Source organism: Euprymna scolopes, chromosome 8, assembly GCF_053919585.1.
Source record: "Euprymna scolopes isolate OS-2025 chromosome 8, ASM5391958v1, whole genome shotgun sequence".
NCBI lineage: Eukaryota > Metazoa > Mollusca > Cephalopoda > Sepiida > Sepiolidae > Euprymna > Euprymna scolopes.
In genome coordinates, this window is record NC_136489.1 from 71,282,640 (window position 1) to 71,570,997 (window position 288,358).

At 34.8% G+C, this 288,358-nt stretch overlaps 6 protein-coding genes across 11 annotated transcripts; 4 read left to right on the top strand and 2 right to left on the bottom strand.

Moving 5' to 3' along the window:
- The first annotated feature begins 41,697 nt into the window (after positions 1–41,697).
- Positions 41,698–44,399, top strand: LOC145283603 (uncharacterized). 2 transcript variants are annotated; one of them, XM_080132540.1, is made up of 4 exons: positions 41,698–42,193; positions 42,703–42,901; positions 43,019–43,471; positions 43,718–44,399. In XM_080132540.1, exons 3-4 carry the CDS (start codon positions 43,109–43,111, stop codon positions 44,387–44,389), a joined length of 1,035 nt encoding a protein of 344 aa, XP_079988666.1. In that variant the 5' UTR covers positions 41,698–42,193; positions 42,703–42,901; positions 43,019–43,108; the 3' UTR covers positions 44,390–44,399. The 2 variants fall into 2 exon arrangements, with proteins under 2 accessions (XP_079988666.1, XP_079988667.1); XM_080132541.1 differs by having other exon boundaries at positions 42,098–42,193; positions 42,695–42,901.
- Positions 44,398–45,579, top strand: LOC145283604 (uncharacterized). The gene is made up of 2 exons (XM_080132542.1): positions 44,398–44,708; positions 44,910–45,579. Exons 1-2 carry the CDS (start codon positions 44,398–44,400, stop codon positions 45,478–45,480), a joined length of 882 nt encoding a protein of 293 aa, XP_079988668.1. The 3' UTR covers positions 45,481–45,579.
- Positions 45,580–51,873: 6,294 nt separating this feature from the next.
- LOC145283606 (uncharacterized) lies at positions 51,874–94,305 on the bottom strand. Of its 3 annotated transcripts, XM_080132547.1 has the most exons (4): positions 79,023–79,223; positions 77,387–78,092; positions 70,496–72,176; positions 51,874–65,241 (listed from the first exon to the last, which is right to left on the bottom strand). In XM_080132547.1, the coding sequence occupies exons 3-4, from the start codon at positions 72,126–72,128 to the stop codon at positions 64,982–64,984; spliced, it is 1,893 nt and encodes a 630-aa protein (XP_079988673.1). In that variant the 5' UTR covers positions 72,129–72,176; positions 77,387–78,092; positions 79,023–79,223; the 3' UTR covers positions 51,874–64,981. The 3 variants fall into 3 exon arrangements, with proteins under 3 accessions (XP_079988673.1, XP_079988674.1, XP_079988671.1); XM_080132548.1 differs by lacking the exons at positions 77,387–78,092; positions 79,023–79,223 and adding an exon at positions 93,981–94,305; XM_080132545.1 differs by lacking the exon at positions 77,387–78,092 and having other exon boundaries at positions 79,023–79,221.
- LOC145283605 (uncharacterized) lies at positions 94,212–172,145 on the top strand. 2 transcript variants are annotated; one of them, XM_080132544.1, is made up of 18 exons: positions 94,212–94,447; positions 105,214–108,215; positions 115,735–115,886; positions 118,690–118,816; positions 122,305–122,424; positions 127,535–127,590; positions 135,457–135,609; positions 138,018–138,149; positions 138,236–138,443; positions 139,672–139,773; positions 148,773–148,847; positions 151,785–151,980; positions 155,114–155,368; positions 157,433–157,597; positions 161,051–161,104; positions 165,534–165,557; positions 166,817–167,434; positions 170,909–172,145. In XM_080132544.1, the coding sequence occupies exons 2-18, from the start codon at positions 105,303–105,305 to the stop codon at positions 170,989–170,991; spliced, it is 5,433 nt and encodes a 1,810-aa protein (XP_079988670.1). In that variant the 5' UTR covers positions 94,212–94,447; positions 105,214–105,302; the 3' UTR covers positions 170,992–172,145. The 2 variants fall into 2 exon arrangements, with proteins under 2 accessions (XP_079988670.1, XP_079988669.1); XM_080132543.1 differs by having other exon boundaries at positions 94,220–94,349.
- A 5,076-nt stretch (positions 172,146–177,221) lies between these two features.
- On the bottom strand, positions 177,222–215,044 carry LOC145283608 (bridging integrator 3-like). Of its 2 annotated transcripts, none has more exons than XM_080132550.1 (10): positions 214,645–215,044; positions 211,693–211,738; positions 209,570–209,610; positions 204,895–204,956; positions 202,243–202,379; positions 197,202–197,242; positions 195,224–195,284; positions 190,896–190,976; positions 189,153–189,287; positions 177,222–179,375 (listed from the first exon to the last, which is right to left on the bottom strand). In XM_080132550.1, exons 1-10 carry the CDS (start codon positions 214,650–214,652, stop codon positions 179,235–179,237), a joined length of 753 nt encoding a protein of 250 aa, XP_079988676.1. In that variant the 5' UTR covers positions 214,653–215,044; the 3' UTR covers positions 177,222–179,234. The 2 variants fall into 2 exon arrangements, with proteins under 2 accessions (XP_079988676.1, XP_079988675.1); XM_080132549.1 differs by having other exon boundaries at positions 214,878–214,944.
- Positions 215,045–231,454: 16,410 nt separating this feature from the next.
- LOC145283609 (ras-related protein Rab-28-like) lies at positions 231,455–287,044 on the top strand. Its single transcript, XM_080132551.1, has 6 exons — positions 231,455–231,785; positions 237,277–237,373; positions 257,419–257,507; positions 268,430–268,562; positions 280,076–280,179; positions 286,454–287,044. The coding sequence occupies exons 1-6, from the start codon at positions 231,705–231,707 to the stop codon at positions 286,634–286,636; spliced, it is 687 nt and encodes a 228-aa protein (XP_079988677.1). The 5' UTR covers positions 231,455–231,704; the 3' UTR covers positions 286,637–287,044.
- The last annotated feature ends 1,314 nt before the right edge of the window (positions 287,045–288,358 follow it).

The window sequence follows — 288,358 nt, forward strand, 5'->3', positions numbered from 1 at the left end:
TGATTATCTATGACTTCCTTCTATCTATTAACAAGCTTATTAATTCCATCACTGTAAAATACTTTTGGCTTTGATTTGAAGAACTTACAAATGTCAGTTTCAACATTTTTCTGCTTTACAAAAGCTGTTCCTTCCAAATGATTTTGTAGGCTACAAAACAAATGGAAGCAAGGTCAGGAGAATAGGGTGAATGAGGAATTTTCTCCCAAGTTATTTTGTCTTTTGTGATGTGATTCTTGCTGTGTGGGGTCGTGCATTGTTCTGATGAAACATTACCCGTTTTCGATTCACTAGAGCAGGTGCTTTTTCCCCCTCAAGCTTGGTTCAAACGCTCTAATTGCTGACAATAGATTTGAGAATTAATTGTTGCATTAGGTGGTAACAGTTCAAAGTGGATTATTCCTTGGCAATCCCATCATTCTGAAAGAAGAACCCTATTCCTATGAAGTTCTCTTTTCTCTGTGCCTGAGATCTTTCCCCTTTACCAAGCCATTATCTACGACGCTTAACATTTCGATAAAAGATCCATTTTTCGTCACCAGTCATAAATTGGCAAGAATGGAGAGAACAGATGTCGACTCTATTCGAGATTGTTTTCAGACAATTCATGAGATGTCCAAGTTTAGGACCTTTTCCAAGTTGTTGAAGATGACGATGAACAGTTGTATGGTTTGAACTCAGTTTTATTGCTAATTCCTCAACTGATAAAGCAGAATTTTCTTCAAGAGCTGCTTCATCAAACTCAACTGGACGTCCGATTCGATCTTCATTTTTAAGAGTGAAATCTCCACTTTTGAATTTCGCAAACCATCTTCTACAAGTTCTTTCATTCACACATTCTTTTCCATAAACTAAGTGAATATTTCTAGCCGCTTCATATGCGGAGTTTCCTTTCTTGAATATATAAAACATTATATGCCTCAAATGATTCTTAGGCAATTCTATGTCATCAAGCAAATTTAAATTTTATCGTTCTGTAAAAGAATGTAATCAGTTAAAATGCATTTAAACATAAAAATGTAAAAAAATTACATAATATACACAATATTTTTAAAGTTTCGTTCAATTTAAAAACAAAGGTAAAAATTCGGACAGAACTTATGGGACTACCTGATAGATAAGTATGTTTCAGTTTCAACAAAAGTTGAACAAGTTGATAAAATAATGACGTTCGTGTTGAACGTTTCCATAGAAATGTTTTTAAGCAAGAAAGCAATAAACAACGGATGAACGATACGACAGTAAAATTTCAACGGGCCCCGTTATTAAATAACAAGAATAAAGATACGATTAATAGAGGGGCAGACAATGAAGGGAATATAAATTGTTTCTTAACAAAAACTAAATATCTGATTGAAAAAAAAATCCAGCAAAATTAAAGAATTATCCGACCCTAATGAAATTTTCGGTATTTATTAATAAGGCTATGACAACAGCATATTCTTTTCATTGTTTTGACTCTCGAGTATATATCCGACACAGACACAATTAATCAATCGAACCACATCACTCTACATAAAAACGTATATGGTATCAATGGATATATACCTGAGAATCAAAACGGAAAATAATATGCTGTTGTCATAGCTCTATTTATTAATTACTTATCGAATTTTGATATTAAAAATTTGTCATTTTTTTCTCGGAGTCCATCGCTGTTTTATATCTATATATACTTATATGTATGAGGTATAAAACGGTAATCTATTTAATAAATGAATTAATAATACTATTATGACGTGTCTTCTTCAAAATCGTCCGGTCTATTCTCTGCTTCTTTTGTTCCAGCTCATTTGACTTGTTGGTCTAGTGGTCTTCATTAATTCGCTGTTTTGATACCTCATTGTAATACAGCTTCTTATTCCAATAACTTATTTCCAAGAATTGCAAGGTTGTAGAACTCTCTTCCTGCTCACTGTTTTTCTACCTTGTCTTTTTTTTTTTTTTTTTTTTTTTTATAACGAAGGTTAATAGGCATATCCTGTCTTTACGATATTCTTTTTTTTTTTTTACACAGTGGTCACCACTTATCAAGGCCCGGAAGCCATTCAGGGATAAGGGTTATTATTCGTCTTTCGCCTTTCGTTCTTGATAGCTTCTTATATTAAGTGGTTTCATGCCTTGTCTGGAGCGATTTCCATTTTAAAATTTATTTTTAAACCTTATAATTTTTTTAGATAAATCAAATTATTTTACTCCTCTTCATTTCCAGGACGCTTATATCCATAATCGAAACTCAGTGACAACGTTTACAAAGATTTATATTTTATTTGTTGGAATACTTTGAGATGAGGCTTCATAATTTGTGTATTCATTTTTTTTTTTTTTTTTTTGGATTGTTATCCTCATCTTCATATACGGCATAATCACCGAAGTTAAGCAAATTTGAACCTGGTCATTACTAAATGGGTGACTATTTAGAACTTCCAATGCTGTATGTGTTCTCCGCATTGTTTCAAGTCGTCTTGGGGTCTCCTTGCCACTGGACTCAAACAGTGCCGATTCAGAAAAGGATTGGTTTGGGAATTGTGCAACCCTTGCCTCACAAATACACGCGCAGTTGCCCCTATAGGGATATCCTTTGTCTTTCGCGACTGAAATTAGGCATCGATCCTCATCTTCATAGTTGTTGTTGTTTCACCACGTTTCGGCCAACTTATCCTCTGGCCTTCTTCAGGTGGTTAACCGCAACGAAATAGCAGTGGTGAGACTTGTAACTGTATCCCCAATAATTATGCCTTCTATAGTTGTTGCCTCACCACGTTTTGGTTAACTAATCCTCTGGCTTGCTTTGGGTAAGATTGAAACCGCTGTCTTTAGATAATGCTCACCGTGACGCAGTGGATAGAGGCGGGTATCTCGTTGCGGTTAACCACCTGAAGAAGGCCAGATGATGAGTTAGCCGAAACGTGGTGAAACAGCAATTATGAAGATGAGGATAACACAGTCCGCAAAAAAAAAAATTAATGCTTACAAAGAGATAAAATTGCAAATATAAACAAATCCAAAAGAATTAAACGACATTTATTCGTTATACATTTGAATTTCAGTTTTTACAGTCTTTTCCTACTGAGAGTTACCTTTAATTTTTTTCAATGTGTTATCTCTTTATGAAAGTGGTCGCTGAATGTCGACTATGTTGATAAGAAATTCTATTTTGTCTTTTAGATAAAGGATTAGAAATCTAAAATAATCAATGAAATTAATATTTTATGAAATGGTTTTTCCTCAGTGCAAGCGTTGTGAAAATTTTATTTAGATTTTGTAAGTTAAGAAACGTAGAATTTTATAAAATAAACATTAATTTACGTATTTAAAACGTTTAAATCAACCTATTTTCGTCGTTATACGTCTTCGTCAGACATAGAATCAGTTTTAAAAATTGTTTTCCTTTCCTTGTGATATGGCGTCACTAGAAAAACAAGGTCCGTGTGGTTTTTAGCTGTGATGTTTTTAAATTTAACAATCAGAAGGATCGCGCGTTGCTCGCGTAAAATGAATTATATTTTTTTTCTTTCTCAGTGTAAGCGATGTGTGAATTTGAATTAGAATTAAATTTTAATATTAATATTCATTTATTAATTAATAAGCAGTGAAGTTTTCTATAACTTAAGTTAATGGTATTTTATTGAATATTCTGTGCGTGGTGATGTGTGCATGAAAATGGAAGTGAAATATTTATCATAATTTACTTTTTGCCAGTTAATTAAATGAAGGCGTAAACCATATGATTTATCGAATTTGTTTCAGTGCAGCAGACGTGCAGGCGAGGAAAATGCTTGTACATTATAACTGAATATAAAATGCATTTTAAGTAGAAACACTGTTACGTAATTACGTTTCATGTCGAAATTAGTCAAAAGTTCTAAAACTTACGAAAAATGGTCAAGTAGAACATTTTTTTACAAAAATAAACGTCGTTTATTCTCGATCCTTCATTTTCTAATTTGTAATAACTTGAGTTAACTAAAAACAAGGGAGATAAGTTTGTCATACAGAATTGACTCCAATAGAAGAAACTGATAAAACATTATTTGATAATTTTTTTTTTTTTTTTTTTGTAATTATTTTTACTCGATCATTTTGGGTAATTTTTAGAATTCTTACCAATTTCGATATGACACGTAATTAGGTAATTACTGAAAATGCATATTTTTTATCAAATTATAATGCACAAATACCGAAGAAAATTTTAGAAACTCGTAGTAGATAGGCACTTTAAGGAATATTTAATATTTGCATAGGAATTATGCGCACGTTAATCGTCTTATTGAATATTTCCTAAATACCTTACAATATAACGCGTGACGTGATAAGATCGAGCGGAAACCAACAGAATCAGAAGAATTGTATATAATTAATATAATTAATTGGAAAAGATTTTACAGGTCACGCATTACTTAATTGAAAAAATAATAATAAAATCTCTATATTTAAGGATAGACGATTGTTTTTGTAAAATCTTTATATTTCAATAACTAATCAGTCTGCCATTGCTGCACATTAAGGTTTCAAGCAGGAAATACAAGCGAGGACTAGACATATGTTTGCTTGAATGGTGATTAAACAACTAAAAATAAAACGTTGACGATCCAGATAAAAAGAAAGTGCAACCAAAAGCGATAGGAAAGGTCGATGAAAAGACTAGAAAAGGAAAAAATGAAAAGAATCCCAATCTATAATTGATTTTTCAATCGATGCTTCGAAATGCTTAATGGATCCTTTTATGCAGATTTATTCGCGGTAAATCTTGCAATTGATTATTTGCGATAAACAGATTGAATTGGATTTCACGAATCAAAGAATCAAAAGCGATAAGGAAATTCTGGACGAAATAAAGAATTAAAAAATAGAAAAAAGATGAGACAATGACGTAAAATGAATATGAATACATCCGGGTTTTTCCTCACAAGAATATGATTGGCTGGCGTAAGCAATGGATACAGACAAGCATATTATTCTGGTAGGAAAGTCGAAAGATACGCAGAAAGCCTAACGCTAAAGCATATTACTAGCTACGACTACGAACAACCATTCGTTAATGGTTACTTATTAGATTGTATTAGTTGAAGCAGACAAGACCACTCAGCTGCTTCAAACTAATATATCCCTTTTCGGAACATATCACAAAAAGAAAGAAAAAGGATCAGAGGAATGAACGATAGAAAGTTGATAATATTTAGAGGATTCGGTGAAGTATAAAAAAGGAAAGGATAATGTGAATGAAGAGAAATAAAAAGGGGGTAACCGGGTGTTTAGCCTTGTTGTGCCGAACAAATAAAAACTGTTTCACAATGGTCCGTAAGTAGACGACCCTAAATACAAGTGTGTTTATTTTTAACCCAATAAAAATGCATCCGATTAAATACGACGGTGTCTTCGGTAGTACTCTGATATTTCGTCAGGATTATGAATATTAACAAAATCAGAAAATTAAACCAGTAATATTTCGAGATCCAAATCTGTTCACGTATTTAACGACGTCTCATTACAAACTCCGCATTCGATACACTCATTCGCCTACATAATTTCACCTCACTAAGTTCAGGTGTCTTCAAAAAATACTATTCCACTTGGAATGTAAGAGGCTATTATTTGGGATCGTGGGAAGTTGAGCAGCGAGATGTTTGTTCATGTTACATTTAAACTTTTGAAGGTTAGGAAAGTAGGAAACAGGGGAGGAATTCCAAAACCAAGCAGTTCGAGGAAATAAATTATTAGAGTAGAAGGCTTTTTTTATTTTAATTTTAAAATTAATTTTTACGCTGGGCTAAAAATCGTTAATATTTTGTTTTACTTTTTTATTTAAAATTGTCAGCGAAGATTTCTGTACGAAAAGTAAGATTTGTTTATTTTTTATCGCCCGTGTGAAAACAGAAAAGAAGAGAAATAAATGGGATACTCTATAAAGAGGGAAAGAAAAAGCAGACAGCCGTTTAAAAGAGAAAGATAGAAAAGTCCTAGGAAAAAAAAAAAGGTGAACAGCCGCTTACAAGAGAAAGAATAAAAAAGGAGAACAGAAGGCCTCGAAACGGCGAAGGGAACATAACGAATTTCCGTTGTCTCGCCAACCGAGGCAGACGAGAAAATACGAAGGTAGAAGGAAAGAATATCATTTGACGGCGACAAGTAAGGAAACCATTTCCGGCGAAAGCAGACAATAAATATCACAAATGAAAGAGCAAAGAAAAGAAATTGCGAATTCTTCCACTGTGTTTACACGAAATGAATGGAAAATATTTCTCTACCAGCGTAATAATCAACAGTTAATGTCTGCGATGTATCGACATTTTAGCAGACGATAAATGACCGAATGAAGAAATCGAGGGCGAAATTCCGTTATATCTCCGAGAATGACGACAAATGATATAAAACAATACGAAATAAATGAAAGGTATTTATCAAACCAAAGCAATATGAACTGGCATTGTCCCAGATAAAGAAATAATGAAAACGAAAACTCCCACATGAAAGAAAAGAACTGTAAATTATCTTTCTCTCCTCTTTCTCATTAACAAATTTTCATGGACCTTTTGATATGGCGATATTTCATTTCGGTGGATTTGATTGAAAAATAAGTTTCTTGACTAATAATTTGATTATCTTTATTTTCTTCCTTTTAGTTACATCTATAATCAATTTTCAATCAATAAAAAGTTGGTTGACTAGACAGTGTAAGATCACGTGATCTATGTCCTCGGATGGGGGGGGGCTTTCTTGCAAAAAGAATCACCACTATGTAATAGTGTACAGGCTTTAAAATAAACAGTGATCCACCGAGGTGATCAAACGAAATTTAGAGATTTTCTGAATTGCCTCCTGATCAATTTGTCTACACCGTCACAACGGAAATGTAAAGGAGGTTATTTATGATTATCAGGAATAATAAACGTCCTATAGTTGACCTCTGGGGCACACCTGAATTAATATCATGTTGTTTAGGCGAATAGCCATCGAGGATAGCCCGGATTTTTCTCTTACCTAGGAAAGATCTGATTACGTTAAGTATTCGCTCAAAATACCATAGGGTTATTTTAATTGAACCTATTTAGAAGTTTTTCTTACAGCGACTATTTTTAAACTTACATGCTACTATGGACAGTCATACTTGCATCCTACTATGGAATGGCATATTTGTTAAAAACAGCAGCACCTTCCACTGTGCTAAAACATAATATCAAAAGAATGAAGGAATGAAGAGGGGAAGGAAAGGAAGAAGAAAGTAAAGAATAGAAGGAAAAAGGAAGAGGGGAAACTCGGATTAAAAAAGAACAATGACGAAAGACCGAATGGGAACTAAACAGAATCGAAAGGTGTAAATCTTAGAAATATCATAAAAACGAAGAAATAAAGAAGATAAAAATGCGAAAAAATAGAATACAAAAGTGAAACAGGAGAAGGTATAAAAATATTATAATTTTAAAACATTTCAAAATAGAGAGAAAATGAAAAACGAATGTGAAGGGGAAATCATGGAACGAAATAAGGAAGGTAAATAAAACCAAAGAAATGTTTTGGAAATGTGAAAGTGAACCAAGAATTCAGGAATGGAAGACGAGAGGAAACGATTAGTTTTTTTCTATTTTTTTTTTTTTTTTTTTTCGTATTTTTTGTTTTGTTTTGTTTTTGGTAAGTCTTAAAAAAATTACAAAACAAAAGCAGGAAATACAAAACGAATACAAAAAAAGAAAGAAAATAATACAAAAAAAAGAAAGAAAATAATATAAAAAAAGAAAGAAAATGTCTATTTTTGTTCTTTTTTGTTGAAGTTTTTTAATTTTTTTTTTTTTCGTATTTTTTGTTTTGTTTTGTTTTTGGTAAGTCTTAAAAAAATGACAAAACAAAAGCAGGAAATACAAAACGAATACAAAAAAAAGAAAGAAAATAATACAAAAAAAGAAAGAAAATAATACAAAAAAAAGAAAGAAAATAATACAAAAAAGAGGAAAATAGTACAAAAAAGAAAGAAAATAATACAAAATAAAGAAAGAAAGTAATGCAAAAAAAAAGAAAGAAAATAATACAAAATAAAGAAAGAAAGTAATGCAAAAAAAAGAAAGAAAATAATGCAAAAAAAGAAAGAAAATAATACAAAAAAAGAAAGAAAATAATACAAAAAAAAGAAAGAAAATAATACAAAAAAGAGGAAAATAGTACAAAAAAGAAAGAAAATAATACAAAATAAAGAAAGAAAATAATACAAAAAAAAGAAAGAAAATAATGCAAAAAAAAAAGAAAGAAAATAATACAAAATAAAGAAAGAAAATAATACAAAATAAAGAAAGAACGGCGAGAAATGAAAAAGCTATTTGTTGGTAGAAATGAAATAGAACTGTAAATCGAGTTGCTTCCTTCGTCATCTGTTTTAAAAAGGAGAGGAGTCACTAGTGGAGTAAGTTTCTCCAAACGGCGGTGGGGCGTCGGATTTTTTTTTATCGAGATGCGATTTGAACGAACGACAAAAAAAGAGAATGGCTTAAATAGTCACCCTATTTCTTTCTCTGGTTCGTTTCGATGCGCTCTTCACTTCCAAAAGCAAGTTAGGGGTTTTCACAGGAACATGTTAACTGGATATTTTTCATCCAATGAAAATCATTTTCAACCCAGGAAATAACAACTCTATCTAAAATTAAACAAATTTATAAAAACAGTAATTTCGTCAATGAAAGTAGAGTTCTTCCAGATGACAGCTGCAGCGTGCTTCGACTCTCAGCAACAACAACAACTACGCCCATCTAAGAAATAACTGGAGTGTTCAAAACTGAAAGTCTTTCAAGTCTGCTGCTATTTCGCTAGTAACAACTCGGTAATCCAGAAGGTAATCACACACACACACACAAACACACACACACGCACGCACACGCACACGCGCGCGCAACAGAACAATGAAACGGACTTCTTAACATTCGAACTTTAAACCGTTTCAATGAACATTGCTTTTTCAAAGTTAAGTTTATATCCCTGTAAAATAGTTGTTATGGAAATATAATTTAGTTATTTATTTATGCTTTCTCGCTTTCATTAACTGTTGATATATTTAACTCTTGTTAAATAGTGACCAATTTATGACATTCATGATTTTATCCACAGTTTTCATTATCCACTTTAGCTACATTTATGTTAATTGTTAGCGTTGTCTTGGCATTTTTCACAGATGCGACTCTCATAAAAATGGATTATCTGAAGCCAGAAGCAGTGCGACAAATCTACACTGGCATTACTTCATTTTTTTTTTCTGTTATTTAAAAGAGTAATGTAGCATCATATATGAAAATGCAACGTAGTCTTGTAGTGACGCACAAAGAATCGAGTGTTCATTCGGTGATTTTCTAATAGTCCGAACGAAAATGATTCAGCACAGCATTTACGGCAAAACCAGTGAATATAAAAATGTTTATATAATACCACGTACTGGCCGCTCGACAATAAACAGATTCCAACGTGTTTTCAGGGTCTTCTCCCTCATCTTCTATTCTGGTCGTATCGTCAACTTTCGCTGGGGGTGCGCAGTGGTTACAAGTATTTTAAAAAATAATAATAATAAAACAAAACGGAAACACTGACACATTCTGCAAACATCAGTTGTGTGTGTATGTGCATGGACCCTCTGAACGCTAAAGTTTACATTTACATTCTGTCGAGATTGTACTCGTCAGTCGATTGATCAATTTATTTCTCTATCTCTTTTCCGAGTCATGATCTGTCTTCGACTGTGTTGCAGCTATTCTTCACTCTCAATTGCTGTCAACCCTCGCAAGCCTAAGACACCGTAAACTGTCCCCAACTGTTGAGAACTGTCGTAAAACTTACGTTGACGTCTCTTCCAAGTATTAGAAAGTAATAATTATCCTTTCAGTGTTCTGCATTATGTATTTTTCTAGTTCTTTTTGTGTGTGTGTGTGTGTGTGTGTGTGTGTGTGTGTGTGTGTGTGTGTGTGTTCTATAATAACCAGTCCTCTCCCGCCGTCTTTTCTTTTCACGTAGAGTCGGTCAACATCGTCCTTTGAGTGTAGTGCATTATGCATGGTCATGAGTTTCCTGGTCATCTGGTCGAGCTGTCTCAATTCTTCTTTAGTCCACGCTATGCTACGATCCAGAGTATCTTAGTAATGATACTGCCCATGTATTTATACTTTTTATTAGGTTATGATTTAGTTTCTAAGAGTTTCTTTTCTTCTTCTTCTGAGGTATTCCTTTCCAATTCTCTTTTTCATTTCTGTTGCTTTGATGGTACGGCTTCCAGAACCCACGGATATTTATAGGCGTCTTGTTCCCCTAGTGCCCTTATCTCCGTTTGGTTGGGTAGTTTCATGACTTCTATCAAGACCGTCTTAAAAGACAAGATGGCCGGTGGGCAAAAATAACTTAATCTGCTGACGTCATCACGGATAGTCCCTTGCTTGACACCGGTAATCACCGGTAGTCACTCGTAACGTCTTGAAGTCAGTGTAATATTTCTTTTTTTATTAAAATGCCTTCACGGTGCATCGTTCCAAAGTGCCGAGGAAATTATCGTAAAGGACCAAAAAGTGACAGTATTTTCATTTCCGAAAGATAAAGAATTATAATGCAGTAAAAAAAAAAAAGATTTTACACCATCTCCATTCAGCAAAGTAAGTTTTAACGTGCTCCCCCCCCCTGTATTTAACACGATGTAACTATAATTTAATTCAATATTATCATCCTAAGTTTTTTACCATTCAAAAGAAGCTTTAAATAAATTGCTAATATTAAAAAAAAAATTTTTTACAACATACAAAACTAATGAAAATGCGAGACAACATCGACTCTTTAAAACACGTTCTTTTGAAGAGACGATTTTTTTAAAGCTGTTGACACACATGTTTTAAAAATCTAGCAAAAATTAATTTTCCTGAAATTTTTTAATATCTAAAAATAAATTATGCCGGCTGATAAAATTTTTAAACTTTTTTTTAAAGCTAGAAAGATAAAATTGAAAAATAGTTATATATATATATATATATATATATATATATATATATATATATATATATATATATATATATATATATATATAACACGGAAATTACATAATTGTCGATGCAATAATTTATTTCAACCTTATGGTATTTTCAAGCATCTAAACCAGACAATTACATTTTTGATACTGAAAAAAGGAAAGAAAAAATAGTAAAATATTAAACAACTCTAATAGAAATAAGGCTACAGTAGACAAATGTAACTGCCAAGTGAAAAATAACTGCCCACTGGACGGTAATTGTAAAGTTGAGTGCGTGGTTTATAAGGCCACGATCCACCCAGAAGATAATAACAGGGACAAAAAAGTTTACTTCGGTATCTCCGCCGGAAACTGGAAACAGCGTTTTTATGACCATAAACATTCTTTCAATAACCCAGAACTTAAGAACAAAACCGAGTTAGCTAAACAATGGTGGTTATTAAAAAATGAGAACCGATCCCCAGTGATTTCATGGTCAATCCTATATTATTCGGACGTTCCAAACGGCTTTAGGCAGAGATGCAGTTTATGCCTCGACGAAAAAATAAGAATCCTGAAATACGAACACAATAATCTCCTAAACAAACGAGATGAACTGATGGCCAGATGTAGACATAAATGTAAATTTAAAATAACCAATAACTCCAGATCCGACGAACAGATAATTCTATAATGGTAAAAACACTGAATTTAACACCACTAGATTATTTACGATAAACCCTCCCACCCCACCCCACTGGCAATTATAGTGCTGTCCGATATACACTCGATAATAACTACTTAATGATTTGTTGTCCGAAATCTAAGTTGGGTGTACTTTTTCCCGAAGTACCTGTTTTATTCAAATTACTTATAAATAAATGAGATAGCTTTAAGAAAATAATTTTCCTCTGTAGATAATAAATTAGTTATTAAACTGAGTTAAGTCAAAAAGATCGAATACTAAAACTAGACATTATTAGATTTAATACAAATCAACACAAAACTGTAAAATAATAATTATTTTATTTATTTCTTTATGCGTGCATGAAAGTACTTTTGTGTACGGAGTGAATAAAAGTATATATTAACCGAAACTAGATACGTCCTATCGAATTGGGGGCGGCTAATATTGCAATTTTCTACTTCTTAATCAATTAAGAAGTGAAATATTAGTGAGCTAAATTACAACGACCGCTATAATCACCAATAAAATTAATTACATGAAAATATATAAAATATTAACTACATAAGACTCAATTTTTTAAAATTCATAGTAATATATTACAAATACAAGATTTAAATGTATTATAAGATAATATTTATTTCTAACTAATTTTAACATAATAACATACAGATAGTTTTAAAACTTTGTATATAATATTCTTTTTATTTATCTTTTAATAGACTTATTTCCCATGACTCATTTAACTATAGGACGCGAGTATAATCTCCATTTTCTTTCCCTTATCTTTCTCAGAGATTCTAGACTAATGAAACCATATGACAGGCAGGGTTTGGTCACTTTTTTACTTCCTCTCTTTTTTTTCTTTCTTCTTCTTTTTCCATTACGCGCTGTTCTATTTCTTTCTCACTATATCCGTATATTTTCTCCCCTTCTTCCTAGGTTAGTAAACGCGTGTCAAGACATTTACGCGTAAGAACGTACATATTTAGGGACGTGTGTGTGTGTATGTGGGTGTGGGTGTGTGTATGTGTGTTGCGTGTGTGTGTGTGTGTGTGTGTGTGTGTGTGTGTGTGTGTGTGTCTATGGTTACATCGAGCTGCCGTTTATAAATGTCTTAATATTCTTTTTAAATCCCTCCCACCCTCTCTATAAAATGTATTAAGTGGATTGCTACTACCACCTCCTCTGGGTTTTTGAGGGTCGAGACCTGATTTTTTCTTTCCTTTTTTTCAGTATCAAAAATGTAATTGTCTGGTTTAGATGCTTGAAAATACCATAAGGTTGAAATAAATTATTGCATCGACAACTATGTAATTTCCGTGTTATATTTTTATGTTATTGCTCTGTTTACCACATTGAGCTCTCATACCCGGATTTCCTCTGGAATTATTCCATTATAACACTATATATATATATATATATATATATATATATATATATATATATATATATATAACTAAACTAAAAAAAAACACGCGCGTTCACTCGTGATCTTACAATTCATTTCATTAACGTAATTGGGTTTGCATTACTGTACACATAGATTCGAAAAAGTTGTCAAAAAACAAATATATAACAAATAAATGTTATCAAAGGCAAGATAAGTTACTTTTCTACCAAATATTTTACGTGTTTTTATTCAATGTAACATGTTTATTCAGCTCGAAAAACATAGTGTTTACCGATGTATTCGAAAATTCCAGATGGCGTCTGATTCTCTCTTTAACACGGTAAGTTTGGGATAAGGTGTTATAAATACAAAACTATACAAAATACTATTAAAAACCCGCCGAATATATGTCAACCTATGTCACGGTAACATATATTGAGCGTCTTTTTAACAGTATTTTATCCGGTTTTGTATTTATAACACCTTTTCCCAAACTTACCGTGTTAAAGAGAGAATCAGACGCCATCTGAAATTTTCGAATACATCGGTAAACACTGTATGTTTTTCGAGCTGAATAAACATGTTACATTGAATAAAAACACGAAAAATATATCCAATTTATTAGAAAAGTAACTTATCTTGCCTTTGATAGCATTTATTTGTTATATATTTGTTTTTTGACAACTTTTTCGAATCTATGTAATACAAACCCACGTATTTTAACAAACTGAAAATATGGATATAAAAAAAATGATTTTGCATGTTATTTTTGTTATGTGGTGAAATAATCTTAAATAAGAAACATGATTTTTTCTTTAGGTTAATTATTTTTTTACTGTGCAATATTTCATGAATTTATTAAAAATATTGTTTTTGATTTTGAAAAAATATTGTAGTTCATTTGCATTTAAAAATATTGTGGTTCATTTTGATTAAAAAATATTCATTTTGATTTTAAAAAAATATTCATTTTGATTAAAAAATATTCATTTTGATTTAAAAAAAAATATTGTTCATTTTGATTTTAAAAAATAGTTTAATTTTAATATTCGTTTATTGTCTTAACTCATATCAAATGTTTTGCTTGTGTTCTGCTTCAAATATTCATAATCTTACATGCATAATTTTCATTTAATTATATTAAATAAACTTCAAGTTTATTTAAAATCAAATCGTGTTCCTTCACTTTTTTAAAATGTAATTTATAAGTAATTAACGAACGCATTCTAATCTTTAAAATCTATAATACAACGAAATATTCAATTGCTTATAATACTTAAACAAACAACTTGTGTTTTTTTTTATTATTTTTTTATTATTAATATTAGATGAGTTTCAGTATAAATCATCGTGTTCTTTATTTCTTTATTTTAATCCAATTTTGAAGTTTTGTAACACTGTCTGTAAAAATTACTGTTCATTATTGACAGTCTAAGAGTTCCACATATCTTGCTTGTTGGGACCTCGGCGATGACGTCATTTTTTCAGCTGGCCGGCCATCTTTATAACGAAGGCCACGCTTCTATCGTCTCCAGTTTTCCCTTTCTTATAACTAGTAGTGCGCACTTTTCCATACCAAACTCCATTTGGATATTCTGGCTGAAGATCCTGGTAGTGTTTATTCCTGTCTCTAGTTCCTTTTCGGTCATTGCAAAAAGTTTCAATCGTCCATTTGTATCAAGTGGTTCATTTCTTTTCTCTGTGTTAGAGAACTTGTATCCGACTTGGCATTTTCTCAGTATACCATTGCTATAATGAACAGTAGTGGTGATATTGAATCTCATTGGAAGATGCCTCTTTGTATGTTAATTTCTGTTATGTGTTGTCCATCAGCTGTCAATTCCAGTCTCTATTATTATTATTATCATTGTTATTATTATTATTATTATTATTATTATTATTATTATTATTATTATTATTATTATTATCATTGTTGTTGTTGTTGTTGTTGTTGTTACTACTATTACATCTATTATTTATTGTTATCATTAGTTTTCGGCAAAACAAAAACGTAGGCGGCTCAGACCGGTGTCAGTTTAAAATCATTTACTAATGTATGAATGATACTTTTGGTTTAAAATCGCTGGCAGCCATGTTTAAGTGTTTTTGCTTTTGTTTTGTTTTTGTTTTTTTTTTTGTTTTTTGTTGTTGTTGTTTTTTTACACCAAAAGTGTTTTTGATTAAAATTGATTCAATAAAAAAATAAATGTTCACACAAAAATTAAATTAAATAAATAATCGTCGCAAAAAGTCTTTTTAATTGTTTTGCCAATATTTTGCATGAAATACGCGTGTAATATGTTTGCTGAAATTTTTTTACAAAAAGATATCTTGACACTACAAAAAAAAATCACAAATAAACAGTGTATACCATTTTTCTAAAAATATATATAAACAAAATCCATACATATTTAATAAAATATTTATATTTATAATACTAAAACAGATTCCAACCATTAAAATAACGATGTATACTTCGCCTTCAAGCTAAAAAAAACTTTTGCTTATTTTAGAGGAGCTCAGGTGAAAAGCGGACACGGATTTTTATAACTGTTCAGTTCTTTCAACTAAAAATTTACAGAATATCATCTTTGTTTTTTACTTATGTGGAAAACGGACACAGATTTCTATTAATATTCGGTGATTTCACATAATTTAATCAAAAGTAATCGTAGCATCATTATTATTATTATTAGTAGTAGTAGTAGTAGTAGTAGTAGTAGTAGTAGTAGTAGTAGTAGTAGTAGTAGTAGTATACCGTCCCCTGCCATGAACTGACAGTGGTCACCTTAAAAAAGCAATGACCATCATGAATGACGGTGCCCGCCACTGGGTGGAAGTTCCCGCCTCTGCCAAAAAGTGACAGTAACCACAGCTGATTTCCTTTTAGAGCAGTCCAATAGGGCCCGACAATGGTCATGATCTATAATTGCTCGTAAACGCAAATAACCGCCTAAATTTAATTTCAGAGCGGTTCAATGAAGGCCGATACTGGTCATGGCCGCCATTATTGACCGACAGTGTACGCTGGAAACCGACAGTGACAGTTGTAAATGCGGCCAAGGTCTACGCCTGACACTGCTCGACAGTAAAAGACAAACGATTTCAGTTAGGATCATTTCAATGGAGGCCAACCCTGATCATGGCCGCCAGTGAGTTCCAGTTGCAAAGGCAGCAAATGTCCAGCAGTAGACGGTAGTATCCGCAAATAATCGCCCCAAACCAGCAATAATCGCCAATAATCACCAGTGCTGATAATCACAATCACTAGCTTCTGCTAGCTGCCACTGCTAGAAAATGACAGACGGTGGAAACCAGATGGTGTGACGGTCGCTTGTTCCTGCTATTTTCCAGGGCCGGTAGTGCCCGCCCCAGCAACTGTTGTTTAATCTGTTTTCGGGGTGAAGGTATCTTTTATTGAATCCGTACTGGCTTTGTGTTATACTTCCACCGAGAAATGATGGGACACGAGTCCTAGTATCCTATAATATTTTACATTATTTTATTTTATTTTTTATATATGTGTGTATATGCATTTATACATTTATATATGAATATATGTTTATGCGTAAAATTGTCATTATACATTAATTGATTAAACCATCACGTATGATCAGTAAACCCCTCATCCATTTTAACTTTTTCCAAATTCAAAATGAATAAAACGGAATTATCGTCCTTACTCAATTATGTTCATGTCTGCGTTAAATTGGCCTACACTGATCTATATTTATCTGTTCTAAAAATAGTCTTAGAAAGATGATTTTTCTATCTGCCCCCTTTCTTACTCTCCTCCTTTCTCAACTATGTTTATCTCTCTTTCTCCCCTCTTTTTCGACTTCTTAATATTTTTTCTTCCTCTTCTTTGTTCTTATCTCTCTTTTCCATTTTTGCTTTCTTTTTCTTGCCGCCCATCTTTCAATTTCAATTTAAATTTCCACTTTAACACTTCTATTTGCCTTATCCGTTACTTTAAAAAAAAATGAAGCGTTTTATATAAAAAAAGACTGGAATTTCACTTCTCTATGATCTGATGTTTTTTTGGGGGGGGTTGTAATTTACTCTGGACGTTTAAATTCTGTTTTCTTATGGATTATCAATCGATTTTCAATGGACTCGTTTTGGATTGATTCTGTTCTGGATTTTACCATCTTTCTCATTGGATTTTTAGTATATCCTTTTTCTCCCTTTTTTGTACCGTTTCTTGCTTTCTTAATTTAATTGAATCTCTATAAACTAGGCACCGCCAAAACTGGGGGGGGGGCAGGTCAGTACTTTTTGACGGACCGTCTTTTTAAAAATTTACCAAAAATCAGGTAATTATCCGATCAATACGAAATTTTCAGCGATTATTAAGAGAAGAATGAACTTTATAACGGTGTACTTATTTTTCATAAACGATATTTATATATATTTTTTTTTTTTGCTTACAAACCCCCCCCCCTTGTTTTGAAGTGGGAACAAATATGCTTAAAATAATCATCTGAAACTGAACACAACATATTGTGTTGTTGTAAGGGACAGAATTATAGATTAAAAAAAAAATTGTTTGCATACCTTATTTTGACGTCTGAATATCAGAACTTCGATTGTGTTTAATTATCCCGCTTTTGAGTTTTGAAGTGTGAAATTCGGTGAATATGTTAAGTAAAATAATTAATTTAAGTTAAGCAAAACAAAAAAAAAAATTAATATTTATACGAAAAAAACCATTTTAAAATCTTTGATAAATAAATAAACAATTTTTTTTAGCGAGCCGAATAATGCATGACCATTATTAAACAGGGCATGCTTTGAAGAATCGATACCAAAAAAAGAAAATTCGATAAATATTGTGCCCTTTGTGTTAAGAATAGCATCATTTTTTTCGATCCCGTTTGAAAACGTTTGCCGCCTTTCGACTACGGTGGACCAAACGCGCTGAAATAATTTTTTTTTTATTCTGCTTTAAATTGCCCCCTCCATTTTGGGGAGCCTGGCCCCCACACACATACACATTAAAAACCAAACTCATACAAATGGTCACCCATCTGGTACTGGCTAGCCTCAGCTTAATAATACATTGAAATTTTTGTCACTGAAAAATAAGTTTTTTTTGGCCTGTTTGGTCTTCCATAGTTTGCTTCTTATCAAACGCAAACGTAAACAGTGTCGATCTAGACGCGAAATAACTGGTTACATATATGAATAAGTGGAATTATTTGAAATCCAGGTACTTATATTATAATATTTTTGCATATTTTCTTAGAAAATCATCCTAAATCTTAGTTAGACAATAAATAAATTAATTAATTATTTCAAAAACCTTTTTTTTTTAAATATTTATGTACGTTTTTTGTGCAAGACAAAAAATGTATATTGTTAACTTTTTGGGAAAATTTAACATTTAAAATTTAATTAAAAATAGTAGAAAAAGTTTTACATTATTCTGTTTTCTATATGATAAAATTCAGGGTTTTATCTTTCTGGAAAAAAAAAGTTACTCAGAAATAATGGATTTTAATGAATGTAATTTCGTTTTAAAAAACAACAACAACTTGATTTTGCGGCCATTTTTGGCGGTGCCTACTATAAACTGTCACTAACTGTTCAATAACTTTTTGATGCAAGTATGATTAATTTCATTTTGCTTGTTTCCTTTAATGCATAAACCTACAAAATTTTTAGTATATTTTGCAAACCTCTTCCCTCTGGTGAGAAGAATATTATTCTTCGAAACTCCATGGAATAAGGTTGGTTTTTTTTTCTTGTTTCATTTGTATTCCTTGTCGAGTAATTAAAATTTTGTATACCTTCTTTACAGGTTTATAATGTTTTTGTATTTTTAATTTGAATAAATTTTCAAAAACAAGATTTCTGTTTTATATATATATATATATATATATATATATATATATATATATATATATATATATATATATATAGTATTATTGACGAATAATAAGGAGTTTTGGGGAATTTTTTTGACGTGCCAAAAGCCAACTAAAATAAACAATTTAACACTAGGCGGGTATAAGACGATCAAAATGGAACACGTGGGAGGAAAAAACAGAAAGGAGGTTGTCAGAGTTTCCTAAATATATTTAACGCTTTTATCGATTCCTTCTGATGGCATAAAGGTTTTCACGTGGCGATAGAGATAGATTCCAAAATTTTATACGATTTTTCGAATCCGTTCTATGTAGTACTTCAAACCACTATTTTATACTTGTTGGCACAACAAGGATTCTCAGCCAAATGCTGGCCAATAGCAAAAAAATCCCCAATGCTCTTTATTTTCGCCAATAATATTAGTTTTTCATTGTATGCTATCTATTTTCTCCTTACGAGATATGTCTGGAAGAGCTCTACAAAGATTTCCGCTTACCTTGTTTATATATATATATATATATATATATATATATATATATATATATATATATATATATATATATATATATATGATTTTCAGAATGTGAGAGATTGTATAATAAATTCCATAGCCAAACAACGTCGCAGCTCACAAGAGCCATGACAGTCAACGAACCGGAAGTCCAAGACTCGAATTTCGCCCTCATTTGGGCTCATCAGTTAGACACATCCGAACTCAGGATTCGAAACCCGAGCCTCTTGCATGCGAGGCAAGCACTCTACCAACTGAGCAAAGTTGGTAGAGTGTCTAACTGATGAGCCCAAATGAGGGCGAAACTCGAGTCTTGGACTTCCGGTTCGTTGACTGTCATGGCTCTTGTGAGCTGCGACGTTGTTTGGCTGTGGAATTTAATATATATATATATATATATCAGTGACGTGCCAAGAACTTTTTCAGGGCAGTAATGGTGAAGTACATTTTTCTGAAAATGGCACTGTTAAAACAGGAGTAAAAGGGGCAGGTGCTTCGGCACCCATAGCACTCCTTTTTGCACGTCTCTGATATATATATATATATATATATATATATATATATATATATATATATATATATATATATATATATATATATATATATATATATATTGACTGGCAGAAGGAGAAGAAAGAAATGAGAAAAGGTCTTCAATACGAATAATATTATTGATATGTTTACTTTGGAATACGGTGTTTATTGGTCGAATATGAACATTTTAAATAAGAAAAAAATACATATGATACACACAATACAACATAGCCACGTATATAGATAAAATATAGTTAAAAAAGCAATGTTATAAATATTAAACGAATGCTGTGCGCATTTCACTTTTTCAATCTGATTATGATAAAGACTCTTAATGAATATTTGTCATATAAAATATGTTCTTGAAATATAATAGAGAGAAACGATTGTTTTTGAAGTGAACATGCAATGATTTTCTGCATACTTGAGGTTTACATATTTAATTACGGGCTCTTAATAAACCTTGTACATTCTGTACACTATTTAGCTACTACATAACCTTTTGTATATGAAGGTTGTAGCAATGTAGAATACCGGGGTATTGAAGTGACGTAACGTATGATCAAAACAGGTCTTGTTGATTTTATTACCTTTCGTCTATTTTTATTTTTCAAAATCAATTACAAATCAGTAAATATGGACTTACTGTTTAAAATAGCCGATATAGAAAACGTCTTTGATATTTCGAAAATTAAATCTCTTTTTGCAAAAGAAAACAAACATTTACCATCCCGATTATATCAAACAGTAAGTTCATATTTACTGATCTATATACGTAATTAAATTGGAAAAATAAATCGACATACGAAGATTTATAAAATCAACAAGACCTGCGTTCTTACTCCATATCACTCGATACCCCGGTATTATACATTATATATATATATCAAGACGCATTCTATTCTTTTTATTAAGCAGTCCTACCTCCCCCCGCCCCAGGAATAAGGCACTTCTCGGTCTTTGTTTATCAAACGTTCCGCTGTTTTCCTCAGTTCTCGGCGTTTGTGTGAGGAAGAATGTTCATTCATGTTTTCTTTTGAAAATAGCATTTTTGTGTTGAAACCAAAAAAAAAAAAAAACATCCCCAAACTAAGAACTTAATCAAGTCAAAAGAACCGCGAACTGAAAACAGCTTTTGTCTTCCGTTTTTAGCGCGAGATCCTTTCTCCCATTCTTTTTTTTTTTTTTAAATATTTTTTTCTTTTATTTATTCGGCTTCGATTTCTTCCGTTTTTTTTTTTTTCGTTTTTGTCTTCCTACGGGTGCACACAGGGAGGAAGCCATATTTTTAACTTTGTGCCTAAGAAAATGAATAATTTTCAAAAAGAATACAAGTTATTCTTGTTCTTATGAAAGGCTTGAAAATAAATACAAAACAAAAATATTTTACATCAACAACCCATCTTCATTCAATGCTGTTGATCTAAGTTTAACGAAAATATTATTATTATTATTATTATTATTATTTTTATTATTATTATTATAGTTATTATTATTGTTATTATAGTTATTATTATTATTATTATTATTTTTATTATTATTATTATTATTATTATTATTATTATTATTATTATTATTATCCACTAGAATTTCTCGCGCAGATTGTGATTGTGATTTGGTTATTGCTCACTAACAATAACCGTTATTTCCCCTGTGGTTTATGTGACAAGTAACCATTGCAAATAATTTTGCGTTATAGCAACAACCGCTTACAAATAATGTCTTTTTTTTTTTACATAGGCATCACCACATTATCAAGGCCCAGAGGCCACTCAAGGATAAGGGTTAAAGAGTGTACAGTAGAAATTGGACAATATAGTAATCATTAGTAATGAAAATTTGGTAAATTTGATAACTTATATGGAACGGCTCATCAAGAACTTATTTACTTTAGACTTGAACACAACCATATTGTAGTTAGCCGGAAAGCAGGAAAACGGAAGATAATTCCACAGGCGTGCAGTTCTAAGAAAGAAGCTTTGTTCATGGAATCTACGTTTAGGTTTAGGCACAGATAAAGAGTGGGGGGAATTATTGATAGTGTTTACAGCTAGACGAGTGTTTCTTGTGAAAGTTTGGCGAGGAAGGATCATAGATTGAAGCTCAGTCGAACACTTTCCATGAAAATAACGATACATCAGAGACAAACTCGCAACATCTCTTCTGTGAGATAGAGGTTGCAAGGAGGAGAAAAGGACATCTCCTACGAGGCTACGAAGTCTATTTTGAACTCTATCAAGGCAGGACAAGTCCTTTCTAGTAGCTCCTGCCCAGATGTGGCAACAGTATTCCATCCTTGGACGTACCTGGCTCTTATATATGCTAGTGCCATCAAAGTGTGTGTGTGTGTGTGTGTGTGTGTGTGTGTGTGTGTGTGTGTGTGTGTGTGTGTGTGTGTGTGTGTGTGTGTGCTTCTTTGGAGAAAGTAGTTTATGAGATTTCTGGCAGTTCAGTTTATGACATAATGTTATGTTATTGGATCCCGGAAAATATCGGTTAGCCTGCAACATGGTCGATTGTCAATATTTAGGTTAGAAATATTTCGATAACAAAGGAAAGAATGTTTGAATAACAAAAAAAATATTATCGAAGCGCAAAAGGTATTTAACTTGAGAAAATATTTACATTAAAATAGTTCACAGGAATTTTAACTTGGTGGGAAAGGAATTTGATCAGTAAAAATAAACACTACATGACAGAGATCAGACGATGGTCGTGTGGTGATACGTGTTGATGACGTCATTTAGAGAGGAGATGTTTTTTGAGAGACTTGTAGAAATTAGTCAAGAGTTGGCTATCAGAGTTGAGTCAATAGTCGGTAGTCAGACAGAGACAGCGAGACGGTCCACAGATAGAAATAACTCATAGCAGGAAAGACTGTCAGAAAATGTCGATAGTAAAAATCTAAGACCAGCGTACAGTTTTACATTAGGGATAACTCGGTAAATAAAGCTGCTGTAAATACAACCAAGACTTCAGGTTGTACGAATCTTCATATGCAGCTTTTCTAAATATCCGTCAAATCAAGTTCAACCCAGATGGATAAAGTATGTTTCTCCGATTGGCCGATTTTAACCTCCAAAAGAGAATTGTTATCCGTCCCTATTATTGTAAATACCATTTGTCATAAATGTTATATGTCCTGTTTATACAATCATCACTAGATGACCTTATATATACTTCAAAAATATATACACTCAGCATATTAGAGACAATTAAATATATCACGCGTCAAAAAGAAAAGAAAATAAACAGTATATTCTCGAGATGCAACAGAATATTGACGTATGGAGACTGGGTGGTTGTATTGGCTGTACTAACAAAAAGTATTATAAGATTCTGTAATGAGCAGGATAAAATCACTTATGAAAAGTTATGTGTACTAGTTAAGTATGGACAGGGAAATAGAAAATGCAATAAAAGTATGCAAGAAGTATGTTTTGGTAGCGAAAACACCGGCTACGAAATTTAACCCACGACTTAAGACAGACAAACCTCAGTTCTCAGTTACACACTGAATATGCTGGACCAATAAAAAGAGTGTACTATTTTGTGATGGAAGACATTTTCACGAAATGGCTCAAAGTAGTAAAATGCAAAAGTCTACTGACGAAGTGTACAATTAATACTTTACAAGAAATATTTGCGAGGTTCTGAGTGCCAGAAACAATCATTTCGGATAAGGTCACACAATTCTCTTTTCTGGAATTTGGAAGTTTCTACAAATTGTTTGCGATAAACCATTTAAGATCTGCACCATACCGTATTACTTCGTAATATCTATATATTAATAGGATAACGTGTGTGTTATTTATTTTGTGTGTCACGCTTACATTTGAGTGACTGTCGTTTAATTGTTGTGGACTTCCATTTCTTGTAATAAACAATTTTACCAAGAATTCTTCATAAGTTTTGGTTTCGGTTTCGATTATAGCTGATGGCACTCCATCAATCTATTTTTTATATAAATAATTTTATCAAGAATTCTTCATAAGTTTTGGTTTCGGTTTCGATTATAACTGAAGGAACTCAAGTTATGTATGTATGTATATATATATATATATATATATATATATATATATATATATATATATATATTATATATATATATATATCATTATATATATATATATATACGGTTCCGATTCAAGCTAATGCACTCAAGTCATATGGATATATTTTTTATATTTTTGAAATAGCAACTACATAATATATAAAAATCTAAGAATATTAACTGTATAATGATATATACAAAATTTGCAAAAATTAAAATATCATATTTAAGCGTACTTTACAACCGGGCTATGTTGGGCGTCCCTGCTAGCTTAAATAAATACTTTTACAGTTTTAACAAAAGAGCTACAATAATGTCATTTACGGTGAACATTTACAGAATGCCAACATCAATATATTATATATGAATGAATAATCTGTGGAATTTCCACAGGTCCTGCTAGTATGTCATTAAGACCCATGATCTAAAAATGACGTCATCACTGAGGTCCTAGCAAGCAAGATATGTTGAACAGTCAGACTGTGAATAATGAATTTCATATTTTTACAAAAAGCTTCAGAAAACTTACAAATTGCATTAAAAAAAGAGAAAAGTAAGTAACACGATGATTTGTACTGAAGCTCATTCAATATTTATTGAAAAAAAAAGAATTCTAAACGGAAAAGTTATTTATAAGAGAATTCGATGAGCTCCATATAAGCACTTTTTCTATTTGCTCAATTATATGACCCTCATCACAAGAGTAAGCATGAAATAAAAGGTTGTGATCAGCCAAAATATTCAAAGTTGCATACATGACTAATTTCCTTTGAAGAGAATGAACAAAAATGACATTTTATAAGTTTGTATAAGTGGTTGGCCCACTTAAAAGTAGCTCGATCTATCTAATCTTTCTCTTAACTACTAACTTACACCACAAGACAAAATGCCATTTTTTTCCAATGTGATACTATAAAGTGGCCCTGGGGTGGATTTGAGCCACTAAGTGCTGAGAGAGGGGTGGGGAATAGACAAAGGAAGAAGAAATAGCTTAGAATAAACAAAGAAATCGGAAATATCCTACAATCAACAATAGATAGGAAATAGCTTAGAATAAACAAGAAATATGAAATATCCTACAATCAACAATAGATAGGAAATAGCTTAGAATAAATAAAGAAAGAGGAAATATCCTACAATCAACAATAGATAGGAAATAGCTTAGAATAAACAAAGAAATCGGGAATATCTTACAATCAACAATAGATAGGAAATAGCTTAGAATAAACAAAGAAAGAGGAAATATCCTACAATCAACAATAGATAGGAAATAGCTTAGAATAAACAAAGAAATCGGAAATATCTTACAATCAACAATAGATAGGAAATAGCTTAGAATAAACAAAGAAATCAGAAATATCCTACAATCAACAAAAGATAGGAAATAGCAAACAATAACAATAGAAACCTACTGATAAAACAGGGAAGGGCAGCTTCCGGTAGCCAGGGTGGGGTGGGCGACCTGGGATACCAAGACAGAGGAGACAGTCAGTTGACATCTAGATGCGCTCGAGGGTGGATGGAAGTTGGACAGTGACAATTGAGATCTAGATGCGCTCGAGGGTGGATGGAAGTTGGACAGTGACAGTTGAGATCTAGATGTGCTAGACGACGGATGGAAGTTGATAACGACTACAGTTGAACAGTTATAGAGTTGACTGTGAAAAAGTGTCGTGGAAATTTTTAGAGTTGACTGTGAAACAGAGATAGACGAATGTACCATCAATACGGGTACAGGGAGAAGACACACACTCACAAGTCCAACAGTCAATTTATATGTGAACATTGGCGTTTGTGTTTTTCCTTTCTTTGTTCATATTTCTATTTTGTGAACCGCACGTGTTCTCATCGACAGTCGCCAATGGGAAAAGGACGATCCGGCCATAAGAGGAATAGAGGAATAGTCGAACGAAAAATTCATAGTACACGACGTTGGGTGTCGGCGATCTGTCGTGGGGCACACGTTTGGGGTTACACCAATAAAATAAGGCTACATGCTATGCGTCTCACAGATTACTGACACGAGTTCATGACATATTTACCGAAGAGAGAACTATAAGCAAAGGGTCATGGCCACCATGTTCCCCGGACTTTTCTTCATATGATTTTTATCTTTGGGAGGCTTTAAAACAAAAAGTTTATGCAAATAACCCTCACATTCCAGACCAACTAAAGGATAACATTACCAACCCTAGTAGGAGAATCACCAGAGAATATTTACAGGCAGTATCTGCAAACGTTGTTAAACGTGCCCAGAAATACAGAGATGTCAACGGGTATAGCTTCCAGCATCTTTTATAACACTACAGATAATTTAAGCAATGCTACAGATAATCTAAAAAAAAAATAAAAGAATGTTCCACCTCTCTACTACATTTTCTGGGATACTTTTAAATGAGCCATCCTGTATAAAACAAAATTGTTTGTTATATCATTTGAGTGTAACAGAGAACCTCTGTTAATACCGTGAAAGTAACTGTTTAATTCAGCTATTTCTTAAAGAGCTTATATCGCGGATATTAAATTTTTGCAACTATTGCATTTCATTTCTTAAAAACTGCATAACAGCAATAACCTGCTAAGTAAAATATAACAAGAAGTACTTTTTTGCACCGATTAACATCAGCCTCTGTTATATCTATGTTAAATTTATAAACATCTTACAGTAGCTCCCTTGTCATTTCATCCCAGTTAGATTTTTTTTGTTGTTTCCTTTTTTGTTTTGTTTTTTGTTTGTTTGGGGTTTTTTTTTTTCAATTAAATAGCTCGGTTATTAAATGGCAAGCTTCGTCTTAATACGGACAACATTCTGAGGTTTTCTTTTAACATTCAAACACTTGACGTATAGAGATAGTATACTGATCCCCGCTAAGTTGCCGGTACTGACCAAACCTTGTCTCAAGATTATTTGTTTGAAACTTGTTAGGTAATATATACATTATGTTCAATTCTTATATGCAATACTTAGATCTAGAATTGCATAAGCGGTATGATGTATGTTTCTTTCATTAATTTACCAGTTCTTCCAAGAATGCTATTCCAAGTTTCTAACATAATACAGAAAGAAATCTATAATTGTCATCAGTTAATCTAAGTGGATTAGCATATTTATTACGAAGCTGACACCCTTTATATGATGTTTTACTTTCAGTATTGTCCACTAAATATAAAATATTTGCATGTATTCTGCGATTTCTGCATAATTTGGCAAATGTTCTTGTTTTCCTAAGGTCAGAAATCCTTGAATTCATTGAAAACTTACAAATCCAAATCAACATTTTGCCTTTAAAAAATTACTGGGAGAAAGGGTGTTTGAAGTCAATTTGTAACAATATTTCAAAAATGCTTGAGATTCTATGGCATAAAGTTATTTAAGCTAGAAAAGGGAACCCTTTTGATATTGTTCAATTCATGATTTCTATTATAACAAAACTTTGGGAACATCATGAATTTACTTTCGTCTTTTTGTCTAAACTAATTGTTTCTAATGCATTTTAATATATGTACTGAGTCGATTAATAAGAAAAGAGGACTAGACTTTAATAATGTGGATATACAATTGAAAGCTTTGACATAGCTTTTTTTATTTATTGCATTATTATCTGTTGTAACAGATAATACCTTGAACCCCATCTCCTCTACACGTTTGACTATGTCAAATAAGTTCTCAACTATAACATTTAGTTGGCATAATATACACAAGATTCTTATATTGTGTGAATACGCTGCTAAACATAAAAGAATATGCACTTGTGGCAGATTAATTGCTGTTGTTGGCTAAACCACTCTTATAATTAAGGTAAGGCTTAAGATGAATTTCATCAACAAGTAAAGAAATTGTGATGTTTTTCTACACTAGCAACTTGAACTTACTTTTTAATATACATCAGAAAATTGTTATCATGCTGTATCAGTTATATAATATGTAGTGTTGGAACGAGTAATCGGAATCGGGAATTGGAAAAATCGGAACATTTCAGGGTATCAGAATCGGTATCGGAAAAAATTGTACCGATTTCCCGATGCCAAAACGATTCTTTTAATTGTTTTTTTTTATTTGATTTTGTTTAAAGCAAAATCTTCGATTGCTGGTAATAATGATAAAATACTAAATATTTATTGATTTTAAACCACTAGTAGAGCTAAAATCAATGGATCTTTCCATGCAAGTACATTTTTACATTTAGGAAAATATTTACACATTTAACATGTGTATTTGTACAGTAATCAGAGAAAAATACAGCTATATAGTTAAATATTTAAAGATTTATAAAGAATCGGAATCTTAATCGGTAATTCTAGTCGAATCGGGAATTTAGTACAGAATCGGTAAGTGTATCGGAATCAGGAAAAATGTTGGAATCGTCCCATCACTATTAATAATTTTGGTTTGCCGTTCTTCAATGTCCATTTTTTTTTTTTCATAATTGACCTTATTCAGTGTCATTATGTTTATTTTTCATGTATAAATTTAATTGCATTGAAATATTTAAATAATTTGCACTAAAAGCAGACATCACAATATTAATTTCAATATTAATAATTTTGGTTTGCCGTTCTTCAATGTCCATTTTTTTTTTTTTCATGTTTTCTATCAAAATCTGTAGAGTATTTTCAACAGCTACATACTTATGAACCTTATACTCCCCTATAATATTCATTTCCACTTCACAGCTAAATACATATACTGCAAAATCAGATTTAATTATCAGGGACAGCTGAATTTTTGGACGTGGACATTTTTTTTTTTTTTTACAAGGTGGTCACCACTTATCAAGGCCCGGAAGCCACTCAGGGATAAGGGTTATTGTAAGTATAGTACGTTAGTGTGGATATTTAAAGTGTCTACTTAAGGGAGGCGGTTCATCAGGAATTTGTTTACGTTGGACTTTAAGACATCCAAGTTGTAGTCAGGAGGGAAGCAGGCAGACGGAACAGAGTTCCACAGGCGTGCAGTTCTAAGAAAGATGCTTTGTTCATGGAATCTACGTTTTGATTTAGGCACAGATAAAGAGTGGGGAACGTTTTTGACAGTGAATTCAGCTAGACGGGTGTTTTTTGTAAAAGATTGGCGAGGGGGGACCAGAGATTGGAGTTCAGACGAGCACCTGCCATGGAAATAACGATTTGTTGACATGGCATATAATAATTGTATCTTGCTGACTAATAGCACTTCAGTAATTTTTATCAATAAACTTTATTTTCCCTTCTAAGGTCTCAATGTTATGGAATGTCTTCTGTTGTCAGCGTTCTAATTCACCAACAATACTTTCAGTTTATACACTTTTAAGGTCAGAATTTTCCAGGGGTATTTTTTTTATTATTATTATTTTTTATTTTAGTTACGTGACTCTCTAAAAATGGCATCTCCTCAAACCACTTTCCAGCACACTTCACCCCAACCTTCTTACAGACCTCCCAATATATCCGGAGTCCCATGCGATCGTGTCTTTTGCGGTACTCTCTCTCTCTCTCTCTCTCTCTCTCTCTCTCTCTTTGGGGCAGTCCACTACACCCTGCTGCAAGGTGTGCAATTGACTCTGATGTCTTACCACAAATCCCGCATTCTGTAGCAACTTTCTCTCCTCGAACCATTTTTTTGAACAATCGTGTTCCTAATGCCTGCTCTTGTGCTGCACAAACAAAAGCTTCAGTACTCTTAGCCAGATAACCAGCTCTAAGCCATTGCTATAATCTTTTATCAGCCACTTCTGCTATATCCTAGAAGAACCTTCCATGCATTTTCTTCCTAGCCAGTTCCTCTGCCCTTTCTCTATCCATACGTTTCACATAATCAGCCTTGGTGTCACAAACCTCCACCACAACCTTAAGCATTCACTCCTCACTTCTAGCCAAATGCCCCTTCAACGACATCTTCTCAGTTCTGACAAAATCTTTTACACTTTTTAATCCTCTTCCACCGTCTTTTCTCTTTTGATACAGCCTCGCTATGCTATTTCGAATGTGGAATATACCAAACATTGCTAAAACTTTTCTTGTTTTGATATCCATGGCATTCAACTCCTTGTCAGACCATTCTAAAATTCTCGTGCTGTTATACATAATAATAATAATAATAATAATAATAATAATAATAATAATAATAATAATAATAATAATAAACTCATTTAACGATCTATTCTATAAATAATTAACATATATATACGATGGTACTTTTTTGAATATCATTATGCAATTTTAAATTTTAATAATTAAACTTTTAAAAAATGTTACTTTGCAAAAGAATTTCTCTTTAATTGTATTTATCCAAATGTAAAATAATTCCTTAAAAATACAATCACTTTTGAGTTATTTTTGTAATTTTCTTTACAATTCAGTACAACGCAACAACACAGCATCTTTGAGAATTACATAAGAAAATAGTTACCTATCTTCTTTCGGTTCTGTCATTAGATGTTATCTACTTCCGGTCGTTTATTGGGACCCGTGACCAGATTCAATAAACTAAATTCAATGACGTCAGTAGGTTACATGACTTTAGTTCTTCGGCTTTCTTAATATTACGATGGCCACGACCATACCACCTAGATCAACTGGATTGGTTAGAATATTTATACAATTAAGATAAAGAAAGTGAGCGGGATTGAAACTGAAAGGGAATAATTTCAAAAATTCCTTACAATCCATAGAATTATTCTAAACTCGAATGCTAATGGGGGAATGGGTCCAGCCCTATATTCGATAAATTAATTGCGCCAGAAGAAGATATAAAGAAGAATGACATATTAAAAAAATTCTATAGGCGAAGTGATAAAATGAACTTTTTTGAATTATCACTTAGGTAAGGTAACCTGGCTAGAAGACATAATCGATAATAGGATAGGAAAGGTGATGTATACAAATACACATCGAGGTGGAAGATTAGAATACACTTCAACCAAATTTTAAAAAGGATTTACGCTAGAATTTAAGGAAATAGCTGGATAACCTCTGCATATAATATACACTATCTTGGACGTACTTAAACCTCCTTCAATTCATCAAAAAAAAACGTAAACAATTACTAAAATATGTTTGAACAAACGCAAACAGATTCCAATTGAAACAATGGTACTTGTTCCTAAGAAAAAAATAATATAATGTCTGGAGGTCATAAGAACTTTGAAGGTGGGGGGGGCGAATATTGTGACGTGGATTGAATGGTTCACGTATATTTTAGGAGAGCGAAACTGGTAGTTGCCAGTTGAAGCTACGAGTTGAAATGGCGAACTCATAGCGATCTATCAGCGGTTTACTTGCCAACTTATTTACCAGTTGTTACTGCCCGACACGAACGTTTATTATTGTACTAATCGGAATAAATCTATTCTGTATTATTATATGTGTGTATTGTTTTCCATTCGCCAATAGACGAAATATGTGTAACATTTTAAATAGCAACATGCCCCGCCTTGTCAACTAAGTGCAATGTTGCATCCCTGTGCTTGTGTTACAAGTATTTTTATGGAATGTACTCTGCTGAACTCATTGCACTTGTTCCCCTAAGATCATTTCTACATTATTGATGGTGTCTCATTCGCACAGCTTCCACGGAGAGACTGATTTTAATGATTTTTGCTTCTCTCAGCTCGCAAACATGACGTCATTTGTCAATTCTATTTTGTCCACCGTTTAACCCTGTTGCACCCTGTCTAAACTTTACGTGACACATTTCTGACAAGGATTCCATTCTACAAATTTGGATAATCATCATGCACTCAGTGTGACCCTCGCCAAAATTCATTCTAGCCAACTTAATTGCTATTGACGCAGGGTCCCTAATATGTAAGACATATTCGTTAGTCTGTCATGCTTAAATTTGAAATAACAAGTTCGTCTTTTTGGTGCGCTTATATTTGAAATAACTTGTCATACTTCATGATCGTTCTGTCATACTTCTTAAGTTTTAAACAACATGTTTGGGCGTCTGCCATGCTTAAGTTTAAAATATCATGTTTGTCTGTATATTATGTTTAAGCTTTAAATAACAATTTTGTCTATGTGTCATGCTTAAGTTTGTTATAACATAGCCGAGTGTATGATACACTCAAGTTTGAAATAGAATGTTCGTGAGTATGCTAAAGTTTTACATAACATGTGGTTCGTCTGTAACGCATAATTAGAAATAACAAGTTCGTCACATTCGGGTTTTGTTTGTTATACATAAATTTAAAAAGAATTGGTACGTCACGCTTGATTTAAAAAAAAAACATGTTTGTCGGCATGTTACGCATAGGTTTGAAATAACATGTTAGTCCGTCTACAATGCTTAAGTTTGAAATAAGATGTTTGTCTGTCCGTCACATTTAAGTTAAAAATAACACGTTTGTTAAATGTTACGCATATGTTTGAAAAAGCATGCTCCCCTGATTGTCATGTTTGGGTTTTAAATAACATGTTCCTCGCCGTGTTGTGCTTAAGTTTGAAATAAAATGGTCGTTTGTATGCCACGCACAAGTTTAAAATAGCTCGTTGGTGTGTCATACTCAAATCTTTAATAACATACTTGTCTATCTTTTATAAGTTTGAAATAATATGTCAGTGTGTCATGCTCAAATTTTAAATATGTTCGTTGGTTTGGCATGCGTACGTTTGAAAAGGCATGTTCGTCGATATGCCATGCTCAAATTCAATAGCATGTACGCTGGTTTATAATGCTTACGTTTTAAATAATACATTTGACTATATAACACACTCATGTTTGAAATATATTAAAATAACATGTTTGTCAGTGTGTCACGTTCAAGTTTTTAAGAACATGTTTGTCGGTTTGTCACACATAAGTTTGAAAAAACATCAATCTGCAACGTATAAGTTTGAAAGAAACATGTTCATACCTCAATTATGCTTTCTATAAATGCGTTGGTTCATCTATCACGCTGAAGTTTGAAAAAAAAACGTATTTTTCTGTATGTCACGTTTAAGTTTGAAAGAACAGGTTAGTCCGTCTGGCATGCTTATTTTTTAAATATATGCAGCTCCATCTGTTGCAATATTTTTTATATATTGGGGAGAGTATGATCACCGAAAATTGGAAGGTTCTATTTAAAGGCATTGGCGATAAGAACTGACAAATCAAATGAGGCCACGTTCAGCTAGCATCCAATCAGAAACCAGAATTGCTCAATAAAAATATTGAATCTTTAGCATTCCAACACATAATTTTTTCATGTTAACATGAGAAACATCTTTTGCTCTTTGCCTGCAAAATTATAAAGTCCAGGACCTGTACAGAACAGCTAACCACTGAAAATTCTTCATCTCCAGGACTTGTACAGAATAACTACCCATCGGAAACTCTTCTCAAATTAAACATGATTTTCAATTCAACGCTATCTATAGTGCTTAAGTTTGAAAAAACATACCAATATATCTGCCACACTTTAGCGAAATAACATGTTCGTCGATATGCCATGCTTAAGTTTTACATCACATATTCATCCATACGTCATGTTTCAGTTTGAAATAAATTAAAATAACATGTTCGTCAATGTTATGGTCAAATTTTTTTATAACATTTTCGTTGGTTTGTGACGCTTGTATTTGAAATAACATGTTCATCGGTCTGTCACACTTAAATTTGAAATAACATTATTTCTCTGTTATGCTTAAGTATTCAATAACATGTTGGTCAGTTCGTACTGTCTGTTCGTCTGTCTTGTAAAAGTTGATCATCGTTCAATCCCGGGCAACGTCGGATCTTCCTGCTAGTAAGATGAATTACTATTGTCACATCTGGGTATGTACCATTCAGAACACCCTCTTCTACCTTGACAGAGTACAAAACCGACTTCGAAATCTAGTGGGTGATCTCTTCTATCCCCTACAGCCTCTTTCTCACAGAAGAGACGTTGCTGATCTTTTTCTACTTTATCCTAATTTTCATGGTAGGTGGTCGACTGAGTTCTAATGTATGGTTTCCTTCTATAAAACATTAACAACAAAAACTCGTGTATCTACAACCACTATAAATAATTTTTATTTCTCCCTCTGTGTACCCACAACTAAACAGAACCTTAACAAGCAAAATTTCTTTCCAAGAACTATCCATCTATGGACCACAATATCACGGGCTATTTCCTAGCTGACTATAGCATGGCTGTTTTCAAGTCAAATATGCTATTCATGCTGAGCTGTTCTCTTAAATAATCTAATTTCTGTCCAGTTCAACGATTGTTACTAATCCTCAAATTATCGTTTCACTGTCCTTCTAACAAACTCATTAACCTTTATCCTCAGGTGGCCTATGGCTCGTTAATACATAAAAAAAATCGATTGAATACACAGCAACATCATACACACTGCTTTCCAAACTCACTTTATACACAAGTTCATGCATATATTCTCACACTGACAAAGGTAATACACACTAGTCTGCTCAACTGACAGATTGTCACATGCATATCCACATGACGAAAGCATGGAAGTTTTGTTTAGTTTTAGGTAGAGAAGGGAATAAAGGAAAATTATGTACAATGGCTGTGAGAGGGAAAACATAGATTAGAGTTCAGTCGAGCACCTATTATGAACAGCACGATAAAGTATAGAAAGGCCAACGATGTCTCTTCTGGGAGAAGGAAGCTGCTGTATGGAAGAGAAGAGGACATTACCCACTAGATTTAGGTTTTGTACTCTGTCAAAGCATGAAAGTGTTCAAGCACCATGAATTGGAACAAATACATTGAGGACATTGCTGGGGTTGCTGCAAAGAGGGTGGGTTCTCTCTATTGTGCTACACAGTTGCTGAAAATACCTGGGAGTATTCTATATCTCGACACGGCCACCATTCGCCAATGCATGAAGTGTTGCTGTCACATCTGGACTGGTGCATCTGCCATTAGTCTCTCACTCTTAGATAGAATCCAAAAAGAGTCTCCTACTAAATACGTCTTGCACTATGAACCAAACTTCAACTTTTACCCCATCACTGAAGCGGAGTATCTCTGTGCTGTTTTACAAGTATTTTAATAGAATGCGCTCCGAGTGATTCAAGGCACTTGTATCCCCTCAATAAGCTGACAATATGCGGAATCCCACCCTTACACTGTGTAGATCCTTAAATGCTGGAAAGTCTTCTATTCTAATAGTTTCTTCCCCCAAACTGATAGACTTCAGAATTCCCTCCCAAGTATCTTGTTTCCTGGCTACACTAACATGCAGAAATTCAAGTGTAATGTGACCAGACACCTCGCCGCTCAACTCCCTGTTGAATTGTTCCCAAAAAGTAGCCCTTTACGCCCATGTGGCACTGTGTCTTGTTTGGGGTGACATAACAGTAAAAAAAATAAGTCTAAAAGATGTAGAAACAATGTTCCAGCATAGGGCGTATTTGACTCTTATAAAGGTAGAGGATTGCATCAGAAGTTAATAATAATGTAATAACTTTTGGAGCAAAATATTTTGCATGTTTACTCAAATTCTTTTGGAGTTCTTCTTTCTACTTGAAACATTCTAACATACTTTGACCGTTCATTAATTATTTGATTATTCTAACAAGTTGTCACAACTAAATCAAAATATTATCGTCTGATTCAAATCCAGTGTACAATATACTGAATATGTCTTGTTGTATTGTTGGTTCGGGAAAATGCTGGAAAGTGGATTAGATATTTATGATTGTTGCTTTATAGTATAGATGTTTTTGTCAACTAAAAAAGAGGATGTTAACTTAATGAAATGGGATTTTAGTTTGGATAAATAATAACTTGGAAATAGAATTTTTAGTTAAACAAACAATTAGAAATTTTAGCTGACACAAATAATAATTGAAATACGTGACAGACATCAGGTGATGGTCTTGTAGTGATATGTTGCAGAGATTATGTAATTAGAAAAGAAAGGTTTTTATATACATATAGAATTAGTCAGTTGCAGTGATACAGTTGAGCTGAACAAACAAGGAGAATCAGCTAGTGGCTTTCTACACCAGGAAAGCTGTATGGCATATGATATGGTCAGAATGTCGAACTTAGGACAAGCGTGCAACTTCCAAGCGGAGGAACATTCTGAGAATAAAAGTTGCTGAAAATATAAACCGGAACTTCTGATTGTTTCGGGTTAGGATAAATCTTTATTGGAGCTTTTGTGGATTCCTCAAATAAGACCCAAAGATAGATATTTTTCCCCTATTTTTCAAATCTAAATCCCCAGAAAGATGTTATCCGTCCCTATTGTTGTAAAGACTAAATTATTGCATATGTGTTAATTTCTTTTTCCATATGCGGCATATCGCTCTTTTTTTCTCATTATGTTTTTTGTATTTTCAGCAACTTTTATTTCCAGAATGTTTTCTCCTTGAAACTTGAATGCTTGTCCTAAGTTCTACATTCTGACTAGAGAGGCCATATCAAGTTAACATTCCTGGTACATTTTTTAGCTGATAAAGCATCTAGACTACAAAACAACAATCATGATAATAATCATCTGGTTAACTTTCCGGCGTTTTCCCGGACCAACAATACAAATATATTGTTTTTGTTTCATTTCATTTCAGTCGAAAGTCTAAAAAATCATGAGGGAGGAGGGGGGGGGATACCAAAGGCTAATTTTATGATTTTTATGTGAGGTACATGAGATCCGAGTGTTCGTTCAAGATTCTCGTCTACTTTTAAAATGTTGAGTAAAGAAGTTAACAACATTCATTTTTCTCTCATTTATTGATCAGTTAACTATGTTATAGTATATCTTTTTTGTTGTTTCTTAGTTTTACTGGATTCTAGGACAAGAATTAATCAAGTCTGGTGGAGAATCCAACTTTGTGCTGTTACTAGAGGCAACATCGCTTGGAGATAATGAACCATTCCTCATATAAGCCACTATGGATTAGCTATACCAGGTTTCAAATACTATGTTATCTTGAATATTTGGTCAGCATTCACGTGTACAGAAAAGTGTCCTCATGCCAGTTGATCTTGACAAACTACAGTACAGAGAGACCTTAAACACTCGAGCATGATATCTAGTAGGCATTCAAATTCTGTAGACGGTGATATGAATTATCAAATAAGAATTAAAAAGAGTTGATGACTCTGGACTAAACAAATACTCAGCCTCCCACCAACAATGTGGTTTACACTGCAATTTACATACATTTTATCACCAAAGAGGCATTGCTAGTCTTTCTCTACTCTATTGCTATTTTTGTGGAAAGTGCTCAACTGAGTTCCAATCCCTGAGTCTTCCTTATACTACATTCACAGCAAGAACCGGTTTTATTAGCAAAATTTCAAAGAACTGTCTCTATTCACTTATCTCCCCATGACGGCAGAGTTAGACACAAAGTCGGTTTAAATGTAAGGAAAATCCAGCTCTTCAAAAAGTGGCACTCTGGATTGGGACAAAAAAATTGAATTTCCTTAATCTACAAGGATATCTCATTCACTTTTCAAGGACATAAAATATGATTATCAGAACAGATACTACACCTTGCTTCTAATACAGAAAAATTTCCATCTATCCTTGTATAATGTTCCTGGCAAGAACTCGTCCGATTACCACAATTACAAAAAAGAACAATCTACCCCTCACATTAAACTATATTTTCAAATAGATCTTAGCCATGATAAGCAGTAAACAAAATGCACAACATGACACAAAAATTATTGCAAAATTTAAAATGTTGACTTGAAATGATGTAACAATCAAAATAATCAGTGGAGGTTTGGTCAGTGCTCTCTCCTCAGTCTTTCCATCCTCTTTGACCCTTCTCGGCTATTCGGTGTCACTCTTTTTTCTTTTTTTTTTTTTGGTGGGGAGGGGCAGTGATGAGGTAATGGAATAGTGAACTTATAGAGGCGCAGCCACTATGTTCTTGGTTCCATGCAACGCTTCATCATCTTTTGTCTGTGCAGTAGCTCGTCTGGCCTGCACATGTGGTTCATGTGTATTAGTTTCCACATTCCAGGGTTTTCCTTAATATTTGAGCTGTTTTCATTATTGTTATTCATTGTATTTTTCCAGTTATTCCCCAGATTCCAATTTCTCCCATTCTTTTTTAAAAGTTTTTCAGAATTGTTCCTAGTGCTCCTATTAGTATAGGTACTATCTTCATTTTCTTCATCATCCATATCCCTTTCATCTCTCTGACTAGCTCTGTGTATTTTCTCCGTTTCTTCTTTTCTTTATATTTATCCTGTGATCAGCTAGAACAGCAAAGTCTACGATTTGACAGGACTTTTCTTTCTTATTTATTATTATGCCATCCAGTCTTCTTGCTTGAATGGGTTTATCAGTTTGTATGACCATGTCCCATAGGATTTTGTGATTTTCGTTTTCAAGTACTGTTGCCGGCTTATGCTTGTACCATTTGTCTGTGCATTCGAGGTGTAGTTATTTGCATAATTCCCAGTGTACTGTCCTTCCCACTTGGTTGTGCCTGTTCTTGTATTCCTTTTGGGCTAGTTAACTACATTCGCTTACTATATGGTTTATTGTTTCATCTCTTTGTCCACAGAGTCTGCATTTGATGTTTTCTTGTGTTTTGTCGATTTTTGTTTTGATGTTGTTGGTTCTTATCGAGTTATCTTGTGCGGCAGTTATTAGGGATTCAATTTCTCGGCTTATGTATCCTTTTCGCATCCATGTCCAAGTGTTTTCGTGATTTTCATCTTTTGTCATCCTTATGAATCTTCCGCGTAGTTGTTTCTCTTCCCACTTTTCTTTTCTTGTCTTATCCTTTGTCTCTTGTCTCTCTCTGTTTTCTATTTTATTGATTTTTCCAGTGTCTCTTGCTGCTATGATTATTCTTTCAGTGTTTTGCATTATGTATTTTTCTAGGGTTTTTTTATGTCATTCACATAGTCTTCTATACTAACCAGACCCCTCCCACCACCTTCCCTTTTCATGTAGAGTCGGTCAACATTGTCCTTTGGGTGTAGTGCATTGTGCATCATCATGAGTTTCCTGGTCTTCTGATCGAGCTGCCTCAGTTCTTCTTTAGTCCACCCTATGAAGGGTCCAGAGTATCTCACTAGTGATACTGCCTATATATTTATACCTTTTATTAGGTTTCTGCTGTATAATTCCGTTTCCAGAAGTTTTCTTGTTTTCCTGAGGTATTCCTTTCCAATTCTCTCTTTCATTTCTGTTGCTTTGATGATGTCCGCTTCCAGGACTCCCAGGTATTTCTAGGCGTCTTGTTTCTTTAGGACCCTCATCTCCGTTTGGTTGGGTAGTTCCATGCCTTCTGTTTTCACCAGTTTTCCCTTTCTTATAACTAGTAATGTGCACTTTTCCATTCCAAACTCCATTTGGATATCCTGGCTGAAGATCCTGGTAGTGTTTATTAGTGTCTCTAGTTCCTTTTCAGTCCTTGCAAAATGTTTCAGATCATTCATGTATTAGAAAATGTGTATCCGGCTTGGCACTTTCTCAGTATACTGTTCAGGAGCATCATGGTTATGATGAACAGTGAATCTCCTTGAAAGATGCCTCTTTGTATGTTAATTTCTGTTATGTGTCGTCCATCAGCTGTCAGTTCCAGTCTCCATGTTCTCATTGCATTTTCAATCACGTTGATGATCCTGCTTGGAATTTTATACATTTTTAAACATTCTATTATCCATGCTTGAGGGATCCTGTCATACACTTTTTTGTAGTCAATCCATGCCTGGCTAAATTCTTTCTCCTTTTCTTTTTTTTACCTCCTTTAGGATCTTTTGATCTATATATAGCAGATCATGTGTTCCTCTTTTTTTTTCTTTTTTTTTTTTTTTTTTTTTGGCATCCTTTCTGTTCCTCGGGTAGAAGTCCACGATTCTTCAAGAAGTGGTAGATTTATTCCCTCAGTTGTGCTGTTAGTGTTTTCCACATAGTGGGTAAGCAGTCATAGGTCTATAGTTGCTAGGTACGGTTCCTTTCTCTATCCTTCTGTATCAGTGTGGTTCTACATTTTGTCATCCAATCTGGCATGTTTGCTTCCTATATACATATTCTCAGGTTTTGGGCTAGCCTTTTGCGTAATGTTGTGAATTTTTTGGGCTAGTATGCATACATCCTGTCATGCCCCGGTGCTCTCTAGTTTGCCATTTTTCTTACGGTTTTTGTTAGGGATTCCATGCTGATTTCATTCACTGTTCCTTCTTCGATTTGTTGCAACTCTTCTTTCATGTCTTTCAGCCATTCGGCATTTCTGTTGTGATCCTGTCGTTCTTCCATATCTTACTCCAATAGAGTTTTGTTTCTGTCAGGTTTGGTCAGTTTGTTTTTGCTTTTCCTCCATTCACGTTTTAGTAGAATTGGGTTTCATTGTTTTCAAATGTCATGTTTTGTTTGCATCGTTCAAATTTATATCTATATCATCTCAGTCTATCTTCTTTTGCTTCTATTTTTTGGTTCAGTTCTTCATGTTTCTTGTTTAGTCTCTCCCTACTAATCTCATTTCCAATTTTCCATCTTCTCCACATCGCTTTTTGCCTGTTTATTGTTTCGGCTTCTTCTTTTTTATGTTTGTTGATTTAGGTTTCTAGCCTCATTTCCCATCACGGTTTTCTCGCTCCACTTTTCCCGTGTTGTTTTCTGATTTGAACTTCAAACTTACCATCTTGCCGCCTGCATAAATTAAGTTGTTCAAGTCTGTGATTGTATCTGTTGTCATGTGTGGGAGGAGCTTGTTAACCTTCTCTGTTTTTGTTTTTAATTTCTTCTGCTCTTGGTTCCTTAAAGATGGGAGCTTTGTTTTTTCCTCGATTATGAACTTTATTATTTTATTTATTTCATCTGCTTCATTCTCTGTTAGCTTTTTTTCATTGTTCCTGATTTCCACGTTTGTAGAGTTCGGTCTTCTCATGTTTTCTGCCTGTAGTGTTCTTACTTGTGGGTCTTCTATTTGTGGGGGTTCTCTACATACAGCTCCATTGGGGGATGCTTCTTGTTCAATTTCATCATTCATTTTTCGCTGTATTTCTGTTAGTTCTAGTTTTGAGAGCCGACCTCTCTTGAGTATCAGTCTTGCTTGGTCTGCAATCGTTTGTTCTGTCGTCTGGTAGTCACTGGACAAGTCCCATAGTTCTTTGATTCGTTTCCGATAACCTCCATATCTATATTTATAGTAACTTCTATTATAGTATTCCATTACGAGTCTATTCTCTTTCATTGTCCATTTCTTTCTTCGTTTTTTTTTTTTCTTTTTTGATGGTTATCATGGCTGCGCTTTGTTTGGTCGGTATCATTTTGGTCCCTGAAATTAGACGTTATACTTACCTGTTCAGCATCCATGTTATTGGAGTTTCTGAAATTAGAAAATTGACCAACATTCGCAGGATGACGACCGGGTTCACCCATGTTGGCTACCGAGGGAGCACCTGCCGATTATGCTACCCAGACTTTTCTTTTGGGTTCCACGGTTTGGATTATTTGTATTTGACATTTTCCTCATTTTGGTGTTTGTGGCAACACCAGGCCCAAAATTGTTTTACCTGTGATTCTGACGCACGGATAGTGTATAGCTCTCATGTATATGAGAGGTATCGTGCGTACACTATCACACGTACATAAGACATTAACATAAAAAAGGAAACAAGATAAAATTAAAAATTAAAAAATTAAAAATTATTAATAGTAGTAGTAGTAGTATTCCCAAAATGTGGATATTTTAATTCTTTTGCACATTATAACACTTGCTTATGCTCACAAATAAATAAACAACTAAATAGAATAAAATAAATAAATATTTAATTTCAGAGCTGGGACTACCGATTGACATTCGGTAGATCGGTACTACCGGCGGTAGATGTTTGCTACCGATACCGATCATTCGGTATTTTGAAAAAACTACCGAATACCAATACCGATTGTCAATCGGTAGATCGGTAGATTCAAAAAGCGAGCACGAGACATTTTTTGTTAAAACTTCAAAGAAGACGACGTCGGCATTGGCAAAATGAAATGGACAAGTCTCAATTAGTTCAAGTGCACTTATGGGAAGCAGTTAGCAGGAGATTCCAGGAATTTGACGTCATCACGCTTAGCCAATCACCGGCCGTTCTGAGGCCACCACGACCTACAAGCTAAATCACGTATTTATTTATTATTTAGTTTCTGTGTAGTTCGTTAGGTTAGGTTCCAGTTGTCATAAACATGAGGAGGTTCCTGACCAGTAGCCCGGTCCCCGGCCCCAGAAGGCAGTCCCATACCCAGGAAGAGAGAACCATCAGCCGCAGCAGCCTCTCGGATGCCTCAATTATCAGGTAGTTAAAACTTAAATGATTTTTTTTTTTATCTAAAATGATTTAATCTATACTTTAAAATAATTATAGTAATGCTTTATAAAGAAAAAAGAATAAATAAACGCTTAATTCGATGAGTCAAAAAACATATGTGCATGTATATGTGTGTGTATGTGATATATATATATATATATATATATATATATATATATATATATATATATATATATATATATATATATACGGCTCCTTGTAATTAAATCTCTCTCCCTCTCTTTTATGTGTGTGTGCGTGTTTGTGAATCTAAAATCTTTTATCTTTTAAAAAAGGCCTTTTTTCAAAAGACGTTTTGTTGAAACTGTTAAATAGTTTTGTCTCTTGCTTTTCATAAGGCACTTTGTTAAATTTAAATTGAACAAAAAATAAATAAATAAAATAAAAGTCATTTTCTTTTTTATCAGAAAAGTTCTGATTGACAGTTTTTACTTTGTTAAAAAATTGAAATTTAACTAAAAATGTTAGTTATCCAGCCCACCACCTGGAGGACACCAGGAGCCTCTCCGTGGCATCTTCCATGTCCACCAGTAGCCTGGAAACCTTGGACAGCAGCAGCGTGGACATGATGAGCGCCATTGGCGAAGAAACCTCCGACCACGAGGAGACCCAGGGAGGGGAACAGGCCTTGAACGGCGAGGGGGAACTAAAGGGCTCTCTTCAAGGCATTAAGGAGTAAGTTGGAATTTTTAAATTTATGTTTTATCACTTTATAAGCTTTATCTTAATGCAACTGCGTTTAAGAAGTGTTTAAGTTTTTAATTTCTTTAATCTTTATCTTTTCTGTTTCAGTTTCTTCAAGTTTTACAAGCTGCTGAGCTCCCAGAAGGGCAGTAAGTTAAACAATAAGATGCTGCACAAGGGGATGGCCAGCTGCTGCAAATGCCCCCAGAAAATAAGTTCGACAGCGAGTCGAGGGGAAACCTTAAAAAGCATTTCAAGACAAAGCACCCCTCCATGCTGTCGTCTCTGGACGAAGCCATGTTCCTCAACCGGTTTAAGCCGACAAACAGGGTAGAGAAGACCATTCGCCAGATCACACCGAGGGAGGCGACGGAGAGGCCCACGAAGCTGTCACAGGAGATGGCCCAGCAGGCGTACGTGGTCTGGTTCGCGGAGGGCCTCAAGCCCCTCTGTGACACCGAGGACGAGGCCACGAGGACCTTCTTGAACTTCCTCAAGCCAGAGTTCAAGATGCCGTGCAGAAAGACCCTCACCAAGCGGCTCAACAAGTACGCTGTTCAGGTAAAAAAAAAATTTAACTATTAAAATTTAAACTAGGTAGTTGAAAGTAAGCTTAACTTTAAAAATGATTTTATTTTTTTTTAAACTATTAACATATTTATTAACTTAAAGCTTTTTTAAAGTTACATTTAAGGTTTTTTTTTTTTGTTTTAACTTCGTTAAGTTTTAATTTAATAATTTATAACTAAAAGCAAAACTTTTTTTATTTTTTAAAGAGTATTCTATCAAGTCTAATTTCCTTGGCAGGTCAAGGATGAGGTCAGGGCCACCCTGCAGGACGTCGACCTTGTAGCCACCACCGCCGACTCCTGGACATCCCACAGGAGGGCCTTTCTCGGCTGCATGGCGCACTGGATCGACCCCATCATTTTGGAGAGGAAGGCAGCAACTCTTGTGTGCAGGGAGCTGATGGAGAAGCAGATGGGACGATTTCTGGCAAGGAACTTGTCTGACATCTTCGCGGAGTTCGACATCAGCAACAAGATCACCCACTGCACCACCGACAATGGGCGCAACTACGTGGCAGCCTTCGAACACTTTGCCGCCGACACCACCACCAGGCCAGAGTTGACAGAGAAGCAGCTCGAGGAGCAGACCGATGAGGCGATCGTCAGCAGTGAGGTCGTCGACGTCTCGGACATGCTGCGCAACAGGGGGGATGATGAGTCACAGCTTCCGCAACATTTTAAATGCAATGTTCACACTCTCAACCTGTTGGCCACGACGGACGTGGCAAAGGTGCCTGAGTGGAACAGTGGGTCCAGGGCTGTCTTTAGGAGGCCTGGGGCCAAGGCCCAGGCCCTGTGGAACCTGCAGAATAGGTCCTCTGTCTACGCAAATAAAATAAAGGAGGCTCTGGGTGGCAGAAGGCTCATCACCCCTGAGCTACGAGGTGGAGCAGCTACTTCAACTCCATGAAAGCCCTCATGGAGCTTGTGCTGGAGAAGCAGGATGCCAAGGTTGCCATCAACCACATCCTCGCCGACCAGGGCTCTGCCGACTTCGATCTGAAGGATGCCGAGATCATCAAGGAATACATGGATGTAATGGAGCCTGTCGCCACCTGCTTAGACAGGATGCAGTCAGACAGGTGGGCCTACATGGGCAACCTCCTGCCCGACTTGATGCTCCTCAAAAAGAAGCTCCAGCAGCAGCAGAGCCGCAACCTCAAACACGCCAAGAAGCTTGTGGACTACCTCCTCGACCAGGATAACCTCACTAATGGCTTTGCCAACAGGTAAGATAAAATCCCCTGTAAAAACATTTATAAAATTTTAAAAACTTGTAAAAAATTCTTAGCATTTTTAATTTTATCTTTTATTCAAAACTAAAATTTAAATAAAAAATATAATTAAGTTGTTTAGATAAAACTTTAAAGAAATGATTGATTTTAAAGAACTTTTATAAATAAAAACTTATATGTGCTTTTTTTTATTAGATTTGGTCACCTGTTCACGGAGGAGAACCTGCTGATGGCCACCGCCACCCACCCAGCTCACACTCTCCAGGCCATCTACCGCCTTGCAGAGCAGGACTACCCCACCATCAAGGAGAGGCTTGTTAGGGAGTTGGTCGACATCATCAGTCCAACCCCTACGCTGGAGGCTGCTGCTGATCAGGGTTGCTCGGATCAGTACTTCTGCTATGATGACCTCTATGGGCCTTCGACTTCCACCACCCCAGCCAACAACTCTACGCTGGAGGAGGCCATTAAGCTGGAGGTCATCAACTGGGTCAGGGCCAGGGACCACGTTGTCAGGAAGGAGCAGTTTCCTGTCGGCCACCGCGATGCCTGGGTGAAGTTGTTTATCAAATACAACACCTCCTTGCCCAGTTCCGCTGCCGCTGAGAGGTTGTTCAGCACCGCTGGCGACATCCTCCGCCCCAAGAGGTCCTCCCTGACTGCAAACAACTTTGAGCAGTTGGTAATGTTAAAGGGCAATAGCAAGAGATTTAAGAGCTTCCTCAAGAAGGACCTCAAGGAAAGTGCTGACACCGACCTGGAGTAGGAGGCTCAAGACGACTTCATTTTTTTGTGTTGGGAAGAAATTTATTTTGTGATTTATTTTGTAAAATTTAATAAAATGTTTAAAAATTAATAAATAATACTGTATTGTCGAGTTTGTTTAAATTTAACGTTTTTTTTAGTTTGATGTTTATTTTTTGAGTGAGAAATTCATTTATTAAATAAGTTATGATGGATTTTAACAGCATTGGGGGAAATGCCATTATTGAAATAGAGGGACTTTTTTTTTTTTTTTTAATCAAAAAAGAAATACTACAAAGTCTGAAAATCTAATCTCCAAAACCAGTATGTAGTTCAAAATTATTTGAACCAAATGAAGGGGGAAGCGTATGAAGAAAAAAAAGGGGGGGGGTAAAAAGAATTAAATTAACGAAGATATCTTTCGGTCGATACTTTTCAACTTTAACATCGGCAGGTTTAAAAGATTAAAAAAATATATATCGAAGTCGAAAGACCAGAATTAACGAATGAGGGGGGCGTTAATTCTGGTCTTTAGAAAGATATCTTCGTTAATTTAATTCTTTTTACCCCCCCCCCCCGTTTTTTTTTTCTTCATACGTTTCCCCCTTCATTTGGTTCCAATAATTTTGAACTACATACAGGTTTTGGAGATTAGATTTTCAGACTTTGTAGTATTTCTTTTGGATTAAAAAAAAAAAAAAAAAAGTCCCTCTATTTCAATAATGGCATTTCCCCCAGTGCTGTTAAAATCCATCATAACATTTTGTACCCATAAAAATCTTTTTAAATAAGTTATGTATTTTTAAACTTAAAAATTGTATTAAAGGTACTAATTTACTTCTATTCTTAAATTAACCTAAGTAACAGAGAAATAACTTAAAAAGTGCGTTATGGGCCTTTAAAAGCATTTTTTTATTATATAGAGAGCTTTTTTAATCTACCGATACCGATCTATCGAATACCGATACCGGCGGTAGATTTCTGAAAATCTACCGATCTACCGATACCGATTGGACACGGCTCGCTACCGAATACCGATACCGGCGGTAGATTTTTTCTACCGAATTCCAGCTCTGTTTAATTTACATTAAGCAGATTTCGGTAGAAATGAATCGAACAAAATGCAATTGATGTTAAAGGGGGATAACTTTCACGTGTTAAAATGTAAGTTATTTCCCTTTATGTAAGGAGTTTTGCTTATTAAGTTTCATTATAACAAGAAGTTTTAAGGCATTCATTAAATTCTACATAATCTACACTTAAAAAAAAAAAAAAGATGCTGATTTAATATCATTTGAACAGCGCAGAAATTGATTTTTCTTTAAAAAAAAAAATAAAAATGTATGTTACTAAATGCAGATTTTAATATTATTTATTTATTTATTTATTTATTTATTTATTTTAGGTACCTACCTGACACACTATTTCCCGTTAGATCGCCGAAGTTAAGCAATTTTGAGCCTTGTTAGTACGAAATGAGTGACCATTTGGGAATACCAGCTGTATGTGCTCCCCGCTTATCTTGGCATTGTTTCCAGTTGTCCTGAAATTCTCCTTGCCACTGGAATCAGGTAGTGCCGATTCAGGTAAGGGTTGGGATTACACAAGCTTTGCTTCACGATTACATGCGCAAACACTCTTACAAGAGGTATCTATTGTCTCCCAGGACAGAACAGAGGCCATTAATCATTAGGTACCTCGAACGCATACCACAGAATTAACCCCTTCCCTCTATATGTAACGCGATGTGACTGTAATATAAGTTAATATTAGCATCATAATTTCTGTACCATTTAAAAGAAGCTTAAAGTAAAGCAGTATTCTCCTTTTTTTCTTCTTTTTGTTTTTTCAGTATACGAAAATAATGAAAATGTGACAGCACCATCATGTTTAAATTATTGACGCCTTAAGACAATAGGGATGTCAAAATCTTTGTGTAAAATCACCAACATTTTATGCACTATCAGTCAAAAAGTCTTTATTTGTTCTTATATCATTTGCCTGCATGTTCGAAGTGCATTTGCTTGCTGAGTTCCCATGCAGTTGTGTTTGTTTTTGTATTCTTTTTAAGCTAATTTGCTGAATTCGCTTATGTGGCTTCCTGTTTCGTCTCCTTGTCCATAGAGTCTACATCTACTACTCTCCTGTTTTATATATTTTAGCTTCAATGTGATTAGTTTTAATCACGTTGTTCTGTGCAGCTGTCAGTAGAGATACTGTTTCAGTTCACGTGTCATTTTTCCAGCCATGTCTAGGTATTTTTATGAGTCTCTTGTCATTCTTATGCATCATCCATGAAGTGCTTTTTCTTCCCATTTTCTTGCCTTTTTGTTTCTGATTTCATCATTTCTTGTATTGTTTATCTTGACAGTGTCTCTCGCTGATCAAACGTTAATAATAAAGTCATTTGTATTATTCTCATTATTCGGACTACTATTCTCATGCTTCATGTTATTTTCATGATATTTTGACCAATGTAAACTCTGACCTCTTTTAGGTGCTTCTTTCAGGCTTTATTTGTCTTGGAATGATTCTATTTTTATTACCATTTTATTTATTTTATCATGACTTCTATAGATCCACACAACAAGCGCCTTACTATTTCTTATAGTGATATTAAAGGTCTCAAGTCAAACTTTCTTGACGTTCAGTTCTTTCTTTTGCATAAATATCCTCACATCCTTGCTCTTTGTGAGACAAATTTACATTCTCCTATTGATAACAATGATCTACATGTGAAGGGTTATTTGCCTCTAGTCTGTTTAGACTCTCTCATGCATTTGCATAGTCTTACTACTTTTCTTTGCAAGGATATCCCAATTGCATGTGTCCCCAGTTTTGAATTTCGTGGATATCCTTTTATCTGTTTGAGGTTTTCTTTGTTGCACTCCACTTCTTATTTGTTCTTTTCATACTATCCAGTGACTGCTCTGTTGTTAACACTATTGATAATGCATTACAACTTCATCCGTCAAACTCTATCATTGTCTTCGGTCACTTTAATGCTCACCATTCTGATTGACTTTCCCACTCTAATCGCACAGATCTTGCTGGTGAAAGCTGTCTTAACTTTTCTCTGTCTCAGACTTGTTTCAAATTGTCACCTTCCTTACACGTTTTTCTGATAATGACCTTCATCAACCATCTGTACTTGATCCTTTTCTCGCTTCTGTTCCTGAATTATGTTCGTTTTCCTTTTCTCCTGATCATATTATTGTTGATGTTGAGATTGATTATTTTGTTGTCTTCCATAGAAAGACGTTTAACTACAGGAGGGCTGATTGGGATGGATTTTGCAGATTCCTATGTTCATAGGGTTCTATTTTTAGTATGTCTTTGAATGGTGTTGCTAAAAAGGCTACTGACTTCTTATTGGAATTGACACTTCATTCCTCATCGTCAGTTTCAAACCAAACCTCATTCCCCTCCCCTCTGGTTTTCATCTGTTTGTGCTGCTGCCATTGCACATCATAATCATTACTTCAATCAGTATCGTCAAGATGGTTTTGAAACTTCTATACAATCCTACAAAAGAACAAGCAATGCCTGCAAGAGAGCAATTTCTGAGATTGTCTAGCTATTCTCAAAGGATTTGTGAAAACCTTATCTCAAACAGTCGGCTCTCATGAAATTTGGATAATCTATAATAGCGTTATTAATAGTTGCAAGTCTGCTATTCCTCCTCTTTTTAATGGTCTTCTGAGGATAAGGTTTTTGCTCATCTTTTTGTTGATAATTCTTCTATCAATGATTCTGATGCTGTTCTTCTGGATTTTCCTTCAAAAACTGATCAGATTCTTGATTCTGCAATTATCAATCCAAAGATGGTTGCTTGTTGGTTTTGACTAAACTTGGGCTTCTAGTCCTGATTTGTTTCCTGTTGTTGTTCTCAAACGTTGTGTGCCTGAACTTTCTTCTATCCTTTAGGAAATTATTTAAACTTTGTTGTTTTTTTACAAAGAAGTCACCATTTATCAAGACCCAGAGGCCATTTAAGGATAAGGATTAATGAGTGTACTGTAGTAATCATTAGTAGTGGAAATTTGGTATAACTTGATTGCTTAAGGGGACGGCTCAACAAGAATTTGTTTGCATGGACTTGAAGACAACCATATTGTAGTCAGCTGGAAGCAGGCCAACAGAACCGAGTTCCACAGGTGGGCAGTTCTAGGTCCAGCACTGTTTTTTCTCTATATAAATGAACTTCCAGAGAATATTATTCAGAAAATTAGATTTATGCTGATGACACCACCCTCTATTCTGGTATTGCTTCTCACTCATCTTTCTCGGATCAGTTGAAATATGCAGTTGATCTAAAAGTTGATTTTGATTCAGTTATGGATTGGGGTAAAAAATGGTTTGTTTTGTTTAATTGTGTTAAGACTCAGCTATTGTCTTTCAATCACAGACGTGTTTCTTTTCTTCCTGAGATTTTTATGGATGGTTCTGTTCTTGATGAGAAATCGACTCTAAAATTTTTTGGTCTTTCTTTCTCATCAAATCTTCCTTGGAGTCCATATATTAAATCCATTGCGCTTTCTGTTTCTCTTAAAATCAGTTCTCTCTATCGCTCTAAACACTTTCTTACATCCAATGCTCTTCTCTCTCTCTACAAATCTTCTATCAGATCATATATGGAGTATTGTTGTCATTTTTGGGCTGGTGAATCTGTGTACCATTTGAAGGTTCTTGATAAATTACAGAAACATATCTGTAATTTGATTGGCTCCACTCTTTCTCCTTCACTGTAACCTCTCCCCACAGACGTGATGTTGCTAGTCCAGGGTTTTCTACAAATACTATGACGTCATGTGTTTCTGAAAATTGTCTGATCTTTTTCCTTGTTTCCTTTGTTCCAGCTCGTTTGACTCGTTAGTCTAGAGGTCTCCATCAATTTGTTGTTTTAATACATCACTGTAATACAACTTCCTATTTCAGTAGCTTCTTTCCAAGGACTACAAAATTGGGAAACTCTCTTCCTGCTCACTGTTTTCCTTCTAACTATAAACTTTATCTTATCAAAACTAAGGTCAATAGGCATCTTCTGTCTTTGCAATAATCAGCTTTCGTTCTTCTTAGCCCCTTACATCAACTGCCTTGTCTCAAGCTATTTTCATTAAAAAAAAAATTCTCATCAATACAATGCTTATTTCATTTAGTCTAACGTAATTATCTCCCTTGTATTTAATATCCTTTTCCCGGGAGAGGCATATATAAATTAATTCAACTTTAATACCAACACTGAAAAAAATCCATCATAGATACACATTTTTTTTTTTTTTTTTTTTTTTTTGCTACAGAATTTAATTAGCGATCACGTATATTACCTTACTCTAGCCATTGCATGTTGTCTGTGTCATGGCACGTCATAGGAAATAGACAGTCTTAGTCAATTTGACAACCTCGCCTAATTACATTTCATTTCTTGTAGGTTTCATTTCAATATTGGCTTTAAATATAATAGATAAAAATATCCATAAACTGATTTTTTTTTTCAAAATAAATATGATTATGTAAAGATATATTTTCACAGAAAAAATGAATATTAAATGCAACATATGGATTTTTTTTACATGTAATAAATTAAATATGGAAAAGAAAAAAAAATGTGCAAAATAAAATGAAACAAACAAGAAACTGTGGATCGTAATTGGACAGAGTCACAATATTGACTAACACTGTCTTATTTCTATGAAATATCCTGATGTAGACAACAAAAAATGGCTTGAGTTAATATGCATGATTGTCATTTAATTCACAATTTTAAACAATATTGTTAAGTAGTTAAATAGTCGGCTATCGTACTTTCTAATTTCCGGCATAGCATTACTAGAAGCGGTGACAAGGTAAATCAGTTCCTTAACTTTTATTGTCCTTCAGTATTTCTATTGTGAAGCGATTTATTGAACTAAAATATAAGAAAAGGACATTATTGAAAAGTATACAATAAAAATTAACAAAAGTAAACAGATAAAAATAACACAATTAGTCTTTATTTGCACTTTTAATAACAAAATTTAAAAAATAAAAGTTTCTATCTTTGAAGAAATATGTTTATAAAATCATAAGAATAAAAGTTTTGTTTCTTTTTATTTTAAAAAATAATATTTTTTATTTGAATTTATTTAATAAATTTATGAAAGTATAAATATAAAATTATTGAAATAAAAAAAAAGCGTGAGAAAAAAAGCAAAGGAACACCACACCCGAAATTAGAAAGTATCTTAGCTGACTATAACCTTAAATAGCCACTATAAATGATTTAAAATGCAAAACTATATTCCCATGGGAAATATCAATTGTCATTTTCTATTATAGCAAATCGAGATTAACCATTTAACATTAACATATTTTCTTACAGATTCAGAAAAAATTTTGTCTAAGAATAAAAATTAAAATGACAAAAACAATAAAAATCGTTTTTTGTAAAAAATATTTTATTCAACTTTCGGCACATAAAATAATTAAGATTTTAATTTAAATAAAAAAATATAAGAATAAACTTGTTTACTTACAGACAAAAGATTTGCAAAAATTATTCAGTAATACTTTTCATAAAAATTTTCATTTCAACTTTAATATTGATGTTCAAGATCATTCTAGAAAGTTATTTTTTTTTATCTTTCCAGATATATTTTTTTTAATTATAAAAAAAGGTGAAATAATGAGATTTGACAAAAACTCTTAGAAGCATCTTTAAGAAATTTGAAATTTTGAATAAAAAGACAAAATGCCTTTGAAACCACGTTTATGATAAAACTATTTTATTAAAAGTCATAAGATTTTATTTTTAACTTGCCTTATTATTATTATTATTATTAATATTAATAATAATAATAATAATAATAATTTCAGATAGTAGAATATCCGACATCAGAGAAAGTGTTGTTTTTTTTTTGTGTTAATTATTTACATATTTAATACTTTTTGTTTCTTCCAGAATACATTTACACTATTATCTTACAACTTGTTAAACCATCAGTCAACAATAAAATAATAGATATGTTTCATCCATGAAAATGAACAGGGATCTTCCCTTGAAGATGAGGATGGTCAGCACAGTTTCACATGTAAACAGAAGTGTCTGGCAAAACACTAAACAATCATTAAACTTTATTCAAACTCTTTAGCTTAACATTCACAGACAACATGAATTAAAACGAATATATCGAGGACATTGCCAAGGCTGCTGCAAAAAAGGTAAGCTCTCTCTACCATGCTAGAAAATTACTTACACCTGACAGTATCCTGTATCTCTACAAAGGCACCATTCACTCATGCATGGAGTATTCTCACCACATAGTCTCAGTCTCAGTCTCAGTCTCTCTCTCTCTCTCTCTCTCTCTCTCTCTCTCTCTCTCAGACAAAAAAAAGAAAAGTTGCCAACTTAATAGGTCTGGGATTATCAACCAAGCGCTACTCACTGTCCCAAAAATCACCAAAATGTCGCATCCCTGTGCCTGTTGTACAAGCATTTTTATGGAATATGCTCTGACAAACTCTTAGGAATTATCTTTTAACTGTAAATACTTTCAACTAACTCAACAAGCATAAAAATCCCATCCCTACACTGTAGAGATTCCTAGATACCAAAAAGTAGTCTAGTAGTTTCTTCCTATGAATTGCTAGACTTTGGAATTCCCTCCTGGTCTCCTGCTTCCCTAACTGTACTAACATCCATCTGCTACTCAACTAGGCATGATCCCAAATAGTAGCTTCTTACATTCAAGTGGCAAGAGTAAAAAAAATCCAGCGACTTTTAAATCCCCATGCAATATGTAAATGTGTTATATTTCCTATTTCACTCATTCATTTTTTTTTTACTTTGTTATCTATATATATATATATATATATACACATATAAATGAGAATGTGTGTGAGGACACTTCTCAACCTATATACTCAATGACTTTTTGATCTACAGACTTGCAATTTGGTGAGTATTCAGATATGTGGAAAACGTTTTAATCAAGTTTTCATTTGGTAAAAGGGCTGCTAAGGGGTCAAAATTGAAAAAAAAATGGTATGCGAGGGTGATCGGATGTTTATGTTTTCAACTATTTCACGACTGCACATGCACGGTCATGAAACATGACAGCTTTCTTATGTTAAATATAAGTTGATTTGAAAACACATTTTAAGGATCATGTCAAGTTAGTCTAATGGTTATATATTTGATTCATTATCTTTAGGTTTTGGTTTCGATTTCAGCTAGAGTACTTTTTTTTTTACTTACAAGAAGTGAACTGTTTAGAAAAATATAATACTCGCATGCACATGTCTAAGTTTCATTTTGTTTTTTTTTATTTCATTTTTTTTTTTTTAAGAAATTTAATGTTGTTTAATATCTACAGTATTTCTGCTTATAATAAATAAGAATTCTGAATTAATTAAATATTTATGCATATTTTACGACCAGGCAGCCTGCTAGTTAAAGAAATAAAAGCTGGTATTATCAGATATAACATGAATACAATCGAATTATGACTGATAAAAATAAAATCAGTTATTTTTCAAATTTTAAATGCTGAAAAAGTTTAAAAACAAGTAAACTAATCTTAAATTCCTCATCTTCTATTTTTATCATATGAAAAACTTTAATTTGGATTTCTTTTAATGAAATTAATTTTTCTTTTTTTTTTTTGTAATTTGTATTGACATGCACGTACATAATATTTTCACCTGAAATGTGTCAATTTAAATTTAAAATTTGTGCATTCTTTTTCTTTAAAGAATCAATTAAAATCTCCTATATAAAAAATTGTTATAATTTAAAATAACAAAAATAATTTCAAAATCTGACTTATTTGTGACAATTTTTGTTTTTATTTGTTTGGACTCACGCTAATTGTCAATAAAAAGTTCCTCTTCTAAGAAAAAAAAATAATTCTAGAATTCATTTATGAACAAAATTATGAAATTTTCAAGCAGATATTTTCTCAAATAATTAAAGAAAATTTATAAAATAATTGTCATGTAATATCGGGTAGTTTTTACTAACTTTTTTTCAAGAAATAAAACTTGGATAATATAACATTTTTAGAACAAAAAATAACAAAAATAAAATATTCTCCCATCTTTGAGCAAATTTGAAAAATAGGACATTTTTTAAATTAATAACTTATGCATGTGTTCAAATGGGTTAGGGAGAGAAAAACATTTATAAAATTATATAAGTTCAGATAACATTTATAAAATTATATAAGTTCAGATAACATTTATAAAATTATATAAGTTCAGATAACTTTAAAATTTATGTTCATTTTGGCTTCAAATGGAGAAAAAAAACACGCTCTCATCTGCCTAGTGTCCAAAAAAATCCAACATTTTAAAAATAATTTTCATTAAATTATTTTACAGCCTTATTTGCTGATTATAGCAAAATTAAGCCAAATTTGTTTCATTAAATTCAGCCTAATTTACGATTTTTTTAAACTTTTTCGGTTGAAAAATTTGTTATGCATTACTTTAGAAATGTCATTTATATGTAAAAGTCATTTTTGTCATACGAAAACTGATGTTTCTAAAATCATCTTCAGTTAAAATTAGATTTATTTCAAATTCCTCAGGCTTTTTCAAGCTGTATATAGATGAATTATCTGTTATGAAAAATTTGGAGGAAGTTTTTGGTGAAAGAGTATATCAGATGTATTACATGAAGAGACATCTTTTGACTCAACATCGATAGTTCCTTCAACTATATTGAACTAATCCGTCTATAGACAACATTTTAGAAATACAAGATACACCAATATATATTCATAGTAAACATAGCACGGAATGAAAAACAAAACAATAAAAAGGTTTATTTCAACGACAGAAAGTTGGACAGTGTCTGAGTGAGGAAAATGAAGAGTTGAAAGTTTTATGGGTTGTCTTCGGGCAAAGATCATCTATGCTGGAGCGTTCAGGGGGGAGAGAGAGAGAGAAGTTTTTCCTAAATGTTGTTCTAGGTACCTCTTCTAACCAACCGTGATTCCCAAAGAGGTTAAAGAAGTTTGTTAGGAGATAGATAGAATCAATGCATCCTGTAAACTGATTGGTCAGTGTTTGGTTGAATCACTAATCAAAGATATTGATAGATGAAAGAAAATAATCTTTATTTTATTTACAACTGTTATAATTTCACATATGCAGGTTAATGAAGCCAATATGAGAAAATGCTATTAACTCACCTCCCTTGGCATAAGTATTGCACTGGAGACTAAAAATAGAATGAATTATTGGTTTGCAACAAATCAGGTGGCTATCCTTCCAGGCATCACCTTCGACTCTTTCCTGAGGTAAGACTGGTTTATTATCAATTGCCTGAGATGCCCCTATCAGAGAATGCTGACAGGTCTGATTGCTATTTTCAAAACAGTCCAGAGTGTCTGCCCTGCTCCTATTGGGAACTGGATTCCCCACATCAAAATACCAAGGGGGGGGGGGAGTATCAAAGTTCTATTTCAATTTTCACAATAATCTATTCAATAGCATTGAAAAAGGTGTTCAGCATATTCAAAATGGACTTTTGATTCAAGAACAAAGAGGGCATCATATAATTTCATGACAAGAAAATGGCACAGGGAATTATTCTATGGATTAAACAGTAACTTTAGGCTCACCCGAAAAAATGTTACTGGGTAGTGTTTTAAAAAGCAAAAAAAATGTTAATGCATAAAACCATTTTATTTAATTTTTGCTTCACGTTTTCTTTTAATACAAGTTATAGCAAATTGAATGGTAAACACTGGAAAAAAAACATGTTGGATTTTTTTTATATGGTGGATATAAATTTTAAAAGATGTAAAAGAAAATAAAAATGTTTGTATTATAAGTGTGTTAATCTCCCATCATCAAACTTTATTTATGAAATGGCTAAAATAAATTTTTTTTTTAATTTTTTCTTTTGCATTTTTATTACCTATGAGATTATCTTTCTCATGGGATAATACAAACAGAATTATTTCCCTTTGCATGTTGTTTGCTTTATTTATAGCGGCCATATTAAAATTACTAAATGTTTTTACAATTTAACTTGCACTAACTTGTTTTTATCCTGTAAACTAGCATTGTTCTTTTTTTTTTTTTAAATGGTTTTATACAAAGAGAAGCCGAGCATGTGGGGTCCCCCTCCACGAGTGAATAAGTCAAGAAAGAGAATTTTGAGAGTAACCAAGATAAAGAAGAGGACTGCTGTGTCAAGAAAGGTGAAACATACCTTGTTCGATGCATGTTATGAAAAAAGAAATAAAATTGTTTTCCTTGGTGCACATTGCCATGATATGCTGAGGTTGCAAGAAGTATTTATGTTATGATTGTGATGCATCCACAAAAGAAAAAATTGCCATGCCCAAGTGGAATCTTTGGACCGAATGCTGTAAGTTTGTCATTGTAGGAAATGATGGCTTTGACATTGGGCATGTCAATCATGATGAAACTATGTTGGGAGTGTTGACTGCAGTGAGCCAAGTTATATCTGTGATTGACGTGAAAAATTGGATTTGAAAGGTTCTGAATAAAAAAAATTACTTTCACCATGACTAATGTTTGTGCAAAATTTAAAAAAAATTCAAAGAGTGGTTATTGAGAAAAGTACAAACAAACGAATAAACAAATGATTTGGGGGCAATTTTACCCTTATAATGGGGCAACCAGAGTTATCCCAGAAAATTCAATCTGAGAAAAAATTGCTTTCACTATGACTAATGCGAAATTTCAAGAAAAAATTCTAAGGTATTGTTATTGAGAAAGGTGTGAATTCCTAGGGCCAACCCTCCTTTGTCGGTGGACCAATAAGTAATTTTGAAATGATGCAGAGTGGCAATTTTTAGGATTTCCCTAAAGTTGACATAACACTTCATTGTATAAAATCTGTCAGAAAAAGGAAAGGATGTTGAGGAAGTTATTCCTAGTTTATCTTAATTTCTCTCTTACATTTCTAATGTAGAAAAGACAAACTAACGACGAGAAACAAGTTTGTTTTTTACCATTGTTGGGTTATTTTATGTTGACACAGTACATGTTTCATATACGGTTGACTTGTAGATTCACCTGTTTTGCCGGCGGCATTGTATATTTTGTAGATTCTGTCTGTAAATGATTGTTTTTTCATCTAACCAATAAATGAGGTCCTGACAGTACCATTCTATGCCAGAGTGGGTTTGAGAGCTCACTCATAAATATGGCCCCATAAGTCACATTAACAAGCCGATCGGTTATAGTTAGCTAACATACTTTCTAATTTCTGGCAGATTGTTACTGTAAACGGTGACAAGACAAATCAGTTCCTTAACTTTTATTGTTTCTTCAGTATTTCTATTATGAAGCGATTTATTGAAATAAATTATAAGAAAAGGACCTTATTGAAAAGTATACAATAAAAATTCAAAATTAAACATAAAAATAACACAATTAGTCTTTATTTATACTTTTAATAACAAAATTTTAAAAATAAGTTTTTATTTTATTTAAATTTATATAAGAAATAGATGTTTATGAAATTATAAAAATAAAACATTTTTTAATTTTAAAAATAAAAGTTTTTATTTGAATTTATATAATAAAATGTTTATGAAATTATAAAAATGAAAAAAAAGAAAGATTGGAAAAACATAAAAAATAAATAAATAAATAAAGAGTACATGCACAGAGGAAATATAGGCGCGAGATAAAAATAGTGAAAGAACGGATTCATCTTGTCAATGCTCTCAATAGTGCTATGCCGGAAATTAGCTGACTCTAAAAGATTGATTGAAATTGAACCTATAAACATTCAACAGATTGTGGTAATTAACAGTCAACAGACTATGGTAATTAAAAAAATTTCAGTTTTAAGAATTATGTTATTTTGAATGTAAATAAATTTCAAGAACATATTTTAATTTCTAAACATATTTTCAACACTAAAATGCATGGTTTTAAGGGTTTATTTTCACAGGTAGGTTTCAAAGTGACCCACTTGAAAATAGATTTTCTCAATATTGACAATTGAGTAATGGTAGATTTTTGGTGAGTCTTTCAAAAATATTGAATGCTGAAAGAATACTGACCAGTCAGTCTCTTGAAAAAAAAGACATCAACTTTTGGAAAGAAGACCTCCACCCAGTTCAAAAGAATGACAAAATTCTAAACATTTAATAATCAGAACTAAATAATGTCTTTTTGTTACCAGACTGCAAAAAAGTAGCATTTACAATTTATGGATACATCACAAAAAAATTAAGCATTTTTAATATGAAATGTGTTCCCTGATCATGGTAGAAAATGATAGTGCTTACAGATAAGGAATGCTTTGATTTACTTTCTTGAGAAGGTCTTACTGTTCCATCGAGATAAATGACACAGTTTTTGCTTGTTTTGCTATCCTTGCATATCCAGATCAATTCATAGTAAAAAAATCATGAATCTGCAAGAGTGTCAGCAGAACAAGTTCTGGTAATATATTCTCCAAAATATAGTTTTACATGTGAAAAACAAGTTGAAAAAGCACTTCAATTTGCCATAAAAATTGTGCAAAATATATTTTACAACAAAGAATTTCATCAGATGAAATTTAAAATAATACTGTGAAATTTAAAAAAAAAAAAAACAAGGCAACAGTCCAAAAAAATATTGATTTTAAAGCAAAAATGTTACATTCCTTTTACCTATGTTTTTGTATTACTGAATATTTTTTTAGTTAATATTTGTTTGGTTAATGTATTTCGTTATTTTATTATTAATTTTCTGGGAAAAAAAAAACAAAAAAAAAACGATGTATGTATTTTTACACAGGTCCAATAATTTTTCAGATAAAAATAAAAAAGACTTAAATAAAGAATAAAATAAATCAGCCTGTAAATGTGACATATGCGAAGATAATAAGCAAGCCGCAAAGTAGCGGTAATTAAGGAGGGACTCCTCCCCACCACAAACTCCTTACAGCTCCCAAATTGGGGTCTCACTACTGAATGCGGATTGTGTTAGATACAGAATGATTGGAGAACTTGAATAGTTGATAGGGTTGGGAAATGTTAAGTAAAATAAAGAGAGAGAAATGACTGAGTAAGAATGATTTCAGAGTCATAACTTCTGCAATAATACCTTGGTAGATCAAATATTTTATAAGAGGAAAAACTATAAAAAAAAAATAAAATAAAATTTTTTAAAAAGCGTAAATTTGTATGAATCAGCATGGTACAACTTTTGACTAGCTTCATTCAATTGTCAGAAGTGGTTTACCCCAATTCTTTCTAGAATCAAGCACTTACATGAGGGACCACATGAAGTTTGCCAACATCCATAGTGAAAGTAGTGCTATGGATCTGACAAGATTTTAACTTGGCACAGCCAGGTGATCAATCCACATCAGTATTTTATTTATCTCTCTTCACGGTGGGAAGATTAGACACATTGTCAGGAAAGTGACATTTGAAAAGTCAGTACTTTAAAGGACAAGCACTCTGCCCAAACAAAAATTGCCTGGGTAAGATCGTCAGCTTTCCTTGATTGGGGCACTTCAGGTGATTAGACTACTTGATCAATTTATGTAATTTTTGGAATATGACATTTTCATTACATGAACAGGTACATACATAAAAAGTTTTTGCATTTTTAATTTGTATTTTGTTTTTTTAATTAGGTTGAATTATGGCTAAGAACAAAAAAATCTTACTGCAATGGAAACATTTCCTGCAGATGATGATCCAATAGGTCTGCCATATCTGTCACTGTTAAAAGTCACGCTTTGTTCCAAAGTTTATCTTCTTAAATAGTGAAACCTTTATTCCATTTATAATAATATGTGATTTTAATGATGAGAGTTGTGTATCACCGTAATGGTTATTGACGTGCAACTGGGATGGCAGGCTCACATTTCATCAAGAATGTAAAGTTACTTCCCCTTGGGAAAGACATGTATGCAAATAAGCTCAAAGAAACTACTTTGTGAGTCTTCAGTCAAAACCTTTTATTAAAAAGTAGTGTAACCCCAAAAAAAGACACAGGAATGGATGAGAATAAAATTATCATTTGTTTGATAATAACATATATTTACATCAAACACGTTTTTAAAAGGGCCAAGTGCCAGTTTACATTGATCTTTTAAACAAATGCATTTAAAGTGAAAATATAATTAGGTACTTACAGACCATGAGAAAATTAGTATAGATGCGAAAACATGATCGAGTATAAAAATAATTACAAGTAAAAAAATATTTATTGTATGTTTTAATGTGGAAGAGTTGTACAATCAATTCAGTATGACAAACGAGATAACCATCGACTTAAATTAAGGGTTTGCCATCTTAAAACAAAATTTGTCAGAACATAACTGTGGATGCTTTTTATTAAAAATACATCCAACGCATTTTCAACTGGATCATTTTTTGTAATCTTTTGAATTTATACCAATTTCATCATGACATGTAATAATGTTTTCACCAGAAATGCGCTGGTTTAAAAAATTAATGTAAACAAGCACTACAGGTCCTTATATATCAAATATGAGCGGGATGTACTGTGTTCAAGTTCTGCTTTAGTAGGATAACTAGTTTAAAAGAAGGAAAATTTGCAAAACACATTCTCTTTCTACTAATTACAAACAGAGATTGTGGACCAAACATTATTCTATAATCAATTCTACCTAGATGTTGCAGGTTCAATCTCAAGCAAAAAAATTTAAGGAAGGAACAATAGTCAATATCTAAAAAAATATAGAATACAAAATGAGAGCAGTCTGCCCCAAGAGGCCATTTAAATAAAGGGTTCTGATTGAAAATCATAGATTTCTGATGACAACAAAAAAAATCTGAAGATGACCAAAGAGTAGAACAGCAGTCTAGATGATAGCAAAGCCGTGCGAAGCATGTTTAATTAAAAATATTTAAAGGGTATGTTTTACTATAGACAATAAATTGAAAAAGTTGTCAAGAAACAAACTGCATCTAAGGATTATATGCAAGTTATGAGTTGGTAAATAGAGTTGCGTCTTTAATGTTAAAAGTCCTATTATTATGTTATTTAGATTCTACTCAATATTATTACCTTAGATATAGAGTGATAGACATAATTATTGTTTTTGGTTGGAAAACAATTTACTAAGTTAACAAACCAGACTAATTTGATTCAGCAGTTTATTTGCAACTATTTATTTTGATACTTTAAATTATTATAGCTTGAAAAACTAATGTAAAGCCATTTCTGAATTATGGAGATGAAGACTGGTTATTCGTTTTATTTGGATTTATACTGTTCTCATCTTGAGTGTGATTTTCACGTTTTGGTTGATGTAACCTCCGACCTTCTTCAGGTGTATACTGTTGAACTTTGGAATGTTTCTGTCAAACTTTGGAATTTGGATGGAATTTTAAGCAGAATCCTTTATTTATTCATGGAGGTAGCATGATGGAAAAAGAACATAACAACAAATTATCCTTCCTAGATGTGCTGATAACCTGACTGGTCAGGGTTTTATGCAATATATATACCGAAAGCCAACTTTTACTGGACTAATCATGACTAAGAACTGTGTATATGAATTCCCATGTAAATGTGGAAAACTGTAGAAAGGGGAGACATGTCATTCACTAAAAGTACAGTTAGAAGAACATCGAAAAGCTGTAGTACGTGGAGAGATTGAAAAATTGGGTATAACTGACCATATCTGGAAGGAAAAGGGAAACCATCTACCATTATGGAACAAAGTAAAAATTATAGATAGAGAAGAACAGTGGAGAGTAAGACGACTCAAAGAAGCTGCACATATGCTGGGAGACAACCAATTACTAAATAGACCTAGTATAAAATTTAATACGATATGGGAACCATTAATCATAAATGATAGATAATATATACAAGTAAAAAAAAAAAACAAAAAAAAACATATATATATATATATATATACAGAGAGAGAGGGAAAGAGATACAGTAATGTATAGTAATAATTAGCAATAAATAGTGATATTTATAATTAGAAATAAAATAGGTTTAAGGCTCCTAAAATTCATATCAGAATTGTCTGCAAAAACCCGTGCACAGTGGTTAGAGTACTTGGAAAAATCAATTATAAAAAAAATGATACTCCTAAAGGTTGAAGGTTCAATCCTCAGTGTGGGTGACCGAAAAATACAATTGCAAATTACTTAGAGCCTCTATCCAGTCATGGCTGATGGAATAAGAGCATGCTACCCCTATGAAGTAAATAAAGAGTTCCACTCAAAATTCTGTCTAAATTCCTGAGCTCGACAGAAACCATTCCCGAGTTCGACAAGATACACCTGAAGAAGGTCAGAGGTTACATCGATCAAAACATTGTGAAAATCACACTCAAGATGAGAACAGTATGAATAGAAATAAGGTAAAACCATATGAAAAATTTTAGAACACATTACTCTTCTAAGGAAAAAACATTAAAAACTATTTAAAAAAAGAAAATATATATAAATTAGAACTTTCAAAAATATATTGCACAAATGCCCTTTTCTTTTCAATAACTCTTAGCAGCCTATTGTCAACATTTGATGTTAGATTTTAGTTGCTGGTTAGTTGTTTGCAGCAACTTTAACTGCTTATCAGAAGTCACACATGCTGCGGAATTGCTTTCCATAAGAATAAATATCTCTCTTGATGCTCCACGGGTTCTCAGCTGTTTGAAGGCCAGGCCATAAGAGAATCTTTAACAAATCCCTTTTCATTCAACCAGGATTTAGTAAACTTTAATGCATGACTTAGTGCATTGTCTTGCATAAAGATAAAAAGATCATCGTTTAGGTAACAACTAATTATCAAGCCATTCACAGAAATGTTGCTCTAGAAAATCACAGTAACATTTGGAATTCATTTTAATCCTGTTTGTTACTTTAAATAAACCCACAAACAACAATTCTGTCTCATATCATTATCTCACTGCCACCTTGTTCACATTTAAAACAATTGTGTTGAGTCATGTAGCTGGAAAAACTATCTGCAAGCCGAGCCCATTCATTAGGCTTATCAACGGTGATCCTTGATTCATCTATAAAAAGCACTTTACTGAAATCAGTTTTCCTGCAGTTTTTACCCACTTCAATCTTATTTCCTTATGTTTTTTATTATTACAATAGAGATATTTTATTTTTTTACATCAGCAAACTCCCTTAATGCTTTATACCTTTTTTACCTTAATAACAGAAGAGTTCCAATGGCCTCAAATATAAATGCACTTGACGCATTTGGGTTTCTTATTTTCTTAAATTGAGATCTGTATAGCTCTCACTTTGTTAAATTCCAGAATTCAGCATGATACTTTTTTCCCTTGGAATATTTTGATTGTTCGATGATCTCTAAATTTTTTTTTAAATTTGAAGCGAACACCTCCCTTTGCTTATTTCTTAGATTATATAGTTCTTTTCATTCATTGAAAGATGTTTTTACAAGCCATAATACTAAATTCTAGTCCTTGCAAATAATCTTGACATTGCAAATTGCTATAATTACTGAAAAAAATATTAAATATTAATTGGAAATTAAAAATTGGGACTTAACTGCTTTCATGCTTACTTGCTATACATAATAGCACAAATTATTTCGTTTGATAATACATCTCTATGAATTATACATAAAATATTTGACCCCACCTTTTTTGCATATAATCTCTAGGCGCAGTTTATATTATACATAAAATGATCAAAAGTGTACTTTTTAAAGTCAATCGTTTAGAGGTAATGTTGGTGGCTTTGTAGAACATTCTTTGGTTTTTGTCCAGAATTCTCTCCATATTATAAAAACAAAAATAAAGAAAAAATCTGAATGATGTACATACCCATGACGAAAAGAAAATATCATATTCCAAAAATTATGTAAACAGATCATGTAGTTTTATTTTTAAAAAAAAATAAAATTTTATGAGTATCCAAGAAGCAACTGTCTAGGCCAATTTTGAAAACAATCTTAAGAAAGAAAGGAAGATAACTCAACAATAATTTAAACTTGCAAGATTTTTGTTGTAATGTCTATAAATTCCCATTAATTGCTTAAAAATGATTTTCTTTATAAAAATAAATCTACTTGATTAATTTAGGTGATTTTCAGAATATGATATTTCTGTTTCATCACAGGTACATACATCATACAGATTTTTCTTTATTTTTGTTTTTTTTTTTAATATGGGGGAGTTCTGGACAAGAACCCATTCTTCCCCCATTTGCATGTGAATACATGAAACAGTCTGAAAAATGTAGATATTTCTGATAAAAGGGGAAGAATTGCTATTTATTGGGTCAGAATCTATTACGTCTAACATTTATTATTAGCAAGCTTTTGACCTTGAAATAGTTTTTTGGGTTTTTTTTTTTAGCTCCTTACATCAAGTGGTTTCATGTATCGTCTGAAGTGATTTCCATTTTTAAAAAAGTAATAAAATGATTGAAATAAAAATATAATATTTCTTCAGCAATCAAAAATAAAACAAGATATTGAGTAAATATCACTTGCTTTTGTGATGGATATATACATATAAAAATGTTTGTTCAGATGGCAACATGAAAATAAAAAATTGATAGAAGAGCTGTCCCATGGGGGTATCAAAAGATGGATAATGGTATATCCTCTCCCATCATGTCGGTAATGGAGTCAACCATCCGTAGATAGAGAAGGCTTTCTTTTGAGAGGTCAACATTTAAATTTTGTATGTGGCATTTAAGTTTGGAGACATACAGGGTAAAGTCTTTCATATGACTTGCCCATGGTCGTGGAACATCACTGTTTCTCACATGTACTGGCTCAACAAGCTCAAGAAAGTGTTCAGAATTAGATCTGTTCAATAAATCTTTATGAAAGGAATCTAGAAAACAGAGAAAAGAAAAAAAAACAATGATTAATTATAAAAACACAAAACAATGAGAAACAATCAAACCAATGACAAAGAAAAAAATTGGTCTTCAATAAAAAATATATGATTTTTAAACTGCTCAATGTTAGAAATTAAAAAAAAAATATATAGCAAAACCGATACAATTTTTAAAATTATGACTCACAGCTCTGAACTTTAGACTAAGTTTCATAATCCTAAAAGACAATCATCAGATGTTGCTTCTGGCGTGGTTTAATTTTTATTTTATTTTTACATGTATAATAAATATACAGCATAATCACATTCACACACCAGTTCCTGTTAGATTACCAAAGTTAAGTAATGTTGAGCTTGCCCAGTACCAGATGGGTGACTATTTGGGAATACCAGGTGCTGTATGAAGGAGGACATTGACACTTTTGACAACTCTTGCATCCCACTTGACCTCGAGTTGTCTCAACCTTGTCCTGCCGCTGGATGAGGCCAGTTAGGGTGAAAAAGTGAGGCTCGCTCTGCACAAGCCAGCTTCACTTAAAACAAACTCTGAGTGTGCATCATTCATCATCCCTTTTTCGTTCCAATAGACGAACATATATATGGTTATTACAATGCCAGAATTTTAACTTTGATATCTATTTACAGGGTTTGATGATAAAACTGTCGCCATAGAAAACACAACATAATTCCATTTCTGTCTGATGAATACCGGTTTTCTTTTTTTGTTGAAGACCATGCACTAGTTGGCCAAGTGTGTACAAATCCCAAGAGCGATTGGAACCTTCTATGATGTCTGAAACGGACACAATGTTCAACGAGCGAGATCGGAGATGCGCCGCTGTACAACACATACTCTCTATCAATCAAAGTTATGACAACAGGACCATTGCCAGCACCCTCAAAATGCAAATCTGGACGGTTCAACGCTTGAGGGGACAGCTTATCGCATTGGACAACCCACGGTTATGGTTTTTGGCGTGGTTTCAAGTGAGGGCCACATCATGCTACCTCACATCTTTGAAGTCAGCTTGAAAGTCAACATCAAAGGACATCTGGATGTGCTGAAGAGGGTGGTGTTCCCCTCGTGCAATCAGGTGGCTCTGGCAGAGTTTGATGTTGCAGCAGGAGTCGACGCCAGCCTACAAATCCAAAAAGATCCAGGCTTGGATTCAGAAAAGAGTGCTACGACTTTGTACCCTTCTCTCACTGACCACTTCTCTCCTCCCCTAACCTGAACTCGCTGGACTACTTTGTTTGCTCAAGAACATCACCAACATGACCTCCCACGACACCAAAGCCAGCCTGATCACCGCTATCCGTTGAGTATTCACCAAGCTCCCGCTGACGCTTGTGGAAAAGGCATACTCCCAGTTCCAGACTCGTATTGAGGCGGTGACTGAGGCTGAAGGCGGCTACATTGAATAGATGTTAGCTCTACTACATTATCAAGTTACCTGAATTGATTTTTTCAATAAAAGTTTTTAAATAAAGCTGTAGTGTTGTTTTCTTCAGTGCGGCAATTTTATCGTTCTACCCTGTATACAAAGTCAGTCAATTATCTTCTTAATATTCTCATAGGACTTGTTGTTTCTTAGGAGCTGACGATAAACCTGGCATTTCTTTGAATCTTCTATGTGGAATAAATCTCCTTCTAAAGTATTCAAATAGATTTCCAGTATGAAGGCAAAGTTCAGAAAGATGTTTTTATTTCTTGTTGAAACAGTCAGTTTCGTTTCACTTATTGCTTCCCAAAGAATGAGAGCATTTTCGGGATATCGATAAAACAGTTCATTTAAAAGGCCATGAATCTTGAAATAAGGCAGTTGCAAAAGGTCATCATTTCCGAGCACTAATTCAATGTCTCCTTGTTAAGAAAGTCTTTGAGAGAGCTTTGGGCCAGCCGATAGCTGTATAAATAGAGGCAGAAAATGTTGGCTGTGTCAAGAGGAAACTGTTTACCTTCACCCAAATGAGATCGAATAAGTTCGACTGTCAGCTGGGGTTGATTTTTTAAATCTTTAATCCCTAACTTAGTGTCTTTCGTATATGGTTGGAGTGAATATGGCAATATATAGTCATATGATTTTAATGCAACTGACTTATTAACATCAACTTTTTTAGGATCTAAACTAGAATTATTTACAAGATTAACTTTGTTGTTTACTTCAGTTCTGCCTACGTGTTTGGCTTCTTTAATTAAATATTGGGTTATGGAATAATTAATGAGGGTTTTTTCTTTAATTAAAAATGATTGTAGAAAAAAGTGCATTGAATTTTGTTATTTGAAAGAGAATATGCTGTAAATAGTTGGATTTCATTTTTTGGTTCTTGTTTACATTCTTGATTTTTTAAACCAATGCATCTCAGTTAGTTACGTACTTAGGTGTCATGGCAAAATTTGTATAAATTCCAAAAATCATGAAAGATGATCCAGTAGAAAAATAATTACAAGTAAAAATAGAATTTATTGAATTATCGAGTTTTATCGTTTATTTTGATGTAGAAGAGTTATGCGACCAATTCAGTATGACAAACTGGTTTTTTTTTTCCTCAATTTAAATCAAATTGAACTAAGGGTCCACCATTTTTAAACCAAACATAATTGTGGATGATTTTTTGTTAAAAATACATCTTCTATTGGATCATTTTTTGTAATTTCTTTTAAAATTTATACTAATCTCACTATGACACATAATACATAATAATGGTTTTACCCGAAATATGTTGGTTTAAAAGATCATCCATATATTTTACTTTTATGGACTTTTGTACTTTTTTTTGCTTCATTCAAATGAAATGCCAAATAAACAAAACTGAACATTCAACACTTTTTTTGCATTCAATCAACACGTTAAACGATACAAAAATTACTTGTGAGATTTATGCTGCATATGAAGAAAAAGCAGAATTAGTTGTTATAATAATTCGACTTTTAGTATCAGTTTTGTCCATCTTGCCTTCATTGGATTCTGTTGTTTGTTGTACTGCATTCACCCTAGGCAGGTTGAACCACCTTCCTCTACGGGAGGAACTATCAAGAGAATATTACATTCACAGGCAGTCTCTCAGTCGTCTGTATTTGTGTTGTGGTTCCGTAAGAGTTCAAAAGAAAGACACAACTTAGTAATTAGTGGAAACCAAATATAATTGAATAGAAAAACAAATACAACAAAGAGTGTGGGCACACGTCAGTCTGACTGTCAAGTGTGCATGTGCATAACTTGCACGCTAACGTCAACAGACATATTCTCACAGTTTTTGTAATGAGTGCAAGAGTTCATTATTATCTGCTGTGTGGACATATCATAACACCTTGCTTTCAAGTTTGTTTTTTTTGCTCAGAAAATCATTGATTCTCTTTTGTGATGGTTAGTTATTCTAAAGTCTGACAAAATTTTGCCATACAATAAAGAATTGGTCAATCTGTGATTCGATCATTCTCTTGAGAAGTTAACTGTTTGTATACAAGATTTTTTAGTTTTTATTGTTTTTTAAACAGTTAAGCACTTAAAACAATGACATTCATGACATATTTTATGGAAGAGTTACAACATAAAAAAAAAAAAAAAAAACAATCTCTTTTTGTGAGTTGCTTCTTTTATGGGAGGAGGGCAGGTGTAATATCAAAACATTAGTAAACAACAACATATTTGTTTTACATGATGATGATGCAAAAATACGAAAGTTGATGATTTTAAATTGTATTTAAAATAAATTTAAAAGATTAGTTTATTAATTTCTCTTTTAGTTTAAAATTAGAAAATATTCTGTATAAAATAGTAAATAAAATGGTACATAGAAAAATTGTGGTTTTTCTCTCTCCAAAGGAAGTTATTTTTATTGTGTGGTATGTGCAGATTTGCTTTGGGTTTTTTTTTTTTGGTTTTTTTTTTTTTTGGGGGGGGGGGGTAAAACAAGAAATATCAACCATACTGCTTACAACATCAAGGATGGACTGATTGCCAGAATCAAGGGTGTCTTTCTTTCAAAGAACACCAACATGGCCACATGCACAAGGTTCTGTCTGGAGGCCATGATGGAAACTCAGGACAGCATTTTTGAGTAAAGAAATTTATTTGTCAAAAGCTCATATAAGAAATATATTTGGAATTTTAAGAATACATCAATTATTGGCCAAGATATAGTGTTTTTTTCTTTCCTTTCCAAAATGTATCAAATTTATCCTGAATACCTTATACTTAAACCAAATATTTTAAAGGAATCAGAATTTTTCTATTATATAAAATTATGTAGGCTAGATTTTAAAAGTCAAACCTAAATAGCATTTAAACGGATAACTCAAACTTTGATTCTGACTAGCCAATTTTCATTTGTTATTGTCATACCATGCTATTGGCAATTAACCAATATATTTTTGTTATAATTTATTGAAAAAAAAAAAAATTATTAATCTGCTTCAACAGGTTGATAATATAGAGAGATACTCTTAAATAAACATCTCCACTAAGGGGAATAATTTATTCTTTTGTAAGAGTTATCATCCCATATTTGCTTCTTTAGCCAAAGAGAAATATTTACAAAATAAATTTAAATGAAACAATTATGGGGCAACACCAGATTGGTTCAGCAAGTAAAGTATAAAGACAAATACTCATAATAATTGAATTCTTCAGACTACTGTTCTTATCTTGAGTGCTTTTTTCACAACATTTCAGTCGATATAACCTGCAATCTCCTTAAGGTGTATCTTATCGAATTTGTGAATCATCTGTTGAACTCTGGAATCTGCATGGAATTTCCAATGGAATTTTTATCTAATCTACAGAGGTAGCATGCTCTTATTCCATCAGCCATAACTGGATAAAAGTCTTAAGTAATTCGCAATTGTATTTTGTGTGCCACCTGCACTGAGGATTGAATCGTCAACCTCTGGAAGAAGAATGTAACTTTCCTTGCAAGTACCTATGACATAGTGGATAAAGTGCTTGGGAAAATTTAGTTGTAAAGTTACACTCTTCTGGAGGTTGAAGGTTCAATCCTCAGTGCGAGTGACACTCAGAAACAGAATTGCAAATTACTTAGGAATTCTATCCAGTCGTGGCTGATGGAACAAGAGCATGCTACCCTCATAAATTAAATAAAGAATTTCAAGCGAAATTCTTTATTTAATTTATTGAAGATTGGAGGTTACATCGACTGAAACATTGTGAAAATGACACTCAGTAGTCGGAATAATCCGAATAATACTCATGTCAAAAATTGCGAAGCGTAAAGAAAAACATGTTACCTTGAATGGAATGCAAATAACTGATGGTCACAAAATAAATAAACATAATGAGTTCTTCACATTCAGATGGTGACATAGAATTATTTTTGCCTTTGATGCTGACACCAACCAAGTTTGTCTCCAATGATGTCGCCCAAAAGAAAGCTTTTGCAACATCTCCGATACTTTTAGGCATTTGATTCCAATGCAGACTCGTCCCATCACAATATTTCTCCAAAAGTATTTCCAGAAACTTGAACTGAATCAACTCAGATTGGATCGTAGATAAGAACCGCTGTCGAAGAGCCAGGTGCGGGATTGTCAGGTAGATACTGACAAGATCTTTTGCTATCCGTTTGGCTAGCATATAGTTTTTGTCACTTACAACAATGCACAGTTCTAAGAGTTTCTCCAGTTGACACATCACCTTTTCAGCCTCAGAGAAACTTTGATCAATAAGTATCGTGACTACTTGGTTGAGCCAGTCAATTATCTTCTTAATATTCTCATAGGACTTGTTGTTTCTTAGGAGCTGACGATAAACCTGGCATTTCTTTGAATCTTCTATGTGGAACAGATCTCCTTCTAAAGTATTCAAATAGATTTCCAATATGAAGGCAAAGTTCAGAAAGATGTTTTTATTTCTTGTTGAAACAGTCAGTTTCGTTTCACTTATTGCTTCCCAAAGAATGAGAGCATTTTCGGGATATCGATAAAACAGTTCATTTAAAAGGCCATGAATCTTGAAATAAGGCAGTTGCAAAAGGTCATCATTTCCGAGCACTAATTCAATGTCTCCTTGTTGAAACCAGTTAAGAAAGTCTTTGAGAGAGCTTTGGGCCGGCCGATAGCTGTATAAATAGAGGCAGAAAATGTTGGCTGTGTCAAGAGGAAACTGTTTACCTTCATCCAAATGAGATCGAATAAGTTCGACTGTCAGCTGGGGTTGATTTTTTAAATCTTTAATCCCTAACTTAGTGTCTTTCGTATATGGCTGGAGTGAATATGGCAATATATAGTCATATGATTTTAATGCAACTGACTTATTAACATCAACTTTTTTAGGATCTAAACTAGAATTATTTACAAGATTAACTTTGTTGTTTACTTCAGTTCTGCCTACGTGTTTGGCTTCTTTAATTAAATCCTGTACAAAATCACTCCGGCTATTTTCTTCACTTTGAGGAAAAACCGGTGAGATTTCGTTGAGATTATCTTTCTCTGAGTTGTTTGATGTAATACAAATAACTTCAGCATTTATGTTCTTAATTGAATCCAAATCCTGGGAATCCTCGCTGATGTAGATAACATTAGCATCTTCTGTTGTCCTCAGATCTTGTGTTGAATGTCCGTAACCTGAATTTGGTGGAAAAAATTTCACTTTACTATCTTGTATCTCTCGTTGTATAAAAGACGACTTTGAAACCAACGGCTCTAGTTGAGGGTAGAGGTCAAATGGTTCTATAATGTCAGGTAAAGAGAGACAATCTGAATTGGAGTCACTCAAGATGATAACGTCCTTGTCAGTTTGGTCATTTGTTTGTAAACCGCAATCGTCCGGAATAACAATGACAGAATCAGGTGTATCTTGCTTTTCCTTCCATGGGAAATCGCGCTGTCGATTTGGTTGAAAAGTCTTGAATGCTTGAACCATGTTGCTATCCTGCCATTCCAATACTTTCTGATGAGATTTTTGAAACGGCTTCGGTAAAGATGCATAAAAAAAAAAAGAAGAAAAAAGCAATATTAGGAAATTGAACATTTTAGAAATTTGCAATCAAAGTAAAGCCTACACTTAAAAACATAACTGAAATTTAACGAGGGAGTATTTGTTAATGTTAAAGTTTACATAGAAGGAAGGAATGTTACTAGATAATATTCCTTTTCCTATTAGGTCTGTCTAGCATGGTAGGTTAGGTTGATTGTTTCATGCAGGGTTGCGGAGTAGGATGGTAAAAGTCCGACTGTCTTCTAGAATTCCTAGGATGCCGACTGACGATATCTGCAACTCCGACTCTATGGAAATCTATTCTGCAGATCCATATACCAGCCTTCCACATCTATTCAGCATGCATTTTATAATTACTGTTCACGTATATTATTTTTGACGTTTAACATTCACTTGTATGATAAATATATATATATATATATATATATATATACATACATACACACTCTACCAGCTTTATTTTTTTTTTACTCAAATCTACTCTTCACAAGGCGTATCACCACTTGGATGTAAAATTTGAGAACATGTCATGGAAAGATAACAAGATGTTGGTTTATGTAACATTTTAACTTCTGCATATCAGTATGACCAGGGAAGCAGGTAGTAGGAAGGGAATTCCAAAGGGTAACTGTTTGAGGGGAGAAATTATTAGAATAGAAAGCTTTCTGGCATCTAGGGACCTCAACAGTGAAGGGGTGAGATCTTATTGCTAAGCGGGTTTGTTGGGGATATGTATGGCAAGGGGGTACAATTGCAACAAGTTCATCAGAACCATTAAAATATTTGTAAAACAGGCACAGAGATGCAACATTGCGGCGTTTGGACAAGGGCTGGAGCTTAGTTGCTAGTGGGACGGATTAGACTGACAACTTTTTTTTGGACCCTATCCAAGGAGAGACTAGTGGTAGAGGCACCAGCCCAGATGTGGCAACAATACTCCATGCATGGGTGAACGATGACCTTGTAGAGGTACAGGATACTCTCAGGTGTGAATAGTGTTCTAGCTCGATAGAGGGGACCCACCTTCTTTGCAGCAGTTTTTGCAATGCCCTCTATGTATTTGTTCCAGTTTATATTGCCTACAAATGTTAGGCCGAGGAGTTTCAAAGTAGAATTCTCAGGTAGGGTGTTATTTGTCATTGATATAGGCAGTTGGAGAAGCGTCTTGTAATTGTTAAAGGAGAGCAACTTAGTTTTACTAGCATTGAATGTTACCATCCATTTGCGGCTCCATTCTATAATGGTCTGGGGGTCATTTTCTAACGATTCTGCCATTGTCTTAGATTTATGTACATCCGTTCTTCCCTCATGCATGTTATAGAGCATTGTATCATCAGTAAATATACCTATCTCGAACACAATATTATCAGAGAGGTCATTTATAAATATCAGGAATAATAATGGTCCAAGGATCAACCCCTGAGGCACTCCCGCATTAATGTTATGCTGCTTGGATGTCCGTCCGTCAATGACAACCTGTATGCTTCTATTGTCTGAGATGGATCTAATTATATTTAGTATACATCCAGTTATAGTGTACAATTTAATTTTCATTAGCAGTCCTTTGTGTCAGACTTTGTCAAAAGCTTTGGATACATCAAGGGCTACAGCCCTGGCTTTGCACGTTTTATCCAGTACATGGTAAATGCATTCAGAGATGAATGTTAAAATATCTGCAGTAGAACGACATTGCCTGAATGTATACTGCTTATCAGAGCGAAGATTTGCTTTTGCGAAGTGGTGAACTAGTGCTTGATTATTTAAGATCTCAAAGATTTTAGCGAAGAGGGGGAAGAGACTAATGGAGCGATAATTGAGAGGGTCTGTTCTTTCACCAGAATTCCTGTACACTGGTACCACAGAGGCCATCTTCCAGCTATTAGGGAAGCGGGATCCAGCAAGGCATTTATTGGAGAGCTTGGAAAGTATAGGGGCTAGCTCAACTGAACATTTCTTAATTAGTGTAGCAGGGATGAGATTAGGCCTTTGAGGCGTCTAAGTTTTTTATGATATTGCGGACATGAGAAGGGGTGATTTTTACATCATCTAATGTGACCAATCTGCATAGGGAAATTTGGGAGGGAGTTGTTTGCTGGCTCTAAGTAGTAATACACGTGAAAAAATTTAAATGGCTAAAAATATTTCAATATTAGGGGGTTTTTTGGGGTTGTTTTTTTTTACACCGTGGTCACCACTTATCAAGGCCCTGAAGCCACTCAAGGATAAGGGTTATTGCAAGTACAGTACGTTAGTGTGGAGATTTAATGAAGCTTGGCTTTTATATAGATAGAGAATTGCATCAGTAGTGAGATATCTTATCTACGGCAACACATCAAAGGCTGTTCTCTCTGATTCTCTCTCCTCTGATCTCGAGCATGTGGTTCAGTGGGGGAAGAAGTGGCTGGTTACCTTTAATGCATCTAAAACCAAACTCCTATCTTTACATCATCAACGCTCTGATCCCCATCTGGCATCAATTGAAATGGATGGCTCTCGTCTAGGAGAAGCCCCATGTTTTGACAAGCTTCTGGGTTTGTCCTTTACTCCTGATCTGAAATGGAACACGGACATCAAGCCTGTTGCCAAGGTTACTGGAAAGATGGTGGGATCCTTCTACCGCTCCAGAAGATATCTCACTACTGATGCAATTCTCTATCTATATAAAAGCCAAGTACATTCAAAGATAGAATACTGCTGCCATATCTGGGCAGGAGCTGCTAAAAACAGCCTATCCTGCCTTGACAGAGTACAAAATAGACTTCGTGGCTTAGTGGGGGATGCCCTTTTCTCTTCCCTGCAACCTCTCTCCCACAGAAGAGACGTTGCGAGCCTATCCTTGTTTTATCGCAGGTGCTCGTCAGAACTCCAATTTCTGGTCCCACCTCGCCAATCTTTCACGAAAAACACCTGTCTAGCTGAATCCACTGTCAAAAATTTTCCCCACTCTTTATCTGTGCCTAAATCAAAATGTAGATTCCATGAACAAAGCTTCTTTCTTAGAACTGCACGCCTGTGGAACTCTATTCCATCTGCCTGCTTCCCACCTGACTACAACCTGGATGTCTTCAAGTCCAACGTAAACAAATTCCTAATGAACCGCCTCCTTAAGTAAACACTTCATTAAATCTCCATACTAACGTACTGTACTTGCAATAACCCTTATCCCTGAGTGGCTTCCAGGCCTTAATAAGTGGTGACCACCGTGTAAAAAAAAAAAAGAGGTAGATCAGATATGAATGTACGGAAGATATCCCAGTCAGCCATAGAGTATCTGTATACAGTACGGTGGAGGGGTACGTCTGGGGACTTATTACATTATATATGGTATATATAGAAAGAGCTTGATAATCTAAAAAAGAATCTTTTTAAATTTTAAATTGACGTTTCACAAGGTGCATGAATACATGGCGGACATTTTAAATGACAAGAAATATTTTTCATGAAATAAAGTTTTCACTTCATTTAAGAGTAAAAATATTGCTATCAGTAAGTTTTCACAAGCGGTTTACAAAAGCATATTTTATGTTTTTCGTTCTTTTTTGGGGAGTGGGGGATATTCAAATATAAAACTTGTGTACTTTAACAGGTGCTACTGCAATTTAATTAACCGTTTTTTTATGGAGGGGTGGGGGCGGGTGTGTTGTGGCGGCCTCAGCCACCACAACAAACAACTCATAAAAACTTTATTTTATTTTTTATTTTTTTTTAAATAAATTAAAAGGGGTTAATACCATGCAAACCGTAAATTTGCGACGAATTGGATTATTTGTGGCCTGCAACATCGAATATCCCTAAAATTAACCATGCTCTAGTCCGGCACCTTACAGATGCTAAACTTCCAACTGACAAACAATATGGATTTAGATAAGCCCGTTCCACAGCTGACATCCTCACTGTAATCTCTGAACGCATATACCATTCACTGGACAAAGCGGGGGAGGGCAGAGCGGTAGCTCTAGATATATCTAAGGCTTTTGACAGGGTATGGCATGAGGGTCTCCTCAGGAAAATTAAATCATACGGTATCACTGGTAGAATACTTAACATAATTAAATCCTTCTTAGATAAGAGAAAAATCCAGGTTGTCCTCGACGGTCGTACATCTAAACAGTGTGATATAAATGCGGGAGTGCCTCAGGGGTCCTTGGACCTCTATTGTTCCTAATATTTATTAATGAACTCCCCGACAAAACTGCCTCTGAGATGGGTATATATGCTGATTACACCACACTCTATAACAGGCAAACAAATGAACACATAACTAAAGAAATGGCAAAAACACTAGAGGATGACCTCCAATCTGTAGTGGAATGGGGACATAAATGGATGGTCACATTCAATGCTGCCAAGACTAAACTGGTTTCCTTCAATAATTGCAAGAAACCTTCTCTGCCACCAATAGCAATGGCCAGGGACTCCCTGTCTGAGAGTACATTTTTCAAACTGCTTGGCCTAACATTCACAGGAAACATGAGTTGGAACAATTATATTGAAAACATTGCCAGGGCCACTGCGAAAAAGGTAGGCTCTCTCTCTACCGTGCTAGAAAACTACTGACACCTGAAAGTATCCTGTACCTCTATAAGGCCCCATTCGCCCATGTATGGAGTATTGTCACATTTGGGCTGGTGCATCTGCTGCTAGTCTCTCGCTCCTAGACAAGGTTCAAAAGAGAGTCGCCAATCTGATAGGCCCTTAACTGGCATCTAAGCTTCAGCCTCTGTCCCATCGATGAAACGTTGCATCCCTCTGCCTGTTCTACAAGTATTTTAATAGTGAATGCTCTGACGAACTGCAGACACTAGTGCCCCCACGACGTAGACACCCTCGACAAACCCGACAGGCAGCTAAATCCCACCCCCACACAGTAGAGATCCCTAGATGTAAAAGATCTTTCTACTCCAGTAGTTTCTTCCCCAGAACCGCTAGACTCTGAAATTTCATTCCAGGTCCCTGCTTCCCTAACTGTACTGACATGCAGAAGTTCAAGTGTAACGTGAACCAACATCTTGCTGCCCAAATCCCAACATAGTGCCCCACCCCAGTAGTTGCTGCGCCTGATAGTAGCCCCCCTATACCAAAGTGGCAATATGCCTTGTTTGGGGTGAAAATGTAATAAAAAAAATTAAAAAAAAAAAAAAATTAGTGGTCGGTGTTCTATTTTAGCGAAAGGTAATATTTACCTTTTAATTTATTTTAATAAATATTACTCTAAATACTGTTTTTAATTTGTGGTGTTTTCTTTATGTTCTTTCCTTTCGCTCAAGATTTCTTGTAATTTACCACATCCCCCTCCAATAAACCTTACTTTCTTTTGCGCCAACGCCGGTGAGGGGGGGGGGATTCTAGTTACATGTGGCATATTTAGCTTCTTTTGGCGTTTTTTCGTCATTGAAAACAAGATGGCCGCCATTAAACATGATAAGGATTACGTTGGATACTGAATGTAAATGTCTTCAAATATGGATAACTGCGTGTTCCTATTTACAATGCCTCCCCACGGGACAGAGTTAGACACCAGGGTCGTTTTTTAATGTGGAGAAAAGGAACAAAAATAAAAATTGTCTCAGTCGTGAAGGATTTCTCTTCCACTATGCGATATTCGTTTTCAGCGTATCCGAAAACCTCCACAAGTCAACAAATTAGAGGTGAATGCCGAGGGGTCGGTAAACTAAAAATTTACCAAAATTCTTCCGCGATGTGACAAGTCACCCTACCACGCGCGTCCATGCGCGAACGCATCATGTAAGAATAGCATAAACGATGATGGCGGTGACTCACTCGGTGAGTTGGTACAAAATAGTGCGAGGGTTCAAGGGTTAATACCATGCAAACGGTAAATTTGCGATGGGTTTGAATATCAGATTCGTTGTCAGCGACCCCGAACATCTAAAAAAAAAAAAAACAAATTTTATTGCTCGGTGTTCTGTTGTAGTTAAAGTAAACATTTACCTTCAAAACAATAACATTTTGTGCAAAAAATAATTAAGTAATAATACTGTGTGTTGGGGACTTCGCGTAGACTATTTTTATGCATTAACAACAAAAGATCCAGCAAAAATTGAATTAAACATTGACAATACATTTAAGAATAAAAACAAATAGTACGGTACTTGGTATTATTATACAAACACCGTGACAGCGTTAGGGTTAGGATTAGGGTTAGGGTTAGGGTTAGGGTTAGGGTTTAGGGTTAGGGTTTAGGGTTAGGGTTAGGGTTAGGTTTAGGGTTAGGGTTAGGGTTGGGGTTAGGGTTAGTGTTAGGGTTAGGGTTAATTCGCTGTCACGGTGTTTGTATAGTTTTACCCGGTACTTTTCTTAGAATACGGACTGTACTATTTTTCTCGGTAAATTTTTACAACGTGCCCTAGCGTATTGTAAACACCCCAACCTCCCCAACAGCTTTCGGAATAAACACACACACCCCAACATCGAAAGCCGTTCTTAACATGGGGAGGTTGGGGGTGTTTACGCCTGGACACGTCGTAAAAAAAAATACCTTTTTCTCAGAGTACAGACCGTTATTTATGCATAAGTATCGCAATTTTCTAAAGAAAACAAATATAAAATCTTAAAAGGTACTTTCCCTTCCCAAAAAATGCTTTCTTAAATAATGTTTTTATGGTACTTATGAACTTTTGTTACAGTGTTGAAATAATATTTAGAAAGCCATTCTTAACATGGGGAGTCCTAACTATTCTCTACTTTCACTTAACAATTTAATATTCTAAAACTTGAATTTAACTTGAAAATACTGTTTTAAAAAATAACGCGGTAACAAAAGTACATAAGCACCGTTTTTGTTCATAATTTACATACCAATCGTGAATGAATGTAACTCAAATCCAAATTTGTATCCAGTATTTTTAAATCCTCCATTAGGTTTCATGCTACTTCCTGGTTTGGTAATTTCTCAACATAAACAAATGCTTTTTGACTGTCGTAAAAATCCCGCCTTCAGTTTCATTTACGTTATTTTACGACCAGCAAAGCACGCGTTCTTAACTATTTGTTGCTTGTGTTGATTTAGGTGCGGGCAAAATGAATGCCGACGCTCAAAATCTATAAACATTTTGGTCCCTCCCTTTACTTAAAAATTCACCAAAAATCAGGAAATGAACCAATTTTAATAAAATTTTCAGTATCTGTCAAATAATGATCACGGAATATAATGAACTAATTATTTTTATTTAAATCTTAGTGGAAATGTATTATTTTGTTTAAAAAAAAAATACCTTTACTAAAGTTATAGTTTTCAGTAGTAAAAAAAAAAACGCAAGAATTTATTTTTGCATTTTTTATATAAATAAAGCATCATAATTTGTAACAATAAAAATAAAATAAAATAATTTTTACAGGAACATTACGAAGAAAGCACCTAAAGTCCGTATTAATGAATTCAATATAACTCGAAGAAAAATGAATTTCTCGAACTACCGATATTACCATTGAATTAAGCATTGTTTATTTAATATTTTCACACAAAAAAATTTGTCTGGATTATTTCACCAACAAGAAGAGGAGGGGGTGTAAGAAAAGGCAGTAAGGGCTTGCAACGAAATGGTGACGTTACAAGCCGTCTTTGGGTTTGTATTACTGTACACATAGATTCGAAAAAGTTGTCAAAAAACAAATATATAACAAATAAATATTATCAAAGGCAAGATAAGTTACTTTTCTACCAAACTGGATATATTTTTTGTGTTTTTATTCACTGTAACACTGTAACATGTTTATTTAGCTCGAAAAACATGCAGTGTTTACCGATGTATTGGAAAATTCAAAATGGCGCCCGCGCCCGACACTCTCTTTAACATGGTAAGTTTGGGAAAAGGTGTTATAAATAATAAACTAGACAAAATACTATTAAAAAAACACCGAATATATGTCAACTTATGTCACGGTAACATATATTGAGCGAATTTCTAACAGTATTTTGTCTAGTTTATTATTTATAACATCTTTTCCTGAACTTACCGTGTTAAAGAGAGACTCGGGCGCCATTTTGAATTTTCCATTACATCGGTAAACACTGTATGCTTTTCGAGCTAAATAAACATGTTACATTGAATAAAAACACGAAAAATATGTCCAGTTAGGAAGAAAAGTAACTTATCTTGCCTTTTATAATATTTATTTGTTATATATTTGTTTTTTTGACAACTTTTTCGAATCTATGTGTACAGTAATACAAACCCCAGTCTTTTCTTTCCTTGTAAAGGTAACAATTAACAGGTAACGTTTGCCGAACAACAGTAACGAGGTGATCAGTCTAAGAGACGCCAACCGACTAGCAAGCTAGGTAACTAGGTTCTTAATCACTAACCCGTAGTGAGACAACTCCTTTTATACATACTAACTCTCAGTGGCGAGAATTCCAACGTGATTTCCAACGAGATTAGAATGTCTATTTAACTTAGTAGGAAATAGACACCTAGTTTCTTAGTAACGGCAAACAGCAGTTCAGTGTCTTTTCTTCCCTCAGATCCACTCCCGGTAAGTCAAATCAATTTCAATTCTTACACACATTCCTCACAAACAAAAAAAAAAGAATTCCTGATTAAGGGGAATAAAACAGCCAGTTTAGACCCTTGATAGGCTGGGTCTGCCTCTTGTTAAATCTCGACGATTGCAGTTATTACAGCACCACTGTTCATCTTCTGGTGGTGCTTCTATTAGGCCCACACAGACGAAATGAAACCAATCATCGCATGTATCACATGCTATCATTGGTCTAGTATCTTCTGGTCTGTTGCAGGCTGGATAGATCCAAATTATGCTCTTTCCCCTTTGTGGGTCTAGGCTCACATCTTGAGAGCTTGATGGTTCCATGTCTGTTGGGTCGGGTTCTTCTGGCTGTTGAGAGAATTCTAGAGGAAAGAGATGTTTGATGGAGTGCATGTCTATAGCTCCATTCCCTTTCTTCACTTTCACCATGCGTACCAAATTATCACTTCCTCGGATTAGTTCGAGGACTTTCTCTAGTGACCAAAAAGGCCTAGTCTTCAGAGGACTTTTAATGAGTACTATATCTCCTGGTTTTATCTTATCTTCAAAAGAAGAGTCGGCTAGATTCAAGGTTCTTTCTCTGAGACTCAATAAGTAGTCTTCATTCCAAAGTTTCCTAAATTTTTTCATCAATGGACCTGATGTAATCTCGTCAGCTTCAGACAAAACCAAACTCTTTGCCAAGAACTTTGCAGCTAATTCTACCCTTTGCAACCAAGGCCGCCAACTCCCAATATTTCCTCCTGTATCAGAAAACATGCTATGTGATATACAAATATCTGTACATGATGTTGCCAAGCTAATCAAAAACCTTGATTCCAGTAAGGCAACCGGCCCTGATAGTATTCCAATTATAGTACTCAAAAAAACTTCAACCTGAACTAGCGCCCATACTTACAAAACTGTTTAAACATTGTCTTAAAGAGAATAGCTTCCCATCACCCTGGAAAATCTCATCAGTCAGCCCTGTATCTAAGAATTCAGGTGATCGCTCATCCCCCTCTCAGTACAGGCCAATAAGTCTCCTGTGCGTCATGAGTAAGTTGCTGGAATCTGTGTTAAATAGAGAAGTAATCAACCATCTCAGCAAAAATAACCTTCTTAGTGACACACAATATGGTTTCCGTTCTGCTAGATCTACAGCAGATGTGCTTACAGTTATATCTCATAGGATTAGCGAATCTCTCGACGGAGCCAACCTTTCTAGGGCAATTGCTCTTGACATATCAAAGGTCTTTGATAGGGTATGGCATAATGGTTTACTTCACAAGAACTCCAGCTATAGTATAGCTGGAAATGTCTTCTCAATTATTAAATCATTTCTCTCTAATAGGTTCATAAGAGGAGTAGTTGTTGGGCACAAATCAGAAGCTTACAGTATGAATGCTAACCTCAGGTTCCATCCTAGGCTCAACTTTTTTCCTAAATCACATCCTTACATCATTCGTAGACATTAATGCTGATGACACTACTATCTATGGTAGCACATCTAAGATCGTAAATGACCAAGTTGTCTCCGATTCTCTCTCCTCTAATCTTGAGCAAGTAGTACAATGGGGAAAGGAGTGGCTGGTTACTTTTAATGCATTTAAAACCAAGCTTCTATCTTTACATCATCAATGCTCTGATCCCCATCTGGCATCAATTGAAATGAATGACTCTCATCTTTAGGAGGCATAATGTTTTGACAAGCTTCTGGGCTAGACCTTTACTCCTGATCTGAAATGGAGCACGTACATCAAATCTGTTGCCAAGGCTGCTGGGAAAATGGTGGGATCCTTCTATCGATCCAGTAGATATCTCACTGCTGATGCAATTCTCTATCTATATAAGAGCCAGGTACGTCCAAGGATGGAGTACTGTTGCCACATCTGAGCAGGAGCTGCTAGAAAGGACTTGTCCTGCCTTGATAAAGTTCAAAATAGACTTTGTAGCCTTGTAGGAAATATCCTTTTCTCTTCGCTGCAACCTCTGTCTCACAGAAGAGATATTGCGAGTTTGTCTCTGCTTTATCGTTATTTTCATGGCATGTGCTCGACTGAGCTTCAATCTTTGGTCCCTCCTCTCCAAATTTTCACAAGAAACACTCGTCTACCTGAAAACACTATCAATAATTCCCCCCACTCTTTATCTGTGCCTAAACTTAAACGTAGATTCCATGAACAAAGCTTCTTTCTTAGAAGTGCACGCCTGTGGAACTGTATTCCGTTTTCCTGCTTTCCAGCTGACTACAATCTGATTGTCTTCAAGTCCAACGTTAACAAGTTCTTGATGAGCCATTCCACTTAAGTTAACAAATTTACCGACTTTCCATTACTAACGATTACTATATTGTCCAATTGACTACTATACACCCTTAACCCTTATCCTCGAGTGGTCTATGGGCCTTGATAAGTGGTGATTCCTATGCTAAAAAAAAACAAAAAAAAACTCTGCATTGATCAAAACTGATTGCTTTTGGACGTTCCCAGCGATCGTGCCGGGACCGAAAGCTTAAAACAAGCTTTGAATTAGTTTCGCTTTTTTTATATGAAAAAGCTGAATCCACATGCAGCGATCCAAAAATAGGGAATATTTAGCTTTTCAAGGTCGGGCAAATTAAATAGACAGACGACCCCTGTTGTTAACCCATAGATATTATGATTTAGACACAATATAAAAAGTTTTAAGAAGGAGCGAGCCGACCAATCATTTCCCGGAAAAAAGCCCTTTGTGAACATACACAAAAACGCACACACACACAAGCACATTTTCGCTTTTATATATATAGACTAGTGGGGGGTACCCAGCGTTGCTCAGGTGTTTGTAGGTGTGTGTGTGTGTGTGTGTTTTTTTTTTGGGGGGGGGTAAATCAGAAAAAAAAGGAAACTTAACGATGGCGATTTTAAAAATGGAAAAAAAAAGAGGAAGAGTTGGTGGCAGGTAGGCTTGAACCTGGAGCATTAAGGCCAATAGGCTGAGCCTGAACACCTATGCTACGGCAACAGTGGCAATGTAAGAGCGATTAAAAGTGAGTCAAGTCAAAGAGGTTTGATTGACAGGTGGCCACTTAATGAGGTCATCGCGGGAGCGTTACGACAATGTAAGCAATGGCTATTCAGCAGTGAATATGTTTAGTGTGGGACAGTTTTTAATGATTGTTTTTTTTTGGGGGGGGGAAGGGGGAAGGAAAGAAATGCAGCTCCCCTGTTTATTGGTAGGGAGGGAGTAATAAAGCAATTGTCTGATATGACGGCGAAGTGAACATTGACCAATCGAATCGAGTTTCGCTTCTTTTTTTTTATTATTATTATACGAACAACGAAAGCAACACGCGGCGATCCAAAAATGTGGAATATTTAACATTTCAAAGTCAAGTAAATTAGATAGACAGGTGATCCCGTTGTTAACTCGTATATATTATGATATAGACGTGATATAAAATGTTTTAATAATGAGGGAGCCGAGCGAGCAGCCCCCGGATAAAAGCCTTTTGTGGGCATACATACACACACACATTTTCGCTTTTATATTTACAAATGGCAATATACGTTGTTTGAGATTAATAAAAGATTTTTTATTTTTAAATTAATAAAAAAAAAACAGCCTCTGCTAAGTCACCATCTTCTTTTAGATGATTATGTACGAATACTCTGAAAAACTTGTCAGAAAAAAAAACAACAGTTATTTTAGACTTTAGGATCAGTTTTACTTATAAAATTAATGTAAAATTGTTCCTCATTTTAGCGTTTAGAGCAGTTAACTAATTTTTTTTCTTCATTTTTTGCTATGAGAAATAGATTTTTTTTTAATTACATTTTTACCCCAACCAAGGCACATTGCCACTTTGGTGTAGGGGGCTACTATCAGGGACATGAGCTACTGGGGTACTATGTAGGGAGTTGGGCAGCAAGATGTCAGTTCACATTATGCTTGAACTTTTGCATGTCAGTACAGGTGGGGAAGCAGGGACCCAGAAAATAATTCCAAAGCTCTGGGGAAGAAACTACTGGAGTAGAAAGCTCACATCTCAGTAGAAAGCTTACATCTCGGGATCTCTACTGTGTAGAGGTGGGATTTAGCTGCTTGTAGGGTTTGTCGGGGGTATTAACGCTAGGGGGCACAAGTGCTTGCAGTTCATCAGAGCATTCACCATTAAAATACTTGTAGAACAGGCAGAGGGATGCAACATTTCGTCGATGGGACAGAGGCTGAAGCTTAGATGACAGTTCAGGACTTATCAGGTTGAGGACTCTCTTTTGAACCCTGTCCAGGAGCGAGAGACTAGCAGCAGATGCACCAGCCCAAATATGACAACAATACTCCATATATGGACGAATGGTGACCTTATAGATGTATAGGATACTTTCAGGCGTTAATGACTTTCTAGTACGGTAGAGAGAACCCATCTTATTCGCAGCAGTTCTGGTAATGTTCTCAATGTAATTGTTTAGGCACAGATAAAGACTGGGGGAAATTATTGATTGTGGTTTCAGCTAAATAAGTGTTTTTCATGAAAGTCAGGCAAGGAGGGACCAGAGATTGGAGCTCAGATGAGCACTTGCCAGGAAAATAACGATAAAGCAAAGACAAGCTTTTAACGTCTCTTCTGTGGGAAAGAGGTTGCAGGGAAGAGAAAAGGGCATTGCCCACTAGGCTACAAAGTCTATTTTGAACTCTGCCAAGGCAGGATAAGCTGCTTCTGACAACTCCAACCCAGTTGGACGTACCTGGCTCTTATACAGGTAGAGAACTGCATCAAGAGATATCCACTAGAGCGGTAGAACAATCCCATCATTTTTTTCAGCAGCCTTGGCAACAGATTTCATGTATATGTTACATCTCAGATCAGGAGTAAAGGTCAGACCCAGAGCGTGTCAAAACATGGAGCTTCCCCAAGACGAAAGCCATTCATTTCAATTGATGCCAGACGGGGACCAGACTATTGATGCTGTAAAGATAGAAGCTTGATTTTAGATGCATTAAAATTAATCAGCCACCTCTTTCCCCATTGCATTACTCAAGATCATAGGAGAGAGAATCAGTGAGAACTTGGTCGTTTATGGCCTTTGAAGTATTGCCATAGATAGTAGTGTCATCAGCATAAATGTCTACAAATGATCTTAGGATGTGATTGGGAGATAATTGATGTAGATCAGGAAGAGAGTTGGGCCCAAGATGGACCCCTGAGGGACTCTAGCATTAATACTGTGAGCTGATTTCTGCCCATAAACCACTACTCTTGTTGCAGGGCTGGTTGTCCGGAGACAATCGACCCAACAACAAGGTAGACATGGGCAAAAAGTAAACAGTGAAAAGGCAAAAAAGAATGACAGACACAGGTTATTTGGTTAAAGACGAGTATTCGCCTTTTTATTTGCAAAGGAAGTGAAAAATCATATGATCTGGATGCTGGTCGCCTGGAAGGTCGCATGTCACTGGAGGCTAAGGTCTGGAGGTCCGGAACAGGTACTCTAGACGTAGCATGGTTCAGGGTTGCTCGCTGGGTCTGGAACGATTGGCTGGACGTCAGGGCGATCTTGAATGGACAGTGGACACTGAGAACTGAGGTGGTCAGTGTTAAGGAACGGACAACACTGAGGACGTGGGGGTCAGTGTTAAGGAACGGACAACACTCAGGACGTGGGGGTCAGTGTTAAGGAACGGACAACACTGAGGACGTGGGGGTCAGTGTTAAGGAAAAAACGACACTGAGGATGTAGGGGTCAGTGTTAAGGAACGGACAACACTCAGGACGTGGGGGTCAGTGTTAAGGAACGGACAACACTCAGGACGTGGGGGTCAGTGTTAAGGAACGGACAACACTCAGGACGTGGGGGTCAGTGTTAAGGAACGGACGACACTGAGGACGTGGGGGTCAGTGTTAAGGAAAAAACGACACTGAGGACGTAGGGGTCAGTGTTAAGGAACGGACGACACTGAGAAAGGAGGATCAGTGTTAAGAAACGGACGACACTGAGAACAGAGGATCAGTGTTAAGGAATGGACGATCGGTAGGGAACCAGGTGCGAGCAAAGTGGCAGACTGGAGGAACAAGATGCGAGCGAGGTAGCAGACCAGAGGTTCAAGGTGCAAAGAGGTTGTAGGCCGGAGGAGCGATGTGCAGGCGAGGTTGCAGGCCGGAGGAGCGAGGTAGCAGAAAGGCTGCAGGAGGAAGCTGAAGCGAGCTGGAGGCACCAAGGGTTGCAAGGCTGCAGAACTGAGCAGGAAGCCGCTGGAAGTGCTGGAGACTGAGAGTGAAGTTCACTGCTGGTGGGTCTCAGGAAGCAAGCAGTAGTGAGTTGCATTTTTGAAAAGACATATCAGCCCTGATAAGGGCTGGTTGTTTAGCTCTGATAAGGGCTGTTTGAACTGCTGCTGAACCGGCTGCTGCCGCTGCTGCTGTTGCTGTTGCTGTTGTAATCCTTCAGCGCTGGTGGATTCAGTCGACGTGACTGGTAGTGTCAGTCGTAATTTCGGGAGCCTCCTCTTACCTCCCTGGCTGAGTTGCCAGACTGGGTCAAAATGAGCTGTATTCATTTGGCCAGCGTGATGTTAGTGGTATCACTCTCAATAAGACAAACAAACGACTCTAATTAATTCTAGTATGAAATTTATGAAATCAAAAGTAGATTGTGAGTGTGTTTTTCGTCTAAAAGGTAAAAAGTCAATCGCCTGTTTTGTTGGTGTTTTGTTGATATATTTAAAATTCGACGCGTGTAGTGACGTTGATGATGAAAAGAGAAAGAGTAGGTGAATGTATTCACTGAAACGGATATGTTCATACATATAGCTTGTGTTAGCCAATCGCGTTCCTTGTTTAAGGTAAGGGAAAGCAAAGAGAAACAGTGGGGGGGTGACAAACAAAGAAAAAAAAATGTAGACAGTGATTTTGAAACTAATAATAGATATACATCTTGTATTTGCTTAGGAAGGTAACCTTTCTTCCACAGCGGGTATGTCTAGTTGAGGGGATGGACACTTCTGGAGTTGGATGTACCTCTTGACGTGTTGGCTGTGACGGTGTAGTTAGTGGGACAGGTGTGGCATCTGGGTGGGTCAAGATGAGTTCTGTCTCTGGTGGTGTTTTTTCCAGAAAGGCGGGCTTTGTTCTGTCAATGGAAATGGTGTTTGTTTGATTTCCTCGGTCGATGGTGAGATGCTTCTCAGAGCGCTTCAAGACTTTAAAAGGACCCTGGTATGTTGGTGTCAGAGGTCTCCTTAGCGCATCATTTCTGATGAAAATGAACTCACAGTTCTGTAGCTGAAGTGGAACGTGGATTGTTGATGATGGTTGCCTGGGTGGTGTGTATTTTAGTCAGGCCATTTTATGGCATAGTTCCTGAGTGAAAGGACTTGTGGATGTGAAATCGGGAATAGTGTCTTCAAAATAGTGAGAGTGCCAAGACGAAAACTATTTCCGCTGAAGTACAACCTAGGTCTTCCTTAAGTGAGTTGCGGATTGACAAAAGAATCAGAGGAAGCTCATCTACTCACTTGCTGGTGGGGTGTTTCATGGTCAGGGAAGCCTTTAGTGTCCGGTGGAATCTTTCCACAAGGCCATTGGCGCACGAATGATAAGCCGTCGTATTGATGTTTTACGCCGAGTATTTGAGTGAATTCCTGGAGGAGTAAAGATTGGAACTGTGCACCTCAATTGGTGGTGATGATGCCGGGCACACCAAATATGGCAATCCACTCTTGAAGGATAGTCTTTGCTACTATTTTAGTTGGGGTATCTTTGATGAGCGCTGCTTCTGGCCACCTGGAGAAATGGTCGACCATGGTAAGAAGGTATTGATAATCCTGACACATAGGGAGAGGTCCGACTATATCAATATGGATGTAGCTGAAGCATACGTCTGGGTTGCTGAATGTGCCTGGTGGCGATTTTGTGTGTCTGTGTACCTTGCATTTCTTGCACTCAAGGCACGTTGATACCTAATCACAAATGTCGGTATTCATGCTGGGCCACACAAAATGATCAGCAATTAGTTTGATCGTAGTACGTTTGCTGGGATGTGACAATCCGTGTAGATGGTCGAAGATTTGCCTTCTGAGTGCTGGAGGTATGTATGGTCTGGGATGGTCCAGTGTGGTATCGCAGTATATAGTTGTCTTGTTGAAAGGGGCTGGAAACTCTTTCAGTTGCAGGAATGTGTTAGCCAACACTCCCGGGAGGGTTGAGTCGGATTTCTGGGCCTCTGCTATTAAGTCTTGGCTAAGTGGGCTGTCTTCTAAGGTGTTGATGTTGGATCTGGACAAGGCATCTGCAACAAGGTTGTTATTTCCTTTGACATATTGGATATCAGAGGTGAACTGTGAGATGTAGTCCAGATGTCTGATTTCACAGGCCAAATACCTGTCAGAATTGTTTGACAAAGAGGTTGTCAGTGGTTTGTGGTCAGTCAAGACAGTGAAATTGCGCCTTTCCAGTAGGTGTCAAAAGTGTCTGATGGCGAGATATATTGCCAGAAGCTCTTTCAAGAAGGTACTGTATCTCGACTGAGCTGGTGATAGTTTTGTAGAGAAGAATGCAATGGGTTTGCATTGGCCACCACACTCTTTGTTCTATCACCGCTCCCACTCCAGTTTCTGAAGCATCTGTTGTGAGGTATATCTGCATCCATGTGTCCTCGTTTCGAAACGCTAACTTGGTAAAGTTAGCTAAGGCAGTTTTTGTGGCTTGAAATGCCTTTTCCTGGTCACCCTCCAAGGTGATGGGCTTGTTTTTTTTCTGGAGATTTGTCAGGGAGGTGAGGAGGTTTGAGCATCTGGGGATGAATCGTCAGTAAAGATTTACCATCCCCAAGAAACAACGCAGTTGTTTTATGGATGTAGGCGTTGGAAAAACCTGGATGGCTTCTATCTTAGCAGGAAGTGGGGTGATTCTATGGGCATCTGTGTGGTGTCCAAGAAAATCTATGTGTTGGGCCCCAAATTCACATTTGTCAGGGTTGATTTGAAGACCATAATGTTTCAGGTGGCGAAACACTTCCTCTAGGTGTTGCTCGTGGGCATCTGTGTCTTTGCTGGCCACTAGAATGTTGTCTATGCATACAAAGACATATGGCAAACCATGCAGGACTTCGTCCATCAATCTCTAGAATGTCTGGCCCACATTACGCAGTCCAAAGGGCATTTTAAAAAATTCAAACAGTCCAAAAGGAGTTGTGACTGCTGTCTTTGGAATGTCCTCCGGAGCGACTGGGACTTGGTAGTACGTCTTCGTCAGGTCTATTTTTGAGACGATACGGATCCCCTGTAAGCCCGAGGCAAAATCGTGAATATGTGGGAGGGGATACCGGTCAGGAACAGTGGATGTGTTGAGTTTCCCATAGTCCACACAGACTCTGAATTCCTCGTCGGATTTTGGTACCAGGTGGAGTGGTGAAGCTTAACGGCTCTCTGAGGGACGAATGTTGTCCGCCAACATCTCCTCGAATGCCTTTTTAGCATATGTCAATTTGTGTGGAGGGAGTCATCATTGCCGTGAGTATGCAGGTTGTCCAACAGTCTTAATATGGTGTTGTGTCTGATGTTCACCAGCGTCGGTAAGCTTAATAGGCTGGGTAATGTCCTTGTACCGACTCAGAATTCCTGCATAGCGTGGGTCACGCTGTGTTGCCACACTAATCCTAGTTCAGTTCAGATGTGATGGTGTCCCTGTAATCTTGAGAGATGTTGTGCTGTCGGACGGGGTACTCATCTTCATGTGAACAGCCAAATTGTAATAGGTCAAGAAATCAGCGCCAAGCAAGGATGTTCTGACGTTTGCTACGGTGAACGACTGAGGTTGATATTGTGCGTTAATTCCTTGTTCCCGTAGGTTTCTATGACAGAGCCATTTGCAGCCTGAAGTTGAAATGGGGTGGGTTTCAAAGTGGATTTGTTGGCGGGAGGTATTATGTTGATGGTTGTACCGGTGTTGACTAGGAATTTTAGGCCATTGTTTCAGTCCCACACATTAAAGAGATGCCTATACAATTGTGTACCAACAGGGGTCATCGCCACTGCCTGCTGGTTTAGTCGTTTCCCTGAGTCTTCTGGTGTCTGCAGGGGGGTCGGCACTTGCAGGCTTGGTTACCTAAGTTTTGATGGTACCAGCATTCGTCTGGGTTGTTATTTTGTCCCCAACTTCAGCTGCAGGTATGGCTGCGATTCCAGGTATGTGGAGCTGGGCTTCGATTCCGGGTATTTGGTGCTAGGCTTCGTCGCCTCTGGAGTAGATTTCAGGTCTTGGAATTCAGCTCTTAACTGAGCTATCACCTCGTCAAAGTGTTGAGTGGGGGTTTGAGTGAGAGTTTTGACTTAGTAGATCCGGGAGTAAATTTTGTTGGCAGAATCGGTCACAATATCCAGGGGTGTGTCTACTGGCACCAGAGCCAGAACTTGAGTAATGTTTGATGGTAACCGATCCATCCATAGACCTCGGAGGATGGGTTCAGCCATGGTGTGATTTCCGAGGCAACTTTTCATGACACGTAGGAGCTGGGATGGTGTTCTGTCGCCCAGAGACACATTAGAGAATAGATCTCTAATAAGGTCCTCATCCGAATGTCCGTACGCTTGAGAATGGCTTCTTTAAGATGGGTGTATGAGAGCTGGTCTGGTGTGTTGAGGAGGATGTCTTCCACTTCTTCCACTACTGTCGGGGGAAGGGCTTGTACCACTGAGGCTAATTTGGTGTCTTGGCGTGTGACTTTCCTGACTGCAAATATCGCCTCAAGTTAAATGAACCAACTCCTTGAGTTGACCGCATTGTATGGTGGAAGCTGTATAAAAGAGGCTGAGGGGTTGATCTTGGGTTCGTCTGTATTTTCAGGCATCTTCTCTGCTAGCTGTTTGCCCGTGTCAAATATCACGTCGAGGTCACCACTTGTTGCGGGGCCGGTCGTCTGGAGATAACCGCCTCAACAACTAACAAGGTAGACACAGGTAAAAAGGCAAAAAAGAATGACAGACACAGGTTATTTGGTTAAAGACGAGTATTCGCCTTTTTATTTGCAAAGGAAGTGATAAATCATATGATCTGGATGCTGGTCGCCTGAAAGAAACTGAGGACGTAGGGGTCAGTGTTAAGGAACGGACAACACTGAGAACGGAAGATCAGTGTTAAGAAACGGACGACACTGAGAACAGAGGATCAGTGTTAAGGAACAGACGACACTGAGAATGGAGGATCAGTGTTAAGAAACGGACGGTCAGTAGGGAGCCAGGTGCGAGCGAGGTTGCAGACTGGAGGGACAAGGTGCGAGCAAGGTAGCAGACCAGAGGTTCGAGGTGCAAGAGAGGTTTCAGGCCAGAGGAGCGAGGTGCAGGCAAGGTTGCAAGCCGGAGGAGCGAGGTGCAGGCGAGGTTGCAAGCCGGAGGAGCGAGGTGCAAACGAGGTTGCAGCCCGGAGGAGTGAGGCGTAAGCAAGGTTGCAGGCCGAAGGAGTGAGGTAGCAGGAAGGCTGCAGGAGGAAGCTGGAGCGAGCTGGAGGCACCAAGGGTTGCAAGGCTGCAGGACTGAGCAGGAAGCCACTGGAAGTGCTGGAGACTGGGAGTGAAGTTTGCTGTTGGTGGGTCTCAGGAAGCAAGCAGTAGTAAGTCGCTTTTTTGAAAAAACGTATCAGCCCTGATAAGGGCTGTTTGAACTGCTGCTGCTGCTGCTGCTGCTGCTGAATCCTTCAGCACTGGTGGATTCGGTCGACGTGACTTGTAATGTCAGTTGTCATTTCAGGAGCCTCCTCTTAACCCCCCCCCCCCCTCCCGGCAGAGTTGCCTTTATTTATCATGAAAATTGTGTGTACATTTTTTAGGGCATATAACAAGTGCCGGGCAGATGCTATATAATAAAAGATGATACAACTTTATGATTAGGCATGAATCCCTAAAGGAATGGAGGGGGGGTGTTAGGTGTCGTCCACTGGTCTTTTCCCTAAAACCCCGACAGAGTTGCCAGACTGGGCCAAAACAAGCTGTATTCATTTGGCCAGCGTGATGTTAGTGGTGTCGCTCTCAATAAGACAAACAAATGACTCTAATTAATTCTAGTACGAAATTTATGCAATCAAAAGTAGATTGTGAGTGTGTTGATTCCATTTAAATTAATTTCATCTAAAAGGTAAAAAGTCAATCACCTGTTTTGTTGGTGTTTTGTTGATATATTTAAAATCCGATGTGTGTAGCGATGTTGATGATGAAAAGAGAAAAAGTAGGTGAATGTATTCACTGAACCCGGATATGTTCATGCATATAGTTTGTGTTAACCAATCGCGTCCTCGGTTTAAGGTAAGGGAAAGAAAAGAGAAACAGCGGGGGTGATGAACAAAGAAAAAAAAATGGCGACGGTGATTTTGAAACCGCGACACTCTTATGAACCAATTAGAGAGAAATTACTTAATAATTGAAAAGACATTTCTATTTATACCGTAATTGAAGATTTTGTGGAGTAGATCCTTATGCCATACCCTATCAAAGGTCTTGGCTATATCAAGAGCAATTGCCCTAAATAGGAAGTCTCCATTGAGTGATTCGCTAATCCTATGAGAACTGTTATCACATCTGCTGTAGATCTATAATAGCAGAATGAAAACCATAATACATGTCCCTGTGGAAGTTATTTTTGCTGAGGTGGTTGTTGACTACTTCTCTATTTAACACAAATTCAAGCAACTTACTCATGACGACCTGTTAAAATTTATTATCGGAATTTATTGTTGTCAATTTGCTATTTTCCTCAAAATAAATGCATTCTCCAATGTCGGCCGATGTGGTCTTTCGCAAAAAAAAACAAAAAAAAAAACTGCCGACGTTATTCTTTTTAGTATACTTTTCAAATAGTCATACTAATAAAGTGCCGCCCAGCATCGAATATTAGCAAAAGGTGTAGACAATTTCCATTCAAATCAAGTCGGGAATGATATGAGAAAAACCCCTTTTTTAGATTCACCGGTCACGTGAGAGAGATGCCCTCAAATGGGTGTTCAATTTAGTAGAACGTTATAATTGAAAACTAATCCCCGACAATAAAAGTCGTCAAAAAATTTTTTAAACATTTTTTTTTTTAATCTGAAAGTTAAGTTTGTAATCGATTAACGTAAAAAAGAAAGTTTAAATTGTGAAATTTAGAGAGGGGGGGGATGCAATTTCCTAAACGTCCGCCAAAATTTGTTTCTTCTGACTACTGGAAAAAGTGAAGCATTCTTTGAATCTTGTAATATACGAAGGCTCCAACAAATGAGGAAAAAAAAAAAGCAACCAACCATTTACAAAAAATAAAATGCAGCAAAATAAATATTCTCACCTGTCCCCATGAGCCTGGTTTTCATTTCGTGTATTAACTCGTTACCGAATTTTACCGAACCAACCAATATTTGCAGCCACGGAGGCTGGTCGAGATAAGCACCCAGATTTTTTTTTTTTTTTTTTTTTTTTTTTTTTAATTGTTGGCATATGTGTCTACGAAAACTTTAATTATAATGCAATAAAAATTAAATTTAAAAAAAATGTCAAAAATCTTTTTCTGTTCTTCAACTGGGGGGAGTGACGACCACTACCTTGACTAATATTCGCACGTTCGAAATTATTAAAACATTTCTTGGAGCCATTGCAACAATGCAACGCTAGCAGAAGCAAAAAAAGCCATTCAGTCTTTTCCTAAAATACCGTTTCGGTGAGTTTATGGAGATTTGTCGTTATGGAATTTCATTAAGTTAAAACGCGAAACAAAATGTCAACAGAAAAAGAAGAGAACCACGTTCTTCTCACGAGGTAAGTTAGTTGTGGTGGTCCTTTGAAGTAGAGGTCGCAAAGTATTCAACAATGTAATATTTTTTTTGTTATTTTGAAGATTTCAGATGGCTTCCATTATCTGAACCAAATTATTTATAGTTGTATAACAATTTAGTTCAATTAATATTTTAATGACGGTCAGTGTGCTCCATTACGCCAACTTAAGACGTCTCGACATTTTTCGATAAATCGGGAATATCGCAGGGAAAATTAGCAGAGATAAATAGTTTTCGAGATATAAATACCTGCATTTCGAAATGTAAATCACTGACGGCTATGTTTAAACGGGCGGGATATGAAAGCAGCTAACCCTCAGTTTTTTTGTTTTTTTTTTTAGCGCAATTCCGAAAGCCGTTCTTAACATGGGGAGGTTGGGGGTGTTCCGAAAGCCGTTCTTAACACTGGGAGTTGGGTGGGTGGGAGGTGGGGTACTTGTACAGTTTAATCAAGACATTAAAAAATAAAAATATCGAAAAAAGGTTATATTGTACGTATCCGTTTTGAACTGAAGATCTCCGAAAAAAATTTCACTTAATTTGATCGAGTAGTTTTGTTTTTTGTTTTTTACAGCGGAAAAACACGTTTGGGTTTGTATTACTGTACACATAGATTCGAAAAAATTGTCAAAAAAACAAATATATAACAAATAAATGTTATCAAAGGCAAGACAAGTTACTTTTCTACCAAACTGGATATAATTTTCGTGTTTTTGTTAAATGTAACATGTTTATTCAGCTCGAAAATGGCGCCCGACGCTCTCTTTAACACGGTAAGTTCGGGAAAAGGTGTTATAAATAATAAACCAGACAAAATACTGTTAGAAATTCGCTCAATATATGTTACCGTGACATAGTTTGACATATTTTAACACTCCAGACAGTCTTAACTTACTGAGGATTGAATTAACCCCATGTGGCAACAGTTAAGATGAGCTTCCTTAATTGCCACTATTGATAAATATTATTTTCCCAACAAAAGGGGAAACTTGACCTCAAAGGGCAGAATATCAAAATTCTGTATCCTACCTCTGGTTCTAATTAACCCATCTTTATCAAGGAATAACCTTAAGGCAGTAACCTTAGGGGGAGGCACTTTCCCAGATGGTTCTTTCAAGTAACCTAATTCCAGAGGGAAATTTATATTAGCAAATAGCAATAATTTGGCCCTATCAAAATTGTCAGCACTACAGTGACGCAACAAATTGTAAAATTTCAACACCTTTTCCAAGATGCTGATTGCCTTAAATAAGCTGAAATACCGTGTAATATTCAACGGGAAGATATTTTCAGAAGGACGTGTCTTCAGAGAGTACAAACATGATACAATTTTTTTATTAGTTTCGTTTAGACAAGGCAAGGGTGAGATTGGCCAATCGATGCCATCTCTATTTAGCCATTCCGGGTCATACATCCAGAAATAATAACTGGGAAAATTTACAAGTATTGATACCTCTAGTTTGAAGATCTGCCGGATTTTCCGACAAAGATACATATTTTAATTTTGGTAGAACGCCAAAATTTAATATTAATATCTTCTGAAAATTTTTTGATCTCTGCGATCCTGTTTTCAATGGATATATTTTTCTTGGATCCTTTACTGTTGAAGATCTAAGAGAGGGCAATTTGGAAATCAGACATCAGGAAAAAATTATCAATTATTATTAAGTGGCCCCAGATCACCCAAAACTTGAGGGGCTACCTTAAGAGCCAAATACATGGCCAATAGTTCCAATGTGGGAAGTGACTTCCCCTTAATTGGGGCCACTCTGGCCTTTACAAACAACAGAGAACAATTCGCTCCCTGTTTTGCATACAGGGTGAATGCATACGCATTTTTCGATGCGTCACAGAAACAGATAAATTCGACAGACTGATTTTCTGACAATACACGCTTGGGAAATTCAAATTTCCCCAAGTCATTTAAGTCCTTCGCATGGGTTTGCCACAGCTTAATGAGTTCTTTGAGTATCCACTCATCCCACGATAACTTGCGTTTCCAGATCGAACTGGCAATGATCTTCCCCTATATCGTGACGGGGAGTAGCATAGGCAAAGAGTCATACACTCCTGATATTTGTGAAAGAATTCCCTGTTTGGTATTGACCTCAGGGTCCACTAAAGTGGGAGAAAGTTTAAACGTGTCCTGAACAGGATCATATAAGTAACCCAATACCTTCTCAAAGGCTGGGAAGGGAGAAGAAATAGTTTCATCCTCCAACATTTTTTCTTGTATCTCAGAACAGTTGGAATTGCAGGATCGTAAATCGAAGCCTGCCTCTGACAGTCTGCTACGAACATTATTATAAATAGCAAGTAGGGACTCTCCGTCACAACTGGTAGTGACAAGATTATCCACATAAAAATTGTTGGAAATAGCATGCGATGCTGCATCCTTTGCGTATTTTTCCGCATGGAATTTCAAAATGAAGTTCAGAATGAAGGGGCTAGCGTTGAACCCAAATATAATTGTTTTGTACCTGTAAGTACACAATTTGTAACCTTTTTTAAGGAAAAAACAAAATCTGTTTTTATCCTCTTCTGACTTAAGGTGAATTTGTAAAAAGGCCTTTCTTATATCACCAAGAAGGACTTATTTATTTTTCCTGAATCCCAGCAATAAATCCAATAAATTAGCAGATAAATTCACGCTCATGTAGGCAGCATCATTAATTGACATTCCCTCTCGACGTTTTAGAGAGCAGTTGAAAATGGAACAAATTTTTGTCGTCACTCCAGTTCTCTCCTTAATAACGGGTCTATGTGGAACCCACATATAATCTTCATACTTCTCAGGCGGGACGAAAAACTGCTCCACTATTCAACATTCCTCATAATCCTCAAACACTTGGAGGTACTCATTATACATTCTCTTCCTGTCCATTACCTTCAAGGAAGTCACAAAGTTACTGTTTACCAGTGAGATCCTGTTATGATACCACGGTAAGTCTACGTGATATTTTCCCCCCTCCCATATGATAGAATTCTTGAACTCTTCCATTTTTTTTCTTGTCCACAGCCAACAACTTAGCATCTTCTTCAATACCTAATGAATCGAGACTGAGCAGAGTCTCAACCCCACGCTCGATCACGGACTCGGAAAAGAAAGGTTTCAAACCGTCCTCATAAGAGAGTGTCGGATTTAGCACCGAATCAATCAAATAACTGTTGAATTGAGGAAGTGATTTTACTATATAATTGAAGGGAGACGATTCTACCTCATTCAAATCTTTTTTTAAAAAATGTCGGGTCTTGCCAAACGGAATTATGAATTTTCCATATTGCCATGCATTTCCATTAAGACACTCAACTAGCTTGAGATCATTTAACTTGCTCAGAAAGTCCAATCCAATAATCCCCATAAGGTGGGTTCCATTCACATTCTTATATTCGGGTTATAGCCAGAAACCTTCCTGAGATAAGTTATCGACAACTTTATTGAAGTTATCCACTTCGAATTTTAAATTTAATTTTTGGGAGAATAAAGCCACAAATTTAAAGGGGTTTTGATTCCCCAATTTGATTGATATGTTGCACTCTTTCAATCTTAAGGAGTTACTCCCGATCAGCGTGTTCACCGCCATATTAACCTTCTTGTGGTTTATGGGTTTTTCAGAACACAATTTACTGAGAATCTTCTGGGCGAAAAACGAATGTTGTGATCCAGTATCTATTAAACAGAAGAAATATACCGTCCGTGTGCTTTCACAGATATTCTGATGACGGGAAAAATACTATTCCGTAATTCAGAATATATTGTTTGGCCCACAAAAGATTTATTTCCTTTGGGACACATGACGATAAAATGGGTTCTCAACCCACATATTGCACACGGGTAAGGAAAACCCTTACTACCACGACAAAATGTCTCTGCATGCTCACCCAAACACCGAGTACATAAATTTAACTGTTTAGCCCTTCGACACTTTGCTTCGAAGGTGCGAAACTTACTACAGTTCTTGATTGAATGATCTGTAGCTTGGCACAGTTTACAAGATAAAGTTCCTCCCCCCTTCTCTTGGGAAGAAGACGCCATTTTGGCTTTCATCTTGGGTGGAAAAGGCGCCATTTTTGGTGCGCACATTTCCCGCCAAACATCGAACGGGGCGGCTAATAGGTATTCCATTACTTCAAATACATGCGACATAATATTATTTAGTGAAGGGTATCTTTCTCCACTTCTATTCATTAACTCTCTTATAATGGCATTAGGACACTTAGCAAATATTATGTGAGTTATCACTGCTCCTGAGGATCTACTTTCAGTAAAAAAATCAGTCCCATAGGACGTGTTGAGCTCAGTCAAATTTCTCTTAACTTTTTTGAGAAACGACTTCAAAATTTAAAAATCCGTTATAACAGACGGAGCAGGAATAATTTCCCCAAATATCTGATTTTTAATCAAATCAGAATTCAAATATTTTTCCCTTAACAATTTTACGGCTATATCATAATTATCTGCGGTTATATCTAGACTGGAGATTACATCAAACGCATCACCCTCTAGTTTTGATTTTAACACTAATAATTTGTCCACTTTATTTAAACTTTCCGTGCAAAATTTGAATTTGTTCAGAAATGTTCTGAACGAAAATTTATCATCTGTGGACATGCCAACAAATTTCAGACAATCCAATTTCATCTTGACCGGCATAGCCCTCGAAGCATGCATAACTTGAGGCGTATTTAATTTCAATTTTAAAGAAAGCAATTTTTCTTCTATTTCTGAAGAAAACCTCACTGAAACCTCGTAAAGCTGCTGTTTCTCTTCTCCGGGGGGTTTTGAGAAGAATTTGGTCAATTAATACATCGAGGTCACTCAACCATCCTCTAATTACCACTTTTCAGGATTTGAAAAGGTCTGGAGAAGGGTCATTACTTTCCAACCACTTTACCGCACCATTAATGCAAAATCTTTTAGCATCACATTTTGACATTAGCTCCTTTTGGGCCATCTTTTATGCCTCAAGAAAAATTGATAAAATAACAGATGTAATTATCTGCAAAATTAATATGGCAAAGTGCCAATATTATTCCGAATGGAATTTATGTATAAAACGGGGTAATGCCCTTTACTCCCATTAAATTTATTATCAAAATAACAGATATTGTTATTTGCAAAGCCGCTGGCGAGATCGCCAATATTCCAAACAGAATTATTTAATCATAAATAACATGCTGACGAACATGGCTGCTTAAAGAGCTCACTTTAGGCTAAGCTCTACCAATAGTCGGGTTATATAATTATAACCAAATTCGAAATTCTCGATCTACTAAATGATGCCTAACATATAGGTGGGGGGGGGATAAGTCCTTACCTTCTCTTAAGATTTTTTTCAATTCACATTCATTTGAAAAATGACAACAATGTACACACCATTAATACATTAAAACATGGCATCAAAAATACAAATCAAATATTAGCAATCCCAATTTCAAATTAATCAATTAATTTAATTAGTCAATATAACACAATTAACATTTAAATTGCGAAAAAAATCATTAACGGCTAAATACTACAGAATTTGAACCAAAGTTTTTTTTTGTTTTTTTTATAGGATGTATACAATCCTCTTGGGATTTTAAATTAAAAAAAAACAATGCAATTAAGATGCACTAGCAATCTATGACCAAATATAAGGTTGAATTAAATTATTATATAACGTTATTTAAAATGTGAGAAGAATTTAAAAATTTTTTACTTATTCATTTTTTAGAAGTGCACTGCAACAAATCACTGTCTTATAGATTTTGAGACATAAGTTACTGCAACGAAAAAAATTACATTTGATTTAACAAAACAGAAAAATATTTATCATTAATCTTTTCCAATTAAGAGGGAAAAAAATTTCTGCTCGTCTTAAATCAAGAATTTATAAATATATATATTTTTTTTTTACTAGCGCTTAAAATGATTCTAGATATTGCAATAAAAACGAGAATCTAACTTAGCGTGTTTTTGCAAAAAAAATGGGATGTAAGAAATTTCTTCCCTGCACACCCAATTTCCTCCCTGCAGATAGCAAATGAAACTCCAGAAACAAAGCCATGCCTTTAACTCAAATTTTATTAACATGTATCAGTAAATGAAAGTTCTTTGGTTCACGGTAAGTCCCTTGCAAAAACAGTGGCTGAATTTGCTATCCATTGCAATGGAGCTGGTAGTTATGATTCCTCTGTGGGAATGTTAATTCAGGTTTCCTTTTAGAAGGATCCCTGTTGTACATGGTTGAACACGGCGGGAATGTTGTCGCCCAATATGGCATATTTTAGGACCTCGTGGTCTCAGGAAGAAATAGGAATAATTTCCCATAATCAAATATATCAAGCCGAATACTGTAGAATATCCTCATTGGGTAAAATAAGTTCAGCAATTATGTTGTCTCTGTATTTAGAGAAATGTCCTTCGTCCACCCACTGCATGGCGTCCAATGAAGGTAAAATCCTGGCACTCTGTAACGGAGCACCGCTGTTTGAGTCCTTTACTGTTCCGTGTTCATGTCAGACTGAAAAATAACGCACATGTAATACAAATTGGCGCCAACTGGCCAATCAAAGACTGAACCAATCAAAGACCGTCTAGCAAATCATGTTAGGCGGGCAAACAAAATGGCGCTGGTTATAGGATTTCTCACAATCTCCACAATTATTCTGGGGCCCCTTAATTTTGTTGGGGTTGCTCGTAATTTCTTCATGTGAAAGGCACCTCCAACAATAATTTTTGTTCCTTTTTAGGTCTGTCATTTGTCTTTGATAAATAACGCACATAGGTCCTTCTTTTCGTAAGATGTTATTTTCTGGTAAGAAAATTTTTGCCTCATTGTAACAACTCCAAAATTTGCTCGTGCTTGTCAAATCCATGCTGAAGGGGTTTTAAGGTTAGGATAATTTTCTGCCTCGACACTGCTTACGTCTGATGGCTTTTCCCCAAACTCAGAACGAGGCGGAACGTCAGGATCCTATCCGTACAGGTTAACCAAAGAAAAGTATACCAAATTGGGGAGGAGGGGGTCTTATTTTTTTTTTTTGTCTCACGTAGTTTTTAATTTTTAATGGAGTTTGCAAAAACATAAGCACCAAACATTTTTATGTTTATAAAATACAGTTTCCGTAAAATATACGAGGGAAAATAGTTTTTAGTGTGTGTCCTCCACCATATTTATTTTTTCGAAATTTGAACAAAATATATTTAAATCTATCAACATTTCTATTTATTATGAAACATAAGAGTTCAAATAAGTAAAACATATTTATTTTTTAAAAATTTAAATACACATATTTAGCAAAAAATTACCTTGAAGTTGCAATTAAAAAAAAAATGATAAAATTTAATATTATGTTTTTTTTTTTTTTTTTTTAATAGCGATTTTTCGGATTAATATATACTATAATCAGTTGAATTGCCAAGAAAAAGAAACTTCTCAAAAATTAATTAATTTTTAAAAGATTAAAACTAACAAAATTCCATTATTTCAAAATGTTCCGTTACAACATAGATTTTTAATTAATTGTGTTTAAATTTCTTTTTAAATATGAAGTTTTAATATAAACATGACTCTTGTCAGCTATTTTATCGCCAGATTAAAACCAATTTGAAAATATTATTGCACAAATATTAAGCATTTTGTAGCCCCCCCCCCCTCATATTTTGTCTCTTAACGAGCAAAATATGGAAGCCCGCAGGTAACCAAATGAAAATTCAGTAAAACCGCATTTCATATTTAATATACAAATGTTTATAATATTACTAGCATTTCAGCCCGGCGTTGCCCAGGTGTTTGGAGGTGTATGTTGAGCAAAAAAAAACGGTCAATTTTTTTAACTTTGACCTCTGGGATAACCCCTTAACATTTATTGTTTGGGGTACAAATCAAGTTATTAAGTTAGATCAATGTCCAAGGAACCTATATCTACAATTTCAAGTGTTTAGACCCAAATTTGGCGGAGGAGTTTGGTAGAGTTCTCAACGGTCAAATCGTTGAACTTTGACCCCCTTAACAGCCAAATTTCTGGCCGAAAACAGATTACAAAGATTTTCCCAAATCTCAGTACCCTATATATCAAATTTTGAGTCTGTAGACGGAAAATTGACAGAGTTATTGCGTAAGGAAATGTACACAGACACACACAGAGACATGTTCACTTTTATATATATATATATATATATATATATATATATATATATAGAGATTAATCGTTAAACTGTGTAAATCTTAAAATTTAACAAAATTATAATAAACATTAATTATTAATTGCAGTTTGAAGAAGATAAACAAAGGTTTTAAAAAATCATTAAGTTGCTTCTGCTTTTCCATAGTTTGTATAGTTAACAAAAATCTGACATCACAGAAACATGTGGTCCATTTTTCACAATTGTTTGGCAGACCCTAATGACGATCAAACAATACCGAAATAATATAACTTATTGTTTTGTTTTTACATTATTAATTAATCGGGTACTAGTGCAGAGAGTGATCCGGACGTAACTCAGCCACTGCTCAGCTGTCACCGGAACACTGACGTCAACAGCCGGAGTAAGCCAAGCGTCGCATAGCATTACAAGAAAAAGAAAAGGAAAACTTACCTTGGAACTTTAAAGTTTTATTACCGATAAAAGAAAATAGTATAACATTTATTTTTTTTATATATATAAATATTTTTTTATGGAAAAATAATTTTAAATATTTTTCAGTTCAATAAAAGGTTCACTGGTAAGTCCAAAACAATACTTTCAAAGATTTTTTTTTTCTTTTTTTGAAAAATAGAAACAAAACTGTTTTTTTTGTTGTTTTTTTTTTTGGTGGGGTGGGGGGTCTTTTTATGTTTTGTTTTTTAAAGAAAAACGTGTAAAGTTGAAACAATTTTTTTTTTTTTTTTTTTTTACAAAAAAAAACAAACCAAACTGGTGGGGGGGAGAAATCTTTTGTTTTGTTTTTTTTTGTAGAAAAAGTGAAACATTTGTTCTTTTTCTTTTGTGTGTGTGTGGGGGGGGGTGTTATGTTGTTGTTTCCTCAGACTGTTGGACGGCATCACACGATGACAAAGTGGACGCAGAGGTGGTAGTGGATGTGCAAGGGAGCAGCTTGTCATCAACCGGGTAGCTTTTGCCGATTTCAGCTAATATGGAGGCAAATGGAGCATTACCAAATCTTTGTCTCCACATAAACTCTAGGAGATATGTGTCCAAAAGCTCCCAGTTGGTCTCTCATTCAACTTTGTTGCGTTGTTTTGCTTCCTTCCACATTTGCTCTACATGATTCGTCGTAGCCTTCGTTTCGGGATCTACAAAATGAAGGCTGTGGTGGTTCACTGTCAAATGGCGATACCCCTCTCACCCCACTTTGTTGTATGCCTTCCAACAATCTGATACGACCGTGGTCCCCGGCAGAATATACTGTTTTATTAAGGGAAGGAGGGTTTCTGCATTCCGGTTTGGTACACTCACCAAGAAACCCTCCTTTCCAGCTGGGTCGTATCCACCGAACACCCAGACTGGTGTGATTAGTCGGCCTACGTTATGTTTTCAGCGATTGAATACTGCCTCGTCTATTTCCACCGTATGGCCCGGGCCCCCTATCTGCCAGGGATTTTTGAGAATATTCTCCACAAATGTCTCTCAGAAAATTTTTCCAATCGGCGATGGTGTGTGATGACCTTAAACCGAAGTCTTCAAATTTTGAGTAATTGTGGCTTGGAAGACCAACACAAAACTTATTTTAAAAAAACTTGTTTTCTATGGGTTTTCGAGTGTGCTGAAAACAAATATCGCATTTACAATTGGGGCCGGTTACTAGTTTTCACGATGCTGAAAAGATACTTTTCCACATGTTTCATGTAGTAATGTAACGCAGCGGTCATATATGTTCAAAACAGAAACAACGTAATGAATTTTCATTTTCAGTAAAAATGGCAAAAGTGAATAAATAGGAAAAAATGACACTTCGACAACAAAAAAAGTAGGACCGTTCGAGAAAAGCCAGCTAAGCTCTTATTCTAGTTTAAAATAGGTAAGTCTCTTAGCTTGAGTTTAGAAAAAGTCCGTTTGGTTAGGTACAAATTCTGTAGAAGCAACAAAAAAAAAATTATAACGCTTTATTTGATAATTATTTTACCATAAATATTTGTATATAAAAATCTGGAAAAACAAAAAAAGACTAAATAAAATTTTGCTGCTGCCATATTTACCTAAATTCAATTTATTTTATTAAGTCTTAAAAATGGAAATTTAATTCAATGATTTAATCGCTGGTGCCCACTGCTTTTAATTTTTTGCACCAAAAAGATTTTGGTAATTTAGCAGAGAAGCCAACAAACAACTATACGAAAAATAAAAAATATACAAAAAATAAATGTTAATGCAGCCAATAAAAGTTAATTTTATACCTACCTGGCTCATTAGTTGGTTTTAAAATAGTTTTTATTGCTCTTTATTTAATCTCAAAAATTCAGTTTTTCCAAGCGGATTTGAAAAAAAGAAAAAATGTCAGCATCTTCTTTGGAAGAAGCAAGCCTCGTTCTAACTTCAAGGTTTACAGGTGCTTTGAATGTTTTTGGTATTTTTTACGAAAGTACCCAGCATAGTATAAACAAACCAACCTCCCCATGTTAAGAATGGCTTTAGGAATACCCCCCCCCACCTTGTAAGCCGTTCTTAACATGGAGAGGTTAGGGGTAAATAATCATTAAAAAATTATTTTCTATTTGATTTGCTATAATATTTAATCTGACTTTCTTTTTTCTTTTCCGCAGGTTGTCACAACTTCAAAATTGCAACTAAACAGATATAACCAAAAAATCATGTTTCTGTTAAACATTCTATTATAAAATCTAATTAATTTATGCAAACATATCTGAAAATCAAAGACTTTGCTGTTTATTTTTCTGATGATTTTATTTTCAGAATGACTTCAAGAAAAGAAAGAAAGTGGCTGTCGACTGAAGAATGCAAAACTATTTCAAATGTCACTGCTTCAAAGCCAAGCCGTAAAAGTTGGAGATCATGCCAGGCATCTTTACAGGATTCCAAACCTGCCATTAGAGCTCCACGGAAAATTTTACGTCTTGGACAAAATGACCTTAACCTGAAAGAAATATCTACACCAGAAAGCAGCAAAGATAAAATCAAGAATAGTATTTGTAAAACCAATTCCTATGATCCGATTCCTCACCATATTTTCAGAAAAGATCTGCAAAAAGAAGAAATCTTACCAAACAGAAAAACAGAACAAAATGACCACAAAAGATTTCTTTCTAAAAATGGAGTCCTGGAAACAGAAAAATTCTTAACAGCAAAGTCTAATGATATTGATGACATGAGAATCCCTGCAACAACTGATGTCAGAAAAGTGATCCACAAGCGTTTCTGTGATGATCGAACATTCAATGATTTTGGAAACTCGTCTAACTCTATATCTGTCAAAGATCAGCATTTAGAAAGTCCATACTCTCCTTCAGTTAATGCTCTGTCCTTAAACAATAAGGAATTAAAAAATGGTCAAAATAATAGCATTCTAAATTATTTGTTAGCTTCTCAAATAACAGACAATAATTCAAATGATGCTGAAAAGTCAATGGACACAGATCTAAGAAAAGGCTTAAAGAAAAGCCTTAATGTAGGCATGCCTACGGCAGACCGATTAATTCCAAAAACTGATTCAATTAGAAAAATTAAATTTACAAGCGAGACATTACATGCAGAGAAAACTATGAATCTTAAACAAAGATTTAATTGCAGCTTTGACTTTCGTACTAAATGTATCAGAAACCGTTCCGAGATTTCCAAAAGCAACCAAAACGGTTCTTCTGAAGAAATTCCACAAACAAAAACTTCAAAGGTTTCTACAAACTTTGGAATCATGACTGATGCAGATTTAGAGGAGTTTGTAGAAAACTTGAAAGAATTTCTTCAGACAAAATTTTTCAATCCTCAATACATGCAAACTGATCTCTCTAACAAACTGGACGAGTCTCATGCACATGACCGTAATTGCTGTTGTTTAGAGTGTAACAAAGTTAACGCCAATGGATCCGATCAGAGTCTTGATTCAAGGGAAATGTTCGAGATGGCACCTTTGATCCACCCTATAAGTTGCGATGAGACTGGTATAATAACAACTGTCAGAGTTGTTAATTCTATCACGGATATTGACAATATTCAAACACAAAACTTTGAAGAATTTTTTATAAAAGAATCTGCAGATAATAGTGAGCAAAACAAAGATAGATTCCCTTTTAAAGAAGCCATGCCAATAAAATGTAATGGTAGAAATTATAATATTGTTCAAACAAATTCAACTGAATCCAAAGATAATGAAGATTCTGTTCATGACCAACAAATTAATCTCTTTACTCAGTGTAAAAACAAAAGTGGCAGCTCTTCTATTGTACTTCAAGGAAAGTTTTCTAACCATGTCTTTCCCCTGAGAAGGGATACAACTCGGTTCTTATGTTCTAAAAATAACCGGCAAAACTTTCATTTAAATATACTTCCTCGATATTTCAAAGGAAAAATTTCAATTGCAGGTTTTAAAGGATTTAATCTGCGACGAAATATACTTGAGATTGAATCCTCTTTTTTAATGAAATCGTTTAATTTGAAATACTTTTCTCGATTCAGTCATTTGTCTGACAATTTGTTTCCTATTCATGCAAAAAAATATATTAGCAATAATATTGTAAATAAAGTTATGGAAAAAAGGGGCAAGTATAAAAACATGAAACTTGTGATCCAGAAAGAACTTGAGCCATACACTTCTGGCAACAAATTCCTCCTAAAAAATATAGAAAATTCTCTACGAAAAAATCAATCAGATTTTAGCAATGATTTTATTCACAGAAACGACAATTCAACAGAAATGAGATTACAATTAAAGAACACCTCTCCACCATCAGGAACAAGCATACAACAAAACAAAGCTATTACAAATGTATCTCTTGAAAAGACTTGTCTTCTGCCTGAATTTATTCCTGGAAGTCAGTCACACCAGAAAAAGATGAAGACCTGTAGAAAATATAAAAGCATCAACAATGTTGATCCAACTGAAAAAAGTCGTGAAGTCGATGATTTCTTTGAACAAACTTTGTTTGATGTAAAGCATGTGAAGGAAAAAAGAACACTTGGAGGATTCTCTTCAAGGACCATTTCCAATTACTTCAAGACAATAGAATCAGAATATGTGACACTAAATCATGAGAAGGAAATGCATGAATACTTCTCTGCCAATGTCCTGTCAGATGAAAAAGTTTCACTAGCCATTAATGATCAAGCAATCAAGAATAAGTTCATTCCAAGAGAAACATTAGATTGTGATTCTGAAACCATAAATATTCATGCTTTATCTTCCAAAACAATAACAGATCCCGGTTCTAAGGAAGTTAATCTGCCATCAGCAGTTTACTCTCCTCTGGCAACAGTCGTGATGCAATGTTTACATCATGATGTCAACAGTAATAATGATGGCTCCCCTTTAAAAATAGAAGCCAATGCGGCTACCATTGTCAATGGAGATTGGGATGCCATCTTGCATAAACATTTAGCATCTGAGAATTCATCAGCAAAGGACAAATTCATGACTCATCTTCTCGGTACTTCTAATCTTGTTAACAACAACAGCCCACTCAGTTCTAGAAAACAATCAATAGGTCAACCAGATGATGACTGCCAACGTGTATTTTCTTCTAAAGATGAAAACAAAAATAAAAATGAAACTCCTGCTCGGAAAGAAGCTTTTATGGATGATGGCACAGTCGAGGTAAAAAAACTAAAAGTATTTTCAAGTTTATTTTATGGATGTTAGGACAATTGAGGTAAAAAAAACTAGGACAGTCAAGGTTTTGTTTTTAATTTACATAGGAGTTACCACTTATCAAGGCCCAGAGGCCACTTGAGGATAAGGGTTAAAGAGTATACAGTAGCCAATGAGACAATATAGAAATCGTTAGTAGTGTAAATTTGATAAATTGGATTACTTAAGGCAAACGGCTCATCAATAACTTGTTTATGTTGGACTTGAAGACAACCATATTGTAATCAGCTGGAAAGCAGGTAAACGGAAGACAGTTCCACAAGTCTGCAGTTCTAAAAAAGAAGCTTTGTTCATGGAATCTACATTTAGGTTTAGGCACAGATAAAGGGTGGGGGAAATTATTGATAGTGTTTTCAGCTAGACGAGTGTTTCTCATGAAAGTTTGGCAAGAGGGGGACCATAGATTGGAGCTAAGACAAGCACTTGCCATGAAAATGATAAAGCAGAGACAGGCTTGCAACATCTCTTCTGTGAGAAAGAGGTTGCAAGGAAGAAAAAAGGGCATCCCCTACTAGGCTACAAAGTCTATTTTGAACTCTGTCAAGGCAGTATAAGGTCTTTCTATCCTGCCCAGATATGGCAGTATATGGTCTTTCTATCCTGCCCAGATATGGCAGTATAAGGTCTTTCTATCCTGCCCAGATATGGCAACAATACTCCATCCTTGGACGTATCTGGCTCTTATGTAGGTAGAGAATTGCATCAGCAGTGAGATATCTTCTGGATTGATAGAAGGATCCCACTATTTTTCCAGCAACTTTGGTAACAGATTTGATATACGTGTTCCATTTCAGATGAGGAGTAAAGGTCAAAAACTAAAAGCATTTTCAAGTTTCTTCTTTTCTTTATGGACATTCATCAACAGAAACGATGCGCCAATAACATTCAAGATGAGGACAGTAGTTCAGATAATACTATTGTATTCTGGATTAAAGTTTAATATAAAAATGTCAATGTTTGAAGCCGTAAATAAAAAAAAAAACGTATCCATTCTTAACCCTTACTATTAAGTCTGGGTGGCAATATGAAAAATACAGGGTGGAACGATAAAAGTGTCGCCCTAAAGAAAACAACACTACAGCCTTATTTTAAAACTTTTATTGAAAAAATCAATTCGGGTAACTTGATTATGTAGTAGAACTGACATATATTCAATGTAGCCGCCTTCAACCTCAATACAGATCCAGAACTGGAAACATGCCTTTTCCACTAGCGCCGATGGGAGCTTGGCAAATACTCTATGGATGGTGGCAATTAGGTTGGCTTTGGTGGTGTGGGAGGTCATGTTGGTGATGTTCTTGATGTATGACCAAATGAAGTAGTTCAGCAGGTTCAGATCAGGGGGGGGGGGAGAGGGTGTCAGTGAGAGAAGGGTACAAAATCGTAGTACTCCTTCTGAAGCCAAGCCTAGGTCTCTTTTGACTTGGGGGCCGGCGCTGAGTCCTGCTGCCATACTTAGGGTCTTCAAAAATCTGAGGTGGTATGATGTGGCCGTCACTTGAAACCACACCAAAGACCATAACATGGCTAGAAACTTTGTTTTCATCATCCTGGGCACATCCCTGTTATTTGTAGCAATCCAGCAATGCATTTTAAGGGTGCTGGCAATGGTCCTGTTGTCATAATTTGGATCAGTAGAGAGCATGAGTTGTACAGCGGCACGTCTCTGATCTCGCTCGTTGAACAGTGTGTCACTTTCAGACATGATAGAAGGCTCCTATCACTCTCAGGATTTTACACAACTGGTCAACTAGTAGATGGTCTGCAACAAAAATAGAAAACCGGTTTTCATTGTTCCACCCTGTAAATGAAAAATCTTCTTTGTTATGTTATTTGGATCTATTAAACTTTTAGGAACTGTTAAAGCTCAATTTTGCCTCAATCAACTGTATGTTTGACCTCCCTAATTATCAAAATACATTTAATACACTTTTGATCTGACAAACGTTGGACTTCACCTTCCAGGAAACCCAATCAAGGTACGTAGACTTTGATATATAAACCCGCACATTTGCGATGCTATTGCCACCGCCATTTAAATGAATAATTGTGGTTCTGTTCTTGCAAATTTATTGATGTCACTGCCAACTAATGACCTTTGAGATTTGGTTAAGTACATGGCATTTCTAAATTATGCAAAAATGAAAGACTAGAACTCAATGTTTATTTCAAGATGTTTGAATTTTAGATATTTAAGAATAGTTGCTGCTGCTGGACATCATTCTTTTTTTTTTTTAACATGGGGTCCACACTTATCAAGGCCCAGAGGCCACTCGAAGATGGGGGTTATTGAGTGTAGTAATCAATGGGATAATAGTAATCGTTAGTAATGGAAATTTGGTAAATTGGATTACTTAAGGGAACGGTTCATCAAGAATTTGTTTATGTTGGACTTGAAGACAACCAAATTTTAGTCAGCTGGAAAACAGGCAAATGGGAGAGAGTTCCATAGGCGTGCAGTTCTAAGAAAGAAGCTTTGTTCATGAAATGTACATTTTAGTTTAGGCACAGATAAAGAGTGAGGAAAATTATTGACAGTGGTTTCAGCTAAACAAGTGTTTTTCCTGAAAGATTGATGAAGAGGGACTAGAGATTGGTGGTCAGATGAGCACTTACCATGGAAATAACAGTAAAACAAAGACAGGCTTGCAACATCTCTTCTGTGAGAAAGAGGTAGCAGGGAAGAGAAAAGGGTACCCCCACTAAGCTACAAAATCTATTTTGAACTCTGTTAAGGCAGGATAAGCTGCTAGCAGTTCCTACCCAGATATATGAGTCAGATTAGTATTGCTAGCATTCATTTCCTTGATATCTTTCTAGTTAGAATTATTTCGAAAAAAACATTGAGTACTTACAGGAAGGACAATGTGAAGATTGTCAACATACCTAAGTGAAAGTTCCCCTGTGGAATGAGCTGGATTCAAATCTGACACATCCAGGTTGTCAGTCTGTATTGTTAACTACTTAGCCATCGTTGCTGCTGTTATTGTTTGCATGTTTTTATAAATATTACTGAAGTGTTGAAATTAAAGTTTTTAACTGCTGAATACTGTTTTGTGCACAAAAAAAAAAATCTGTTCTTTTTTACCTTTGATACACAAGTTACCTGGACAACAAAAAAAATCTGTCATTCTTTTTTCCACTGACACGCAAAGTATGTACAAAATGACCCTGAGTTAGCAAAAGAAATACAGGCTGTTTCTATTCTCAAATTTAAGATATGCAAATTAAAACACAGTCGAATTTGAACATATGTCGCCTTTTTGTGTCCTATCGGTTGAATTTCAAGTTTTGAGTGTTGCACACGCCACTCTTGGCTGGTTGTTTCTGTGACTGTTGTCACAATTACACATTTTCTGGAAGCAATTGGATCAAATTAAATTTTATTTTTCTAAACAACATGCTGCAACAATCCACCAAAAGAACTGATATCAATTTTGTAGAAAAAAAACTATCGATGGCAAAGAAACAATAAAGGGACTAACTTTACTTTGTATATTAGACTAGCCTGGGTGCCCAGCGTTGCCCGGGTGTTTGGAGGTGTATGTTGAGCAAAAAAAAAGTGGTAGTATGCAGGTAGGCTCGAACCCGTACTGTGAAGGAGCCAAAGAATGTGAAAAAAAGATATATCTTTGCTGTTGCACCCATCGGCACACCGGAAGTGACGTAGGTTTAAATTAAGGCTAGACAATTGAAAAGAGGGGATGACTTTTGAAAATATTAATGAAAAAAAGCAGCCCCTCCCTGTAAGTATGTGCCCAGTTGAGGGTGAAGGAATTAATGTTTTTGGCTAATTTTTTTATATTTGTCATCCGAAGAGTCAAGCTTCAAAATGATACCGATTGCATGAAAATCTGTTGTTTCTGTCAAAAGTTTTAGGCAGGCAGACATACATACATACTAGTGGTGGGACGATTAATTGGAATCATTAAGTGTTAGAAATGTGTATTTTAGGGGGAATTGGAATCGGAATCGCATCATTAAAAAATACCTTAGATTTACAATTCTTTTATTACGATTCTCTTATATATTTAAGTTGAACTGTTTGTTTGAAGTGAGATTAATGCTCTCAAAAATTTATGATAAAAACGTCATAGAACTTTTCATAACATATTTAATGATATACAAGAATTTTATTAACTACTTTAAAGGTAATCTTTATTTATCTTAATGAGTTTTCTTATTCCGTCACATACATAGGCGCTGTCTGTTTCGAAACTTCGAGGCCCATGATTAGTTATGTTTGCACTATTACAAAGGTTAGGGGCCGTATTGTTTTCATTTGTGAGCGAAGTTTATTTATGCATAAAACAGCCTATGTCAAGTCCATGAAAAAGTTGATGAATACTTAATCCTGAGAGAAAAAAGATTTTGCAGTGCTCTCATTGCCAGTAAATCATGTTAAAAATCAGTATTTTTAGTCTGGTGACTAAAAAAAAGGGGGGGGGCTTATCTTTTGGCAATTTTTTTTTTTTTTTACCAACACTCTTCCATTAGTAAATGAATGAAAAATCTCATTAGTGAATGAAAAATGTCTTGGCAACCTTTATATTTTTTAAAAATAAAACAAGCAAAGTCAAATTATTTAAACAATAAAAGGTTTAATAGAGCAATGTGCCCCCTCCTCAATGTAAATAGAGTTTTTGAAATGGTAAATGTTGGCATGTTACTTACAGAAAAACAGTTAATTAAACTACAGAAGCGCCTGTTAATGGAATCCCCCCCCAAAAAAAAGAACGAAAAACATAAAAATCTATTTGTTGCTTATGTTTTTGCAAACTGATCGTGAAAATTTTATTTTTTGATCAATTAAAAAAGCATTAAAAATTACGTAAGACAAAAAAAAAAAAAAAATGAGCCACACTTTTTTTTTTTTTTAACTTTATTAAAAAGTATCATGTAAGAAAAACACTACCAAAGGTGGTGAAATGGCACAAAATAGTCCAAAGTCTAAGGGTTCATACCATGCAAACGGTAAATTTGCGGCAAGTTTGATTATCAGATTTGTTGTCAGCGACCTCGAATACCTTTAAAAAACCAAATGAGAGTGGTCGGTGTTCTGTTGTAGCATAAGGTAACATTTACCAAACCAATTTATTTAGATTTAAAAAATAACATTATTGTTAAAAATATTTTTTGAAAAGTCAAATAAATAAATAGGAATCATTTGAGACAATTCAATACAAAAGGTTAAAAATTTAATCAAAAATTTAGTTATTTTTAAATTTCATTTAGAAATAAGAATATTCTAAAAAGTGGAATAAAAATCAGTTAGCGATTGAAGCTGAAAAAAAAAATGTTAAATTTTTAAGAGTTATTGAAGATAAAGAGAAAATAAAACAAAAAAAATGAATATCAAAAGATAAACAAAACATGTTATTCCCCTTGAAGTTTGATGTTATTGTATTTTTGTTGAATTAATTATGACTTCCTTTTTTTTTTAATATTTTTTTAATATATAAAATAACTCCTGAAATTAATTGTTATTAATTTCATGGTGCATGTTTAATTCATGGTTAAAATATTTGTTTTGACTTTTATCTTCAATGAAAGAAATTTTACGTAAAAAATCAAATTATTTTCGAAATTCCCTTAATTGTATTTCCATTTTTTCGCTACACAAAAACTTTTGATTATATAATGGTATATTTCAAAACAACAATTTCACAGGAATCGGAATCGTTAATCAAAATTTTCCTGGAATCGGAAAAAATTTAGGAATCGTCCCAACACTAATACATACATACGTACATTTAAACAGACAGGTGAGATTTATATAATAGATGGCAGGTGTTTTTAAAATTTAAAATAGGCTTTATTCAATTTCTATGACATTTGATAAAAATGTACCATATTTTGGGGTAAATTCGACAAGTCCGGGGTAATTGTGCCAACTAGCTAAAAGTGCTTTTTGGGCAACCACTCATATAAAGAGCACTTGTTTTCTTTTTTTTTTTTTTTACATAGGCATATCCACTTATCAAGGCCCAGAGACTATTTGAGCATAAGGGTTAAGAGTGTACAGTAGTCAATTGGACAATATAGTAATCGTTAGTAATGGAAATTTGGTAAATTTGTTAACTTAAGTGGAACAACTCAAGAACTTGTTTACATTGGACTTGAAGACAACCATATTGTAGTCAGCTGGAAAGCAGGAAAACGGAAGACAATTCCATAGGCATGCAGTTCTAAGAAAGAAATTTTGTTCATGGAATCTACGTTTAGGTTTAGGCACAGGTAAAGAGTAGGGGAATTATTGATAGTGTTTCCAGCTAGATGAGTGTTTCTTGTGAATGTTTGGTGAGGGGGGGCCATAGATTGAAGCTCAGTCGAGCACTTGCCATGAAAATAACAATAAAGCAAACTCGCAACATCTCTTTCGTGAGATAGAGGTTGTGGGAAAGGGAAATGGTCATCTCCTACAAGGCTAAGAACTCTATTTTGAACTCTATCAAGGCAGGACAAGTCCTTTCAAGCAGCTCCTGCCCAAATGTGGCAACAGTACTCCATCCTTGGATGTACCTGGCTCTTATATAGATAGAGAATTGCATCAGGAGTGAGATATCTACTAGATATTGATGTACTTCTTTTTAGTTGGTACAATTACCCACCCCCACCCCCCGGATTTGGTGCAATAACCCCAAAGTATGGTATATCTCCTTTAGATATGTAAAAATCTAGAAAATGCTGGTACTGCTTTTTTTTTTTTTTTCTTCAAATTTTTTTTTATTACTTTTGGAAAATTTACAATTATGTTTCAGGAACACAATATATTTATTAGAATTATAATAATTTAAATAAATTCTATAGAACATACTCATTTTAAAAAGACAATTTAGGACAGTAGAGACACGATCTCTGCATTTAAAAATTTTTATAAACAAAGCAAATAATGTACTCTCAAAAAAAAAATATATTTAATACATCTCCTTCAATCTTTTCTTAAAATAAATTTTTCCTATATTAATATATTGTGACAAAAATTCAAAGAACTCCGTTTTATTATGTTTGTTGATTGATGCCACTGTGACAAAAGTTAACCAGTGTCTACGCATAGGCATCCCTTTTGTTTTGGTTTTTTGTAGGGTTCTTGAAATCTAGTTGATCCCAATATTAATAAAGAAAAATACACGAGTTTGAATCTTCTTTTAATTTTTAGAATTAAGTTTTACAATGATTGCAATTTTCACTAATATTTAGAATCAGTGTAATTTTATGTAATTTAATTCTGATTTAAGTTAGAATTAGAGATCAAAAATTTGAAGGGCTTGGGGTAAGGTTCACTCTGGGATTCTTTTATAAAGAAAAAGATAAATAATACCCCCCTCTTCAAGACAGTTTGTATAGATAAGTGATCATTGTTGCCAGATTTCAGGTTTCTAGGGCTAAAAGCATAAAATATTTTGTGAACTCACATGTATCTTTCCTATTGATATAGACATTTTTTTTTGTCTCTTTGTTTCAGTTTAAGGATTCAGACTATTTGTTGGAAACAAATGATTGTAGATGGAATCAGGACGATGATGATGACTCCGAATCCAGTTCTGTTCTTTCTCTTTATGCTCCGTCAATTGCTTCTTTCTTGGATGAAAATGAGGCTGACAATTCTGATAAAATGTTTGTATGGATTATTTATAGCTACTTATTACCATTTTTAAGACTTGTTTTATCTTCAAATTAAAAAATATTCATAATAAAAATTGACTAAAGTTGAATTTCAGTTCTAAACATATTTTTTTAATAATAAATTTTTATAAAAAACATTCAAAACCTGTGAGCCATTGCCAATTATTTTGATTTAAATTGTTTGCTCATTCTTTTTTATTGAAAATTGTTGGTTTCAAATTGAAACAAATTGTACAGAATTTAAGTAAAAATGTTCAATTTGGTAAATCATTCAAGTACATAAAAAGCGAAAACTGACTCAAATGTTAACATAACTTATTATAACTAATTATAAACAAAATGGTATTTTCTATATTTTTGATCCAATCCTTTCTTGAATCCAACGATACTTTGCACAGTTATGCATGATTTTATCACTAATTTTCAGTTATGCATCTCCAACAGTATTTATTTTATCCCTGTTTAATGATAAACACATCTGGATATCGCATGCAAAGTTATCAATAACTTTAACATACTTTTAGAACTGCCCTGATTTTGATGTGATACCCTTCTTCAGTTCAGAGATAGTCTAGCATTGCTATTGATAGAGATGATATCCCATATATAAAAATCTGGGAGTTAACTTCCAATGAGTGTGAATTTCATTGAGGGTCACACTGTCTACTAATGAGACAATTACCAGTGTTCCTTATATTATTAAACAGTGATAAAATCAAGACTGTTGGACATTCACAATTTAAATTTGATGGACACATGAAGCATAGACTGAGGTTAATTTGTACTAAATGTGGTTACATTGCAAAAAGGATTTTCAATTTTATTAATGATTCCATAGATGGGATATTTTCATCATTTGTTTTTGGGGGAAGGGGGTGGAGGCATCACCCTTGACAATTATTTTAAAATGAATTGTTTCCTTTTTTAATACTTTTGTCTTTAATCTGTGCATGTGGCTCAGATTATTTTCAGTCTTGGAAGGAAATTCGAGAAGTAGGTAACCCTGATTGCTAAGGCTGAGTTTGATGCAGAGAGTTTGGCTTTGTCAGATGTTGACAAAATCACCTCAAGCACATTGATGATGATCAGGATAGATGACTTTCATCTATTCAGAACCTTATTAATCACCAAAATTCATGGGAACTAAGCCTCTGTTTTTCTGTTTTGGGTTTGATGGCTGAACATATGACTCATGTTTTCTATAATCCTTTTGCAGTGATTGCTGCCAGTTCTAAAGTCGACTTTAGTTTCAAAACAACTTACACATTTAAAGCAATTGAAGTAATAGTTTTTATGTGCAATGGTGGAAGCACGTTCAGGGGTTCACCATAGCTAGCTGTTCGATTTCTGTTGAAATTTCTGGAAGAGTATGGAGCTGTCTATGCCAATGGTTAACCAATCAATTAAGTCAGACGCTGCAGTGGATGTAGTCTTTTTAAACATAGTGTAAGGATACTTCTGAAACCATCCCAGTCAGCCATTGAGTATTGATACATTCTTCGATGGAGAGGAATATTTGGGGTTTTAGAAACTGCTGATTGGATTAAATATTAAGAAATGCATTGGAAGTAAAATTTTTGTTGGGACTGATCAAACAGACTTTATATATAAAGTAAAGACTATTGAGCACAAAAGGGAAAAACTGACTTTTAGATGAAAATGAACAACAGACATTGGTAGAAACTAATAAAACGCAATGCATTCGTCATAGACGATGGACATATGCTTACATACTCAGGAAAAAGGACTAATCTAACGATACATGCAAACTTTTACTTACAATATAAATAAAATATAGAAAGTCATACCAAAAAAATGCAGGAAACGTAGATATATTTGTAAACAATAAAAAAATGATAATATTCAATACTTTCTAAAGAAAATGTGTCTCTATGATACATTATGACATTTACAAAATAATTTAAAATATATTATTTAACATTTTGTTCAGGTATAAAATAACCCAACATGCTTTCAAAACCTATCAATTAACTATTTGACTAGTTTAGGTTAGTACATACCGCAAACAGTGTATTCTGGTGGCATTGTTTTCTTTGGAATGATGTCTCTGCTTGTTGCTGGTCAAGATTTTGTCTAGTAGAGATCCATTCTGATTGAGAATTATCTTTCTTGTTATCAAATATAAAGATAGTTGGATAAAAATTTATTTTATTATTAAATTTATAATTACATTTTGTTTATTGATAAAATACTTAAATGTTTCCATCTTCTTACAACCACATGATTTACCTTTTATTTTGTTTTTTTTTTTTCTAAAAAAAAAGAAACTCTTTTTACCCCAGACAAGGCATATTGCCATTTGGAATGTAAGGAGCTACTACTTAGGATCATGTCTGAAACTGCAAGGAATTGAGCATCAAGATGTCTGTTCACATTACATTTAAACTTCTGCAGGTTAGTACAATAGGCAGGAAAACAGGGAGGGAATTCCAAAATCTAGTTGTGCAAGGAAAGAAACTATTAGAGTAGAAGACTTTCCAGCATCTAAGGAGCTCAACAGTGAAGGAGATATTTTTGGTGGATGGTTTGAGAGTATGTCAAGGAGGCACAAATGCTATGAGTTCCTCAGAATATGTTCCCTTGTAAGGTCTTTGTTTTCTCTCTCTGTCACTTTTGTGAAAAGTAATTCTTTTTATTTGAATTTATTATCCAACATCTCACTCATTACGTTTGACTTCTGATTCCGGTGACAGTCATTTTTAATAATGGTCATCTCGTGAGTAAGATCAAGATATAATGTAACATCTCTTTTGTTTTGCTGTTGAAATTCCAGGTCAGCTGAAAATCTTTCATTTCAAGAAGAATGTGAAACAGAGTCAGGAAATATTGAAGCATCAACATTAAATAGCGTGAAAGACAATTTTATTTCAAAAAAACAATGTTCTCCTCCTAAACAACAAGTAAGTGAAAAACAATATTTTGTGATGTTTAAGGTAATTATACATTTTCATTTCAACATATGGCTATGTCCTATTAAAATACTGGTTCTCGTTAAATCATCAAAGTTAAGCAATGCAATACTGAACCTCCTCAGTATGTAGATGAGTGACCATTTTTGAAATATCATGTGTGGCTTGAAAACAGATGTGGCTACAAGAGTTATTTGCTTTAATACACTCAAGAAAGTTATGAATCCATCTCTCTTTTTCTTGAAGTTGATGTTGAAGTAGAGTATACTAGGCTCTCAGTCCTTGTTAGGGCATTTAATCTAGAAGGAAAACTTTAAAATAACATTAGCCCTTCTCAGTTTGTCTCAGAATTATTTCTAGTTGCTTTCAGTTATCTTGAATTTCTTATCATTTTTTAGGCTGGAAGTCTTTGTTGGTGTCTCCAGCACATTTTCAGGATTCATATCTCTGACTATGTCTCAAACGATATAATTCATGCATGATGTAAGCTTCCTAGAGAAATTACTTATCAGGAGGCTCCGATGGTTTAAACACTATATCATGCTCTAACTGACCTGATTCACGAGGCAATAGCACCAACACCGCTACTGGGATGGTGCAAGAAGAGTAGTGGTCAACAAAGGATAGGGCTCACAATGGTCAAAGCTGACTTGGAAGCTGTGGCCAGCACTTGCATCTTCGGTGTATGACTATGGAATATTGAATGGCTGAAGTATGCTGTAGAGTCAGCAGCAGAGAGACCTGGATGAACTGTCTTAACTCGGGATGCGGCAAATTCACTTGGAGCTGGCTCAATCCATTCCAGTTGAATGTCGTCACATACAAGTTCTTTATTATTGGATTTAAACAATGTTGGGTCAGGAGAAAAGCAGTTGTCTATTATGTAATCTCTGCTTCACTATAAATGATCATTTTGCAGTCATCTTTTCAGATGATATACATTGTTTTATATAGATTGTTTAACTGTGTTCATTTAAGATTTAGCAGTTTTTATCTGAATTTGTCAATCTTGCTATTTTATTTAATGATAATGACTCCTGCTTCCTCAAAATGCGTAAAATAATTTTCTTAAGTCATCACAACTTTTGATTCAGAAACTTAAAAGATTTCTTGTGAAAATACCTTGTTATGAAATAGACTGATGACATGATTTTTTTTTTTTTTTACATGGAGGTCACCACTTATCAAGGCTCAGAAGCCACTCGGGAATAAGAGTTATTGTGTGTACAGTAATCAATGGGATAGTGTCATAGTAATAGTTAGTATTGGAGATTTGATAAAGTGTCATTACTTAAGGGGGTGGTTCATCAGGAATTTGTTTGTATTGGACTTGAAGGCATCCAAGTTGAAGTCGGGAGGGAAAAATGCAAGTGGCAGAGAGTTCCACAGGCGTGCAGTTCTAAGGAAGAAGTTTTGTTCATGGAATCTACGTTTTGATTTAGGCACAGATAAAGAGTGGGGAAAATTATTGACAGTGGTTTCAGCTAGTCGGGTGTTTTTCGTGAAAGATTGGCAAGGGGGGACCAGAGAATGGAGCTCAGACGAGCACTTCCCATGGAAATAACGATAAAACGACAGGCTCGCAACGTCTCTTCTGTGGGAGAGAGGTTGCAGGGAAGAGAAAAGGGCATCTATCACCAAGCCACAAAGTCTATTTTATACTCTGTCAAGGCAGGATAGGCTGTTTTTAGCAGCTTCTGCCCAGATGTGGTAGCATTACTCCATCCTTGGACGTACTTGGCTTTTATATAGATAGAGAATTTCATCATTAGTGAGATATCTTCTGGAGCGATAGAAGGATCCTACCATTTTCCCAGTGTGTTCTATTTCAGATCAGGAGTAAAGGTCAAGCCCAGAAGCTTATCAAAACATGGAGCCTCCCCTAAACGAGAGCCATCCATCACAATTGATGCCAGATGGAGATCAGAGCGTTTATGATGTAATGATAGGAGCTTGGTCTTAGATGCATTAAAGGTAACCATCCACCTCTTCCCCTACTGTACCACGCGATCAAGATCTGAGGAGAGAGAATCAGAGAGAACATTGTCATTTACAGCCTTTGATGTGCTGCCATAGATAGTCGTGTCATCAGCATAAATGTCAACGAATGATTTTAGTATGTGTTTTGAGAGATCATTAATGTAGATCAAGAAGAAAGTTGGGCCCAGGATGGACCCCTGAGGGACTCCAGCATTAATACTGTGGGCCTTTGATTTCTGCCCGTCAACCACTACTCTTATGAGCCTATCAGAGAGAAATGATTTAATGATTGAGAAAACATTTCCAGTTATACTGTAGCTGGAAATCTTGTGAAGTAGGCCTTTATGCCATATCTTATCGAAGGCCTTTGATATGTCAAGAGCAATAGCCCTAGAAAGGAAGCCTTTGTGGAGAGATTCACTAATCCTATGAGATATAACCGTTAGCACATCTGCTGTAGATCTAGCAGAACGGAAACCATATTGCATGTCACTAAGAAGGTTATTTCTGCTGAGGTGGTTGACTACTTCTCTATTTAATATGGATTCGAACAACTTACTCATGACACACAGGAGACTTATTGGTCTGTACTGAGAGGGAGAGGACTTATCACCTGAATTCTTAAATACAGGGCATACTGATGAGGTTTTCAAGAGTGTTGGAAAGCACTTCTCCTTAAAGCAACGCTTAAACAGTTTGGTAAGTATGGGGGCAAGTTCTGGTTGTAGCTTTTTTAACACTATAATTGGAATACCGTCAGGACCAGTTGCTTTACTGGAATCAAGGTTCTTGATTAGCTTGGCAACCTCACGCACAGATATTTGTATGTTACCTAGCGTGTTGTGTGTTATAGGAGGAAATATCACATGACTTGCCTAGCTTTAAATTGTATAGCCTTGATAGTGAACAGGGACATAATTTTGTTTTTCTCGTTTTTCATTCAAAAATTTTACTTTTAACAAAATTTTTATTAAAACTCATTTTTCATTCATCTGGAAATAAAGAATACAAGAGGGGAAAAAACAACCATAAAAATATAAAAATAAAAGGTTCAACTATAGTTGAATGCAGTCTGAAGACTCTTTTCATTAGCTACTATATATAGAGGATGACACCATTCCTTTCCCTCAATTACTCCTCTTATCTTTGATTCTCACTTTCTAATAGCAAGGGGGTATTAACTATCATTTGTTTTGAACCTTTGGTATGACTTGACCCAGAATTGAAATCTGATCTCTCAGCCCATTTACAAACACTCTAATCATTATGGCAAATGGACCATAGTTATATGTACTCATAGTGGGAACAAGGAATTGTAATATTTTGAGTTACATTATTGTGCACCAGAGTTGGTATTTATTCTCGTCAATTAAAAGCATCTGCAAATTCCTTTCTCTCTGCACTGCAAATAACTTTGGAAGTGTTCGATAAAATAAACATATATACTAAGTAAACTGTTTTATTTTTACCGATTAATTTTTTTTTTTTTTTTTTTTAAGGAACTAAATATTCCAGTTGAGGATTTCCTGGTTCCAACCGGGTTTTGTTATCAGTTTGTGAGAAAGGGTCAGTGCTGTCAATTATCTTCCTGCCACTTCAAACATGAATATCCATCCAAAGTAAGGAATTTGGATTCTTTTTTTCTTTTTTTCATCATTAATGTTTTCTTACAGTGAAATCCACTTATTAAAACCAGACAACTAATGTTACTGATTAACCTTTTCTATTTGATGTGTGTCGCGGTTTCAAAATCACCGTCTCTATTTTTCTTTGTTTTTCTTTCTTCACCCCTGCTGTTTCTCTTCGTCTTCCTTCCCTTAAATAAAGAACACAAAAAGCTAACGTATGAACAATTCCAGTTTCGGTGAACATATTTGCTTTCCCTTTCTTTCCGTCCTTGCCTCCTTTACGCACGTCGGAATTCAAATGTATTAAGCTTGACATCAATAATTCAAACAATTGACTTTTTACTTTTAGACAAAATTAATTAAATAGAATCAACAAACTCCCAAGCTACTTTTGATTGTAAAAAATTCATTCTGGAATTAATTAGAGTAATTTGTTTGTCTTGTGGGGAGCGACACCTCTAATATCATTCTGCCCAAATGAATACAGCTCGCCTCGACCCAGTCAGACAGCTCAGCCTGGGAGTAGGAAGAGGCTCCCGAAATGTGACTGACGCTACTAGTCACGTCGACCGAATCCACCAGCCGAAGGATTCCCAGCAGCAGCCGTCTCAGCAGCAGTTCAAACAGCCCTTATCAGGGCTAACAAGTTTTTCTGCTACTAATGCGAGTCATTACTGCTTGCCTCCGAGACCCACCAGCAGCAAACTTCACTTCACTCCAGTGGCTCCTGCTCACTCCTGCGACTTTCTTTTTTTTTTTTTTTTTTAACATAGGCATAAACACTTATCAAGGCCAAGAGGTCACTCGAGGATAAGGGTTAAAGAGTGTACAGTACAAATTGGACAATATAGTAATCGTTAATAATGGAAATTCGGTAAATTTGTTAACTTATATGGAACGCTTCATCAAAAACTTGTTTATGTTAGACTTGAAGACAACCATATTGTAATCAGTTGGAAAGCAGGAAAACAGAAAACAATTCAACAGGAGTGCAGTTCTAAGAAGGAAGATTTGTTCATGGAATCTACGTTTAGGTTTAGGAACAGATAAAGAGTGGGGGAAATTAGTGATAGTGTTTTCTGCTAGACGGGTGTTTCTTGTGAAAGTCTGGCGAGAGGGGACCATAGATTGGAGCTCAGCCGAGCACTTGCCATAAAAATAATGATAAAGCAAACTCGCAACATCTCTTCTGTGAGAAAGAGGTTGCAGGAAAAAGAAAAAGATATCCCCTACGACGCTACGAAGTCTATTTTGAACTCTATCAAGGCAGTATAAGTCCTTTCTAGCAGCTCCTGCCTAAATGTGGCAACAGTACTCCATCCTTGGACGTACCTGGCTCTTATATAGATAGAGAATTGCATCAACAATGAGATATCTACTAGATCGATAGAAGGATCCCACCATTTTTCAAGCGGCCTTGGCAACAGATTTAATGTGTGTGTTCAATTTAAGATCAGGAGTAAATGTCAAGCCCAGAACCTTGTCAAAACAAGAGGCCTCCCCAGGACGAGAGCCATTCATTTCAGTTGATGCCAGATAGGGATCAGAGCGTTGATGATGTAACGATAAAAGCTTGGTTTTTGATGCATTAAAAGTAACAAGCCACCTCTTTCCTCATTGTACAACTTGCTCAAGATCAGAGGAGAGAGAATCAGAGAGAACTTGATCGTTTACGGTCTTAGATGTGCTACCATAGGTAGTGTCATCAGCATAAATGTCTACGAATGATGTAAGGATGTGATTTGGAAGATCATTAATGTAGATCAGGAAGAGAGTTGGGCCCAGGATGGACCCCTGAGAGACTCCAGCATTAATACTAAGAGTTTCTGATTTCTGCCCATCAACTACTACTCTTATGAACCCATCAGAGAGAAATGATTTAATAATTGAGAAGACATTTCCAGTTATACCGTAGCTGGAGATCTTGTGAAGTAAACCTTTATGCCATACTCTATCAAAGGCCTTTGATATGTCAAGAGCAATTGCCCTAGAAAGGTATATTCCATCGAGAGATTCGCTAATCCTATGAGATATAACTGTAAGCACATCTGCTGTAAACCTAGCAGAACGGAAACCATATTGCGTATCAATAAGAAGGTTATTTTTGCTGAGATGGTTGTTACTTCTCTATTTAACAGATTCCAGCAACAGGAGACTTATTGGCCTGTATTGTCTCCAGTGGCTTCCAGCGTCTTCTGCAGCTTTCTAGCAACCTCGCCTACACCTTGCTCCTCCGGCCTGCAACCTCGCCTGCACCTTGCTCCTTCGATCTGCAACCTCGCCTGCACTTTGCTCTTCCGACCTGCAACCTCGCCTGCACCTTGCTCCTCCAGTCTTCAACCTCGCCTGCACCTGGCTCCCTACCGACCATCTGTTCTTTAACACTGGTCCTACATTCTTAGTGTCAACCGTTCGTCCATTCTTTAAAACTGACCCTATGTCCTCAGTGTCGACCGTTCGTCCATTCTTTAACACTGACCCTACATTCTCAGTGTCGATTTTCTGTTCGTCCCTAAGCATTGACTCCGCGTCTCGGTGCCCGTCGCCCATACCTAAACACTGACCCCACGTTCTCAGTGTCCACCAACCATTCCAGATCGCCCTGACGTTCAACCGATTGTTCCAGACTCAACAACAACCTCAAACCACCCTATGTCTACAGTTCCCGTTCCAGACCTCCAGTCCTTAACCTCCTATGACATACAACCTTCCAGTCAACCAGTATCCTGATCATACGATTTTTTTTTTTACTTCCTTTACAAATAAAAGACAAACCCTCATCTTTAACCAAACAACCCGTGTCTGTCATTCTTCTTTGCCTTTTTGCCATTTACTTTTGCCTGTGTCTACCTTGTTAGTTGTTGGGTCGATTGTCCCCGGCCAGCCAGCTGGCCTCGCAACATGTGGTTAAATAATCAATTTTTGTGATCATTCATCATATTGCTGTTCATGACTCTAACTTTGCCCCCATCTCTGAAAAACAGGCTTTTTATTCAAGCTGGCAGCATCTCATTTGCATATAAGGAAGCAAGAAATTTTATTACTTCACAAGACTCACCAGATTATAATTAGATGCAGCAGTGATTATTTTTTTTTCTTTTTTCCTATGAGCAGACCTTACATGATGCACAAAATCAGAGGTTTGTACTAATTTTTAACTATTATTATTTGCTTATGAGTGGTGACCAGGCATTTTATCACACTTGAATCTGTTTTAGAACATTCTATTCTTTAAGAATATCATTTGTTGAATTGTGACTACATACACACCTCTCCTTCTGATGATGATCATTCAGATTTATCATGTAGTATGCAAGGTGAATTGAACTAAAAGTATATCGAATATATAATATTCATGTGCATCAAAATTTCAAGTCTTATCAACATTTTTAATAGCATATCCATCCAACTGCAAGATACAAAAGGAATCCAGCATTTAAACAATTAAAATTAGCTTATTAGGATTGCTAACTGTAGCAGTACTAATGCAAATACAATAGTATAAGTGAATCCGATAGTATCTTACCTGTCTGGATTGAACTTGTGTAATTTGGAAAAAAGAAAAACATGATTTGAGTATGTGTGACATGCATTTTGATTCAAGTATCCAAATGTTGTGCAAGCTCAATTTTCTTTTTTATTAAAATGACTCCAGACAAGACTTACACTATTGTCTGCTGACAGACCCAAAATATATGACACACCTGTTCTCGTCAGATCACTGAAGTTAAGCAATGTAGTCATTTTTAGATTGATAACAATTTGGAAATGCTAGGCACTGTATGTAGGATAATGTCAACACTTTACAAGAAATACAAAACCTTAACATTATCATTCCCTCGACAGGGATACACATTCAGCTGAGGACTGCTTGTGAATGTGATATTCCCATGAAACTTCCTCTTTCGAAGGAAGTCGGTTCAGTCCACTTAGGGCAAATGCTGCTTCAGTTTGTTTTATTTTTGTTTTGTTTTTTTTTTGTTTTTTTGATATTGTCCTACCCTTTGTTATGTTTTGGACAATGTGCTCTTCCGCCTTTAAGTGATATTCTTCTCCTATTGAAACATGACGGCTGGCGTTTGTGTATTTTCTACTCTGATGTTCATTGGACTTATTATTTAGTAAATATTTGTGTATACAATGTGCAATTATATTGAATACAGGAAAAAAGGGTCACTGTCGTTGAACAATACTGAAGAAGACCAAAGAACACAACAGTCAAAATGTAGTAGTAGTAATAGACAAGGCATGATGCCACTTGGTGTAAAGAGATAACAAGAATGAAAAATGATTATTGCAAAGACAGGAAATGCCTATTGACCTTAGTCTTGAAAAGACCAGGGCTATAGGTAGGAGGAAAACAGTCAGCAAGAAGAGTTCCACAAGATTGTAATTCTTAGAAAGTTTTAAGTCTAATGTTTTCTAATAGAAATATTTTCTTAGAGTGATGTAATGTATTCTAAGAATATAAAATAATTTACCTATCTATAGAATTATATTTGGCAATATTCTCCGGTATTATGATGGTTCATAGATGGTTCCTTTGCTTTAAGCCAAACCAAACTCAAACCAGATTGTAGCTCTGGCATCAGAATAGATCCAAACTATCAACAATGCATTTGGAGATGAATCTATTTTTGAAATATAAAATTATTATCCTATCTATAAAATTTTATTCTTATTCTTATTTATTTTTTAAATAACTCAGAGATAGTTGATATGCCATAAACCAAACCAAACCAGTGGTTAGTATCTCTATAGTGAAGGACCACCTTGGCGCGGCAAAATGTCACACCCTTATGAGGTAACATTGTTAATGTGCATATAAACAGAACACAGTGGATCTCGACGGATCTAATCTCAGTAGAAAATCCTTTACAGTATAGTTGTCGTTTATTAATGAATGGAACATGACCATAATGGTGAAGATCCTTCTACAAGACAATTGGAATACATCAATTTATGAATATCATCAGCATTGCAAGATTCAAATGACAGCTCCTCGAAGAAATGAGTTGGGGAGACTCAAAGAAGAACTCTTAAGTTTATTGATTAATTGATCTGTTATAATATTGATTTGTCTTTTATTTTCTATTTTTAGGAAGAATTACTCAGCTTTTCTTTTTCCGAAGAATGTAAAAATGGGAACCTAACCAAGTAAGGAATTCTTGTAACAGATACACTAATATAAATTACATTAATCAGCGTGGAAATCTCTAAAACTACTAAAAATTTCCATTAATTCTCATAGGAAATCAATTCTAATCTTATGTATGTGAGATTTTCTTTTGAGTTAAAGAATTACAGCATTCCATTTCTGTGAGAAAATGAAAACTTGGAAATGTCTTCATCATCATAATTTCTGTTTCACATGCTGACATGTGTCAGATAGCTTTAAGAAATCGTTTTCCTTACTAACCTATCTCTGGCCAGGCCTTTATTTATCCTTCTTTCTTTCTGGTCCATTCATTAGCATTACAACCATATGCTGTATTTTCGTCGACATCAGCAATATTACATACCTAATGTGCTTCAACAAGTCATATCTTTTTTATTTGTTGGTCGATTTTTAAAAGAATTACATTGATGGAAAGAGAATAGAATAAGCATTCAAATGATGTTAATTTATTTTTCTTCTGTGCGTTCAATATTTTTATGCTTAAAGTTAAAAATGAAAAAAACGGTAAAAAATGACCGCAGCAGAAAGGGAAACTATTTTTTCAATGTTTACATTTTATACATTACGTTTGGATACATATGTGCGAGGTTAAATTTGATTGGATATGGCTGAATTTTACAGGCTATATAAACCAAGAAGTCCATCTCTACTGGTGTTTGATTTTTATGACCACAGGAAGCAAAGTTATGACCAAGCAAAGTTGAAGAATATTTCAAAATTGATAAGATAAATCGGCATATGTCATTCATTTTCATATAGATAATAGTTTCAGAATTATTTTCATGTATAATATGTAAATATTTGATAATTATTAATTGTGCAGAAATTTCTTTAAAATGTTATCTTTTAAAGAAATAAACAGAAAAACGGCTTTCTAAGCGCTAATGCTAACATAATGCGCTGAGCTGACTAAAGTATTCTCTTAAAAATAGAAAACTTTTTTTCTGCTTTCGTCTTACTAGACTAGTCATTTGTTATTCTGAGTTTGTCAATTTAAAAAAATTATTTTCAAGTTTTTCAAATTTGATTTCCAAACAATACAATATTGAAACAGTTATTTATGCCATTTTTCGCGTTTGCTGGGTTGTTTTTTGTTTTTATTTTTCAGATTTTTTTTAGAAGTTTTAACATCGTTCGTTTTGCATCACGTTCATTTTGACATTGTTTTTTTTTTTTTCATATATATTTAAACAGGGTTATTACTTCACTTATTCTTTCATTTTTATTTACCTTCCACCCCCAACACACAAATCTCTAAACACCCGGGCAATGCCGGGTAACCCTCGCTAGTAACAAATAAAAGGTACTTCTGCACTTATGCTACCATGCTAAAATAATAACATTATTTAGAAACCCATTCTTAACATGGGGAAGGAAGGGTGTTTTGTTAACTATTCTGTACTTTCACCTAACAATTAAATAAAAAAGATATTGTGAAACTTGAATTTATTTTTTAACTCATTGTCAAAACCATTTTTTTCGAATCTGTAAAACAAACATTTTTCTTTAAAATGACTACCTTTCAAGGTTGCTGGGTACGCTGAAAACGAATATCGCATTTCAATTTTCCGCAAATAAGTAGCTTTCTGGATATTAAGCAATGTCATTTCTTATGTTATTGCTGCTGGCCATCTTGGTATGCACGTTTGTGCATAGTTTCTTGGGGTTGCGCTTGCGCATACCAAGATGGCCACCAGCGATAACATAAGAAATGACATTGCTTGATATCCGGAAAACTACTTATTTGCAAAAAATTTAAATGCGATATTCGTTTTCAGCATACCCTAAAACATATAAAAGTAATTATTTTAAATGTTAAGGTGGAAACAAGGTAAAAAATCACCATTTTATTTCTTCGTTGACATAATTGAATTGTCAGTAAAACAACAATAGAAATGACAAAAATTGCCATCAACTGGTGAATATATAGTTGTTGCTTATCAGGATTCCTGGTATCCTGGTACTGTGAAAGTTACATCAAGGATTCATGTAGAGTACGATTTATGTTGCATCTCCGAAAATAGGGGTATATTTTGGGCCAGATAGGATTTACAAAATTGAAAATTGGACTCGTCTCAAAATGCATAAGTTCTGGTCGACTATGGGAATTTCCATCTTTTACAGAAATCCAAAATCTATATGAAAAATTTCATTTGATTTATTTCTGAGATTAATTCATTTTTTTTTCTTTTCTTTGAGGGGAGTAGTAAATATCGGCCATGAATGCTCTTTAGGCATTCAATGGCTACACCCAAGATTAAGCTCTCCTTTGGTGAGGAGGCTGGAAAATACCTATTCTCAATAAAGCTATATTTAAATACCACTATAATACTTAGTTTTGTTCATAGACATCCATTATATGATACCATGCTCCAGTTTAAAAAAAATTGAAATTTGTACATTTGAATTTATAATTCATGGCTTATGGTAAAGAGATACATCAGATTTGACTGCGTAATCAGAAAGAGCACACAATTTCACATAATAGTGCCAAGTTTCATGAAAATAGCTTGAAAAATAAATAAATAGTGGCGAAATTACTAAATTTCTTGAAATGTTGAGGTCCGTAATTTAACCCACTTTTTCTAAAGAAAAAAGGTCCACGAAAAAAAGGCCTAAATTTTGGCACTTAAAATTCTCATAACTTTTGAACTACTGATGGTATTTGCATAATTCAAACGGTTTTAAGCATCTTTTACGTATCTCTTTTCATGCAAGTTGATAAAATAACAATTATCTAAAAAGAAAAAAATCAACTTGTAATGCTACATTCATATCATTTCATCATCTGTTTTTCTTGACTTTCCTCTGTAAACTGGACCTGTTATCTTAACTATTGTACATCTATTAATCCAAGAACTTTCATTCTGCACTATTCTCCCTATTTTGTCCAGATTTGAAGTTTTCAGTTTTTTTAATTGCTTTAAAAAAAAAATAAATAAATAAATAAATTGAAATAATGTTTCACTCATTCATAAATAAAACCAATCAACTGAGTAAAGTTGTATTAACCAAAACCCTTAAACAATTTTGTTTTTTAATTTCATATATATATATATATATATATATATATATATATATATATATATATATATATATATATATATATATATATATATATATATTAGTGTTGGGACGATTAATCGGGAATCGGATAAATCGGAACTTTTTGGAATATTGAAATCGGAAAAATTGTATTTATTTTCCGATGCCAAAATGATTCCTTTAATTATCTCTTTTTTTTTATTTGATTTTGTTTGAAACAAAATCTTCTGCAGCTGGTGGTGATTATATAATTCTACATATTTATTGATTTTTAAACAATCAGTCAAACTAAAATCTATGGATCACCCCACAAGTGTATTTTCACGTTTGAGCAAAATATCTGCACACTGAACATTTGTTTTTACGGTAATCGGATGAACATTTGTTTTTACGGTAATCGGATGAAAATAACAACTTTATTGTAAATATTTAGACATTTATAAAGAATCGGAATCAGGAATTTAGTAAGTAATCGGTAATTGTGTCGGAATCGAGAAAAATATCGGAATCGTCCCATCACTAATATATATATTACCAAATAAAAGAACTAAAGAATACTTATAAAATATAACAAGAATTATTGGTGTTTAAAAGTAATACACCAAATATACACGCATGTTAAAGCTTAATATGCATATATTATTATGGAAAAAACTCTATTGTCAAACATTTGTAGGGAGCTTGTCTCAAAAAAGAGTGAGGGGACTGATCACATGTTTAAAAATATCAAATAGAACTGGTTACATTAGTAGTCAGAAGAAAAAGGGGAAGATAACGTTCACTCTCAGAATTTTTTTTCCTTTGCATTTCTCCAAGTCTTTAACTTCGGTAGATATTCCATTGCTTCACAGGTAAAAGTACTAATGCATCAGTATAAAGCATCTCTTCCGGAAAACCCATTGGAAATCTACCTGTCTTAGATTTCCTGGAAAAAACTTCTAAGACACAAATGGAAAGCAACAGACTTGGTGCAGAACCCTGATGTATTCCTACATTAATATTAAAAGCTGTAACTAAATATGTTGTTAAATCTAACACAATTTTTGGCATTTTTATACATCGTTTTAACAAACTAAATGTGGAACCAGCTTCTTATCAAATGATCTAGGATTTCATGTATTAGTAAATAAACAGACTCAGCATGTGGGAGATAAGGAATACCAGTACAAATAGGATGGCTATTTGACAGAATTATTTAAAAAAAAAAAAAAAAAAAAAAAACAGATTTCAGTAATTGCCCAGTTTTCAGTATTTACATGCAAAAAAAAAAAAAGGAATTACTAACCATCTCCATTTGATACCAAAAGAGATCACCTATCACTGGCATTCATTGTTATAGCTTGACAATAAAGAAAAAATATGTCTATAACTTTAGAAGTTTGGATTCACCGAAATATTTTTTTTATATTGTTTTCATTTATTGAAAAACAAATTTATTGGCATAAAATTTGGGTTTAAAAATGATTTTTTATATTTCCAATTCTACAGAGCTTTTCAGTGTAGAAATGTTGGATGTGTTACAAAGTGGTCTGTACGTACACACACACACACACACACACACACAAAAAAAAATATAAGGCATTAATAACCATCTTCATTTGATACCAAGAGATTGTCTATCACTGGCATTTTTCATGATAGCTTGACAATGAAGGGGAAAAATGTCCAACTTAGTGAAAAAGGTCAGTCAATCAAAATATTTTATTTATTTTTTTATTTATTGAAAGAAAAATCATTTTTAAAACCAAATTTTATGATAATATTTACTTTCTAATTTTATTTTATTACCATACTAGTTTTTGGTACAGTAAAACCCTGAGATACGGCATTAATCTGTTCTGGGGTTGGGATTGTAAGGTGAAATCACCGTATGGTGGAGCCTAAGCAAAATTGTATACGGTACATATTAAAAATTAGTAACAAGATATATAATATATATAATACACATGGACATAATCAAATAACATTATAAATAACACTGTAAGGCAGGGCAAATATCGTAACCAGGGTCCGGAAAAACATTGTATTCCACATCGTAACCTGAAAAAAAGTATCCTAGGGCCAACGTATTCTGGGGTTCTACTGTACCTGGTTTTTAGCTATATCTCTAGTTAATAAAACATAGTCCTTAATGGATTTAAAATTTGATAGATGACCAGACCAAAGATACAAGTCTTCAGTGATCATCCCCTTCAAAAGATACTAGTTATCACAATAGGAAATGACTGAAAGTCTACTAGAATTGAGTCATAGGTTAGTCACTAAACTGAATATGTAAAAAAAGTTTTTAAATGTTAAATGTTTTGCTTAGTCAGATGCAACTGACTTTAATCCGTAAACATTTGTGCAAAGGAATGTGAACCTGCCAGCACCTTGTAACTCTTGCTTTCTTTATTTTGTCTTTTAGTCCTCACATTCCATGAGTGATGTTTCTGACAGAGGGGGAAGAATTGTCGTTATCTGGGTTGGAATCTATCCATCTAATTGTTGGCTAATTTTTGACCTTGAACTTGTATATATATTTCTTTTTAGCTCTTTAATGGTTTCATGCCTTGTTTGGAGTCTTGAACAAGTTTCGTAAAAAATGTAATTTGCATAACTTGATGATATCAGAAGTTGTAAGTTTTAGAAGGTTAAGGATGCAGGATCCTTGGGGAATTATTGCAGAAATATTGAAGGTTTTTGATAAAACGGGGATTGAGATGATCATACTCAACAAATCAAACCATAAAAGTTTTCCAAAAGACTGGGATTTTAGTATAATTATGAACTGTTAACAAAATAAAGAAAAGTTCTAAATAGAGGTAATTATAAAGGTTAATGAATCAGCTCCTGAAAGTGGTTGAGAAAATAATTGAGCAGCAAATAAGTCAGATAATCAGATGAAATGCAGTTTGGTTTTATGCTTACCCAAAGTATCACTGTTGCTATATTTATCTGGAAACAATTGCAAGAGTAAGAAGAAGAACCTGTATTTTGCTTTTGCAGATCTGAAGAAAGCTTTCGACAGAATGTATGGATGGTCTGGTATAAATTATGAGCAATCAAGTTGTTGGTGAAGGTTGTTCAAACAATGTACATAAATGCTCAAAGTTGTGCTAGAATTAAAAACTTGGAGAAATGCTATGGAAAAAAAAGTTCTTGTAGAGATAAGAGTCATCTGCTCCTGATGACAGGAAGTAACCATAGTTATCTTTCCTGATCTCTAAAGAGGACAGATGGAGAATGGAGGCAACCATTTGCTTTTTATGTGGATCTTTGCATGATGCTATGAACAGGATTAACATTGTAAAGAATGAAAATTTGTAAAACGACAGTGGACATTCAACATACTCACCACCAAACACCATGAAGCAAGAAAGCATGCATCTATTGGAGTAACTTATTATGTTTCAGAAAGAACATTGAGCTAAGAAACCAGACTCGCCTCGATAGGAGTAGATACCACTGACAGAAAATGGGCATTGTTTTTCGACACCTGTGCATAATACAAAGATATATCTAGAATGAACTGTGGTAGACATGTACACCGGAAACAAACGGGCTACTCTTTGAACTTGTAGAGCCAGGGAGGTTCAACTCTGCCACAGAATAGTAACTTATATGTCAGATATGACTAGTGGCAGTGAAAGGATTACACAAGAAGTCTACCAACAGAAATTCTACTCCATGAGGCAAGGTGAATCAATATTGCATTTTCATATTGAGATTACACAGTCAAGCCAAATTTTGTGAATTTAGAATTCAATGTCTAAACTAACAAACTTGCCGGCAGAAACTGGACTATTCAGATGATATTGTTGCCAGGTAGATGATAGCTGGACTTAGAAACACAAAACACCAAAGGAGGGTACTGGCAGGGCGTAGCTCCACTTGTTACATTGGAGCAAAACACTTAAGCACGTATTCCGTATAGGTAAAAGAGTTATCTGCTGCTCATAACAAGAAGTAGCTATGGAGTTATCTCCCTTGAGACAGGAAGTAACCTAGGAGAGAGGACAGATGGGAGGAGAGGGGCATTAGCTTTTTGTGTGGATCTTAGTAACGAGTTAGGACGCATTTTCCCACTTTTCAGTTCTGAGGGTGAACGTTACCAAAACCAAAGTGGTTGCATTGTTGGAAATCTCCCCAAAGTTTATGGAATTCTTAAAACTATTTTTGTTTGAATCTGAAGCATGCATAGATTTGAAGTTTGAACTCAATATTTTGTTATTAAGTTTAGGCAAGTTTTTCTTCTGCTGGACTTAACAATGTTAGTGAATGTTTTGTTTACTTCGTCTGGTTTCTGAAACATTTGGTTAGTTTGGCCGTTTTGTTTTATGGTATATCAACTAAGTTATTTAATGCCAAATCTGGTTATTTTGGCAAAAAGTTTTCATGCTTCAAGTTCTTTATTATTGACCAGTTATTCATTGTGCTTGGTTGCTTTTTGTTATATATATATATATATATAAATCCTTTTCAGGTTATTTTAATGCCAAATGGTACAGGTCAATGAAACGGCCATTATCTTTGTCTAGAGTTATGATGAACTACTTTATCAAGCCCCGTTTAATGTGCAGGGGTAGGAAGACTATCTTGTCTATGACCACCAGAAATGGGTTAGTGACATTCTTTGATCTGCTAGACTCCAATTCATTCCATATTCTTTGTGTAATGCAGACCTCTGTCCCTACTATATCACATGTATAGAAAGCACAGGTACTTGCTGAAACTGAACTTGTTGATGGAATATTATGTTGACTTTATTTGAATTCTGATTTAATGCAAATCTGAAAATGTTTTCTTTCTGTTTTTAGGTGTTTTAATTTATTTGCTGCATTAAAAGAGCTCAATTGCAACAGCTTGGAAAAAGCCAGTTTGTTATTAAAGATGAGTTTAAGTCAATCGAATATCCACATGACTTTCTGTTTGATACCTGATCTCATCCATTACAAGATGCTAACACCAAAGTAAGGACTTTAAATATAAAAGATACATAAGTAACTATTTTCTGCTCAGTAGCAGTTGTTGTGTATTTTAAAACAACTTTGCATAAACATAAGCTTAAAATTATAAAATTAAGCCTGGAGAATATTATAAATTTTAAGATAAGCAAGAGCATTGTTTATCAAGTTAAAAAAAAATCCTGAATAATGAGAAGTATTACGTAGGTATGGCCTCCTTAGATTTTAAAATCAGATATTACAACCATAAATGTACAGAAATGAAAATGGCATTAGCAACCCATTACTGGAAGCTCAAAGAAAGCAGGCACTCGCCAATAGTAGAGTGGAAAATAATGCAACAAGCCAGTACATGTAGAAATTTAGACAACTCGTGTAGATTATGTATATTTAAAATTTTAAGCTTTAAGGATTTATCCAAAACTTAAACTGTAGAAGTGAAATATGTATGTGCTTGGTAAAACTATACTATTGAACTAAACATTATCTGATATGTATTCTATGCAACAAGCTTATTAATGTTTCTGAATTTTTAAGATACGGATTGGTTCTTCATATTATTTGGATTCATCGGACTATTGTTCTCATCTTGGGTGTGATTTTCACGTTTTGGTTGATAAAATCTCCAACTTTCTTCAGGTGTATCTTGTCAAATTGGGGAAAGTTTTTGTCGAACTCAAAAATTTGGACAGAATTTTGAGTGGAATCCTTTATTTACTTCACGAGGGTATTACTTAGGATCTCTATCCAGTTATGGCTGATGGAACAAGAGCATGCTACTGTTGCCACATCTGGACAGGAGCTGCTAGAAAGGACTTGGCCTGCCTTGATAGAGTTCAAAATAGACTTCGTAGCCCCGTAGGAGATGTTCTTTTCTCTTCCTTGCAACCTCTATCTCACAGAAGAGATGTTGCGAGTTTGTCTCTGATGTATCGTTATTTTCATGGAAAGTGTTCGACTGAGCTTCAATCTATGGTCCCCCCTCGCCAAACTTTCACAAGAAACACTCGTCTAGTTGTAAACACTATCAATAATTCCCCCCACTCTTTATCTATGCCTAAACCTAAACATAGATTCCATGAACAAAGCTTCTTTCTTAGAACTGCACGCCTGTGGAATTGTCTTCCGTTTTCCTGCTTTCCGGCTGACTACAATATGGTTGTCTTCAAGTCTAATGTAAATAAGTTCTTGATGAACCGTTCCATATAAGTTATCAAATTTACCAAATTTTCATTACTAATGATTACTATATTATCCAATTTCTACTGTACACTCTTTAACCCTTATCCTTGAGTGGCCTCTTGGCCTTGATAATGTGGTGATGCCTATGTAAAAAAAAAAAAAAAAAACCCATGAAGTAAATAAAGGGTTCCGCTCGAAATTCCGTCCAAATTCCTGAGTTCGACAGAAATATTCCTGACTTCAACAAGATACATCGGAGGTTACATCAACCAAAACATTGTGAAAATCACCTTCAAGATGAAAACAGTAGTCTGATCAATGCAAATAATACGAATAAGGTTATTAACGTTGGCACATTATTTATTGTTTTTGCAAACTTTAACATTTATAGGTTGCCACCAAACAGTACCCTGCAAAGATGACGTTAAAGTTTTAAATTGATATATTTATTACGTGTACCAGTCCTAAGACAGGTATTTTTTAATAAATATATAATCACTGTGATATTTATCCAATCAGCTTCATTCTACATGTCTAAATCACAGCAGGCAGTTACAATGCAGTGCTAATTCCAGTCTGGACATTTTCAACCTCATCCATTAACAGTATTTTGTATTGCATTTTGTTTACCTCAGAAAACTATTGTTAGAATACTGCCTGAGTCATAGTCTATTTGGTGCATGTGTAGATTGGTAATCTTTTAAACAAACGCATTTCAGGTGAAAACATAATGTATCATCATAGTATAAATTACAAAAATTACAAAAAATGATCCAGACGATGTGCTAGACATATTTTTAACAAAAAAGCATCCACAATTATGCTTTTAATTTATGTGTTTAAAAATGGCAGACCTTTAATTAAAATCAAAAGAGAAAAGTCTATGAATTCTATTTTTACTTGTAATTATTTTTCTACTATATTTATACTAATTTCTACATGACACGTAAGTACACAATGTTTTCACCTGAAATGTGTTGATTTAAAACACCACTGTTCAGCACTAGCACTGAATACTGAGCTTTATTGAAATCCACTGAGTAGTTTCAGAACTTGTAGCAAACTGACATATCAGATAATTTATTTTATTTGCATAGATGACAATGTATGCAATGTTTTCACCTGAAATGTGTTGGTTTAAAACCTCACTAATCTGCACAAGCACTGAATATTTCATTGAAATGTCACTTATTTTTGTTTTGTATTTTCATTTTTTTTTTTTTTTTTTCTAGAATAGTCCACGACATTTTTATGATTTGTTCATCATGTCCGTTCAAGTATGAAGAAAAGTTGTGGAAACTTTATGAGACGATGCTTTTATTGAATCTGCGTCCATCATTAAATTCCATCAGAATTCTTCTACAGTAAGTTCTTTGTTTCCTCACTGTTAGTGCATCGATTGGTCAAACTTTATAAATACACAACTTATTTCTCTCTGGTTTTCTTTCAGAATGTATTATCAGAATCTGAATTGGTCCAAAATCTGGCCGATTCTCTTGAATACGATTCTTATGGAACCTGTGCGTGTGATTCCAATTCCAATTTATCATGAAGCATTAGCTTTTGTCGTTCGAGATTCTTCGTGTCAATATTTGCCGCAACTAGTTGACTGGATTTCCAGATGTGCTGTTAATGACCTGTGGAACATCGAGCCATGTGTAAGTTGAAATTATTTTAAAGTTGAAAGATGTCACTGCTGATTAAAGAGAGATGTGCACAAATTTGATGAAACCAAATAAAAGATACTTTTCTCATTTTTTTTTTTTTTTTTTTTAATGTAATTATCGTCTTTCTCGTGTTTTTGTTTTAAATTTTCTGAACACAGACAATTTATTTACTTTTGGTAATAGAGCATGGACACATGTATGCGAATGTATACGAAATGCGGTCACTGTATGGAAAAGGACTATAAAAAAGAGAGACAGCAGTTAAAGAAAACGATCACAGTAGAGGTGTGGACGACATTTGAGAGCATGATCACGTGAGAGACGTCACAGCAATAATGAAAAAATGAGGAAATAAATGTCATTATACAGCAAAAAAGACTATATATATTATATAAATGACTTTGTCTATCTGTCTGAGGAACAGTCTCTACCAAACTACTACATTCAAACCAATAATAAAATATTTTGCATTTTACTTTTTCTTTTATGTTTTTGTTCATAAATATTCTAGCCAAATTCTCTATGCCAAACCTAGTTTGTTTAACATGTGCTTTGCCAGACTAGTATGTCACTTTGCGAGACTAGTCCATTGCTTCATATATACTGTGTAGTAGCAAAGTCATCTAACATCCGTCAAAGTTGGAAACCAATAGGCCTTCCATGATTTTCGCAAACTTTTATCATATCTAGAATTGCTGAAACATAGAACTCATGATTCTTGAAATGCCAAAGCCACACCTGATGTCCCCTCCCCTTCCATACACATATTCGCTATTAATAAGTTGTAGTGCACCTTAAACGTCTACACAATTTCATTATTATTTCCATAATCCTTCTATTTCACATATTAATTCTATTATTTTAACCCTTATCCTTGAGTGGCTTTTGGTCTTGGGAACTGTAGCCACATTAGTAAAAAAAAAAAAAAAACAATCTTAACTTTTTTCTTAACACATTTTTGTTAATTTTTCTCTCTTTTTTAATATTTTATATTTCTGATCATAAACTGCTTTCTGTTTGATTCTGAGATTTGGTAAGAATATTTTAATTTGGTGCTCAAGAGTTTTGCATTGAATTAAAAAAAAACATTTATTTATTTATTTATTTTTTTAATGAGAATGAGGATGATTTCAATTGTTGAAGATCTGCAAATTATCTTTTTACTATTTTTCTTTACTGATAAAAATAGTATAGATGTTTTTTTGTTTTTGTTTTCCAGTTACTCTACCATTTAAGTGTTTTATTGAAAACTAAAGGCTATTCCAGTGCTTACAGAATTCTTCATGAACATCTTCAACAGATCAACACTTACCCAATAGAGGTAAATATATCTCATATCATGTGTGTATATATGTAATATATATATATATATATATATATATATATTGTGAATAAATGACAAAACAACTATATTTCAAAATTCATGATGTTGACCATCTTATAATTTATTCTTTTAATTCAGTTGACATTTACAATTCTTGACAGTATCTGTTCTGTAGTGCAAAATCAATCACTTAATTATTATATCATTCAGTGAATCTATTATGCCCTTAACTCATCAAAAGAAATAGCAACACTCAATCCGTCAAAAAGGAATAAAGTGTGATTTGACATGATTAAAATATGAAAATTGAAAGAGGAGCTCCAAATACCTTTTAATGTTTCCATTACACCATTTTGAATTAAAGAAAAAAAGAATTGTAAATGTCAACTGAATTAAAGAAATAAATTATAAGATGGTCAACATTATGAATTTTGGAATATAGTTTTTGTCATTTATTCACTATATTGCTCTGTATGTAATTACATTGAGCTTCTTAAATAAGGATTGGTGCATATATTTCTACAGAAAATATATATATATATATATATATATATACAGTTTTTATATTTAAATTTCATTCATAAAAAAATATAATTTTCAAAAACAAAAATTTATTGTTTGGACAAAGAATACAATATTTATATTAATTTCTTTAATCCATGGATTTTTGATGTAGGCCCATCTCCTCAGAGGAAAAGTCATTATATATAACAAGAAAAATTGATGAAAATAAAAATTAAATAAATTACAATATTAATCCATCAAAAATTCAACAAGGAATTAAATGAATAAAAATCCATAATCCATGGATTTTCAAAGATAAACTCATTTTTTTCAGAGGATAAACATTAGTAAAACTTGTATCACTGATTAGCATAATTTTTTTTTATGAACTAAAAGATATTTTCAATAAAATATAAAACAGTGAAAGTAAAAATCAATTAATGAAATTGTAAACAGTAAAATCCAAAAGGAAGAATGTGGAATCCAAAAAGTCAGTTAAATTTGAACATATAAAATAACCACTGAAATAGTAATCGTTAATGTCCAAACAGAAGAAACTGCAATCCAAGGTGTGAAGTTGAATATAGCAAAGTGCAAAAGTCAATTACATTTATCTAGTATATTTAGTTTTCTCAATGATTTCTAATATAAAGATAATATTTATCTTTGTAATTCTTATTATAGACATATACGATCTATATTCAAGCTGGGGTATCCGGCATTGCCTGGATTGGTGGAAATAACAGCATATGCAGCAATAAGAAGTAGGGCTAACTTTTATGCGTACATTTATTTTCTGACATTAAAATAAATAAACCATCGCTCATTGCACTCTATTTTATGTCTATGTTCTGAATTTCAAAAATGATCGCTTCAGTATTTATTAATGTATGTATTCAATTATTTTTACCATGAGAGGCTTTGGTTACTTTTGCTCCCCTAAAAATAAATCAAACATAACGCATTCACATTGGAGATAGACATTTTATACTATCTGGTGCTACCATATCTGGCTTCCTGACCTAAAATGCACCAAACATAGTTTCAGAACTTGTAGCAAACTGACATATCGGATAATTTATTTTATTTGCATAGATGACAATGTATGTAATGTTTTCACCTGAAATGTGTTGGTTTAAAATATCATTAATCTGCACAAGCACTGAATATTTCATTGAAATGTCAGTTATTTTTGTTTTGCATTTTCATAATTTTTTTTTCTTTCTAGAATTGTTCACAACATTTTTATAATTTGTTCATCGTGTCTGTTCAAGTATGAAGAAAAGTTGTGGAAACTTTATGAGACGATGAAAATATAAAGAGCTTGAAGTGTTGGAAAAGGATTGATATGCTCTAAAATGGAACAATGGAACCAAACATCATGAATAAGTATTTGAATATATAAAGAACTTAAAGCATAAAAGAGTTTTTAAAAATTACTGGATTTAACATTAAATAAATCAAAATATCGGTTGGTATGCCATAAAACAACCAAACCGTTTTGTAGTAGCATCTGTGTTCATCTGAATGATCTTGCTCGAGATAAAGAAGGAAAGGGTCATCAGAGTTCCGTGTAAAATTACCAACATCTTCTCTACAGTTAAATCAACTTTATTTAAAAGTTTCATCAACGCAAAATAGGAACCATGAGAATTTAGTAATCCAAGAACACAACACCACAAGACAGACTAATTCAGCCAGCTGATGGGCATTGACTATAGAAAAAGATAATTTAGTTTTGGGATTCCATATTATCCTGCTATGCCATGATAAGTAATGAGAATAGATTTGTAACATATGGTCTCTGTAGTGTCTAGCATCAAAATAAGGCTGGGCAGAAAATGAAAAAAGGCGGAGATATGTACTGAGTTGCAAGCACTCACATTGCTATCCAAGTCTGGGTATAACAGCTCATGTGTCATATCACACAAAATATTCTAACCATGTGACTGTTGTATTATCTCATGCTTAGGCTTTTCGTCAATAAAAATATTTATTAGCAGCAAATGAGAAGAAATGAAACAAACTGTAACGAGAATAAATAAATGTTTAGTTTGATCAAATATATCTGCATTTTTCTGCAAACAGAAAAATGTAAGTTCTTTTTCTGGAGAGAGAAAACTGTGAATTCTTTTTCTGAAGAGAGAAAACTGAATTCTTTTTCTGAAGAGAGAAAACTGTCAATTATTTTGCTGAAAATTGTATGGCAAAAATTAGTCGAGGCATCTAGTGAAAAATGAGGATTAGAATAGTCAAAAACAGGGGAAATAGGTCAAAAAGTCTTGAGTAGGGGTGGGGTTAATAAATTGTGCTAGAGGTCAGTGGGGATAGGAGGCGATAAAGTTTAGTTCTGTTTTAATTAGGGGAGTTGGGAATAGATATTGAGACTTTATTTTTTCTTTTTTGTATCGGGAAGGCTGTTTTTGATGGAGATGGAAGTCTTTTGTAAAAGCTGTGATATTTTTTATTAATTTAATTAAAAATATTTTTGGTTTGAGTGGGCTAAAAACATTCTTAATTATTGTACAAGTTTATACGTCTTTAAGTTTATAAGAAGACTAGCCTTGGTGTCCGGTATTGCCCAAGTGTTTGAAAGTGTGTGTTCACCAAAAAAATTTTAAAAAGTGGTAGTAGGCAGGCAGGCTCAAACTCGTAACGCAAAGGCAGAAAAGAAAGTGAAAGAAAATCTGACGTCTTACCGCTACTCCATGATGCAACCGGAAGTCTTCAAATTTAACATAGTCAATCAAAAACAAAAGATGACTTGCAGAAATGGCGTTGCTTTTAAATCTCCCACAAATGCAAATTAGACACAAGGTCGTTTTTAATGTGGGGGGAAATCAGCTTCTGCAAAAAGGGGGCACTTTGACAATATCCAAATAATTAGTAATTGTCTTAGCATGAAGTGTTTCCCTTACATTGACCAAGAACCACTTACAGAACAGATACTACCCGACCCAAAAGCCAGACAGTTACAACAGAAAAGACAAACAAACATTGGAGACAACGGCATGGTGGAAATTTTGCTTAACTCAATCAAAAAAAGATAGAGACAATGTCCATTTGCAAATGTGAGATATTACGATCTGGGAAGTATGCGAAAATTTCTCGCAAAATCTTTCCGACGCAAGAAGCCCAATGCAAAAAGCCTTTCGTGAACATACACAAATGCTTTCGCTCATTTTGCCTTTTATATATTAGACTAGCGAGGGGTACCCGGCATTGCCCGGGTGTTTGGAGGTGTGTGTGGAAACTCCGGGGGTGGAGGGGGGTTTTAAAAAAAAAATGTATGAGGATCGAACCCGAACCCTTGAGGCAAAGTTGTAAATTAAAGTGTGAAAAAAAAAACGTGCGACGTTAACCATTTCCCCACCGCGACATGCTAACGGAAACACGTTTGAATTTATTTAATTACTTGGATTTAGCAGGTGCCCGTTTTAATGAGTTCATGAGGTCAAGTTTGACTGTGGGATAGTATTTACTGCTGAACGCTTCCCCCCCCCCAAGATGTTATAGGAAAAAGACTAACCCACATGTGGCAAGCGACAAATGTTGAATATTTATCTTCCCGAAATCGAGCAAATTAAATAGACAGGCGAGCTTCGTTGTTAACTGTGAAATATTACGATTTATATGTGATATAAAAAGTTTTAAAAAGTTGTGAACCGACCGACTGCTTCTCTGAAAGAAGCCTTTTGTAGACACACAGAAAAAGCGAACACACATACATACATACATACATACATTTTCGCTTTTATATTTATAGATGGCAATTAACATAAGTAAATAACGTATGAAAAATATTTGGAATCAAGTCTCCCCTTGCTGTTATTTCAGATCATTTGAAAACCTAGCACCAAGTGTTATAAAAGTTCATAGTGTCATCAAGGCCAGAGGTTTTGGGAATATATATATATATATATATATATATATATATATATATATGAAGTTGATATAGTTTGCTTGAAGCATTGTCTAGTGTTTATATAAGGGAAATTTAAATTTATAGAATGCAAAGGTGTAACAGATAAAAACTGAAGCAAATTAAAACATAATGATGGAATAACCTATGCAGATTCACCTTTGTTAAAACTATATACGTATATCTTTTTTAAATATTTTACATGTATTGTGTCAGCATGGTCAGTTATTTATCTTTAATAGTTAAATTTAACCCTCCTAATAAGACTGCAAAAAATAAATTAAAAACTTAAAGAATTAAATAAAAATACAAGAAAAATAAATAAGATAAAATATTAACAATATTGAATATTAACACAAGCCAATATTAAGTTTAAATAAATGTAAACATTTTCTATCCAATTTCCATCATCATGCACTAATTAAACCTTATCCTTGAGTGACCTTCAGGCCTGGATAAGTGGTGGCTCCCTTGTACAAAAAAAAACAAAACAAATAATATTAATAATATTTTACAACAAATAAAATTAATTTCCAATTTCTTACAATAGTCATAATAATAGGCACATTTGAATTTCTTACAATAGTCATAATAATAGGCACATTTACATTTCTTACAATAGTCATAATAATAGGCACATTTACATTTCTTACAATAGTCATAATAATAGGCACATTTACATTTCTTACAATAGTCATAATAATAGGCACATTTCCAATTTCTTACAATAGTCATAATAATAGGCACATTTACATTTCTTACAATAGTCATAATAATAGGCACATTTACATTTCTTACAATAGTCATAATAATAGGCACATTTACATTTCTTACAATAGTCATAATAATAGGCACATTTACATTTCTTACAATAGTCATAATAATAGGCACATTTCCAATTTCTTACAATAGTCATAATAATAGGCACATTTACATTTCTTACAATAGTCATAATAATAGGCACATTTACATTTCTTACAATAGTCATAATAATAGGCACATTTACATTTCTTACAATAGTCATAATAATAGGCACATTTCCAATTTCTTACAATAGTCATAATAATAGGCACATTTACATTTCTTACAATAGTCATAATAATAGGCACATTTACATTTCTTACAATAGTCATAATAATAGGCACATTTACATTTCTTACAATAGTCATAATAATAGGCACATTTCCAATTTCTTACAATAGTCATAATAATAGGCACATTTCCAATTTCTTACAATAGTCATAATAATAGGCACATTTACATTTCTTACAATAGTCATAATAATAGGCACATTTACATTTCTTACAATAGTCATAATAATAGGCACATTTACATTTCTTACAATAGTCATAATAATAGGCACATTTACATTTCTTACAATAGTCATAATAATAGGCACATTTACATTTCTTACAATAGTCATAATAATAGGCACATTTCCAATTTCTTACAATAGTCATAATAATAGGCACATTTACATTTCTTACAATAGTCATAATAATAGGCACATTTACATTTCTTACAATAGTCATAATAATAGGCACATTTACATTTCTTACAATAGTCATAATAATAGGCACATTTACATTTCTTACAATAGTCATAATAATAGGCACATTTCCAATTTCTTACAATAGTCATAATAATAGGCACATTTACATTTCTTACAATAGTCATAATAATAGGCACATTTCCAATTTCTTACAATAGTCATAATAATAGGCACATTTACATTTCTTACAATAGTCATAATAATAGGCACATTTCCAATTTCTTACAATAGTCATAATAATAGGCACATTTACATTTCTTACAATAGTCATAATAATAGGCACATTTACATTTCTTACAATAGTCATAATAATAGGCACATTTCCAATTTCTTACAATAGTCATAATAATAGGCACATTTACATTTCTTACAATAGTCATAATAATAGGCACATTTACATTTCTTATAATAGTCATAATAATAGGCACATTTACATTTCTTACAATAGTCATAATAATAGGCACATTTCCAATTTCTTACAATAGTCATAATAATAGGCACATTTACATTTCTTACAATAGTCATAATAATAGGCACATTTACATTTCTTATAATAGTCATAATAATAGGCACATTTACATTTCTTACAATAGTCATAATAATAGGCACATTTACATTTCTTATAATAGTCATAATAATAGGCACATTTACATTTCTTATAATAGTCATAATAATAGGCACATTTACATTTCTTACAATAGTCATAATAATAGGCACATTTACATTTCTTACAATAGTCATAATAATAGGCACATTTACATTTCTTACAATAGTCATAATAATAGGCACATTTACATTTCTTATAATAGTCATAATAATAGGCACATTTACATTTCTTACAATAGTCATAATAATAGGCACATTTACATTTCTTACAATAGTCATAATAATAGGCACATTTACATTTCTTACAATAGTCATAATAGGCACATTTGAAAGACACACATATCTAACGAATGAAAGATTTGCTGAAATATTACAATACAGATCCCCCATCATACCATGCTGATGCAATTAAAAACAAAATACATATCAAATATTAAAAAAAAAGTATATATTGTATTAATAAAGGTGAACCTGAATAGCTTATTCCACCATTGTATCTTAATTTATGTCAGTTTGTAACCTGAACTAGCGCCCATACTTACAAAACTGTTTAAACGTTGTCTTAAGGAGAATAGTTTCCCATCTCCCTGGAAAATTTCATCAGTATGCCCTGTATTTAAGAATTCAGGTGATCGCTCATCCCCCTCTCAGTACAGGCCAATAAGTCTCCTGTGCGTCATGAGTAAGTTGCTGGAATCTGTGTTAAATAGAGAAGTAATCAACCATCTCAACAAAAATAACCTTCTTAGTGACACTCAATATAGTTTCCGTTCTGCTAGATCTACAGCAGATGTGCTTACAGTTATATCGCATAGGATTAGCAAATCTCTCGACGGTGGCAATCTTTCTAGGGCAATTGCTCTTGACATATCTAAAGCCTTTGATAGGGTATGGCATAAAGGTTTACTTCATAAGATCGCTAGCTATGGTATAGCTGGAAAAGTCTTCTCAATTATTAAATCATTTCTTTCTGATAGGTTCATAAGAGTAGTAGTTGAGGGGCAAAAATCAGAAGCTCACAGTATTAATGCCAGTGTCCCTCAGGGGTTCATCCTGGGCCCAACTCTTTTCTTGATCTACATTAATGATCTTCCAAATCACATCCTTACATCATTTGTAGACATTTATGCTGACGACACTACCATCTATGGTAGCACATCTAAGACAGTAAACGACCAAGTTCTCTCCAATTCTCTCTCCTCTGATCTTGAGCACGTAGTACAATGGGGAAAGGAGTGGCTGGTTACTTTTAATGCATCTAAAACCAAGTTTCTCTCTTTACATCATCAACATTCTAATCCACATCTGGCATCAATTGAAATGAATGGCTCTCGTCTTCAGGAGGCCTCAAGTTTTGACAAGCTTCTGGGCTTGACCATTACTCCTGATCTTAAATGGAACACGTACATCAAATCTGTTGCCAAGGCCGCTGGAAAAATGGTGGGATCTTTCTATCGATCCGGTAAATATCTCACTGCTGATGCTATTCTCTATCTATATAAGAGCCAGGTACATCCAAAGATGGAATACTGTTGCCACATCTGGGCAGGAGCTGCTAGAAAGGACTTGGCCTGCCTTGATAGAGTTCAAAATAGACTTCATAGCCTCGTAGGAGATGTCCTTTTCTCCTCCTTGCAACCTCTATCTCACAGAAGAGATGTTGCGAGTTTGTCTCTGATGTATCGTTATTTTCATGGAAAGTGTTCGACTGAGCTTCAATCTATGGTCCCCCCTCGCCAAACTTTCACAAGAAACACTCGTCTAGCTGTAAACACTATCAATAATTCCCCCCACTCTTTATCTGTGCCTAAACCTAAACATAGATTCCATGAACAAAGCTTCTTTCTTAGAACTGCACGCCTGTGGAATTGTCTTCCGTTTTCCTGCTTTCCGGCTGACTACAATATGGTTGTCTTCAAGTCTAACGTAAATAAGTTCTTGATGAGCCGTTCCATATAAGTTATCAAATTTACCAAATTTTCATTACTAATGATTACTATATTGTCCAATTTCTCCTGTACACTCTTTAACCCTTAACCTTGAGTGGCCTCTTGGCCTTGATAATGTGGTGATGCCTATGTAAAAAAAAAAAAAAAAAGCTCTGTATTATATTTCCTCCTATAAACCTAAATTTCCTTTATGTGTGTGTGTGTATATATATTCATATAGACGAGAAAGAGAGAGATTCATGGCAAAGACATGTAGAATACATCACATTTTAATGATTAATGCACAGACACATATACACGTTTGTGAAAATGCACTTATATTTGCTTATTTTCAGTTGGTTAATCAAGTCGTTTGTTTGCATATATTTCCTGCCCTTCCACTTTAATTTCACAGATTCTTGTGTTTAATGCATTAGAACTGTACTCTGATGGATCTTGAAGTCTAATGTATTTATTTTTCCAGATTGTTTTCACAGACAATAGCAATGGACCAGAAACACAGAATGCAGAATATATTTCCTGTGTACAAAAAATTCAGGTAAAATAAATAAATTAATTTTAACCCTTCCAATGTTGGCTACAACACTGAGATGTAGCGGAGGGTGCAATTCTTTTTCATGGATTGCTCCACTTTCCCTTGATACTCACTTTATAATGTTGAGTGATTAATAAGAAAATATCAAGTACAATTTTTTAATCTTTGGAATAATTTGATCAAGTACATTTTTTTAATCTTTAGTATGATTTGATCAAGTACATTTTTTTTTTTTAATCCTTGGTATGATTTGATCAAGTACATTTTTTTTTTAAATCCTTGGTATGATTTGATCAAGTACATTTTTTTTTAAATCCTTAGTATGATTTGATCAAGTACATTTTTTTTTTAAATCCTTGGTATGATTTGATCAAGTACATTTTTTTTTAAATCCTTGGTATGATTTGATCAAGTACATTTTTTTTTTTAAATCCTTGGTATGATTTGATCAAGTACATTTTTTTTTAAATCCTTGGTATGATTTGATCAAGTACATTTTTTTTTTAAATCCTTGGTATGATTTGATCAAGTACATTTTTTTTAAAATCCTTGGTATGATTTGATCAAGTACATTTTTTTTTTAAATCCTTGGTATGATTTGATCAAGTACATTTTTTTTTTAATCCTTGGTATGATTTGATCAAGTACATTTTTTTTTTAAATCCTTGGTATGATTTGATCAAGTACATTTTTTTTTAAATCCTTGGTATGATTTGATCAAGTACATTTTTTTTTTTTAATCCTTGGTATGATTTGATCAAGTACATTTTTTTTAATTTTTGGAATGATTTGATCAAGTACATTTTTTAACATTTTTGGTATGATTTGAGCAAATACAATTTAAAAAAATTTTTGAAATGATTTGATCAAGTACATTTTGTTTCAATTTTTGGTATGACTTGATCAAGTTCATTTTTTTTTTTAATCCTTGGTATGATTTGATCAAGTACAATTTTTTTAATCCTTGGTATGATTTGATCAAGTTCATTTTCTTTTAATTTTTTATATTATTTGATCAAGTACATTTTTTTTTTTTAATCTTTGGTATTATTTGATCAAATATCATTTTTTTAATCTTTGGTATTATTTGATCAAGTACAATTTTTTTATTCTTTGCTATGATTTGAATTGAAGCTGGAATATAAAAGAATTACAATATATATGGTGAACAATTATATATTCTGCTTGCCTGTGAAATCTGGTATTGTAGGGTAAAAGAAGAGACAAATGCATCACTTCTAGAATAGCTGCAGAGCATGATGGGAGAAAGGGCAACACAGGCAACCTTTAGTGGTGAATGGAAGCAACAAAGAGATAACTTGGGATGCAGTGATAGTCTTAACAGCTACAAGCTGTTAATGTAGTTGGATGACACTTACCATTCACTTAAGCTAACAAATAGATTGATGTAACAATATAAACTCAACAAAATGATGAACAGAATTTCAAATTCTGCTTGCCACCACTTGCATTTAACTAGTGAAATACTTTGAATTTATTTGTTTACTGATTGAGACTATGTTGTAGGTCAAAGACTCACATCTTTTTCTTTATTCATATAACTATCTAGAGTAGTATATTAATGTTGATGATGTTAGTCTCAAGGACAGTAGTATGAGTTCAGCCGGGCCATTCCTTCTTTTTACAAAAGGAGTCACCACTTATCAAGGCCCAGAAGCCACTCCAGGATGAGGCTTAATGAGTGTACAATAGTCAGTGGAATAATATCGTACTAATCGTTAGTAGTGGAAATTTGGTAAATTGGATTACTTAAGAAGGCAGCTCATCAAGAACTTGTTTACATTGGACTTGAAGATGACCATATTGTAGTCAGCTGGAAAGTAGGGAAATGGAAGACAGTTCCACAGGCGTGCAGTTCTAAGAAAGAAGCTTTATTCATGAAATCTACATTTAGGTTTAGGCACAAATATAGAGTGGAGGAAATTATTGATAATGGTTTCAGATAGAAGAATGTTTTTCATGAAAGTTTGGCAAGGGTGGGGACCATAGATTGGAACTAAGATGAGCACTTGCCATGAAAATATCAATAAAGCAGAAACACGCTCACAACATCTCTTCGGGGGGGGGGGGTTGCAGGGAAGAGAAAAGAGCATCCCCCACTAGGCTACGAAGTCTATTTTGAACTCTGTCAAGGCAGGATAAGTGCTTCTCGCAGCTCCTGCCCAGATGTGACAACAGTACTCCATATTTGGACATATTTGGCTCTTATACAGGTAGAAAATTGCATCAGCAGTGAGATATCTACTGGAGCAGATGAATGATCCCACCATTTTTCCAGCAACCTTGGCAATGGATTGGATTTCAAGTCAGACCCAGAAACTTGTCAAAACATGGAGCCTCCCCAAGAGAAGAGACATTCATTTCAATTGATGCCAGGCAAGGATCAGAGCATTGATGATGTAAAGATAGAATCTTGGTTTTAGATGCATTAAAATTAACCAGCCATCTTTTTCCCCATTGTACCACGTGCTCAAAATCAGAAGAGCGAATCAGAGAGAACTTGGTCATTTACAGCCTTTTGAAGTGTTACCATAGATTGTGGTGTCATCAGTATAAATGTCTACGAATAATCTTAGGATGTGATTTGGAAACTCATTGATGTAAATCAGGAAGATCTACATATGTATACTTTTCTCTTGATCTGAAGCTGGCAATTGTCATGTATGAATATTCTGTCCTGTTAGAGGGCACCTATTTCTCCTCCATTTCATAAAACACCTGTAGGTATTCTTCAAATTGAATTTCTGTAGCAGTAGTCTTAAATATTTAAGTCACTAGTGATCTAATTTTTTTAATTTATTTTCTTTAAAAAAAATTCAAAAGAAAGGTAAAAAGTGATTCTGCCTCTATTCCAAAACTCAACTTATTCTAAACTCGAGATATTTATTAACTTTTTTATTTTTTATAATTTTTTTATAGGAAATCCAATCCACCAAAACATGGCTTCGACAATTATCTGACCTCTTCATATCTATTTACGAGAATGCAAAGTTACACTCAGCTTGGTTTATTCGACCAATTGCTGAAAGTTTTTTGAAAATTGAAAACGTTTCCATCATGGCGAATGTTTTCAGTGAATTTGTCGACATAACTTGTAACCAGATGAAAAATTTAGGTAAGAAAATTGAAAAACAGATTAGCCGATTGTGTCTTTTAATAAATTAGGATGTTCTGTATTGCAAATTCAAAATTCAGGTCATCATCATCATAATCATGTTTGGCTTAACCATAATGGCATATGTTGGACTAATTTTAGAAATTGACTGACAAGCTAACCTATTTTGGGCCAGGACTTATTTATCCTTCTTTCTCTCAAATCCATCCTTATCACTCACATATTTTACTTGGCCTTTCCATGGTCTTGCTAGCTCAACTACCATCTACTAACTCAAGAATTCTCATCCATTCTTTTGCTGTGATCAAACCAATGAAATCTCTAGTTTTGCGGACATTACATTTAATCTTCCACTGAAGTCATCAGATCTAAGCCTCTTCATAAGTTTCATGTTACACATCCATTTTCTCATTCTTATATCATTTCCCTGTCACTGGCTAGTTTTTACTTCTATACATCATTACACTTTGTACACATATACCTGGTAGACACTTCCCTTGGTCAACAATAATAATCCTCAGCTAATTTCCTAAACTTATTCCATCCATTCCTAACTCTTACAATCACACTAGCATCAGTTCCACCATATGCACCAATAGTATTGCTAAGAAAACAAAACTTGTGAACAACTTCAATAGCCTCACCATCCAAATATATTTTTTCCACATTTGAGTTCTTATCTATCTCCATTGTCTTATACTTCTTGCAGACAAACTGGTTTTCATATCTCAACCTACATGTGTACCCAATGTTTACAAATACTAAAAGAATTGAGTTACACCCAACTTATTCCACAAACTAAACAGAACTTTCATCTTTCTGAAGGCGTTCCAACATAACATGTTTTGGCAACATTTACTCTCAGAACTTTCCATAGCATTCCTCTAAAATTTTAATAAGTAGAAATTCTATTGTTTCACAGTATTAAGTATTAAATCGTCAGTGTACAGTATCTCTTCTGAACGAAACTCTAAACAATTCGCCTAGAAACTGAAAAAATGTAATTATATGGTAAGCATGAGTAAGTTAAATATTATTAGAATTCTTGCTACAAACTATTTCAGTGTTTTCTTAGAAATGAATCTTCTTAACTGTCTGAAGGTAGGGTTTGATGACTTTAGCTATTTTATCAGAAAGCTAGCTTGCCTAGCTTTGTGCAGACGCACTTGAGGAATTTTTTCCCTCGGCACCAAAATCAAGAGCCTGAAATGGTCTTTTCCCTAATTATTGTGATATGTGCAGTTCTAGAAGGTCCGTTCTCCTAGGCTTACTTTTTCTCTTTGAGAATGAATATTGCTAATCAATATAGGTGAGGGGGATGCCATCAGGGTGTCCAGGCATTTTTTGCAGGCCAGAGTGCTCCTCTTCACTGGCGCTGACTCTTCAATCCCACTTTCCAACTCTTGTGTCACATATTCTCACTATGGGAGCGATAAATACTAGTTAGCCTCTTTTTCTCAATTGTCTTCTAATTTTTTTCTTTCTCAAACTGCACAATCAAAAAAAAAAAATCAGTAATCTGAAAAGTTAATTTCTCAGCTCAGTTTATAATCTGATTATTATCTTATATGCAAATTTTCTTTGACTTCCAAATTTTCATTAAAATGTGTATTTTATGCTTTCAGTTTCTGCAATTTTATGCCTCATTAATTTTGTATCTGTTTCCTATTTATCATTTATTTCATCTCCATCAACTCTTGAATAAGTGATATTTCTTTAAATAAAATGCTTGCATGGATTTTTATTATATTATACAAAATAATGATACTATAAAAATATGACTTTTACTAAATTTATTTCCGGTTTTTCAATGATAGGAGAAAGAGAAAAAGTTGGCTGTTGGAGGGTAACTCCTACTACCTCCTCTATAATATCAATAATCAGAAAAATGTTATTAGGATTAAATATTAAAATTGGTTGAAAATACAAGTTTTTGTTAAAAAAAGCATAGAATAAAATTAAATACTGAGATTGAAACAGAATTAAATTGAAATTGTTGGAAATAAGCTATTATGAATTACAAGACATACTTAGAAGAAATAAATAAGCTATTATGAATTTTCATCATATCAAGCAGATTGTCTGGATTAAATTGATTCTTTCCCTCCACAAGTCTCTATCTTCCATGGCCTTTGGAAGATCTTCAAGTTGTAAGCCAGTGTCTTCTGTCAATAATTTTGTGTATGACTTGACAGGTCTTCCTCCTTTAGAAATCTTGGGCAACCGACCATACAGACAGCTAATGGTATGATGTGTTTTCCAGTTTAAGTTTAACACTGCTCAGAGCATTCTAGTGTAAATTCCATCTAACTTACTTTCAAGTTTTTTTTACTGAGAGTCCATGCTGGTGAACCATAAAGCAGCACCGTCTCCATTATGGCTCTAAAAGAGGGCAGATTTCCATATAACTCTCAGCCAATTAACTGCACTCCAAGCCTTGCCTATTTTGACATGGATGTCTTTTTTGGTTGATGTAATGTGGCTGCTGAGATATTCAAAGTCATCTACTTGTTTGAGTGGTGTTCTGTCCAGTGTTTCAATTGGGCCGGTTTGGTGGAAGGACATATATTCTGTTTATTATAAATAAATAAGCTATTAAGAATTACTAGAAAGTGAAAAACATTATACATTTGTACTATTTATTGTTAGTAACTTGTCAGAGTAAATCAGGCAGGCCTTCAAAACAATGAGACAACTCACATCAAAAACTTGAAGTCAACTTTGTATAAACAAAGAATTAATTTTTATTTTGAAATTGTTCAATTCAATGCTGGTATTTTTCAAATAGAAATCTTTGTATCTTGAACATATACTTGACATTTTTCAAATTGTTCCAATGTTTTTTTTTTCTTTGAAAGTTATCAGTTGTAAAAAAGAAAAGGACAAAATGAAAAGTTCACAAGCAGCAGGTTTCAGTCAAATAGCAGAGAAAAAATTTTGATGTTGACAGAAATTAATTTTTATCAGTTTTAAAGAATCAGGAATTTTATATTTAATGTTTGATTTTGTTTTGCTATGTTGATATATCAGCATTTAAAGACATCTAAAGAAAATTTGTACCACTAAAAGAAGAAAAAAAAATTTTTGGTTGTGAAGGAATAACGAAATTTTAAAACGCAATCTCTCCTTTCAGTGACGAAAAATCCCTTGTACCCCAATAGTGGTTATCGAAGGAATCTCATTCAGCTGATAGTGAATTTGATTGGTTTTTGCTACACAAAGAAAAAGATATCTGAAGGAAGTCAAATATTTTCCGCTCTTCTCAAAAATGAACTCGAATTTGAGCTAAAAGGTCACTTGGATTCCATTCCACATGAATCCATTTTGTTATTTTTGGAGATTTGTCTCCATTCACAGGAATCCATGAAAGCGATATCACTTCTTGAAGGTAAATTGTTTTTGTTTTATTTCTTCTTGAAAAATTTCCTCAGATTTGACTTCTCAAGTTTAAATATTTAAGACTTGTTGCAGCTCAAAATGAAATTCAAGTTTGCAAGAATTTCAAAACCTGCTTTCAACATCCTCCGTTTTGCTTGGTCACCATCACATTACAATGCTTCAGCTGACAACCATCATCACGGTGGACAGAAATAATTTGTTTTCAACATTGAAATGAATTCAGTTACTCATATTAATGAACACTTATAAATTTAAAACTATCAGTTAGAATTGCACCAGATTTGGTATAAAAGTTTAAAATAGTGTAAGAAAACATTAATGATGAATACTAAAAACTGACAGTCTAATTTTGTAGAGAAAACACTTAGTTTACACCCCATGTGGAAACAAAATTGTCAGTCTAAAGGAATACCAAGAAATAATCGTTTGCTCAAAATGTGTTTCTGAAAGTGAAAATTTAATATATTCTTAGAAAAGAATATGAGGGATTGAGATGCATTCTAATCCTATGTATATTAATTGATAAATGGCATATGCAAAAACATAAGGCCCACCTCAAAATTATATCTGACAAGAGAAATTACATTTTCATAGAAATGTTGGCTCTCAGACATGTATTTACAAAAATAGTGGCCATGTGACCCTGCTTTCACTTAAATCCACACTTCAAAATCATCTTGTGCACTGGAAATCACTTTTGGTGCCCAAAGTAAAATCAATCTTTTTGAGTTGATGACTACATATTTAAGGACCAGAATTTTCAACTGTCAAACAGTTGGGCTAATAAAAACAGGATGATGCTAACATAATATTACACTTTGCTTCCTTGCCATTTAGGAATTAGGAAGAATAAATCACAATTCTCAACTCCGTCGTATGCTATCATACACATACTAACAAAAAGCAGCACACACACACACGATTCCTAAGTCTGTCACACACATATACACACTGATAGAAAACAAATATATTCATACATTGATTTTTAACACTTTGAACTTTTCTCACTCCAAACATTTTACAAAGAACTCGACTTTCCAACTAATAATCATAAAAAATAACTTTCAACAAATCATAAATTTGTACGTGTATAAATATATTGTGTTCTTAAAAATGTCCAATATTATTTTTTCCTACATGTTTATTCGCCAATGTTGAATTTAACACATTTTCTGAGAATGCAATAAAAGTCAACTATGAAGAATATTTTTAATACAGATATTGAGTTTTTTCTGAACCTTCTTTAGTTTTGATGAACATTGTAGGAAAAATATAAACTAAAACTAGCTTCAATTTTTATTTTGTTTTCATCCACATTTTAGATGAAAGTGATTGTTGGTCTTAAATTGCACTTAAAATTGTACTTTTCTTTTGAAATTTTATAAATTGGAACTTTCATTCAATGGTTTTATTGCTAATAGATATTTTTATTTTTTTATGATTCTCATTTAAATTTACAAATTTGAACAAATTAAAAAAGCAATTAAATAATAATAATAAACAAGAAACTCTGAATAAAAGTTCAAATTTATAGACTTTGAAAGAACGCTTTTGACAATACCAAGAGATATTATCTTGTGGGCTGGCAAATAAGTATCAGATATATATTTTGTTTTGGAATTTTTTAGATGAGGATAATTTCTGTTATTTGAATTAGCATTCTCATTTTAGATGTTATTCTTATAACGTTTCCATCAATGTAATCTCTTATTTGCTTCAGATGCATTTCATTAAACTCTGGGAATCTGTATGGAATTTTAAATAGAACCTTTTATCCAATCCTTAGTAGTAATCAGTTTTAAGTAAAAGTCTTCTGGAGGATTAGGGTCCAATCCTCAGGACAGGTGATACTAAGAATATGTGGATTAAATACAAGGTTTTGTTTAACAGATTTCACGGTTGACAAGATACCCCTAAAGGAGGTCTAAGGTTACATTGACGATAACATTATGAGAATAACACCCAAAATGAGAACAGTCGTCTGATTAATCCAAATCATATACAGTATATTTTGTTAAATTTTTATTTTGCTTTCCATGTTTTCTACTTCCAGGGTTAGGTTGGTTTTATGATCTTCCTTCAGCAGAATTTATAAACAATTTACACTTGAAACAATGGTTGAAAAAACTCCTCCACTCTCTGATTGAACAATTGTCTGATTCTAACAAACTTCCAAACGGATGCCGTGTCTTTTCTTTATTTGTTACTATCATTCAAGGTAAGCATCTACAGCACGTCACTCATCAGGAAACATTTCTCTGCCATTTATGCTACAATTTTCTATATTGAGTAATACTCATATTGGGTTAAGGTTGAGGGGAGAACATGTTATTTTCTTTCTTCCAGGGCACTATATTACAATTAGTATATCTGTGAAACATTAATGCTGAATTTTTTTTTTTTTTTTTTTTTTTTTTTTACATGGAGGTCCCCACTTATCAAGGCCCAGAAGCCACTCGGGGATAAGGGTTATTGCGTGTACAGTAATCAATGGGATAGTGTTGTAGTATTCGTTAGTATTGGAGATTTGATAAAGTGTCATTACTTAAGGGGGCGGTTCATCAGGAATTTGTTTATGTTGGACTTGAAGACATCTAAGTTGAAGTCAGGTGGGAAACAGGCAAGCGGTAGAGAGTTCTGCAAGCGTGCAGTTCTAAGAAAGAAGCTTTGTTCATGGAATATAAGTTTTGATTTAGGCACAGATAAAGAGTGGGAAAAATTATTGACAGTGGTTTCAGCTAGACGGGTGTTTATCGTGAAAGATTGGCGAGAGGAGACCAGAGATTGGAGCTCAGACAAGCACTTGCCATGGAAATAACAATAAAACAAAGATAGGCTCACAATGTCTCTTCTGTGGGAGAGAGGTTGCAGGGTAGAGAAAAGGGCATCCCCCACTAAGCCAAGAAGTCTATTTAATACTCTGTCAAGGCAGCATAGGCTGTTTATAGCAGCTCCTTCCCAGATGTAGCACTATAATGGACCAATTCTTTGATCCCAGCATCATTACATAGATAACAGCTCCTACCAAGCAGCTGAAGTGATATGTCACAGAAAGGGCTATATTTGTTTGTAAGTAGCTAAGTGATCTTGGCTATAGTAATCAAGTAATGCAGTCTAGTAAGTCGCTTTAATGAACAGTTGTTCGTAATTGGAGCTGGTAATATGCTATTGGCATATCCATCAACATCCATCTCAACATCCATCTCAGGCTGCTATACTCATCTGTATTTATGACTTACACCAGCCAATCATATTCTTGCATAGATAAACTCGTATTCATTACATCATGACATGTTTTGTTTGTTTGATAACATGGTTTTTTTTTTCTCTTTCGAATAGCTGAGATTAAGATATAACAGCTAAAGTTACCTTTTTTCCTTTTGGTTCTGTAATAAAGTAATTGTTAAAAAGAAAAAAGTATTGGGTGAATCAGAAGAATAGGTGACTCTGAGTCTGCAGCAAAAAGTGTTAGATAAAAAATTATTCTATAATATAAATAGAAAAAGAAAGAAATCAATATTTCATAAAGTAATATAGTTTTTAGAATACTAAAAACAAATTAAAAACAGTGAAACTATAACATTTTATATTTACTTGCTATCCACTACAGCAAGATGTGACGCAAGGTCAGTAGTGGGGATGTTAAGCCATCGCCCTTAATGGAGGGGTACTCTGGCCTAGCAAAAATTGCCTGGGCATCCCATCAACATTCCTCAAACAACAAACATTAAACTTGCTCCATCTGAAAGCCAGGTAGCAAGGACTGGGAGGGTGGACCTCCTAGGTTATATCCAGGTGGCATACCTCAGTCCGACAGGTACTGGGTTAGTTCCTGACCCATTATCTTTCGGACTGATTGTCATAAATAGATTTTTGAACTAGTACTTTTGACCCAAGAAGCAACCAAAGCAGTGAAGAGACAAACCCTGTAACATTCAAAATAATGTTTTCTGCGGACTTAGTCACCTGTTTTTCTGATTCACCAAATATTGTTTTTTTTCTTTGTCAGACAAAGTATACTACTACTGAGATGTTAAGTAGGGAGTTGTGCAGTAAGATGTTTATTTACATAACATTTAAATTTCTGCTTGTTGGTGCAGTCAGAGAGCAGGAAAGGAATTCCAAAGGCAAGCAGTCCAAGAAAAGAATAGAAAGCCTTCCAGCATCTAAGGGACCTCTGTAGTGAAGGAGGTGTGATTTTTGCTGTTTGTAAAGTGTATTTACATTAGTGGAATAGGAACAAATGCATTAAGTTTGTCGGAGCACATTCCATTGAAGTACTTGTGAAGCAAGCATGGATACAACAGTGTAGCAACGGAACAGGAGCTTGATAGGCAGGTAGACTCCTTTTCAAATAATGATCATGTGACTCCATAGGACCTCAATCAGATGATCAGCAGATAGAGATCAATAGGGCAAATATTTTCCAGATAATTATCCTCATTTGGGCTTTCTGAATTTTCTATGGCAGAAAAATATTATCATTGACGTAGGTTCAAATGCTTTATATGAAAATTTAATGAATGTTGTGATTATAGAGAAAGAACAAAAGAACACAGCCATCCATATAAAACAACAATAATACTCCATAACACCTAGGAATGAGGGTAAAATATGATTCCTTGGGAAATTTAACATGTATTGTGATATTGTCAGCATACCCCCCCCCTCAAGTGCTGAGAAATGTGGTAGAAAGAGAAAAGGAAATATGACAAAAGACAAGAGAAAATAAGTTTATTGGAAGACAAAGGTATAGAAAATGAAGTTAGTAGAAAGACAATAAATACGAAGTTGTTCACCACGTAAAGGAGAACAAAGATTGATCACAATATTTTATAGCTAGATTTTAGGATTGGCCATGAATTTCGCTACAGTTTTATGATGGTTGGGAGCAATTTGCGGACAGTTTTGGGTTTACGGCAGTTGAGGACAGTGACAGTTGATGACAGTGGTAAGCTAAATGCTTTGAAAGGCAGATCATGGGAAAACTTGGGAGATCAAGATAACATCAGCTGGCACACTCTGCCTTGATAGAAAAGCTAAGATATGGATGTAAGCGTGTAGAGGGCCAATGGTGTCACATGAACACTAATATTTACAGAAAGTGCCTGTGTCTTTGTTTTATTTTGTTTTTATATTTGCAAGCCAGTGCGCCCCTTCAGCAGTTGCCAGTGTATAAGAGATGACAGCATGGCTAGAACAGGAGGAGAAGAAACCCATGGCACACAATGTTTGAGTCAGCGATCATTGTCGAGTGGAGGGCACATGGTATCACAGTATTAAAAAAAATGGATATGGGATGAGGATAGCACTAACTGAGGCAATATGAGAAATCCAAGAAGTGTGCCATTTTTTTAAATACTTGAAAAGATTGTATTTCAGACTCTCACAGACTGTAGTAACCTTATAACAAATTGATTCAGAACTGATTGTTACCAGCTGTGTGTGTGTGTTTTTTTTTGTTTTTTTTTTTGTTTGTTTGTTTGTTTTTGATCTCCATAACATATCTGGCAGATGTTCTAGCTAGATTGTTAAGTTCTTCTTTGCATCCAGCTAGCCCATTAATGTCATCAACCAAACGATACAAAGTAAAACTTGTTAAATATTTATTATTCACTTTCTTTGATTTCTTCTATGATAAAATGTCAGCACATTTTCTTTGTAATTGCAGAAGAAACTAATCGTTGGCACACGAACAATGAATTATTTCCTATTAATCTGAAACGTAAGTTTTTCATTATTTTTTTTTTATTTTTTCTATCTGTTTTCTTTTTCTTTTCCTTTTCTTTTCTTTTTCCTTTGTTTTTTTTTCTTTTTTTACCATTTTCTTTTATATTTTTCTCTTTTCAAGTATTTAATTTTTTAAAATACTATGAATTCTCATTTATTTTGTTGTTGCATTAAAACCTTGTGTCATACATGAAATTTCATTACATTGTTAGCTGCTTGATGCTGTATGTGCACTTTTTGGTGATTCTATCAGACTGAGGAAATAAGGTTTATTCATACATGAAAATGACCAATGATAGATCGATCATCACTTTTTCATATCTTATTTGCACATTTGTAAAACCACATGTTCACACTTTTAATGCTTCCAAGGAACTGCTCTCATTCTCTCTTTGATCCATGTGATGTCTCATTGTTGCTGTTAACGTTTTTTTAATAACAGTAGTTGTGAAAGCTACTAAAAATGATTGCACATAATCATTTGGGATTTAACAAACATTTTTTAAAGATTTTCTTTGTCTTTTCCAGTATACAGTATGGATACATAATAATACCATATAGGGGAAAGAGCAGCTGTTTCAAACCTGACTATTCCCTCTCACAGTTCTGACAAAAGAGAAAGATTTTCCCAGCTTATCTATGTGTCACTCAACTTTCTCTAATGTCATATCCTGACACAGCTTTAATTTTAATATTTTAATTTCTAATGGAATGTTCTACTTTTATGCTTACTTTAATTTTATGTGGAAGATTGCATTTTTTATTATATTTTTACATGCATATATACTCAGTCTTGTTACACATGTCTTTAGAAACAATGGATACCTTCTGTAATGCGTTTTCAACTCATGAGGATTTTGTGAGGCACAGTATTCAACATGTTTTTGTGATTGTCTGTAGAGAGATCATGAAGAACCAATAGTCCGACCTTACAAAGTCCATGCTCTAGCACTGTATTAGTTGGGTTTCTTTCAACAATGGCTTACAATGCATCATAAGTGAACCCCTAGATTACCAAAGTTGAGCCTGGTCAGTAATAAAATAGGTGACCATTTGGAAATACCAAGTGCTGTATGTGCTTTCCACTTATCTTTGTATTTTTTCCAGTTGTTCTGGACCTCCTTGCCACTGAACTCTAACAGTTCTGATTCAGAAGAAAAGTGTTTAGAAATTATGCAACTCTTGCTTCACAATTCATCATGTGTCACCCATCATCCCTCCAGGATGATCAGATCAGATGGTCCTTGTCATTCACACAGACGAACACATCCAATCCAACCCTCTTGAAAACCATTATCTGCACATTATGTTTCTGAATTTTTTAGATAAGGATTTATAATGTGTATCATTTGAATCATTCAGATTACTGTTCTCATCTTCAAAGTTATTCACACAATATTTCAGTTGATGTAACCGCTGACCTTCTTCAAACTTTAGAATCTTCCTGTTGGACTCAAGAATTGGCACAAAATTTCAAACAGAACCCTTTATTTAATCCATGGGAATAGCATGTTCTCATTCCGTCGGGTAGAAGTTCTAAGTAATTCGCAATTGTATACAGTGTTACCCACCCTGAGGATTGAACCTTTAACCTCCAGGAGAGTGTAACTTACAACTTACAAGTACTTTATTTATTACACCACAGGTCCTTGAAATTCCATGCAGATTTCAAAGTTCAACAGAAAGATTCCAGAGTTCTGCAGGATACACCTGAAGAAGATCATAGCTGACATCGACCAAAATGTTATGCAAATAACACTCAAGATGAGAACTGTAATCCAAATAATACAAATTATCTGCATGTTCTTTGTGTCACTCCGCCATCACAATTGTGTTTTAGAGAGATTCAAGTGCTGTGCCTGATGAACAGAATGCGTCTGATAAATATCGAAAAAATCCAATTAAAGAAAAGAGTCCGATTTTTATCAAGCTGAATACTTTTATACAACTTAACATCACAAGTATATTGGAGAAGTTTTATCACTGTACAACCAGAAAGACCTAGCCTATAAAATAAAATGTAGATTCTTTTATAAGACAGGAGCGCATTCAAAATGAATGTTTCTTTTTGAGAGCACAATTAAACCATTATACTTGACTTTTGTATGTTTAACTTTAATTCAAGTGATTATGTAAAAATAATATAAAATCAACAGTTGGTTATTTGATAAGACTTATTTGAAATGAATTGAACCATGATACTTGACATTTGCATTTTAAACTTTAAATGAAGCTATTATTTGTATATAATTTTATAAAATCAGCAGTAGATTCTGCGGTGTAATGTAAACTACAATGCATTGTGAGCTTCACAGTACATTGCTGAGTCTTCTATGAGTTTTCTTTCTTTTTTCCAACATTATATCGTCATGCATTTTTTTCTTTCTAAGCAAAGAATTTCTACTTTTTCTGAAGAGTATATGTGTCACCACCTTCAGCTGGTCGGTTGAGACGATCGTCGACCTCAGAACTCTTCCACTCCAATTACGGCAGCCTGAAAACGACCCGACTCTGGTGGTTTGCAGCTCACTATTTTCATCCTTCCAGTGACCACTGCCGGTGATAATTCTTAGCCGTGTTAATGTTGCTGGTATTGGTAGTGACAGAATTATCAGTTGGTCGTTTAAATTTATACTCCAGACCTGACGTAGTGTACCCGCTTACCGGCGAACATCGCCGATAAGAGAGCTGTGGATTTTAATGTGGTGAAAAAGGAAATAAAAACGATTCCACACACGAATAAACAATTAATCTGGGTTTATTCACAATAATAATGGTCTAATAATATTTCAGAGTTTGAAGGAAGTTGGCTGTAGCTATTTTAAAACGGTAGCTTGTGACTCGAGTTCAGATAAGTTTTTCGGCCATTGGAGATACGTGTTTTAAGTCAAAAGCCCTCTCTGCCCGACTTTAACACCATCTGAATTCGCCAAAATCGAATTCTCTCTTCTCCTTCTCTTCTCCCCCTCCTCTCTTCTCCTTCTCTTCTTTTCTCTGTGTTCGAGGAATAAATACATATCCATCAATGCCCTTTAAACATCACGAGTTTGTATTTGTTTACAACAAGAAAACTTGCCTGTCATCAGCTTTCAAACCTTGTTTTCTAAAATAAACAACCGCCTGTCATTTCATCTCGAATTCTGTGTTTCAAAATAAACAGCCAGCTCACTCCAAACTCTGGCCGTTACAACAATAAGTATCTCTTGACATACTTTTACCTTTGTCTGTTCTAACCAAAGAGTCATTTGATCGTCCTATTTTTTCGTTCTTTTGGCTCTTTCTCTATAACGGCATATCAACCCCATAACTTGGTTACATATGCACAAAGAAGAGTCAATATTGACATAATAATAACCAACTGTTTCTGCATAATGAATCGGATCTGTAAAAGTGTACCACTGAAGGAGCTGTTTTGCATGAAAAATAAATATTTGAGTCTTGGAATGTAGCTATACTGTTATTTTTTTTATATAAAACCGATATATATATATATATATATATATACATATATATATAATCTATAAAAGTGAAAGTGTTTGTCTGTCTCTGTGTGTGTCCATTTCCCTACACAATAACTCTGTCAATTTTAAGTCTACAGACTTGAAATTTGATATATAGGGTACTGAGATTTGGGAAAATCGATGTGATTGGGTTTTCGGCCAGAAATTTGACAATTAAGGGGTCAAAGTTCTACGATTTGACCTTGGGGAACTCTACCAAACTCCTCCGACAATTTTGGGTCTAAACAATTGAAATTTTAGATATAGGTTCCTTGGATCCGGATCTAACTTAATAACTTAGTTTGAGCCCAAACAATAAATTTTAAGGGATCATAATAGGGGTCAAAGTTAAAAAAATTGACCGCTTTTTTTTTTTTTTTTTTACTCAGCATACACCTCCAAATACTCGGGCACCCATGCTAGTATATCTATAAAAGTGAACATGTCTGTCTGTCTATCTGTGTACATTTTCCTTCACAATAACTCTGTTAATTTTCAGTCTACAGACTCGAAATTTTATATTCAGAGTACTGAGATTTGGGAAAATCTATATGATTGCTTTTCGGCCAGAAATTTCGCTGTTAAAGGGTCAAAGTTCAACGATTTGACCTTTGAGAACTCTACCAAACTCCTCCGACAATTTTAGGTCTAAACACTTGAAATTTTAGATATAGGTTACTTGGACATTAAGGGGTCATAATAGGGGTCAAAGTTAAAAAAAAAATTGACCGTTTTTTTTTTTTTTTTGCTTAACGTACACCTCCAAACACCCAGGCAACGCCAGGCTGAAATGCTAGTATATATATATATATATATATATATATATATATATATATATATATATATATGATAGGTTTTGTTTACATTTTTTTCTTATGTTTTTCATTAAACTTTTATTTTATTTATTATGTTTTTGTGTTTTAGAATATCCGTGTATGAATTTTACTGGTAAGTTGAAGATTTTTTAACAAATATTTTACTTTAATCTGAATTAAACTAAATTTTTAAGTTATTATGTACTATTTTTTTTTTTTTTTTTTTTTTTACTTATTTTCGACCCCCAAATGTCTAGCAGGGCACTAAGAAGAGTTGAGCAGTGAAATGTTTATTTACATTACATTTAAACATCTGCATGTTAGCACATTCTGGGAAGCAGGATGCAGGGAGGGAATTCCAAAGTTCAGCAGTTGGAGGGAAAAAAAAACTTGAGTATAGGCTTTCTGACATCAGGAACCTCAACAGTATAGAGATGGGCTGTATCAAGTTATTCAAGAGGGCACAAGTGCTGCGATTTGATCAGAGCACATTCTATTAAAGTACTTGTAAAATAGGCACAGGGATGCAATATTGCAGCGATGGGATTGGAGCTTAGCCAATAATGTTGAACCTATTAGATTGGAGGCTCTTTTTTTAACTTTGTCTAAGGGTGAAAGACTAGATGTTACAACAGTACTCCATGGATGGGTGAATTGTGGCTTTGATATAGGATGCTTTTTGGTGTGAGTACTTTTCTAAAGAGATGTAAGTGTTTTTTTTTTGATCAAGGAGTTACTTCCCTGTTTATTTAACTGTTATTTATTTATTTACTCCCCACTCCCTCTGTGAGAGCAAAGTTAAAGACAAGGTCTGTATTTAATGTGGGGAAAATTCAGCTTCTCAAAAAGAGGCACTCCAGATTAGAACGAAAATAAAATATTGCCTCAGTCTTGACGGACTTCACCTTCACTGACCGAATAGAGAATATATTAAGTGTAGCATTAGAATATTTTGTTCCAAGGCACAGAAGAATTATTGTTTGTTTTTTTTTATATATTTTTTAATTTTTAATCTTTTCTCCAAAATAGTTGGAGTATGTTCTATTTATTTTTTTTTTTTATCAAATAGGTAAATAGAAATGGTTGTTAATCAAATAATTTATTTGTATTGATGTTTATTTAATTTCTTTTAATTAATTATTTGGTAATTATTTAATCATTATTTGTGTGTGTTCATACTTTATTCCAAATAGCATGAAAGGGAGATAATTAAAAACTTTAGAAACCATAGATAGTTCCCCACTAATCCTTTATAGAAATGAACTCATAAAGAGTGAAATGTTTACTAATCCATATTTTATTAAATTAAAAATGTTTTCTCTCATTAACCTCAGAATTTCTATGAATGTGCCTAATGTCATAATTGTTTTACATTTATTTTCTCTTTTCAAGATTTGATGGATGTTTCAAACCGATTTATTCGGAGATGCCTGGTGACAGAAAATATTGATTCGGCCATCTATGCATATAATCGTCTAAAATCCCTTCTTCCACAAATTCATCCCCATTGCTGTGATATTTCAGTCTTCCGAGCCCTTCTTGTCGCTGCTCACTTAGGTCCCCGAGTTCCACCCTGTATCCGAGAACTCTATAATTTCTGTGCTAGACAACTCGAGGTCTATCCACCACAGAAGTTATTCCGACCCCCCTGGACTTTGAAAATTGTCTTGCGCTTGACTGATGTTGAAATGCATTTAATCATGGAAGATTTCTTAGAGTGCATCTACAATATTCTCTGTGACCAATTTCAGATCTGCCAACAAATGAACATGGAGGATTTTCAGTTGAGGGTCATGGTCAGTGAACACGTTCTTACAGAGATGTTTCTTCCAGAGATTTCTTGTTTGAGAAATGTTCCAGTGAACCAGGTGGAAGCCTTACACCAAGCCCTTTTTGTGCTGCAGACATGTGTGGTGCCACCATTAGAAGCCAAAATAAATAACAATCAAACAGTGCTGCTTGTGAACCCTGAATCTGTGAAGAATTTCATTTTTCTTAAGGATTCACAAAGTAAGTAAATGATAAAAAAAGAAAAACAACTGCTAAAAAAAATGCTATTTCAAACTTAAAATTAATCGACAAAAAAAATGCTAAATTTTCAAATATTAACTTGTACAGTGTGGTACAGAAATAATTTGACATTTTAAAATATAATATTGTTTTGTAAATGAATGAATGTACTTTTTTATTTATTGCATTGTTTAAAGATTTGAATTTTATCTATTTTTTTTTATTTATGTATGAAAAGTAATGTCACGTGAATCAAAGTTGATTTATTGAAAAAAATTTATTTTAAAATGGTAATGTGACTTTTGTGCCCTCCTGTATTTATGCATTTTGATCATGTTTTTCTTTTTATTTATCAGATCTTTACTTTTTTCTATATATATATATTTTTCTTTCTTTTAGCAAGGATATAATAATAATAATAATAATAATAATAATAATAAAATCCTTGCACTCCGGTGCATTGCAATTAATGTACAATTGTGAAAGAAATGAAAAGTGTGTGATTTACATGAGTTCATATGTATGGAGAGTGGGATATTGATAGTTTTGCAAATTTTGAAAAAAAAAAAAACAAGTTTTAAATGATTTCGGCAACTAACAACTGATGCAAGCAGTTTTTTATGCTTCATCAATTCTGAATGTGAAGTTGTGGCAGCTATGCTGTTTTCTAACTTTGTAGACTTATCCACATATATTAAACTCAAGGAGATCAAAAATGTACTCTGTTGGATTATTGTTGATGAAAAGATTATTATAGAATCTATTTTAGTGGGTTTTTTTTTTTTGGTTTTTTTCCAAACAATCTCATATTGCCAGTGGATTGTTTTATGGCATATTTGCTAAATGCAGTTCTTTTGTCTTGAGTATCTTTGAAAATTTATCCATAACATAAACAGCTGCCAGCAGGTGCAGTTTCATGTTATATGCAAAAGATTCTTTTTGACACATGAATGTGACCTTGACAGATACTTCCACTTCAAATCAGAGATTTAAACCTGAGAGCACTGTTAACTTCAGCGAAGCTCCAGAATCGATTTACTCCACAGTGTTTTAAACATGACACATGTAACTTTATCATTGGCATCAGCATCATCGGTATGAAGTCGTTTTTTTTTTTTTTTTTTTTTTTATTGAGTCATCTCTTATCAAGACCAAGGTTCACTCAAGGATAAGGGTTAATTTTTTTTTTTTTTTTTTACACAGTGGTCACCACTTATCAAGGCCCGGAAGCCACTCAGGGATATGGGTTATTGCAAGTACATTACGTTAGTGTGGAGATTTGATGAAGTGTTTACTTAAGGGAATTTGTTAACATTGGACTTGAACACATCCAAGTTGTAGTCCGGTGGGAAGCAGGCAGACGGAACAGAGTTCCGCAGGCGTGCAGTTCTAAGAAAGAAGTTTTGTTCATGGAATCCACGTTTTGATTTAGGCACAGATATAGAGTGGGGGAAATTTTTCACAGTGGATTCGGCTAGACGAGTGTTTTTCGTAAAAGATTGGCGAGGGGGGGACCAGAGATTGGAGTTCAGACAAGCATCTGCCATGGAAATAACGATAAAACAAGGATAGGCTCGCAATGTCTCTTCTGTGGGAGAGAGGTTGCAGGGTAGAGAAAAGGGCATCGCCCACTAAGCCACAAAGTCTATTTTGTACTCTGTCAAGGCAGGATAGGCTGTTTTTAGCAGCTCCTGCCCAGATATGGCAACAGTATTCCATCCTTGTGGTTGTCAGTAAAAAATGTGAAATGCTAACATTGATCAAAGGAACGAACTGTGTTTTTGATTACTTGTGGAGCAGTTTATGACAAGAATTGTTTGTATGTTAGGGGTCTGCTAGCTAGATTTCCAGTATTTCCATAAAACTGCAGGTATTGATGGACGATTGAACTAATATACAATGTTATTGAAATATGAAAGGCCACCCGGCATTGCCCAGTCATAAAATATGCATAAATATTATATTTTAATTCATACAGAAACTGAGACATGTGCATGTGAGTATTATATTTTTTCTAAACAGCTCACTATTTGTAAGTAAATAAAAAAAAATATTCGAGCTGTGATCGAAACAAAAACCTAAAGACAGTGAGTCAAGTATGATAACCATTAGGCTAGCTTGACGCAATCTTTAAAAATGTTTTCAAGCCTACTTATTCTTAACAAGGAATCTGTCACATGAACAATTCACACATGCGCATTCGTGAAACAATTGACAAACAGATAAAATTTTAATGCCCCCCCCCACACACACACATTCCAATTTTTGTATTTTTACCCCCAAGCAATTTTTTTTCCATATGAAACCCAATAAGAAAGTTTTCAACACGTCTGAATACCCTATATACCAAATTTCAAGTCTGTAGCTTTGTTGAGTATATAGGTTAAAAAATGTTCTCACACACACACACGCATTCTCACTTTTCTAGATATATAGATTTCCACAGAGAAAGAATGCTAGAGGATAAATATTTGAAATCATAGCAGTTAGAATTAAGCAAAATAAACAAAAGGATTGACCAAATTTTGCTTAAACGATTACAAAGGTTAAATAAAATAGAATTGTTGCAAATAGTTTTAAAGCCGATTTGAATAATATTTACAGTTAACAATAACAAGGATGACTTTTGATGTAAGGCTTACTTAAGATAGAACAACAAAATACGTTTTGATTTATTCAGGTAAATACGAGTCGAGCAGTCAGTCAGAAAGAGTCAAGTTAGTTTCCCCTGATTTGGACTTGAGATCGATCATCATATTTTTACGTCCACAGAAGTACTAATGGACGCATTTTAGAAAGGTGTAGAAACCAAAAGAGAAATGCTTGCAAACTCTGAGGGAAGCATGAATGCACGAAAATAAAATTATGTAAAATATAGCAAAATGTTATTAATGCTTCCTTTGAAAGGAGATTTCTTCTTTCAGCATGTTGCAGATCCTTCAGTCAAAGGTCAACTGCCAGAAAACAGAAACTATAAACTACAATATTTGCTTTTGTCCATGTACCATGCAGACAAGGATACATATTGCGAACTATATGTATTTGAATGTACAAACACCCCACAAAAGACAAACAGAAGTATGTATTTTATATTACATATCCAGTTATACTACATGTTATTTATATATGGTTATATACACACCATGCTATCTTACATATACGTTGTTCATATGCACACATTTTTAAACATTGAATTTAAGATAGTCAAGTAAGAATCAACATGGAAGCAGTACTGTGGTAATGTGTTTTGCAATTGGAAGTCATTGGAAATCAATAAAAATTAATTGTTTATTCTCTAAATGCACTTAGATTTGAAAGGTTTGTGAGTAGTAAAAAAATAAACAAAAAAGATACATTTTAGTTTATTTACAAAGCAACAAATCTTGTCTATTTGGAGGAGGGGGGGGAGAAATCTAACTTATTAATATTTTGTAAGAACAAGTATTTAATTTCGATTCTTTTCTTTATTTTCAGAAAGGAACCAGGGATTTCAATTTCATCGATTTCCGATTAGAAAAAAACCCAAAGCAAGATTTCAAAGCAAACGAAGACCATGATAGCTTGAGAGACAAATGCTAATTTAATTTTACGTTTTACAAATGTAATCTGATAAACCATGAAATGTATTTAAATTTGTTTTTGTTATAATTTATTTTAAGATTTTCAAACCAGAACAGAAAAGTTTATCGTTTTATCCTTGATTTATTCAAATTCTGTTTTCTTTGTTTTTTCTTTTGTTTTTATAACAATTTATTATTTACCATCTTCATTAAAGTCAGCCATTTTTACAATTAGCAGTTCAAAATGCTCAAAAAATATTTTTTATGTCTTAATTTTAAGTTATGAAGTTGGTTTTATTTTATATTTACAGACAGTAAATTTTTTTTCATTTTAAATACTAAAAAAAAAAAAAAAAAAATCTTTATATTTATTTTAATATTTTGATGTCATAAAGAAACAATGTGTGAACATCTTAGTGTGTCTTTCTAATCACCTGGTCATTTTTTTTTATGGTCCAATTTTGAGACAGAGTAGCCTAAAGATCATACATTTTTCAAATATTGGTGCATTTTGATAACAAACAAGTAGTTTCTATTTCATTGAAAATTGACTGTACCTATCCGGTGTCATTTGGGAATTGTTTTACTTTTTGTTTACTTTTAACTATACAATTTTTATATTTTACCAATTTTTTTTTCATTTTCTTCATTTAAATTTAATTATTATAGTGTCCTTTGTTTATGAAATTATTAATTGAACACAGTTTTTATAAAACTTTTCTTTATGACTTATGGTGATTTTAAAGAACAAAATATTTCTTTTGATTCCTTGATTTTTAAATGGAAAATTTTAACAGAAAAGAATGATGAACATATTTTTAACTCTCATCATGATATTCTAAAATTTTCCTAAATATTTTGATATTTAAAAAAAATCACAAAAAAGTATATTAAGATTTTTTTAAGCCACAATGAAGAATATTTTGTGAACACTTTATTTTTTTTATATTTAGAAGAAAAACAGAAAAATAAATTTTATTTTAAAACTTTTTATTTTTTTGCTCGATTTTTTTATGATTGCTATATAGATTTTTCTTCCAAATGGAGGTGCATTAAAACTTTATTGCTTTCTCTTGGTTTAAGGGCACAAAACAACCATAATGTAATTTTTATTATTTAAAAATTATTTTGATATTTCGCAATAAAAAAAAATCAAAATAAATTTTTATTTTAACATGATTTTTTTGTTCATTTAATATTTGCTTTTTTTTTTTCTTTTTTTTTTGTGAAAGTCAATTTCTCTTAAGAATTGCTCTTTTTTACATGAGTTGGAAAATTTATAAGATAAAGTTATAAAATATCAAGTTATAAAATTTATATGTGTAATGGCTTTCAGTTGCAATGGGACAGAAGATAACTCGACTGTTTTTTTTTTTTTTTTGTAACGACATTTCCTCATTCTCTCACCACGCATGACTTCTCATTACAGCTGTGACATTTCTCACATGATTGTCTTCCAGAACGTGCTTTCTTCTTTTTCCTTACCGTGACATACAGCTCAGTATTTGCATATAACCATCTGCACTGTTACAGATGATAATGAAATCTTCTAAGCTTACACAACCATTTAATAAATTTTAAAATAAGAACATTTAACCAATTTTTTCTCAATGGATCATCAACTCTATCCTCTAAATTATAACCAAACCTTTGTAAATTGTGCCACCATTTTACTAGCTGAACTTCTCATTGTTGGTATTGCTCTACACCAAAATATGATATATCATGGGGCGAAACCAAGTAACAGACAAAATGCTGCGTAGTTGCCTTCCAAGCATATCTACAATTGTCCAATACTAAATTTTTGTGCTTAACACGTATCTGGATACAATGAAACCGTGAAACAGTAGTTCTGTGGTTCCCAGAGGTCAAGTAATGAGCTCAAAGGCTTCATTTTGCAATCAAGATTTTTCTAAAGAAAAAAACTGATCTCGTGATTGAAGTAATGATTGTTACAATGAGTGAGCATCCTGGTGCAATGTTTCACTGTTAATTAATGGATGACTCAAGTGAAAATTAGTCCCCCCCCCCAAGACAATGATTGTAATTATATTCCTTCATAAACAACAAGTATTTAAAAACATTTTTAAGTTGCATTCCACTTCCCCCATACATGTGAAGAGAGAAAAAGAAAGTCATTAAAACAATTTTCACATGCAAAACTTTTTTTGATTCCAAGTAAACATCTTTTTTTGCATTTGTCACCCTGTCAACAGTTTTGATTTTTCAGCTGTTTTAGCCTAAACAATGCACATTATAAGGATAGAGGCTAAAGTTATATGAGGAATCCTAAGTAGGGAGTTTTGTAGGAAGATAATTGTTCACATTACATTTAAATTTCTACATTTTGGTAGGAGGAAACTGAGCAGGGAGGGAATTCCAAAGATGAGTAGTCTGAAAAAAGAAACTATTTGAATAGAAAATTTTTTTTGCCATCTTAAGACATCTACAATTAATTGGGGGGGGGGGGTTCTGCTGGTCAGGTTGGTTGAAGGTATTTACGCCGAGTAAAAGTTCATCAGAGCTCATTCCGTGGAAGTATTTGTAAAAAAGCACAGTGATACAACACTGTGGTGATTGGAAGCTGGAGCTTGGTAAACGGTTTGTGATCTATTAGGTTAGAGACTGTTTTGTAAAAATAATCCATGCATGGGCAAATGGTGGTTTTATTAAGGGGTAGGATACTGGCAGGTGCGAAAAGCTTTTCTGAGCCCAACTTTTTTGCAGCAGACTTGGCATTGTCTTCTGTATGTTTATTCCAATTAATGTTTACTGAAAATGTTAGACAGAAAAATATGAATATTGGACTCAGGAAGGTTTTTTTTTTTTACCAGCCACTAACCTGGGTGCCCGGCGTTTCCCAGGTGTTTGGAGGTGTGTGTTGAGGAAAAAAACGTGGTAGTAGGCAGGCAGGCTCGAACCCATACTGCGAAGGAGGAAAAGAACATGAAAAAAAAAAAAAATGTGATGGTACCAGACAACGTGTGGGTCCAAGTAGTTGAAATGTAACGACATGGTTCGAATGTAACAGCCACACCACATTATAGTATGACATATCAAAGAGATGTAAAGAAAATTTGATTTTAATGCAATTTCAAATTGGAAAGACGGATGCACACTATGATACGACAGGTACTCTACACTAAATTGAACTGTTCCAAATCCTCCATGAAATCTATGACTGCCATTTATACCCATGATCCATTATTTGTTATATATTATTACTTGACTTTTAGCCTGTTGACTTAGAATGAGTACTTAATGCCAAATTAACAGTTGAATTTATGCATATTTTTGCATTATATTTTAACTCCCATTAATTCTTATTAATTTTTAACTGCCCATCATAGAGATAATATAATACTTAGTTCACTTCACCTTCAGGTCCATACAAAATTTCAGTTAGATTGATTCAGTAGTTTCCAAGAAAAAGTGGAATGGACAATCAGACAAGACTAAGAAATATATCTTCTACTAAGATATAAAAAGCACTTTGTGTGTGTGAGTTCGTTCCCTATGGACTCCAGAACGACTGGGGCTAATTTTTTTTTAATTTAACACAAATGTACTTTGTGTCTGGGAGTGTTCTTAGATAGGTTTTGTATCGGAATGCCTCCGATAAAGATTGAAAATCAATAATTGAAAAAAATCTGATTAAAAAAGGGTCTAAAGGTGACACCTTTATACAGTATAATGCTTTTGCATCAACCATTTTTTAGATTTCATTTGAAACTTTATTCCCTGTTAAAAATTAGTTCTGATTCACTCTTATCTGGTGACAAACTTTATATATTAATATAAAAATTATGCTTTGCCATTGTTCACACTTGCTATTTATGTAGGTATATTACTAGAACATTCATATAAACTCATAGAACTATGTCAATTTAATTTTTCAGTACTTCTGCAGTTTAAAGCTTGTTTTTCCATGAGTCTCGTTTGGCAATGCCCGGTAGACAATGGAAACCACTGTGAATGACCAAGTGAACGAAAGCCAATTAAAAAAAAAATTAACAAAACGAAAGAAAATAAAACAAACAATCTACAATAATAATTTCACTGTTTTATTTATTTATGGCAACTGTGTTGTTTTTTTTTTTTTTGGGGGAGGGGGGGGTAATAAGTTTGTTTTTTTTAATTAGTGAACAAATATTTTTTGTTTTGTTTGTGTATGGTAAGTTATTTTTGTATTTTTTTACAATCTAACCCTCGTTAAGAACGGCTTTCAAGGTTGGAGGTGTTTATTCTGAAAGCCGTTCTTAACATAGGGGAGATTTGGGGGAGGGGGTATACTAGAATTATTCATTTTCATTCCTTGTCACAAGGCTTGTTGCTCAAAGAAGCACAATGATAATCTGCCCTTTCTTTTCTTTTCAAATTCTTTCCTTTTTTTTCTTCCAATTTTTTCCGTCTGCCCACTTGCATCTCTTTTTGTTCATTGGTATAATCTGGTAGTTTCCATCATTTGCCGAGCGAAACTCATAGAAAAACGGGCTTTAAGCTGCAGAAGTACCAGTTTTAATTTTTTATATATAAATTTTCATTTCTAAAAAAACAAACAAAAAAGAAACACCCACCATTGATAGTGAGGAATCCATTTCTGAATTCATTTCCAGTGTCGGCAAGGTTAGTCAGAAGTGGTTGTTTGACTTGCCATTTGCTTTCTCGCTTCCCTTCAATAGTTTCACAAGGCACATTCTTTACTTACCTATGTATGAGAGGCTGGAATTACATATATTAATCTCTTTAATAAAAGTGAAAGTGTGTGTCCAGTCGAATTTGTGGTATGAAGAAGAGAAGGTGGAAGGAAAGGAACAAATAAAATGAAGAAAAAAAAAAAAGGTAATGGGTAGGGTAGCACTGTTTGTTGATAATTCTTTCAAAGTTTGATACCGGTTAACAATTCAGAATTAGATTTTTAAGCTGTCAACTGTTTCTACTTCAAATACTCAATATTTTCTAATAAATATTGTCTTTTGTTTTTAATGTTTGATTTGTCCATAAAATGAAACATTTCCATTATTTTGACAATGTCACAGACTCCTATTTAACTAATCTTTTGTTTATTTCAATAAAACTTATATTTGCAAGAGAGAGAGGGAGGGGGAACTTAAGTTTGTAATAGCAATAGCATTTTTTAAACAAATATTTTATTTAACTTTTAAAAGTTGAACTTGAATTGTATTTATTTATCAGAACTAATTTTTTGAGTGCTCAAAAAAAATATTACATTTTTTTAGTCATGAGAGTGTTTAGATTTGAAGCAATAAAAGCAGTAGTTTTGTATTCTTTTTTGCTCACCCAAGAAAAGGAGAATAGACCTGTAAATTCACCCTTGTCCGTTTGTCTGCACTTTTCTCAATAACTACGCCTTGAAATTTTGCACAAACATTAAACATGATATGAATAAAAAAGTAACAGAACAGATTTTCCGGGAAAACTCCAGTTGTTCCTCTAGGGATGCCTTTTGGATTAAAATGGCTAAAATTGACACTTTTGTGCTTATTAAAAAAAAAATTGATGCCTTGAATTTTATAAAACTTGTAAAAAAAAAAAAGTTGTAATTGATTCCTATATAATTTTATTTGTCTATACTTCGCGATAACTCTTGGGTGTGCCCCAGGGGCTCTTTTAAGGCTAATAAAAACACTCCATTTTGGGGACTATTTTACCATATTTGTCCAAAATTTTCTGTGTATGTCTATTTTTAACAGTTTTGCATGGTGTGGAACTCAAATTTAAATATGTCAAGGGGACTTTTGGGATTAAATGGGGGGGGATGATGGACTTAGTCATTTCTTTTTTTGCATGGTACGGAACTCAAATTTACATATGTTAAGGCCTAAAACTGTACCATTTCTTCATTTTCACCACGATTTGACATCCTGTGGGGACTTTTGAGGCTAAATGGGGGAGGGCAAATGCTGAACTTAGTCATTCTTTTATGCCTCGTTCACTGTGGACTCAGAGGGGACCATGTATGCTTCACTTGTTCTTATCGGTTTCATGCAATGAATAGCAATGAAATTGCACAGTGATAGTGAACAACTAGTCTACAAATAAATACACGGTCTTTGTTGTAAAGGATGGTTTATTTCCAAAGTATTTTTCTTTCTCAATTCATAAAATCATGGGGTGTACATCAAGCAGTTTATTTGAAATTCACAATGCAAATATTTTTCCATAAAAATAATTTAAAATGAATGATTTAAACTTGGAAATTGGTAAATAAATTCAACTCAGGATTTAATTCAGAGTGAGGGAAAATTAGGGTTTCATACAGCCGACAACATTAGCTTGCTTTTACAATGAAGTACGTACGTTTTTATTAAAAGAAAAAAAAACATTTAAACATGTGAAAGTTAAGATAGCATTAAAAAGATGTTCATCATCGATATTCAAATATAAAAGAAATTTGTACAAAAATATATAGTTAAATTTCCAGTTTCGCACGAAAAAAGTATTTACATTATTTGATTGAATCAGATGTTTTGTTTTTCTTTGTCAGCAACTTTCTTATGCTTGCAGCTAAAAGGAACATATTTAGCATAACACTGTATTTGGCATCACTCAAATCCCATGCTTTTTCAGATTGGTTTATTTAAAAAAATGATCTTTATTTCTTATGAAAATAATTGCAACTTTAGTGACATTAAAAATTAAAAGCGTAAAAATCATATTTTTTCTTGTTTAATACATTATTTGGTACTTGTACAGTTTAATCAAGACATTAAAAAATGAAAATATCGAAAAAAGTTTAAATTGTACGTATCTGTTATGGAATGAAGTTCTTCAAAAAAAAATTTCACTTAATTTCATCAAGTAGTTTTTGTTTTACAGCGAAAAAACAATTTGTTATGATACTGAGCAAAAGGTTCGATTTTTAGGAAGAAAAGCTAATATTAAAGATAGGGAGGGAGTGTCAGTGCTATAACTGGAGTTATCTCCCTGTGGCGTCTCTAAAATCCAAACAAAAATTTTTTAAATTTCAAGATGTCTGCCTTCAGCGTGCTGCCATAAAAACGTGTTTTTCCGCTGAAAAAGAAAAAAAACACTACTCGATCAAATTAAGTGAAATTTTTGCCGGAGATCTTCAGTTCAAAACGGATATGTATAATATAACCTTTTTTCGATATTTTTATTTTTTAATGTCTTGATTAAACTGTACAAGAACCCATTATTTTACAAAAAAGTTACAGCTCTAACCAAGAAAGAGGATAAGATTGTTCAAATACTTATAATTCAAATGTGTCTCGTTTTTGGTTAAGATTACTTTAAAATGAATGAAAATATGCACATTAAATTACTAAAAAAAAATCAAATTCCATTATTTTTTTATGATAAATTTATTTCTGGTGATAATTTAATAAAAATATGAATCTGGTTGTATTTTTACTTTTTAAAATATCTTTAAAAAATTATCTTTAGTAATTTTTTTGTTTGTTTTGTTTAAAGAAATGAATATAAATTGTTCTGGATTATTTCAAAATCAAAAACATGTTATTCTCAGACCAATACGGCACCATGCTAAACTGATTCCTTCTGACTGCTGACATTTTTGTGGTGATCAAAATACACTAGATCCATTTTGATTTAATCTTTAAAAGAGAAATATTCAAGTTGTCACTTATATATTATACAAAGGAAATAAATATTGAATTTCAAGTAAAACGAAATGGTACCTACATAATTGCCAGGTCTCAAATAGTAGCATATCCAAAAATTACAGAAAATAATAAGGTAGAAAAATAATTATTAATGAAAAAGGAAATTTGTGAAAATAAGCAAAGTCACTATATTATGCTTAATAAAAAAAAAAAGATGACAGGGGAGATAATTAAGTTCTGTTGCTTACATCACGTGACGAACGTAATTCAAAATGTTGGACAAATTTTATTGCTTACCTGAACTTTATTGAAAACGGTTTTTAATTAATAATTATTTTTCTACCTTATCGTTTTCCGTAATTTTTTAGATATGTTACTATTTGCGACATGACAATTATGTAGATACAATTAGTTTTACTTGAAATTCAATATTTTTTCGTTTGTATAATATAGAAGCATTTTAATTTTTATGTCAATCAATCTTTTTTTGTCACTTGGTAACTCATCATGATGCAAACACAATCTTGTTGATGAGTGGCAGACAACATGCTCCCATCCTCACAATATCATAAGATGCAGTTGATGGCTTGCACCACTTTATTCAGAAAAGTAATGCCATATGCTGCTGCTTTTTTAATCAACAATTGAGAGGCCTTTGATGTCCTGTAATTTTTGCTGAATGAGCCCAGCATAATCTTCAGCCGTCCGATTTTCCTGTATCAATTGGCCAGCCAGTTCACTGTAGATTTTGTAAGCTTCCGAATTATATGTTACCTAAAATAAAAAAAAAATAAAATTCAACAAGATTTCAAACAAATCCACAATTTGTTTCTGAATTTTGGAGATGAGGACTGACAACATATATCATTTTGGATTGTTCAAAATACTGTTCTCGTCTTGGTTGTTATTCATTAGTGTTGGGATGGTTCATTGGAATCAGGAATCAAAAAAAAAAAAATCACAACTTTTTAAGGTATTGGAATCGGAAAAAAAATGTCCCTACTTTCCGATGTCGAAAACGATTCTTGTAATTGTTTATTATTTGGTTGCTTTTGTTTAAAACTTTTTTTTCCATTACTGCTATTAAAGATAAAATGGTAAACGTGTATTGATTTTAAACATGCATTGATTTTAAATGTGTATTCATTTTAAATGTGTATTGATTTTAAACGTGCATTGATTTTAAACGTGCATTGATTTTAAACGTGCATTGATTTTAAACGTGTATTGATTTTAAACGTGTATTGATTTTAAGCTACAAATAAATTTAAAACCACACGAACATTTGCAAAAATATATCACCTGGGCATTTACGTAAGCTAAAAAAAGCAAAAACAAAAAGCAAGAGTTTGTCTCTGCTTTATCGTTATTTTCATGGAAAGTGTTCGACTGAGCTTCAATCTATGGTCCCCCCTCGCCAAACTTTCACAAGAAACACTAGACTAGCTGAAAACATTATCAATAATTTTCCCCACTCTTTATCTGTGCTTAAACCTAAACATAGATTCCATGATCAAAGCTTCTTTCTTAGAACTGCACACCTGTGGAATTGTCTTCCGTTTTCCTGCTTTCCAGCTGTCTATAATATGGTTGTCTTCAAGTCCAACATGAACAAGTTTCTGATGAGCCGTTCCACTTAAGTTAACAAATTTACCGAACTTCCATTACTATTGATTACTATATTGTCCTTTTGACTACACTCTTTAACCCTTATCCTTGAGTGGCCAATCGGCCTTGATAAGTGGTGACGCCTATGTAAAAAAAAAAAAAAAAAAAAAAAAACTCTCTAGCTAAATATTTAGTGACTTTTAAAAGAATTGGAATCAGGAATTTATAACAGAATCTGTAATTGTATTGGAATCGTCCAATTACAATTATTCATATATTTCAACTGATATAATCTCTTGACCTCCTTGAAGTGCATCTTGATAATGACTCTTATTGGTGAATGTTGGAAAGAATGTTTTGCTTCTTTTTTCCAACAATCATAATTGTCAGAAATCAAAATATGTGCATTTATAAAACAAATTAAAAAAATGGAAACGACTTTATGCTCTTTCCACTTCATAAACACATCAAATTATCTTTCTTTACTAATTGTATTCATGCATATAAGCATTCGAAATTGTACTCCTTTACATTTTTTTATATTTTTGTACACCTCAAGCAAGGCAGATTATTTTTGTTTTGGATGTAATGTGCCACTGTCAATTAGGGGCATCCTAAATGAGGAATTGTGTAGTAAGATGTTTGTTCACACTACATTTAAACTTCTGCAGATTGGCGCAGTCAAGGAAATAGGGAGAGAATTCCAAAGGTTAGCAGTTTGAGGAACGAAGCTATTAGAATAGAAACTCTTTGGCATCTGGAGACATCTACAATAGAGTGGTGGGATTTTGTTGACTGATGTGTTCGTCAGTGAGTATTTACTTTGAAAGTGCACCACTGTAGCAAGTTTATTGAAGCATAATCCTTTTGTAAAACAAGCACAGGGATGCAACATTACTGTGATGGGACAGGGGCTGGAGCTTGTTAGATAGTATGGAACCTAGTAGATCGTAGGCTTTTTTTTTTTAGAGACCATCTAAAAGGTGATGGTTAATTCTTGTTAAGAATCAAATAAAATATACATTGTTTGTTTTAAATGAGATTCATACTACAGGAAGTACCGATATCAACAAAAAAGAAATTAACGTGTGACATGTTTTTCGTTTACCACACCGACAGGAGAAAACGTCTGTCTTTATTTACATATCAACACAAAGAGAAAGAAAAAAGGTCAACTCGTTTATATACAGATCACCTAAAATACACATCCCCAAAGCATAAAGCAAAAAAACTAACTTTTCACACAGTTCAAGAGAGACAACTTCAACAGATTGCTACTTTTTAATAAGAGGAAGGGGCTAGTAGTTGCGGCAGCAGTCCAGATGTGACAAAAATACTCGATGCATGGGCAAATGATGGTTTTATAGAAATATAGGATGCTAGTAGGTGTGAAAAATGTGCTATTAGCCATGGCAATCAGTGGTTGAAAAGCTTTCTTACGATTGTTAAAAATATTTAAAAAAAAAAAAATGAGCTTTGATAGAGTAGAATTAAATGTTACCATTTCACTACGGCTGGAGATAATTTGCCAAAGATTCAGCAATTGCCTTGGATATGTGTGCATTCGTTTTACCCACATCAAGAATAGAGCATGGTTTCATATACCCATCTCTGACACAATTGCATCAGGGAGGTTATTTATAAAAATCAAGAATAACGTTCCAAGGATAACCGCTTTCCCTCAACTCAGGACTGTACCCTAATAAACAAAGTCTCTGACAGCATAGATATAACATTCTCTCTCGATACACAAGTACATGTATTTGGTGACTTCAATATCCACCACAGTAGCTGGCTTGGATTCTCTAATTACACAGACATAGCTGGTAGCACAACACATAGCTTCTCTATATCTCATTTCCTATCACAGACGGTTACATTTCCGACACGTTTCCCAGACCAGCAAGATCAACGTGCCTCACTTCTAGATCTATTTCTGACAACAGTTCCCTATGATTGTACAACAAATGCCCACAGCCCACTCGGGAATGCTGATCACTGTGATAATGGTAGAAATCACCCTGAATTCTCGCCCTAAAACTGAAGACCCACTACTCAAAACAACGAGGTATTACAAAAAGGCTGACTGCGAAGCCATCAGGGAACTCATCAGAGATGCCTCATGGCGAAATATCTTTTCTCTTCCAGCGGAATAGTGTGCAAATGAGACCACTGAATGATTCAAAACTGCAATTGAAGCACATGTTCCCGCACGGAAATTCTATAGCTAGCCCCACTCTCCCCAATGGTTTACTTCTGCTTGTACAGCTGCTATTGCTCAAAGGCAGCATGCGTTCCGCAGATTCAACTAACATAAGTACAGTTCAAACAAACAGAAGTATATAGAAACTAGAAGCAATTGTAAGAACGTAATAACGACAGCTAAGACAGATTACATTGAAACCACCAGAAAACACATCGAAGCACAGAAATTAGGAACCCGTGAGTTTTGGAAAATCTACAACAGTGTAGTAAATAATGGGTTGTCAACGATTCACCCACTATCAAACAATCATGAGGTTGCTTGCACGGCAACCGACAAGGCTAACCTGCTTACCAGTCACTTTGCCTCAAACTCCACACTGGACTTGGCACACCATTCCCTCCCCGACTTTCCTTTGCGGACAGACGACACACTAGACGATTTGAAAATCACCCCTTCTCAGGTACATGGTATCATAAAAAACCTAGACACCTCAAAAGCATATGGACCCGATCTCATTTCGGCTGTGCTATTAAAAATTGCTCTGCTGAGGTTGCTCCAGTTTTCTCCAAACTTTACAATAAATGCCTTAACGAATCTTGCTTTCCCAAGTGCTGGAAAACTGCTTCTGTGGTACCAGTCTTCAAGAATTCTGGTGAAAGAACTGACCCACTAAATTATCGCCCCATTAGCCTCCTCCCACTTTTCGCCAAAATATTTGAGTCCTTAGTTAATCAAGCCCTAGTCCAACACCTAACAGCTGCTAAACTCCTGACCGACAAACAATATGGATTTAGGCAAGCCCATTCAACAGCAGATATCTTAACTGTAATCTCTGAATGCATATACCATTCACTGGACAAAATAGGGGAGGGTAGAACGGTAGCCCTTGATATATCTAACAGCTTTTGATAGGGTATAGCACGATGGTCTTCTAGGGAAAATTAGATCATATGGTATCACTGGAAGAATACATAATGTAATTAAATCCTTCTTAAGTAATAGAAAAATCCAAGTTGTCCTCGACGGTCGTACATCTAAACAATATGATATAAATGCGGGAGTACCTCAGGGGTCTATCCTGATATTCATAAATGACCTCCCTGATAAAATTGTTTCGGAGATGGGTATATTTGTTGATGACACCACTCTCTATAACAGGTACGAGGGGAAAACAAATGAACACATATCTAAGGAAATGGCAGAAACGAGAGGATGACCTCCAATCTGTATGGAATGAGGACAAAAATGGATGGTCACATTCAATGCTGCCAAAACTAAGCTTGTTTCCTTCAACAATTACAAGAAACCTTCTCTACCACCAATAGCAATGGTCAAGAACACATTACCTGAAAGTACTTCCTTTAAACTCCTCGGCCTAATGTTTACAGGGAATATGAACTGGAATAGATACATTGAGAGCATTGCCAAGGCTGCTCCAAAGAAGGAGGGGTCTTTCTACCGTACTAGAAAATTACTTATGCCTGAAAGTATCTTCTACCTCTATAATGCCACCATTCACCCACGTATGAAGTACTGTTGTCACATTTGGGCTGGTGCATCTGCTGCTTATCTCTCACTCCTGGACAGGGTTCAAAAGACAGTCGCTAATCTGATAGGTCCTGAACTGTCATCTAGGCTTCAGCCTCTGTCTCATCAATGAAATGTTGCATCACTTTACCTGTTCTACAAATACTTTAATTATGAATGCTCTGACGAACTACAAGCAGTTGTATCTATCTCCTCAACGGGACTACCCCCGACAAACCCAATAAGCAACTAAGTCCCACCCCTTTACAGTAGAGATCCCTAGGTGTAAGAAAACCTTTTACTCCAATAGTTTCTTCACCAGAACTGCAAGACTTTGGAACTTCCTTCCGGAATTCTGCTTTCCCAAATGTACTGATATGCAGAAGTTCAAGTGTAATGTGAACAAACATCTTGCTACTCATTTCCCTTCATAATTCCTCTGCAACTTATGTCCCCGATAGTAACCCCCTACTTCAAAGTGGCACTGTGCCTTGTTTGGGGTTAAAATTCTATTATAAATTTCTGTACTGTCTGTCTGTGGATGTGTGTGTGTGACGCGGTTTAAGTCAGCCTACAGTCAACTCATCCAGATAATTTAGGTATTAGGAAGCTTATGGCCCAGTGGATGTTTTAGTGGTATTTATATCCATGTTTGGTGTATGGAAATGCAAAAGAAATGCAAAGTAGTTGTGGTGATAGGAGTTAAATCGGTGGGAGTAGTAACAGAGACAAAAATAGTAGTGGTGATAGGAGTTAAATTGGTGGGAGTAGCATCAGCAGCCGTTAGGCAAAGTGGTGGTGAGAGGCTGAGAGGCATTAAATCGGTGGGAGTAGCAGCAGCAGTCAACGATTAATATTATGATTTTTTTTTGTTTACTTTTTAAAAAAAATTACTTCCATTTTCTCCGTCTGATTAAAAAAACAAAAAAAAAAAAGGGACTTTCTCTTATTTGACCAGGGTGGTCAGTTTAGACCACCAGTTATTAAATAAAATAATACTTTTACCCATATATATATATATATATATATATATATATATATATATATATATATATATCTCATTTTTTTTTTTTGTTGAAAATACAATATTTTTTTTTGTTAAAGTAGTTCAAGGAGACATCTCCTACAGGAGAACCGACGAAAAAATAAATAATTGCTAACTTTAGTTTCGTAAATATTGGTTGTGTACATACATTGTACTTACTCGCTTTTCTTTCACAATATGCAGCCATCTGGCTGCAACAGGGCTACTTGTTGATTAAAAAAAGAAAAAACAAACAAACCCTGGGGACGCTCGCATTAATGTCATGCTGTTTAGATGTACGCCCATCAAGAACAACCTGGTTCTTTCCTTTGGCTAAAAAGGATTTGATTATAATATACTAACAAAGATACCCGCACTTTGGGCGGAACTTTGCTGTATGCTTGGGTACATGCTTCGCAAGCACCCTTGCAGTAAGTTGATGTCGTAAGAGCAACTATTTCTTGAAGCATTTAAAAAAATTTAACTACTTCCTGAAATGACTGGAATCCAACTATGAACTTTAAAGCAAAAAGATTATATCAAGGTTGACACTTATATTGTTACACATAAAAATTTAAACAATTACAAAAAAATCACAATTGTTAGCATTTGTTAAATTTGTTGAGATGGGGGTGAAGGAGGGGAATCTGATTCAAATTCACAAAGAACTTGGCTGGCGCCATGGTGGCTGCCCCGGGATGGTGACAAACCCCAACTTGGTGTGCACCGTCCCTTGGTAGGGGAGTTTATGAAGAGCCGCACTACATATGACTTTAGCCTTTGATCTTGATCTTGAAAAACAGTGTGCACCATCCCTAGGTCAGAGATCATCATCATGCCAGGTTAAATCATGATCAGTTCAGTGGTTTGGGCTGTAGGAGAGTATATATACATAGGCTATGACCTTGACCTTAGAACTTAACGTTAAAAAATAGTGTGCACCATCCCTAGGCGGGGGACCATCATCATACCAGGTTTGGTCATGATCGGTTCAGTGGTGTAGGCTGCAGGAAAGTTGTAGACACAGACTCAGACACACACTCACTAAAGCTACTACTTTATATATTTAGATGGTGTGCACCATCCTTAGGTGGGGGACCATCATGATGCCAGGTTTGGTTATGATTAGTCCAGTGTTGTGGGCTGTAGGAGAGTTGTACTCACAGACACACAAATGCTACTACTTATATATATATATAGATAGATAGATAGATACTTGTTCAGTAATATTGTATGAATAAATTTTCATGAGAGCACTTTCATGCCACACCTTGTGAAAAACTTCAGATCTAGCTTCAACAGCTTTGTCCAGTGTATGGTAATTGTGTTTTGAAACAACTGTTAGGATATCTGCAGTAGAACAGGCTTGCCTAAATCCATATTGTTGATCAGAAAAAAGTTTAACATTAATGAGGTGGACTATTTCTAGTTTTTTTTTTTTTTTTTACAGTGGTCACCACTTATCAAGGCCCAGAAGCCACTCAGGGATAAGGGTTATTGCAAGTACATTACGTTAGTGTGGAGATTTGATGAAGTGTTTACTTCAGGGGGCGGTTCATTAGGAATTTGTTAACGTTGGACTTGAACACATCCAAGTTGTAGTCAGATGGGAAGCAGGCAGACGGAACAGAGTTCCACAGGCGTGCAGTTCTAAGAAAGAAGCTTTGTTCATGGAATCCACATTTTGATTTAGGCACAGATAAAGAGTGGGGGAAATTTTTCACAGTGGATTCGGCTAGACGGGTGTTTTTCGTGAAAGATTGGTGAGGGGGGAACCAGAGATTGGAGTTCAGACGAGCACCTGCCATGGAAATAACGATAAAACAAAGATATGCTCGCAACGTCTCTTCTGTGGGAGAGAGGTTGCAGGGTAGAGAAAAGGGCATCCCCCACTAAGCCACGAAGTCTATTTTGTACTCTGTCAAGGCAGGATAGGCTGTTTTTAGCAGCTCCTGCCCAGATATGGCCGCAGTATTCTATCCTTGGACGTACTTGGCTTTTATATAGATAGAGAATTGCATCAGTAGCGGTAGAAGGATCCCACCATCTTTCCAGCGACCTTGGCAACAGACTTGATGTACGTGTTCCATTTCAGATCAGGAGTAAAGGTCAAACCCAGAAGCTTGTCAAAACACGGGGCCTCTCCCAGACGAGAGCCATCCATCTCAATTGATGCCAGATGGGGATTAGAGCGTTGATGATGTAAGGATAGGAGTTTGGTTTTAGATGCATTAAAGGTAACCAGCCACGTCTTCCCCCACTGAACCACGCGCTCGAGATCAGAGGAGAGAGAATCCGAGAGAACTTTGTCATTTACAGCCTTTGATGTGTTGCCGTAGATGGTCGTGTCATCAGCATAGATGTCAACGAATGATTTAAGTATGTGTTTAGGGAGGTCATTGATGTAGATCAGGAAGAGAGTTGGGCCCAGGATAAACCCTTGAGGGACTCCAGCATTAATACTGCAGGCCTCTGATTTTTGTCCATTGACCACTACTCTTATGAGCCTATCGGAGAGAAATGATTTAATGATTGAGAAAACATTTCCAGTTATACCGTAGCTGGAAATCTTGTGAAGTAGACCCTTATGCCATACCTTGTCGATGGCTTTTGATATGTCAAGAGCAATTGCCCTAGAAAGGAAGCCTTTGTCAAGAGATTCACTAATCCTGTGAGATATAACCATCAGCACATCTGCGGTAGATCTTGCAGAGCGGAAACCATATTGTGTGTCACTAAGCAGGTTGTTTCTGCTGAGGTGGTTGACTATTTCTCTATTTAATATGGATTCCAGCAACTTACTCATAACACACAGGAGACTTATTGGTCTGTACTGAGAGGGAGATGACTTATCACCTGAATTCTTAAATACAGGGCAAACTGATGAGGTCTTCCAGGGAGTCGGAAAGCACTTCTCCTTAAGGCAGCGCTAAAACAGTTTCGTAAGTATGGGAGCAAGTTATGGTTGAAGCTTTTTTAACACTATAATTGGGATGCTGTCAGGGCCAGTTGCTTTACTGGAATCAAAGTTCTTGATTAGCTTGGCAACCTCATGCACGGATATTTGTATGTTACCTAGCGTGTTCTGTGTTATAGGAGGAAATATGGGGAGTTGATGGCCTTCATTGCATAGGGTAGAATTAGCTGCAAAGATTGATTAATAATTCTAAGATTTTAGTGAGGAGCAGCAGGACACTGATGAAGTGTTAATTTTGCAGGTCAGTTCTTTCACAAAAATTCTTGGACACTGATACCACAGAGGCAATTTTCCAGCTATCAGGGAAGCAAGATTCAGCAAGGTATTTTTTGTAATTTTGAGAGGAAAGGGATTAGCTCAGCACAGCATTACTTTAACACTATAGCAGAGATAAGATCAGGCCCACATGCATTGTCAAGTTTTTTTTATGATATCCCAGACTATTAAAATCAAACAACTTGTTTTCACTAAAACTCGAAACAATTATATGTAGCATAAAATTAGTACAAATTGTTATCAGAGACTTTTTTCTTTCATGTTCCAATAGGTTCTTATCTGGAGTTCAACCAAATTTAAAAAAAAAACAAAAATACAGGAAAATTTTTATGACATACATACCAGTCACAGAACGAAAATGCTATAATCCAAAAATCACATAAATTGATCAAGCAATGTTTTTATAAAGAAAATAATTTTTAAGCAGTTAATGGGAAATTGTTAGCATTACAAGCTGATCTTGCAAGTTTTAATTATTATGGATTTATCTGTTCTTATTTTTTAAGATGGTGTTGCAAGACAGCCCTGTTTTGCTTACTCATAAAATTTGATTTTCTCAGTTTAAAATAAAAGTACTTGATCAATTAACAAGTCATCACTTATCAAGGCTAAAAGATAATAAAGTGTTAATGAGATGAATAGATTGTTAGTTGAATGATGAAGAATATTATGAGATGAATGAAAAGGATGAATGGAATAAATAAAATTTGGTCACTTATGAATACAGTTTATAATGTCTTTGCTGACATTATGAGTAGATTGGAAGATGAACATGTTGCAATCAGCAGGGAAGCAGTTCAGTGATAATGTGATTGATAGATAAGATGTTCTTACCAAGAAACTTTTTATATGCTAATCACCATATTTCATCCAACCATGGAATTTTTAGAATTTCTCCATGTCACATATAATTTTAAAAATAAATTAACTCACTTGAGATTTGATCAAAGCTTCCAAGCATGGTTGAAAGTAATCTGTTCGACAGTCATACAATTTGGGCATGTCCTCCATTAAGATGTAATGTTGTTCATAAAATTCTTCTTTGGCAGGAATTAAAGATTTTTGGCTCTATTGAAAGAGAAAAAAATTACAATTTAAGTAATCTCATTATAATGGAGTTTTGGCATCTGTTTGTAACAAAAACAAGTGAAGAAATGAAAATTTATTCTGACATGTATTACATTATCATGACCGATTTTATTCACAAACATTTTTAATATTGATGAAAAAATTACTAATGAAAAATCATTTTTTATTTAAATTTCATCTTTTAGCAATTTAAATTTTATAAATATCAATATAAATAAAATAAATAAAAATTTAGATTTTACTAATTTTATGAAAATAAGTAATTATATAAAAATTATAGGATTTAAAAGATTTTTCATTAGTTTAAATTCAAAGTAAATACATGATTGAATTTAATAACATTAATTCACATTTTAAATATTTTTATTATAAACTTTTTTCAAGCTCTTCAAATTGAAAAAAAAATCAAGCATTAAAAAATAAATACTTGAATCATAATTAGTTTTTATCCTCACATTAAGTCCATTAAATATTTAAATGTGAATGTGCCCCAATAAAACAACACAAGTACTTGATGTAAATCAGTTTGGCTCTGTTGTGTGTGTGTGATACTGTCATGTAGCATAGAAAGAGAAACCTCAAACGTTGTCCGTTACTAACTGTCTGGTCATGTCAGAGTTAATATTAAAAAGATGAAATATGTCATATCTGACAATAAAGAGATGATATTTGTTCCACAAAGCAAATACCAATGCAGCATCTGTAAGTTGGAAACTGGCTTGAACTCCATAAAATGCAGTAGTGTCACAAAAAGCGCACCAACTTGCATGTAGCAGATGCAGTTAGCTTCATTTGAAATACCAATCGAAATCCAACTCTCATGGAAAGAGAAGGTATTGCAAGTGTTGAAAGAATCAATAAATTCACCTTCCACCATTGATTCTGGTACAACAACGTATATCTGCCACATGGAGAGTCTTCAGTCAGTTGTCAACAATTTTACAAAATGCAAAAATTCCATTGTATGCAAGAATGGTAACATAAAACACACATGTTCGAACTGCACTCTTCCATAGCAGTGAAATATGGTCAATGAGAAAACATAAAAACGATACAATACTGATCTCACTTTACAGTAATAAATTATGTTGCAGAATGATATCTCAACTTGTAGGGCTATGCCATCCAAAATGCTCCAAACTGTGTCCCATATTGGCATCGATGGTACAAAGCCACATAAGCTGTTTAAGACATGGAGGGGATCAATTGATAATGATCTGATGCTGGCAGGCAGCACAAGAGAAATGGGAACCGACAAGAAAAATTGGAAGCCATTCACAAAATGTCTAACCTCAAGCATGAGAATGAGACAACATAAAAATGAAAATATGGGTATGATCATGTCAGTCACTGTCATTTATTTAAAATTTTCTAAAGTGTGTTCCACATCGATATCAATGACTCAAGTCTGCATGGTAGGGTGCTTAAGACCTGTAGGAGATAAGTTGATAATGAACTGATCCTAGCAATACAAGTAAAATTGCAGTGGACAGGAGAAATGAACTAATTTACAAAAAGTTTAACCTCAGTAATAACAGACAGATAAAAATATCAAAATAATTAAAAAAAAGAAAGAAAAAAAGCTACCTGATGCAATTTGACAATGTTATTTCCTGTTCGGTCTCTTTCTTGATATTTTTTTACTTTGGCTTCCCATTTTTCATATTCCTACAATTTGTAAACATAAAGTTAAAACAAAAAATATTTGAAAAAAATATAATTTTTAAAAGATATTTTATAAAGAAGAAAATTCATGAAAAAACTTCTTTTCAGAAAAAAAAATCTTGATTTTTATTTTTATATTACTGACAAATCTTTTTTTTTTTGTTCTAACAATTTTAAAGAAAAACACACTTTTCTATCAAATCTTTCTTTTATTATTAACTTGTTTTATTATTAATTTACTTATTGCATTATAATTAACTTATTGTATTATTATTAACTTATTGTATTATTATTATTACTACTACTAACTTATTTTTAACTAGCAAAAATATCTCCAGTAAATTAAAACTTCTATATCATTTAGTCATTGTCTGATTGATTGAATTTAATAATTAAAAAAGAAAAATTCAACTAAAAAAATCATTAAGAACATAATATGCTACTGATTTTATTTTGAAAGTTTATATTTAAATTTGATACAAAATTATAAAATTGTATTATAATCATCATCATAATCATATTTAGTTTAATATCGATTTTAAATGTTGGCATATGTTGGACAGCGTTTAGAAATTGACTTCACAATTAACATATCTCTGACTATGTCATTATTTATCCTTCTTTCTCTCAAATTTCTCCTTATCACTTCCTTCCCTGTTTTCCTGGGCCTTCCCTTGTCAACTTCAATTGTTCTATTTTTAACCGATTTAATCATTTTTTGTAACCATTAGTATAGTGACGCATGTGTTAATAAATAAAGCATGTCAACATTGGTTGTGGCTTTCAAATTATGCATTCTTTATTAAGTTCTAAGTTTTAACTTATAAAATTTATATTGGCACTTTTGAAATATTGTTTGAAATTTAAGATGTTATTAGAAATTTAAGAAAACGAAAAACAATATTATTTTTTCTTTAAAACAAATTATTTACCTTAAAGAAATGAATGTGTAAGCCAACCATATAATATTCTCAAGCGTTTTTTTATTAATCATTTTTCCATAGAAGATATAAAAACCTCTCAAAGACGAATGTTCACTGAGGTTGTGATCATATTTTAGCTTTCTTAAATTTCTAATAACATCGCAAATGTCACACAATATCTCAAAAGTAACAAAGTTATTTCATTAACTTTGTCACATAAACCATGTGTGGCACAAGAAAAAGACAGTCAGACCATCAGACATTTTGCAATCAACATCTCGGACTTCTATCCTCAAGAGGTTTTTATATCTCCAATGGAAAAATGATTTACAAAAAAAAAAAAAAAACGCTTAAGAAGGACATTATATGGTCGAAAGCTTATTCATTCATTTCTTTAAGGTAAATAACTTATTTTAAAGAAAAAAATTTCGTTTTTGGCTTTCTTAAATTTCTAATATCAGTTTTAATTCATATCATAATTTAGTAAAAATTATTTAAATGAAAAAATAAAATAATGTACAAATTAAATTTATTTTAAGCTTGTTTATATCAAAGAAATAAAAATGTAACATCACAGAGAATCATTTATAAGTATTTAAATGTGACTGTATTTCAAGTGTTAACCCAAGACATGTTTCAAATACATCATTTTAGGTTCAAATTTAATGATTTTCATGCAATATGTTGATGCTAAGTCATAAAAAAAACTTATGTGGAACTTTAGTATTTATAGCAGGAGATCAAATATTTTTAACAAGCGTTGCCCAGAAATTCTTTTGTTTCATTTTTATATCACATTACTTTTATTTTTAAATGGGATTTTGAAAATGAAATGTAATTATTTATAGTATCGTTTGTCATTAAATTATTAATTGAATCAAATTATTATAAAACTATAACTAATTGTTAAGGTATAAATACTGTATCACTTTTAAATGAGTAGATGCAAACAGCTTCCAAAACTTCCAATGTTTTAAAACATAGGGATTGATTAAGAATTTTAAAACTATAAATGATTTTTTATTTAACAATTTAAATGCTTTTAAATTTTGAAGGATCATAATTCATTTGTTTTTTTTTTTTTTTAGCTATTAAGAAAAGAATAAAATGGCGGACTTAAAATATTTTAACATAGGATTTTAAAGTTTTGTTTTATTTTATACTATTGAATTTTTTATTATAAATATTCAACTAATAGTAAATAAAAATAAAATAATAGAGGCAAAAAACACAGACTTTCAAAGAAGTCGTCATCTCATTTTATTAGCATACATCTATATATATAAAAGCGAAAATGTATGCGTGTATGTATGTACGCTTTTCCTCGATGTCCACAAAAGGCTTCTTTCAAAGAAGCGCTTGCTCGGTTCACAACTTATTAAAACTTTTTATATCATCTATAAATTGTAATATCTCAGAGTTATCCACGGAGCTCGCCTGTCTATTTAATTTTATTGACTTTCAAATGTTAATTATTCCACATTTCCCGCATCGGCACGCGTTATATTCGGTTTTCGGTATAAAAAAAAAAGCAAAACTCGACTCTAATCACAGGCCAAAAGCCAGTTGTCTCAAGAGAGCTAAGTAACGTTTGTTCAATGTCGACTTCATATCAGACTGTAGCTTTCATTTCGCTCCTCCTAATAAACAGGGAGCGGGTTTTTAAAAACAAACAAACCGATTTATTCACCTCATTCAAAACTGTCCCGCACAAAATCGTAACTGCTCAATACCTATCGCCGTCACGTCAATCAAAAACGCGCACCTGTTTTTTTAACACCTTACTATTTTCCAACTGCGCGTCGTGAAGGCTTCGTTTTTTTTTCACGGGCACCTGTTTTTTTTTTTCACATTTCCGGGTTTTTTTCACATACCCCGAAAAACACCCGGGCAACGCCGGGTACCCCTCGCTAGTATTATATACAAAGTGCAAGGCTAATAAAGCGGCTACTTTATTTAAAACTCTAATGTTCAATCTAGAAATGATTAGATGGTACATTTTCAATCCTATCTGAAAACCAAGGCAAAGTTACATAATAATGTCCATCTATTGAATTCGCTCTTTAAATTTACTAATTTATTGATTATCAAAGGAAATAAGTTCTTGATCATTATTTTTTTATTCCCATTGACTCACAACTAAAGAGATTTTCTAATCTATTATCTACCCCACTTTCAGACAAAATATGTTATAATGGATTAAAATATGACTTACACTAAATGAGGAAGAGTGAGTTTAATCATCTATTGTGCAAAACAACTTCTAGTCTATAGTGGAATGAAGCCATAAACAGATGATAACATTTAATGCTACTAAGACTAAGCTTCTTTCCTTTAACAATTATAAGAAGCCTTCTCAACCACCGATAACCATGACTAAAAACACCCTACTTGAGAGCTCATTCTTCAAAATCCTTGACCTAATATTCGCGAGCAACATGAACTGGAACAAATACATTGAGGATATTGCAAAAGCTGCTGCAAAGAAGGCGAGTTCCCTCTACTACGCTAAAAAATTACTCACACATAGAAGTATCCTGTACCTCTAGAAAGCCACTATTCACCCATGCATTGTTGCCACATCTGGGCTGGTGCATCTACCACTAGCCTCTCCCTCTTGGATAGGGTTCAAAAAGAGTCTTCAATCTAATAGGTTCCACACTATCAACAAACTGTCTCATCGGTGCAATGCTGCATTGCTGTGTCTATTTTACAAGTACTTTAATGGAATGTGCTCTGATGAACTTATTGCACTTGTACCCCATCGACGTAAATACCTCCAACAAACCAGTTTAGCAATAAAATCCCACTTCAGTATAGATGTCACTAAATGTCAGAAAGCCCTCTATTCTAATAGATTCTTCCCTCCAATTGCTAGACTTTTGAATCCCTACTTTGCTTTCTACTTCCCTGACTGTACTAACATGCAGAAGTTTAAATATAAAGACATCTCCCTCATCTCCTTACATAGTCCCGGGTAAACATGATCCCAAACAGTATCCCCATTACGCTCAAGTGGTAATATGCTTTGTTTGGGGTGAAAAAAGGTGGAGGGAGCAGAGGTAAACTTTTTATGTCTCCATTACTAGCTATAAACTTCATTTGGTCTCCACTGCAGCCACAGATTGTATAAAATTTAAAACACCATTCTTTCATCTGACATTCTTGAATCAATACCATCCCCTTGATCTGATTTATCTCATTAGTAGACAAATGGTTCCACAACAAAGAAAAAGATTAGAAAACAATATCAAAATAAGATGGTACATCTAAAGAAAAAAAAAAAATATATATATATATATATATATATATATATATATACACAACCTCCAAAGATTGTTCTCTCTTCTTCTTTGCTGTGTGGAGACTTGGAAATATCAGATTGAATCTGAAATTTTAGAAAACAAAAGGATTTTGATTAGTAAATCATGAACAAGAGGTGATATATAGTCATGGCAAATTATTAATGAAAAGGATCAAAGTGGGAATTGGTTTCTAATGTGGAGAAAGTTATTTACACCATAGTAAATATTTACATTTTTTTTATTATTTTGTTTCTACATCTTAAATTTTAAAGCTACAAATTGAATAATGAAAAGTGAATTTGAGACACTAAAATTTAAAACAATTATTCCTTTAAAAAAATGTGTATGTTAGAAATATAATTTAAATAGAAATGGAATAATCATAAAGAATGAAATGAATTGAAAACAAGAATTTAGGACGCTAAATATAAACTCTTCTGTTTTGATAAATATGGACATGATCACTGTAAGGATTTGTTTATTAAAACGTTTTGTAAAAAACAACAAACAAAAAAAGATGCACTCTATAAAATTTGATTTTATCATGCATTCTGACCTCATGGGGCAGTCAAGTAAATAGAGACACAATCTATATGTTTTGTTTGTTTATTAAAAAATTTGGAAAAAAAAAGTGAACTAAAAATAAATATTTAATATTACCTGCCCCCAATCTTAAAATAAATCTTTTCCCTTCAACCTTGTAACAAAAAAGTAAACAAGTCAGGTTTATATTAATTTTTCTATAAATGACATGTGCATCCAAAACTAAAAGTAAAATGTTTCCCGGGAAATGACAAATATAAATTATGCAGATTATGCAGACGGATACTGAATAAATGTTAGAAATTCCAGGTATTTTTTTTTTCATTCTTTGACGTTAAGCGAAAAAATCATTTATCGTTTGCATTGTTTTAATTGTAAATCGATATGGGTGCTATTTTATGTCAAAGTACAATATTTTACATTTAATTATCAAAAATCAAACCAAAGTGATAATCAGTAGTTGTAACATTGAGAATCCATCAGAAAGAGACAAGTTTATGGATATGGAGCCGAGTGCAACTCAATATTCTGTGGTCCATGCAAGCATTGAGTACATAATTACAGTTAGGTTGATAGCCACAAAATATAACATGATACCAAGAAGTAGATGATAATGAAGATGGATGAAAATTCAGATGTGGAGAAAATATATTTGGACAGCGAGGCTATTGAAGTTGTTCAGAAGTTTTGTGACCTAGGTGACACCATTAGAGTGTAAGGAAGAACTAGTGCTAGTGTGATTGTAAAGTTTAAAAGTTAAAGGAATTTTTGCCATTACTAATCAGCAGAGTGTTAGCATACTATCAACTAAGAGAAGAGTCTATCAGGCATGTGTGCGTAGTGTTATGATGTATAAAAGTGAAATTTGGTTAATGAAGGTTCCGTGTGTTACTTGGAGAGACATGATATGAGATGTGTTGAATAACAATTAATGTGATTAAAATAATATATTTAATTTTTTTTTTTTTACAGACAGTTTTTAAATCACTCCTTCCAACTGTGTGCAAGAAGTTGTATTATTTATTTCCTTCACTCAGATTTCTAAGAGTCAGTGGCTTTATGCCAGATTAGTACTAGTGTAGACAAGAAAATTATTTAACCTTTAAAACAAGATATAAAACTACAAATCACAGAATATACAATCAAAACAATAAATTCAAAGATTAAGTGATAACTGCATGAAAAGAAAAATCGAAGAGGAAAAAATGTAAATCAGTCTCTTTTCACTCTGATGATTAAACAAATGAAACATCAAAATCTGAGCTGGCAACAGTCAAACATAAAATGAAAGAAAATATTAATAATGCAATAGAAATGTATCAACTGGTTTTTGTTCTATTGAGATTACATCAGTGTACAGAGAAAGCTGTATTTAAAATTCTTCAAATTAGCAAGATTAGTGTTGTTTATTATTTTCTTTTTTCTATAGAAGAATATAAAGAAAGAAAAAAACTTACTTCTTGACAGGTTCTATCAAAGTTTTTTGTATATTGGAATTCTGGAATCAAAAGAACAAGAAAGAAGCATTGGTAACAATAGATATATTTGTAAAATATTATTTTTGTTTGATTAAAAACAAATATTTTATATGTATAGAATTAAAAAAAAAACATTTTTTTGTCTCCAACGATCTTCTTTTTGTAATTGTATAAGTTGTCGCCCTTACATAAATCAGTTATAAGTTATCTTTTTATTAAAAACTCTTCAAGGATATCAAGTGGGAGATAAGAAAGAGCTTTATCTCTTTTTTAACCATAGCTTGCACGTGTCTTAATTCCTGGCTCAGTATATTATACTTTACTTTAGAGTTGAACGTATCACAACTAAGGCTATGATTCGTCATTGCCTATGACCTCACCCAGATTGTTTACAAACCCACCCGTGTGCCTGATACTTCCTGTCAGTACGCTAGCCTTCTAGACCTTTTTCTCACAACTTCCCCTTGTTACAGAGAGAGAGAGAGAGAGAGAGAGGTGAGTAAACGTGGAGGTAGACACGTTTACCAGAACCGAAGGTCAGCTGACCAAATTACGTATGTGTGACGTGGTTGGCTAGATCTGGGAGATTTGATTTGAGCTTTGAAGAAGACGGACGTTTTTCCGTGGTCTCCCCCTCTTAACTGGGGAGGGGGGAGACGAACGCTGACGTGTGTGAAGAAGAACCCACATGAGCAGATTTCACTTCCACCTGCTGCAGGACCTCTGGGGAAAGTGAAATAAAAAACTATAAAACACATTCATCGTCTTGGAGTGATAAATCTTCGTCAAACAGGTATCAAGTCTCCCTCCAGGATGAGAAATTTCCAGATGGTCCGTTTTGAAGAAGCAGAGGTAGGTTCTGAAAATACATGTCACACACACGATTCCCTTTATGATAATCAAACACACAACCCTTTATATTAGAGACAATCATACGCACACGAATACATTTTGATGTTATACACCCAAACGTAAATGACGCCCCTAAATGAAGAACTCTATATAACATATTCAAATGTAACAAAAGTTCAATTTGGTACCCCTCAATGATAACCCCAGTGAGAACTCGATGATAACGAATATGTAACACCCTGAGCTATGTTCATGTTCCGTTCTGTCCCCTCTGGGATCTTCCGAGCACTTGGTTGTATCAGTTAAGATAAAAACGAAATGCAATAAGTCTTCAGACGTACCTCTCCACCGTACGGTATATTGATACTCTATGGCTGACTGGAATAGCTTCCATACATTCATATCTGACCTACCCCTACTTTCCATGTTTAAAAAGGATGTGTCCTTCATAGTATCAGACCTGACCGAATGATTAATTATAGGCATAGATCGATTCATACCATCTAAAAAATTCCAACAAAAACCTAACAGCCAGCCATAGTTCTCTCCAGAATGTGCTGCTGCTATTGCGCACAGAAATCACTTTTTCCATAGCTACCAACATAATAGATGCACTGTGACTAGAGCTGCTTTCAGGAACGCCAGCAACCACTGTAAAAGAGTAATAAAAAATGCAAGAGAGCTATATGCTCAGTCCGTTAAATCCAAAGTTGCTGAGCAACGGCTTAGTTCCCACCAGTTTTGGCAAATAGCAAACAGTATCCTGAACAGAAGCGTGCATTCTATCCCAACCATCATCAATGGACCTGAGGTCATCTCGTCAGCATCAGACAAGTCCAAACTATTTGCCAAAAACTTTGCAGCTAACTCTACCCTACACGACGAAGGCCATCAACTCCCCGTATTTCCTCCTATAACAGACAACAAGCTATGCAATATACAAATATCTGTGCGTTAGGTCGCTAAGATAATCAAGAACCTTGATTCCAGTAAACCAACTGGCCTTGACGGCATTCCAATTATAGTGCTGAAAAAGATTCAACCAGAATTTGCCCCCATACTTACAAAACTGTTTAAGCGTTGCCTTAAAGAGAAGTGCTTCCCAACACCCTGGAAAACCTCATCAGTATGCCCTGTATTTAAGAATTCAGGTGATAAGTCATCTCCCTCTAAGTACAAACCAATAAGTCTCCTGTATGTCATGAGTAAGTTGCTGGAATCCATATTAAATAAAAAAGTAGTCAACCACCTCACCAGAAATAACCTTCTTAATGACATACAATTTGGTTTCCGTTCTGCTAAATCTACAGCAGCTGTGCTAACAGTTATATCTCATAGGATTAGTAAATCTCTCGACAAAGACTTCCTCTCTAGGGCAATTGCTCTTGACATATCAAAGGCCTTCGATAAAGTATGGCATAAGGGCCTACTTCACAAGATTTCCAGCTACGGTATTACTGGAAATGTTTTCTCGATCATTAAATCATTTCTCTCCGATAGGCTCATAAGAGTAGTGGTTGATGGGCAGAAATCAGAGGCCCTCAGTATTAATGCTGGAGTCCCTCAAGGGTTTATCCTGGGCCCAACTCTCTCCCTGATCTACATTAATGATCTCCCAAAACACATACTTAAATCATTTGTTAACATCTATGCTGATGACACGGCCATCTACGGCAACATATCAAAGGCTGTAAATGACAAAGTTCTCTCTGATTCTCTCTCCTCTGATCTTGAGCGTGTGGTTCAGTGGGGGAAGATGTGGCTGGTTACCTTTGATGCATCCAAAACCAAACTCCTATCCTTACATCATCAACGCTCTGATCCCCATCTGGCATCAATTGAAATGGATGGCTCTCGACTAGGGGAAGCTCCATGCTTTGATAAGCTTCTGGGCTTGACCGTTTCTCCTGACCTGAAATGAAACACATACATCAAGTCTACTGCAAAGGTCACTGGAAAAATGGTGGGATCCTTCTACCACTCCAGAAGATATCTCATTGCTGATGCAATTCTCTACTTATATAAAATCCAAGTACTTCCAAGGATGGAGTACTGCTGCCACATCTGGGCAGGAGCTGCTAAAAACACTACTCTGCCTTGACAGAGTACAAAATAGGCTTCGTGGCTTAGTGGGGGATGACCTTTTCTCTTCCCTGCAACCTCTCTCCCACAGAAGAGACGTTGCAAGTCTGTCTTTATTTTATCGTTATTTCCATGGCAAGTGCGCGTCTGAGCTCCAATCCCTGGTCCACCCTCGCCGATCTTTCACGAAAAACACCCGTCTAGCTGAAACCACTGTCAAAAATTTTCCCCACTCTTTATCTGTGCCAAAACCAAAACGTAGATTCCATGAACAAAGCTTCTTTCTTAGAAGTGCACGCCTGTGGAACTCTGTTCCATCTGCCTGTTTCCCACCTGACTACAACCCGGATGCCTTCAAATCCAACATAAACAAATTCCTCATGAACCACCCCCTTGAGTAGACACTTTATCAAATCTCAACACTAATGTACTGTACACGTAATAACCCTTATCCCTGAGTGGCTTCCAGGCCTTGATAAGTGGCGACCACCTTGTACAAAAAAAAAAAAAAGGCTCACCAGTAAAAAAATAAAAATTACTAAAGTTAAAAATTTTGATATAATAAAAATTCACAAGTAAAAATAAATGTTTACTATAATGATATTTTAATAAATTTAGGAAATTAAAAATTGTTGAAACTGAATTTCAAATCCTGACTGCATAAAAGAACAAAATTGTGAAGAAAATTAGCAATAGCCATTATTAAATCCTATTCTTTCATTTACACTCAGTCCACCTTATACATAATAACCTACTTCCAGTACCAGCATGATGCTATCTTGTAAAACTTTGATTATACTAGTATATTTACTCATTTTATATGTTTTTCTTCAGACTTCATGCATGATGCTAAAAAGATTTTAACTCATCATGTAATAATCTTAAAAACAACCTAAAACATTTTTATCACCTATGCACAATTTTTCTTTTTTTACTGCATTCTATTTAGGACAGAAATCTCACCATTTACCCATTTATTTATCTATCATATAAAGGGCAAAATGAGTGCATGTCCATGAAAGGCTTTTTGCATCGGGCTTCTCGCGTCGGTTAGATTCCGTGAGAAGTTTTCACATATTTCCCAGATCGTAATATCTCGCATTTGCAAATGGACATTGTCTCTATCTTTTTTTTGATCGAGTTAAACAAAATTCCCACCGTGCCGTTGTCTCTAGTGTTTGATTATATTTTTCGTATAAATAAAGCAAAACTATTTGAATGCAACTGCCTAGACTTCGGGCCAGGTAGTATCTATTCTGTAAGTAGTTCTTAATCAATGTAGGGGAAACCCTTCATACTGAGATAATTACTATCTATTTGGATACTGCTAGAGTGCCCTCTTTTTGGGGGAGCTGGTTATCCCCCCACATTAAAAACAACTTTGTGTCTAATTTGCTTTCATGGGAGGTTTAAAACAATGCCATTTCTGCAATGACTACGTTTAATTTCAACGCTTTATACTTCCGGTCGCATGGTAAGACGTCAGATTTTCTTTAACTCTCTTTGCATCTCTTTGCATCTCGCCTTTGCATCACAGGTTCGGGCCTTTTTTTTGCTCAACACACACACACCCAGGCTTATATATATATATATATATATATATATATGTGTGTGTGTGTGTGTGTAGAGTTTCTAATTCAAGGATAGATAACTCTGGACATACTGGCTTGATCCAGCAGAGAATCGTACATGACCTGTATTTTATAGTATTAAACCTGTGTGCCAAATATTAATAAAATCTAACGGGCCTTGTATGAGAAAAAAATGTTGATTGACATAAATTGTAAACACAATGAAAACCTTGACACTGATGTTGCATCTGTTTTGCAAGCAGGTGCAATAATTATTGAATTTTCTAGATAAAAAAAATCCTGTAGATTTCCATCAAGAAAATAATTGTGTAGAATTTCTGATGGAGTTTTTCATGACTTCATCAAACCAAGCTTCATATGAAAATATTAGTTCAACTTATGGACAAATGTATGCAAGTTCCTCAAGGTTAAAACTATACCATATTCCATGCAGTATTTATACATCAAAGGGAAGAATAGCTGAAATTAAAGAATGATACTTTAACATCACTAACCATTTCTTGCATGTGAAGATCCAGCTTAACAATGGAACTATCCCATTCTTCACAATGTTTCAATAAGGGTTCTTCAGACTGGCACATGGAACTGGCCAGTAAGTCTTGTGTTATCCGCCGTTCACATTTACAAAGGGCTACAAAAGAAGAGAAAAGGAAAAAGCATCGGTTAAGCTCTCCAGCAAGTTGTGTTTGGTTCTACAAATAATAAAAGTCAACCAATAAAAATATTTCCATTCAAAATACACGTGATGAAGATTTAAAGTTGTTGTTGTTGTTGTCGTCGTCGTCGTCGTCGTCATCGTCATCAGTGCACCTTTAAAATGATAAGATTGAAGTATTTTTGTTTCAGTTCAGTTTTTACTAAGAAGTCATTTCTATGAATAGATTTTTTGTAAGCAGCTCCAACTTTTCTTCACCTTGTCAATTTTAAGCCTCTTTATAGGATTATATATATATCATCTTGCTGGATTTTCAAAGTCAGACACCAATAGAAATTTGTCTGACATTTTGATACCTGATTCAGACTAGCCTATTTTTTAGGATTCTGCCCTTCCACTATGTTATGAATATTTTTTTTTTTTTTCTGAAAATATTATTCCAGCTAAGAAAACTGGTACAGTGGAAACATTTCCCCTAAGCAGCAAGTTCTGGAAACATATCGCCAACTGTTCTTCTGGTATAATCACGTTGACACACGGTTCTTAATAGATCACCAAAGTTAAGCAAAGTTGAGCCTGGTCAGTACCAGGTAGGTGATTAATTCCAGAATTCTAGGTGCTGTATGTCGGAGGATGTCGACACTTCTCTGCAAGAGCTGCAAAAACCCAACATTGTCATGTCCTCTACTGGAGATATACATGCGACTGGGGATCGTTTGTGAATTTCATACTCCCATGGAACTTTGTCCTTTGGAGAAAGCCAGTTAAACCCACATGGGGTTAGTGCCATTTCTATTATTCTGGTATAAGTCACTATGACTATGCAATTTCTATAGCTACGTTCATAGAAAACAACTATTAAACCTGACATAGTGATATGGAACAAGGAGAAAGAAGCAACATTAGAATTTAGTGTCACCCAATGATGCTAGTTTAAATGAAGCTAAGAGAAAAAAGATAATGAAATATCAAGGTCTTACATATAACATGAAAAGAAACTGGAATCTTAGGAAGATCCCCATCATTTCAATAATTATAGGAATCATGAAAAAGAATTTCAAAAACTACCAGACAAATATACTCAGTGAACCAAGTGCAAGAAAAATACAAACAATTGAACTTAAATATACAATCAGAATCTTAAAAAGATTTCTCAGTTGGAATATATAAGCTAGCAGGTGAATGTTTAGTAGCCAGCTAGAACAAATGAGAAAATTAAGAATAAAAAAAGGAAATTATTGTGTGCAAGTATACCTTAAATGTTCAAAAATAAATATATATAGTAATTTAATTATGTAAAGTCAAACATGCATGTGAGTGTGTCTCGCTTCCATATTGATTGCATAATTCTACTTATATATGAAGTGCACTTTGTGTGTGTGTTATTTCCCCATGAATTCCAAATGGCTGGGCCAATTTTTATGAAATTTTACACAAATGTACTTTATGTGCATGGGAGTTTTCTTAAGTTTTGTATTGAAATACATCCAATAAGTATCAAAAACCGATAATCAAAGAAATCTGATTAAAGTAGTAACAGTTCGATTTTGACTAAAGTTAACACTTTTATACAGCCTGACATCACAAGGGCATTCGAGAAGTTTTATCACCACACAAGCAGAAGGACATAGCATATAAAAATCAACAGTAGGTTCCTTGATAAGGCAGGAGAGTGTTCAAAATTAATGTTTCTGTTTAACGCACAATTGAATCATGCTACTTGACATTTGCATCTTAAAGTTTAATTAAAGCCATTATATAAAAATAATTACACAAAATCAACAGTAGGTTCTCTACAGTCCAATGTAGTACAATGTATTGTGGACTACATCAGAGTAGAAAGGCATGTGAGCTTCCTTCCAGTGCACCATGCTGAGTTCCTAAATAAAGTACCTATTTACTATGCCTCCCCACGGGACAGAGTTAGACACCAGGGTCGTTTTTTAACGTGGAGAAATGGTACAAAAATAAAAAATTGTCTCAGTCATGAAGGACTGATCCTCCACCGGAAGAGAACAAGAAATAGAAGTGCAGCATCTGAAGAACAGATACTACACTTTGATCTTGACCAAAAGGCCAAGTATTGCTCCTAAATAAAGTAGGCAATCAATCAATTTGATTTAAAAAAAAAAAAAAAAAAAGAAAAAAAATAGGTGATTTCACCAATTGCGATGACAAGAAAAGTATTAGAAGTGTAGAACATTTGTTGATTCTCATTCAATCCCGGGCAACATCAGGTTTCCCAGCTAGTATATATGTTCATTAATTGATTTGCATCAACTAATAAAAAAAATAAAAAACTTAAAAATTCCAATATCACAAAATAATTTGATTACAGAATTAAAATCAATAAATTTAATTCTAGTTTCTTTATAAAAAGTCAATAATTTCTACTTTTTGCCGAAGTAACATCGACTTGGTACAGCTGATGTATAAGAAGAAATAATTAAAAAAGAAAAAAAAATGAATGCAAAGAAATACAGTTGCTTACCAGCAGCAGAATCTGAACATTTCTTGGCATCTTTGTATAATTTACGACACGTGTCTTCAAGCCTGTTATTCAAAAGATCAAAAAAACTTAAGAAAGCAATTAAGCAATATCTCAATCTTCAATAATATGTTAAACTCTTTTCAGATACACATTGAATCTTTAACAATCATTTACATATTTTCACTTTAACTACTACAATATTAGTAGTGTAATTTTTACATGTTGAAAGATGGGTCTTGTCATATCCCAGTGTCTAAGAAATAGAGAAAGAAGCAAAGGCGTCAATGCCAGGCAGGTGACAGTGGCTAAATAGTTAATGATTCGGTCTGACAACCTGGATGTGCCAAGTTCCAAGTCAGTGCTGTGCACAAAAAAGTCGATTAAGACTAAAGTTCTAAAAACAGAGCACATTCTTACCTAATTGCATCCACAAATTTACTGGATCTGGCATGTAGAACAACCAATGGTAAGAACTTGGACAACAAGCTGCTTTACTAACATCGAGATAAATAAAGCTTATTGGGTACTTCTCAGTGTATAAATGATTCAGCATGATAACACCATTCATTAAGAGGAGATCAGCTTCTAAAAGGTTTGAATGAGGAGACGGATGAAGTTCCTTTAACCACAATGATGAACACGGCCGAAGTAGCTCCAATTCTCTCCAAACTTTACAACAAATGCCTTAATGAATCTTGCTTTCCTGCCTGCTGGAAAACTGCTTCTGTAGTACCAGTTTTCAAGAATTCTGGCAAAAGAACTGACCCAGTAAATTATCGCCCCATTAGCCTCCTCCCACTTTTCGCCAAAATATTTGAGACCTTAATTAACCAAGCTCTATTCCATCACCTTACAGATGCTAAACTTCTGACTGACCAACAATATGGATTTAGGCAAGCCCGTTCAACAGCAGACATCCTAACTGTAATCTCAGAACATATATTACCAGTCACTGGACAAAGCGGGGGAGGGTAGAGCGGCAGCTCTTGATATATCTAAGGCTTTTGACAGGGTATGGCATGAAGGTCTTCACAGGAAAATCAGATCATATGGTATCACTAGAAGAATACATGACAATTAAATCCTTCTTGGAGAAGAGAAAAATCAAGATTGTCCTCGACAGTTGTACATCTAAACAATATGATATAAATGCGGGAGTGCCCCAGGGATCTATTCTAGGACCTTTGTTATTCCTAATATTCATAAATGACCTCCCTAACAAAATTGCCCGTGAGATGGGTATATATGCTAACGATACCACACTTTTTTTTTTCTTTTTACACAGTGATCATCACTTATCAAGGCCCGCAAGCCACTCAGGGATAAGGGTTATTGCAAGTACATTACGTTAGTGTGGAGATTTGATGAAGTGTTTACTTAAGGGGGTGGTTCATTAGGAATTTGTTAACGTTGGACTTGAACACATCCAAGTTGTAGTCCGGTGGGAAGCAGGCAGACGGAACAGAGTTCCACAGGCGTGCAGTTCTAAGAAAGAAGCTTTGTTCATGGAATCCGTGTTTTGATTTAGGCACAGATACAGAGTGGGGGAAATTTTTCACAGTGGATTCAGCTAGACGGGTGTTTTTCGTGAAAGATTGGCGAGGGGGGGGGACCAGAGATTGGAGTTCAGACGAGTACCTGCCATGGAAATAACGATAAAACAAGGATAGGCTCGCAACGTCTCTTCTGTGGGAGAGAGGTTGCAGGGTAGAGAAAAGGGCATCCCCCACTAAGCCACAAAGTCTATTTTGTACTCTGTTAAGGCAGGATAGGCTGTTTTTAGCAGCTCCTGCCCAGATATGGCAGCAGTATTCCATCCTTGGACGTACTTGGCTTTTATATAGATAGAGAATTGCATCAGTAGTGAGATATCTTCTGGAGCGGTAGAAGGATCCCACCATCTTTCCAACGACCTTGGCAACAGACTTGATGTATGTGTTCCATTTCAGATCAGGAGTAAAGGTCAAACCCAGAAGCTTGTCAAAACACGGGGCCTCACCAGAGACGAGAGCAATCCATCACAATTGATGCCAGATGGGGATCAGAGCGTTGATGATGTAAGGATAGGAGTTTGGTTTTGGATGCATTAAAGGTAACCAGCCACATCTTCCCCCACTGAACCACACGCTCGAGATCAGAGGAGAGAGAATCAGAGAGAACTTTGTCATTTACAGCCTTTGATATGTTGCCGTAGATGGTCGTGTCATCAGCATAGATGTCAACGAATGATTTAAGTATGTGTTTAGGGAGGTCATTGATGTAGATCAGGAAGAGAGTTGGGCCCAGGATTGACCCCTGAGGGACTCCAGCATTTATATTGCAGGCCTCCAATTTTTGTCCATCTACCACTTCTCTTATGAGCCTATCGGAGAGAAATGATTTAATGATTGAGAAAACATTTCCAGTTATACTGTAGCTGGAAATCTTGTGAAGTAGACCCTTATGCCATACCTTGTCGAAGGCCTTTGATATGTCAAGAGCAATTGCCCTAGAAAGCAAGCCTTTGTCAAGAGATTCACTAATCCTGTGGGATATAACCGTCAGCACATCTGTGGTAGATCTTGCAGAGCGGAAACCATATTGTGTGTCACTAAGAAGGTTATTCCTGCTGAGATGGTTGACTATTTCTCTATTTAATATGGATTCCAGCAACTTACTCATAACACATAGGAGACTTATTGGTCTGTACTGAGAGGGAGATGACTTATCACCTGAATTCTTAAATACAGGGCAAACTCTATAACAGACACGACAGGAAAACAAATGAACACATATCTAAAGAAATGGCAGAAACACTAGAGGATGACCTCCGATCTGTAGTGGAATGGGGACATAAATGGTTGGTCACATTCAATGCTGCCAAGACTAAACTCGTTTCCTTCAATAATTACAAGAAACCTCTACCACCAATAGCAATGGCCAATGACTCTTTATCTGAAAGTACATCCTTTAAACTCCTCGGCCTAACTCTCTCAGGAAACATGAGTTGGAATAATTACATTGAGAGTATCGCCAGGACCACTGCGAAGAAGGTAGGTTCTCTCTACCGTACTAGAAAGATACTAACGTCCGAAAGTATCCTATACCTCTATAAGGCCACCATTCGCCCATGTATGGAGTATTGTTGTCATATTTGGGCTGGTGCATCTGCTACTATTCTCTCGCTCCTAGACAAGATTCAAAAAAGAGTCGCCAATCTGATAGATCCTGAACTTTCATCTAAACTTCAGCCCCTGTCCCATCGACAAAATGTTGCATCCCTCTGCCTTTTCTACAAGTACTTTAACGGTGAATGCTCTGACGAACTGCAAGCACTTGTGCCCCCTCGACAGAAATACCCCCGACAAATGCGACAAGCAGCTAAATCCCACCAATTCACAGTAGAGATCCCTAGATGTAAGAGAGCCTTCTACTCCAGTAGTTTCTTCCCCAGGACAGCTAGACTTTGGAAATCCCTGCCGGGTCCCTGCTTCCACAACTGTACTGACATGCAGAAGTTCAAGTGCAACGTGAACAGACATCTTGCTGCCCAACTCCCTACACAGTACCCCTGATGCCTATGTTCCTGATAGTAGCCTCTACACCAAAGTGGCAATGTGCCTTGTTTGGGGTGAATATGTAATAAAAAAATAAAGAGATGGATGAAGTTCCTTTAACCACAATGATGAACACGGTCTTTGTAAGAGTGCATTGGGACAGGTAGTGTGTCAATGGTTCCAAGTTGAATATTTAAATTGATGCAAGCTTTCGAGCAACAGATACTAACAGAACTGCCACTAAAAATGCAAGTCCGTTGTGTGAGAAGAGGGATGTGCAGCACATAAATTTTGCAGAAACTGATTTTGTGTTGAAAGGTGCCAACATGTCATTGATGTGAGAAGCAATGGTTTTGAACCTCTTAACCAACTTGCACAGTTTTTTTAGCAGGTACAAAAAGTTTTACTAGCATTGTAGAGGAAATCCATCTTTTTTTTTTGCAGCCTTAGCAATATCTTCTATGTATTTGCTCCAATTCATGTAACCTGTGAATGTTAGGCTCTTGGGTAGGGAGTTATTAGCCATGACAATTGGTGGTTGAAAATAAAATGAATCACAAAAAGGCCAGAGTATGCAGCAAGGCAACAAGTGAAATGCATGTTAGATGGTGACTTGGCATGATCACAAATTATTTACAGATTACGGATTGTTGATGGATACAAGTCTGGAGGTAAACAAAAAGCAATGGTTATTTTTATTTATAGCAGCAAAACAATATTCTCTAACATTTAAAAATTATTAGTTTAATAATAAAAAAGTTTTAATTACACATACAGTGAATATATTTTACAGTCTTTTCTTTTTACAGACAGTATTTATTTTTATACATTCTCCAGTTTTAACTTCTAAGCATATCTACAGTTATGAAATGCCAGATTATGATGCTGGATGAACATGAATTTGAAGAAAAAATGCAGCAAGCTGAAAGGCCTCATATAAACACTCTTCTGAAGAAAGACACTGGCCACTCGGGTTTGGAGTTTCTGGCAGCAATCAGGGGGCATTGTGGTGCACAAACTTTGTAAATGTTTCACCATTAATTGAACTCAAGTTGTCAAGTAAAAAAAAAAATGAGTGCTGGACACATTTTGCACATTTCTAATATATATTGATGTACAGCAGTAAATAAATTACTTACTCTTCTAATTTCTTTGCTTCTTTTTCAAATAATCTTTCTTCCTGCAAAAACAAAAAAAAAAACAAAAAAAAAAAAAACAAGTATTGAATAATCATCTTCAAAAAAAAATCTGGTGAAGATATTTTACCCTGCTGGACGGTAGAGGTTGGAAGAAATTAACATAAATAATGGAATCCCTGATATTTTTTCATTTCTTTTCTTACAGTTGAAATTTAAGAGCATCAGTTCTTTTTTTGTTTTTGTTTATTGAAATACATACATTTATGAAGCTGAGACCATTTTAGGATTTTTATAATTTATAGATGATATACTATTTACATTTGACAGCGATGAACACAAAGAAAGAAAGAAGAATGTAAAGATACATTTACTACTAAACACTATACATTTGTTTGTGTATGTTTTAGTCTTAGCAGAGAACCTAAACAGTCATTAGTTACAGAAAAGGTGTGAAAGAGTCATTCACTGTTGTTATATGTTGGAAATTAAGTGTGTAATAACCGAAATTGATGCCGTGTGTAGCAGTATTTGTCCTAGCGACGCCATATTGTAATGTTCTGAAGTGTCCATTTAGAATGATCTAATTCCGGAATAAGAGAATTAGCGAGCAACCAATCAGAAGCAGCCAACTTTCCTGAGGAAGACTTTATTTTTTGATTCTACTATGGAAAAGTTAAATGGTATATATGTGTATGTATGAGCCAGTTACAGGCAGCGTAACTGTAGAATTTGTGAAACGTGTAGATTTCCTCTCAGAGTTGACTGGTGGCAGTGGTAGGTCTAAATATTTAGAGGGAAAAATAGGTACCCCTTCCTCTAACGATGTTGGGATTGTGATGGTGTTGCTTCTAGGATATAATGCAGTATTTTATCATCACAATTGAATGTGTCTGCAAAGGTGTACAAAAGCTTCATAAGATAGTGGCTATTAGCCTAGCTGTATTGAATTTTTATGTGACATTTGTTATTGCAAACCTACGATAATTTTTTCAAGAGGGGAATTCCTACGGCTACTATATTAATATAGAAATAAAATCATTTTTTTCTTTTGTCTAAGACTTTCAGTGTTAACAGACTGACTACTATCGCTAATAAGAACAGACATTTTTTTATTCACTCCACAAGGATTTAATCTTCAAGGACTTTAACACCTAAAATGAAGAAAAAACAACAACAACAAAAAACACTAAAACAACAGTCCTCTTTGATAAGTGTGTGTTAACACTGAAAGTCTCAAACAAAAAAAATGATTTTATCATTTAATAAAATTTTCCTTGGCATTTTCATTATATATATATATAGGCATACATATAAAAATGGAAATAAATGAAACATTGAATGAACAGAAGGGTAACCAGTTAGCAAGTGCTAACTAAAACAAATGTAAATGAAAATTTGAGAAAACAAAATTTTGTAAAAAAACATTTACAATTTTATAAGAATATAAAAATTATTTTCGATTAGTAAATATTCATTTATGCAAGTTTGTGTTTGTTGAAGAAAGTTGATTTAGTAGTCACAAGACTTAGAAATGTGTAGGTCAATATGTTCATACTATAAATATGTGCGTGATATACATAAGTGAATATTTGGCAGCATGGCATTGTGTCAGTGTTGGTTTACCTTGTTCTTGATAGTGCATGTATAGCTGTGAGTAGCAGTTTGTTTGCTTATCTGATAGTTGCTAGTGTGTAAGAATGTGTGCATGAGATGAAGAAGGTTTGTATATGAGTCATTGATGATTCCTTTGCAATTTGCCTCCATCCACAGCCAAAGGCATGGAGGAAGGGGGGATAGAGTACACTTTCTTGGAGTCCTTTATTTCAGCCGGCTGGTGAAGTTTCTCTCTTATTTTTTGGCTGTTTTATAGAAGTTTTATCATCTTATTTTCATACAGACATATTACTTTTGGGGTTTGAAACGATTTTCATTGGTTGAAAATATTTTGAGTTTACACATTCCTGTGAAAACTTACTTGCTTTTTAGCATTCATTGGAATCACGTCTGAATTTCGCTACACAACAAGTGTATATTCAATCATCCTACATGTCTAGGATTTTACAGATACCTTAGAAATTTAAACCTTGGAAAACAAAAAAGAAACAAGCTTTATTATTACTTACATTTCTTAAGGATGTGTTTCTTTTGGGTGTTGAAAGTTTGAAAATCCTGAAAAGATACAAAAACAAAATTGATGAAAACTATTTTAAATCATGTAAGAGAGCCTTCTTTCTACTCCAGAACCGCTAAACTTTGGAATTCCATTCCGGGTTCCTGCTTCCCCAACTGTACTGACATGCAGAAGTTCAAGTGTAACGTGAACCAACATCTTGCTGCCCAACTCCCCATATAGTACCACTGTAGCTTATGTCCCTGATAGTAGCCCCCTACATCAAAGTGGCAATGTGCCTTGTTTGAGGTGAAAATGTAATTAAAAAAACTTACACAAGGATTCTCAACATGACCTTTAGAGTGCCAAAAGAGAATAATATAAACTCAACCAAACGCTAGGTTTATACAGGATACTAATAAATGGTGTGGGTAGATTGACACAGAGGATGCTGAGAAGAAAAGTAAGTTTTCAGTGGAACTAATGTGAAGATAGAGAAAGGTTACAGAGGTCACTCAGTTATGCGGCAATTTTAATAGGGTTGTAAGGTTTTAATATAAGGAAAATCCAGCTCCCAAAAAGGAGGCACTCTGGATTGGGTCAAAAATTAAAATTGTCTCACTCTACAAAGACTTTTCCTCTAACTAAGCAGAAAACAGATATTATGTTTTGATTCTTACCCAAAGACCGGATAACTGTCTGTTTAAATTTAATGTAAACTAATCCTCTATGACATATTTTGAACCAAAACAGTGTTACTCTTCCAATCATATTTAGGGTCTTGACCCTAACCACAATATTCTTGAATGATACTTTGAATATAAACTTAGTATTGGGGTTAATGAAAGGCATGTTTTCATTCTCTGTTGTTTGTCTGTCACTTCCAGAATAATATATAAGGTGGAACGATAAAATTGTCGCCCTAGAAAAGACAACATGATTCCAGTTCGTTTGATGAAAACCGATTTTCTGTTTTTGTTGCAGACCATCTACTAGTTGGCCAGTTGTGTACAAATCCCAAAAACAATATGAGCCTTCTATCATGTCTGAAAGTGACACAATGTTCAACGAGCGAAATTGGATTTGCACCACTGTACAATGCATGCTCTCTACCGATCCAAGTTATGACAACAGGACCATTGCCAGCACCCTCAAAATACATTGCTGGATTGCCACAAATAACAGTGACATGCCCAGGGTGATGAAAAAAAAGTTTTCGGTCACAGTTATGGTCTTTGGTGTGGTTTCAAGTGAGAGTCACATCATACCAACTCACATCTTTGGCGTCGACTTGAAAGTCGACGCCAAAGTGTACCTGGATGTACTGAAGAGTGTGGTGATCCCTTGGTGCAATCAACAGCAGGACTTGGAGCCGGATCACAAGTCCAAACAGACCCAAGTTTTGCTTCAGAAGGAGTGCTACGACTTTGTACCCTTTCTCATTGGCTCCCCTTCTCTCCCTACCTGAACTCACTGGAGTACTTTGTTTGGTTATACATACATCACTAATATGACTTTAAGATAATAAAAATAGAATTGCATTTTTATTTTTCCCATAGATAGCAAAGAGTGAAACTTCACCTAAAAATTAGTTTTCCTTAAAATTTCAATTAAGGGAAAAGAAGCAATAGTTGAAGTTACGTTAAAAAAAAAAAAAAAAAAATGAACCCCCACCTAAAAATTTAATACATCGATTTGCAAAGAAATTTTGTTTATGAACGGAAAATCTGATGTTTTATGAGAGTAAATTCATATATTTATAAGGGGGAAGGGTCGTATACGTCCTTAAATATTTTAACCTCGTGACTTTACAATCATACAACCAGAATGCTGCATTGCTGCAGCTGCACTTCTATTTCTTGTTCTCTTTCGGTGGAGGAGAAATCCTTCACGACTGAGACAATTTTTATTTTTGTACCTTTTCTCCACGTTAAAAAACGACCCTGGTGTCTAACTCTGTCCCGTGGGGAGGCATAGTAAATAGGTACAATCATACAACGATAATTTAGGCTCACTCTGCCTCAGTGAGTGCCTCTGCCTCACTGCCTCAGTGCCTCACTGGCTCACTGGCTCAGTGCCTCCTCACTGCACTGCCTCACCACGAGGACAGACTTAAAAACAAAGTCGGTTTTTAATGTGGAGAGAATTCAGCTCCCTAGAAAGTGGCATTCTCAAGTAGAACAAAAATAAAAATGGCCTTAGTCTAGAAGGATTTCTTATTTACTAACCGAAGATAGATCTGATAAAGTATCAGAACAGATACTAGACCTTGCTCTTAACCAAAAAGTCACGGGTGATATTTCGACTAAAAAAAAAAAATCCATTTTCATTATATTTTTTAAAGAAAAAAATAATTTGAAACATTTTGGTCAACAACAACTGACTGCGGATTCTGAACGTTCGAAAAATAATTTAGGTACTTCTGCAGTTTACAAACTGTGCTGAAAGAATGTTATTTACAAAACAATTCATAACATAGAGAAAAAGCTTTGTTAAGTATTATGCACCAATTTGATAAACAAAAGCTATCGTAAAAAATGAATTTAACTTGAAAATTCTATCTAAATATAGCACATTCCGTAACCTGCAAATCTACCATAATTTGAAATTCAATTTTATTTCAACAAATTTACTTCAAACAACTGAATTTAAAATTTAGCTTCAAGTCTGTTCTGTTTGAGCGGAGATAATTAAATATCAACAAATCTAAACATCATCTTCATTTCTCTGGATTTCTAAAAACAAACAAACAAAAAAGGAATGTGTTGTTGACATATTGGAAAAGAGCGAAACCGAATGGGAATGGCGTCCTCTTCGTCAGCAATTTAAAAACAATAAGATTTCATTTTATCGAAGTCATCTTATATGTTCATTTAGAAATTTTCTTATTATTTTTTATGTCAAAATACAAATATTATTGTCAGATTTGAAAATAAATACTGAAATAAACATGAAAGATGCATACCTGCTCATTTTGACGACGAGCGGATTATTCCTCTCTCTCTCTCTCTTTTTTTTTTTTTTTTTTTTTTTTTATTAAATGGCCGGCAAGGGCAGATTACTCTTAGCGGCTTAATTCGTGCCAAAATTAGAATTGAACAATTTCCCAAAAGAAACTTTTACTCTATGGCAAAGCTAATAAATAAATAAAAATAATACGTCGTATAGCATAAAGCGTAAAATTGCCTTCATACACACCCCAAATTGTATATCATATTTCGGCATTTCTTTTCTGTGTGTAGAGAAGGGGTAGTTATAGGCTCCGAAAATACTTGACAGAATTGCATTAAATTTGGCTGAAGAACCTCTGAGCTGTCGATTATACTAGGACTACTATTACTACTGTCACTACTAATACTATTGATGCTACTATTACTATAACAAAATACTTATGAGGAGAGTTTGAGTGTATTGCCTTGTAGCAGTGAACTTTGCTTGTAGATTGTGCAAGACAAATAAGCATAAGCTACTCCTTTTTTTTTTGTTCGTTCAGTTTACTTTTTCTTCTTCTCTTGTTTTCAATTCTCTCAGCATTGAATTTTTACATGGCGATATGATTCTGATGAATGCTAAAAAGCAAATGATTTCAATTGCAACCCTTTTTCTTTTTCCCATTTGGTTGAGATTCATCACTTCAAAAAGATAGTTGGTTTTCACTAGAATGAGTTTTCCAACCAATAAAAAACGTTTCAAACTCCTAAACTGTGGCGAAAATTGTGGGAACGCAGGCTTACCTCTTAAACGGCCTTGGTGTGTGCTTTGCCAACGCAGTGTCTGAGGCTGAAAAGGGTCCAAGATGGCGCCTGCGGCCTTATATAACAATGCAGTCTTGCAGAATCTCACGTGCTCTCGTGCATGTATGCAAATTTGGAGGACTCTGTCTTTTATAAAAACAGGCCACTGGAGCAGATGCGACAGACGTGAAAACGAGTCTACAGAAAGTACTGACGGACGACGACGCTGCTGCAATGAGCTGAGATTTTGTGTACTCTTTTTTCTTTACAACAACATAAACTAAACTGTATGCAATTCAACAAACCTATAAAAAAGTAGCTTGGTGAACAGAAATTCAGAGTTATTCCGGGGGGGGGGAAGCTGTTATACACCATGCCTGCCTCTACTTTCAACATCAACAATCCTACAAGACTAGAAGGCGCTACATTGAAATTCCTTTAAGACTGCTGCTTGTAGCACCAAAGTTTACCCTTTGATGTCCAAAATCAAAATGCTTAAACTTGTTTCTACACCCATTGTCTGTGCATACACTAGCCTGAATTAATAAAAACAAATAATTATATTTTGAACTACTCAGAGGATTTTCTGAATTTATTTGAAATGGCCTTTCTGAGAGCCACCTCAATCCTTTAAAAAGCCAGATCTTTCTCCAGTTGAGCTGGAGTCCCTGGACGGGCATCTCTCTGTGCCCCTCTGTTGAGCCTTGAGCCTGCCATGTCCCGATTCATATACCATTTGCTTCCAAACATTAATGAACACACAGACACGCACAACATTTAACCCTTCTTTATTGTCTGCCAATCTGTAAACTTACTCATTGAAATTTACCTAACCATTCTCATTGAACTTTCTTTCTAATATGAAAAACAATGAAAATTGACTCTTTATTGAAATATAATTTGTATAATTGAGCAGAGAAGCTTTGATTATGATTTTCAGACCCATGTAACACACAGCCTTTAAACTATCAACTCTGACTTTTTCAGTATCTCAGCTAAAGATTACTCCTTGTTTTATAAAAACTCTAAAATATTCACGAGGATTCTGTTTTTCCTATTGCTGTAATCTTCCATTTTAAACATTAAAATATCTATTTTGTGAATGTATGTCTCTGAATTCATTATTTTGTTTGTTTACATGTCACTCATTTTCTCACATTTAATTATAAACCTAAAAACCTCTTTCGTTTAAAATATTTATCTAAAATTGGCTCATCCAAAAAGTACTTTGCCCAAATCAAATCCCCTATAGAAACCCTTCAAAACTGGTGATCTTGTTGCAGAGGGGAGCAACCAGTGATTAAACCAGTTGACCGTACAACTAAAATATTAAGACACAGAGGCAAAACGAAAAACAGCAAAGCAAAAGGAAGAATGACAAAAAAAGCTTGAGTCAGTTCAAAGATGATGAATCGGCTTTTATTTACAAAAAGGAAATAAGCAAGTATAGTAAGCTGCTGAGGGCTGCAAGTGATGCTAGAAGATTGTAGGAAGGTGTGGCAGGCAGTGGAAGAGTATAGAAAGGCTGCAGGAGGATGTGGCTGATGCTGGAAAGCTGCAAGAGGATGCGAGAGACACTGAAAGGCTGCAGAAGTAAGCTGGAGGCCGCTGGTTGAAGAAAGCAGGTCTCAGGAAACACGCAGGCAGTAGTAGTCACATGGAAGTAGTTTGTGGATTGCATAAGAATAGTTTTAAAATCGCATATTAATGTGAAAAAAAGTAGCCCCGAAAAGGACTTGCCATGACAAGGGCTGTTTGAACTACCACTGCTTGAGACCTTTGGCTGCCAGGCTCGACTTATCTGGGAACATCAATGTCGTATCTTGGGACACTCCCTGCTCTCTCGCCTAGTTAAAGGGCTGGCCGCTAATGTGGTATATTTATGAAAAGGCATTATTATAACAAGTGCGCTCTTAGTCCAAACCAAAAAGTGAATAGAATTAATTCTCCGCCGAATCAAATACAATCAAAAGAGTTTCACGTGTAAATTGATTAAGTTTATGTTCGATTCAGCTCAGAATCAAAGTCACTGCTATTTATTTTAATAGAGAAAGAGTTGAATTTTGATTTCTGTCACCTCAGTTTGACACGAGAAAAGGGTTATTTGCTGCCCGGTGATGTATATGAGATTGTTCACCAATAAAAAAAAAATGGCCAGTGTAGCAAAATATGAACCACGATGTAAGCACACCGTGACAAGGCCCTCTCTCTGGATAATTCATCATTTATCAATTACAAAAGGAACAATGTCAAAGGTCTGTGCAGATGTCTCTGAAAGTATCTGCAAGGATCGTCAGGATGATGAAAACAAGTGAGTATGTAAGGTTGATGAGAAAGTTTGTTGGTGTACATGTCTGAGCAGGGTTAGTTAAGTATGATCGATGAGTGCAAGCAGGTCTGCACAGTTTGATGCGAAAGTTTGATGGTGTATATGTCTCAGTATGGTTGGTTAAAAGTGATGAGTGAGTGCAAGTGGGTTTGCACGATTGAGTCCTTAGCCTGCAAGTGCATCTGCAGAGTCCAAAGTTGAAAGCGTTGAGTAAGTGCTAGTGGGTTTGCACTTGTTGATTGTATGATCCATATTGTGGAGATAATAGTCAATATTGGTAGTATACTATAGTCGAAGTCAGTTGCGCAATGTTTTGCAAGTGAGTCTGTAGTGCCATGTGCAAGTGTATCTGTACTGGAGTTGGTGGGTGCGCTCGAGTTAATTGGGTCCCCGTGTGTTGAAAGCATCATTAAACGGCCAGTTGTTGAGTTTTTTAATGTGTGTATTGCAGTGTAGCTCTCCAGAACTAGTGCGACTTCTTCCATAGTGGTTGTTGGTAATGTGTGTGGACTTTATGTGCTTGATGAATGTCCTTGAGGGTGTGTTTGTTGAATCAGTTGTCGGAGAAAGTTGGTAGGCCATGAAGGGTGTTGTTGATGTTTGCAGAGCTTAACTTTTTACATCTTGTATGAAGTTAAGAACTCGGTGTTGGTTCTGTGCTGAGTTAGTTGAACTGTTTGATCATGGTTGGTTAGACAAGTCTGGGCGAAATGTCATCTCCTTAAAACAGCTGCAGCCTGCATTCAAGGATGATGTGGGCTTTATTGTCATCTTCTTCACCTACTGCTCCTTTCTACGTGTGCCTTAGGATCATTTTGGAGTCACCACTTGTTGCAGAGGGAAGAAATTGGTGATTAAACCAGTTGACCATACAACTAAAATATTAAGACACAGAGGCAAAAAGAAAAATAGCAAAGCAAAGGAAGAACGACAAAAAAGCTGGAGTCAGTTCAAAAATGATGAATCGGCTTTTATTTACAAAAAGGAAATAAGCAAGTATAGTAAGCTGCTGAGGGCTGCAAGTGATGCTAGAAGGTTGTAGGAAGCTGTGGCAGGCAGTGGAAGAGTATAGAAAGGCTGCAGGAGGATGTGGCTGATGCTGGAAAGCTGCAAGAGGATGCGAGAGACACTGAAAGGCTGCAGAAGTAAGCTGGAGGCCGCTGGTTGAAGAAGGCAGGTTTCAGGAAACACGCAGGCAGTAGTAGTCACATGGAAGTAGTTTGTGGATTGCATAAGAATAGTTTGAAAATCGTATATTAATGTGGAAAAGAGTAGCCCCGAAAAGGACTTGCCCTGACAAGGGCTGTTTGAACTACTGCTGCTTGAGACCTTTGGCTGCCAGGATCGACTTATCTGGGAACATCAATGTCGCATTTTGGGACACTCCCTGCTCTCTCGCCTAGTTAAAGGGCTGGCCGCTAATGTGGTATATTTATGAGACAGCATTGTTACAACAAGTGCGCTCTTAGTCAAAACCAAAAAGTGAATAGAATTAATTCTCCGCCGAATCAAATACAATCAAAAGAGTTTCACGTGTAAATTGATTAAGTTTATGTTCGATTCAGCTCAGAATCAAAGTCACTGCTATTTATTTTAATGGAGAAAGAGTTGAATTTTTATTTCTGTCACCTCAGTTTGACACGAGAAAAGGGTTATTTGCTGCCCGGTGATGTATATGAGATTGTTCACCAATAAAAAAAAAATGCCTGGCGTAGCAAAATATGAACTATGATGTAAGCACACCGCAACAACCTCCCCAAATAAGGTACCTCCAAAATGGGTTATTCCCTAAAATGGTAATACCCTAAATGTCCTCTCTCCAGTGAACAGAGTCACCCAGAAGATAAACTCACACACACACACACACACACACACACACACACACACACACACACACACAATGGAATTTTAAAACAAACTTTCTGACGCTTTTTTCTACTTCTTATTCAAGAACATTAGAACTTCTAAATAAATTTTTATCTTTCAAATTATATTCGACATTTCTATATAATCGTTGATATATATATTTTTTTTTTTTTACATAGGCATCACCACATTATCAAGGCCAAGAGGCCACTCAAGGATAAGGGTTAAAGATTGTACATTAGAAATTGGACAATATAGTAATCATTAGTAATGAAAATTTGGAAAATTTGATAACTTATATGGAACGGCTCATCAAGAACTTATTTACGTTAGACTTGAAGACAACCATATTGTAGTCAGCCGGAAAGCAGGAAAACGGAAGACAATTCCACAGGCGTGCAGTTCTAAGAAAGAAGCTTTGTTCATAGAATCTACGTTTAGGTTTAGGCACAGATAAAGAGTGGGGGGAATTATTAATAGTGTTTACAGCTAGACGAGTGTTTCTTGTGAAAGTTTGGCGAGGGGGGACCATAGATTGAAGCTCAGTCGAACACTTTCCATGAAAATAACGATACATCAGAGACAAACTCGCAACATCTCTTCTGTGAGATAGAGGTTGCAAGGAAGAGAAAAGGACATCTCCTACGAAGGTACAAAGTCTATTTTGAACTCTATCAAGGCAGGCCAAGTCCTTTCTAGCAGCTCCTGCCCAGATGTGGCAACAGTATTCCATCCTTGGACGTACCTGGCTCTTATATAGATAGAGAATAGCATCAGCAGTGAGATATGTACCGGATCGATAGAAAGATCCCACCATTTTCCAGCGGCCTTGGCAACAGATTTGATGTACGTGTTCCATTTAAGATCAGGAGTAATGGTCAAGCCCAGAAGCTTGTCAAAACTTGAGGCCTCCTGAAGACGAGAGCCATTCATTTCAATTGATGCCAGATGTGGATCAGAATGTTGATGATGTAAAGAGAGAAGCTTGGTTTTAGATGCATTAAAAGTAACCAGCCATTCCTTACCCCATTGTACTACGTGCTCAAGATCAGAGGAGAGAGAATTGGAGAGAACTTGGTCGTTTACTTTCTTAGATGTGCTGCCATAAATGGTAGTGTCGTCAGCATAGATGTCTACAAATGATGTAAGGATGTGATTTGGAAGATCATTAATATACATCAGGAAAAGAGTTGGGCCCAGGATGGATCCCTGAGGGACACCGGCATTAATACTGTGAGCTCCTGATTTTTGCCCCTCAACTACTACTCTTATGAACCTATCAGAAAGAAATGATTTAATAATTGAGAAGACATTTCCAGCAATAGCATAGCTAGAGATCTTATGAAGTAAACCTTTATGCCATACCCTATCAAAGGCCTTAGATATGTCAAGAGCAATTGCCCTAGAAAGGTTGCCTCCGTCGAGAGATTTGCTAATCCTATGAGATATAACTGTAAGCACATCTGCTGTAGATCTAGCAGAACGGAAACCATATTGAGTGTCACTAAGAAGGTTATTTTTGTTGAGATGGTTGATTACTTCTGTATTTAACACAGATTCCAGCAACTTACTCATGACGCACAGGAGACTTATTGGCCTGCACTGAGAGGGGGATGAGCGATCACCTGAATTCTTAAATACAGGGCATACTGATGAAATTTTCCAGGGAGATGGGAAACTATTCTCCTTAAGACAACGTTTAAACAGTTTTGTAAGTATGGGCGCTAGTTCAGGTTGAAGTTTTTTGAGTACTATAATTGGAATACCGTCAGGGCCAGTTGCTTTACTGGAATCAAGGTTTTTGATTAGCTTGGCAACATCACATACAGATATACGTATATCACATAGCGTGTTTTCTGATACAGGAGGAAATATTGGGGGTTGGCAGCCTTGATCACAAAGGGTAGAATTAGCTGCAAAGTTCTTGACAAAGAGTTTGGCTTTGTGTGATGCTGACGAGATTACCTCAGGTCCATTGATAATAGTTGGGATGGAGCACACGCTTCTGTTCAGGATTCTGTTTGCTATTTGCCAAAACTGGTGGGAACCAAGCCGCTGCTCAGCTACTTTGGACTTAACAGATTGAGCATACAACTCTCTTGCATTCTTTATTACTTTCTTACAATGGTTGCTGGCAGTCCTGAAAGCGGCTTTAGTTTTCATACATCTATTACGTTGGAAACAGTGGAAAAAGTGATTTCTGTGCGCAATGGCAGCAGCACATTCTGGAGAGAACCATGGCTGGCTGTTAGGTTTTTGCTGAAACTTTTTCGAGGGTATGAAACGGTCAATACCTACAATTAACCATTCCGTCAGGTCTAACACTATAGAGGACACATCCTTTTTAAACATGGAATGCAGAGGTAGATCAGATATAAATGTACGGAAGCTATCCCAGTCAGCCTTAGTGTATCAATATACTGTACGATGGAGAGGTACGTCTGGGGACTTATTACATTTCATTTTTATCTTAATTGATACAACAGAGTGGTCGGAAGATCCAAGAGGCGACAGAACAAAAACTGAACATAGTTCAGGGCAAGTTGTGAGAAAAAGGTCTAGTAGGCTCGCATACTGGCCGTCATTGTCGGGCACACGGGTGGGTTCCTGAACAATCTGAGTGAGGTCATAGGCAATGGAGAAATCATGACAGAACCTCCCCTCATCATCGGTCTTGTTAGAGTGGGTCAACCATTCGACGTTGTGAACATTGAAGTCACCACATACGTGAATGTTAGCTGAAGGATAAGCAGATAGGATGTGGTCAATTTTCTCAGATATGCTTTGAAAGATAGTAACTCCGCTGTTATGGGGGCGATAGAGAGTAAATATAAATGACGTAGTGTGAGCTAAAGCAACCCGGAAGCACATATAGGGTAAGTTAGGATCTTCCCTGGAGATGTCCCTACCACATGGAAAGTTATCCCTAATATAGGCACATATTCCATGCCCATGGCGATCTTGGGGGTCAGATTTAGAAGTTAAGTTAGAGTATCCTTTAATTGAGAACTCTTCTAGGGAAATAGCCTGTCCAATGCCAGTTTCACTTAAAAATAAAAGGTCTGGTTTAGTCTCCTGTAATTGGGTTTCAACCTCTGGAAGGTTAGAACGTAGACCCCTGATGTTAGAGAAGGAGACATGGTAGTAGGGGTCTACGTTGGAAGTTGTAGAACCGGGTTTAATCGTGTATTTTTTCTTGAAACTTGTCATGATGAATTTTTGGAATTTGTGGACTAGGTCGTCAGATTTACTTAGAGCAGGACAGAGAGGGGAAACTAAGAGAGAGAAAGAAACGAAGAATTTTTTTTTTTTTTTTTTTTGTAGCTAATGATAAGGTAAAGCCATAACAATTACCCACTAGTATGGCATCGAGAGGCCCCACCAGAAGCTACTGCATGGTCCAGAATCCATTCACCAAATGGCAATACAGCAGCTCCAGTACTTTGCACCTGCTGATAGGACAGCCTCCTTGGTGGTTAATCCAAGGTTCGGGTCCCTGACTATCAGGCGGATAACGTCAGCCCAGACAAAACGTTTACCTCCAGCACCCTAACTAGTGACATGGCTACAAGGATAGACATAGAAACAGAAAATTTCCGCCATCTCTGCCAACTGTTCGCGCAAAATACTGGCAACCTAGAAAACAGCTTTTTCTTCCCCCTTTGTCAGAAAAATCACTCATTAAAAAATGAGGACTGAGGGACAAATAAGAAGAAGCGAGAGTAACAGGAGCTGCCGATAATGCATCCACAATGCGTTTTCTACTCTCCATTAAAAAAAAAAAAAAAAAAAAAAAAAAATTATTAAGTATTGTACTTAATAAAAGTCCGACAGACGTGTTTCAGGGAAAGTATGGTGATAGATTCCCCTCTCACGAACTAAGAATGAGTACAAATTCGTAATCTATTTTTGCAATCAACTTGGTAGATAAATAAACATTTATGGACGAGAAAAAAAAAAAAAAAAAAAGCTAGCATTTAATAAAACTAAATTCATAAATTAAATACTGAAATAAAATGGAGTTATTAATATTTGAATCTAAAAATAAAAGGTATGATTAAAATTGAAATCACTTATCTCAACAAAAACACGTCCGTCTCCATTAATGTAAACTGAAATGAGGAATTTAAGATTAACAGCGTTCAAAAAGATTTTTTTTTTTAAATTAACCGCTAAAAGAAAAGCGTGATTTTATTCTGAACTTTAGCTAGTCACGTTTTAAGAAACTTACGATAAAAAAGAAAAGTGGATGGGGGGGGGGGTTCTTCCGAAAGTTACATAAATTAAATACTGAAATAAAATGGAGTTATTAATATTTGAATCTAAAAATAAAAGGTATGATTAAAATTGAAATCACTTATCTCAACAAAACACGTCCGTCTCAATTAATGATATATAAATATATTTTGTTTGTTAATTCATGTTTTCTCACATTCCTTCCAAAATTCCCATTGTTGAGATAGCTCTTGCTAACTGGAGACCTATTCATAACATTCATGTTTTTTAGCCATCTTTTTTTCATTCATCAATTTAACTATATGTAGATTAATTGTTAGCATTGTTCTTGGCACTTTCTAAAGATGTACTCTCACCAAAATACATGACCTTTTAGCCAGGAGTTGCACTACATACTCTTTGGTGCACAAAATCGTTTCTGCACATATGGCTCTGAGCATGCACCTGCCTGAATTAATAAAAACAAATAAAAAATATAAATAAGTAGGTATATTCATCAACGACCTCCCTGAGAATATTGTGTCTGAGATGGGTCTATTTGATGATTATACAACACTCTATAACATGCACGAGTGAATGGATGTACACAAATTTAAGACAAATGGCTGAATCTTTAGAAAATGACCTCCATACCATAGTTAAATGGAACTATAAATAGATAGTAACAGTTAATGCTAGTAAGACAAAGCTGCTCTCCTTTAACAATTACAAGAAGCCTTCCTGATCATTGAAATCTATGATAAATAACGCCCTACCTGAGAATTTTTCTTCAAATTCCTTGACTTAACATTCACAGGAAATATGAACTGGAACAAATACATTAAACACATTGCGAAGGTTAATGCAAAGAAGGTGGGTTTTCTTTATCGTGCTAGAAGAATGCTCACACCTAAGAGTACCCTGTACTGCTACAGGGTCACCATTTGCATATGCATGGAGTACTGTTGCCACATCTGGACTGGTGCATCTATCACTAGTCTCTCTCTCTCTTGGACAAGGTCCAAAGAAGAGTCTCCAATTTAATAGGTCTCACTTTGTCAACTAAGCTCCAACCCCTGTCCCATCGCCTTACTGTTGCATACTTGTGCCTGTTTTACAAGTATTTTAATGGAATGTGCTCTGATGAACTCATTGCCCTTGTGTCCCCTCAACGTACATACTCCCAACAAACTCACTTAGCTCCAACTCATTCACTGTTGAGGTCCCTTAGTGCAGAAAAGCTTTCTACTCAAATAGTTTCTTCCTTCAAACAAATAGATTTGGAATTCACTTCCTGTTGCCTACTTCCCTGGCTGTACTGATATTCAGAAGTAAACCAACATTTTGTACATCTTCCCTAAGCATTATCCCAAATAGTAGCCCTTTACATCCAAGTGGCAATATGCCTTGTTTATGGTGAATGTGAGTAAATAAAAAAAGGGTATTTATGAAGGCTGATAGCAATGCAAAACAACAGGAATAGTGAAATAAAGTATGAACAAAACAATTTGAAGACAATATTTGGGTTATGAATCTTCGCATTACCTATTTATTTTTTAATAGATTTTCACATATCAAATCAATAAATAATTGAACTACTAAATATTAACAAAATATCGGGATGGTGGAACATTTTTTTTTTACAAAAGCGTCACCACTTATCAAGGCCCAAAGGCCACTCGAGAATAAGGGTTAATGAATATAAGATGGTAGTGTAGTAATCGTTAGTTGTGTAAGTTTGGTACAATTTGATTATTTAAGGGGACGGTTCAGCAAGAACTTGTTTACATTAAACTTGAATGTTACCATAATGTAGTCGGCCGGGAAACAGGCCAATGGAACAGTGTTCCACAGGTAGGCAGTTCTAGAAAGCAGCTGTGTTTGTGGAATTTGTGTTTAGATTTAGGCACAGATAGAGAGCGGGGGAGGGCTGTTGATAGTGGTTTAAGCTAGTCAAGTATTTTTATGAAAGTTTGGCAAGGGAAAGAGACGATAGATTGGAGTTCAGACGAACACTTACCATGAAAATAACGATACACATTTTAATAATAAATATACTCGGATCAACCTAAGGCATGTCATCCTTCCTCAAGGACACAATAATTTCAACCTCGTGAGATGTCCATTTTCACTCCTATTGTTTCTGCTACACAATTTCCTATAACATTCATTTTACCATTTTTCTTAGTAAAATAAAAAATGGTACATATCATTTTTAACCGATCATCTGTGTTTGTTATCTTTCTGTGTTGTTGCCATTACTTCTTCAACTTGTGTCTACTTTATTAGTTGTACGGTCAATTGGCACCTTCACACTTTTTGATCCTCTGCAACATATTAATTGCTTTTGAATCGTTTGATTGAACTATGAACAACTCCAGTTTTCTTCTTAGCCCTCTTCTTTCTTCTTTGTATTGACTTAAATAAATAATTGTTATACCTCAACAAAGTACATATGCATGGCTTGTCTTCTCAACCCCTCCCCCCGTTCTTCAACGGGTTTGCTTTTATGCAGCTCAAGATCATCTAATTTGCATATGAACAACAAGAATTCGCATTAATTTATGCGACCATTGAGGATAAAACTAGTTGTGCATCACCATTCACAGTTTTTTTATTGTTAAGCAATTGGCTCTACAAAATGCACAGACACTTTCTGGAGTAAGTATAACAAGAAGTCATTGGAATTCCTCGGATATATCTTCTGCAACAAAGGCATCAGCCCAAGCAACCTTAAAATAAAAACAATCCTTGTATTAATCAACTCTAAAAACATATCAGAGGTCAGAAACTTGTTGGGGATGATTTACTTCTGCAGTGCACGATTCATTCCAAACAATGCAACCCTAACCTAACAACAATAATAAAAAAAAGCATGCAGCAGTTCTGGATTGAATGCCACACTGAATGTCTAAAAAACATCAAGGAGACTCTGAAAAACGTATGCTTACTTACCTATTTTAAACAACCACACCGAGATATATACCAATGCCAGTCTTGCAGGCATCTTTACTGTACTGTCATAAAATAAACAGGTACTACAGTTTGTAAATTGAGTACTATCCACAGATACTCCCAAACAGAACGTGAAGCATGACATGTGAACACTTCTGGATATATATTTTTTCAGAGTCCCATTTACTGTCCATACAGATCACAAATCCTTAGCATCAATTTTCAACACCACCTGCTCCTAACTATCAACATGCATTGAACGTTGGGTTTTGAGAACACAGCATTAGGATATAACTGTCATATATTGAACAAGACCACGAGAATCCAATAGACTATCTCATCCAATGCACTTGCCACCAAGCAACAGGGAACAGAAAATAGTGGAGAAATATATAAACTACATCCTCTCAACTTCAACCCCCAAAAGCAATGACAAATGATGAAGTTGCAATAGAAACTACAAAAGACAACACACCATTGTCATTCAAACCATTTTTACCAACAAATGGTCTGGTGTTGATGATGGCATAAATACCCTGCATGCCAACCATGCCGAACTATCATTAGCACACAAGAACATCATCATTCTCAAAGGGTGCTGGATAGTATTACCTGAAATGCTACAAAACAAAACTGCCAAAATAGCACATGCCGGACATCAAGGCATCATGAAATTCATGGCCCTCCTCCAGGATAAGGTCTGGTTCAAAAACATGCAGCCCTTATTAGAAAAAAACATGAGAAACTGTCACACCTGTCAGATCAGCACTTACAAACCAGCAAAAGAGCCACTACAAATGTGTCCACTACTAGCAGTTTACTTCAGACATCTTCAGAATGGAAAATATCTTCTTTTCACTGATAAATACTCACACTAAGTTATTACTGACATCCTAGACTCCATCTCAACAACATCAATCATACTCTGGCTGGATAAAATATTCATCGAATTGGGATACCAGCATCCTTCAAAATTGACAATAGCCTACCATTCAGCAGCTGCGATTTCAAAGCTTATGCCGCCATCATCAGATTCAGATACAGGAAGATAACACCTCTATGGCTCCAGGCCAATACTGAAACAAAACGCTTTATGTGCATTGTAAAAAAATCGATCAAAGCTGCCCTAATCAAAGGTCAAACCTGGAAGCAGGAATTATTCAAATTTCTGCTGGACTATTGAACAACATCACATTGTACCAACAGCATATCTTCAGCCTCAATCATATTTGGTCAAATGGTGTGATGTTGATCTACCTTATTTTGGGTGCAAATGGATTCTTCTAAAGACTATGAATAGAGTTAAGACTAAGTGGCATGGCAGTCACTGGTGGCAGTTATAGCCACAGTATTGGATGCAGACTTTCTGTAACATACTATTTCTGTATTCCTCTAAGTACACTCTTGTAAATATACTATAATGTTGTCTTAATTAATCAAAGTCACAACAGTTATACTAATGAATCACTAATTATCAAAACAAAAAGCCACTCAAGGATAAAGGTTTCTGAGATTGTCAGTTGGATGATGAACAATAATATGAAAGGATTGTAAACAATTAATGAGATTAACAAAGTTTGATTACCAAAAACGACGCTTTATGAAAAGTCTTTGTTGACATTGAATTTGTAGACAGCCATGTTATAGTTGACATCTCATTGTAATGTGCTTTGCTTATAGGAAATTCTCGGAAAGAAACTCTGTTCATGCAAATTTCTTTTCATTTTAGTTACACAAAAGAAGAAAGGAAAGTTATTTTTTAATGGTGATCTAAGACGAGTACTTACTATGAATCTTTTACAGAAAGGAATCCAAGATGGGAGCTTGGTCAATCACTTTTCATGGCTCTTGATGAGCAGCCGTCAACCCAAGGAAGATGAGGTCATGTCAAATAACCAAATGTTGTCCCTGCTTAGTTATAATGATCAGTTTGTATGCAGTTCTCACATTATTATTAAAAAATACCAAGATTGATTCTATTTGATTCCCTATTTTTAGTGTCGTTAAATTTCAAGGAATATAACCTATTAACCCTTATCCTTGAGTGGCCTCTGGGCCTTGATAAGTGGTGACACCCATGTAAAAAAAACAAAAAAAAAACATGAAGTTGCGTCTATCTATAGCAAGACGTAAGTGTGCCTTATTATAGCAGCCTGTATATATAAAAAAGTTTGAGATTTTGTTTTTATGAAACTTTTTAACTAGAAGTTTTGAATTGAAAGCCATGTTTAATTTCAGATAATCTTTATAAATTCTGGAGATGAAAAAGAATTTTCAGTGGGTAGCTAATCTGTATAAGTCTTGAGCTTTAAAAGTTTGCAGATGAAGAGCAAGGATCTTTCTCCTGTGGGTACGAAAAATTATGTCCAGAAATTCTAAAAGATCCAATATTTTTATGGAGTGATTCCGATTTCTGATTGGTTGCTAGCAGAACATGGCTCCATTTGATTGGTCAAGTCCTATTGTTAATGTCTATAAGTAGAACCTTCCAATTCTATTTAATTATATCCTTTATTTATATAAAAAAATATTGCAACAAGAAGTTTACTTCTATAATAAATGTCTTCATTGGCTTTATTTTCCTTCTATGACTTTCTCTGTTATTGTGTATCAATTTTGAACTATCTGAGTCAGAGCTAATCTTTATGCTAAGTTTGGTTGAAAATCGGTTCTCTCTATCATGCTAAACACTTTCTCACACTTGAGGCTCTTCTCTATCTCTACAAATCTTCTATTAGACCATATATGGAGTATTGTTGTCATATTTTGGCTGGTGAATCTGTGTCCAATTTGAAGGTTCTTGGTAAATTGCAGAAACACATTTGTAATTTGATTGGATCCACCCTTTCTTCTTCACTGCAACCCCCATCTCATGGACGTGATGTTGCTAGTCTCGGTCATTTTTATAAATACTATTATAGCATGTGTTCTCCAGAATTGCCTGATCTATTCTCTGCTTCCTTTGTTCCAGTTCGTTTGACTTTTTAGCCTAGTGGTCTCCATCAATTCAATGTTTTAATACCTCATTGTAATACAACTTCTTATGCCAGTATTTTCTTTCCAAGAACTTCAAGATTGTGGAACTCTTTTCCTGCTAACTATTTTCCTCTTACCTACAGCCTTGATCTTTTCAAGACAAACGTCCATAGGCATCTCCTGTGTAATCATCTTTTGTTTATGTTAGTTCCTTACATCAATTTGTTTCATGTCTTGTCTCAAGCAATTTCCATTAAAATAAATCTGCACATTAGTTTCTTAGTACATAATAAGCAAGCAATTTAGGTTATTTGGATAAACCAGCCCCCCCCCTCCATTTCATTAAATATTCAGAAGACGGATTGTTATATTTATTGGATATTACGAAAGACATTTGGTTGATGCATTTATTCTGAGAAAATTCTCCCAACTATGATAATTAAGGAAATAATTCAGGCATTGTTTCATTATGTTCTTGTATGCTTGTTCGAGTATTCTCAGTGCCGAATATCATGAAAGGCCAAGAAACTGACTTGAATAATATGAAAAGAAACTATGCATCATTCGTACAGCCCAACAACAGATGCCATGTCGTGTTAGAACACGTTTTCAATAGATATAAATAAAAGCATCATAAATAAATTATCCCTCTCCATGTAGCACAAATTTATTTTTTTCTTCTCTGCAAATGCTATGAGTCTTCAAGGAAAGAAAATTAGCCTAAATAGTCAGATGTTTTTCATTTAAAATTTTTTTACTTAAACTGCATTGGATAAAAATCAGTTATTTGTGTGAGGAGAAGGTGCATAAAATCTGATTTGTACTCCATTCGTAGTCAGTTAATGTTTTGATTAACATTATTTATTGCTCGTTCATCCCGAATTTGAGGGGAATAATTCAGGTATACAGCCTTGTATTGATATCTCACTCTTAACTTTAGGTAGTTTAGAAAATATTTTTTTATTTGAGTTAAAGGTTACTCAGGTCTGGGATTCAAATTATTCGACCAGCAAAACAGCTACCTCCACACTGAGAATTATGTAAGGATGAAACATATATGTCTGTGGATAATAGATAATAATTAAAAATATCTTTTATTAAATAAATGTTTAATAGCCCCCTTTACATCTGGGCCCTTTAAGAGAAGTAATTATAGGTTTATGAATTAATTTTAAAATGTGAGCTTTGTCCAATTTGATTTGTCAGACACTATACAGAATGTTTACAATATGTTCGCTTGATAAAACATAATAGACTGTATTTCTATAAAATAAGCCTTATACACTGAAATTTACTTTATGTATGAAAACCAAAGAGGGGAGATATAACATATGAGAAATATTTGGAATCAAGTCTCCCCTTGCTGTTATTTCAGATCATTTGAAACCATAGCAGCAAGTTTGAGTCTCTTCTCCATCAAGGCCAGAGATTTTGTGAAATATCAGATAATTTGCAATTCATATAAAAAATTAGGAAAACAAATGTCTATGATTGAAACATTGGTAAAGGCGCAGTATCTTTCCACCCTGAAAATATATTTTTTTAAATTACCACTATTAGAGGTTTTCGAGAGTGCTGAAAACGAAAATAATGTTCAAAATGCCAGGAAAATAAAATGAAAAAAAAAAAAGAAAGACGCATTTAAAAGGCATTGCCATTTTCTTTTCTTCTTGTTGTAAAAGATGAAGAGAGGAGGAGGTAGAGGAAGAGATTTTTTCGGGCGGAAGTGACGTCATACGATGAAGAAAACTTTTGAAACAAACCAAAATAACATCTTTTTTTATATTTTTCAACGTTTGGACTTTTTTTTAACGAATGCAATTTTTGGAGACATAATTTTATTGTTTACCTGTAGATATAAAGGAAAACAAACAATTCAGTCATAATTGCCTGTTTTAATATATTTTTTTTTTATCAAAGAAAACTTTTATCGATTTATTAATCGATCGAATGTCTGATTGTGATTCTGAAGATGAAGCAACGGACAAACAACTTAAGATTGTTATTCTTGGCGATTCCGCAACAGGAAAGGTGAGACGCGCAGAACTTTTGCATTCAATTTTTTTTTTTTTTTTTAGACACATTTTCTATATATGTCTGGCGTTGTCTGGGTTTTTTTTTAATTTTTGTTTGGTTTCTTTTTTTCCTAAAAAATAGTTTATAATTGAATTTTTGTGAAGTTAATTTCATTATTACGGTTTCTTCCAAAACTTTAATTAAATGAAGATTTGCAAAGATTTCTAAAGCGACTTTAAACAAGTTGCTATTCAACAATTTAAAGGCTTCCAAATTCTTTTCAAATTTCAAAGAGTCAACATAATTTAGTTGTTATTTTTTTTCATCTTGGGTTTGTATTACTATACATATAGATTCGAAAAAGTTGTCAAAAAAAAAAAATAACAAATAAATGTTATCAAAAGCAAGATAAGTTACTTTTCAACTTAACTGGATATTTTTTTAGGTACTCCTGCAGTATTTTACCCACCGATTTCACGATCTTAGCCGAGCGTTGACGAACGCTTTCGGCGTTAACGCCGACGAAAGCCGAGAATTCGGAGCTACGGTGCAAGAACGCTAAAAGTATGTGAATAGCAACAACATTACAAGGAAAAGATATTACACACACACACAACAAAATGGATAAAATTAATACAAAAAATTTGGATAAAATAAATCACAAACACTTACCGTAAGTTTTTTTTAAAGTAAAATAAATTTATTTTGTTGAATATTTTTTTTTTTTTTTTTGGTTCATTTTGTTTTCCGATAGCTTTTTTTTGGGGGGGGGGGATAAGCAACAGTAATAAACACTTCAATGTTTTTTTTTTTCTTGTTTGTTTTTAACAAAACGTTATTAAACAGTAACAACAATGTTTTTTTTTTTGTTTTTTTTTCAGTAATGTTTGTGGAGGGGGGGGGACAACAATTACTGTTTATCTTTAGTTCCGACTGGAAGATTTTCTACTGACTGTAGAGGCAAAGTAGGGAGCAAAGGGTTTTCAGAGGATGTGGAAAGAAGAAGCTCCTTCCCAAACCGGGTAGCCTTCCGCGATTTGATTTATTATGGAGACAAAAGGGTTGTGTCCAAATTTTTGTCTCCACATAAATTCGCATAAATATGTTTCCAACAGCTCCCGGTTTTTTTTTTTTATCGCTAAATTAAATAGCTGAAATGAAAGGCTGTGTATTTTTACTTTGAACAATAAAATAACTGAAATGAAACGCTATGTGTGTAATTCCAATGAAAATTATTCGTCTGCTGCGCGTTCGTTTGAAGCGCCCTGATTGGCTGATAGGGTATCGTACCGCTCGCCATGTTCCGGCGTTTTCCGACGGATGTCGATCAACGCTCGGCTAAGATCGTGAAATCGGTGGGTAAAATACTGCAGGAGTACCTTTTTTTAGTGTTTTTATTTAATGTAACATGTTTATTCAGCTCGAAAAACATAGTGTATTGGAAAATTTAAAATGGCGCCCGACTCTCTCTTGAACACGGTAAGTCTATGAAAATGAGTTAAAAATAAGAAACTATATAAAATACTGTTAGAAACCCATCGAATATATGTCAGCCCATGTCACGGTAAAATATTGAGCGAGTTTCTAACAGTATTTTGTATAGTTTTTTATTTTTAACTCATTTTCCCAAACTTACCGTGTTCAAGAGAGGGTCGGATGCCATTTTAAATTTTCCAGTACATCGGTAAACACTGTATGTTTTTCGAGCTGAATAAACATTTTACAAAGACATCGCGGCCACTTTATCTTTTTCGGTAGCGCTCGCCGCTTGATATTACTCGTTTTTCGAACCGAATAAACAGTTTTACATTAAATAAAAACACTAAAAACTTGGTGCTAGTGCAGAGAGTGATCTGCGCTATTTTTTAAATCGTGTTTCCAAGTTTAATTAAAGTTTTATGATATGTTTTTTAATTCAATTGTAAGGGTGAAGTATAGAATAGGTACAAAACACCCTACCCTCCCCATGTTAAGAATGGCTTTTTTAAATAATAACGTTATTATTTACGTCCGGATCACTCTCTGCACTAGAACCAAAAACTTATCCAGTTAGGTAGAAAAGTAACTTATCTTGCCTTTAATAACCTTTATTTGTTATATATTTGTTATTTGACAACTTTTTCGAATTTATGTGTATAGTAATACAAACCCAATAAGTCATATTGCCACTTGGTAACATAACGGCCTACTATTTAGGATCGTGTCTAACAGGGGACTGTGGGGAGTTGACCAGCAAGATGTTTGTTCACATATTTAAACTTCAGCGAGTTCATAGTTAGGGAAACAAGGAGGGAATTGCAAAGTTTAGCTATCTGAGTGAAGAAATTGTTAGAGTGACAGACTTTCTGCCATGTAGGTATCTCAACAGTGAAAGGGTGGAATGTTGCTGCTTGTCAGGTTAATTGGGAGTATGTATTTTGAGAGGGCACAAATGCTACTCATCACTGCAAATTTCATGAAAATACTTGCAAAACAGGTACAGGGATGCAACATTGCGGTGATGAGACAGAGGTTGGAGATTAGCCTACAGTGTGTGACCTATTAGATTTGAGACTCTTTTTTGGAGCCTGTCTAAGAGCAAGAGACTAGTCATGCACCAGCCCAGATGTGACAATAATACTCTGTGCATGGGCGAATTACGGCTTTGTAAAAATATAGGATATCTATGGCGGTTACCATGAATTTTAACGACATTTGAAAAAGGGTCACCATTTCGGTCGGTCCCCTTTTTGGGGCACCTCCGACATTAGGGAGAGAACAAGAGTGCTGAAAAAGAACGGTTGTGGAAAAGAAAACATCGGTTATAATTAAGTGCGACGAGACTTTAGGATTGATGATGTTTTATAAAGGTTTCCAAGATTAAGGGGTACAAAGAGGATGGTACATTTCTTTGATAAAAGTCTTTACCCAGGGAAACTGGTCCGTCGCATGTGGATGCTTCTATCGTTCCCGCATGTCTGAGGCAAAATTCTTCTTTGTATCTCCCTCCAGGACAGTCCTCTATTCTGATTCGCTGAAACCTCTGGTAACATTGAGAGAAGAAAGGAAGGGAAAAGTAGAAGAGTAGGGAGAAAGAGAGAAATAAGGGAAGCATACCGTAGCAGCATCATAGTAGTAGTTCACTACATATCCTCTGGTCTTATAACATGGTAGAGGGATTCCACCTTCTTTGCAGCAGCTTTGTTAATGTCCTAATATATTTGTTCCAATTTATCTTGCCTGTCATTATTAAACTGTAGAAAGATAGGGTGTTATGACAATTGGTGGCTGAGAAGGTTTTTTATATGGTGTGAGAAATTTCCAGTTACATGCCATGATTCATTGTTTTAGGCCACCTACGCACAATTCTAGTAGTCAGCCTGTGATTGGTTTATTTGTATGAGCCAAATTAATTACTTGGCGCCTTTTTTGTAATCATTCTTTTCCTTTCAGTCTACGATAAAACGCTCGACAGGAAAGACTCACCAAAGGGCGGCTCTGAGAAGACTGCATTATCGAGAATGAAGCCGCGGCAATTTCTTCACGTTATATTGCCTAAATGTTTGGTGAAAATAGGACTTGAAATCTCTACAAGCAGAGATACCTTCAATTGTGCCGAAGATATCCTAATTAGAGGATGGCATCTTTTGAACATTTTCATCGTGTTTATATCTACTAAAGTCCCAAGGGACTCGATTTATGCCTAATTAAAGGCACCAGAATTCTTGCTGAGAACACCATGAATTATCATGGATCCTTTCGAAGGAAAACAAACTACCACTCCACTAGAAAGAGTTAACTACTGGTTCCCTATTTGGGAGGCAAAACTGACCCACCGTTTTGCAAGGTCTGTACCAAGACCAATAACTTTTCTTTGCTGTTGTAACTGAATAAATTTTGAGTTTAAAGGTATGGTTTTCTAATTTGCCAGGGAGTATTGAGTTTGTGAGATTAATTTTCTCACAATGGCTGCTTTATCCTCAAGTGGCCCCAGGCTTTGATAAGTGGTGACTCCTTTATAAAAAAAGAAAAAAAAAACACTCCAAGATTGATGAAGATGCCCAGGAGTCCGAGGGAATTACACAAAGCTGATGTCAGACCTACTTTTGATCCACAGGTCTATAGTGTTCATTGCTGGTCTTGGTACTGGTTGTTCATAATTATTTTATTGCTGCTGCATTTATACAGGATGCTCTGTGTTTTATGAGAGGAGCTGACTAAACTTATCCTAGGTGAATGTCACCAAGTTAAGTTACTGTTTTCAATTCAGAGCCTATCCCACATAAGAAAAATTTTGCATCATTATTTATATTGCACTCTTTTATATCATCTCCCACCGCTTTTTTATACATATGACAAATATTATAATACTAGCAGTTCAGCCTGGCTTTGCTCGAGCCCTATATACTGTTCATAACTTGCCCTACGTGTGGATACACTTTATGTAAGATTTCAAATGTTTAGACCAAAAATTGTCTAATTTTGTAGAGACCGCAGAGGTAAATTTTTTTTTTAACTTTCACCCCAATTTTGACCCCTTAACATTTATTATTTTGGGCTCAAATCAAATTATAAAGTTAGATCCATGTCCAAGTAACCTATATCTAAAATTTCAAGTGTGTAGACCCAAAATTGGCAGAAGAGTTTGGTAGAGTTCTCAAAGGTTAAATCGTTAAACTTTGACCCCTTAACAGCCGAAAACCGATTAAAAAGATTTTCCCAAATCTCAATACTCCTTATGTCAAATCTCGAGCCTATAGACAGAAAATTGACAGAGTTATTTGGTAGGGAAGTGTACACAGACACACAGACAGACATTTTCACTTTTATAGATTTTTTCCCTTTGAAAGTCAAAATAGGATTATTAACATAAGAGATGATCCCTAAAGAGGCTGAATTCTCAACTTTGCCATCACTTTTTAATCGTCTTTTTTTTTCTTTTTTTTTTTTTCTTTTTTTTTTAAAACTCTTTTTCATCCCAAACAGTGCATATTTCCACTTGGAATTTAAAGGGCTACTATTTGGGATGGGATCATATCTAACAGGGAACTGTGCGGAGTTGAGCAGCAAGATGTCTGTTCATATTACCTTTAAACTTCAGTACGTTAGTAGAGTCAGGGAAGCAAGAAACAGGGAGGGAATTCCAAAGTCCAACAGTCCGAGGGAAGACACTATTAGAGTAGAAGGCTTTCCGGCATCTAGAGACCTCAACAGTGAAAGGGTGGGGCTTTACTGTTTGTGGGGTTAGTTAGGAGTATGTATTTTAAGTGGACACAAATGCTACAAGTTCATCAGAGCACATTCTTGTTAAACTTGCAAAACAAGCACAGAGGTGTGACATCGAGGCAATGGGACAGAGGTTGGAACTTGGCTGACCATATAGGACCTATAAGATTAAAAACTTTTTTTGGACCCTGTCTAAGGGTGAGAAATTAGTTTTTATTTTATTTTTTATTTTTTTCCTGAAGAAAAGTCAAATTGCTTCTTCCTCTTTTGTTTTACTGAAATTTGTTTTTGTTTTTGTCAGACGAGCATTGCAACTCAATACACACATGGCCAGTTCTGCAGAGAACATAAACCAACTGTTGGGGTAGATTTCTATTTGAAAAGAATCCTCATCAAAGGTAAGCATTGGCCTTGTGCTTTATTTGTTTGTGAGAATTGTAATTTTCAGAAATAATTTTTTTCCCTTGATTAATTTGACAGCCATTATTTTCTTTTTTCAAGTTTGGTCTTTTTTTGTTTATTTTGGCCCAATCTTTGATAGCAAGCATCACATTTTTTGCAAATGTGTTTTATTTTTCTTTCGAGATGTTTAATTCATGTCTACAATAATTTATTCTTAAAGATAAAAAGATTTTATTTTAAAAAACTTTTTAGGCTTAGTCGAAGGTCAGTGTACAAGAATATATATATATATATATATATATATATATATATATATATATATATATTATTTTTTATTTTTTTTAAGATTATTTATTGCTTGAAGAGGGTTAGTTGTCAGTTCTAGTTCAGTTAATGGCATATTTTTCACAAATGTCTTTTTTAAAAAATGAATTCACATTTATAAGAAATGCAGAGGATTTATTCATAGGCTGAGAGAGGATGATGAATGTATGTGCAAAAAGTGTAAGATAATGGAGATGGATGAGAACTTAGATGTGGAGAAAATATATTCTGGTGATGAAACTATTGTTGAAGTTTTATTTCCTTGGTGATACCATTGGATTTGGAACACAATGTGAAGCAGATAATTGTCTATAAAGGTAGAATCACATATTTTGGAGAGATGGTCAGATGGGGAGGGCTAACAGAAGGTATTAATCTACAATAATACCAAAGAAATATTGCAATATATTCATTTTTAACCAATCCTAGATTTCGATTTCAGTTTTTGGCACATAAAATGCATTACAATTCAACTTTGAGTTCTCTAACTTCTTTTCTTTTAATGAATACATGCCATTTTTAAGCAATCACAGCATATTTATGTGCATTTACTGCAGATTATTTGGAAACCATTGGAGATTTTCAATAGAATATTCAGATTCCTTGCACAAAAATACACTTATATGGCAAATTTAATTGCTTAGTCTTGTGTTTTAACAAAGATATAGCATTTTTACTGAAAAAGTAGTGCAAAAAATGTGACAAAACGCATATGGTCTTAAAGAGGGGAAAATATCCAAACACGCAGGGCATAAAAATAGTCATAACTTCCTTGATTTTAATTGGATTTAAAAAGATTCTTTCTTAGCTTATCAAGCTCTTTCTATATATACCAATATTGAAATATTTTAAGCCATTTAAATTTTTTCATGTGTATTGCTATATAAATTTTCTCATTTTGACAGTAGAAATAAAATGAATTGCATATAAAACATTAGAAGAAAAATTTCAAATCATCCAATTATATTAATAAATATTGTCAGATTTTGTAAATAGATTTTGTAAAAAATGATTATTTATTAAATTGATTTTAATTTTTTGTAATTAAAAAAAATGATTGAAATATTTTAAATCATTAAATTGTCAATATATTTTTATATAAAAAAGTATTATTGGATTCTTTTTAAATTGCAAAACAAAACGATACTGAAAAAATTCAAATATAGCAAATAATTAATAAATTTTGTTATTATAAAAAATTTCTTCACATACTACAGACATAATTTATGTATGATTGATTATGAAGTAAAACATGTTTTCTTAGCAATATTAATAAAACAATCGTTTTTTATGACAAAATTAAATAAATTCGCTGATTTTGGATTTTTTTAATGTTTTTTCTTTTACAAATTAAAATTAATCTAATAAACGCATTTTTATTATGACAAAATTTATAGATAATTTACTGATTTTAGATTTTTCTTATTTAAATTTTTCTTCTAATGTTTTATATGCAATTCATTTTATTTCTTCTGTCAAAAAATTATAATCAATATAATAATCGTTTTTTATAACGAGAAAAATTATAAATATTTAAAATCTTAAAAAGTGCAACAAAATGCCAATTACATTTTTATTAGTGCATAAGTCACATCTGATTGAGTCTAAATAAAATATTATTTTTTAAATTCTAGTATCTTCCTTTTTATTGTTTAATATTAAAAGTTTTTGGTAAAATAATTTCCCAGTTAAACATTTTGTTGAACATTTTTCTGTTGAGGCAGACATCTTTTTCAAGAAAATGCCTAACTTTTTAAAATTATATTTATCAACAACATCAACAACAATAGAAATAATAGCATTATACTTATTAATAAAACGAAAAGTATCACATAATACAGTATTTACAAAAAATTTTTTTACATTTCTGAGTTTAAATGATTCATAGGAGTGCCATCGTTCGCCTGGGGGGATGCAGTTACAAAACCATACTATGCTGAGGTAGTGGTGGAATTTTTAAGGGAGAAGGCCAGCACTAAAGTTTTTGCTATTTCTATTGGATATATGGGCTGATTTTTTCAATTATTTGTTCCTTTTATATTTTTCAAAAGAAATGCCAATATTGTTGGACATTTTGGAATGAAAATTGAAATTATGGGAAGTATTAGTGCCACTGATAATATTCTACTTGTTATTATTATTCCTAACCGTGCAAGTATAATGCCCAAAATAAACTTTAATAAAAGTGTGCACAATAGCTGTTTTTAAATTGAAGTTTGTGCAATTTTTTTTTTTGTATTGAAATTCATGGTACTCTTGCATAATTTGACCCGAATTCTTGTGATTTCCCATTAAGCCTGGATCGGGCTAGAGCAGCAATCATCAATGTCAGCCGAGCGTTGTTCAAATGTTGAAACGCTAATTCGACTTTAAAAAGTTAATTTTTTTATATTTTTAGTGATTTTGTAGTTTATGATTAGTTATTTTTAATGATTTATTTATTTTGAAATTTTTTTTTGTACTTCAATTTCTGGTAGTTTGATTAGCCAATGAAAAAGCAATATGTAAATGAAAGCAAATGACATTCGAATTGGAAGAAATCGACTGAACCCAAAAAAAAGCCGGCAAACAACTATATTTTCAGACTCACCAAACAGGAAAAAATGACAGGCAAGGAAATAAATCTGTGCATGTTAGAAAAACAATGAACCACATTGAGTGGATGTGGAAGGAAGCAACAGTGTAACAAGTAAGAATACGGGACCAGCCGGGAGCTTTTGGGTACATATTTACTTGAATTTATGTGGAGAAAAAAATTTGGAAACGATCCTTTTGTCTCCATCATAAATCACATTTCTGAAAGCTACCCGACTGGGAGGCTTCCTTCCATTTCCACTACCCCATCACCTCCCTCTTTGCTGTCGATGGCCGATCAACAGTCGACCGAAGTAAAAGATTCCTAAGGAAATATCCTCATCTCAAGAAAGTTCTTCCACTGGCAATTAACAACCGTTAAAAAAATTTTTTTTTAAATAAATTTTTTAAAAAATTCACTATTTCTGGAAAAAAAAAACAAAAAAAACAACCATGTTTTTCTATTTCTGTGTAATCCCCCCACCTAAAAAAACAACCTGACAGAACAAAAAGTCTTGAAAATAAAATAAAAAACAAGAAAAAAATACGGTTAAAGAAAAACAAAAAAATTGTACTTACATCTAACACTTATACGATAAACAACATTTTCTTGAAGATAAAATTTTTTAAATAACTTGCTGTTGATAAATATTTTGCAAAAAAAAAAATAAATAAATACTAAAATAAATTAAATAAACATATTTGCTCTTTTCAAGGTAGGTTTTTTGTTATTTTTTGATAATTTGCATTTGTATTTTTTTTTTTTTTTCAGTTAGTTTTGCTTTTTTCCTTAGTCTGCGCCTGTTACACACTCGGCTGTCACCGATGATTGCCAGTCTCGCCTGAACCGGGCTTGACGGGAAATCACAAGAATTCTGGTCAAATTATGCAAGAGTATCAAATTCATAATTTCAGAAGTAATTCGCTGAGGATTGTAATTTTCAAACATAAATCTATTTATTTGAACACAAATATTTCATTGCAGTAGGAAAAGTTCTAGTGACTTTTTCCAAGTGCTCAGTATTTTATTGACATTCATTACAATGTTCGAGAATTGAAGAGTCAGTTTTGAGCAAACTTTTGAATTGTTTGAGCGTAAATAGTTTTTTTTTTTTAACTCTAGTATCTTCTTTTTTAAAGTGTAATATTGATCAATAGTTTCAGAAAAATAATTTTCTGGTTAAACATTTTATTGCTCATTTATCTGTTGAAGCAGAAATCTTTTTTTCCAATTGAGTTATAATGATCAAACAGTGCCATTGTTTGCCTGCAGGGATGCAGTTACAACCCCACGCCACGCTGAGGTGATGGTTGAATGTTAAAGGAGAAAGCCACCACTATTTTTATTTCTATTTAGATTGGACATATGACCTGTTTTTTGTCAAATTTTTATTTCCTTCATAATTTTTCAAAAAAAAAAAAAAAAAAAATGCCAACAATGTTGGACATTTCGGAAGGAAAATTGACATTAGAAATATTGGTGTGACTGACAATATTCCACTTGTTATTATTATTTCTAACAATGCAAGTATAATGCCCCAAATCGACTTTATTCAAAGTGTGCAAAATAGCTGCTTTTACTTTGAAATTTGAGCCAGAAATATATTTTTTATTCAAATTTTCATCCCAAACGAGGCACAGTGCCGCTTTGAAGTAGGGGGCTACTATCAGGGATATAAGTTGCAGGGGTATTATGAAGGGAGATTAGTGGCAAGATGTCTGTTCACATTACACTTGAACTTCTGCATGTCAGTACAGTTGGGAAAGCAGAATCCCAGAAGCGAGTTCCAAAGTTTAGCAATTCTGGGGAAGAAACTATTGGAGTAGAAGGCTTTCTTACACTTAGGGATCTCTACTGTGAAGGGGTGGGATTTAGCTGCTTGTCGTGTTTGCCAGGGGTGTTGACATCGAGGGGGTACAAGTGCTTGTAGTTCGTCAGAGCATTCACCATTAAAGTACTTGTAGAACAGGCAGAGGGATGCAACATTTCGTCGATGGGACAGAGGCTGAAGCCTAGATGACAATTCACGACCTATCAGGTTGGCGACTTTCTTTTGAATCCTGTCAATAAGTGAGAGATAAATAGCAGATGCACCAGCCAAAATGTGACAACAGTACTCCATACATGGGCGAATGGTGGCCTTATAGAGGTACAGGATACTTTTAGGCGTAAGTAGTTTTCTAGTGCAGTACAGAGAGCTCACCTTCTTCGCAGCAGCTTTGGCAATGCTCTCAATGTATCTATTCCAGTTCATGTTCCCTGTAAACGTTAGGCCGAGGAGTTTAAAGGAAGTACTTTTGGGTAATGTGTTCTTGGCCATTGCTATTGGTGGTAGAGAAGGTTTCGTGTAATCATTGAAGGAAACAAGCTTATGTGACCCTCCATTTTTGTCACCAGTTCACTACAGATTAGAGGTCATCCTCTAGTGTTTCTGCCATTTCCTTAGATATGTGTTTGTTTATTTTCCCCTCGTGCCTGCTATAGAGTGTGGTGTCATCAGCAAATATACCCATCTCAGAAACAATTTTATCAGGGATGTCATTTATGAATATCGAGAATAATAAAGGTCCAAGGATAGACCCCTGGGGTACTCCCGTATTTATATCTTATTGTTTAGGTGTACGACCGTCGAGGACAACTTGGATTTTCCTCTTACTTAAGAAGGATTTAATTACATTATGTAGTCTTCCATTGATACCATATGATCTAATTTTTCTTAAAAGACCATCGTGCCATACCCTGTCAAAACCATAGATATATCAAGGGCTAGCGCTCTACCCTCCCCTATTTTGTCCAGTGAATGGTATATATGTTCAGAGATTACAGTTAGGATATCTGCTGTGGAACGGGCTTGCCTAAATCCATATTGATTGTCGGTCAGGAGTTTAGCAGCTGTAAGGTGATGGACTAGAGCTTGCTTATTTAAGGACTTAAATATTTTGGCTAAAAGCGGGAGAAGGCTAATGGGGCAATAATTTAATGGGTCATTTCTTTCGCCAGAATTCTTGAAAACTGATACCATAGAAGCGGTTTTCCAGCATTCAGGAAAACAAGATTTGTTGAGGCATTAGAACTGGAGCAACCTCAGCGAAGCATTTTTTTAATAGCACAGCCAGAATGAGATCGGGTCCACATGCTTTTGAGGTGTCTTGGTTTGTTATGATACTTTGTACCTGAGAAGGGGTGATTTTCAAATCATCTAGTGTGGCGCCTGTCTGCAAAGGAAAGTCAGGGAGGGAATGGTGTGCTGGGTCCAATGTGGAGTTAGAGGAAAACCGACTGGCAAGCAGGTTAACCTTCTCGATTTTTGTGCAAACAAGCTCATGATTATTTGATAGTGGGGGAATTGTTGACTGCCCATTACTTACTACTCTGTTGTAGATTTTCCAAAAATCACGGGTTCCTAATTTCTGTGCTTCAATGTGTTTTCTGGTGGTTTCAGTGTATTCTGGCTTAGCTGTCACTATTTCTCTCTTACAATTACTTCTAGCTTCTATGTACTTCTGTCTGTTTGAACTGGACTTATGTCAGTTGAATCTGTGGTACGCATGCTGCCTTTGAGCAATGGCAGCTGCACAAGTAGAAGTAAACCATTGGGGAGAGTGGGGCTTGCTATAGAATTTCCGTGTGGGAAAATATTGCTGTTTTGAACCATTCAGTGGTTTCATTTGCACATTGTTCAGCTGGAAGAGAAAAGATATTTCCCCATGGGGCAACTTTAATAGTATTTTCAAATTTAATTACAGTTTTATGATTTATTTTATTAAATTGTTAGGTGAAAGTACAGAATAGATACACAGCACCCTCCCGTCTCATGTTTTATCTGTTTTTTTTTTGGGGGGGGGGATATTTTTTTGCTGGAGTGTAAGTAATTACTAACAGGAAAAGTGGTGGAAAAACTTTACTTTTTTAGGCTGGATTTAATAAACAAACAAAATGAAAGCAAAACAAAACAAAAATTTGGTGCTTATGCACTTATGTTACCATTATTTTCTTTTTAATGGTTTCAGTGCCTACCTCAATGTTTGAAGAATTTCTAATTGCTTTTAAATATTTGGAACTTGTGCCCATACCCCCACCCGCCATCAAAATTGAAAAATGCTGACAGTTACAAGTCCGCGGCCACTGAAATTTCGACCCTATCCAGCCAGGTCATCCGGTCACGTACATATTAGGGACACTTAGTAGAACCCCCCCTCCCTCACTCCCGCTAATAAATACGGTAGCGGATAGGGATTTCACATGTACTTTCACCTAACAATTTAATAAGAACAGGTATTGTAAAATTTTAATTAAACTTGAAAGTACTATTTAAAAATAGCGTGGATCAATATGTTATAAAATAACACGAGCGTATGGAAGCAAGGAGAACAAACGAAGTAATTTGGTTTCAACCTTTATTGAGGGTCAAAGTGAATAAGCATATATATCCTCAATCAAAGCCGGAACGGTCAGCTGGGCGTCAGGAAGGCCGGAATAGGGATTAGAGAGGTAGGGATCCTGGCCTGATCAGGTTCGGGCAGGTACAGGGGCCTAGATGCTGGTACGGTCTAGGGATGACGTCCGGGACTGGAACAAGCGGTGATATGGTGACTAGGCGCTTTGAATCAAACTGCTGTCGCTGAGCTGCCGCTGCTACTGCTGGATGGAGCTGAAGGGAACGGCTATTGCCGCTGCTGCTGCTAGAAAGTTGAGGGGAACGGCTGTCGCTGCTGCTGCTGCTAGAAGGTTGAGGCGAACGGCTGTCGCTGAGCTGCTGCTGCTGGATGGAGCTGAAGGGAATGGCTACTGCTGCTGCCGCTGCTGCTGCTAGAAAGTTGATGGGAACGGCTGTCGCTGAGCTGCTGCTGCTGGATGGAGCTGAAGGAAACGGCTATTGCTGCTGCCGCTGCTGCTGCTAGAAGGTTGAGGGGAACGGCTGTCGCTGAGCTGCTGCTGCTGGATGGAGCTGAAGGAACGGCTGTCGCTGGTATGGCGCAAAGGGTTGAGGGGAACAGCTGTATCCGCTTCTACTGGTAGCGAGGCGACCTGCTCTGGCCAGCGATCTGCTAGAAGACTGACTTTCTCTCCGACGGCCGGCTTATTTATACAGCACGTGCGGACGTAGTAAAAGGCACATCGGCTCCGGCGTCAAAATGGCCGTCGTGTTTTTTATTTGTGTTTGTTTTTTGTGCTTTAATGAATTGTAGAGAATTATCTGTTTGGTGTGTGTATGCATGTGTTACATCGATTTGAAGCTGAGAAAGTTGTGAATGTAACCTAGTCGGTGTCGTATTGTTGGGGTGTTTTGTGGAATCATTATTTGCGTTTTTATGCTATCTGAGTTGCGTTTACGGTAGTGTCTGTGATTTTTTATTTAGGTTTTTTCTTTTGCTGTGCAACTTTCTCTGGAGGTTTTCTATGTTGAAGTAAGGTGCGAGTTATTTTAATGATGTGTGTATCTAAAGAGATGGGATTTGAAATTGTCCTGTGTGTTTATTGTGTTTGACTACGTTGTAACGGCGAACAGATTTGTCTTAGGGTCCCATTGTTGCTGCCGTCATTGCCTTGCTGATTTCCGGTTTATTCATGGAAATGTGGAGAGATATGCGAATATAACAATGCTCCCCCAGATCTCGATCATATTTACATGATAAAGTCTCTGAAGCGTGTAGGGAGTTGTCCTCTTGTTGTTCTGGCTGGTAATCTCCTGGGTTGGCTGGCTTGTGAGGATGGCGTCCGATTCTCGTCCGGATTGCATGTGGGGCCGTTCGTGGAATGCTGTTTGTCGGTGATGCTGGGTGGGGGTGGGAGGTTTGTGATAGACAGGTGCGGCGGGCGTGGTGCTATTCGTCGGATGTGCGCCCGGTGTACCCAGGTTGTGATGCCGCTCTCATCTTGTACTTGGTACATCAAGCTGTTGGTTTTGGTGATAGTGAAGCTTCCTATCCATTGCATGTGTGTTGATTTGGCCGTGGCTGATTGAGGACGGTGAAGTAGGACCTTGTCTCCTACTTGTAGCGGGTTCTCGTGGGAGAAATGCTTTTCGCGGTTCTCCATTTTATGATCTGCTTCATCATTGGCCAGGGCGACACGGTGATGAACCTGTCTTAGCAGGGCGTTGATTTGCATGCCATATGCACCTGGGTCATCGCTCCGAGCTTCCTTTCTGTGGGGTGTTGGCAAGCCAGTGCTAGGGTGGCGGCCCGTGACTGTGAAATGCGGGGAGACACCGGTGGCGTTGTTGATTGTGGCGTTCATGGAAGACACAACAGATTCGAGAACATCTGTCCACTCGCAATTCCTGTCTTCACACAGCATGTAGATGGCGTTCTTCATTGTCCGATGTTGTCTCTCTATGTTCCCTGAGCTTTGTGGGCGCCACGGGCAATGCAGTTCCTGTGTGATGGCCATTTGTTTGCAGAACTGTCGATAGACTTCCCCTGTGAAGTGTGTACCTCGGTCGGAGGACACTATGCGTGGGATTTCTCTGTGTCGGAGGAAGAACTGGTATAAACCACGGGCGGCGTCGATGGCACGGTCTCTTGCACATGGTATAGCTGTGAGATGCCGGCTGAAGCTGTCCAGTATCGTAAGTATATATCTTTTCCCCTTTGAGTTGGGCATTGTGACAAAGTCAACAAAGACGAGTTCAAATGGTCTCTTACCCCGCTTGCAGTGGCCCATAGGCCAGCGGGTGCGTCTGCCATAATTTCCCTTGCATTTTGCACATGTGATGCAGGAATCAGCATAAGCCTTGATGTCGTTGTTCTTGGACTCCCACCAGTAACCGGAGAGGAGTTCCTGCATCTGTGTTATGCCTGAGTGGTTGTTGGCGTCGTGTGCTTGATGGAGGTATTTGGGTCTGAGCTTGTATGGTACGACCAGCCTAGGGGAATGTTTGTGGTCTCTTATCATTAGGACCGTGGTTCCTGGTTCTAAGAAGAATTGATGTAGCTTTCTCTTGAATAACTTAGCTCGGTGGTCATCGGGGTCAATTTGTGGGCCGTCCGGGTATGATGTTTGGAGTGCGTGTATGATTCCGGCCAGGGTCTCATCCTTCTGTTGTTCGGTTGCAATATCCAGGTGTTCACAGATTTGTTCAGCAGGAATGGAGGAGTAGGTGTGGTATGCGAAAAACGCGTCGCTGATGCGTCTTTGCGTGTGGGCGTTCCGTGGTGTGTGCGTCTTGGGAATAAGTTTCAGACTGTCGATGTCATTGATGCACCATGATGGGACGTAGATGCGTAAGCTTGAGCCATCCAGTATGAATGTCCTTCCTGCTGGATTGGGGTCGCTGGGAGTCTTGATCTTCTTCTGTCCACAGCCTCTGCTGAGCATATCAGCCCAAACGTTAGATTCGCCCTCCACGTATTCTAATACGAATTTGTAGCACGATATCTCGTCCTGCCATCTTCGTATTTTTGCATTGTTGAATTCCCGTTGGTCAAGATATGTCAGAGATCTGTGGTCAGTGAACACCACGAAGGGACGGTTACGTAGAAAGTAGTCAAATTTCAGTATCGCCCACTTCACTGCATATGCCTCGCGTTCCGTTGTAGACCAGTTTTGCTCTGTTGTATTGAAGGAGTAGGACGCGACTCCGACAATGTTCTTCTTCCCGTTGCTGGACTCTTGCATCAGGATTGCTCCGCATGCGACATCACTGGCATCAGTAGTGAGCGTGAAGGGCATGGAGAAGTCTGGAAATGAGATAACCGGCGGGGAGGATAATCGGTCCTTGATCTTCCTGAATGCTCTGTCTGCATTCTCGGTCCAGTGGAATGGCTTGTTGACCTTGTTGAGCTCATGTATAGGAACCATGAGTTTTGAGAACATGCTTGATCTGATTTGTTCATGAAGGCGCGTCTCAAGGAATTGTCTGATCCAGACCAAGCGGCCGATGAGACTTTGGAGTTCCTTTCTTGAGGTTGGGGGTTTCATTTCTCCTATGGCACGAACATATTCGGGGTCGGCCTTGAACCCTTCGCTGTTTATTATGCGGCCGAGGAATTTGGCCTCAGGTGCGAGGAAGGAGCATTTGTCTGGGTTCAGCTTAAGTCCAAACTTTTGGAGGGCCATGAACAGTTGTTCTAGCGCGATGATGTACTCCTTGAATGTCTTAGCATGCACCAGGTTGTCGTCGATGTAAGATGATATGTTGCTGCGAGATGTGAGGCCTCTGCTACGCAACGGGAAAAGATTTGTCCGGCCGAAGTGAGACCAAAGGCCAGGCGTGTGTACTGGTAGCATTTGTCCTTCCATGTGAAGGCTGTTTTGTGCCGGTCCTGCTCATCTATTTCAATCTGCCAATATCCACTACGCAGGTCCAGGGATGCAAAATACCTGTTGCCCTTGCCGATTTTGTTGAGCAGGTGATCCATCCTGGGTATTGGGTAGGGGTCCAGATCGACTAGCACTTTGTTTAGCGTTCTTTTAAAGTTTGCAACAACGCGAATTGACCCATTTTTCTTACGTACGGCGAATACTGGACTGTTGAAACCTTTGGGGTCGCTGCAGGCTTCAATGATGCCTTTGCTTGCCATGCGGCCAATCTCGGCATTGACCTCCTCTTCCAGGGCTTGAGCAATCGGATGTTGTTTTTGGCTGCGTGATTGGCCGTTGGTTGGTATCCGAATGGGACGGATGAATGTGCCCTTGTCGCCATTCTCAGTACCGATGATGTCGGCATAGCGGATTAGTAGGTTGGTGGTGGCCTCTAGTTCATCACGGTTGGGATGGTTTGGTAGTGTGAGTCCTGTGTTGTGTTTTAGCCATGTAAGCTTTTCATCCAAGGTGTGGAGTTTGGGATGGGGTCCGATAGCTAGGTAGTCCTGGATGACCTTGGTCTGAGAGTCGTCTGTGGGACTGTTTGGTGACGACGTCTGCCGTACGATGTTAGCTGTGTGTGTGGAGCCTCCTTGGGCAAGTGTGCGTTTGAACTCCACTTTCGCTTTTTCGTTGTCGACCGTGTACGAGATGAGGGTATCATGGCATAGGATGTTTTGGCCGATCAGGATTGGTGTAGATTGTGCCGTTATTAGGGCGTTTATGCCACAGAATGCGGGTGTGTTCTGGTTGCCGATTACAATGTCGCATGTTAGTTGGCCAAGCGCGGTAATGCTGCCATTGATGCCCCTCACTTTGACGTCCGAGCGTTTTATGTGCTTCTTGGCTTCGTCTGGTAGTTGTGATGCTGGTATGATGCAGGTCGAGCATCCTGAGTCGAGCATCGCGATGTCTGAGAACTTTGTGTCGCCAATGTAAAAGGTGGAGTAGATAAGTGGTGAATAGTTAGATTGCTCTTGAAAGTTGAAGACGTGATGGCTGATATTGGAGCGGGTCGGGCGGGGCATCACATCTCGTCCTGACCGAAGTGAAAATCCTGGTCCTCTGTCTCTGGCATGTTGTTGCCTGTTGTTGCGACAAGGGCTTGTGTTTGGGTGCGGGGTGGGTGACGGTATCTGCAATTTTGCCTAAAGCAGGATAGGCCTCTGAGGTACTTCTGGCATACAGGGAAACCTACTGTTTGCCTGCGAGCTTCTTGCTGCTGATGTTGACGTTGATCAGTTTTCTTGTGTGCGTCTATCAAGTTCGAGCGCTTGCGTCCACTAGAGTGGGTGTGCATGTTTGTTACATGGTAAGGTTTTCTTTGGCTCAAGTGGTGCTCTTGAGAGAGGAGTGCGGAGTCTTGGGAATTGGTGACATCGGATTTTATGCCGCGATCCAGGTATCGCTGTGCTTCAGCCGCTATACCAGTTGCCGTATAGTGGTTGTCCATTGTTCTGACGAGGTGCGGGTAGATATTTGTGTTCCATGCTTTCACCTTTTCACTCATAAGCATTGCGCCTATGATTGCTATGAGTCCGTCAACGGATAGTTCATTGTTTCTGTCCTTTCTGTGTTTTGCCTTGATGTGGACGGCCGCTTCCCTGAGTGTGGTTTCGAGTCGACCGGCAAAGTCGGTTAGTTTTTCGCCGTCATGTCGTTCTAAGTTCCAGGCCTTGCTTAGATGTTGGAAGGTGGTCATTTGGCTGCCGTGTGTTGTTAGTAGATATTCCTTCAGGTTGTTGAAGGTGGATGTATCTTGTGCAGAATCCAGCATTTGCTGAAATATACCCTGGTCCAGCATGTCTTTCGCGGCCTTGACAAATTCGCCCTCCAGGCTTGGGTATGTTGCTCCCTCCGGTAAGATGTGTATTGCGTATATTTTGGTGAGCGCTGATATGAACTGGTTTACGTCCTGTCCAGGGCGGAAGGGCTTCTGTTGTCTCATGGCGTCCCGAATTGTTTGCTGGCGCATTAGCATACTGTAGTCGCTGCTTGTGTGGGGGGTGGTGGCTGTTGTTATTGCTGTTGATCTCAGGGCGGTTGTCATGGCATCTATGTCATTTCGGATCTCCTGAAGTGCCTCTTCCGATGGTTGTGTTGAGCTTGTCCTCAGGTTGAACAGCAGATGCTTCTGTTCTTTGATCAGTGTGAATAGTTCTGACCGCGTGAAACCCTCGTAGCTGTCTGTACTCATCTTGCTGAACGCTCTGACACCAGTTGTTATAAAATAACACGAGCGTATGGAAGCAAGGAGAACAAACGAAGTAATTTGGTTTCAACCTTTATTGAGGGTCAAAGTGAATAAGCATATATATCCTCAATCAAAGCCGGAACGGTCAGCTGGGCGTCAGGAAGGCCGGAATAGGGATTAGAGAGGTAGGGATCCTGGCCTGATCAGGTTCGGGCAGGTACAGGGGCCTAGATGCTGGTACGGTCTAGGGATGACGTCCGGGACTGGAACAAGCGGTGATATGGTGACTAGGCGCTTTGAATCAAACTGCTGTCGCTGAGCTGCCGCTGCTACTGCTGGATGGAGCTGAAGGGAACGGCTATTGCTGCTGCCGCTGCTGCTGCTAGAAAGTTGAGGGGAACGGCTGTCGCTGCTGCTGCCGCTAGAAGGTTGAGGCGAACGGCTGTCGCTGAGCTGCTGCTGCTGGATGGAGCTGAAGGGAATGGCTACTGCTGCTGCCGCTGCTGCTGCTAGAAAGTTGATGGGAACGGCTGTCGCTGAGCTGCTGCTGCTGGATGGAGCTGAAGGAAACGGCTATTGCTGCTGCCGCTGCTGCTGCTAGAAGGTTGAGGGGAACGGCTGTCGCTGAGCTGCTGCTGCTGGATGGAGCTGAAGGAACGGCTGTCGCTGGTATGGCGCAAAGGGTTGAGGGGAACAGCTGTATCCGCTTCTACTGGTAGCGAGGCGACCTGCTCTGGCCAGCGATCTGCTAGAAGACTGACTTTCTCTCCGACGGCCGGCTTATTTATACAGCACGTGCGGACGTAGTAAAAGGCACATCGGCTCCGGCGTCAAAATGGCCGTCGTGTTTTTTATTTGTGTTTGTTTTTTGTGCTTTAATGAATTGTAGAGAATTATCTGTTTGGTGTGTGTATGCATATGTTACATCGATTTGAAGCTGAGAAAGTTGTGAATGTAACCTAGTCGGTGTCGTATTGTTGGGGTGTTTTGTGGAATCATTATTTGCGTTTTTATGCTATCTGAGTTGCGTTTACGGTAGTGTCTGTGATTTTTTATTTAGGTTTTTTCTTTTGCTGTGCAACTTTCTCTGGAGGTTTTCTATGTTGAAGTAAGGTGCGAGTTATTTTAATGATGTGTGTATCTAAAGAGATGGGATTTGAAATTGTCCTGTGTGTTTATTGTGTTTGACTACGTTGTAACGGCGAACAGATTTGTCTTAGGGTCCCATTGTTGCTGCCGTCATTGCCTTGCTGATTTCCGGTTTATTCATGGAAATGTGGAGAGATATGCGAATATAACAAATAAGTGCACCAGCACCAAATAACATTTCAATGTGTTTCGATCTACGACATTGCATGAGAGGTACGTACATGCTACAGCTTTTTGTTTATTTTTGTATATCGCCACAAGTGCTAATTTTGACTTTCACCAATTTTCCTTTAAAAAACAATTCAAACATTGGGAGAGGCACTTAAAACCATTAAAAAAAATAACGGTAACATAAGTGCATAAGCACCAAATTTTTGTTTTGTTTTGTTTTGCCTTGCTTTCATTTTGTTTGTTAACTCTGGCAAAATAAAAAAAAAAGTAAAGTTAAAAAAAATATCGCAGGTATTGTAAAACTTTAATTAAACTTGAAAATAATATTCACCAATTTTCCTATTAATAATTACATAAACTCCGGCAAAAAAAAAAATTCCATCCAACCCCCCCCCAAAAAAAACCCCCAAAAAACAAACACACACACACACACACACACACACACAAAAAAAAATTCTTTACTTGTAAAAATAATGATGTCTTCCTCAATCGAACAACGTTCAACATCGAAGCCGATGCATACTTCGCTAATAGGGTAGCACTCGTGTATGTCGGCCAAATATTTTTTTTTGTATTTTCGGTACTCTTGCATAATTTGACCCGAATTCTCGTGAATTTCTGTCAAGCATGGATCGAGCGAGACCGGCAATTATCGTTGTCAGTCGAGCGTCGTAACAGACATAGACTAATGGAAAAAAAAAAAAAAACGGAAAAAATTAAGATGCAAATAATCAAAAATAACATAAAAAATCTGCCTTGAAAAATGAAAATATGTTTATTTCATTTTAGTATTTAATTTTTTTTTTTTTCAAAATATTTACCAACAGAAAGGTGTTAGGTGTAAGTGTACAAGATTTTGTTTTGTTTTTTGTAACCATATTTTTCTTTCTTGTTTTTTTTTTTATTTTCAAGACTTGTTGTTCAGTCAAGTTCTTTTGGTGGCACTGTCCATTTGTACATCTCCAGGAGAAACCATCCTTTACACACAATCTTTTTTAAAAGTAAACATTTGTGTTTAATGTTGCATTATTGTTGTCCCTCATTTTTGGGACAGCCATTTCTTCTGATTGTCTGCATCGATGTTTTCATTTCTTTTTCTAACATGTATAGATTTATTTTCTTGCCTGTCATTTTTCTGTTTGGCAAATTTGAAAATATATTTGTTTTTCAGCTTTTCTTTTCTTTTTTGTGTTGGTTTAGTCGCTTTCTTCCAATTCGAATGTCGTCTGCTTCCATTTAAATAGTGCTTTTTCATTGGCTAATCAAACTCCCAAAAATTCAATTAAAAAAATAATAATAAATAATAAATAAGTAACTAATCGGAAAATAAAGTCACCCCGCTCACTTAATATCACCTTGAAAATTATTAAAAACATAACAGAAAAAAAAAATTAAATAAATAAAATAAAAAGTCGAGTTAGCCTTTTAACATTTGAACAACGCTCGGCTGACATTGATGATTGCCGGTCTCGCCCGATCCATGCTTAACGGGAATTCACGAGAATTAAGGTCAAATTATGCAAGAGTACCGTATATTCTTTTATTACGCACAGCAAAGTTTCACAGTTTTAAAAAAATATTTTAATATTTTTTTAAATTTTATTTGAGCATTGTAGAGGACTAGGATATATAAATCCTAATCCCGTTACAAAAGAATAATGAAACGAATGGAATTGAAGGAAACAAAAACTCAATTGATGGATAAGATAAACGTCGTTTATTTACTGTTGAAAGAATGAATGTTTTAAATATAACATGTGCTCATGTCCGCGCAGTCGATTGTTGCTGGACTGGGGGTGTAGAAAGAAAAGGAAATGTGTGTTCATCTCACTATCGTTTGTTCGCGCGTGGGAAGAGAAGTGAGTGATGTAGTGGAAATTGGAATGATAGTTCAGCGTGTAGACAAAGAAGAGGATAGAGAGTTGACATCAGTTAAACTGCGCGCCATGTTAGAAGTCAGCTACGCGGTGGTGTTCTCAGGGACAAGTAGTAGATAGAGAGAGAAAGAGTGTGAATGTGTACATACGGTCTGTTAGCTTTTTGCCCCACATTGTAGTAAATAGCATGAGGTAGAAAGCTGGTCCTAAAAGGAAGAAGCTGCTTATTGCTCTTTCTTTTATACTTGTTTCTGGTGGTCTTTTGCACATGTGTGGATTTCCTTTGAAAGGAAGTGACGTCATCCTTGTGTGCGTACGTGTGCGCGTGTGTGAGTACATGTGTATACATTAGCGTGTGTGTATATACACGTGAATGTATGTACGCGAATGTGAACATATGTACGTGTGTGGACGTGGGTGCATATGTTTGTGTGCGCGTATGTATGTGACAAGTAATATAGCTTGAAATGTGAACGTGTTTTTGTGTGAGACTAGGAAAGGCTCGCGCAGCATAAAACCGTCAAATCACGATAATACAAATTATTAAAGTTTTATCACGATATTACGAATTATTAATGTTTTCAAATATTTTTTAAATATTTAGATATTTTAAAATATTTTTTTTTAATATTTTATTTCAAGTTTTACTCTTTACACACGACAAAGTTTCAGTTTTTTAAAATATTATATTTTGTTCTGCTAAGAGAATAAAACTTTCTGAAAATTGTTTCTTTTTTCTGTTAAATAAGTAGTTATAAATATACATGCGCACACAAACACACACACACGGTACAAAACGTCAACGAAAGAAAAAAACATGCTGTAATGCGACTATTTATACATCCATAACATAAAATTTAACTGTCTGCTAAAACTACTACTACTACTCTACATCTCTATAACAGCGTCACTGACTGCTTGCTAGAATTAGAGAGAGAGGTGAGCGAGGAAAAAGGCAGTATCTTTATATATACTCTCTCTATACATATATATATATAATATATAAACATACTGCCTTTTTTCCTCGCTCATCTCTCTCTTTCTTTTTCTCTAGCAGCAGTGAGTGACGCTGTTATAGAGATAAAGAGTAGTAGTAGTAATAGTTGTAGCAGACAGTTAAATGTTATGTTATGATAGTATAAATAGTCCTTGTAAAACTCTTAAAAACCGATTTTGTAAAAAAACTTTTTTTTTTAAATCAATATTATATCAAATTATATAAAATAATATATGAAATGAAACAGAAGAACATGGAGATTATTATTATTATTACTATTCAAAAGGAATTCGTTACATATTTGGCAAGGAAATTAAAAATTTGTTTTTTCAAGCAGAACCTATGGCGTCATTATGCAATTGTAGTCTTGCAAGTAACATTTTGTTGTCGAGCAGTCACTTGCTGGAATAATTAAGCATTGTTTATTTAATATTTTCACACAAAAAAATTATAATTGCAAAAAGTATTTCTACTTTTTATTTTTAGATTATTATAATTTTTATAAGCAAGATTCTAATATTTTCCTTGCTGGAATGAACGTGAAACTTTTGGCATAACATAATTTTTAAATAATCTTGAAAAATAAAATTTTAATTTTAAAGCAGGAAGACAGAAAAATAATTAAATAAAAAAAATGGTCAAAATTATATAAATGTTCATGATAGGAATGTATGGATGCATGGTTGAGGAAAAAAAAAAGAAAACCAGCACTCATTCCTCCCTCTAACTACTTGATGTCATTTTCAGACAGTCTTTTGACTTTCTGACATTTTGGGCTTCTGTAGAATCCACGCTTACACGACTTCATTCACGAAGCTAGAATTTCTCGCTTTTGGGGGCTAATTAAGTCATTTTTTTTGTACAAACAAGATGTTTCTTTTTATTTATTTAATTCAATTACTTAGGACTTTACTAATTTAGTGGGGAAAATTAATAAAACAATCTTTCACTTGGTGCTTGTATTACTAAGTGAATGATTTTTATGGAATATTAAGATAACCTGTCCCACTAATTATCTTTGAAATAGATCCAGAAAACTAATATTTATCTTTTAAAGGATTTTTACAATGAATTTATTTAACTTTAAAATTTAGCTGAATTTGTCAGCTTCCGAATGCCTCTTGTGAAGACATTTTTCATTATAACATTTGTTTTTACATGTATAAATATTTTTTTCCTTTTGGTAATTAACTTTAAGCTATAATCTTTCAAATACAATCAAAAAGTAGTCGGAAACTTACAAAAAAATTATGATAAACCGGCTTTCAAAACTATGTTCCCCTATTTTTTTTTTTTTCAACGATTATTGCCCGTATCTAGACTAAGGGTATAATAAGACGTATTTTGTCCTTCAAATGAAGGGAGAGGTAAAGTAATTTAAGTAACTTAAAACAATTTATAAATTGTTAGTTTCTAATAAAATACTTTATATTAATATTCATTCATCTATATAACCCTCTGCTTGTTCCTTCCTAAATTAGTCTATACGTTACACTTTGAAAAAGGACAAATACAATTTTTGAAGACTATACTGTTTCAAAGAAAGAAACAAATTCGCGAATTTGGCTTTAAAAAGACAATCTGGCAATCAAGGACAAGAATATAAGTATGACCTCCCTTTAATGTAGCCTCGTTTTTAAATACCATTATAATAATATATGATTATTGCTGTAATTTTGTGAGGAAGGAACTTCTAGTAATTTTGACATGCAGTGGTTCTTCACCAAAGAAAGAAGTCAGCAAAACATTACGTAAAAAAAGGGAACATTTGCAGAAACAGGGTAAAAATAAAAGAACATTGCCAAGAGGTGCTAGACTGAAGGAGTAAACTAAAGATTGTCTCTTACAATGTGATTTTATTATTTGTATTGAACTATGGAGCACAAAATTATTTTCTAAGTATTTATTAGTACTTATTAACTTATCTTACTTGGATCAGTTTCATATTTAAAATTCAATGAACACTATTTTCATAGAAATGTCAATAAATTTATATTGTTGTATGTTATTGTTTTTTCTGTTCAAAAAACTTATTTTTTGTGCTATCCAGGAAAATATCAGCTTTATGAAAACATATTTATTGATTAAATATATTTGTCATTCCATGGGTTCTGCTAGTTAATTAAGAAGTATAAAAAGTGCATTAGGATCGGATCGGTGGTTTTTTTTGTTAAAAAAAAAAAAAAAAAAAAAATTATTTTCACTTCTATTGCTCATCTATCGAATGAGGAATATGTTGCAAGGTCAAAAAAAGGCAGATCTTAAAAACATTAAAAACAATTTTGTTGTCTCCTTCTTCCGCTATGGATATGTTCTGGCTACCTGTTTGAGATAAAAATAAACATTTGGGGAATAGAGTCACTCTTGGACAGGACAAACAACATCCATATACCATCCCTTCCTACTCAAGGGCAATATAACATTAATAAATGTTTTTTTTATTTCAGGTCAAATCAATGCTGCACTTCATATTTGGGATATTGGTGGGCAGAGTCTTGGAGGAAATATGTTACAAAACTACATTTATGGAGCTCATGTAAGTGGATCATTTTTTTTTTTTTCATTATTAAGTTAACATTTATATAATTATTACTTTTTTCAGTTAAAATAGGTTTTAATAATTTCGGCTTTATTATAATCTAGTTGAAGTATTCATGTACACCAGATGAGAAATTATAACTTAAAAATCACGTTTATTAAAATAGTAAATCTCTGATAGATATTTAAGCATTTCTCGAATGATTTGAGATTTAAACAAAACATTTTTTATGATTATGCTTTAATAGACTATAAGCTTATTACAAAGAAAAACTAGCATGACCTGTGGAATGGTGAATCCAAAAATGTTTTCATAAATCTATTTTTCTGAATAGCACAAAAAAATTAATTTTTTTATGGCAAATATGTTTATAAACATTTCTATAAAAATTGTGTCTATTATATTTTAAATATAAAACTGACCCAAATGATATAAATTAATAAGTACTAATATATACTCAGAAAGTAATATTGTGCAACGTAGCGTGATGTGGTGAACTTTTGGCTATGACTGCAGCATAATATTTGGTAATGTAGTGGCAAGCAATGCCAATAGTCATGATTAATTGTTAAATTATTTAGGTTAAAAAGATATTCAGAAAAATGTTTTAACAGAAAAAATGTTAGTTAAAATATTTATGTTAAATATTAAACTGGGGAATTTTGGCTCAAGGAAAAACGTTATGAATAGAGGAAAAGCATAAACAAAACTAGTTTGGAATTTGATTTAGTAAACAACAATGGGGCTGACGTGACAAACAAGATTGTCCACTCTGGCTGACATAAGCTAGGGAGAAATCAGAATTAGGAGTTAGTCTGTAACAGGAAGTCAAAGAGTCGAATTGGTAGTTAGCTAGTCACTGGGTTAGTTTGCAGACAGGAGTTGTCTCTGTGGTTCGATAAAAGCATCTGTGAACTAAGGAAATGTAAGGAAAAAGGTTAGGAGCTGCAAACTCAGATGTGGATCTTTTTCCTTTTTTTTTTTTTTTTTTGTTACAAGGTGGTCACTACTTATCTAGGCCTGGAAGCCACTCGGGGATATGGGTTATTGCGTGTACAATACGTTAGTGTTGAGATTTGATAAAGTGTCTTACTTAAGGGGGCCGTTCATTAGGAATTTGTTTATCTTGGACTTGAAGACATCCAGGTTGTAGTCAGGTGGGAAACAGGCAGACAGAACAGAGTTCCACAGGCATGCACTTCTAAGAAAGAAGCTTTGTTCATGGAATCTACGTTCTGGTTTTGGCACAGATAAAGAGTGGGGAAAATTTTTTACAGTGGTTTCAGCTAGACGGGTGCTCCTCATGAAAGAGTGGCAAGAGGGGACCAGAGATTGAAGCTCAGACAAGCACTTGCCATGGAAGTAACGATAAAACAAAGACAGGCTCGCAACGTCACTCCTGTGGGAGAGAGGTTGAAGGGAAGAGAAAAGGGCATCCCCCACTAGGCCACAAAGCCTATTTTGTACTCTGTCAAGGCAGGATAGGCTGTTTTTAGCAGCTCCTGCCCAGATGTGGCAGCAGTATTCCATCCTTGGAGTACTTAGCTTTTATATAGATAGAGAATTGCATCAGTAGTGAGATATCTTCTGGAGCGGTAGAAGGATCCTACCATTTTTCCAGCGACCTTGGCAACAGATTTGATGTACATGTTCCATTTCAGATCAGGAGTAAAGGTCAAACCCAGAAGCTTGTCAAAACATGGAGCTTCCCCTAGTCGAGAGCCATCCATTTCAGTTGATGCCAGATGGGGATCAGAGCGTTGATGATGTAAAGATAGAAGCTTGGTTTTATATGCATTAAAAGTGATCAGCCACCTCTTCCCCCATTGTACCACGTGCTCAATATCAGAGGAGAGAGAATTAGAGAGAACTTTGTCATTTACGGCCTGTGATGTGTTGCCATAGATAGTTGTGTCATCAGCATAGATGTCAATGAATGATTTAAGTATGTGTTAAGGATTGATGTAGATCAGGAAGAGAGTTGGGCCCAGTATGGGCTCCTGGAGGACTCCAGCATTAATACTGTGGGCCTCTGATTTCTGCCCATCAACCACTACTCTTATGGACCTATCGGAGAGAAATGATTTAATGATTGAAAAAACATTTCCAGTAATACCGTAGCTGGAAATCTTGTGAAGTAGGCCCTTATGCCATACCTTATCGAAGGCCTTTGATATGTCAAGAGCAATTGCCCTAGAGAGGAAGCCTTTGTCAAGAAATTCACTAATCCTATGTGATATAACCGTTAGCACATCTGCTGTAGATCTTGCAGAGCAGAAACCATATTGCCTGTCACTAAGAAGGTTATTTCTGTTGAGGTGGTTGACTACTTCTTTATTTAATATGGATTCCAACAACTTACTCATGACACACAGGAGACTTATTGGTCTGTACTGAGAGAGAGATGACTTTTTACCTGAATTCTTAAATACAGGGCATACTGATGAGGTTTTCCAGGGTGTTGGAAAGCACTTCTCTTTAAGGCAACGCTTAAACAGTTTTGTAAGTATGGGGGCAAGTTCTGGTTGAATCTTTTTCAGCACTATAACTGGAATGCTGTCAGGGCCAGTTGCTTTACTGGAATCAAGGTTCTTGATTATCTTAGCGACCTCACGCACAGATATTTGTATGTTGCATAGCGTGTTTTCTGTTATAGGAGAAAATATGGGGAGTTGATGGTTTTCGTCTCATAGGGTAGAATTAGCTGCAAAGTTCTTGGCAAATAGTTTGGACTTGTCTAATGCTGACAAGATGACCTCAGGTCCATTGATGATGGTTGGGATAGAACACACGTTTCTGTTCAGGATCCTATTTGTTATTTGCCAAAACTAGTGGGAACCAAGCCGCTGCTCAGGTACTTTGGATTTAACAGACTGAGCATATAGCTCTCTTGCATTTTTTATTACTCTTTTACAATGGTTGCTGGCAGTCCTGAAAGCAGCTCTAGTCACAGTGCATCTATTACGTTGGTAGCTATGGAAAAAGTGATTTCTGTGTGTGATGGCAGCAGCACATTCTTGGTAGAACCATGGCCAGCTATTAGGTTTTTATTGGAATTTTTTGGATGGTATGAATCGGTCTATGCCTACAATTAACCATTCGGTCAGGTCTGATACTATGGAGGACACATCCTCTTTAAACATGGAAAGTAGGGGTAGATCAGATATAAAATTTGGAAATAAAGATCTGAAAACGATCACTCAGCGGTTTGAATGCTCTATTCAGAAAAAGATGCCTTCATTTCAGGTGCCTGCTGCTAAAGGAGAGGGAGATGATGAATGAGGTATGTGTCAAGCAGGCAAGGGTGTTTGTCTTCATTGGTAAAGATTGTTATTGTTGTGAATACTTGAAAACACCCACATACATGTAGAAAAACTATTAAATATACACTTAACAGATTGACACGTACAGACACCCCATATACAAAGAAAAAGTAAGTGTCCTTATAATTCTAACCACTGGATGATACATGAGCATTGATTACAGAAAAACTTTTTATTGTATACACTAGACATCTATATATATAAAAGCAAACGTGCGTATACATGTGTGTTTGTTTGTATGTATGTATGTGTATTTGTATGTCTCGCAAAAACTTTCCACACGGATTTTCGCCAGATCAGTATCATTTTAAGCTTCCAACCATCACCCGACAAATATCGAAAAATTGGCCAAAAACATTAATTCCTTCGCCCTGAAATCAGTAGTTTTCTACAGGGAAGAGGGGGGGGGGGGTCAGCAAAAACCGTCCTCTCATGACGAGTTCGCTTCTACACATGCGTCATACGATGTCGTAACCTGATTTACTTTAAATATTTGAAAAGGCGAGACAATTTCGGCGACGTCATCTTAGAGCGCGGCCTCATTATCTAAACTTTTTGGGTTTGAATTGTGGTGTGAGATGTCTTTTTTTTTTTCTTTTTTTTTTCGATTTTTAAAATTTTAATATTGGAGCAGGGTTATTTAAGCCATTTTTCACGTGTTTTTCAGATTTTTTAACGTTCGTTTTTCTGTTTTTTCTACTTTGCTTATTGTTAGGTTTTCATGAATAACCCCCACCCCCCTCCGACCACACACACCCAAAAACACCCGGGCAATGCCGGGTACCCCCTCCCCCTCGGGGTTATTTAAGCCATTTTTCACGTTTTTTTTTTTTTTGGTTTTTATTTTTCAGATTTTTTAAAGAAGTTTTAACGTTCGTTTTTCTGTTTTCTTTTTCGCATTTTCTTTTTTTGTTTTTCCCATTTTTACATTTAATATCGTTCATTTGCCTTACGTTAGTTTTTTTTTGTTTTTTTTTTAAATATTTACTTTGCTTATTCTTATGTTTTGATTAACACCCCACCCGAGCACACACACCTCTAAACACCCGGGCAACGCTGGGTACCCCCTGCTAGTACATATATAAACCTGACAATACAACAATAGTTCAATACAAATAATAAAATCACATTGTAAAAAACAAATTTTAATTTTCTCCTTTAGTCCAGCATCTCTTGGCAGACAATGTCTTGTCCGGTTTTCTTTGAATGTTCCCTTTTTTACATAACATTTCACTGAAGGGTTGACAGATTGGTCTTTTTAAAGCCAAACTTGGTCTTTCTTTTTTGAAGCAGTTTGGCTTTTAAAAATTGTATTTGGCCTTGCTGAAAGTGTAATGGACTAACTAAGGAAGAAAGGAACAAGCAGAGTATTATTAAAAATTGTTTAATAAAATTCTCCCTTTTGATTGTATACTTCATCTCTCAAATAATTTATCTTTTGGAAAAGACAATATGTGAACTTTTACTTAATTCTTGTAATTCCCTTTACAATTTGCAAGAAGGCATCTTTTTTTCTTTTTTTTCATGTTTGCAAGAAACATTTGGTGCAAGTCCAAAATTCAACCTAATTAAAAAAACAAAAATATTTATAATATACATACCTGTCAAGGAACAAAAATGTCATATTCCAAAAATTATATAAATTGATCGAGTGTTTTTTTTTTGTTTATTTTTTTTAAACTACGAAAATCAAATTTTATAATGAAGCAAGAACAGGCTATTTTGATTTGCCATATTTAATAAAGGGAGACAATTCAACTCAAACTATTAAAATCAATCTTAAAATGGCTACGGTATACTATTAATTGCTAAAAATCGTAAAGAATTGATTTTTTATATTAAAAAAACTACTCGATCAATTTATATAATTTTTGGAATATGAAATTTTTGGTCTGTGATGTATTCATATATGAAAGATTTTTCTGTATTTATTTTTTTTAATTAGGTTGAATTCTGGTTAAGGACCAGACATTTCATACAAGTATTCGATAGTTAAGATCATGTCAAATCAGATATGAATACAAAAAGAAAATGTTAAGTTGTTAATCTATTAAATGTGACATCAGTAAACACCACATTCTGATTTCAGTCTCTACGTGGCTGTGCTGAAGCTTGCTGTCAAACAGCAATTCTTCCTAATTGGTAAAACAAGTCTGAATTGAAGAAAACAAAAACCAAGAACAAATCATTTTTAATGGGTTAATGTTGATTGGCTTGGAAGAATTTAAAGATGAATGAAGCCACTTAGTAGCAATAGATGTGTTTGTATGTGTTTGACTTGAATTGAATATTAAATAAGAAAAGAATCATCATCTTCCATGGAAAACACAAACATTTCCAGTAAAGTATAAATCAACTTTATTCAAAGAGAACACTGGGATATAAAGAGGATTGTTTGACAGGCTTTTGTCAAAAACAGTGTCATATTCTGGAGTTTCATCTCGTCTGGTCACTTCTGGTAAAGGACAAGAACAGGATAGGACGTTTTGCTGTGATAAAATCTACTTGAGATCTGAATCATCTTTTAACACCAACTCTCTGAGCTGGGATTAGAAAGTGTCCTCACCTCTATGCAGTTATACTAATCCAGACATCGTTGCACACATATGAAGCCTAATCACAACTCAACTTAATGCAAGATGTTGCATATACATACAAAGTAGGTCTATCATGCAAACTACTAAAAATTTAATTAATTTTCAATAATTATTTTTCTATTTTCATACTTTTTATACAGAATCAAAGACAGTTGTATGAACAACAAATAAAGTCAATCACCCTCAACATCAAAAGTTGGGTCTGCTCCTCTAAAATACATATGATCCCTGTATTCAAAATTTGTGCTAAAACTTGACTAAAACAATTTGTGTTGCGTTTATGCAGAAGATATTCTGTTATTTTACAAATTTTTTTCTCAGTAATTAACATTTTTAATATTGACACAATCAAATCATCACATCAAAAATTCATATTCATGTTGTATTTTATCACAATTTTCTGATAGAATATTGTAAAAATAGAAAAAAGGCAATTTCTGAAATGTGAAAACAAAAATAAAACTGGAATTCGCTTAAAGTAAAATAAAAATCAAGAAAAATTTGAAATAGAAAATAAAATCAAGGCCATATGTGTATTTTTTGCAACTATGTGACTTATTGAGCAGTTATATTATTATTTGCTGTTCATAGAATATTTATCAAAATAAAATATGCAATAGTATTAAAAAAAATTTTTTAAATACAGGGTGGGTCAAAATAAGGGTCCTATCTTTAAATATAATCATATATATATATATATATATATATATATATATATATATATATATATATAGGACCCTTATTTTGACCTACCCTGTATATGAATTACAAAATCCATGAAAATGCATTTCAGTTTCTTAAATTCTATCTATTCGCACACCAGATTTAATTTCCCTGCATCCCTACTGTGAATATTTACTCATTCACTCTCTCAACGACCTTGCCTGCTGATATTGTAAATAACTGTTTTTGTTTGTGAATTCATGTTTTATCATTATTTCTCCTTAAAATGATTAAATATTAAAACTATTTTAAACCTAATCAGGCAATTTGTTCCAAAAATTATTATTACTCTATTAGAAAAAAAAAAATCTAATGATATAATAGATTTACTTTTTGAAATTTTTCTTGTGAATAAATTACCAATGCAATGAGAAATATTTAAAAAAAAAAAAAGTGTGTTCTGTATTTATAAATCTCATTATTTTGAAATCATCCATCATTTCTTCTCCATCGTAAAATAGTTAAATTCCACCCTATTTTTATTGTTGAGATCCTCTTTACCAGTTTATTCACTTTTCTTTGTGCACTTTCATATTTTTATACTACAGACGTGCAAGAAAATCCCGCAAAAATAATTTATGCATTTTAAAAATTTTAGTGCAAGTCCATAAGTCAAAGTAATTAAAAAAACAAAAATACATAAAGATTTTTATCACGTATATACCCATCACAGAATGAAAATGTCAGATTCAAAAATTACATAAATTGATAAAGTATTTATTTTTAAACTTAGAAAAGCAAATTTTATGACAAAGCAAGATGTTGTGTTTTGATCCACCATGTTTAATAAATAAGGGGGAGATAACTTAATTCAAATTACCAAGATCAAAATCAGCCTTGGAATGTCTTCAATTTACTATAAAAATTCTAAAAAACAGGATTTTCGATATTAAGAAAAAAATTACTTGATTAATTTACATGATTTTTGGAATATGGCATTTTCGTTCCATAACAGGTATGCTCATCATAAAGATTTTTTTGTATTTTTTTATTTTAATTAGGTTGAATTCTTGATAAGAACCAAAATTTTTGCTTTCTTCGTTGGATACTCCATGAAGAGTTTTTTTCCCGTCCGAGCCAATTTAGGTCATTTTTGAAAGTAGGATTATATGGCTTGTTATACCATTTTTATGGGTCAAAATTTAATGGGGAATTAAAAAAAAACTGTCTAAAATATAAAATATGGCATAGTTTCAGAGATATGATAGATTTTTCAAAGTGTGGTGTAATATCCTCGAATTGGAGACGTGTTTCCCGAACACGATAATAGCTTCGTCCTTTTAACTTATATCTCACTAGAAGCCCAAAATTGAACTTTAAAATATTTTGTTTCTTCATTTCAAAAAGACAAGAAGAATTATTGATCAATTTTCAATGCTTATGAAAGATTTTGGGAATATAAGGGCTTCAGACGCTTCTAGTAAGATAGACAAATCATTGGAATATTTTCTAACACCAGAAATAATTAAAACGAATAATTCAGGAAATCAGAAACTTGCAAAGTGATTAACTGTTTAGGTTAGTTAAGTCAGAAATAACACGAATCATTGCAAACAAAAGAAATTCGTTTTCAAAGAAAAGTCGTTTTAATTAAGCACTGTACGACAATCTCATCCCTAAGGCAATGTTATACTGCTGCATGATCTACTTAGATTTGGAAGCCAGAGCAGCATCACTTAAATTTTCACCACGCTCTTGAATTTGATGCACAGGTTTCTGGTTGTAATTATCCTCACCAACCCATTTCACTATCAGTTTATCTCTCTGCCCAGAGAAGTGATGAGTTAAATGTGGAGGGAAGGTTGTTCTGGGGTTAGAGATGGTGGTTGAGTTTTAGAACGACTCTCACGCATCTTGGCTAGATGGTATTCAGCTTTCTCTTCCTTTGTCAAGCTGCTGCAACCACCCTCTGCACTTGGTCTACTCTTCTTAGCTTGATCTACCCTTCTTAGCTTGGTTTTCCTTTTTGAATGGCATTTTGCTAATCTAAAATGAAAAGGTTAAAATTCAAGTAATAATAATTATATTCATGATTAATTTGAATATGTTAGCTCTCTCCTGAACCTATAAACACTAAATATAACAGATATGATGAAGAATATGACTTAGTAGCACTAAGGGAATTTCCCAGGGCATCCATTCTTTTATTTTGTACTTCGAGGATTTCTCTTCAACCCTATAAGAGAAAATATCAGTGGAATTTACCGAAATCACCCAAAATTATATGAAGACATGAATGAAAGAATGAAAAAGTTAATGATTGTTCAGCATCAGAAACATCATCTTACACATAATTGTTTTTTCTTTTTGCATTTTTCGGCATATAACCCATGAAAAATGCACTTTTTGGTGAAATTTTAAAATTTGACCTGGGTGATAAAATAATGTGTGGTCTAAATTTGGATGAAAATCAAAAATATTTCATGGATATTTTCAACCACATCATTAAAAAACTTTTCCATGAAACAGATTTTTTATTTGGACCTTTTTAAAGTCTGTGACTTAGTTTATCAGAAAAAAAAATATTTTCGGCTTCAGAAGTGAAGTTTCTTTACAAAATGAGGTGTATCTTTACCTGTATGTATCATGGAGGCTTGAAAATGTTATTGATAGCCAACACTTGGAGCCATAAAAAGCAGCAATAAAAGTTTGAAATTTTGATATTCTAGCCTAATTGAGATTTTTTGCGTTTCAAATATCAATATACTTATTAGATATCTAATTATGACACCAGCCAAAGAAGTGTGAGAATTACTAGCATTTGAGAGGAACCACATTATAGGTTAATCTGAAGGTGGACTTAATTAGTGTCAAATTGCCACAAACTTCAGGATTTCATTTTCCACTAAGTGATTGTCTAATTCATCAGAAAGGGAAAACAATCAATATTATCTCACTTAGGTTGATCAGGACCCTCTAACAGTAATCTTCATTATTAATGCTAATAATAGTGTCTATTTACTTACATCATGTCTGAGTATATCTTGGTTCCTATGTGTAGCTATTGGTGCACAGAATTAGGGATACTATTCTGTATGAGTTGTCAGTAATTCATTAGTGGTAAATGAAATAAACTACAATTTTGAGATTTAACATTTTTGAGATGTTGTGAATGTCTGTGAAAACCAGTGTAATTGAAGAAACGATTTCAAATTGTTCACATTCACAACAAAAGCTAAACAAAATTGTTGCCAGTCAAAGCTAACAAAGAAAGTTATTTTTGGAGAGGGGGTATGAGAATGTGGCAAACTTTCTCCCACATAAATTATATTTACTTATCCACTTTATTCGATTTCAGGGTGCAAAACGAACGTATACTAATGTAGATTCTTTTTTGGAAAATAAAGTTTAAAAACAAATGTACTAAGAAATGATGGAATAATAAAAATTACATTTAGATGGAAGATAAAAGTATGCATGTGTTCTTACTTCTATTCATTTAGGTTAACGTGATTACTTCATTGGATTCTTGGAATTCCATTAATTCTGAAATGTATCATTTTAGCGGAATTTTTTAGATGATTGATTTGTGGCACAATGGATATAAATGCTAAGTTATAATCACCTCTAAGTGAAAGTCTTCTGGAAATTGAAGGTTCAATCTTCAGTGCGGGCAATGCTAAGAATACAATTATGAATTACTTAAACTTATACCTGATCATGGCTAATGGAACAAGAACAACTACCCTGTGGATTAAATAATGTTCCATTCGAAATTCTATACTGATTCCTAAATTCAAATGAAGAAGATTAGAGATTATATTTTCTTAATTTTTTGAGATTGTGAGTGTTGGTCTATTGCCACCTGGACTCTAGGTTAGTGGTCATAAATTGAAAATTTTCTTTTTTATCATTCCAAACTTAGAATTAGTAGTAGATTAAAGGGAGGGCATGTCATTCATATATATATATGTGTGTGTGTGTGTCAGGTTTTTAGGTTGTTTACATATTCTTGTACCATCAACTTTAAATTGTGCCATTTCTTGGAAAGTTACATATTCTTCAAATGTTTTCCAGTTAGAAACTGTTGATCCAGAAAGTGGTGATCATTTTACGTAAAATTTATATGCAAAATTGATCCTCACTCTAAATTTTAAAGTATTTTTTGTTTATTTCTTTTATCGCCAAGTTTTTCAGGATGCTTATATGTAATTGCTTAATAAAAGTATAATCTCATTATTATTTTTGAGTGAATTAGTATAAAGTATGCATGTATACAAATTGAGCCAATTTTTAGTACTTTTGCAATTTTTTTTTTTTTTTTTTTTCCAATTAGGGAATCTTGCTCGTGTATGACATCACAAATACTGTAAGTTTTGAAAACCTCTCTGACTGGTTGTCGATGGTGAAGAACTATGGCGTCCAAAGCGGAAAGACACCTCCAAATCTGGTACTTGTCGGTAACAAAAGTAATAACAAAGAATTTGTATACTTTCTTTCTATTTTTGTTTAAAAAATTAAAATATTAAAAAAAAAATTTTTTTTAATCAATTTTCACCTCAAACAAGGCACAGTGCCACTTTGAAGTTTTTATGACAATTTATTTGGTAGATTGCACTTTGAAAGTGTTTAATATTTTTGCCTATGTGTTAGGTGAAATCAGAACTCAAACTTAATGTTAAGAAAATAGCTTTTTTTGTTGTTTTGCATTGAGCCTTTAAATACTTTGTGACATCATAATAGACCTTTTTTTTATAACGTTTTCACACCAAACAAGGCACATTGCCACTTTGATGTAGGGGGCTACTATCAGGGACATAAGCTACAGAGGTACTATGTAGGGAGTTGGGCAGCAAGATGTTGGTTCACGTTATACTTGAACTTCTGCATGTCAGTACAATTGGGGAAGCAGGGTCCTGGAAGGGAGTTCCAAAGTCTAGCAGTTCTGGGGAAGAAACTGCTGGAGTAGAAGGCTCTCTTACATCTAGGGATCTCTACTGTGAAGGGGTGGGATTTAGCTGCTTGTCGGGTCTGTCGGGCATATTTACGTCGAGGGGGTCTCTCTCTTCTCCCTTTTCTTTCTCTTAATTATTTACATCATTCCATTTCTCTCACTACTTTGTTTTTGTTATTTGAATTTTCACCACCTAAAACATTTCATGCACAAAGTGTGCATGGTGTCAAACAAGTAAAACATTTCAAAGTTTTCATACTATATACATTCAATGAGTGAGACAATGAAGTAAAAGAAAATCAAATTTTAATTTTTTCAAATAAAATGAAAATTTAGTCATAAAATTTTTACAAATCCTAAAAAATTAAAACAGTTTGATTATTTTTTCATTTATTAGAAAAAAGTTGTAATTTTTATTATTGTACATTTTCGTCAGATTATAAACACACACACACACACACACATATATATAATTATTATTAGTTTTATTCTATTCTATTTTTAAGCAGACACCTAGATTTGTATTGTTTTACACATGTTTAGTTGGATAGTGAAAGATTACTAAACAACTCTTCAGAGACAAATTATCATTAAGAAGAGAGAAATAAAAAGAAAAGGGAAATATGTGAAGTCTGTAAAAACATAAATTTAAAAACGCTCATCGAATGCTCATCAAAACCAAACCACAAAAATAATAGAATATGGGTCTTATATGGCCATATTGAATTTCAGAGAAATCCAGAAATCTATTTTCCAGATTTTGTATTTAAAGTCTAAAAATAAAAATATATATATATATATATATATATAAAAATGAACAACAATTTTGGTATATTCCAAATCCAAGCTTTTATTCATGTTGCCAGTCATTTTTTCCAACATGAAAAAAAAAACTTTGGTACATTTTACAGATCTATTTCATGTTTTTTTTTTTTTTTTTTTTTTTTTTTTTTACATGGGGGTGACCACTTATCAAGGCCCGAAGGCCACTCAGGTATAAGGGTTATTGCGTGTACAGTAATCAATGAAATAGTATTATAGTAATCATTAGTATTGGGGGTTTTGATAGTCTCTTACTTAAGGGGGCGGTTTGTCAGGAGTTTGTTTATGTTGGACTTGAAGATGTCCAAGTTGAAGTCAGGTGGGAAACAGGCAAGCGGCAGAGAGTTCCACTGGCGTGCAGTTCTAAGAAAGAAGCTTTGCTCATGGAATCTACGTTTGGATTTTGGCACAGATAAAAAGTGGGGAAAATTGTTGACAGTAGTTTCAGCCAGACGGGTGTTTCTCGTGAAAGATTGGCGAGGGGAGACGAGGGATTGGAGCTCAGACGAGCACCTGCCATGGAAATAACGATAAAACAAAGACAGGCTTGCAACGTCTCTTCTGTGGGAAAGAGGTTGCAGGGAAGGGAAAAGGGCATCCCCCCACTAAACCACGAAGTCTATTTTGTACTCTGTCAAGGCAGGATAGGCTGTTTTTAGCAGCTCCTGCCCAGATGTGGCAGCAGTACTCCATCCTTGGACGTACTTGGCTTTTATACAGATAGAGAATTGCATCAGTAGTGAGATATCTTCTGGAGCGGTAGAAGGATCCCACCATTTTCCCAGCGTCCCTGGCAACAGATTTGATGTACATGTTCCATTTCAGATCAGAAGTAAAGGTCAAACCCAGAAGCTTGTCAAAACATGGAGCCTCTCCAAGACGAGAGCCATCCATTTCAATTGATGCCAGAAGGGGATCAGAGCGTTGATGATGTAAAGATAGAAGCTTTGTTTTGGATGCATTAAAAGTGATCAGCCACCTCTTCCCCCATTGTACCACGTGCTCAATATCAGAGGAGAGAGAATTAGAGGAACTTTGTCATTTACGGCCTGTGATGTGTTACCATAGATGGTCGTGTCATCAGCATAGATGTCAACGAATGATTTAAGTATGTGTTTTGGGAGATCATTGATGTAGATCAGGAAGAGAGTTGGGCCCAGTATGGACCCCTGGAGGACTCCAGCATTAATACTGTGGGCCTCTGATTTCTGCCCATCAACCACTACTCTTATGGACCTATCGGAGAGAAATGATTTAATGATTGAGAAAACATTTCCAGTAATACCGTAGCTGGAAATCTTGTGAAGTAGGCCCTTATGCCATACCTTATCGAAGGCCTTTGATATGTCAAGAGCAATTGCCCTGGAAAGGAAACCTTTGTCAAGAGATTCACTAATCCTCTGTGATATAACCGTTAGCACATCTGCTGTAGATCTTGCAGAGCAGAAACCATATTGCATGTCACTATGAAGGTTGTTTCTGTTGAGGTGGTTGACTACTTCTTTATTTAATATGGATTCCAACAACTTACTCATGACACACAGGAGACTTATTGGTCTGTACTGAGAGGGAGATGACTTTTTACCTGAATTCTTAAATACAGGGCATACTGATGAGGTTTTCCAGGGTGTTGGAAAGCACTTCTTCTTAAGGCAACGCTTAAACAGCTTTGTAAGTATGGGGGCAAGTTCTGGTTGGAGCTTTGTCAGCACTATAACTGGAATGCCATCAGTGCCAGTTGCTTTACTGGAATCAAGGTTCTTGATTAGCTTGGTGACCTCACGCACAGATATCTGTATGTTGCATAGCCTGTTGTCTGTTATAGGAGGAAATACAGGGAGTTGATGGTCATTGTCGCATAGGGTAGAATTAGCTGCAAAGTTCTTGGCAAATAGTCTGGCCATGTCTGATGCTGACGAGATGATCTCAGGTCCATTGATGATAGTTGGGATAGAACGCACACTTCTGTTCAAGATCCTGTTTGCTATTTGCCAGAACTAGTGGGAACCAAGCCACTGCTCAGGTACTTTGGATTTAACAGACTGAGCATATAGCTCTCTTGCATGTTTTATTACTCCTTTACAGTGGTTGCTGGCAGTCCTTAAAGCAGCTTTAGTCTCAGTACATCTATTACGTTGGTAGCTATGGAAAAAGTGATTTCTGTGCGCGATGGCAGCAGCACATTCTTGGGAGAACCATGGCTAGCTATTAGGTTTTTGTTGGAATTTTTTGGATGGTATGAATCTGTCTATGCCTATAATTAACCATTCGGTCAGGTTTGATACTATAGAGGACACATCCTTTTTAAACATGGAATGCAGAGGTAGGTCAGATATGAATGTACGGAAGCTATCCCAGTCAGCCATAGAGTATCGATATACAGTATGGTGGAGAGGTACGTCTGAAGACTTATTACATTTCATTTTTATCTTAACTGCTACAACAGAGTGGTCAGAGAATCCCAGAGGAGATAGAACGGAACATGAACACAGGTATGTCTGAAGACTTATTACATTTCATTTTTATCTTAACTGCTACAACAGAGTGGTCAGAGAATCCCAGAGGAGATAGAACGGAACATGAACACAGCTCAGGGGAAGTTGTGAGGAAACGGTCTAGAAGGCTTGCATATTGACCGGGTGTATCGGGCACACGGGTGGGTTCATGAACAATCTGAGTGAGGTCTTGGCTTTTCTCAATGTTTTCTGCATATGAGAGTCATTCCAAAAGTAAGCCTCCAATTATTTTCTTTTTTTTTTTTACTCCAAAAGTGGAAAAGCTATGTAGACAGGAGTTGTACCATAAAAACAAGTTACCATTTGTGCTCCATAATTTATTTCTACATAGTCACTATCATTCTCAATGCCTTTTTGTCAGGAAATCACACACATCTCTACTTCTGATGCATATCCATGATAGAGGTTGCTTTCTTAGTCTCATGCCGTCAATACCTTCAGCAGAGAGATGAAATTTTCAGCTCCTAAATGCATAAGTTTAGTTATCATAACAATGCAATTTGCATTTGGATGGAATAAAAATATAAGAGGCATTACTTTTTGAACAACCCATCATATGAGGGTTGTTCCAAAAGTAAAGTGTTCTATTTTTTTATACTCAAAAAGTTGAAGAGTTACAAAAACTGGAGTGGTGCCATTAAAACAAGCGACCTTCAGAGAGATCATGAATGCATAAATTCAGTCATCATAACATTACAATTTGCAATCTCCTCTAATCCATGCGGGCAGAATAAAAAATGGGAGGCATTGCATTATGAATACTCCTTGTATGTATGTGTGTTTGTGATACAAAATTACAAAAGTCTAGTAAATGTAAAATGTATTGCAATAATGATATATTACTATTACACACAAATATAAGTGTGTTTTTGAGGGTTTTTTTAGGAATTCCAGTTTGGGAAAAGTATTTTTGGGATGAACCGGTTTCAGACAAATATTTTCAGTGAAAATAGTTTTTATGTTTATAATCAAACTAGCCTAGGTGCCCGGTGTTGCCCGGGTGTTTGGAGGTGTGTCTTGAGCAAAAAAAAAAAAGAAAAAGTTATAGTAGGTAGGCGGGCAGGCAGGCAGGCTTGAACCCATACCACAAAGGGGGAAAAGAACATGAAAAAAAAAACACAATATCTTTGCCATTGTGTTCATCGCCAAACTGAAAGTGGCGAAGATTTAAATTAAGGCTAGTCAATCGAAAAGAGGGGATGACTTTCGAAAATATTGGCGATAAAAGTGAGCCCTCCTTGTAGCCCAATTGAGGATGAAGAAATTAATGTTTTTAGCCAATTTTTTTCAATATTTGTTGTCCAAAGGATCGAGCTTAAAAACAATACCAATCTCGTGAAAATCCATCGCCTCTGTTGAAAGTTTTAGGCAGACATACAAACATAAATACATATATACATGTATTTAAACAGACAGGTGGGATTTATATTATAGACTAGCCTGGGTTCCTGGCATTGCCCGGGTGTTTGGAGGTGTGTGTTGAGCAAAGAAAAAAAGTGGTGGTAGGCAGGCAAGCTTGAACCCGTACCGCTAAGGTGGAAAAAAATGTGAAAAAAAAAAAAAGTGACGTCTTTGCTGTTGCGCCCATTGCTAAACTGGAAGTGACAAATCTTTAAATTAAGGCTTGTCAATCAAAAAGAGGGATGAGTTTTAAGAATATTGGCAAAATGTGACTCCTCCCTGTAGAAAGGTGCCCAGTTGAGGGTTTAGGATTTAATGTGTTTAGCCAAGTTTTCGATATTTGTCGTCCGAAGAGTCAAGCTTCAAAACGATAGCAATCTCATGAAAATCTGTTGCCTCTGTCAAAAATTTTAGGCAGACATACAAACATACATACATACATACATTTAAGCAGAGAGGTGAGCAGAAGATGTTAGAAAGTGAGACATGTTAAACAATAAAAACAAGCAAATAATGAGTTCAGAGGCATATATTCACAAAAGATATATTTTATATATGTTTAAAATGGAAGTTTACATAGAAAAAACATAGAATGTTCAATGTTTTTAGAATCCTTGTAAAACAAGGGGATTTTATAGCTGAGGTATCAGAGAAATCAGAGTCGATAATTAATGTGTCATAAAATTGTAATCAAAACTTCTCTGCTTAATTACACAAATTATATTTCATTAAAAGTTGTTAAAAAAGAGTCAAAGTTCATTTGTTTTCATATTAGAAGGAAAGTTTAGTGAGTAAGATTGGGAATATTTCAATGAGTAAATTTATACGCATTGAGAGACAATAATGAGTTGTGTGTCTGTGTTCGCTAATGTTTGTTGCGCGAGTTGAAACATGGCAGCAGGCTCAACTGGTTATTGAAGAAAAATCTGGCTTTTTATGATATTCAATTTTTATAAATTCAGAGAAATGCATCTGATTTGCTTGAAATGTTTTTATTTGTTTAAATTCAGACTAGTGTATGCATCAGGTTATATACGCAGAAACTAGTTTAAGTATTTTCATTTTGGACATCGAAATGTAAACACCTGTGGACACATGTTCTAAACAGGAATATTCTCAAGAAATAATTTTAAGTCTGGAAATATTCATCCCTCTCCATAACGTTATCTTTGTTCACTGAAAGTATCATGATGTCATCATCACTTTCTAGTAATGACTTGATAGCCAATACCTTTTTTTATAGATTAGGTTTTGCAAGTTTTCATTTCTCAAGTGCTTGTCCCACTTAGCTCATCTAAGGTTTCTGTTGTGGTCCTGTTTAGGGGGTAAGAATATTAAGGTGAAAGAGTCTTGGTGTTCACTGCGAGTGGTTAAACTACTCGTGTGCTCTTTGCTCGACAGCAGAAATGTCTGGTTTACATAATGCCAGACAAATCCATACAATCATAGATATAGGAGTGTTAACTATCCTAGAACACCCTCCTCCTCCAGAGATTTATTTCCCCAGAATATAGTTTTTCTTTCTCGGGTTGACCACCAGGGGGGCTGTCAGTTTCCTTTTTCTGTCGGAACGACATATTTTGGTACTAGTTTGAGGGGGTTCCAGGTCAAATGCATCATACGGTAGATCCAACGTCTCTTCACTGGCGGAGTTTCACTTAACTCGTTCAGAGTGCGTTTGTATATCTGGTTCAAGTGTTCCATGGAAAGTGGTCCTTCCACCTTGTAAACTATACGGCCGATCCTGTTCTTGATTGTTTCCTGCTCCCAGAAAATATTATCTTTGTGCATCTGGAAGAATTTTTTTCTCCCGGTACGTAATTCTTCTCAAGAACAGTTGTCTTTGTAAGTTTTACTTATTTTAGCAATAGTTTGTCAAAGACTGTATTTTTCTTGCGAACATCACTTCTGTCGGAGATATCTGGGATGGTGTTTTTTTTTTTTTTTTTTTTTTTTTTTTTTTACATGGAGTTCACCACTTATCAAGGCCCAATGGCCACTCGGGGATAAGGGTTATTGTGTGTACAGTAATCAATGGGATAATGTAGCAATAGTATTGGAGAATTGATAAGGTGTCATTACTTAGGGGGGGGCGGTTCATCAGGAATTTGTTTGTGTTGGACTTGAAGACATCCAGGTTGAAGTCGGGAGGGAAACAGGCAAGCGGAACAGAGTTCCACAGGCATGCAGTTCTAAGAAAGAAGCTTTGTTCATGGAATCTACGTTTTGATTTAGGCACAGATAAGGAGTGGAGGAAATTATTGACGGTTTCAGCTAGTCGGGTGTTTTTTGAAAAAGATTGGCGAGGGGGGACCAGAAAATGGAGCTCAGACGAGCACTTGCCATGGAAATAACAATAGAACAAAGACAGGCTTGCTACGTCTCTTCTGTGGGAAAGAGGTTGCAGGGAAGAGAAAAGGGCATCCCACGAAGTCTATTTTGTACTCTGTCAAGGCAGGATAGGCTGTTTTTAGCAGCTCCTGCCTAGATGTGGCAGCAGTACTCCATCTTTGGACGTACTTGGCTTTTATATAGATAGAGAATTGCATCATTAGTGAGATATCTTCTGGTGTTACATGATAAGGGCTGTCCCCTGTTCATGTAAGTATAAAAATAGAGAGATTAGTTAAAATGAAAATAAGAGAAAGCAGAAATCGAACCCTGGACATAAGTTTTAAAGAACAATAGGTTTAAATGGAATGTCCAGTAAATTGTTAATTCGGATGAAATAAATAATAAATAAACTATTCAATTGTTAAAAGAATGTGGATAATAAAATATGAGTTAAATAAATTAGATATGTAGGTTAAATTCCTTTGTGGAAACAACACAAGGAAAATAGGTTATTGGGAAATCAATATCGAAAACGTGCAAAGTCGCGCATGTTGAAACACGTGAATTTTGCTCACGTGGCCGGGATGCATGGATTTCTCAATATAGCAAGTGGGAGTTAGTTGGTCGGGGAGAGAGTCAGAGACAGTCAGGAGAGACAGTCAGGGGAGACAGACAGGCGGACGTCTGAAGCGAGACGTCACTTCAGAAACTAAGATGTGAAACTTTGAGTTCTTAATGAGGAAATCCCGACCGGTCGTATTAAATAAATTCACCATGTGTTTTGGATAAAGCTCATCTTTGTGTTGTGATTTCTACAAAAAGGTAAATTGTATTGTTATTATATGTCTGTGTTATAAAATGTCATTACAACAACATCTCTCTCTCTAAGATACAACATCATATGTAATAAGACAAGAACTCTCACTAAGAACTCACGTAACATACGCGCACAAGTGGTATCGTCTAATACTAATAATAACAACTATATAACACTGGAGCGGTAGAAGGATCCCACCATTTTCCCAGCGACCTTGGCAACAGACTTGATGTATGTGTTCCATTTCAGATCAGGAGTAAAGGTCAAACCCAGAAGCTTATCAAAACATGGAGCCTCCCCTAGACGAGAGCCATCCATTTCAATTGATGCCAGATGGAGATCAGAGCGTCGATGATGTAGAGATAGGAGCTTGGTCTTAGATGCATTAAAAGTAATCAGCCACTTCTTTCCCCACTGTACCACGCGCTCAAGATCAGAGGAGAGAGAATCAGAGACAACATCATCATTTACGGCCTTTGATGTGTTGCCATAGATGGTCGTGTCATCAGCATAGATGTCAACAAAAGATTTTAGTATGTGTTTTGGGAGATCATTGATGTAGATCAGGAAGAGAGTTGGGCCCAGTATGGACCCCTGGAGGACTCCAGCATTAATACTGTGGGGCTCTGATTTCTGCCTCTCAACCACTACTCTTATGAGCCTATCAGAGAGAAATGATTTAATGATTGAGAAAACATTTCCAGTTATACCGTAGCTGGAAATCCTGTGTAGTAGGGCTTTATGCCAAACCTTATCGAAGGCCTTTGATATGTCAAGAGCAATTGCCTTAGAAATGAAGCCTTTGTCAAGAGATTCACTAATCCTATGAAATATCACCATTAGCACATCTGCTGTAGATCTAGCAGAACGGAAACCATATTGTGTGTCACAAAGAGGTTATTTCTGCTGAGGTGGTTGACTACTTCTCTAGTTATTGTGGATTCCAGCAACTTACTCATGACACACAGGAGACTTATTGGTCTGTACTGAGAGGGGGATGACTTATCACCTGAATTCTTAAATACAGGGCATACTCGTTAGGCATTATGCGGTACACCGGGGAAATTGTTGCAACGCCTTTTCAGATGGAGTGTCCTTTGCCTTTTTCAAAGCCCTCTTCAAGCTGTCCACAAACCTTTCGGCCTATCCATTTGATCTAGGGTAGTAAGTCGGAGTTGTGATGTGGTCCACTTCAAAGTCCTCCGTGAACTCTTTAAAGTCCTTGGATGTAAACTGAGTGGCGTTATCTGACACTAAACAGTCAACCACTCTGAACCATGCAAATAACTCCTGAAGAGTTTTTATAGTAAAGTCTGTAGTTGGGCTTTTACACCTATAGACTTCAGGCCACTTAGAGAAGCTGACCACTACTATGAAGTAGTATTGCCCATCAAGTGGTCCTGTGTAGTCCACGTATGTCTGTGACCATGGGTAGTCAGCTTTGGGCCATGACTAAATTGAATTGGTGGCGTTTTAGCAACTAGTGCATATCCTCTGCATGCTTTCACCTTTTCTTCAAAACCCTTGTCCATGTTTTTCCAGTACACTTATGAACGGATTAAACTTTTCACTTTGGTGCCCTAGATGAAAATCCTTTAAAGTTTTCTTTTGGAGGGTCCCTGAAACAACTGCTCTCTCTTGATATAATAATACCTGGTCACATATTGAGAAAACCTCTGCTACTTGTTCATTAGTCTGCAGTTTTTCCTTGGTTTCTCTTATAAAATCGTCACTTTCAGTTTCTTTCTTTATATCATCCAGAGTAACGCAAAGTTCTTTCACAGTGTTGCATAGGATCGAACTGTAATCTCTCTTTGATCGTAGTGATGCGATCACAGAGTCTTCAAGTGGTTCATCATTCCTTAGTATAAATTGAGATAGCCTGTCTGTGTGTCCTAACTTCTTTGACGGAAGGAACTCCGTATCAGTCGTTATTTAGTAAGATTGTTACCATCTTTGGAGCCTGTTTTCTGGATATGTAAGCAACCCTTTCTTCAAGTCAAAGATAAAGATCAGCTGCTTGTGGTCTGTTTGAAGTTTGAAATGTCATCCATGGAGAAATCTGTGAAATCTAGTTACTCAAAAATTATGCCTAAGGATTCTTTCTCTATCTGGGAATAATTCCTTTCCACGTGTAGTAGGGTTCTCGACGCATGTGATTTCGGTTTCATAGAACCGTCGGGAATTTTATGCAGAATATACGTGCTGATTCCATATGCGCTCATGTCACTTGCAACAATAATGTCTAAATCTGGGTTGTAATGGGTCAGGGAGGCATATCACTATATATTCTGTGAGATTTCTTTTAAAGTTGACATGAGCATATTGATTAAAACAAGCAATGCATAAAGTGGTAATGCGTACTTTGAGATAGACATCAGTAAGAAGTGTCCAGATTTATTTTCAAATTGTACATTTTGCTTCATTTCAAAAGAAAATCTCATTTTTCCATTTTTAATTTCAATTTAGTGGGGGGAATGTTTTCTTTTTCACTAAAGAAACATTTCTTATTTTATTGTTAAGTGCTCGACTGCACTCTAATATATGGTTCCTCTGTAAAACATTCACAATAAAACTCCAGCTATAACCATTGTAAATAATTTTATTTTCTTCCTTTATGTTCTTAAAATTAAATAGCACTTACACGAGCAAAGTTTCTTTTCAAGAACTACTAAAAAGTACCTGTCTGTGGAACACAATAACATGGGGCTGTTTTGCAGCTGACAACAACATGCTTGTTTTCAATTCCAATGTAAATAAATTCTTGTTGAGCTGTCCTTTTTAAATAATCAAATTCTACTCAGTTTCAGCCATCGTTACCAATCATCACGGTGTTGTCTGATTATCAACCTGCCAAACTCATTTAACCCTTTATCCTCAAGTGGCTCCTGGGACTTGTTAATTGGTGATCGATTAGTACGTAAATAAAATATATATTTGTTAGCTAGCATTAACTTTTTGTTTTTGTGTTAAGGTAAATGTTTTCATCTGCTTCAAAGTGGATATCGTATTTTATGCTTTCAAATTAATTGAATGTCACGTTTGTTTTTTTTTTGTTTCATTCTCTACTGTTCTTCTATTGTTTATTCTATCAAAGTGAATTGAAACCGACTTATAATCTTTGAATTTGCACTTCAGTTGACCAACTTCACCGGAGAACATTAAGCGAAGAAAAACACAACAGATTTGCCATCGATCATGACATGTCCAGCTTTTTTCTGAGTGCCAACACAGGAGAATCGGTGAGTGAACCCAAAACATTCATGTTTATGTTTTAGATTTCAAGCAATTAAGGATGATTCCATTAATTTTAATTTCTTTCTAAAACCCATTAAACTTCAATCACAGAAATTTAATGGATGTTTTTATGAACATTGAAGACATAAGATTTAGTAGCATTATTATATCTTAATTTTAATCTTTTTAAAGGAACATAAAAGTGGTTCCAAATTTTTCTACTTCCTAAATGAATATTTTATTATTAACAGATTACCTGTTCTGGAATGACTATTCTGCTTTTAAGGTGTGAGTGTTCTCCACTTTCTTGCAGAATTCCATTTTTTTGTAATTAAATAAAATCTGTTTTTTTTTTTTTTGTTTTGTTTTTTTAACTGATTTCTGCTGAATTGCTACAGTTTACTTTTTTTTCTGTAATTTCTCTTTTTTTCCTTTCTCTTTCACTTTATCTTCTTTTTTTTCTATTTTTTCTCTTCCTCTCTTTGCCTTTCGCCATACTTCAAACAATTCACGATCCGGGTAGAGAAGATAGAAAACTTTTGTTTAATCAAAAGAAAATTTCTGTCTCCATACTTCCATTTAAATACTTAGGGTTTTTCTCTTATTGTTATTGCCTTGTTTTTGTGTTTTGGTCGAAAGATATTTTTTTATGTTTTCTAATTTAAAATCTTTGGACATTCTTTTTACACAAAGAAGCTAATTTTTAATGAATTTAAAAGCAAAAATGTAGTTAAAATATATCAGTCAATATGCCAAAAAATGAGATTCTACATTTTTTAATTTAAAGTGAGGAATCAGTTTCACATATGAATTTCATGTGAAGTAAAAAGTAAATTCATATGAATCAAAGGCCGACAATGACCAAGATCTTTCTGATTCTCTCTCTCTCTTCTGATCTTGAGCATGTGGTGTAATGGGGAGAAAGGTGGCTGGTTAATTTTAATGCACCTAAAACCAAGCTTCTCTCTTTTCACCATAATCGCTCTGACCCACATCTGTTGAAAGGAATGGCCCTCGTCTTGGAAGCTCCATGTCTTGACAAGCTTCTGGGACTGACTTTCACTTCTGATCTGACATGGAACACAGATATCAAATCTGTTGCCAAGATGGCTGGAAAATGGTTGGATTATTGTACCATTCCAATAGATATCTCATTGCCAATGCAATTCTAGCCCTAAATAAGTCCTAAAATGGAGTACTGTTGCCACCTCGGCTTTGAAACCTATCAGACAATACCCTTTTTTCTTCCCTCCAACCACTTTCTCACAGAAGAGATGTTGCAATCCTGTCTTTGCTCTATTGTTATTTTCATGGCAAGTGTTCATCTGAGCTGCAATATAGATCCCCCTCTTGCCAAACTTTCGCAAAAAACACTTCATTAGCTACATGTACTATCAACAATTTCCCCATTCTCTATCTATGCCTAATTCTAAACGCAAATTCCATGAACAAAGCTTCTTTACTAGAACTGCCTACATGTTGAACACTGTTGCGTTGGTCTGCTTCCCAGCTGATTACAATATGGTAGCCTTCAAGTCCAATGTAAACAAGTTGAGCCATCCTCTTAAATAATCCAAATTCTACCCAATCTACATACACCATTAGCGATTACTAAACTACCATCTTATATTCATTAACCCTTATCTTTGAATGGCCTTCAAGCTTTGATAAGTGGTGTACCTTGTAAAAAAAAAATCAACATGGTACAACTTCATTGATTGGCTTGGGAAGTGACGGTGGTCAAGTTGTTAGCAACACAAACTGACAACTTAGGTGTTCCAAGTTTGAATCCAGTTCGTTCTACAAAATCACTATCACTCAAGATGTTGGTAACTTTCACATAGTCCCTCCTGTAAGTATCCGATATCTTTCAAGAAACAATTCTGACTACAAAAATATCATGAAAACGAATGCCAACAATAGAATCTACAGATTCATACGATATGATAATGAATGATTGGCTTAGTTCTGTTGTTGGCATTCTTGCAGGAGAGACTATGTAACAATTGCCAATATTCTTTATTTTAATTTCGTTCACTCCAAATAAGACATGACACAACTGAGACATAAGAGGCTACTGTGAATTAGGGGCATCCTAAGTGGGGAGCTGTGCAAAAAGATGCTTGTTCACATTAGATTTAAATTTCTGCATGTTGGTATAGTTAAGGAAACAATAAGTAGGGAGGGTACTGGAAAAGCTAGCAGTTTGAGGAAACAAGCTGTTAGAGTAGAAAGCCCTCCAGCCCTAATCTTGCTGACTGACAAGTTCATTGAAGCATATTCCATTAAAGTAAAAGAAGCACAGAGATGCAACATTGTGGTGATGGGACAGGGGATAGAGCTTGTTAGATAGTGTGAGATCTATTAAATTAGAGACTCTTTTTTTAGATCCTGTCAAAGAGAGAGAGAGTTTAGTGATTGGTGCACTAGCCCAGATGTGACAAAAATACTCCATGTATGAGCAGATGGTGGCTTTGTAGAACTTCAGGATTCTTGCAGATGTGAGAAGTAGAGAGAGCCCACCTACCTTGCAGCAGCCTTGGCAGTACCTTCTATGTATTTGTTCCAATTCATGTTATCTGTGAATGGTAGGCCAAGGTGTTTGAATGGTGAACTCTAAGGTAGAGTGTTATCAATCATGCAATCGGTAGTTGAAAACATTTTTCATTTTTAAAAAGAAAGGAGATTTGTCTTAGTAACATTAAATGTTAAAATCCATTTATTACTATCCATTTATTACAATCCATTTATTACAATCCATTTATTACAGTCCATTTGTTACAATCTATTTATTACAATCCATTTATTACAGTCCACTAAACACTGAGGAGGTGGTTATATAAGGATCCAACCATTGCCTTGAATATTTGTTTGTTAGTTTTTCTCACATGTCTGGAATAGAGCATGATGTCATCAGCAAATATTCCGATCTCTGATGCAATTGCTTCAGAGAAGTCATTGATAAAAATCAGGAATAATAAATGTCTAAAGATCAACTCCTGAGATGCACCCACGTAATATCATGTTGTTTAGATGTATGGCCATAAAAAAAAAACTTTCTTTTGACTAAAAAAGAATTTGATTATATTAAATATATGTCCATATACCATAAAAATTAATTTTTATGAAAAGATCTTCTTACCAGACTCTGTCAAAAGCCTTGTATATATCAAGCGCTAATGGCCTAGCTTTACTAATTTTGTTCAGTAAATAGTAAATGTGGTCTGTTAGGATATCCGCAGTAGAACAGGCTTGCTTAAATCAATATTGTTGGTCAGAAAGTAGTTTAGCATTAACGAAGTGGCAAAGTATCAATGGATTGAGTAATGATTTAAAGATTTTAGCAAAGAGCATGAAGAGACTGACAGGGTGATAATTTTGCAGTTCAGTTCTTTACCAGAATTCTTGAACACTGGTACACAATAATTTTCCGACTACGAAGGAAACTAAATTCGGCAAGGTATTTGTTGTATAAATTGAAGAGGACACGGGCTAGCTCAATAGAGCATATCATTAAGATTATAGTAGAGATAAGGTCAATCTTAGAAGTTTTTTATGATATTCCAGAAGTTTTTTTTTTTTTTTAATTTCTTTGAAGATTGTAATGCTGGCTATGGAGCAGCCAAACCAGCTGCCAACATTGTCCTGCTTTTTATTGAAACCAACCGAGAGCTCTTTTTAGTATACTCGCTGTTTTCTTAAGTGCAATTGTCTGGATCTCTTTTGCACTTGGTTCACCAGGAATATTAGTTAGGTAGGACTTCACATCCTTCTTCATAAGTCTTGTGGCACCTATAATAACTGGTATGATTGATATCTTCTTAAGATTCTGGTTTCATATTATCAGACTTGGAAATGAGTGATAACCAGATCACAGAGTGTGATTGCAGCAAACAATGGAAAGAAATATTTTCTGCCTATGTGCAATAGCAACTGCACAAGTTGCAGTGAACCATTGTAGGGGTTGAGGCTTGCTATAGAATTTCCAATGCCTACCTTGACACATTCAGTTATTTTGCACATTATTCAGCAGGGAAAGGAAAGAGTTTATTCTACGGAGCATCTCTAATGTGATCTCTGATGAATTCTCAACAAGCCCATTTGTAGTGACTATCGAACCGACTGGATTTGAACTTACCATACGTAAGTCATCAGTTCATGTCATTATCCACTTAACCAGTTTCACCTTCCAAACGTAAAGTGATCCCATTTCCTCACAATCCTAGGATTTTAGAGCAACCAATTTTGTTCATTGTTAAGGAAGATAAATTCTGGTTTTTTTGGGGGGGTTTTTTTTCAGATAGAGGAGTCTATTTTGTTAGGTGATTACATTAGGCAGTTTACAATGTTTTATTGGGGAGAAAGAGGTTTTGGGTTTTAAAAATTTGGGGGTGGGTAGAATTAAACTGTTATGGGTGGGCTTATGGTTAGTGGTAGGGTAAATAAATATTTTTTTGTTACTAACTTTTCAACAATGAACTTCTATGCAGATATATTATGGTATATATGGTATAGTGTAATAAAACTGGAAAAAGCATCTTTTAAGAAATTAAATATGCTTTTGTAAACCATGTTTAAGATGCAAATAGTTTTATTAAAAGGAATATTTTTATATTTTAATTTTTTTTATTATTAGTTTCAGATAATAAAATACTATTTTATAATTTTTCAGAGAGAAAAAAGTATTGCATCTTTTATAATAGCAACATGACCATCCAATAAAAGATATATATATATATATATATATATATATATATATATATATATATATATACACACAAAGTAAAAAGATAATGAGGATGACTTTTAGAGATTTTACGCAGTGTCTTAAGTTTAACTTTAGATGCTTTATGAATCCAATTGCTTATCTTTGATAAGAATGCGACTTCCTATTAGACGTGATGCTATTGACATCCTCCCCACAAAATGTTAGGAAGTAAAAAAAAGAAGCAAGAAATATAACAAAAAAGAAGGACATATGTTTATAAACAGAACAATGAAGAGAAAGTTATTCACCAAGATTCACAAAAGGAGACTAAATATGATTGTTAATCAAGGTCAATATATTTAGAGTTAGTTTACAGGCAGTTTTAGATATGGCACTGAATTTTGCAGCAGTTTATGGGACAGTTGCCAGTCTGGCACAGTTGAACACAGGTTGTGGCTCAGAGCAGAGCGACATTTGCTGACCTCAACTGATGAACACAGCCTCAACAGATGATTAAGTAACTGTGGACCTTAGTGTGCATAGAATCGATGGTGTAATGCATATACCCAGAGTGCAACTAATATATGTATAGAATGTATCAGAGTTTGTATTTTATTTTTAAAAATTTTTTTACTTGTGGTCTGTTTGCATCCTCTCAGCAACCACCAATGTGAGAGGTGACAACACAGCCAGAAGACAAGATGGAAGAGAAGATGACCACAGAAACAATGTTGCCGTTTGTCGTTGAGTGGGGTAGCACGTAGTTGCACATTGGATTCTATGTATGATATGAGCATACACACTAAGCATTGAATAAGCCCTAAACCCCTAGTACTTTTGCTCTTAGCCAATTTTATTGATTTTGATCAATTTACATGATTTTTGGAATATGACATTTTTATTCCATTCCATGACAGATATGTACATCATAAAAAAATTTCTGTAGTTTTTTTTTTTTTAATTACATCAAATAAGCATCAATTTATCAAAACAGCTTATGCTAACCCTTGTGCACTGATACTTGTTTACACAACTGCATTTTGTATTTTGGATAAAATAAGTTGGTGTTTGTGTCAATTGGTGATCTTTTAAATCAACACATTTCAGGTGAAAACATTATTACATACTTATGTATCATGTCAAAACTAATGTAAATTCAAGAGTAGAAAAATAATTACAAGTAAAAATATAATTTATCGAATTATTGAGTTTTATCATATGTTTTTACATAGAAGAGTTGTGCAACCAATTCAGTATGACAAACTGACTTGCGTCCCTTGACTTAAATTAAAGATTCACGATTTTTAAACATAGAATCTCACATAATTGATGATTTCTTATTAAAGCATATCTTTTATTGGATCATTTTTCGTAATTTTGGAATTTATACTAATTTTGACATGACATGTAAGTACGTAATAATGCTTTCATGTGAAATGTATTGGTTAAAAAGATCACCAATCTACACAAACACCAATAAATCTCCAGCAATGTGCAGCTTTTTAATGTGCACACAAAAAGTTTCAACAATGACACTTGTTTTCAAATTGTGAATGTTTCTTTCTGTCCAGGTCTCCATTTGCTTCCAACATTTAGCAGCTGAAATGATGGGTCTTAAACTGACAACATCTGACCATGAAATCCAACAAAGAATTGTAACAGCCCAAATTGAAAATGTGGAACCAGAAATTCCAGCAGGCAATTACAAAAGTCCGCACTCCTCAAAACCCAGCCCCATTTGCATCATACAGTAATGAGTTAAAACACAATTGACCAATCATAAAGCATGATAAGAACATAAGCTTCAAAACATTTCTTCACACTTTTAGAATTGCTGTTTAATGGATTGTATTTCCTCCTTGTCTACATGAAAGGAAAACAGTAAAGACTCCCTTCTCTCACCACATTCTGACTCATTTATCTACATTAGGGTGTTAAAGAATTTTACTTTGTTCAAAGTTCACACACCGTCCAGCTAGATTAATTCAAATGTAAAAATACAAACATTTTTCTAAGTAAACACAATAAAAAGTGATTCATATGGTTTTCTTTTCAACCAATGGTGCAACTTGATTCTTCAATCAAAAAGAATTGAAAAAAAAATATCAATTTTCTTCATTTCATGTTTAAAAACAAGAATAAAATAATTTTTTGTATGTGTACATTCATTTTAATTTTATTTTTACCAGCCTCCCCCACTCCCCTTGATAGAGGGAGGGGGTGGTTAGCAAAAGAGTATTAATTGCATAAATATCTTTATAAAAAAAAAAAATTGGATTAAAACAACTTTAAAAATTGGTTTAAAATTTTTTTGTTTAAATAGAATCCAGAAAAAAAAAACATTGCTAAATTACTTTTCAGCAGAGCATCCTGGCTACTTGATAATAAATAATTTAAAAGAAACAAAAAAAAATGCACCAATACTCAATGGACAACTTAAATAATTGGTAAATAACATTTGATTGGCTATTTAACAAGACAACATAGTCTGTCTTTGAAAAGTAAAATCCAATGTTTTCTAGCATTTAAATAAAAATAGACAACCATGGAATTAATGAGGGAGTTTTGGGTCTTTCAATGTCATACTTCTTATCAGAGATAATTGGCCTGATATAGAAACTGCTTATTTCTTATAATGGATGGATATCCTGTTGAAATACCCAAAACTCCCTCATTTACTCTAGGTTATATATTAACATTTATCTTTTTTGAACCATTATAGATATGCTGCAAAAACAATGTCTGTTCACTTTCTCCATCCAATGCAGAAATAAAACCCATACCAATTATATCTCATACATAAGGATCATATATCTATAATATAAAGCTGACCGTGTGTGTGTGTGTGTGGTCACGAATAGGCTCCTATATCGTTGACTATTTTAAAAAACTGATTACATATAATGATAGAAGATGTATCAAGGATCAAGAATGGGTATGTTTGATCTGGCAGAATGGTGGTTCATAAAAATTGTGGGGTCTGCGTTCATGCCTGGCCTCCAAAGTATGGAAATAAAAAATGAAAAAAAAAACGTTTACAAGGGTTTTTGATATAGATGTACATAAGAATACTTTGATAAGTATGTTTTAATTTAAATAGGGATGGTATAATAAAATGGTGGGGTCTGCGTTCGCGTCTGGCCTCCATAGAATGGAAATAGGCACAAACTTTAACAAAGACATTCCATATCTATTTGCGTAAGTATACTTTGATAATTATGTTTCAGTTTGAAGAAATATGGTATAATAAAATTATTAGGTGTTCGTTCGCGCCTGACCTCCATAGAATGTAAATATGTCAAAGTTTAACAAGGTTTTTTTTTTAAAGGGGTGAGGATCCACAATAACACCTTAACTGTAATCTTAATTCACGTTAGCTTTTATTTATTTTTTTTTAGTTGAATCATATTGTGCCGAATAAATTCACCTCATAAATTTACGTTCTTATTAAAGTGAAAGCCAAAAAAAAAAGTCGG

Bases quoted from the DNA above. Each gene is read 5' to 3' on its own strand.
- LOC145283609 (XM_080132551.1), top strand. From the start codon at position 231,705: ATGTCTGATTGTGATTCTGAAGATGAAGCAACGGACAAACAACTTAAG. The intron at 231,786-237,276 runs GTGAGACGCGCA...TGTTTTTGTCAG, and splicing joins GCGATTCCGCAACAGGAAAG to ACGAGCATTGCAACTCAATA. The intron at 268,563-280,075 runs GTAATAACAAAG...TTTGCACTTCAG, and splicing joins GGTACTTGTCGGTAACAAAA to TTGACCAACTTCACCGGAGA.
- LOC145283606 (XM_080132545.1), bottom strand. From the start codon at position 79,082: ATGGAGGATTTAAAAATACTGGATACAAATTTGGATTTGAGTTACATT. The intron at 72,177-79,022 runs GTATGTAAATTA...TCTTTACCGAAG, and splicing joins GTTACATTCATTCACGATTG to CCGTTTCAAAAATCTCATCA. The intron at 65,242-70,495 runs GTAACATGTTTT...TCTGTTTTCTAG, and splicing joins TTATTTGCATTCCATTCAAG to ATTCCTTTCATAAAGATTTA.
- LOC145283603 (XM_080132540.1), top strand. From the start codon at position 43,109: ATGCCCCCAGAAAATAAGTTCGACAGCGAGTCGAGGGGAAACCTTAAA. The intron at 43,472-43,717 runs GTAAAAAAAAAA...TTTCCTTGGCAG, and splicing joins TCAACAAGTACGCTGTTCAG to GTCAAGGATGAGGTCAGGGC.
- LOC145283605 (XM_080132544.1), top strand. From the start codon at position 105,303: ATGCAAACATATCTGAAAATCAAAGACTTTGCTGTTTATTTTTCTGAT. The intron at 108,216-115,734 runs GTAAAAAAACTA...TCTTTGTTTCAG, and splicing joins TGGATGATGGCACAGTCGAG to TTTAAGGATTCAGACTATTT. The intron at 155,369-157,432 runs GTAAATTGTTTT...TTCTACTTCCAG, and splicing joins AGCGATATCACTTCTTGAAG to GGTTAGGTTGGTTTTATGAT.
- LOC145283608 (XM_080132549.1), bottom strand. The intron at 204,957-209,569 runs GTAAGTAATTTA...TTTGAATAACAG, and splicing joins GAAGCAAAGAAATTAGAAGA to GCTTGAAGACACGTGTCGTA. The intron at 190,977-195,223 runs GTTGTGTATATA...TACAAATTGTAG, and splicing joins AGAGAGAACAATCTTTGGAG to GAATATGAAAAATGGGAAGC.
- LOC145283604 (XM_080132542.1), top strand. From the start codon at position 44,398: ATGGAGCTTGTGCTGGAGAAGCAGGATGCCAAGGTTGCCATCAACCAC. The intron at 44,709-44,909 runs GTAAGATAAAAT...TTTTTTTATTAG, and splicing joins ACTAATGGCTTTGCCAACAG to ATTTGGTCACCTGTTCACGG.